The sequence below is a fragment of the Heterocephalus glaber genome, unplaced genomic scaffold, assembly GCF_053883595.1.
Source record: "Heterocephalus glaber isolate CG9 unplaced genomic scaffold, H.glaber_assembly_v1.0 deba00000621, whole genome shotgun sequence".
In the NCBI taxonomy this organism is placed as follows: Eukaryota; Metazoa; Chordata; class Mammalia; order Rodentia; family Bathyergidae; genus Heterocephalus; species Heterocephalus glaber.
The window spans coordinates 23764965-24053322 of NW_028258153.1; the positions used below are offsets into that span (position 1 = coordinate 23764965).

Genomic DNA, 288358 nt, shown 5'->3' on the forward strand with positions numbered 1-288358 from the left:
TTGGAGAGAGCCAACTATGGACTAAAACCTCTACAAACTGTGAGCCAAAATAAACCTTTCCTCCTTTAACTTGTGGGTGTTGGGTGTATTGTCTCAGCAATGAGGAAAGTGACTAAGACAGTGAACAAGTCATTTATTTTTTGTAGTCTTTTCCATTAGTTATTTTCCTTGGTGTTGCTTGCCTCATCAGCCTTGTTTAAGATGGTCTTCCATATCAAAAGTAAGAAAACATTTTCTTGTGTTTCCTCTGATTGTTTTCATAGTTGTATTTTTTTATGCTATGTCCTTAATCTATCTGAAAACTATTGGTGAATGATGTGAGACAAAGATCTAAATATTATTCTTGTTCAATTGTTACCAGAAAATTGTTGAATTGACATTCCTTCTCCTTACCTAAATTATTACCTTTATCATATACTAATTTTTCCTATAGTCATTGGATCACTTTTGGATTCCATATTCTGTCTTAATAAGATACTATTTGGAGAAATTATTTACTTCTTCGTTATACTAGTCAATGGTTATCACTATCAGTAACTGGTTGAGGTTGACATAAAATTATGTACATCAACTGTAACCCCAGTACCAAAAAAAAGAGAAGAAACTTTAATTCATAACATACAGCTTGATGTTAGACTAAACTATGTGTTAAAATGATATGGGGCTCTCACTTCTGAAAGGGGCTCAGACAATCTCAATAATCCTTTGTCATCGTAAAGCCCCCATATTGAAGACTCCTCTCTAGAGACTGGTATAAATACTGATTCTTAAACATGAGATCTTGGTTCCTAGTGAAGCAGCCAACTTACCTTTATTTCTTCCTGAATATTATGCTTGACTTGAATTAACCACTTTCATAGTGAATTAATACAATTAATTAATATAGCAGTTAATTTTAAATGAACTGATCATCTACAGCTAGAATCCAAAGATATTACAAACGTGTGAGTTCTTCCATGGACCTGTGAGAATGCCAATGGATGGCTCAGTCTGACGAATAACAGTGGTGAGTAAGCGTATTCACTGGATAGATGAATGAAGGTAGACCTAGCTTCCACTGCAGAAGTATTATTTTGTTTACTTCTGGACATTTTGTTGATTTTCCTGCTTCACAATGTCTGTTTGGCTCTTATTATTTTAAGACATGAAATTAGAACTTGGCATAAATTTGGTTGTCTTACCCAGAACACTTTGAGTTTATTCTTTTCTTTGGGTTTTATTTAAATCTAAGACTTGGGTTTGGTTTATGATTTATTTATTTATTTATTGCTTAGGTATTGGTTATAAAAACAGAAGCCTCTCATTCTCTAGATTCACTTTCCATATGGACCCAGTGAATGAAAAATCCACTTATTTTACTCTCCCCTCTCTCTAGAGAAGACTGTCTCCACAGGAAGAATGGATTTGTACAGTGCACAGTGCTGTCCTCCTTCACCCCACAGCCCATTTCCATTCTCTGTCCCTGTTTCCCTAATCAGACAGAGCTGCCTGACTCGGACTGCCCCACTCTGCTGTGTGCCAGTTTGTAGATGCCTCAGCGCAGCTCTGTGTTCCTTGATTCCACTAACTGCAAAAGCTACTCCTATAATTAGTCCAGAGTCTTCTAGTAGTTTCCAGGCCTGAGTTCTCATCATCTTGTAAGATTTGTCTTTAAAAAGTTCAAATAGTCTCCTTTGTGCCTGTTTGAAAACTATGCAGTATAGCAGAGCAGTCTTAGAATGCTATATATGGTGTTAGTGTGCTCACGCTATTCTGCAGAAGTGTCTATTTGATGATAAGCAAGGTTTGCATCTTCTGTCAAACTTGGGACACAACGGAGCCCCAAGATGCTGTTCCGCACAACAAACATCGTCTGTATTTACTCCCAGAAACTTTCCACAAGTACATTCCAACATGCTGGCACTATATTTAGGAATGGTGCTGGCTTATTCAGATGGTCATCTGGAACTCTACTTTTTCCCCTAAAGCATTTGTAATACTGAAAAAGTCAAACTCAAAACTCCAAGACTTATAGATCCTTAGAACTGAAAACATTTTAAAAGTCTCCTAGTCAAACTGTCTCATTTTAGAAGTGGGGCAGATGGATGATTGTTTCTATATCTGAGAATATAAATAAGTATATATATATATATATTATGTACTTGTATATAATCATATTCATCATATTGATAGCAAATAAATGGAAATTAGTTCATATTCATTTAAACTTTAAATGAACTGATCATTTGATATAAGCACAGAGACATTTATAAACACAATAAAATGAGGTCTTCTTTTAAATATCCACACCTCCCTTTGTTATGTGTGTGAATGTACACATGTGAGTGCATGGACACGCGTGTGTGTTTACAAGAATGTGGGGCCAGAAAGGTTACTGATTACCACCCATTATACTGATCACTGTGGGTCAAATGTAGAACAGTTTCCAGCTACATGTGGGATTCTGGCTGGCCGCTCTTTTACTCTAAAGTCTGTCTTCTTTTGTGAAACAGTTTCTTATCACAATTATTTATTATTCCTCCAAGGGATACAGGAAGGGGATGGCCTTTACTGCAGTTCTCATGTTAACATGTGAGAAAACTGAGTTTATATAGAGCTTGTCATGCTCTTTCTGGGAACAGACACTTAAAACAACCCAGAAGGCCCACTGGGCTCCCTGTCACTGAGCTCGGCACGCTCATCCAGCCCTTTTCTTCCAGCCCCAGGGCCCTTAATAATGATGAAAATGATGTCACATGGAAATTCCCCAAATCAAGAGTTGTTTTAAAATCCCAGGAGGCACTGATTAGGCATTACCCCTTCATGGATATTTCTGAATGTAAAAATAGCACCTTGGATATTCCGTGTTTTTCTTGCTAGTGCACTATTCATAGAAGCTTCAATCCCAAAGTGCTTTATCATCATTTTTATCAAGAGCCATCCAGCAAATTAAACCTGTCGGTGATCCCTCCAGCAACTTGGAGTTTACAAATATATTAGTGAGAGATCAATCATTTCACAAATACTGATCAAGTTGTACTAGGTGCTACAGAGATCGTGATAAAAAGATCTGCCCCTGTCTTCAAGAAGCTCAAAGTGCAAGGTAGATGGTGATAAATGAAGAAACAATTGCAATCCAGGAGAATAAGCACAATTATTCTAGAAGTTCAGGATGCTAGGGGCTGGGAGGGGTACTTAGCTCAGACCTAGACAATCAGAAAGTCTTCCTAAATGAAGGTATTCATGGAGGAAGAAAGAACAGTATGTGTGAAAACCTGAAGACAAGAGGGAGGAGGATACATTTGAGAAAATGAAAAAAAAATAATCTGGCTGGAGATGGCGTGAAGGGTGAAAGGGAAGGAGAGAGACAGAGAGACAGAGAGAGAGAGAGAGAGTAGATTGGGGTGTGGGGATGACCAAGATACTACTAGCGAGATGACCAGAAGTTAGATCATTAGGGGCTGGCCTTGTGAGTTCTTTTCACAGGACTAAACTTGATCCATGCACTATTAATTAATTAATATACTATGCACCAAGAACTATTGTTGAGGGAAAAAAAAGCAAGTCAAACAAAGAACATGCCTCATGGAGCTTCCATTTTCCTGAACAGTAGGGTGAAGTCAATAAACAAGTAGTCAAATTAAATAGGTAATATGTCAAGCAGAGATAAATGCCAAAAACACCTCAAGGTGTGGGACAAGCAGTGTCATGGAATGGATGATCCAGCGTCAGTGAACCCCCACTGATACAGTGGCATTAAGCAGAGATCTAAAGAGATGCAGGAAGGAGTCAGGCAGCCTGTGACAGGGAGCAGCATACAAAATGCCTATGCAGTGCTGTGTTCTTGTGTTCCAGGAGCCACTGTGGCAACAGCAGAGTAGGAGAGGACAGGAATGGTAGGAGATAGAGTCTGAGAGGTGAAGGGGCCAGGGCAACAGACTTGCCAGACTTCATTCTAAGTGTGCTGAGAACTCACAGGAGAGTCTTCAATAAAGAGGAGGCATGACTTCATTTGTATAGTGGTAGCTGTGGAAGAATGGATTGAGGGTGAAGGTTAAGAATGAAGGAGCAGAACGGGCAGGGAAATCAGCTGATTACAGATGATCAGACCAGCAGTGCTGAGGACGGAAGCAACATCATACTGGTGGGACACGCCACAAGTTAGAGAAGAGTTTGAGGAACTGGAAGGATGAGAAGAGGTTCCTTGGTACCAAAATATATTTTTTGTTTTGTTTTTAAATTTTTGTATTAAAATTAGTAAAAATTAATGAGAATAAAAATTTATTTTAACAGTAAAGTATTAGCAACAACACAAAGGAATAATTGGTTCACTTAGTTTAATAGGGAATGATATTTTTTCTTTTTTGGTTTTTAGTCTAGGCTGGCCTCCAACTCATGGTGATCCTCCTGCCTCAGCCGCCCAAGTGCACCACCACACCCTGTTAGAAATGATAGCTTTTATTAGTTTGGGTACATCTGATTGTAATTAACAGAAATCTTGACTCAGAGTGGTGGCTCACATCTATGTTTCTCAAATGCTGATGTGCTTGAGAAAGTTCTGCAGATCTTATTCAGCTACACAAGTCATAGGTACCAAGTCTAGTTTCTCTTTTTAAAATAAATTTTATTTTATCCCATTCTCCCCCTCAAGCCCCCTCCCCACCCTATATACAGAAAGCTTTCTTTCCATTTTTTCCTTCTATCTTCACTTTTTTCTTGTCTCTTCCTTCCTTTCTCCCTCCATCCTCCCTTGTTCCCCTTCTCATTTGAACACTTTCTTCCCATTTCCCAACATCCACTATAAATTTCAGTCCTTATTTCCACTTTTGGTTTCTCACACCAGAGAAATAATGAGGTATTTAAACATGTGTGTCCTATTTATTTCACTTAAGAGTATGGTCTCAAGATCCATCCATTGAGCTATAAATGTCTGAAGCTCATCCTTCTTTATGGCAGAGTAGTACTCTGTTGTATAAAAAAACACATCTTCTTTATCCACTTGTCAGTTGATGGGCACTTGGGCTGTTTTCAAGATTTATCTATTACAAACTGTGCTACTATAAACATGGGTGTGCATATGTCACTGTGGTATGATGCTTTTAATTCTTTTAGGAAGATATCAAGAAGCAGTATAACTGGGTCCAATGGAAACTCTAGTTTTAGTTTTTTGAGAAACCTCCACACTGATTTCCACAGTAGTTGCACCAGTCTACACTCCCACCAACAGTAGAGAAGGGTTCCTTTTTCCCCACAGCCCCTCACCAAGCCTAGTTTCTGATCTGTAGGTCTGAGTTGTAGCCAGAATGTTCCAAAATATTCTTGGGAAAAATATTTCTATCATAATCTTCATACTGAAGCTTTCCCTGTGTAGAATAATTTTTGAATTTAAAGAATTGAAGATCCCATTAAGCAAATTCTGCTTTTCTTTTTGTAGCTTGAAAACAAAGGATTTAGGGTGGAAAATAAGAAACAGAATGATATATAATGCAATGCTAATAGCAAATTAAGGTGCACACATGCAAAATGATACTTAAAACTTTGGAAGGAAGCATGTAATACAAAAAATGCCCAATAAGCAGAATAGGATGGTTGCCTATCTCGAAGTAAGGTTAAAGTAAGAGGATGTTATAAAGCAAAACAAGAAGTTGCAGAATGCAAAAAAATATTTTTAGATAGAATGAAATATGAAGCATTATTGAGCATTAACAATTCAGTACTGATTACTTAGTCTAGTGTAGAGCCGTCCTCTAAGACAACAGGTCTGGGTAGGTAGGCTTTGCTGGTGAGAGGCAAAAGGGAGGAATTTGGGACAAATTAAGCCAAGAAGGTGGGCATCATAATATTGCAGATAGCTAAATTAGTTAGAAATTATTGTAAGGCAGTTAGAGAAATCTGGGCCCTCAGCATAGAAAAACAATTGAGGTACATTCACTGCTTAGCATTAGAAAAAGAAAAGAGGTAACTACTTCCCCCAGAGATGAAGAGCAGTAATTGATATTCTAAATGGGCATCAATCTCCCCAGCCCATTTCCTTTCCGAAAATTCCTTGTATGTGATTTGTTTTCCCATTTGATCTCTATTTAATCAGTATTACTTGGGTGACTGTACTTGCAATCTTATTGGTTGGTCATGGTTTTGTCCCACCTCATGCCCACCTTGTAACTTTCCATTGGGTCTTATAGTTTTGTCTCACCTTGAACCCGCTTTACCTCATGGCTTTGCTCAATAAAACGTCTTTGAAAAGTGGGATGGGTGGGCAACCCACTTCTGGTCCCCCTTCTGTCTCTCTTAAAAGCTATCTTTCTCTCAATAAATTTTTCCCACTCTTAACCTCCATTGTTCTTAGAATTGATTCTTTGATTTTAGAGAACACAAACTTGCACTTTGCATATTTAGCAGGTTGGGAGTTATAATATTTCCTTTGTTTGGATTAGTTTTGCTTATTTGGATACCATTTTTGGATTACATGGTGCCCTATATCAATGTGACTATTCAGGAAGTAGTCTTTGGAGTATTAGAACCGAAAGAAAGAGAGTCCTGAAAACAAGTTTCACCCCTCTTACATGTCTATTTAAATCTAGCTCTGGGCAGTTTTAGTTTTGCTTCTCTCCCTGCCATATTCCCTGCCCCAGCAGAGTTTTCCAAAACATAGATTATTCTGATATTTAGGAAAAATTTCATGTTTTCCTTTTGGCACTTAGCAGAATTTCACCAATTTCTTTGGAATGACAAGTATCAGAAAAAGTTCTGCAACTGCTGAAACCAGTGTTCTACAGTCTATCACAGTTCAAGGTCTCCTGAAAAGAAAATTTGCAGTTGATTAATTTAGAGTTAAAAAAATAAAACTGGCAGAAAGTGACTTGGATTTTCATCTTCAGTTTTGTACTGAAAATGATAATCACTCCATAGCTAATTACCTCTTAGTTTACCAAGCATGTTCACATATACTAATATACTTGATCTTCATATCAACTTTGTGAGGCAGCTAATTTACAAATGAGGAAACTAAAACTTGAATGACTTGTTGAAGTTGCTTAACTCATAATCTATACTTTTCCTGTGTTCTGGAACTTTCTGTGTGTCTGGGGTCAGTTTCTTAAACCTGCCTCTGCTTCACATTATGACATTTGCCAGTTAACTTTATGAGGACGTTTAAGAGAGCAGTAATGATAATATGGATGGCAAATTGCATTGTTAAAAAAAGGTGCTAAAGAAAAATTAGAAAGATAGATAATAGATAATTTACCATGATTCCCATTTTTATTGCTTTTAAAATATTTGCAACCAGGTCTTTGTGAATTGTAAACTGTCTCAAAGCAATGATATTTAGCATAGATCTGAGAACATCCAAATTGGATCTCCACTATCAGGGACCTTTCCCCAAGGGAAGAAATATGCAGAGAGACCATAATTGGGTGAAGGAGAACTTTATTTATTAAATGCAGCCTTGGTTCCAAATCCATGGGACTTTCCAAGTAAGCTTGGTTAGACTAAAATTGAACCTGCAATTGAATCTTAGATCTTATCACTCCATTGAAGAAGAAAGGCCATCCTAGCAAAGTGAAGAGGAAGTGTATGAAGAAGGGAGTCAAAAATAGAGATGGCCAGGTGTTGTGCTTATTACTCCAAATGTTAAAGGTAGAGCATCTGACCCCACATAGATATACTCTAAGGCTTTAGACCCTGGTGCCCAGAAGATGCAGCCCAGTCTACAGGAACATGACCATCTCTAGCATCCATTTGCTTCCAAGAAGGGAAAGACTATTAGAGTGCTGGATTAGGAAAGTTGCTGAAAGCTCTCCCAGATAACGATGCTTAAAGTAATAAAAAGCCCAAATTTTGAAAACGAGATGAAATCAAATTGCTCTAAGATTTATTCATTCAATAACAATTTTGTGTTGGTCATTTTAGGAGGGGCTAGAATACAGAGAATAATACTTACTAATATATATCTTTACCTGTACATATATTCATAACTATATCTGTATTTATATCTATATCACCTATATATCTATATCATTTTATATCTGTATCTATTTATATCTATATCATCTATATCAAAACTATATTGAGAAGGAGACTCACATGAGTAATCACTTTAAACAAAAATTTCCCAGAAATTTTCTATTCAACAGCTATTTAAAGATAATCTAAGGAGATAGAGTCATTCAATTAAAAATAATACAGAAATACGAGATATATAACTTGAGATAAGGCAATGTGAACGGCAGGCAGAGAAAGTTAATGTTTTAGAGCTTTAGAAAGAAGACTAGACTCACATTTCTTCAATGATCATTTTAAGGAGAATAAGTTCTCCTAGCATTGGGGTCTAGCTCTTCAGACAAAAACATCCTTAAGGAGAGGCAGTTTAACAGCTACCACAGATTGCTGGAATCCTCCTCCCAACTTGACCAGCCTCTTAGGCCCTGGGGCACAGCTTTCTCTACCCTACGCTTCTCTCTGTCCTGACAGAAGCCACCACTGGACGGGGACTTGGGCTCAAATGGCCACCTTAGCGTTCTCTCTCGTGACGTATTTCCCACTTTGTTAATTCTCATTCTAGTTTCTACACCAAACTTTAGCCATGACCATGTGTTTGTTATTATTGTTATGGCTATGACTTCCCTGCCTTCTAGAAGAATCACGTGAACAAAGTGTCGCCAGAAGTCCATACATGGATAGCTCCACTTGAGGTATGCTTGGTATTCCTGGGCATGTGGGAGGATGATGTCCTCGCTTTCCTCCTCCAGCCACCTGCACCTCTTAATTAGGGTAGCAACAATGAGACTCTTGGGCTCCTGGCCTACACTCAAACCCACACTTTCCATTTTCCAAGCACTGACTTGAATTCTGTTTTCTTACTGAGTCTGTGTAAACTTGAGCATAATATAGCTTTTCTCAAGATATATTAATATTTTATTTATTTGCATTCATAAATTCTAGGTCAAAAAAACAACAGAGAAGGAAATATAAATGGGTATGATATATTGCCTATGACTATGATAGGGTCCTTATTTTAAAAGTTTTATGGATGTCTTTTTTACCGCTATATCACTCAACTCTAGTAGACCTGATAACACAAAATAGATACCCAAGAAATATTTGTTCACTCACTCAATTATTGATGAATATCAATTAACTAGCCATTTTTAAATAATCTAGTAGAAGAAATAGGATAAATAAACACCATCAAACCAAATAAGTCAGCAAATGATGAAGAGAAAACTTGGATTACAGGAAGTCCAAGAAGGGTTATGAGCTGAATGCTGGGATTGTAGGGCTTCTAGGTGGGTCTGGAGCTGGTGGTGTCAACTGGGAAAGACTCAAGTCACCAAGTCACTGAGGCACTGGTGCATGCCATGATGGGTTCATGGGAGCTGAGCACACGAGAGTGGAAGGGTTAGAGAGTTTGTGTCAGGAATTGAGAGAGGCAAGCAGAAAAATGATTACCCTAAATTGTGCAGCCAATCCTTACTTCATCTTCATGATAGTAGGAAGATGTTATTGAAGGTTTCTATGCAAAGGCATTAATTCATGATGGAAGCAAAGGGTCCAGGTTAAATTTGCATGTTATCTATAATATCACAAGAAATAACTGGCAATGTGAGAACAAATAAGATATTTGAAAACCCAACCAAGATATGAATGATCTCTTCCTCCTTGATTGCCCAGTGTGATCCTCACTGGACATAATTTTTATTGAGAACACTCGCCCCTCTTTACTGGACTTATGTGATTCCATGTATGTCTGCTAGCAAAAGGCAAACCCCTGTTACAGGGAGGGTGGATGCAATGTCTTAACATATCATTGTGTTTCCAAAGACTGAGAATAGGTTCATCTGGAGAAGGTACTTCATCAACATTTGTTGCACAAATAAACACCTGTAAATTCACAAAGCAACTTCACATTATTTCACCTCATTAAATCCTTACCCTGAGAAGTAGGCATCTATTATTAGTTTTTAATAGAGAGATCAGACTTGAGCACTGGGGTGAAAATGGTACCCACATTTGGGGGAAAGAGAGCATAATTCAAAGAGGCCAGAGAGGTTAGCAGAACAGATTGGACATGAGTGTTAGGAGCCACCAAAGACAAAGAGAGCCAAGAAGCATTAGGGACTTCGGCTTATAGCTGCAAAAAGGTCAGCTATCAAGAATCTCAGAGGTCAGCAATCAGAAGAGGGAGGCAACCTAAATACGAAATGGCCAAGGACAAAGAAATGAGGTCAGGATGAAGGGGAGGAGGGTCTGCATCACAAGCAAATCGTTTTGAGAAATTTGACACTAGTAGAAAAGAGTGAAGCTAAAAGAAACAAGAAACAGCCAAGCTTTGGACATGGTTAAACAGAGGGGAGACGAATGGGATGCAATGATGCTGAACTGCATGGCGAAGGCTCAGACAGAGCAGAGATAGCAAAACTACAGAGCACTTCACTTCTCTCCTGTTCCTCTCTCCATCCCCCTCTCGTGAAATGATCAACTCCCAGCACAGCTTGATTAGTGGTTAGGCAAATCCATTTTACAGTTTCTTTGCTTGGTCTAAACAGCCATCTTTCTCTGGTTATTACCAAACTCAGAAATCTCCTTGAAAATATATTTTCTCTCCTTTTTATTTTTTTTTTCTCAAAAATGGTCTATCTCCTCCAAGAGAAATAACTGCCTTCTTGTATCTCTGATGACAGCATGATAGGCCAAAGCTATAGAACATCACCCAAAATAGATCAAATATTTTAAATGTTTTCTTATTTGCACCCCTCACAAATATGCCTGCAATGCAAAGGCAATTGTGAGATTGTCCTTTTCCCCCAGAAATGAGTAAAGGATGTGTTTGCTGGTTGGGAGGTGAGGCCAGGCTCCACCACAGGGTCTTGGTGAGATTTCAGACAGCCTTTCCTAAGACAGGCAGGAGGATGAAATGTGCACAGCTGGGTAAACAGGTGCACATGGTGCAAGGGGGTCTTTCTTAGTCTCACCATCCTGGTCCCATCTTGTATACATGTCAGAGCTTCTCCATTGGAATGGCAGTTCCTTAAAGGTAGACATGGAGATTTTATGACTGTAAAAGGCACAGAGCTTAACACTAAGTCATGAAGGTACATGCTCAGATGGTAACAAATGAATGAATCAAAGAACGAATGAACTATCTGAGAAAATCTAGTCCTAGGACTCAGATACTAATTGAAGAGCAATTTCTCATTGATGGGACTTTTTTACATGCTCTGAGGGTGGTTTAAAGCCAATCGTGCTGAGTATGCATGGCCTGAGAAGGGTGAAAAGCATAGAAGCATCCAGTTATAGCTCAAAAAATAAGGAGACAGAAGATTCCCCTGGGAAAGCAGAGAGTATTTGCCACTCCTGTTCCACAGAAATGGGAAAAAAATTACTATTTCTCCTTCCAGGTATGCCTTGGTCCACACAGCATCTGCTCTGATTGTAGCCTCTTTCCATTTTTTCATTCCTTTAGCCTTCTCCCAGGTAGCCAGGGCCTTTTGCTTTCCGTCTTTGCCGAGAGACTGGCCCCACCAGAATGGGTCAGTTCACTGTTCCTTACTGAGAAACCACTGGACACCAAGGTGCTAAGCCAGGCCACGGCTCTGAGTGTGAGCCTTGGGGAAATCACATGTGTGACCATGTTGAGGATCACAGCTGGGATAGATCCACTCCTGTTGCTCAGGGGCCAACTGCACTACCAGTCTGCAGACAAAGAAGGGAAATGGCTTTTTCCCACGTAGGTGACGAGACACCCTGGCACCCTGGTGACCTGGAGAGAATGTCTTGCAGGTAAAAAATAAATAAATATAAGAAACCAAAATTTTTAAAATAACACAGCACCTTCATTCATGCTCCCACAGAATTAACAAATGTAATCGCTTTGTCATAAATGCTTTGGGCCTTTTTTTATACGTGGTGGATACATTTTAAAATCCCTTAATTTCATGACCAGTACTATTCTGCTCTTTCTCCTTAGATAGGCAGCCATTATTTTGAATCTGGTGGAGTCCTAGTCCATTCTTGCAGGTATCCAGAAATAATTCCTATGAGCTATTTGCTTTTTTTGTTTACTTTTGCAAGCTGACTTTTTGTTTGTGTTGTGGTTTATGTCTAGATCTTGGCCAAAGCCTCATGCACTCATAGGTGTGGCTTTGGGGAGGTGATTGGATTATGGGCCTCATAGTTGACTTGCTAGTAGGAGGTGGGGTCTGGGTAGCAGAGGTGGTCACTAGAAGCCAGAGGGAGTTCACCTGCATAGACACGTTCTTCACTCCCTGCCTTTGCTCCTTGAGCAGCTCCTCCTTTGCTAAGCCCCTCTGCCTGCCATCCTGCCTGAAACCCCTAGAAACAGTGAGCCAAAATAAATCTTTCCTCCTCAAGGCTGTGGGTGTCTCAGCAACAGTAAAGTAATGAAGTTTGCTTTTGGTTTTATTTGTTTTCTAATATAAGTCGGATTTGGGGGGGGGGTCTGGTTTTGATCTTGCTCTCACTCAATATGCTTTTAAGATCCAGGAACATGAAGTTCACTCAGTTTTGCTGCTATGTATTACTCCTTCTTATACCAGCATTTGTGTAGTCTCTCCCTGATGGCTGCTATTGGCATTTCCTACATTGTGTTCACTATTACAGGCAGTGCCCTAATGAGATCCACATTTCCTTGTTGAAGAGGAAGTTTTGCATGATTGAGCATTTTTTTCTTTACCAATATGGTGAATGTGAAGTAGCATCACTGTTATAACTTGTGTTTTTCTGATTGCTGATGAGGTTGAGCATCATTTCAACATTTTTGTGGCTTATTTTATCCTATGCCTATTTTCATTTCCTTCTCCTCCCTGCCCCTCTGTCTTTCTCTCTCTCTCTGTCTCTCTCTCCTTCTCTGTCTCTCCCTCTCTCTCTGTTAATGTCTCTCTCCTTATAGGAATTCTTTGATATTCTAGATGTTAATCCTTTGTTTCATACAGTAAAATTTTTCTCTTAGCTGGTCTTTTCACTTTATATACAGTGGCTTTTGTTGAGCAGAAAGTTTTTACATCTTGATGCAACCACATTTTTTTCTCACTTAATTCTTACTCAATATTTGTAAATATTAGCTTTTTCTTTGTCAAAACTGTTCCAAAATCTTGGTGGCCTCCATTAGAAATGAGGCTGGGGACACCGTGTCTGTGCTGGTCCTGGGGGTGCCGTCTGGCCCGGCTCAGCTCCATGTGTCTGTTTTGTCTTCTCAATTTGGAAACCAAGCTGAAGAGCAGCCACTATCTGGGGTGTGTTAGTTTCCTGTGCTGCTGTCACAAATTAACACAAATTGGGTGGCTTAAAACAACAGACATTTATTCTCCCACTGTTTGGGAGGCCAAGAGTCCAAAATCTAAGTATTGACATGGATTTTGCCCTTTTTCTGTAGGCCCCGAGAGAGAATCCATTCCCTGTCTCTCTGTTAGCTTCTGGTGGTCACTGGCAGTCGTTAGCTTGTAGATATATTGCTGCATCCTCTGCCTCTGTTTTCCCATCCCCTCCTATTCCGTGTCTTGTCTCAAATCTCTGTCTATGTTTTCTTATGAGGGCCCTTGCTCTTGTATCAAAGCCCACCTCAGTGAGCCAGTAGGATCCTATCCCCAGATGCTTCATTTAGTTACATCTGCAAAGACTATTCATATCCACAGGCTCTGGATGAACATATCTGAGGAGCACCATCAACCCACTACATTGGGCATGCTGTTATCATGCCACCGGGCAGGTACTCAAGCAAAGCCAAAGGCAAAGCAAGTGAAGCTTCCTCAGGCATCCACTTTGAACAGGCATGCCATCACTTCTAGAGGTTCCATCAAAAGACAAGCAGTTGGTCAAATCCAACTACAGAAATCACTGCAGAAACACAAGGCAAAGAATGTGTTTAATCCATAAAAAGAGAAAGTGAATAGTTGATAACAATGATCCAGTCTATCACAAGCTATGTTATTTTTAAACTCAAATGATACCACATGTGGCTTTTTACAAGAGCAAGCATCCTCCACACCACCTGTGCTTATCAGTGACTCTCCTCTCAGGCAGTTGCTCTTGGCTCCTCTATAAAGATGACTCTCAGGCCTCAAGCCTTTTCCTGAACACTAGATTTGTATGTCATCCACTTGGATGTCTCGCATTAGTTGTCTTCCTACAATGCACCTAAAATATGTCCAATATGATTTTCACCCCTCCCTGCAAATCTATACCTTCTCTGCTGTCCCATTTCATTCAATAGCACCACTCATTCACTATCCAGACCATAAAATACACATTCTTATTTCCCTCCTTTTCTTCACATCTCTCATTCAAACCATAGATGACTCTTGACACATCCAAAAATTCAATACTTTGAGTGCCCACTCCCATCCTCTAGTGTCCCAGTCCGAAACAACCTCTTGCTGTGAGAAGACAAGAGCTCCTCCTGCCTCTGCTCTTCGAGCCTTGCCATCTGCTCTATGCAGGGTGTTCAGTGTGATTATTTCCCTCCTGGATCAGAATCTTTCAGTGACTTTTCTTCTGATTTAGAAACATACTGAAAGTCCTGCGTGGTCTGCATGGTCTGATGGGGCTGTTGACTCTCAGTCTTCCCCAGCTTCTCTGGACTCTGCTGTTTCTTAACATGCACTTGCTACACCAGCCTTTGAATCCTTTTTCTTCATAGATTCTTGTTTCTTGTTACTTTTCTTTATTCATACCTCAGAGAAGACTTCTCTGTTTTTCTCTCTATTTCTTTAACCCTTCTTATTTTTTCTTTACCATTGCTCTTACCATTGCTTGACATACATTTACAAATTCATTAATATGTTTATCTGTCTCCCTACAACAGAGAGCATTTAGGTCATAACACCCAGAACAGGCCCTGCCATGTGACAGGAACTCAGTTATCAATGAATGAATTTAAAAATTAAACTATTTTATTATTCTTTCAGGTATTTATTTCTATTTCTAAATAAAATTCTAATTTTGCTATTTATTAAATATTTAATAGCAGACATTATCTATTAATTTCCTACTAAACAAAATGAAGGTTTAGCACTCTTTCCACTGAAATCCTTGGACATGTTCTTGCCTGTTATCTTCTGAATCTAATTACATCATCATTGTTTCAGTGAGATCAATTATTAGGGCTGTGTAAATTTTTCTCACTGTTGAAATACATTGCTCAATGGTTAATTTTTTTTCTGGTATAAACTTTTTACTTTTCTTGAAATCATGATTCCTACTTACTTATTTTTCAATCACAAATGTTTTCCCCTGAGAATCCATCAGCCCATCTAGCTATCTAACTCCTCTTAAAGCACCCTCCTGCAGCCCACAGTTCCAGTGTTTCCTGGTTGCTTTCTAAACCATATACAACTTTTGTCCTGCAAATTTTTCTTCACTGCCATCATGCAACTTACCTTTCACTGTCTTGGGTCTGCATCCAGGTCCTTGGCTTCTGTCTTGCTTTCTAGTTTGCACTTCAACCTTTCCCCTCTTTGTATGGAGCTTATAACCTCAAGAACTTGATAACTTTGGAATGAAGTATGCTTGTCTTAGTATTTTTTCTGTTGCTATAACAGAATGCCCGAGATTGGGTATGTTAAGAATAGAGGTTCGTGTAGCTCATGGTTCTGGAGACTGGGAACGCTAAGAGCACGGTGCGGACATGAGTGAAAGCCTTCTTCCTGCCTCATAATGTGGTGGGGAGTCTCACGTGTCAGAGTGAGGTCCTAGCTCAGGTTCTTCTTCTCTTTTTTGGTACCAGGAATCAAATTTGGCACCTTGCACTTGTGAGGCAGACGGCGCCACCACTGAGCTAAATCCCAGCCTCTTCTTATAAAGCAATGAACACCTCCTTCATTACCTCATCTAATCCCAATTATCTCCCAAAGTCCCCACCTCCAAGTGTCATTAACATTGAATTGGGGGATTAAGTTTCCAACACAGGAACTTGGATGACACATTAAAGACATAGCCCTGTTCAGCCGGGGATTTAGCTCAATGGCACCATGCCTACCTCGAAAGCACACAGTCCTGAGTTCGATCCCCGGTACCAAAGGAAAAAAAAAGACAGCACTGTTTTCATTCTCTGCCTTGACCCGTGGCCTCTTTGAATCTAGAGACTTCTGCCCTTCAGTTTTGAGAAATCTCCTTTAATAATTTTCTTCCCTGTCATTCTTTTGTCTTTCTGTTTTTTTAGAAATACTAAGGTGTTGAATTTTTAAACTCATTTTTTATTATTTTTAACTTTTCCTTCCTTTTTTCCATCTTCTTTTTCTATAAGATTTTTTCTAAATTTTACCTTCCATTTCTTGAACTGAATTTTATAGAATTCTGCCATCATGTTTTTTATTTACAAATGTTCTTTCCTGTTCTCTGAAAGTGACTTCTTGTATTATTTTAAAATATATTTTGATTTTTAACAACACAGTAATTGTACATATTTATAGGATATAACATTTTAATACACGTATACAGTGTGTAATGATAAGATCAGGGTAATTGACATATCTATTACCTCAGATATTTATCATAGCTTTGGGTTGGGAACATTCCAAATTCTCTGTGCTATTTAATTAATTGTTATCAATCATAGTTATCCTACTATACTATAAAGCAACAGAAGTTACCTCCAATCCACTGCACCCCTGTGCCTATCAACCGTCCTCTCTCCACTCTACCATTCCCTGCACTCTTTCCAGATTCTGGTAACCACTATTCTATTCTCTATTTTTACAAAATCAATATTTTGCTTTCACAGATAAGTGAGATCATGCAATACTTGTCTTTCTGTGCCTGGCTTACTTCACTTAAAGTAATGTTCTCCAGTTCCATCCATATCGCTGCAACTCACAGATTTTCATTCTTTTTTGTGGCTAAATTATATTCCATACTGTATATATCACGTTTTCTTTATCCATTCATCAGTTGATGGACATTTAGGTTGATTTGTGAATAGTGCTGCAAAAGTCTCCCGTTTCCAATAAACCAGCACACAATGTGAGAGGCAATTTCCTCAGGTAATAGTGGCTTTAAGAGGTTTATTATTGGTCACAGACCTTAATGACAAAATCAGGATTCACACATCTAACTGACTCATGCTCCATGCCACACTGCCAGTCTGTCTCACCACTGGCCTACTTTGGGCAAATGAAGACCTGGTCTCGTAGCTTCTCAAGGAGACGACAGACCTCCTGATTCACCTGCTTGGTTTCTGGGGGTGCTAGGAAGCTGGGAAAGCTGGAGAGGATCCCAAGATCAGGAAAGTGGTGCAAACAAAAGGACATAGCCTAATGACTCTATCTTAGGGAAGGTGGTAGTGATGTGGTCCCAGCTCATAAGAGGCCCCAAAGGTGTCAGAGATCTCATTGTCCCAGAGTCTCATGGACCCATGAGGGGAAAGAGAATGTTAAATACAATTTATAGGAGGCTACCATTTTGGATTAGCCTCCTGCACTAGGCTCCAACAACCCAGGTCAAACCAGATGAAATCACTCATGCTAGGTGCCACATAATCAAACTGAACTCTGAACAGTTTTTTAAAAAACAAAAACAAGAGGCTCACAGCAATTAATCAAAAGGGACCCAGTTGATAAAGAAGTCCCCTCTGTTTTAACCCTATAAAGTAACTTTGAAATAACCGATCTGGTTTTCATTCTGTTGCTGCTTTCCTTCGTCTTTTTATGTCTCTAAAACCAACCTCTTTGCTCAGCTCATCAGAATATTCATTGTCTCTTACAGAAAAATACGTTGCCTAATTCTAGAACTATAAATAAAGCCAATTAAGATCTTTGAAAAAATGAATTCAACTCCTTTGGATAACCCAATAGTGGGATTGCTGGAACATATAACAGTTCTATTTCTAGTTTTTTGAGGAACTACCATACTGTTCTCCATAATGGCTATACTAATTTGCATTCTTAATGACAGCATTTGAACACCCCCCTAAGAGTGATTTTTAAGCAACTTTTTCTTGTTTTATGGAAGTAAATTCTCTTTCACCTCATTGAGATTCATAATTATGGCTTTTTAAGTTATTTCCCCCAAACTGTTCTTCCATTTCCTATGCTACCTTCTTCTTCTGGGTTCCTTTTCCTACTGCTTGTTCTATTCTCTGAGCTTTCCTTAACTTGATGCTCATATTTAAGAGTGAGGTTCTGAGCAGCTGATTGGAAGTCATGATATGCTAGTCTCTAAAAGGCCTTAGACAGAGAACCAGATAATTCACTGGTCCCTCAACTGTTTGTGCCTTCAGGTCTCTTTTCCACGGGCTCACCAGTTCCCTTGGCATGGAATCTTCCAGTTTTCTATCTGCAGAAAGCAACTCTCAACATTAGTGTCCCGAGAGGCCCAAGGGGTAAGGGATGTGTGGATGTTTTAGTGCTGAGTGAACTGGCTTTCCCTGGAATGCTAGTTTGCAGTGTGTAGCCTCTTCCTTCCTCAAGTCTCTGCCTGGTACCTCTTAGTCCACCACTTCTCTTCAGGGAATAAACAGAATAAAATTCCAGTTTTCTTTCCTGTTCAGAGTGGTATTGAACTGGCACAAGAGGGAGGAGGCTATCTGAATTTCTTACTAGATTTTTAACCAAATCTGTTTTCTGATCCACCCTATACTTTCAGAAATTCCCAAGGTTTCCAAATTCTGAGTTTTTCCTGAGTCTGAGGCATGAATCAGCATCTTTCTTGGTGCCCTCCCAATCCACGGGACCAGAATTCATTTTTTCAGCTCTGCTAAATCAATTACCAGCCATCTGTCCATTTTCCATATTCCAAAATTTGGCTGACATCTGGACTCCTGTTGATTCCTTTCCAGGACTCTTTACCTTGTAGAATTTGTGTATGCTTTTATTCTTTACTATCATTTTGGTAAGCTTTTAGAGATGGAACAGAAATAAATAAGCATTGTTCATTCAATTTGCCATGTTTAACTATTTCTTCAAATTTATCAGTTTATTTGTAAGTTCGGTTTTCAATGTTCCATACCCTGTGATAAAATACACATCTATAATCTTTCCTCATAATTTTTGTTTTTCATGTATTCTAGTTTATTTTAGTGTAGGATAGGAATTTTGAATCCAAGTTTATTGTTTCCACATAATCCATTGTGGAAGACTGTTAATAGGATAGTCTATTTTTTCTTCTGTGGCTTTAATACTTTTACTACTATTTAAAATGTTCCTATATATGTTTGAGTCTGCTTCTAGGTTTTCTGCTTTATTCATTAACTTATCTGTCTATTCTTGTACCAATAACATTTATCTTAATTAGAAATGATTTTTAAAGCTCATTACCTATTTTTATTATTTTTTCAAGTTTTACAAAATAGATCATTTGGAAATTGTAACTAGAAAACTAAATTATGGATTACTTTGAGCAGAATTAACATCTTCATGATTTTGACATTTTTAAGTCATGAAAATGATATATTTCATCATTTATTTGGATCTTTTATATCCTTAAGTCAGGTTTTATAACTTTCTTGAGCATACTTTGATACATTTATTCTCAGGTAATACATACTTTTTGTTATTATGATAGCATAGTTTTCATTATGTTTAAGAATTAGAGATAGTTGGTTAAAGCAATTCTGAACTATTTTATTCTGAACTTGAAACTTCCAACATTCTTGCTAAGCTCTTTTATTAGACACTCTTGAATTTTCTACACAAATAATCATACACAAATAAAGATATTTATTTTTCTTTCTATGCCCAGTGTTTCATTTTTTTCTCCTTTTTTTTTCTTGGTTAGGACCTCCAGCATATTTTTTTAATTGTAGAAGAGATCCTTGTTATCCTTGTCTTTTCATTGATAGGAAAAATGCTTTCAACATTTTATCAGCAAGCATGGTGTTAGGTATAAATTTCCAGTTAAAGTTTCTCATTGTGTTTACAGTCTTTTCCTACTTTTCCAAGACAAATTTTTTCTATAATTGATTATTAATTTTACCACATACATTCTTTATCTATTTAGGTCATCTTTTTCTTTTTTCCACATTTTGAGAAAATCTTAAATTTCCAGCGCTGTATATTAGATGAATAAATGTTCAGATTTTTTAACCATCCCTGCACTGGTCTTTTTTCTTTTTTTATATTTTTGGATTAAATTTCCTAATTTTTCAAAATCTAGGCTCAAAAGTACACTTACTCAAAATTTTCTTTGTGTGCACCTGTATGTGTGTACTTTGTTTCCAATTTTTCTATCAAGAGTCTACCAGTTTGCTTTTGTTTTACAAGCTTGAGTGGCTGGAAAGGTTGCATTTGACTAAAAGGATGGAAGAAAAGGTGTTCTTCTGTCTTTTAAAAGTTTCAATTTTTTTTCCTATTAAAAAAACAGATATAGGGCTGGGAATTTAGCTCAGTGGTACCGACACCTGCCTCACAAGTGCAAGGTCCCAAGTTCAATCCCCAGTACCAAAAAAAAAGTAGATATTTTTAAGCTGGAACAATGTTTATTTTTCATGAGCTAAATGAGGTGATGGTAATTTTGTATGAAAAAATGGCCTGTTTTTACTTTTCCCAAGTCAACACAGAAACAAAATATAATTGCTAGCTACTGATCTACATGATAGAAAACACTTAGAACCAAAAAAATACCATGAATCATCCAGATATTTCCAAATGCCTCTTAAGAATTATTACACCTTGATTATGGTAGGTAGATATATCCTATGACAAACAAGGTCTTCTTTATCTGGGATGATAAAAGTGGAAAATATATTCCATATGAATTTCCTATATAAATCCCATGTATTTTTAGTGCTATTTACAGATGATCTCTGGAAAAAAGTAAGTATTATGAAAGTAAATTTTCCTATGGGAGAGAATGGGATATATATATTTTTTTCATTCCTTTTCTTTTTTATTTCTGCTTGTTTAAAAAAAAAAGTGTAAAAAGACAAAAAAAGCTGGATGTGGTAACACCTGCCTATAATTACAGAATTCTGGGAGACTGAGGCAGAAGAATAGCAAGTTTGAGTCCAGACTGCCCTTAGCAGTTTAGTGAGACCCTGTCTCAAAGTAAATAAAAAATAAGCCAGCAATGCAGCTTAGTGTAAAGTCCCTGAGTTCAATCTCCAGTATATATACATGAAATTTATTAAATTATTCTTCCAATCTAATTCCCCAGTAATAAGTCTATTTTCAAATATATAAAATAGGCTTTATGTATGATCTGCCATCATACCCAGTATATGAGCTATCCAAAATTTATCTAGGGAAACATGCTTTTTTTTCTCCAAAGGCATAACCCAAAAATATTTAGCTCTTTATCTTCTAAAAACCATGCAAAATGCATGTCCCTTCCATGTTTCCTGTTGATAATATTTTCCCTGTTTGTTGCATGAATTTTCTTTCCTCTAGAAAGCTTGTATTTATTTTATTTGTGCATTGCAAAATTGTGCCCGGATGCTGTTCGACTAAAGGCCATTCCTAAGACACTCAGGAGAAAGTTGCTTAGGATGAAGTCAACAGTCGCGGTGGAAAGCAGCACTTTCAAACAGGCTGTCCTGAGTTATGCAATGATACTGCCTGCAGATCGTGTGCTCGGAACATCTCTGAACAGAGGTTTTGTCTTTACATCATGATTGAGTTTTTTGCAGAATTTGTTAATGTCTGCCCTACAAAGTCTTCAGGTTCAGCCATTTACCACTCTAAGAAATATTATTCCATCTTCACAACCTGTCCAGATATGGAATGTCCACTGGCTGTGTTCCAAAAGTTTATTTTAAAATCATTTATTTGGAATCAAAAAACATTTTCCCACAGGGACAATTTTATAAATGGTGTTCCACAAATGCCTGGTGGAGCAACATGAAACTTGAATTGCAACATTGACTATATTATCCCCACCAAGCAATTATTTATTCTATTTCTCTGGAAAAGAGCATTCTCAGTTCTAACTTAAGATGTTAAAGCCTAGTTTCCCTCTGTGGAATAGCCTTCACTGTAGCTTTTTTTTGCACTGGGCAGGAGTGGTAGTTGGGAAGAGGAAAGGGAATACTAGCCTTCCTAAGAAAAAGATGTGTACAGAGTCAGTACAGATACTCCTGGGTAACTTGTTAACACTGAAGGGCTGAAGAACAAAACCATCCCTGTCAATCAGCTGCTTCCCAAGTGTTCTGAATTAGGCACTAAGGGAAAGGAGTTTTTCTCAAAAATAAAGAGCATTTCTAAGTCAGATCTTCATGAAGAAGGAATGGCTTTTTCAATAAAACCTTAAATATTTGGAGACCAAACTTCTAGAATCGTAATTAGCCAAGGAAAATATTTAAAATTTCTTGGCGGGTGGTGAAAGAATATCTGAACACATAGCAATAATGAGACTTAGCCCTGGGCATGACAAACAGTAGGTACTCCAGAGGGGAGGAAATGTTTTATTGAATGAAGTACTAACTGAGTGAATTCTGAAAAGTAGAAGACCACAACTAAATTTATGTGTGGGCCAGTTAATTGCATATTAATTTTTCATCTCCTAATTCAGACCCGCCCTTGGCATAAACGTTCCAGAAGGCACTAGAACCTTGAAATCACCCGGACAGACATGCATCTGTCCATATCAGCTCCAAAGCAGGTGCTGGGTCTTTTCATGCCTCTCTGTTGAGTATCAATTTCTAGCATTATCTCCTCATTGCCAAGATCCAGAACACAAAAGATGGGGGAGGTGGGTTGAGATAGAAAACCAAGGAGCCTACACAAGCCTTAGGACTCTGCCTAGCTGAATTCTGGCCTGAGGTCTATTCTGACCAACACTACCTGGTAAAAAGGCCAATGTGGTCAGTTGTTTTTATAACACACATAGACATATTTTAGGGGGCTGTACCTCTTCCAAGCTAGAATTTAGTCTGTATGGCAGACCTGGGTCTTGTCTGTTTCAAGTTTTCAAATTGCATAACAATTTAAATTCATTCTGTATGTGCAAGTACTTTGAAAAGAAATCCACTTTTAAGGCTCCCTCAACTCGAAGGCCTTCCCCACCCCCACCCCATAAATATACCTAACTGCTAGCTTCGCGTCTCATAGGCTGTGCTTTCTTTTTAAAGCTCCATTTGTGTTCTACAAGACAGCCTCTTTCTCCAAGATTAACATTTCTTATGATTGTTGCTGACAATGGATCCACTTCCAGAGGCCCTGCTAAGGATAACCAAAAAAGGGCATGGAGCAGGCTGGTTTTGGCAGCCTGCTCGAAGTTTCAGAGCTTTTTAGGTCTTGGTTTTTCTGATGAGTGATTTCCTGAGCATGCCTAGGGAATGACAGGCATCTGCTCAGGCAGACTGCATTACCTTGGCCGGGTGTCGTCATTGGCTGCCTATTAGAAAAACTGCAGGACAATGCATACCACTGCCTGTGACTGTAAACATAGGGGCTATGTGTTCGCTTAGCACGGACTTCGGGGAGGGGCCAAGGAAGGGAGGTCTGCAATTTTATTGAGTAAGGCAGTGTGCACTAGGCTGCCTGCCTGCCTACTTCTCTCTTACTGTGCTCTTGCTTAAAGGGATCAGTCCTTCCTCTCCAACGTCGTCCTCGGAAAGAAGTTGCAGCCTCAGGGAGGTAAGATACAGGGGCCTTTCTTTTTTCTCCTCCAAAGAAGCTGGGGACTTTCTCCGGGTTTCAGTCAGCATTCCTAGCCAAGGAAGCTGGAGATGCAAGATTGTTCAAGGCAGTAAACCATGCAAATTCCCAGAGCCTGCCTGGGGTTGTCCTGCAGATGTTCCCGGAAGACAAACAGGATGAGATTTCAAGTTTTGTTTCTAGAGATGGGACAGAGGAGAAATCATAATGACTCGTGTTCAGAGAGCACTGGCAATTTTGATTAGAATGGTCTTTTGTTTGAGAGAGCGAGGTGGGATTGTACCTGCTATTCACAGGCCCAGGTCAGCATTTTATTCATCCAGAGGTTTCTTCTGCATCTATTATTATCAGACATTTTAAAATATTTTACTTTAAAAATGATGGCAACAATTTTTAGATGATGAGGAATCAAGAATGATGGTTTTTTAACCAAAGGCATTTCTATGTTTCTCTGCAATCAATATTCATGAACTGGCCTTTCAGACCTGCAAGAAAATAAGGTCTGAGGGTGCTAGCACCCATGCCAGTTGAGTTAATGGCATTGATTTGATATTTCCTAAGATAGAAGATGCTTACCATGATCTATTTTCTATATAAAACCTCATAACAAAAGAATACATACACTAGTGGGTGTGTTTTTAGAACTCCTACCATGCTATTTCTTAAGAAGTCTTGTTTTCTATTTGAAAGTGTGCCTGAGTGTGCCTAGTGAATTTGAAAAGATTTAGGTTGGAAATGTGTTCCAGAAATGAAGCAGGCAGGCTTTAATTTCAAGATAGACGTATTTGGGCATCTTAAACAGTAGTACAGGCAGCTAGCTGGTAGTAGTCTGCAACTCCTTTTAGAAAGACCTGATTGTAAAGGGCGGGAGAGTTTCAGAGCTGTGGCAATACATGGTCAAAAAAGTGGATGAGAACAAAGTGCTTGGTATTCATGGATCCCTCCTGTTAACAAGGCTATGCAGATGGGCTTGTAAACTGAAACAGTAAAATCCTTCTAGCATGTTTGGAGAAACCAGACATGGTATGGCTAGAACTTAAGTGAAGACTAGATGGCATGTGGAAAGAGGGGTGAATCTGATAATTTTTAATAATGTGAATGTTAAAGACACCAGCTCCCAGAGACTGATTCAACTTGATTTTATTCTATGAAATACCATGATTTGGGGTTGAGAGTCATTTAATAACCTTTTCTTTTTGTATTTAGGAGTTGAGGGATAATTTCTTGAGAATTCCTCTTTCTCCTTCTAGAAGTGATATATGAGAACAGGCTTCTCTGTGAATTTCTTTCCCTGGAACAGTTCTGAGTAAGTGTGAGAGAAAGGCTGCAGGCGAAAGCTATAGCTTGATTATTGTCTTTCCCTCGAAGAGATCAAATTCCAAACTTTTTCACAGTGTTTTTAATGTCAATCAAAATATGAAGAGCAATTTCTTTTTCAACTGCTCTCTAAACCATGTAGGGAATGCAGTTCGGAAGGAAATCTATAATCTTGGGATTTGAAGATAAATTCCATTTTGAAACCAACATCTCAGAATCCCTGAAAGTTTAGAGATTTCTGACACTCCTGTCCTCCCCCTGTGCTCCCCACCCCCAACAAAACACATTTTTTGTAATAACAGCCTTCATGTTCTCCAGTGGATAAAGCAAGGGGATTTGAGTTTAATTGAACCTTAGGCAATTCTCAGTCATATTTTCGTCTTGTTCACTATTAGCTAGAGCACATTTCCCCAAATAGGGAGGTAAACAGAATTCAGTGAAACTATAGAATGAGAACATTCATTCTATTAATATCATTTAGTAAAGAGAAATATAATGGCAAAGTTCTGGAACAAAAAACAATTCCTAGAGATAGTTGATCTTAGGACCTACAAGAATATACAATGGATTGGTCCACAGAGAAGTATAGGGTTGATACCACTGTTTAAAGCTAGTTGAATGTGTGATTTAAAAAATTCAGTGAAGAACTTTGTCTTAAATAAATACATAATTCTTGCATTATGAGAGAGAAGGAGAACCAGGTTCAGAATGTAAAGGATTCAAACAAAAGACGTGAAACTATTCACAGACAGCGCTATTAACAATTCTGATTGGCTCCCGAGAGCACCTGAGCACCTACTGCCCTCTGCGGATGGATTAGGTTGGTCTTGTGACATGCCATGGAAAGTTCCAGAATGTGGGCCAGCTCATCTCTGTTCTGGTGAGCAAAATGCACTCCAGTAGGCTCTCTCTCTCTCTCGCTCTCTGTCTGTCTTTTTCTGTCTTTCTTTCTTTGTACCAGGGATCGAACTCAGGACCTTGTGCTTGGGAAGCACACGGCGGAACCACTGAGCTAAATCCCCAGCCCAAGGCCTTTTCTTAAAAACACACATAATTGTCTCCATTTGTCATTTTCATGGAAGTCTTGTTACTAGTTAGTCATTCTGTAGTAAGACGGAAAAGTGACTTAGAGATGGGCACAAGAAGGCCTTAGCCAGCTCCCATCTGCATATTGTCTGTCACATGGCTCAGAAATGTGAGGCCATGGTGGGGGACAGGGGAAAATGCTGACAAAGTGGAATGCAAATAGCATGGTAGGACTAAAGAGGAGGTTAAAAAGATGCTGCCAAGGAATTTTCAGACTTTAGAAAGGGGTTTTTCTGGGTAGAAATCTCTGAAAGCCTAAAAATAGAACTATTAGCTTCTTAACTGAAAGTCATCTGTCAAGCTAGACCAGATGCCCATAGGTTCTGAGTAGTTGAGTAATTTAAGCAGATATTTTCAGCTCAAGCTTAACTGGTGAGCACCAAGATGTGCCCTCAGTTCTAGTTTTGGCTCCTCTGCTTAAATAACCAGACCTTTGAGAATGTCATCAACTCTTTGGCCTCATCTGTAGAATGGGCATTGGAATGCTTCTCCTAGACCTTGTACTGGTTAAAAGAGATGAGGCCTTTTGCCTCTCTTTCCTCTGTATACCCTAAGCTCTTTTGAATTTGAGCCTTCTGAACATGATGCTCATTGTGGCTAGTATCCTCTACTTTTTACCTAGCATCTCTAGTTATCTTCCTTCTCCCTATTTGAGGACTCTTGAGTGGTACTTTCTGATTCTAAGTTCTTTCTAGAATCTGGAGCCCAGAGTCCAGTGAATATTGATCTAACTCAATGTTGTCTGAAGTTTGGCTTTGAGGATTAGAAACCAGGAGGACCCAAATTCAGGGTGTGTATTAAGATGACCTATCAGTGGCACCAGGCAATACCTAGGAATCAGCAACTCTGAGGATACAGATGAGCAGAAGACCAATGAAAAAGTTCTGACAACAGAAAGGCCTTACTAAATGAGGCAGCTTCTGTGCCTCCAGCCAGAAGCATGGAATTAATCCCAGCATGTCAAGCATGGGCCTTGTGGGCAGGATGAGGTAATCAGGAGCACCTGGCTGTGGTTCCTGTTTGTATTGAGACCAGACCACTCAGGGAGCTCACCTCTCACCTCTGCTGGTCTCAGACTTGAGTACTCCCAACTGTGACTGAGCCCTGGTGGCATCCCTAATTCCTTCCCCACAGTCCCACACCATTAACTCTCCCATCCCTTCCCAAACAAGGAACTTTCCTGATCCAACATCAAAAACTGGCAGAAGCCCAGTTCTCAAATGAGGCCTAGACGATAGTTCAAATATGTTGGAGATAGTGGAAAGCCACTTCTCATTTTTAGTCAGAAGGAGAAAAGTTAAGAAGAAGAAGAATTGATGTAAGAGCATTTTCTGAAGCAAGAAGCTACTCTGATTCTACCCCCAAAACATCTAATTGGCTGGCCGCAGGGAAAGTCTGTGGAGGTCAGAGTGGGAAGGATGCCATGGACTATGGGAAGAGGTGACCAAGACCATCCTCCCTATTGATGGTCTGTTGTTCTTCCCTGTGTTGTTATGGAAAAACAATCAGATTCTGTGAATCTGATAAATCTCCTGCCCTTTGTAACTGGCCAGTGAGAGACACTTGATCTGGGAAGAGGACGAGAGGGAATGAAGCCTGGATTCCCATAGTAGACAAGGTTGGAAGCAATCAGCATGGGCCTGGAGGTGTTCCTATCTCCAGGTGTGCAAGGAAGGAAGGAAGGAGGGGAAAGGAAAGAGGGAGGGAGAGAGGGAGGGAGAGAGGGAGGGAGGAACATACAAATGTGTATGAGGAGATTGCCTCAGAAAGCCTGCATTCCAAAGAAAAGGAGAGCATCTCCAGAGAGGAAGCAGTTTCTACAGAGAGTTTATCAGAGTTAGGGAAATTCAGGAACACCGTGACTAAGTGTATGTCAGGAGAGCACCAAGAGCTTAGTAAAGGGTCATTAAGGAGCAATGAGAAAACAGTTAAGAAAAAATAATTTTTAAAAATATTTTAAGTAGGTTTGTGTTCTTTGTAAACAGTCATTTTGATACATTTTTTTACAAAAGTATATATGTTATATATGTATATATATAGAACAATGATGAACAATTTGAAGATAAATTGCATTTTAATCACTTCCTGAGGGTTCTGGTATTGTTTGGTGAATATGAGGATGAAAGCACTTGACTCCCAGGAAATTATCTTACTTGGGAAGGAACACATTAAGTATGACTATCTAATTAGTTCCTTTATACCCACACGTGACATTCTCTCTTCCTTCTTTCAAGATAATTTCTGGGGAGCTAGGCAAGTCTCACCTGTGTGCTGCAGACTGGTAGGAGTGGGCCAAGTGCCCACAGGGACCAAGGCCAGTGAGTATCAAAGATACTCGTTCTGCTAAGAGGCCACTCTCAGTTGGAATAGACATAAAGTACTGAAATAGGCTATGCCCTTGTCTTAGTTACTTTTCTCATTGCTGACACAAAATACCTGACACCCACAAGTTAAAAGAGGAGAGGTTTATTTCACCTTACAGTTTGTAGACGTTTTAGTCCATAGTCAGCTGGCTCCAAGGTAGGGTGGCATGACAGAGGGGCATCACAGAGGAGAAACAGTCCATGGCAGGATAGGAAGCAGCAAGCAACAACCAGCAGCAGCCTGCCTTCCCTCTCTCCCTTTGTATCTCATCTAGGCCTTAAGTCTATTAATTGGCACCAACCATACCCAGGGTGGGGATTCCATTATCCACACCTAGAAGTATGCTAATTCCATTCAGTAGACTCATTAAGTACTACAGACCCTAATTCCAGTATCATAAACCCTAGATCCAGCCAGCTCTGAAGATCCCCACCTATGAGCACATGAGGCTTTGGGGGGACATCTAGACACAAGCTATAATAGCCATAAATTATAGGTAGGTGAATAAAGGACAAATAGCAAAAGGCAGACGTCAGGCAGAGTTGTTTTAGAAACCAAGATCTTATTTAGTAAGGCAACATCTTACCTTAGTAAGGTAAGGTGAAATATGAGCGAGCACTTGGCAAAGTATTCAGCAAGAATAGGTCCTAATTTTAGTAAACTTCAGTGACTATAAGGTACATGTGAAATAATAAAGGGATGGAATCACAAGGAAATCCAGAAGCCAAAACACCATTAGACTCCAAAGAGAGTGGTAGAAACAAGTGGATCGATGATCTCAGTAGAGAACTGTGAGTCTGTACTGAGTGTGTGTCTCATCATTCCCATAATTACATTGCTCTCAATCAAATTCTGTACGTCCAGGTCTGATTGGCTCAGCTAGTGGCTCTTATCTTCCTTTGGCAAATCCTGGAGTGGGGAGCGTGGGGGGGGGCGTCAAAGGTAGTGGCACACCTCTGGAAGGACTTTACTGGTTGGCCTGGCAGCCACCTTTTTCCAATCAGTGATTGCCCTGAGGAAAGAAAAGTTCAACAGGCAATTTTAGTTAGAAGGCAAAATTGGGCATGGCAGGCAGACTGGTTGAAATGCCCCAAAGCTCTCAAGGGATATCGCTAGAAATTTTATGTGAATGAATTCCTAGAGAGGAAAAGACCCAATGCCAGGGTCTTACTGTTCTTGATGACCACCCAAGCATAGCTCAATGAGCCAGTCTTAAGAGAAATTGACCTTACACCAGTGATGACTACAAAGAGGAGAATTATCCATTCAGAAAAACTATAGTGAAAAGCACTTTGCCCATTTTTGTTGAAAAGAAACTTCAAACAAGCCATAGGTGTGATATGGCTCTCCCTAAAGTAGAGCAAATTTCAAATTCAGTGCATAATGATTGAACAACTATAATAAATAAAAACGAATACATCTCAATGTAAATCACAGTAATGGGCTGAGTGCATAAAAAATAGTGTTCTCTTCACTTTGGAAATGCCAGGGCTAGGCATAATTTGCCCTGCAGTCTTTCATTCACTGAACACCTGTCATGGTGGCCAACAGGATGGTAAAGATTTTTGCATCCACCAGTTCAGGTCACATTTGGAGCATTAGATCCACTCTTTAGAGAGACGCTGATAAATACACATCCACTAGTGCACATAGAAGGCTAGAAAGGGTGAGGAAAGCAAAACAGACTGAAAACAGATAAGGGATCTAGACCTGTTTATCCCAAAAGAAAGGAAATAGGTCATGTGGACACCTGATATTTGGTGTACTTTTATGTGGAGATGGGAAAAGCCATTTGTGGCCCTTGAGGGAGCAGAATTGAATACATATATTGATGGGAATTGTACACTGGGCAGGACTTAGGATATCAGAGCTCAGTGAGGACACGCAATTTTTCATTTGTATGCCAGGTTCAGCTAATTGGTATGTTAAGAAGGCTTCTGAGACTGTGTCCAAGCTTACAGGGCAGAAAAAAGTGCTGTCATTAATAATGATCAGTGATGGGCAGGGGATTTAGCTCAGTGGTTTTGCCACCTGCTGTGCAAGCACAAGGACCCAAATTGGATCCCCGGTTCCAAAAATAATAATAATAATAATAATAATAATAATAATAATAATAATGATCAGTGGTAAGATTGTATAAGGAAAGAGCTGTGATTTTTACTTTATTACTGTAGTCAGTAGGTTCCTTATCTCTGGGACTTGGTTCCTTGGAAGGCCACTGATAATTGCAAGAAGTAAACAAATCCAACAAGTGCTTTTGACAAACTGAGTAAATAATACATCTCACGCAATATGTGCTGCTATTTTTGTAATTTTGAGAAGCATTACAATATTGAGACATGGTATTAGTCAGCTTTTCTTTTGGTGGGAAAATTAGCTGACATCTGCAACTTAAAGGAGAAAAGGTTTATTTTGGCTCACAGTTTTAAAGGTGTCAGTCCATGGTAGACTGACTATGAGGCAGAACATCATGGTGGAAGGGCGTGGTAGAGGAAGGCTGCTCATCTTGCGACATCCAGGAAGCAGAGAGAGAGAGAGACAGAGAGACAGAGAGACAGAGACAGAGAGAGACAGAGACCAAGCGTCAGAGAAAGACAGGAAGGGGCCTAGGAAAAGTATATACTTTTCCAGATCACATTCTCAATGGCTCATCTTTTCTAACCAAGTCTCACCTCCTAAGAGCACATTCAGCTTCAGACTCATCATTGGACTGAACCATTGATGATCCTAGTGCACCCCCTATCCAAGATCCAGTCACCTTCCCACAGCTCCATGTCTGAACTCATGAGCCTTTGGGAGAACATTCTTGATCTAGACCACAAGAGACACTAATATGTTAAAAAGAGTTTTTGAATTCATAGTAGCTTCTGGTTTTATAGTTTCCTAACAAGTAAACTAAGATACATAATTTTATTGTTCATGAGAAGGCTGGGGCAAGAAATATGGGATCTTAAGAAGAAGAATGAAATATGAGGAACGGAGCTGGGAGTATTCTTAGTTGTAAAGCACTTGCTTAGCCTGCAATGGGTCCTGAGTTTTATCTCCAGCACCACAAATAAAAAATATATACGATAAAAAGGAACCAGTGATCTATTTTTCACTTTCTAGATGAGAAAGTAAAGCCTAGCCACACACATCAAGTAAATTTATATATGTATCAATATGTTTCTTTAATTAACATCAGCCTGTTTTATTGGTCAGTAAGATTCATAGAGGCAGGGAGCATCTTTTTTTTTCATTAATATATATCTAGTGCCTAACCCATAGCTGAAGCCCAATAAATATTTGTTAAATGAAAGAATAAGCCAAGTGACTTGACCAAGCTTATCCATTTATCTAGTGACAAAGCTAGTTCTAGAACACACCACTCCTAAGACTCAACCTGATAACATTTTCAGCGTATCTGATTGCTTTTTCCCAATTAAAAAAGAGACTATTCTTTTTCAATAATTCACAAATTTAGATTATACAGTCCAGCCCAATTTTTCTATATACCAGTGGATCTCAATTAGCATTTTACTGAGAATCAACTAGAGAACTTTTTGGAGATACACATCCCCAAGACCTAACCCCTGAACATTCCAGTTCAGTAGGTCTCCCTAGAGTGGGTTCCAGGCATCCGTTCTTTGTAAAAGCTCCCTGGTGATGCTAATTAAACATCCTGGCTCAGAAACAGTTCTGTACACCTTTGGTCATGATAATTTATAATACATGTATAGAGTTACTCCTCAGAAGCCTGTTTAGCTTTAAATGACTTGCTCCTGAAAGTTATATCTGTATACCCCCCAGAAAACCAGTTTTGTCAGAGATGCTTTGGAAGAGCTAGAACCTGAAAATTCCTCCAGCATTCTCTACTTCTTTGGATAAAGCATAAGTCCATCAACCCTATAAGGTCAAACTTGCTGATGAGATTTCCAGTGTTTGCTTTTGTGAAGCTTTGGAAATAAATGTGGCAAGAATAAAATTTCTCATGGTATTTCCACTTCTTGTTCCAGCCACTGTTACTAAGTGAAATTTAGGCTTAGGAGGAGGGGTGAATCTAGGAAAATTTTTCTTTTAAACTATTTTTGTCCTTAGGATGTTTTGAAGAATAGTTACTTTAGTTATTTCTCCTAGCAGGAAAAATTGAAGGTGTTTTTTCTGTTCCCCACTTTGTGAAAAAGATAAACAGATTCTGAATGGGAAGAGGAGAGAAGCATCCTCCATTCTCAGGCTCGCTTAAGCCTGCAGTCATCCCCACTTCTCCCCTAAGACTGGGGTGGTCACAACCTCTGGTGTAGGTACTTCCGCAGGAGGCCCTATCAGAAGTGCATGGGCTCCAAGTGATGAGACTTAGGTAAGTGCCACATGCAGGGAAAGGAGGGATCATTTCCTTTTTCACAAAGACAGAAAATTCATCTCTAGGATCTTCATTTATTCAACAGAAGTTACTTCCTCTGAAATACAGAGAAACATCTATCACATTCAGAGCAATGAAAATGTACATTATGTTCACTAAACACTGTGAAGCTAAAGCAGAGAGAGAGGAGAGGAGAGAGGAGAGGAGAGAGGAGAGGAGAGGAGAGGGGCCTGGCACAATAAGAACATCAGATGTGTCACTGTATCTGTAATGATGCTATTTGGCTTACAACAGCAAGTGCTTCCATTGTGTACATGGAAGCAGAGCTTGATGCAGAAGAAGAGCTAAAAAAGGATTATTCGGTCAGGGCCCACAACTGTACAGTAACACTATCAGTTTCCCTTCTCTCTGACATATTCACCCTAAACTCGTATTATCACCTAAAAGCCAGCAGGTTAAAGTTTCAAGAATTTTAGCCAGAGATTTAGCTCAATGGTTCTTGCCACCTGCCTCGCAAGCGCAAGGTCCCAAGTTCAATCCCCAGTACCAAAAAAAGAGTTTCAAGAATTTTAAGATCCAGTTGTAAAACACAACCATTATAAAAAATTAAATTCTATAAACTTACAATGAAGTACATTATATTAAAAGCCAAGGTAATCCAAGTCATCTCTGGCTAATCTTGAGGTTAGCTGTATCTGTGTATAGCCTATATGGTGGAAATGCTATGTGATGCTATGCAGCCAGACTTCTCCCAGTGCCTCGTTCATCAGTGTCATGTTGGGAGTGTGAAATAGACGATGATAAAAGTATTTATACTAAAGAAATTGGCACATGCTATGACCCGACTCCTCTTCTTTTCCCAAAGGAAAGCACATTAACATTCCCTAGCACATCACTGACCCTAAGGTATGCCGTTGTGAAATTAGCCCATCAGAATACTTCTGCTGTTTAGTTGCACGTGTGCTCATCAAGTATGCATACATTATATATTGTTTATTTGCTGATTTGTTATTTCCTACACTCCTAGAATTATGCATCATGAAAACAGAGACTTTGTCTGGGTTTTTCAGTGCTGTGACTTCAGCCTAAAATAGTATTCAGTCCTATGTGTACTATTAATGAATGAGTTAAATGAACAAATGGAATAATCTATAATTTCTTCTTTATAAGAAAGTCCAAACCAATGTTTATGTTGAAGTTTGTTGATTCCTTACCAATCGTATCATTATCTAGAGCTTAGGTGAGTGTGTGGCATGTGCTTGGGAGTATATAGACATTTACTGAGAAAAAATAAAATAATCTTTATAACAACCAATTTTAGAAATGAAGAAACTGAGTTACAATGCAGTTAAGTAACACATCAAAGGTCATGGTGGTAGTAAGATGCAGAACCAATATTCAAATCTGGATAATTTATCTCCAGAATGCACAGACTTAACTACCATGCCGCACACCAATTGCTCATAACTCCAAGGGACAGACTCTACCTCTGTGTCCAACTCTGGAGGTATGATCTACTTGAGAAAAAGCTTTGGAGCCAAGAAGATGAATTAGAATCTCAAACGTGCTATTTTCTAGCCTGTTTCTTCATTTACAAGTTTGGGATGATTATTCGTTCATTTTGTAGTTATCCTCTTAGAGGCAGTGACTCTAAACTGCTTTTAACATGATGGACGCTAAGTTACAAACCATGATCAGCCATGTCTTTCCCTGGGTGCTCTCAGAAGCCAAGAGACTGACTCCTGTTAGTCCCTGTGCTTACCCATGTGGTCTCTTCCTTGGCCATCATGGAGATGGGTAGAAGGAGCCCATGTCTTTCATGTTTGGGTTCATCAGGAGGTAAGAATGGGATCAACAGATATAAGCAGTAGGAAATGCTATTTTAGGTGAGTGTATTTTTGAAGTACATTTGTCTAGCTCTGAAATGTGGACCTCCTTGCTCTGCAGAAGAAGACAACTCCACTCTCCCCTTTAACCCAGAGCTTTACCCCTTAGCCTTCCCAATGAACCTCAGCTGCCTTTGATGTTCTAAATAATCGTTGTGTGGTATGGCTAAAGCTGAAGGGTTTTGATGTTCCTAAGGCTGTATTGTTTTGTAGGTTTTCAGTGTTTTAGTCCTGGAATGAGGGGGGAGGGGAGAAAGAGAGAGAGAGGAGGGAGGAGGGAAGGGTTGGAGAAGGAAGGAGAAGCAGAGAAGGGCTTGAAGAGAGAGAGGAAGCAGGAAAAGGCAGAGGAGAGGGGAGAGAAGAGAGAGATGAAGCAGGAGAAAGGAGAAGAGGAAGGGGAGGAAAGGGAGGGACAGAGAGAGAGACAGAGGGAGTGGGGAGGGAGAGAATATTGGAGAGAAATAAAACACTGAGCTTAGGAGAAAGAGTGACTAGCAATAGAGTAATAGTTATCCTGAGCCCTTACCAGGTTAAGGATGGTTAAGAAAATAAGCTAGCTCATTCAACTACCTTGCTGGTATACCTGTTAATGTGACAGCTTTTCCAGTTGAGGACTGCTATCTCAGAACAGTAAAGTAAATAACTTTCCCAAAGTCACTCCACTGGCAAATGGCAGAGCTGTGACCCAGTGCCACTCCCTGACTCCAGGCCTTTCCTTTCCTCTACAGCTGTCTGTTCTGTGTCTTCCCCCAGGAAAATGAGGGAAACCAGAGCAGAAGGTTTTCATACCAATCATTATGATTTGTCATCGAGCCACACTGCAGTTTAACTAGACCAGCACATTGTCACACCCTGCCATATAAGGAAACAGAGCTAAACATCATTTCTTATGCTACTGACTCAAGAGATTGTTCAAGTTAGATTCAGGCAGGATGAGAATACTAGCCTACAGCAGCTGGGGGTTGGGCGAAGACAGAAAGAAGGCTGCAGAAATACTTCTGTGTTTTTCTCTCTTGGTAGCTGAGAAATTTGTACAAATGGTTCACACAATTAGGCCTGACTCAAGGGGGATACTGTGGAATTAGATTCTGAAGGATTAAACTACTTGGACAAATACTTCAAGCTGTCTTGGTGTTTGGTGATGTCAAATTTAGACATTCAAAAGGGCCAAGATAGGACTGATTCTGTGAGGAAGGATGGGAATTCCAGGGTTATACCTCTCTGTCCAATTAAAGAAGTGAGGGTCCACTTGTCTTGCCAGCCACTCTCAAATAGTATTTATTAATAAGACTCCACATTTCAGTTTGATTTTTTTCCCAAAGCTTAGAGCATGCGTGTGATCACTCATCGCCTTCAAAATCCATCACAGTGGGCATTTCAGGATGCAGAGATCCAATAACCAATTTCATGGGAGAAACTGAGGCATAAGCAGCTAAAATAATTTATTCAAGATCAGCCAGGCTGATTTTGCTGCGGGGAGTGCCCATTCCTGATAATTCTAAGATGCATTACTTAGTTTCCTCAGGGAAAGGAGAAAGTAAACAGTCTAGTCAACTTCTACTAAGTCCTATCTTGGACCAGTCTGTGTCTAGGGTATTCATTCCCTGGAACTGCCATAGCAGAGTTCCACAAATAGAAATACATTTTCTCACAGTATTGGAGGTTAGACAGCCACAGTCAGGCATCAAGAGGGTTGGTTGTTTCGAGGACAGTGAGGACCCCTCTGTGAGGGCCAGGTCTGTGCCCTTGGCTGGTAGATGGCCGTGTTTCTTATCAAAGTCTCATCCTCTGTACGAATCTGTGCACAAATTTCTCTTCTTATATCGATAGCAGTCACAGTGGATCAGGGCCTGTCTTAATAGCCTCTTTTTAACTTGATTATCTCTGTGGAGACGTGTGAGATCATGAATAAGGTCACATTTTTTTGAGGTGCTGGGTGATTAAGACCACCAAAGAATGAATTTGGGGGAAGACACATTTTAACCAGTAATACAGTCTAGTTCAAAACAGTGGCCAAAACCCATACAGCATATTTTCTGCAGCTCCTTTTTCTCTCTGGATCTAACAATTGCTTTGCTAGAAATCACTCAACCTCCTGAACTTGTCCTTGACATTTATTTCTGCCTTTCGCAATATGAAATTCTGATCCAGTGAAAAGTCCACAGAGGTCTCTGAAATGACGCAGAGAGGCACAGATCTGCATACTGTGGCCTATCTGTGGAAGGCTGGGAAACCACGGCTGCAGACAGTCTGGTATGCGGCCCTCCATGGTGGGGGAGGGCTGGGGGCCGGCTGGGCCCAAGCAGCCTGCAATCCTGAGAGGCAAAGCTCTGAATAGAGGTGGGCTGCTCCCAAGAGCCATAGGTGGACATGTGGGCGCCTCACAGGGCAGAAAGAGAGACGACCTTTCCAGTCATTTTTCTTCAGGCTGATCACAATCACTAATGTCCAAAGATAGGGGAAAATCGTAGAAGCCTGCAAATATTTGTGCTCCTGTCATTTGTCTTTGCTTTCTTCTATCTCTTTATCCATCCTGAAATTTTTATACACTGTGCTCTCAGTGGGCCTCCTAGTTGGTTACAAGAGTGTATGCATCATCGTGTTTTGTCTCCTTTTTCCCTTTTCATTTCCTTATCCATTGTTTCCCTCTCTCTCTCTCTCTCTCCCTTCCCGGAAGCTCTTCTTGGGATCCAGGTCTCAGCCTCAGTCCTGCTCATGGGCTCTCTAAGTCTCAGGCCAGCCACTCTATAGAGAAAGCTATTGAACCATTTATTGTCCAGCGTAGGACACTTTTGGAAGGGCAATGAGGAGTATTAATAACTTGTCTAACATTACAGTCCTAACCCAGGAGAGCTCCAGGCAAACCAGGAGAGATGGTTATCCATAGTGCAGTTTCTGCCCTTCATAAACGTCTCCTGATCTATCCATCTAATTCTGCTTCTGTGTTTTTCTTTTTGAAATGTTTTATGTTCTGATTCTTTGTTTTTGTTTCCACTCTAAGAATCTTTGTGTATTGAATTTCTATCTTCCATGATCTTCTCACTTCTTCACTTTGCTCTATTCTGTTCCTTGTCTCACCTCTTAAATTTCTCTTTCCCTTTACCTCCTTTCAGGGGTGTAGTCTGGATTACAATAGCTTAGGAAGGCCATGTTAGCTTGCAAATCATAGCTGAGGGTACACACACATGCACACACTTCAAAATAAACCACCAAATATTACAAGCTACTGTGGGAATCAGGGGATCCTCAGTTGGGGTGTTCACCACCACAACACTCTGCCGAAGGACTGGAACAATTGCTATGCCATGCAGGTGCCTCTGACTATCACATAGATGCATACTGTATACAGACTTCAGCTCTCTGGACACATGTCCTGCATGTGTACATACATGCGCTAGACTTGAAAATATATGGTCTTAAAAAAGAAAGTAACAGTCAAAGCATAATTAAGTCATAACTTGATTATGACTTCAGTAATCTGGATTGTTTTATTCTCCAAAGCAACATACACTAAGAAGGTTTAACGTGAAGTAGAAATAAACTCTGAGGGCAAAACATGGAATAAACATTCACTAAAGTCTCTTTCAAGTTTAGTTCTTCATATAATTCAGTCCCATTCAACTTACTGTTTGTTCTGGGAAAAAAAAGCACTGTGATTATCAAGATATGTGTGTTAGACTATGTGTTCTTCAGGGAAGCCCCGAAGCCCCTCCTCAGCTCTGAGGGAGAAAGGCAGAGTGTGTCCTTCTCACCAGGTACTGGAAGTCAGTGGGCAGATGTCTGAAAATACTGGACAGTAGAGTGCCAAGCAGATGGAAGAAGCCGCTTGCATGCTCTTTATTTGTTTGGAGATTTTGACCAAAAGTTTTTCTTGACTAAATTAATGAAAATTACTGAATGAAGAAAGAGAACAGTGAAATAAATTAACTATGAAAGAAAATAAGTATCTCATTAGTTTTCTCTTTCCTCTCTCCTCCTTCTCTTTCATCCTCTTTTCTCCTCTTTCTCCTTCTCCTCTTCCTTTTCTCTCCTTCTTTTTGCTCCTCCTCCTCCCCTTTCTTCTCATTATTCTCTTCTTGTTCTTTTCCTTCTGTTTTTTTGCTTCTTCTCCCACCAAGATTTATACAGTTGGAAATACTCTGTTGTCATTGGACTGTTCTTTGCTTAATCCATGGTGGCCTGTGGCTGGTGTGCTCTCTCTCTCTCTCTCTCTCTGATAGGGTTTCATTTTATAGTGTAGGTTGACTTTGAACTCACTATGTAGCCCAGGCTGGCCTCGACCTCATGGTAATCCTTCTGCCTCAGCCTCCCAAGTGCTAGGATTACAGACATGTGCCACCTCACCCAACTCTATGGCTCTCTTTCTTTCACAAAGATTGATAGTAACAAAAAAATATTCAGCGGGGTTGGGCATTTAGCTCAGTGGTGCCACTGCCTGCCTCGCACGCTCAAGGTCCTGAGTTCAATCCCTGGTACAAAAAAAAAAAGAATTCAGCTACATCCAGCAGGCAGGTGTTTAGTTATGGCCATGGTGGAATGGAAATATCTACCTATTGCCCTAAGAGTCAGTGGAGTAGTTAGCATCAGCTGGTCTGGAGCTGCTGACCCATCTGTTTGGGTAAATAGGAAATAAGGACTTTAGGAGGTTGAGAGATTTTGTCTTTTATTTTTCTAAACTTCCATACCTTCCCACACTTCTACTCTTAGATATGGCGTTAAAATACAGTGGCTCTATCCATCTGGAGTTGTTTCTAGCTTACTAATTCTTTTTGGAGAGAGTGTTTTTTGAGAGAGTGGTGAGGTTTCAGTTTTTGATACCTTGGCTCTTATGTTTTATGGAGGTGGCCAAATCCAGGTGGTAGCCTAGTGGGAAAGGAACCCCAGATGCTGCCTCCTGTCCTTAGCTGATCATCTGTGTGACTCTGAATTGCCTTCCTGAGCCTCCTGCTTCATAATTATAAGCTGCCTATGGCCTCGCCCTTCCTTACAACACCCAGACAGTGAGCAACAGCATCTTCTACGTACAGATCTAGGCAATGAAGTATGCAAAGCATGAGCATGGCTTTCTCTTTCCTTTGAAATATGAAGACTTTTTCTGGCTGTTTGGGGGGAAGATATAAGTTATATTCTCATAAAGGAAAGTTTCGACCCAAAGTTCGTATTTGGGATTTCCAAAAATTACCCCATGCGTGACAGCTAACTCCTGCCTCCAGGGCCAACCTAACACAGTGCCAGTTTCTTTCTTTCCATTTTAGTTCAAATTTAATTTTAAAAAGATGCAGAGCATGCTTACTATATAAAATTAGAAATCATATAAAGGTAAATAAACATTACAGATATTTTCATGACTTATACCCTCTTAGATTAGATTCTCCATATACTTTTGAAATATTTTGAAGAACTATTATTTTTATTTTTTATTAGACCATGTTTGCAGAACATAACGTTTGAATTCCGTGTTCAGAGTTGGTACACGTACAAAATACATCTTAATTCCTACCATCCTCTTCCCCTTCCCTCCCTCCCTCTTCCATTCATCTCTTGGTCCTCATCCCATTTGAAAAAAATCAATCTTGCTACTTCTTTTCTGGATCTCCTTTCTGCTCTTTATTTATATTTTGAGTTTCTCATATAAAAGAAACCATGAATTGACATATGATATTTGTATATTTTGAGGTACAGTATGATAATTACATGTGTGTAATACCATGCATAATGTTAGGCTTCTGGGGCAAGCATAATCCTTTCTCATCTTTAAAAGCAATATTGACAATTACCTTGTTTGGAAACACTCTGAAACCCCCAGTGCTGAAAAATGGTGATTGAGACAGATAACTATCAATTTGAAGCTTTTTCTCTAATGTAGTCAGAAAAGTTTTTTCTTTTTAAAGTTTTATGTGAAAACAAAGCACATACGAGTAGTTAACAAATTTTATAATCGTAGAATCTTGTTGCCCCCAGATTCACTAAAATTTCTCCCATCAGTATTTAAATTTCTGACACATGAGATCACAGATGTGAATAGACTTGTGCTTTGTTATCTCTGTGATTTTAATATCTACACCTGGATGTATTAAAGTTTAAAAATGCTCCAAGCATCTAAATTTAAAATAGAATAGAAGAAAAGCATGTTTCAACATAGTAACAATGCTTGAGGTTAAGGGTACACAAGCAATCATATGGGCGTGTACATTTTTTATTATTCTTTAAATAAAATTTTATTTTGGAATACTTTTTAAATTATAGTTGCAAAAATGTTACAGAATTTTCATATACCCTACACCCACTTCCATCTATCCTTAACTTTACTGAGGCACATTTGTCACATAATGAAACAATTTTGTTACATTATTATTAATAAGACTCCATATTTATTTGGGTCTCCTTAGTTTTTACCCAGTGTCCTTTATTTACTTCCCAAGCCCCTTGGAACAATGTCTTATATGGAAAATGCTTAATATGTCCATCATGAAGTATTGATGGAACTCTAATACGTGAATTAAAAATATATAAACCCACTCTTTCTTGAACATACAATTCCTGGACCAGCAATTTCTTGAGGAATTTCCACCTGAAATACCTTAAGCTTCCTGTGGTCTCTGACTTGTTTCCCTTGAGAGCCTTAGGAGGGTCCTAGCCTGTTCCACCCAGATGCCAGATGCTGGAACACCAGTACTGCTGCCAAAGAGGGTGGCCATCACCACCACCATTCTGCAGTTTTAGGCAGGAGCATTAGTGTGAAAGGGTTTACCTGAGTGTTGAGCTTTTGGAACTCTGCTCATAAAGTTACATCCTACCACAGTTACTTGTGAGAGCTTTGACACCAACAGAAGGAATAAAAAAGAAGACCAATAATCCATATTGCTCCAAATCTTGAAATCAAAAGATTGTGAGACCTGTTTTAAAACACCATGGTTCATGAAAACTACCTGCTGGTATCTAACAGATAAGTCATAGAGAAGTATGCTTCCTAGAAATTATCTTAATCATAGTGTTCCATTTGCTTAGCTTCCTTTCTTTGAAATATGAGTTAGCAGTTAGACAATAGCAGAAAGAATCCATTTGATTTCATTTCTGCCTTTGAGCAACTTGATGACATCAAGCAAGCTGCTCAGTCACCGGGAGTGTGAACCTTTATAATGAAGGTATTAGAATAGATGTGATCTCTCCTACCTCTAAAATTGTTTTATTTGTGACCTTATAACTCTCCCTGGTAAGAGTTGTCACCCTTTCTAACAAAATTATTTTTTTTACTGGTGTGCTTTCACTGACAAATCACTTCAAAGGGGAAACAGACAAGTTAAATGTTGTTCAGATACTTGATACAAATGAATTGTTCTCTAGGGAACCAGTTATTCAATATATATTACATTTAGTTTTTAAAGTTGATTTTGTGTGAGGTGCAATCTAAAACATATGAGCAACTGAATCAATGAAGATAAAAATATATAATGACCAGGAAATATGGATATCTTCTTTGGTAACTTCGTATCATAAATTAGTGGGGGAAATCTACTTATCAACACATAAAACTAATATTCTTGACTCAATTTCCTTAAAACCTCCTAATAGTAACAATAGCAGGACATTGAAATGGCTGTTTGAGTATGAACAAAACTCATAAGAGACACCTTTCATAAAAGGAAAGATTGAGTCAGCTTTTAGATAGGGAGCCATCAAAGTCAAGGAAGAAAGTCAGAGCTCAAGGCTTGGGGTGGAAATGGTTACTAAGTGTAGCCATCTGTTTTGGTCTTTCCTGTTCCACATGTAGCTATGTAGTTTACATAAAAGTCTCTCTCCAGAGGATCAGAAAGAACAGATTTATGGAACCAGATGTGAGTTAGCATTTCTACAGGTGTGGCTCTGCAGCTGAAAGAACATGTTGTGCCAGGGATGGAGTTTCTTATTATGTAATCAATATAAATTACCACTAGACTTTTACAGAGGTTGATAAAGCAAACATGTGTCATTTGGATTGGCCTTCTGGTATATAAAGAGACCTTGATTCACTTTGGGCACAACGTGAAAAAATGTACCATTTAATATTTATAAAAGACTTGATAGAAAATACCGTGACAGTAACGGAGGAAGATTGATCCAGTTTTTGGACAGAGAGGATAGCTCGTGATTAAATGGAAATCGTGTTTATGTATTTTTTCTTTAGCAAGAAAGACAGGAACAGTTCGCAAATATTTTAAAAGTCTCTCAGTATCTAATAGGAAAGGATCAAGAGGATAAAAATGATTAGAACAGTGGAAACAATAACAACGACAACCAAACAACAAAAACCAGAGGAAAGACGAGAGAAAGAGTAGAATTAGTTAACCTAAAGAGGAAAGATCTTTACATGATATAGAAATTCAGGGCTATAAAAAAAAGATTAATTTTGTAAATAGCAGAGCATTTTGAAAATGACACACCAAAAAAAGAGAATTCTAAAATCATTTTTAAAGAGAATATTTAAAAAGAATTTTAAGATTCTTGACAATATAAATGTTGCTGGTTAATAAATTTTGTATCAAGGGTTAACAGAAATATTTTTCATTTTTTTGAGCATTGATGTTTTTAGTACTAGATCTTACAATGAAACAAAAATGAATATTTCTACTTAAGACTTGTAATTTACTTTTAAATTTTCAATGTAGTTTAATTGCATTATTCAAATCTCTTTTATTCTTGCTAATTTAAAATTTTTTCTTAACCTATTAATTTATAAGACAGCTGTGTTAATATCTCCAACAATGATTGTGGATTTGTTCATTTCTCCTTGTAAAATTTGTCACTGTTATTGGGTGTGTTTCAAGACTATATTGCTTGATACATAAGTTCATGATTTTTAAATCTTGCTGGTGGACAATTCCTATCATTTTTAAGTAAGTCACCTTAAAGTATATTTTGCCATTTAAAGCATATTTTGTCATTAGTACCACTACATCATCTTTCTCTTAATTGTCCTTTATCTGTTGGAAATTTTACTTGTAAATATTAAATCTTTTATTTTTAATATTTTTCTGTAATTATCTGAAAGTAAATCACTCATAAATAGCATATAGATTTCTAAATCTAGTCAGAAAGATTTCTGTCAGTGTATAAGATAGATCCATCTATTATAATTGATATATGTAAGATGTCTAAAAAGTCTGAAAACATAGGATAAACTTAATTTTAAATACTATTTTACATTTTCAAATATTTGCTCAATATGTTTTACTTTAAGCTTCTGATATTTCAAGTGAAGTATTCCTAAATTTAAAATAATGAGTCTAATATATTTTATCTTTAAAAAGCATAGTAAGTACACTCTTTTCCCTGGCTTCCGAAGCTTTTATACCTTATGTAGTATACTTATATAAAATACATATTGAGCATAATATTTGAAAAATAACTTACAATATAAAATATCAGTATTTTCAGACTTTTTGGACCAAAGGTAATCAGATTTCTTTTAATATTTTGTTTTGTATTATTTCCCATGCCTATCCTTTGCTCTTTTATTTTTTCTTTTCTTTATTTTCATTATGTTTATTCTCCTTTAACCTTTACTGTATAGACATCCTATTCCTATCTTTTTAAACTTTATTGTGCATATATCACAAAATGTAAACTTTGTTTTCACCCTGAGCTATCCCTATTTCTATGAAGGGTATTGTTTAGTAGTGTATTTATGTTTTATTTTTAAATCCTTAAAAATAATTATTTATTTTTTAAAAGCCAATGCTTACAGTAACTTACCAACACATTTTATTGATTTCATTGATTATCTTTGCTTCCAATATCCCACTCCTCTTTTCTACACACAAATCTATTTATTGAACTTATTCTTTAGTAATTCCTTCAAGGAATAACTTTGGGTTATAAATTCTTTTAGACTTTGTAAAAATAGACTTTCTTTTGTACTTACTTGAACATTAGTTTAGCTGCTATAGTAAATTTTTTGCTTGGCATTTAGAGACATTATTCCATTTCCTCCTAACATCTATTATTATTCAGGAGAAGTTGGCTGTCAGTCTACCTGCTCTATTCTCTATATCACTTAACAGTTCTAAGAAATATGTCATAGGATACGTTCTAAGAAATATGTCATTAGACAGTTTTGTCATTGTGAGGACATCATAGATAATACTCACACAAACACAAGGATGGTCATGAGGTTATTAGGTGATATATAATCTTTTGTGTATGTGTGATACTAGAGGATGAACCTGGGGCTTTTGCACTGAGCTACATCCCCAGCCCTTTTTAAAATTTTGAGACAGGGTCTCACTAAATTGCTGTATTTCCCAGGCTGGACTCAAACTTGAGATTCTCCTGCCTCATTCTCCCAGAGTGTTGAGATTACAGTATGCATCAGCATGCCTGACTTATATAATTTTCTAAGATGACCATCCTATGTGCAGTTCATTTTTGTCCAAAATGTAATTATGTGGCACATGACTGTAAAGGTAAAATTTCTCCACAAGAAAAAAAAATCCAAATTTTACGTGTACTGTAGCACTTACATAAAAATCAGTACAGTGACTATCTAAGGTAGTTAATGGAATACACACACACACACACACACACACACACACACACACACACATCTCCAAACAGTGAAAGATAGGCAATGGGGTAGTGGGGAATTCCTTATGCTTATCTTGTAAAAGTTAAAAATAGTATGACCACATTGGAGAACAGTTTGACAATCTCTTACAAAGGCAAACATATACCTAACCTTAGAACTAGAAATTCCACTTCTGGGTTTTTAATCCAAGAGAAATAAAAACTTATCAACATATGCGCACATACATACTCACTAACACAAATAAAGGTACTTGAATGCAAACTTCCTATCACTTCATTGTCTACTGTTTCCTGCTTTAGGCATCCACTTTTCCAATCACCATCAACATAGATTAGATGTCTATTCTTAAAATTCACGTTTATTCATAGAATTAATATACACAATTTGTTTTCCATTGTCCTGTTAATGGCCATCTGAGTTGTTTCCACTTTAGGGTACTGTGCATAAAGGTACTATACCACTCAAATATTTTTATTCATATAAGTACATTTAAGTGTTTTTTTTGTGTGTGTGTGTATAAGTTTTTACTTTTCTTGAGTAAAAATCCAGAAGTAAATTTGCTGGTTCTAAAGTTAGATATATGTTTGCTTTTGCCAGAAATTACTAAACCATTCTTCAATATGATTATGGCATTTTTACCTTTTACAAGCAATAAGTTAGCATTCAAGTGGTTCCCCATTTCGGTAATATTTGGAATATTTAATCTTTTTAATGTAAACTATTTTAATGGTTAAGTGTTACCTCATTGTGGGTTTCTTTTTTTATATGTTTTGGTTTTGGTACCGGGGATTGAATTCAGGATCTTTCACTTGCAAGGCAGGTGGTGGTACCACTGAGCTAAATTCTCGGCACTCATTATAGTTTTATTTTGCATTTATCTAATGGCAAATGATATTGAGGATAATTTTTGTTATTACTGACAAAATATGTAAAATATATATTTGTATCTTATATACTTTCTATTTTTATTGGCCATTTATATATTTTCTATTTATCTATATATCTTCTTATAAATCTAGTTTTTTGCCCAATTTTAAGTTAGACTTTATTATTATTTTGGCGGAGCTAATTATACCTTCTGGATATAAATCATAGGTATGTATTATACATATTTATTCCACTCCACAGTTTATCTTTTCATTTTCTTGATGCTATCTTTCAATAAGCAAATGTTTTATATTTTTAAAAACTTCAGTTCATCAGTCTTTTAAACTTTATGATTAGTGCTCTTTCTTTTCTCTTTAAAAAACACCTGCATACATCCAGGTTGCAAGGATAATCTATTTTTTTTAAGAAGTTTTATAGTTTTAGTTTTTATGTTTAGGTCTATGTTCCATAGAGAATTATAATTTTTGTAGATGACATAAAGTAGCAGTTAAATTCAGTTTTTTCCATTAGTTTATCCATTTGTTTCAGAACAATGTGGGGGGGGGGACTTTTTCTTTCCTCATGAAGTATGTTGACTTCTTTTTTGAAAATCATTTGCTTCCTGTGTAGTTTTCTTTCTGTAGTTTCTCTTCTGTTTCATAAATCTATTTGTCTATTTTTCCACCAATACCAGTCTTGATAAGTGGTTTTACTCATATGAGACATTTCTTGTTACCTTTCCACTATTACTGATACAAATTTAACACTTTTGTACAATACACCACCTTCTCCCATCCTTCCAATATTGTTGTAATTGTGTATTGCTTTTAGCTTACCACAGAGTATACTGTGATTATATTTTATTGCACATATTACTCCCATCTTCCCCATTCTCCTCATGATTTAATAATTACTCCACTTCTCTTACCTGCTTATTTTTCTTTCATTAATGCTTTCTCTAGAGTACCTGACAGAAACATCAAATCCTTTCAATATAGTCAAATATATTAAGTGATTTGTCAAAAATTTTTTCATTAAATCTGTATTTTCTGGAAACTTAGAATTTTCTAGGTTTGTTGCACAGTTATCTGTTCTAAATCTTCACTTCATAGTTATCTTAGGAATTTCCTTCCTAGGATTGAAAGGAATTTCCTTTGTATGTGGGCTAAAATTTGAATCGTCCACTTCCTGGATCCCATTCTTCCTCTCTTTTTTTACCTTGTTTGGATGGAGAAGATCATCTAGGAGTTTCCTGAACAAGATGCAGAGAAGACATTTTTGAGAATTGTCTTCAGTGGGTTTTTTTATTTGTCTCATTCTTGATTGATTATTTGGCTGAGCATTGTATTCTAGGCTGGAAATCATTTTCTCTTAAACCTCTCCTGACATACTTGCATTATTTCATTGTCTTCTAGATTCCATTGTTGATTTTAGTAAGTCTGATACCATTTTGATTACTGAGTATTTGTATGTTGCCTGATTGTTCTCCCTCTCTGGAAGTATTTAGGCTCTTCTTTTTAACTTCATTGTTCCAAAATTTTATGATAATATGCCCTGGTATCATTTGGACTTTTATTCATTCTGCAGAATACTTAGTGAGCTTGTTCAAACTAGGAAAATACAACTTTCAGTTATGAGGCCTTTATCATTATGGTAATATCACTTTTGTGATGGTTTCTTTCTTACCATTTTCCATGTACTGCCTCTCTCTCTCTCTCTCTCTCTCTCTCACTCTCACTCTCTCTCTCCTACACTGATTTTTTTTAATTTTAAAATTTGTATTATTACATGTTTGCAGTACATATTGATTACATTCCTCATGGGGAGCTGGTACATGTACATAACACATCTTAATTCTTTTTACTTCTCTTCCCTTCTTCTCCCTCCCCACTCCGTCTTTTCTCAACTTTTTGCTTTTGTGTATCTACTCTCATATCTGGGAATTTTCTGAACCTTGACTGTATGATAATTCCCCCTTATCCACAGAAGATTCACTCCAAGAACCCCCGTAAATGCCGAAAATCACAAATAGTTCTGAACTCTATAGATATTGCTTTTTCCCATATGTAACTGTGATAAGGTTCAATTTATGAATTAGTCACAGCAAGAGATCAACAACAATAACTAACAATAAAATAGAACAATTATAACAACACAGTGAAATAAAATTGCCAACATCACTGCTCTTGTACTTTGGAGTTGTTAAGTGAAATCAGAGTTACATGGATATAGGCTCTGTGATAACATGAGAGTTGATCTGATAATTGAGGATAGTGCTGCATGCTGTAAGCTTTCTGGGTTTTTCCCCATGGGCAATCTCCAAACACCTATATCCCCAGATCTATTTTTTTAAACAAGTGTACTCAAAGAAGACTTTGCAAATCTTCTCCTGGTGATTGCAAGCCACACCCCTACATTCTGCATTTTAGGATATTATGTGGATTATGGAGGCATCTCCATGGGATAGTTTTCCATTTGCTTACTCTGGTCTCTGTCAATTCCATTGGTTTAGATTATATTTTACAACAGTGTTTTGGCTGGACTTTCTAAGCAAGTAGTTTAAATTTGGATCTCATTCCCTCCAATGAAAAGTTTTTTCTCCCCTCACCCCAGGGTTTGCTTCTTGTTAAGAGTCTACTTTCCCATTAGTAAATTCCTGTAGGTAGAGTATTTCTATTCTGTTCATATATAAAATATCACCTTTCGGTCTCATTTGTATTGTTTCTAAATGTTTTTCTTACTTTTTCCTGCTCCAATTTTGTATTTGAAGTAGAATGCAAATGTTTTTTCTGCTTTAGTTGGTCAGTGTTGCACAGAAGTTTAAAGTAAATCACTCAGAATTCTAGAATCTCAGAGCACTGAGTGAACTATAACGTCTAAGTTTTCTTGTGTATAGTTGATCGGTGTTCAGCCATCAGTTTCATCTATAAAAAAGCAATTCTTTCTTGTTCTTGGTCTCCTTTTCTTGTGCCTGTCAGTTAGTTGAAGTCACTAGACAAATTTGTGAGTGTGGCAAGTGAGTCAAAGGGGAAATATTTTTTCTGGTGGTTTTTCTTATCATAACATGGGTCACAAACAGTAGACCTAGCAGACAAAACCAACACAGCCTTGGAATATCCTAATAGCAGTTGCCATCATTTTTTTAAAATTTCACTTCTTCCTCAATCAGTTTGCATTGTTAATAGAGGAGAATTTAATTCCCTACGGGAGATTTAGCTTTGGATGTATTTTGGAAGGTAATGTGTTGCCTCCCTCTGAGATGATGGCTGTGGTGGAAGGAAGATTCTCTGCATAATAAGTGAAGAAAATCATGATGGTCAAAGAGTTGGCCTTTGGTCCTTGTTTCTGTTTTTCCATATTCAATCTTTTAAATAGAAATGGTTCTCTTAGTGGGAGAAGTGGAGATGTTGCTCCTTGAGGAATTTAAGATTATGAAGTCCAAGGGCCTCTGATTTTTTTTTTTTGGTACCGAGGATCGAACTTGGGACCTTTCGCTTGCGAGGCAGGCAGTGACACCACTGAGCTAAATCCCCGGCCCTTGATTTTACATTTATTAAAGCATTAGCAATCGGACTAAATTATTTTTATGATAGCATGACTTGTTAGTTGAAGAATTCTTTGAAGGCATAAAGACAGAGTGGCTATTTTATATTTTCCATATCAGTGCCCTTAATTATTTTATGTCAAATTTCCTTTCATCACTGATCACAGGGGTCCCTTAATTATATCTCTGCTTAGTTTCTAAATTCAAGAAAGATAAATATTTGTTTTAAAATTTAAATCTCATTTTAAGGCTCTGGCACCACCTCCAGGTGCCCCTAGGCTGGAGTCCAGGGGTTTAGAGTTGCAGGACTCTGCCTCTTGGAAAATTTCCCTCCTTTGTTCCAATGAACAAACCTGGAAGACTCGGGCTAATGAGAAGGATGGGGAAAGACACTGACTTTCCTGGGATTCCTGCAATAATTGGCTGTTATAGGATGACCTAAACTAATCTGCTTCTTCACAGTTGAACTCTTTGTGGTGGATATCAATATTCTTCAAGTTTTAAATACAAGCCCTACTTGTTCCCAGCTAACCTCAATACCAGTTGATCTGTTACACTAGAGATTAAATTCTATCCCATGTGCAAACATCTATTAGCCAGGAGGCACAAAAACAGTGACAAACCCTGCTGCATATACTTGATGAAGGCCTTACTCTATCCTTGTAAGTGCTTTGACAAATACCTCATGCCAAAGGACCACTCCCTGGCAAACATTACCATATTCTTTTTTTTTTTTCGTACCAAGGATCGAACTCGGGTCCTTGCACTTGTGCAGCAGGTGACGAACCCACTGAGCTAAATCCCCGGCCCAAACATTCCCATATTCTATGGCAAAGTCAGCTTACCTTCTAACTAGACCACAGTTTTTCCTGTATACAGTTTAAGATCTATGGCACACCCCTGAATGGTAGATTTGTCGGATTATTCAACCCTGTACACACAAGAATGAAAATGCTTGAGCAAATCTCTTTAGCTAATCCAGTCACATATATTGAACACCATTCATCTGTCCAGTGAAAGTTATTGTTACATCCTTTGCATCCATTTGCAGACCTTCACATATAGATTTCAGGTAGTGCTATTGAAAATATAAGCCTATGATTTCTAGAGTGTACACTCCTAACTAGTTTCCTTCACCTACTCTCAACAGTTCTTAGGGTTTTATTAGAGTTAAATTACATATAGAAATGTAGATTACACTGCCTTACTGAATAAACATCAAATAATATAACTTTGATTTTAACACTGAGCTAAAGCTAACACTTTGAATATAGATGATGAAGGACTCATTGCCAGGGGATTAAAAAGAAAAGTAAAAACTTTAGGATGTAAATAAAACAATGATAAGAAAATAGTTCAACAAGGGGAAAGAATATAACGCATAGAAAACTGATATTTACTAAAGAAAGAATTTGAAGGCTAAAATTCATGAGGATTTTATACTTCTCCAACTCCGACTTACAAGCTAAAAGAGCCTTCAAGGAAGGCATCCTAGTGTAACAGGGAGGGCACAAAGAGCATACCTACAGCAGTCACACTCGTGGGCTCTTGCTAATGAATCACAGCATTTTTTTTCTTATGGCTTAACAATTCCTTTCAGTAAAGTATCCTGGGCAGCTAAAGCTGATAGGAATTGACACACAAGAGAGACTGCCTGTGTAGTATAAAATGTGCCATTTGTGCAGAGCCTGAGAAAGCCCAAGTATATAGTGAATCTTCTTCAGATCCTCTTTCTCATCTATAAGATATAGGTGGGGAAGAGCTTATCAGAACTAAATGAAAAAGGCAAATAACTTGACCCAGGGCCATATAGGCTCAATAATATCAATTTCCTTCTCTAATAGCCACTAGCATTTTTTAAAAACCAAGCTGATGTGTTCTCTTCTGCTTACGTCCTATCTAGGAGAGCTGCATCTAGAACGAAATGTATGTTCAAGAGATATAACTGTCTAGATTTTGACACATCAGTTTTGGCCACGTCTGTCATTTTTTTATTTTCTAACATGAAAAGAGAGGTTTGGGGCAGTCCCATTGGAAAACAAAGAAAATAAGATTAAAATCCCCTCAAATCAACTTTGGAGCCACTAAAATATGAATGCCTTGACAGCTTACTCATAGTCACCAAAGGCTGGGAGCCAACAGAGAGCTTTGTGTTGCAGAGGTGATGAGAACATATTTTCATTGCTAGAAAAAAATTAAGCTATACAGACAGAAATGGGACATGGAAGCCAGATTCCACAAGAACACCCTTGAGTTTAAGAATTTTTCTCCCCATCTTTTAACAATATTTAGAAAACCAAAGACTATAAACTTTTAAAAGGAATCTTGGATGCTTTACAGAAATAGTAAGGTCACAAAAACACAGTACATATTGAATTTTTATAAAAGTGTTTAAATTGATTAATATTATTCTCAGAGGTAGCTTAAACTTAAGGATCATAAATGCTTACTAAAAGTAAACATGGTATGACTATAACCATTTGCTGTCCAATCAACTCAATTGGCCTAATCCTACATTTTCAGAGAATCAACTTACATCCTACCATATGAAATAAATCAAATAGTTGAACATAGCAACTTCTCCAACAGGTTACTCTCAGCTGTCATAACCAAATTTCCTAAATTTACCTAGTTTCTGACCCACCTTTGAACCACCATGTTATACCTGATGAGGGATCTTTTCACCCTTTCCCCCTTTGATTATAATTATACCATGATTTATTTACAAGAGAATGTGCTATGAACTCATTACTAATAGGAATATGCATGTTGTTTTTCCAATATTCTTTATACTCAGCACCCTAGGACAACAGTATGCCCTCTGGGATGGCTCCCTGAAGTAAGTTACTGAGACCTTTGAACTGGTCAATGAAAGGATCAAAAGTGTTGAGTTAAAATGCTATTTTAAATCAACACACACACACACACACACACACACACACACACAGTTAATGGTCTTTCTTTGTCTGCATCCACAAAAGTGTTCCAGGCCTCTAGTTTAGATCTTAAATGTCCTCCAAAGTCCTATATGTTAAACTCTTGCTCCCCAGAGAGGTGCTATTGAGAGGTGGCAGAACATTAAGGAGATGAGGCCCAGAGTGATGTGTTCAGGTCATTAGGGTGTGGCCTTGAAGGAATAGTGAGACCCCAGCCCCTTCCACTTCCCTCATTGGTTCCCTGGCCAGCAAGTGAGTAGTGTTGCTCTTCCTTGTGCTTCCACCATGATGCATCCACTGCCACAGGCCCAAAGAAATGAGACTAACCAATCATGGACTGATATTTCAGAAACTTTAAGCCAAAATGACGCTTTTCTTTCTATAACTTTTTGGACTTGAGTATTTGTTATATGATGGAGATGGAAAACAGGTAAATTTTGAAGTGGCAGAAGTTTCGTGAAAGTCAGTATTTACCTGTGAAGTCTGCTCAGGCCTTCATTCTTTTTCAGCCATTGCAATCTCAGTCTGAGGCAGCCTCTCTACCCCTTCACCTGATAGGGTGGAAGTAGGTACGTACGGGCAAGCCTCTTGGCTACTCCGGGGCCATGGAACAATGGCTAGCCACCCAGGGTGCCCACAGATTTTTCCAGGCACCTATGTACCAACATGTGCTCTCAGCTAAGAACACCATTTCCTTTCCATTCACCCCTACTGACTGAAAGTCAACTCATATCCAACTTGTATATCACCACCTTCTTATTGGGTTTACTATTAATAAAGTCTCCTATTCTCTACTGTTTGCTTCACCAAAAGGTAGAAATTTTTTTTTACTGATCTTTGTATATTCCACACTTGATTCCTGTGTTGAACACAACATCGAAAATAAAGTTGTTGATCAAAAAATGCCAAATTCACTTCAGCTCAATTAACTGAAGACAAGAATGTGTGCTGACATTGTATTAATACTTATAATATTATCCTATCTCCCTTGGGAATCTTAACTCAGGAAGAGGGCAAGGAGGACAACCAGAACCAGGTGGAGTTTTTTTCAAACTACATAGGCAGATAATGTGCATAATTCAAAAAATTATTCAGGAAATTCTGGGAATTTTCCCTGCTGCTTTCTAACCAACCTTCATCCTAGGTGAGAACCTTCAAAGAACTCTCTCTGCCCAAGACATATCATTCAGAATCTTCTATTTAATTCTATTTGTTATGATGAAAACCTCATAAAACTAGTCCTGGAAGTGTTTTCATCACATTTGAAGTTAAAACTGACTTATAGATAGCTTCTGCACAATAGAAATACTTAGATGATCTTAAATTACATTTAAACAAAACTATTTACAAGTAGTCTAGTAAAAAGTCTACTTCTCAGATGAGCTATTTTTAATATTTTCTAAACAAGCTATTGTAGATGGGCCAATTTTCCCTCTGTGCTTGTCACTTGGGAAGTCCATTTGGACATGTTCTATCCCAGAACTGTTTCTCTCACCCCACTGGCTACAGAATGGTGTGTTTTTGTTTGAAAGGGTCAAAATATTCAAAATCTGACATCCAAAATATGTTCTTTTTTTTTTCCCCCTGAAGTCAAAACTCCTGAAGTATAAATCCTTTTTAAATGAAGGAAGCAGTGCCAAAAGGAATGAAACATTTTTGGTCCTTTTCCAAAACAGAGAGATAGCACTGAAACAGGAAGTGGATGATTTAAATATCCACTCGGCATCTTGGCAACATATTTATGTTTTTAAAAGGTTTTAGTCTGGCCTGGGAACACTCTATCTTCCCCTAGGGTTTAGAGCTTTGGGAAAACTTTTAAACACTTATCAAATACTTGCAATTAGCCATTTTTCCGAGACCAAACTGTTACTGGGACTGTCACTGGTCAGTGTGTCTGATATGGACCATGCTATCATTACTCTCCTGATTTTTATGATTATATCTTCAGCAATCTAGTTTGGTATGGTAGAAAGCTGTTGTTTTATTTTCCATAAAGAAAGAAGAATGTAGTCCCAGTTCTTATAACTAATGTTCCCAAAGCTGGAGCAACACAGAATGATAGTATAAGCAGAATGCAAAATTGAGATTCAATGGATTGTTTGATCCTAGGGACCACTGAAGGGCCCAATCTTTACAGCTAGAAGTGGACAGTGGTGGGAGGGAAGTCTAGCGTTCCCCTCCTGCTCACCACTCAGAGCTGAGAACCTGCTTTACACATTTACCAGCACACTCCTGGACGAAGAAGTTGGAAATGAGCTCAAGGTTTTTGGTCTAAGAAACTTGGGGAGAATAAAGTCTCCATTGACCTAATTCAGGAAAACTGTAGAAGTAGGGGTTTGGGAGTAGTTTTATATTGAACAATATTTGATATGACAAGCACTCAATTGCAAATATTAAAGAGATTGTTAAAGGAAGAAGTCTTGATGAAGATGTCTATTTGGGAATTATCAGCATCTGAATGGTATTTAAGGCCAAGAGACAAGATGATGTCAAGGCTATAAAGTAGATAGAGGAGGACAGTCTCAGAATGACTTTTAGGATTCTTCCATATTTAAAGATCAGAGTGAAGACTAGAAGCAAGCAGAGAAAGTCAAGAAGAAAGGCCAATAGTGGTAGGAAAAGAATCAGGAGGGTAGAATATGCCAGAAGCCTGGGAGGGGCTTCCAAAAGGAGGAAATGAGTGTCTGTGTCAAGTGCTAATAGATTAAGAACTGAGAGTTGACAAATGGGCCTGGCAATGCAGAAATACTGATGATCTTCAAGAGTCAAGGGGATGATAAAGAAAAATTCTGATTGACACAGGATCAAAAGAGGACAGGAAGGAAAAAATAGAAATAGAGTGGAGACATTCTTTCAGAAACTTTTGTTAAAAGAGGAGGACTGAAATGAGAGTCATGGAGAGTCATGTTTGTTTAATGAGCATTTCTTTCTCTTTTCCTAATTTAAAATGAGATCTATTTTGGCACACCTATATGAGAATAATTCACTGGAGAGATAATTCATGATGCAGCATGGAGGTGACAACTGCAGGAGAGGGTGAGTTAGGGAGGATGGAACCAAGAGCATTAGAGAAAGGGTTGGCCTTACATAGGTGCAGAGGCAACCCAGGCATCCTCATGGAAGGGCAGACATGCTATCTGCACTCAGTCTCTGTAGACTGGAAAGTATAGTGGTGGGAGCCTGTGAAGCCCTCACTGATGGCCTCATTTTCTCAGTAAAAAGGGAAACAAATTTTTCAGCAGAAAATAAAGATGTAGGAGGTAGGGAGGTTTCTAGGAAACAGAGGGTCATTGGACTTGGATAACAGAGCAAAATTGCAAGGTAGCATTAAGAACTCACTTGACATTAGTGATAGTGACTTGTATGTAGAACCAGTTAGCTCAGCTGTGCACTTCCCTCCAGCTGGTTCAGCTGCCTGCCTGCCTGCTTGCTACATGGAAAGCAGCACTTAGAGGGATGGTGAATCATGGGATGTCAGGGGGATGGGTGGCTGAAGTATGTTGGAGAAGATCATTGGAGGAAAAGAACTCAAAATACTAAGAGGAATATTAGAAAGGTCATGAACAAAAATACTGAAATTACTTGGAATTATGGCAGAAATAATATTAGAAAGGGTCACAACCAGAAGCTAAAATCTAGAAACAAAGAGGAGTAATTCAGAATCAGTAAAAGACTACAACAAGGAGTGATAAAGTGATAAAGGAGTGATAAAGTGAGGGATTAAATAAAGAAGGTCGACAGACCAGTGCATGCCTATAATCCCAGCACTTGGGAGGCTGAGGCAGGAGGATTCCCATGAGTTTGAGGCCAGACTAGACTACGTAGTGAATTCAAGGACAGTCTGAACTACATAGGAAACCCTGTCTAAAAAAAAAAAAAAAAAGAGCAATGGGGACAAGGAGGAAAGGAGGATACCTCCTCTATTTGCGGGCTCTGTGACACATGGGTAGAAATTGTGAGGGCAACTAGAAAGTGTGAAGTTGGAGAGAACATCCAAAGAAGAGTTCGAGATACAGGCTTTCTGCTGATGTCTGATACTCAGTTCTAGAGAAGCCAAGAAGGAAGATAATACAGTACTGGTTCAGAGGAGTATGGGTGAGACCAGATGATCCAGAAGGATGAGAGTCCCGAAGAATGCGGAAGTCTCCTGAAGGATATACTGATTGATGGTCTCCAGTTCTGCCTGTAGTGGTGAGATGGGGCAACTACAGAGGAGAAAGATTTCCTTCTAGGAACACAGAATTTTGGGGCTGCTTTTTACCCCTACTAGGATTGTGAGGGGCTGTTTACTGGGAACACTTTTACTACGGCATAGTAATTGTTCCCTTTTCTCAGTTCTTTCCTCACCATCTTTGAGTTGCCCCTCATTGTCAGTCTTTCACAACTTGACGTCATCTCGCTTAAGTCTGTGTCCCCAGTCTTAGTGTTCTCTTCATCTCTCCAATATGCCAATCTGAGTAAGTGAAGGAATAAACAGAGTTTGAGTGGATGATGCCTCCTTAAGCATTGGAAAAGCCAAGCCAGCAACATAAGATGTATCTTCTGCTCCTACTGAGGTCTCTCCCCAGCCAACTTCCTCCTGCATCTGGAACTCACTTGGCTCCTGACTCCCACCTGCAGCCTCAGCCTGGCATTTTGCCTGTTGTCTTCCTGACTAGACTTCACTCTTGTTCATCATGGGTGCCACTCACCTCTTGGGTGAGACATCCCCAGGCTCAAACCCCCAGAACCTGACCCACCTCACTACTTGCCAAACTCCAAAAGACCTCAATGTAAGCACAAACTGTGGCAATTCACTGGGGTGTTGAGAACCAGCCCTAGTACTTAGTGGTACTCTCTTGTCTTATCAGGGAACAGTCAAATACTTTCAGTGGCAGCATGGAACTTCTTAGTCAGAATAAGATGAGTGGGTTAGAGAATTTCATGGGACTGATTCTAACCTGAGATCACTTAAAAGTTTATATTTTACTTTAGAAATGTCTATATTTCTAGAATGATATTTACTGCCAGTCAACCACATGTTTTGTCACATTTTGGAGAGACCTCAGAGGATGATAGAGAAGGGGAAAGTGAGTGATTTTGAGATTGTTAGAATTTGGGTAAAGCTATATGATACACATAAAACTATAGGGAGCAGGGAGGGTAATTAAATGATATAAGGTAGAGTTCCCCTGGGTGTGGTGGCACACACCTGTAATCCCAGCACTGGTGAGGTTGAGGCAAGAGGATTGCCAGGAGTTCAAGGCCAGCCTAGTCTACATAGTGAGAGTCTGTTTCAGAAAACCAAAAAAAAAAAAAAAAAGGTAAAGTTCATTGCATAGTCAGAAAAGGGAGAGGTGTTCAACAGAAGCCATAGTCCTATAAAACTTCTGGGAGGAGATGGAGTTTAAACTGGACCTTGAGGATGAAGTAAGATCAACCCAAGGAAGAATATAGAAATATTTTGGACAAAGGTATTTATTTTGAAATAAATGTTTGATATACAAAAATTATTGGAAGCCTATATTGTTAGCTTCTCATCACTGTAATGAATGCCTGACACAGGCTACCGATGAAGAAAAAAGGCTTATTTAGCTCACAGTTTTGGAGGTTCAAGGTCACAGCACCTACACTAGCTCAGTTCTTGTGAGGGCCACATGGCAATGGCAGTAATAGTTGTTGGCAGATCTTGAGCCATGTGGCTGCTAGGTTCCTCTTGGCCCTGAATCTGATTCTTTACCTCTCTCTGCCTTGTTTCTGGGTTTGGGCAACATGCTGGTCCCTACTCATCATTCTCCGTTTGGTTTGGCCTTGCTTCTCATCTCTCCTCCCACCAGCGACAATGGTCAAGACAAATGTCAGGAACATGGATTAGTGTTCTGATCAGGCTGCTGTCCCTTAGGTGATCATGTCACCATCCTAACTTAACAAGGCTTGCCATGGATTCCTCAGTATTGGGATGCACCTCTTGCTGGCCTCTGTGGATGAAGTGGGTTAAATCACAACACACACCAATACAGTTGGGATTTAGGCTGTGCCTGTTGTCTGCAAAGCAACTATCAGTTTGTTTCTGTGAATGGGAGAATGAGAGAACAAGAAGGAGTGGGCAGGGGGCAGATAAGGCATATTTCTGAGCTGGTCCTCAAACTGCAGTGTTTCTATCTCTTTTTCCCAGTGCTGATTGGATTTCCACATGCAGTGCCTCCCAGTGAAGTTTCCTGACACCGTTTCTAGATAGGTTCTGCTTGAGATTTTAGTACACACCCTTCTTGCCTTATGAATATTTACTAACACATTTTTGTTTATATAGATATGAGGCACTGTGATGTTCTCCACCTCTCTGAAGTATCACTTTGGACATCTAATATTATCTTAGCAGTTTTTCTAGAAAGAGCTGCTATATAATATCTTTACCAAGTCTTCCTGGGACAACATTATTATACTCTTCCAATTGGAGGGATCACTGTTACTATTTCATAGGTTTTCAGACCTATGAAGTCCTACTCCAGAATTTTATTTAGCTTCTGGAAGCTGGAAAAGTCTTGAGTTTTTACTAAACTGAGAAAATTAGTGAACTAGCTGAGCTCAGAAATCTGATGTCTGAACTAAATGCAAAGGGAAGAAGGAAAATAGAGATAGGGTACTTAACATGATTTATAAATATATAGTATTCTCGGAAGAATCTATTATCAAATAAAACATTTTAGATATATCCTCCAATAAACAGATTCTATTAATTTTTTAAAAGTGGATTCTCTTTTGTATGTATTCTTTTTATAAAGATAGTAAAGCATATATTCCTTTCGTAAGATATTAAATCTTTATGACTCTTTCCTTTAACATGACAATTGCATTACCAGGGTCATTCAGTTGTGAACTCATCTTGTTTCCCTTTGACTGGCTCCAGAACATCAGTTTTATTCATTGCTGTTGTGTTTTCTGGTAGTCTAGTTCAGGGTTTACTAATTTAGTTCAAAACATATATATATATACATATATGTATTATATATACATGTATATATATATATGTGTGTGTATATATATATATATACACACACATATATATATAGTTAGTTAGTTCCTTCCACTGAGAACCATTCTTTAGCCCTAAATTTTATTTTTCTAGAAAAATGCAAGGGCTTGTATGCACAAATATAGACTATAATCTTTTAAAATAAAACCAATTTTTCAAAAATTAAAATTCATCTTAGAGTCTCATTGCATAATGTGGTATTTCACAACAGATGTATTCTCAGCACTGTACTAGGTAAGGAGAAGGATACAGGGACCATTGTTTAGGTTATGACCCCGAAGTCCCCCTCTTTGTCAATTAACAGCCATTTATTAGAAGAAATTACTATACTTCTTGGGTTTTCCATTTATTAATTTTTATACACTGAATAAGGTGAGACCTTGAATAATTATATAGTTAAAACTAATCCCAAAATATTTGAAAGAACTTATGTTGCCATTTTTAGATTATATGTGCACTCTCAGACACAAAACCTATTTCTGAATGACTCTTTTTCTAGTCATCCAATTTATATGCTCAGTTGCCTATTTTTTATATACAATATCAGTTATTTTGGGGATATTTATGTTTATTCTCCTGCTTTAATTGAACCAGCCAAAGGACTTTTGGAGTCTTCAAATAAATGGATAAAATGTAGGAAGGAAGGCTAATTTGAATTGAACTGTGAGGTAGGTTACATGGTCAAAGTCTTTAACCAGACACTGAAGACATTTCCCATAGTCCCAGCGCTGTCAGCACTTCATTGACAGTCCCACAGTTTCAGTATGTGAAACTCTACTATGGCAGAAGACAGAGAAAGGAACTTAAGTCTCCTTGAAATTTTCGGGTGGAATGCATTTTCTCCCTGGCTTTATGGTAGTCATATGTCTTTTGTTTAGGAAGAGTAGTTGTTAAGAGGAGTAGAGACAAAATGTTTTTAATTTTATTATTTGTTGTAAAGTACATTAAAATTGAATCTAGGCCAATGAAGTACTGCTGACATTTGTGGGGAAATTGATATTGCTTCAGTCTTTTATTTAAAGATTTTTTTTGTTTGTTTCGTTGTCTCATGTAGGGTCAAAATTGTCAAGATTGCCTCCATGGAGAGATGCAAGATAGACAAGACAGTGTAATAGGAAATGTTCTATCTAACAAGCACTGTCCTCATTTATACACAAAATTTCTTTTCTTTTTCTTTCTTTTTTTTTTTTTTTTTTTGGTACCGGGGATCGAACTCGGGTCCTTGAGCTTGCACAGCAGGCGGCGAAACCACTGAGCTAAATCCCTGGCCCTACACATACTTTCTTGAGCTAGTTAGAAAGAACTTTGTTCTTTGTTTGTTCTTTTTGTCCACTGACATTTGGTTTTTTTCATTTTTAACTTTTTATTTTGAAATAATTATATATTACAGGAAGTTACAAAAATAGTACCAAAACATCCCAAATACCCTTAACCCAGTTTTCTCCAGTGTTTTCTCCATCTTACATAACTAATATCAAAACCCAAGAAATTGTCATTGGTGAAACCCAGGACCTTATTCAGATAGGAAGAACTCATTAAAACAAGAAATAATTCACAACAGCGATAGCCTTCCTCTAAACCTGTGCCTTTAACAGGAAATTGCCTGAATGCTGTTTATTGAACCCTTCTCCACACTTTTCAGAGGTAAACAAATTTATCTTCATAAATCTGGACCTCTCAAGGACAAAACAAAGACATTGTTCCATTTTACAAAGCATACAAAAGCTAGATGATGACCCATCTGGGAAAGCAGAAATCCATGGGCACAGAGTCTTTAGAAAGCTTAATGAAGCAACAGTTCTTATACTCCCTCCTGTATTGAAGTAGTTGTTTCAAGATAGAAGATATTGTTTTTGTTTTCTCACACAGAGGTTGCCTGAAAAGTCACAGTTATGTGACAAGAAGATTGAAATTTTCAAACAATAGTTTTTGTCACCCTAACCTCCAAACCACTTGGTATAACTTCATCTATAAAGAACTCTCACAAGATTTTTAACCTTTTTCCGTTTCTCTCAATTAACCCTGAGCTGTATACACAAAGATCACATGTCTTGAAAAGATAAACACACACACACAGACCTGGGTTGTTATGGGTTTTTTTCTTACAATGTACTTACAAAGTTTTGAATGTAAAGACAAAAAAAAAAATTCTGAAGAAATGGAATACTTTCCAAGATGATATTTCATTTAGTTCTGAGGGATAAAGTAGAATGCTATAAATGTGGAAGCTCCTCTTTAAGAGCAACATGAAATCTCTAGTACCTACAAAAGACTGATTACTGATTTGAAGTTTCAATTAGATTTTTATCTGGCATAATTTCTGCTTCTTAGGTCTTCATGCTGGTTGACAAAAGGACAAGTAAACTCCTTTCTGTTAATGAATTATCACAGAAGGCTTTCTACTTCAGGCATGTATGTGTTTCATTCACATGCTTCTGTTTTTGAAGAGTTCAGTGTTTATTTGGTGGAGATTCATGTCAACTATCTAATCAGAAGCAGGCCCCAAACTGCCAGTGAAGTTTTGGAATGTATGGTCTACTTCAAAGCAAGGTTCCCTGATTCCTTACCCACACGAAGCCAATTTTTCATAGTAAAGAATAAGGTAATTAGATTTTCTTTTTCAGAGAAAAAAATTATTTTTAGACTGAATGTAATGGTTCGTATTTCTCTGCTCAGTAAGTCTTGCAATTATTGCTGCACTCTGGAAAATGTAACCCAATGACCCAGCATTGTGCCAGAGCTGTGGGTCACCGCAGAAGCAGGTCGGGTGGCAGCTGTGTCCAAGAGGCAGCTGGACACAAGGTGAGGTTGGTCTCTGGGACACACCCAGCATGGAAAGCAAGCAGCCAGCTGGTGGCAAAAGTCCACATGCCAACATTTGTGTTTACCTGTAATGGAAAACTTCAGGAAGAAGTCAGGAAACTGGGGCGCAGTGTGTGTGGTAGAGTTCAGTCACATTCTGTCACTGAGGAAAATCCAAACTGGCAATTGCAAACATGATTTTTCTTTTGGACAGCATAACCAGGTCCAAAATCCCAGGCAAATTTCCTCTTCTCTCTCTGTGAGCTCCTCTGATTTTTTACCAGATGAGAGGCACTGAGGACATGGAGTCCAACAGGGTGTGGTGTGACTCAAAGTGAAACCCAGGAGAAAGAACAAATGTCTTGAAATTGAAGAGCACCCCGTGCACACAGTCACACCCCCTGGGAAATTAGGAAGCATTTCCCACTCCACCCCTCTTCACTCACATAACACCCATTCTTTCAAGCATCCGCTTAAAAACTGCTTTGCCAGGGAACCTTAGTAGACTCAAGTTTGATGTTCTGCCTTTTTCTGTGCTCTGAAAATCTCTGATACTTTCTCTGGAGTATGGTCACCACACTGCATTGGAATACTTAATTTTCATGTACTACCAGACTGCAAGTTTAGGACGAAGATCATGTCTCTCGTGTTTGTAATCAACATCATCTTTGTTTAGCACTGTGTCAAGCACAACGTGCTTTTAAAATCTTGAGACAATGTCATGGTTTGAGCCAATGTGTTGAGTCAATGTCGCAAAGCTGAAATGGTATCTACACCTTTAAAGTCTGAGATACCCCAGATCACTTAAAAGTGCTCAAATACTTTCACGGTCTCAGGCCAGTCCAAGAGTATTGACATCATCTATACCAAGCTTTGGAAAACTCAGACCTAAAAAGCCATAAAAAATATACTCCATGATGACCATATATAAAAACCTTGATTTTAAAGAAAAGATAAAAAGAATCATAAAAATACACCCTAGTCTATAAATTCAAGAAAATAAGAGCTGAAACAATGTATCTAATGAAAATCTGGCATGGTCCTGACATTTTTTTAATGTGCTTCCTCTCCACCCAACCATGTACTCGATTTTCAAGAAAACTCAGTTCCAAGGGGAAGTTTTGAATTCATGTCTATGCAGATGGTAACATAGAAAAAAAACTTTTAAGACATATTTTACATGTAATCTTCAGCCCCTATTGATGAGAGTGGTCTGTCTACACCGTAGTAAGATTTCACTGACTGATCTGATAGTCTTGCCACTGGATACATAATGACCTATATAATTAGAATTGCCCTTGGGCCATTTTACTCCCAAGTCTGTTGGTTTCCATGGGAAAATATTCAGTTCTTTGCTGTCAAAAAGAGAAACAATAAAATCTAAAAGATACCTGTTACAAGTAAAAGGAGGTAGAGCACATTTAATCTACAGATAAAATGCTTCTGGTCTAAAGATTATTGGAAGATATTTGAAAGTCTAGACATTGAATGATCTTACTCAGATATCATTATAGGATAATCAAAATATTTAAAGAAAAGTAATAATACAAGGAGAAATACCATCTTTACTACTACTTTTTTGCCACATTTTACCTATTACAAATGTTTAGATGGTCTGAAAAGGCTACCTTGCACACTTAATAACTGATCATTTAAAAGGTAATACTCCACAAACACTAGATGTCTGTAGTTGCCTGATTTCAAAAAAGAATCCATGTGTTACTGACCAATATGGACAAAATATTTTTGTCTGGGGTAGGGAATGGGCCACGACTGGAAATGGTGACAACTTGTAGGAAATGTTGACTTCAACATATATCTTAGCATTTCATTATTTTAAAAGATGTAAAAAGAAGACTAATTATGTAACATGGGGGCAATGGGATTCATTCCTTAAAAAGAATTTAAGTTTTAATGTGAAGCCACAATAACAATTGTAGAAATGGAGGAGGAGAGAGGAGATAAATACTAATCACTTGCCCTTAGTGGCTAGAATGCAGTTGTTTTCTGTCAAACTGAAATTATTTTATAATTAACTGACTTATATGTAAAGCTAAAGCTGAGCAATTGTTGGAACTATGATTACAAAATGTAAATTTTATATGGCTTAACAGTATAAAATAATTTTTTAAACAGAAAAAGGATGGACTACAAGAAAAACTATGTACAAATTTCCCTATACTTTCTAACAGGAATTTATATAATATCTAAAGACAATATCTGCAGTTAAAACAACAATAATAACTCCAGCCTTTTAATTTTTTCATAATTTTAACTTTTTAGAAATAACATATTCTTACCATAAATAAACATCTCATTTTTTAACTTTTAAGATTTAAGCTATTTCTTTTTGTTAAATAATGATAAGTACTATTTTCAAATATTTTATTATATAAAACTGCTTCTCTTTACCTCTCTATTCTTCTATTTAAAGAAATATTCAGAATTATATTCGCTGAATATTAAGAAAGATTATTTCAGTATGCTGGATATAGGCAAGATTATTTCTGAATACTGGATATAGGTAATTGTTTAAAATGTTATTTACACTTTCTTATGCTTAATTTTTTAAACAAGGCTCTATTATTTTTGTAGAAGAGAAAGTTGCTTATATAGACAAATAGTAGAAGCTCTTTCACTCTCTTACTCTATCATTGCCTTTTTTCTTTTAAAAATGTGCAGTTTATTCTTATAAAAATGGTTAAGTTGCAGCATACTGGACTCTACTGTTGGCCAGACACTTATAGTGTAGCAGAGAGTCTTAAGATATCAGTAAAATTATGGAGACCAAAATCACAAAACAGCTGACAACTGTGTGGCACTTCCCCAAATTCTTGTTGGAAACAGTGCCAATCTTTGGTCAACTCTTTATTATCTTGGACAACAGTATTGCTTGCTAAGTTAAACTTCTATATTAAAAGAAAATCAGAAATGTTTGTCTTTAGAATTTTCTTTTTGATGGGGTACCAATAACTATCTTTTATTATGCCAGTAGCTGGGCCCAAAAGGAGGTTTACCAGAAATATTAGAAAGTGTTAGTACTCTTCACTTTGCCCTGACAACCAGTTTATTTGGTAAATCATAATGAATAAGTGGGATGAAGGGAGACTTTCTAGAATTTTCAGAATCAGGTTTCTGAACAAGGTGTGAATTTGATTAGTTGTTTTGTACAACCTATTGCCCATTGTAACACAAACAAGACATTTAGCAGACTGATCTATTCTTTAGTTGAATGTCATATAGAATGATTTTCAGAAGAAACAAAATAGCATCTTATGGATTTGTCAAAAAAGGTACTAACTTGCTTAGCAAACTTTTGGAATGTTTTATGAATTCAGTAATTGTGTGAGTGAATGGTAATAATTGCTATAAATAATTTAAGACGTTGATATTTCTTCATAAAAAGTATTGTAGATTTCTAAAACATCTCCTTTTACAATTCCTTTTCAAACTACCTTCCAATCCTAAAACAAGTCATTTGGTGATAATTAGTTATTTCTATTGCTTTTTTCACACTCTGCCATCTATTTTATAATACAATTAGTTGTCTCGATCTCCATGACTAGATTGTATGTTCTATTGAAGGCAGAAATCATACCTTAATTTGTCTTTGTTTCCCTGCTTTTCCACTCTGATGAAGATGGTGTTGTACACATGTAAGTTCTAGTCCCAACAATTATGGAATTGCTTTGCGATGAAATTGATGGATGGGTCCATAGAAAAATGACTCTTCCATGAGTTATCCTGGCCACTCCAACTGTCCCTTCACCTACCTTCCTTAAAATGCCAAGAGTTGCTAGAAGTTTGGGGGAAGTTTTATTTTAGACTCCGCCTATAAATACATAGACATCCACCCCAAAGGAAAATTAATGTAATTTGTACTTTAAAGATATCTACATGAGCAAACCCAAGCTATTAGATGACTCCATGAAATGAATGAAATATCTAGATATTTACACGTGTCACCATTTCATCTGGACACTATCCATAGTACCACAGGGCAGCAAACATTTACATGAAAAGTTTAAAAATCCAGCCTGTTAGGTGACTGGTTCCAAGTAGCCAAACAGTGGGTATCGTGTCACCTGCACATCTGGTTGACTGAATATGAATTTCTCCCTTTAATCCAGGTGGCCCCGGCAACAGAGAAAGCCTGGAGAGTTTTCCCTATCTTACATAGTGCTTGGTGTTGTAGAAATCAGCTTTTGTGCTGTACTTTTCCCCACTTCTTGCTATTGCCTGGATCTCATTAGAAACCATTAGTGATGTAACACTAAACCTATGGAATCTTAAACATGCTTTTAAAATCCTGTGGAATAAAGATGTCTCCTACTAAACCAAAAATGCAGTGGGAATAGACAAAGTTACATTTCTTTAAGAAAAAAAAAAATGACTCATTATATGGTTTCCAAACTGTTTTGACTGAAGCTTCTCAAAATAAACTTTCTGCAATGGGCAGCCTTTGATGTCTGACTTTGAAAAAGAAATCCATTTCTTAAAGATACAATTCAGTCCTTTTTGGGTGTTCATGTATTTTTTTGCAGATTAACTTACTTTTATTTCAACCAGTGAATGACACAATATTAAATAGCCATCTGACTAAGAAAGAAAAGTATGTTTGAAGTGGTCTTAACTCCTACATAAACCAAATATAAAGAATATGCCTTATGATTTTTTAAATTACCACAAAAATAGAATTTCCAGAACATTACCCAAAGGAGGATTTAGCCCATTAAGAATAACAAAATAGTTTAGATGTCATAAAAGTAGAAGATTAGGAATGGAGTTAAGCTTAGTAATGATATTTTTGATTCATATGCTATTTCCTAGTCTGGGCAGCATTTTTAATTTTTCACAGTCTTGAACCTTAATCTTCAAAGGGTAATTGAAGTTTCAGAGCAATTTGTTTGGAGCGAGAACTTGCCGTTGACTTGCCTCAGGTTCTTTTGCTCTCTTCCAACCAGGGAACTTAATAGTGTTCATTTATTAAGTTCACTCTACACATGCCCACTGACCACTGAAATAACAAGTTTTCAATCAAATCTTTATAAAAATGCAGACTACCAGCTTTTTTATACTTGATCAGATTTACTTAAATCATTTGCTTTTAATCAAACAAAAATGAATGAAATAACTGCATCACCGAACAACCTTTTCTCTTTCTTTCTTTTAAATAATCATTTCTTCGTGGAGTGGCAGAAAGAGAATATAAATTAGACCTGTATTCCAGTTGCAACTCTTCCATCTCTATCTGATGTCTGACAAGTTTCTTCTCAAGCCCCAATATTCTCATCTACCAATGGATAGAGGAGAAACTCTCACTTCATGGTCTCTTGGGAACATTGAATAAGCAATCCTGTGGCATTTGACAGACATTTGGCACATGGTAAAAGTCTCTAAATTCCTAGAGAATATATAAGCATTAAAGAGAAATGAGAAGAAGTAGTACTTTCCCCTCTGCATGAGGATAAATTCATATTCTAACTTGCAAATTTGTAGATTTATAGTCTTGCAGAAAAAAAGCAAAGATTTTCTTTTCAATAAAGTCATTTAGTGTTGACTATTGGTTTGCATGATTTACAAAATTATATTCACTTATGCAATTAATGTAAAGGCCTCTAATCATATAATAGCCCAAGATCACTTTATAGGCACAATAAAAATTACCTTGGCCTTTCCTTTAGATTAACCTCCAAAATAATCTATAGTCATTAATAGGGGTCAGCATTCAGGGTGCTGCAGTGGAGAGAGGATCCTTCTCCACTCACCTGAGGAAACTGAGGGGAAAAGTAAATTGCACATTTTTAGATTCTACACAGACTATTGTTTCCTGCAAAGTTTCATGTTACAATCTTGATTCAAGTTTCAAGAATTTCTGAGCTTATTCCACACCTCCAGCCTAGTTCCCCATGTTCCATCTCCTTGTGTGTCTTCCCCAACTATCACTTCTGTGAGTCTTCTCAGTCCCTCTTGCCTACACCACAGAATCAAGTACAAACCAGACATCCAAGAACCTAATCAATTCCCTCATTCCCACCCTCCCAGGCAGGCATTTCTGCTCAGTGGACTTGGTTTCTCCATGTCTGAAATAGCCACACTCCTCCCATCTAGTTACCTGGATGTTAACTCTTTAATTATTAATATTTTTGTATGTATGTGCTGCCAAAGCAAGCACGATTATTAATATTTTTGAAGTATAGCAGAGTTTTTCTAGTCCATTATTTATCCTTCAATGGTCAAAGAAACTGAGACACACAGAATCTGTGACTAGAAGTATCACTAGGACTTAAAATGAAATCTTTTAATGCCAGTATTTTTCACACACAGTACTGTTGCCTGAATTACCTAAACTAATCATGATAAGTCTCTTTACTTATCACAGTGTTTTTGCATTGTTTGTTCATGCATGTATAACCTGGATATGCCAAAGTTCTTTCTGGATTACTTTCATTTCAGATCCAAATAAAAATGACTGGGGTCTTCATGTCAGTTTTTCTGAGAGTCCCCAAGAAAGAGACAAGTTGGTGGGATACCTTATGTTTTTCAGTCACCGTACTGCATGTTGCCTCATTTAATTCCCACAGCAACCATGCCAGGTAAATCTTTTTTACTTTTGAAAAGAGAAACAATTTCCCAGGGTCACCCTGCAAGTAAGTAGCAGTCCTGGAATTCAAACCCAGCACTATGACTTTAAAATACTTGCAGTGCTTGGCCAGATAATGAAACCAGTGGTTTAGGCATGAGAAAGGGTGTCCAGGACAGGAACCACTGTGGGGATGGAAGCAAGATTGAAACCGCCAATGTAAAATTCTCCTATATGACAGTGACAGCTTGTTTGTGGCAAAAAGAAGGTGACACTTCAGACAGTACTGACCTTTCAAATCTGTCAGAGTACAGGGAGTAGGAGGAAACAGGAAAGTCAGTCAGAGGCCCCATTTGGGGGAGATGGTGGCAACTCCGTGGTGGGCTGAGGTGTTAGATGGAGGAGGTGACTTCCCTTTCCTTTGTTCTTCTGTTTAAAGCTATTTGATTTTACATAAACATGGGACCTCCTATAAAATCTGAATTGGGTGATTCCCAGTTACTTGGTCTTTATAACCCAAGAAGGACAACATGTTCAATAGATGATCACCAAGAGCCTTTCTGGGCAACTTTTGTTTATTCATCTTGCCCGTGAGGGGGCACAGGGACAGGTGTCTGGTTTTTGTTACAGCCTGGAAGAACAATGACAGTTTCATTAATGCAAACAGTGAAGCACTGCATCTGGACTGAAATCATGACATGTAGAAACAGAAGACTGTGACACTTTTCTTACTAAAAAGTTGTTAAGTTTGGCAACCCTCACTCTGCCCCAGTCAAACATTTTCTTAGCCATATTAGGTTATATGGAAATAAGCCAGTATCGCAGCTGGTGTATGAGTAGTCCTCTGTGCTGAGGCTTTTTTAAAAGGCTTTTCTTACTAGTTTAAAAGGAATGGAGGCAAATGTGGCCCAGGGTATAATTTGAAATATGGTTGGAAAGAAAAATAAAAACTCTTTGATCCGAAAACAATTGGGCACACATAGCTGACACTAAAATCAGATTTTGAAGCTGGGAGACTTGAAAATTTTGGGTATTTGTTCCTTATTGAAAGAGTATATCAGTTTTATTATTAAAAGTTCAGCCGAACTTATCACAGATACAAGGGAGGAGGAAATCAGAATAAGATCACATCAGCTGTGATCATTCTCTGCTCTTAGTCTTACTACTTTGTAGTGTTAGAAAATAAGCATTTGAGTTCTGGATTCATGATAGAGCAGTGCTAAACATTGGACTTAATTTCATTGCTATCTCACAGGGCTCTTATGAAAATCAAATGATATAATGCATGGTCCAACTCTTACAATGAAAAGCATGTTTACCTGCCTTCTATTCTTTGTCTTCCAAGTTGCATCTGTAGAGAAAATAACTTTAAATTACCTCTGGTTGTTTTGCCATACCTCTCTAGCCTTCACTCAGACTTGCCCTATACTGCTTTGACAGCTAATAAATATTCGTCCACATATTCATTCATCTATGATGTGTTACAAGCACTCAGCAAGTTCCAGGCTCTGAATGCCTTCTTTGCAAATGGATGATAAACCCCTAACACTTCCCTCATCATTGTGTCATTAGTCTTTCGAAATATTTTGACTGTTTCTTGGACATGCATTCATTCCACATTTATATTTTTGAATGACTGCTACATGACAGGCAAATACAAAATACTATGGAATCTGTAGTAAAGAAATCAGACACATTCTTGGGGAGGTTTCAGACTAGTAAAAAAGAAAAACATTAAATAAATACGTAACATAAATATCATTGCAACTTGTGATTGTTCGTGAAGATAAATAAATAATCTGTAAAAGATAAAAACATGGAGGTAAAATCTATTTTTAGAACTACATGGCTAATACAATAATATTCAATTTACAGTTCTTTGGAAATAGATGCATAGGATCCTTGAAACCTTTATTTTGTACCTTGTGAATGTGGTGGAACACAAAAATCAGTGTTTTTACAGCATTGAAATTACTATTCCAACCATAACCTTGCAGATTTAAAGGAAGTTAAGAATATCCAAATAAAATACATATGGATGTTACAAGGTAGGCTGGAGAAAGTATTTCAGTCTTAGAAAGCAGCATGCTGCAACCTCTGTAGCATGAAAGAGTTAGATCAGAAATTCAAGAAATTCAAAGAGAGCTAATGGAACTGTATCACAAAACAGAGCAGTACAGGAAGGCAAAGCCAGATCACACACAGCATCATAGGTCATGAAGAATCAGATCTGTTTCTACATGCACTGTGAAGCTACTGAAATATTTTAAGCAGGGCAGTGACATGATCAGATTAATGTTTTCAAAAAAGATAATTATTTACAGATGGTTAGAGGATTAGAACAGAGATCCATTCGGAAGCTTCTAGAATGGTCCAAATGACATGATGGTAACTTGGATTAAAATGGTAGTGATAATGAAGATAAATGGACCATTTAAAGCAAATATCCTGAAGGCAGAAACTGTGGATTTAGTCATTTAGCATTTGAGGAGTGGCAAAGAGCAGATGGTGAGGGAGAAGAGTCTGTAGTAGCTCCTAGGTCCAGAGGGTTAGCAAGCCAGGGACTACTGGTGTCATCTGCTGAGATGGGAAAAACTTGGGGAAGACAAACTGTATTCAGTTACATCTTCCTTGCTGAAAGAAAAAAGGGCAGCAATGGAGTTTTTGTGAGTTGTAGAAAAGACACAGAAGGGTAAAGCATAACTTCCGTCTGCAGGGTTGACATTTCCTTAGCAGACTTTCCAAACTGCCGAGCCTGCACTGGGTGTCAGGGCTACTGAATTCCTAAGACTTCCTTCTCCTCTCTTCTTCTGTGTATATTGCATATGGTTGCTTGATTTTAATAATTTAATTTTCTACACCTTTGAATGATCTCATTTTCAAGACTCAAATTGGTCAGTCTTTTAGTTCTTATTTTCTATAGCACAGTATTATCTACAATAATCTGTGATATACTGCAAACTAACTGGAAGAGCATTAAAGTCCTGAACACATAGAAACAATTAATATTCCAGGGGATGGAAGTGTTTGTTTTTCACCTTGATCTCATCATTTTACATTGTGTGTATGTATCAAATTATTTTACTGTACTCTAAAATATGTACAGTAAAAACCTTGGTTTGGGAAAATAATTTGTTCTGTTCATAATCCAATATTTGTATATCAAAGCAGCAAGAGAGAGAGAGAGAAAACCATTGGCTCAGTTGTGATGGCATGATGTACTACTCATATTGAAAGATATCGCTCAGTTATCAAGTTAAAATTCCTTAGAAACATTTGCTCCCAAACCAAATTACTCAATCCAAGATCTGACTGTATTTTATCACAATGAATGAGTATTTTAAACTAGATTGTGAAAACATGCCAGTGAACAGGAGAATGAATAGGTTCAAGCACTCTCAAGACAGAAAAACAATGCTGAGATAAACTAAATTAGAAAAGTAATTTTTTTTAATGATCAGGCTTTTAAAGGCAACCCCACCACCACCTTCGATGCTTCTATAATCTTGGCAGTGAATACCAGAGATCTTTGCCATTTTGTCTCCTTGTTATTCTGTAAATGAACTACATATACTTTGGTAGCATTGCACCTAATATTTTGACTCCTCCAGTAATTTGTTTGGAAGTAAAAAAAAAAAAAATCATGGGACAAAGACCAATCATTTGAGTCTCTGAAGAATCAATGATAGAACACTATGCCCTCTACAATACATAGCAACTAAAAAAGTGATACAGATTTAGGAATGAACATTTATGTACAAGAATGTCTGTAAGACTAAGCTTAAAACACTCTCACTGGTGAGCAATAGGTGAATGATTATATGTACAGCAAAGGTATTAATCATGCTACAAGAATAACATAAAAAGTATGATTTCAAGTGAAAAAAATTATATGTATATCAAATTTGCTATTAAAATAGAATTGTTTTATACATATATTTATGTATGTTCTAAATTTCTTACATAGAAATGTACATTTGTATATTCTCTATAATAAAATAGCATTCAGAGATAGGTATTACCTTACAGGTTTGATGATTGGTACCTTTTGCAATAGAATGAAATAAAATTGAAAGTAGTCTGAAAACCTCAGCATTTTACTACATTAGTAAATAATTATCAAGCACTGTGTAAGTTATTATGTGGATATAAAATATATGTAATTGTGATAACTCATTCATGGAATTCATAATCAAGTTCACACTCGCCTGGAATCCCTTCCTTTAGGATCAAGAAAGTAAAACCATAATAAGGAAAATTTAGAAATTTTGACTTTCATCTGAGTCTTTTTTTCTTTTGAGTAACATTAGGAAACGAAAGAGCTAACAGAGACAGTAGAAGAAAAAACAGTGGCAAAACAACCTAAGTATCCGTGCAACCTTGGTAACATTTAAATTTCTGCTACATTGAACATTGTTCTTTTTCCCCCATCATAATTCTAGCATATTTCACGTGATGTATTTGTAGCTCTACTTAAAGTTCTGGGATGGCATTTGTATGTAAGGTTATTTGCAAGGTATTCATATGCTTTAAGTTATTCAGAGTCATTTTGTTTTCATTCGTTAGCAGTAATTTATCATAATTACATTATGTTCCATATATATATAAGAATCATCATCTTAAAAAAAAAAAAAAGAAAGAAAAAGAATCATCATCTTGTCCCTGGAAGTATTTCAGAACTTCTCCTTAAGGAGCTGTAAGATATGCTTTATGGAGATAATATATAATATATTAAATATATAATATATATCTAACTAATATTTAGCTCAAAATTGTGCCTGCATACCACCAGAATTGCCATTCCAACAGACAGCAAGCTGTCTAACAGTTAATTGGAGTCAACTGCTAAAAGTTTTTATTGAATTTTTCTGTACTTGGGATTGAACCCAGAACCTTTTCATTGAGCTACATCCCCAGCCCTTTTTGGTTTTTATTTTTTGTTTTGAAACAGGGTCTCGCTAAGTTGCTAAATTGCTCAGGTTGGGCTTGAACTTGCTGTGGTCTTGCCCCTGCCTCCCAGAGTGCTGTGATTACAGGCATGTGCCACCACAATAGGTTCTAATCAATCTTTTCATTGAATTTAGTCAACTCACTTATAAATGTTGATCCTAATGGAGATTTTGTTGATTTTGTATTGGCGTGATTAACAGGGGTAGTGTTAGATTTTTTAAAAAGCTACAATTTGGAGATAAACTTATTGTGAGATGTTCCATTTGAAGTAGTTCATTAATATGGAAATGGATTCATTGACCCATCACATCTGCACATTATCTTTCATTTGATTAAAAACACACATTTTTTTAAAGGATGGCATCTTTGCTTCATGTTTGTGGTTTTAAGAGATTGAAGCTTGGATACTGTCCATATTATCATCAACCAACTAATGTAATTGTAAGTAGGAAGATCAGTACCAGACTTCAGTTAGATTGCAACTGTCTGTTTTGTACCAACTTCAATCTGGGAAGGACACTCAATAATGACGTTTTCATCAAGATTTAGAACTGGAAACAACTGAGCATCTGGAGACATTATTTATTTATGTACCACGTATTTATTGAGAAAATAATATGGTCTCTGAGCTATGCTAGGCCCTGGAGATACAGAAAAGAATATGACATAAACAAGTTAGTATTTATTTTCCCAGTGGAGTGTCAGCTCTGTCAGGACAGAGATCTTGACTTTTTCCATCTCTGCTGTATCTTTAGCCACCTCCATTTAATAACTGGAAATATACAGTGATGCCTCAGTTCCCAAACTCGATTTGTTCCATGATTCTGGGAAGATGGCTGCATTCATGTTCTTTCAGGGAAGATGGCCGCGGTGTTGTTTACGCAAGGAAGATGGCCACAATTGTGTTCGTCACCTGATGAGCAGAAGCAACAGAAGGAAAATTTTGCTGAACACTTCGGTTTGCGAACCAAATTGTTTGCGAACAAAAGTGTGCATGAACCAAGGTATTATTGTATTTTCATGTCAGATCTAACGTTTTGTCTCAGGGGGTAGGAATAGCAGATTTTTTTCTTCTTCATACAAGGAATGATATTCACAGAAAAGACCTACTGAGTGGAACACATGTAGACAGGACTTTTTCTTCCATTTGGGAAAGATCCTTAGAATGTAATCACTTGAGAATCAAGTTTATAGAAATAACTGGATCTTTCCCAATATTTTAACAAGGAAATTACATGAAACTGTGCATTTCTGATGACACATTTCACAAGGGACATTTGAGACTGGGACTGTACATGGGCAGCTGGGGTAACAGGCCACTATGCCTTCCCAGAAGGCCTGTTTTTATATTCAAATTCTTTGAGGTTATTAGCACAGTTGGAGGAAATACTTGTCACTTGTTGCTCTTTCCTGCTACATGATGACTCCAAAAACAGGCAAAACTGAAAGAGCCCCAAATAATCAATTCCTGTGATATTATGTAGAAGTATTTAGCCCATGAGAGCAGTTAGGAATCAAGCAGTGGATTGATCAAATGTTTAAGATCAAATGTTGCGACTGATTTGTTCTAAAATTTAAAAAACCAACTTCTGCTAAAGGAACTTGCTTAATAAATAAGCAAATAGAGCCAGAACAGATTTGAGGCCCAGCTCTTCTCACCACTGAGCCTTGGGTAAACCATTTAGCCTCTCTGTGCCTATCTAGGACCTATTTATAAAATGTTCCCAATAATATGTGTCTTACTGACCTCTGGAGTTGTTATAAAAGAGAAAAGGGATGTGAAAGTTCCGTTTACTGAAAAAGTGTTTTATCTTTGTATTCCTAACCCATTTGTGATGCCACTAGTAACTTGGAAATCAGTCCACAGATAGCTGATCTCACTGATGGTGGGGGCATAATTGCCCAGGGACCAACCCATTTCATCCCTACCAAGCATTCCAAACATTTTACTGCAAGATGAAGTCTATGGGAAAAAGTCAAAAGGAGATTGATTCAAGAATTCCACTGGCCCTTCCCAGGGCACTGTACTCAAAATGGTCCCCTGTGCATTGTCATTTTGCCATTTGCTGGTGTCTATAGCATCTTAGACAATAACAGGTGGACATGTGGGTGATGCTGAGTTGACAGAGTGAATGTAATGTTCTACCACTTTTCTAGTGCAAAGACCATGGAATTGCAGCCTTCACTGGTTACTCTTTCAGTGGCAAGTACAAATACATAAAGCATGGGCTGACTTTTAAAAAACAGAGAAATGATATCTACTACTGGGAACTTTTCCCTGATGGTTTCACCTTTTGTTTCCCTGATGGTTTCACACTGATGGTTTCACCTTTTGTTACATGGGTAGGACAAAGTGACTCTAGCTTCAGACCTGACCTCGGAGTCCTGTGATAGGCCAGACTCCCCTATGTCAGCATTTTGTGCTTGGCACAGCTGAAGCCTAGAGTGCAGTGTAAGTCTTAACTCACAGTTCTTTGGTAGAGGAAAAAAATGGTGTCTTAGTCATTTTTCCATCACTGGACACAATGGGACCTGACATTCACAACTTAAAGGAGGAGAGGTTTATTTTGGCTCATAAGTTTTAGAGGTTTCAGACTATAGTTGAATGACTCTCAAGCAGGAATGGCATGGTGGAAGGGTCTAGTGGAGGAGAGCTGTTCATTCCATGAGGCCAGGAGGCAGTAACAGAAGGAAGGAACTGGAGAGGAGGATCTACCTTCAGGTCACACCCCAGTGACCCTCCTCTTCAAACCAGGCCCCACCTCCCAATAGTACAGCCAGCTCGCAATTTATCAGTAGATTAATCCACTGACGAATATAGTGTCCCCATGATCCAATCCCCTTCCAAAAGCCACACTTCTGAACACGTGAGGCTTTGCGGGGACATTCCAGATCCAAACCACAACAGATGGGAAGTGTTGGCTTATTGGAAGATGGAAAAGAGGAGTAAAATCATTTCACTTTGGGTGCCATTTTGCTTCAGCTTTTGTTTACTTTTAGCAACTGGACATAAAAGAACTATAACATGCGTTCCTGTCCTCAGGTAAATTTCAATCAGTAGTCAAAACTAATACTAGACAAAGATTAAGACTACTTCATACAGGAACACAGTATGCAATAGGAACGTGAAAAATAAATTGCTACATCAATAAAGTGTGCCTAAACTTTTCAGAGCTGACTAAACTGGATGAACTGTCCAATTGCTTTGATGACATGTAACCTCAATAAGCAGTGTTGATTAGGATGCTGCTTCTCTGTGAACATACAAATTTTCTAAGAACCAACTTGATTGTTGAGACTGTAAATAAATTGAGAGTCCAATAGAATTAATGGAGTTCAATTTAGCTACACTGGTAGTTATTCTATTTCTCTTATATGCCTAGGGTGCTAAATTCTACAGATCAAGGGTAAATGATATATATGGTGTTTGTCCTTTCCTAGATATCAATTATATTTTCTTAACTTTGACTTTTCAATCATGAAATTTCTAATCTCTATAGTTCTTCCCATTTTAATAAGTTCTATTAATTTAGGAAGCCATGTACAGGCCCTCACACAGAAGGTATACCTAAAAAGTAAATGCTATTTCTTTTTTTTATATATAGTGGTACTAGAAATCAAACCCAGAGCCTTCACACTTAGCTACATTCCCAGCCTTTTTTAATGTTTTATTTTGAGACAGAGTCTCACTAAGTCACTAAATTGCCAAGGCTAGACTCAAACTTGCAATCCTTCTGATTTAACCTTCCAGACTGCTGGGATTACAGGTGTGTGCCACCACTCCCAGATAATTTCCTGTCACTTATTAGAGCCCAAGCAGTTAACCTCATGCCTTACAAACAACACAAGAAACATTGGTACTTGTTGATAATTATGGTGGTGACAGCGATGATGACGATGACAATGGCAAGAGTAACGGTCCACAGTCTCTGGATTTTTTTTTATTATTATTCATCTGTATCTTTTTTGATGTGTAGTACAAAATTACAAAATTCCATCTGCGGGGCCGGGGATTTAGCTCAGTGGTGCCGCCGCCTGCCTCACAAGTGCAAGATCCTGAGTTCAATCCCCGGTCCCAAAACAATAAAATAAAAAATAAATAAAGTGAATAAAATTCCAACTGCAGGTAAACCATGGCTCTGTAAAAGATTATATTTTCCTCGAGTCAATATCTTGTATGTTTGTAGCCACAGGAAGCTTATCAAACACTGACATCAGCTACTTTCCCATGAGAAATTCAAAATTTCACAGTGCCATAAATGACTTTCTTATTTGGTTCAGACAAGTAGAGAATTTTTTATAAAACTTAAAAATAAACATGTGAACTTTGCCCTGCAGTGGATACATTCTTACTGCTCATCTGTTCAGAAATTATGGTGCCTCCAAAAATCCACACTCATTCTTCTGTTAAAAATTGAAAGATCTTCACTAATACAATTGGATTTGCAGCATGGATTAATCTTAATTAAATAACCATCCAAGAGAAAACTTGGAATGCTGTAGCAAAATAAGCCCTGTTGGAAGACATCAAAGCCCTTTCTTTGTACTGTTAGGAATTTATTCTATTCCAATAAGGAAAATTTTTCTTCTACATTTACCAAATTGGAATCTCTGCCTCCATATACCTAAGCTACATCCTTTACACTCCCTGACACTTTAAGAATTCAGAAAATTTTCCCTGTCTAGCATTGCCAGAACTGACCACCTGATGATACAGAAATAAGCTAATGGCTGAGTCATTTACTTTCCAAATACAGAATAACAAAAGAGGAGGAAGCGAAGGAACTGATATTCATGGATCTTATACCAGTGCTTCATTCAGCACTACATAAGGCACTTTATATGTTACCTTGTTCACTTGTTCACTCATCCACCCAACAAACTTTCATGAAGCATATGTTATACACCAGGGAATATGCTAAGTGCTTGGGATAGAACCATTTAGAAGAACACATCCTCGTCATCAAGAAGACTGTATTTATGCTTACATTTTTTTTTTAATTTAATTTTTTTTTTTTTTTTGGTACCAGGGATCAAACTCGGGGCCTTGAGCTTGCACAGCAGGCAGTGAAACCACTGAGCTAAATCCCCGGCCCAAGAAGACTATACTTATACAATGACATCACTCTGGTAATGCCAGCACCAAGGCATTGGCAAAATGCTATGAGGCCCATAGGAGAAAAATATCCTTCAAGGTAGTTGCTATTGTCTTCATTTTACAACTGAAGTAATGCATACAAAAAAGAATTTCTCTAAGGCCATACCTCTCTTAAGTGTAGAGGTTCACACAACCTCACAGCCTCTCTTCTATAACTCCAAGCTGCTTAAAATGGAAAGATTTCAGCCCAATAGCATTGAGTTGTTTAAAGTTTTGACTACAATCTAGTAAACCTGTTTGTTGAAGAATGCCACAAGAGTTCTCACTTTTATTGAGTAATTGACTTTTCCTTGGATTATAAGAACAACTTCCATAGTTTCTTGTTAGTTACATCCTCATTGCTGAAATAAAATACCTGACACCCACAGGTTAAAGGAGGAAAGATTTATTTTAGCTCACAATTTATTAGGTTTCAGTCCATAGTCAGCTGGCTCCAAGGTAGGGGGCCATGGCAGTGGGGCATGGCAGAGGAAAAACAGTCTACAGCAGGGTAAGCAGAAACCTGGAAGTAGCAACAACAAGCCTCTCTTTCCCTCTTTATTCCATTCGGGCTACAAGCCTATTGGTTGCTTCCATTCATACCCAGGGTGGGTGTTTTGTCCTCAGTAACTATGCTAATCCAATCCATGGATTAATCCACACTCTTAATCCATATTCAAACATCCTAGATCCATCCACCTTGGAAAATCCCTACCTATGAGAACATGAGGCTTTTGGGGGACATCTAGATACAAGCCATAAAGCCACTTTAACTTCTTTGGTGGCTAAATTCCTAGTATATTATCCTAGTAACACACCCTGAACCTCTTTTATACATTTATCCAAATATCTGTAGATATTTCCATGTGTATAGTTCCACAATAATAGCAAAAATGTACCCCATAGAAATCAATGGATTCTCATGCAGGCATAAAAATTTATACCAAAATATAAGCATACTGGAGACAAATTCAAGAGGCACAGGCAGAAACTAAAATGGAAACATATAATGTTAAAAGCAAAGAGAAAATCTTGTTCAAGGTCTTGATACATATCTGCGCCAGTAGAAATAGGTTCAAGAAGGTGGATGTTAGAATGTAAGGAGGAGAAACAGCAGACATTGAGCAAAGGGCTGCACAGACTGAAGTTTCACAGCATCCTAAAATGATAAGTAGTCCCTGTATTTGAATTGTTTTGGTATGGGCTGCTTGCAAAAACATTCAATATTTCCCTTCTATGATATCGTAAGCCAAAATATATATATGGAAAGTTCAGAAAGTCATTGGTAAATAATCCAGTGTTGACTTTTAATTTAGAAATAACTTGCCAAATTGATCCCAGCCTTCCCAACTCTGGTTTTCCTTCTGAATAGTACATTGATTTGTATTACCTGATTGTTTTCTCTCATTGTTTGTCTTTCTTTTTATTATTTTATTTTCCTACTGGTGTAACAGATGACTGGGGATATGGAATCTTCATGATTTTACATATTTTGAGCTCATAAATTCCCTTTAGTTGTCATCTTTCTGGATTAAGACCTCATCTTTTTCTAGGCACATGTTACACAAAGAATGTTTTCAATGATGTATAGATAAAAAAGAATACAAATCATAATTGTACAACCTGATAAATTTTCACAAGATGAGTACAACTGTGTAGTCAGCATCCTGATCAAGAAATAGAAGAATATTACTAGCACCCCAGGGGTCCCCTTCATTCCCCCATAGAGTCACATTCCCCCCCACATCAACATCTTCACTGCCTCAGGATTATCATTACTCTGATTTCTACACCCAATATTAGCTATGCCTGTATTTGAATTTTATATTAGTGGAATTATACAGTAGTACTTTAATGTCTCATCCATTATTATGTTTCTGAGGTTGACCGCGTGACCAATACTTAGATCATTCTAACTGATATATGGTATTTCATTGTTTGCTTAGCACAGTTTATTTTGTGCATATTAGTATGCTAGGGACATAGTAAACTAATAGATGACTAGGACTAAGATTTCTAGGTCATAGGCTATGCAAATATTCAGCTCCAGCACCTACTGCCAAATGTTTTTCCCAAGTTATTTGCCAGTTTACATCCCCACAACAGTGCATGAGAGTTCCAGTTGCTCACTAATGCTTTAAATTACATATTAGTCTTCTAAATTTTAGCTATTCCAGTGTTGTGCAGTTCTAGCTTACTGTAATTTTAATTTGAATTCTTTCCAATGATTAATGATAATGAGTACCTCTTCCTATGCTTGTGGGCCATTTTAATATCCTTTGTGTGAAGCGCCAATTGAAATCTTTATTGATTCGTGGAAATTCTTTTTTGTTTTTGGTACCGAGGATCGAACTCGGGTCCTTGCACTTGTACAGCAGGCGGCAAAACCACTGAGCTAAATCCCTGGCCCAGGAAAATTCTTTATATATTCTTTGTACATGTTCTTTATATATTCTTTATACATGTTCTTTGTCAGATATAGGTATTACTACTATTTTATCACTGTATTTGTATCACTGTATATAGATATTACTACTACTTTATCACTACTATTTTAGCTTTTTATTGTCACTGTGGTTGTTAATTTTAATGCAGTACTATTTCTATTTTTGTTCTTTATGTCCTATTTACAAAATCTCTACCTATCCCAAGATCGTGGAAATAGCTTCCACCTTCTTCCCTGAAAGTTTTAATGTACAAGTTTCACATTCAGTTCTGCAATCAATCTGTAATTACTTCAGGGGTATGGTGTTAAATAGAAGTCATGATTTGGTTTTCCTTTTTTCCATATGGATATACAAGGGAGGTGCTAGATGATATTACTTTCCTCCAAATAGGGGTTATTTTATCTTTTGATAGTTTGATAGAGTTGGAAAAAAAATCCTTATAACTGAATAGAATGAAGTGATCTGCAATTCATCTGACACTCTATATGACTCCATCAACCTCTAATTTGCCCCCTTTCCATGGATGAACATTCCACAGGTCCTAACTGAGATTATATCCCAAGACAATTTCTTCTTTCTCCTCTTCCTCTTCTTTTTTGTTTCCATGTTTTAGCAAGGTATAATTTACACACAGTAAAATTTACTTTTTTTAGTGTGCAGTTCTGCATATGTTGTCAAATTCTTATGCTTGTGTAACAACAATCCACAAATAAGATATAGAATAGCTTTATCAGTCTTAAAATGGTCCTTTCTCCTGGAGCTCTAAGGTTATCCTGCTCAGCTGTATGAGAAATGTTGCTCTGTTTCTCAGAAACATTCTGCTTCACCTTCTGTTGTCCTCTATTGTCTTTTATATCTTATGGACAGCAAATGCAGTGAGGGAAAATTATTGAATGAGAGGTCATTGCTCCAGTGTGTTCCTTCCGTTCAGAATGTTGGATATTGTAGCAGCATTCTGACACTTTCAAATACACTTTAGGGTTTTTTGGAATTTCATTCAGATCTTGTAGATGTTCCAAGCGACAGTATTGGACTGTCACATGCTATTCCATTAAAGGCAGATACCTAAGTCACTCTACCCACCTTCATTAATCTCATTAAAACCTTCCTCCATCATATTTTTGTAATAGATCTCAAAAGAATCTGTGTTGGCAGCTATGATGATTGTCCTGTTACGCTTTGGAGTAAGCCAAAACTGGGTTTTAATTCCGATTCTGTCACTGATCCCCTGTGATACAACAAATCTGAATCTGTTTCCTTCTAAAAGAGGAGAATTTTTTTTAAAAAAACAATAGTATTCTTGGGAAAGGTTAAATGAGATAATACATCAAGTACCTTGCACATAGTAGGCACCCAATAATTACAGAAATTATCATGTTTTATATTATCATCTCTCTCAGAGCTATAAAATACATTCACTTCTTAGAAATGATGGAGAAGGGATAAGACGAGATAGCCCCAAAAAGGAATATTGTTCTTGAACACCTGTTAGATGCTGTAAAGGGGGAATTCAGTTGATGAGTTACCCACAGCCATAGGGTCATTCACAGATACTGAAACACACGGAATACATTTTTTTCTTAAAAGATCACAGAATTATACATAAACCATCTAAGTTAAAGGGCTCTCAAGAAACTATTTCAGGGCCAGGGATTTAGCTCAGTGGTTCCAAAGCCTGCCTCACAAGTGCAAGGTTCTGAGTTCGATCCCTGGTACCAAAAAAGAAAAGAAAGGATCTATTCCAAATGCTTCATATCATAGTTGAAGGAATTGAGAAAACAGAAGTGGTTAAATGACTTGTTCAAGGTCAATTCACTCATTAATAGTTATTTAAGTGACCCAAATTCCCTAAGATCACATATTTTTACTCCTCTAACGTACCCTGAGCTCCCATACTCAACTATAAATGTAAAACAGAGACAGTTATTAATATTTTATTGTCCCTGGATCATTTTGACTAAAACGAGTGGACCTATTTTTAAATATTTCATTGTAATATCCATCATCACAAATTATATGACTCCTTGCCAACTATGACTGAAAGAGCTACTTACCATTCCTTTCCCATTCCAAAGATTATGTTCTGTAGCTTTTCATTCTTCAATTATTAGGAAATATTCTGCCTTATTGTCCAACACAGAAGACTGAAAGAAGCTCATGTAAACCTACATATACCAAGAAAACAAGGGAGTGGGGAACTTCTGCCCTCCTGGGCACTGGGTACAAGGCAGCCATGTGCATCCCTGGAAGTCTCCTCCATGGGCAGGACAGGCCATCAGCCACTACAGTGTCACATTTCAGAACCACTTTTTTGTAGGACCCCTTCGTTCAGCACACATTTTGGCACAGCGTTCCCTATTAATGACATCGGAACCTGAATCCCCTCAGTTCTGAATAACTTGGACAAGCGTCATGGTCACAAAACACATAGCCCTGGCTTTGTTACTTCCAAGATGAAATGCACAGCATATTATGAAACAGGGATTTTCTCATATGGATAGTAATGTTGAAATGAAAAGGTCCTAGTTTAATGACATAGGTAAATTTTTAAATTAATTAAATTCTTCTTTAAGTCATTGTTGCTGTTAGCATACACTTATCCATTTTTATAAAGAATCCCTCATTTAACCTTTCCAATGGCTGCCTGCTACAGTAAGTTATCATTTGGGACCCTTCCATGTCTAATTCCTGGGCATCTGTTTGGAAATGGTGCCTTTCTGAGAACATCTATGTTTTACATCTTTCTTTTTATGAATTTTATTGGTACATTTTAGGTATACAATAAAATGACATTCATCATTGGAAAATTGAACTTTTACACAATCTCTCTTGGTTCTTATTTTTTTCCCCATCCCCCTGCCCTCCCTTCAACCACTCCATCCCTCCCTATGTACAAAGATTTTGTTTCCATTTTTTCATTTTGTCATATTAATTCCACTCCCTTCTTTCCTTTCCTCTACCCCTCCCACTTCCGCTTCCCCTTTGCCCCTTTTCTTTCTATTTCACATTGTCTGTTATACCTTTTATTCCTTATTTAAACTTTCAGTTTCTCACACTACAGAAACTATTTGGTACTTACACATGTATGCCCTATTTATTTCACTTAAGAGTATGGCTTCAATGTGCATCCATTTAGCTATAAATGTCTCTAGTTTCTTGTTTTTTATAGCAGAGTAGTACTCCATCTCGTAAAAAAAAAAAAAAAAAATTTCTTTATCCAGTCTCCAGTTGATGGGCAATTGGACTGCTTCCAAGTTTTAGCTATTACAAATTGTGCTGCTATGAACATGGGTACACATATATCACTGTGGTATGCTTCTTTTAATTCTTTGGGGGAGATACCCAGCAAGAGAATAGTTGGGTCAAATGGAACTTCCACTCCTAGATTTTTGAGGTATCTCCATACTGATTTCCACACTGGTTGTACCAGTCTGCACTCCCACCAACAATGGAGAAGGGTTCCTTTCTCCCCAAAGCCCTGCCAGCATTGGTTATTGGTTGATTTCATGATAGCAGCCATTCTTTCTGGAGTGAGGTGGGATCTCAGTGTTGTTTTCATCTGCATCTCTTGAATGACCAAAGATGCTGAACATTTTTCATATGTTTATTTTGTATTTCTACTTCTTTGTTGGAGTAATATCTGTTAATTTCAGATGCCTATTTTTGGAATGGGTCTTTAAATTTGGGAGGTCTGATTTTTTCAAGTTCTATTTAGATTATAGATAGTAGACCTTTGCCTGAGGAACAGCAGGTGAAATGTTTTTCCCACACTGTAGGTTGTTTCTTCACACTGTTGGTTTCTCTTGCTGTGCAGAAGCTTTTTAATAAGAAGAGATCCCACTTGTTCATTGTTTGGGCTAGTTCATGAACAACTGAGGTTTTCCTCATAAAAATCTTTTCCTACACCAATATCTTCAAGAGTTCTACCTAACCTCTGTTCTAGCCAGATCAGCGTTTCTGTTTTAATATTTAGATCTTTAATCCATTTCGTTTTTAGTTTAGTGCATGGTGACAGATATAGGTCTAGTTTTAATCTTTGGCAAGTTGAAGCCCAATTTTTCCAGCACCATTTATTAAAGAGGCTATCTTTCCTCCAATGAAGGTGTTTGGCTCCTTTGTCAAAGATGAGGTGGCTGAGTGTGTCTGGGGTTGCTTCTGCATCTTCTAATCTGTTCCACTGGTCCTCAGGTCTGTTTCTTTGCCAGTACCATGCTGTTTTGATCACAGTAGCTTTGTAGTATAGTTTCAAGTTGGGGATTGTGATACCCCCTGCCATGTCTCTGTTGCCTAAAATTTCTTTTGCTATTCTAGGTCTCTTCTTCTTCCAAATGAATTTTTGGATTGTTTTCTCAAGGTCCATGAACTATGCTGCTGGGATTTCAATTGAGATTGCATTGAATCTATATAACATTTTTGGAAGTATGGCCATTTTCAGTATGTTGATTCTTCCTACCCAAGAGCAAGGGATGTCTTTCCATTTTCTGATATCATTTTCAATCTCTCTTTTCAGAGTGGTATAGCTTTCAGAGAAGAGGTCTTTGATTTCTTTTGTTAGGTTGAGTCCTAGCTATTTCAGTTTTTTGGATGTTATTGTGAAAGGAATTATTTGCCCTATTTCAGTCTCAGTGAGTCTGTTGTTCCTGTAGAGGAAAGCTGTTGATTGTGTGTTGACCTTGTATCCAGCTACTTTACTGAATTTGGTTATTAAGTCTAGAAGACTTTTGGTGGAGTTCTTGGGGTCTTTTATATGGAGTATCATGTCATCTGCAAATAATGACAATTTGACTTCTTCATTTCCTATCTTTATTCCTTTTATTTCTTTCTCTTGTCTAATTGCTGTGGCTATTACTTCCAAAACTATATTGAACAGGAGTGGTGATAGTGGACATCCTTGTTTTGTTCCTGATTTTAGTGTTAAGGATTTCAGTTTTTGACCATTTAGTGTGACATTGGCTGTTGTTTTTTTATAGGTGGCATTTATCAGATTGAGGTAGAGACCATCTATTCCAATTTTTTGGAAATTTTTTTCATAAATGCATGTTGGATTTTGTCAAATGCTTTTTCTGCATCTATTCAGATGATCATATGGTTTTTGTCCTTGGCTCTATTGATATAGTGTATTACATTGTTTGCTTTGCATATGTTGAACCATCCCTGCATCCCTGAGATGAATCCCACTTGGTCAGGGTGTATGATCTTCTTGATGATCTTCTGCATTCTATTTGCCAGTATCTTATTAAAGATTTTTACATCTATGTTCATTAGTGAGATTGGCCTATAGTTTTCTTTTTCAGTTGGGTCTTTCTCTGCTTTGGGAATCAAGGTGATGCTTCCTTCCAGAAATGAATTTGGGAGTATTGCTTTCCTTTCAATTTCATTGAAGATTTTAAACAGTAGTGGCAGTAGTTCCTCTCTAAATGTCTTGTAGAATTCAGCAGTGAAGCCATCAGGACCTGGGCTTTTCTTAGTTGGTAAGATTTAAATACATTTTCAATTTCATTGATTGATATTGGGTTGTTTAGAATATTTAGGTCTTCTTCATTCAACTTTGGTAATTCATACATATCTCGGAATCAGTTCATTTATTCTATGTTTTCCGTCTTATTGGTATATAGGTTCTCGAAGTGGGTATTTATGATCCTCTGGATTTCTGCTGTGTCCATTGTAATTTCATCCTTAATTTCATGGATTTGGGCCTTTTCTTTCCTTTTTTCTGATAAGATTTGGCTAAGGGTCTGTCAATTTTGTTTATTCTTTCAAAGAACCAACTCTTGGCTTCATTGATTTTTTTGTATTGCTCTCTAAGTCTCCATTGCATTGATTTCTGCCCTGACCTTTATAATTTCCTCCCTTGTATGAGCTTTGGTTTTGTCCTGCTCTTCTTTTTCTAGAAGCTTGAGGTTCAGCATCAGGTTGTTTAATTGGGCTTACTCTGTTTTCCTAATATGAGTACTCACTGCTATGAATTTTCCTCATAAGACTGCTTTCATTGTGTTCCATAGATTCCGATATGTTGTATTGTCATTGTCATTTAATTGTAGGAACTGTCTGATTTCTTCTTTAATTTCCTCTGTGACCCATTAGTTATTCAGAAGTGTGTTGTTCAATTTCCATGTGTTTATGAAATTCTTGTGGTTTCTTTTGCTATTGATCTACAATTTCATCACATTGTGATCTGATAATATACAGGGAATAACTTCAATTCCTTTGCACTTACTTAAACATGTTCTATGAGCGAGTATGTGGTCTATTTTGGAGAACGACCCATGTGCAGCTGAAAAGAATGTATATTCTGATTTTGTGGGGTGGAACACTCTTTAAACATCTGTTAAGTTCATTTGTTCAAGAGTTTGATTGAATTCTACTATTTCATTGCTTACATTTTGTCTAGTTGACCTATCTATTTGTGACAGTGGGGTATTGAGGTCCCCCACTACTATTGTACTTTCCCTGGTTTTGGAATCAAAGTCACACTTGCTTCCAGGAATGAGTTTGGAAGCCTTGCTTCCCTTTCAATTTCCTTGATGAGTTTAAAGATTAATGGTGATAGTTCTTCTTTAAATGCCTTGTAGAATTCAGCAGTGAAGCCATCAGGACCTGAGCTTTGCTTTGTTGGTAAGTTTTTTATTACATTTTCAATTTCACTCATTGTAATTGGGGTGTTTAGGATTTCTATATCTTCTTCATTTAACTTTGGCAATTCATATGTATCTAGGAATCTGTCTATTTCTTCTGTGTTTTCCATTTTATTAGAGTACAGGTTCTCAAAGTAGGTATTGATGATCCTCTGGATTTCTGCTGGTTCTGTTGTGACTTCCCCTTTTTCGTTCTTAATTGCATGGATTTGAGTCTTTTCTTTCCTCTTTTTTTGATAAGGTTGGCTAAAGGTTTATCAATTTTATTTATTCTTTCAAAAAACCAACTCTTTGATTCATTAATTTTTTGTGTCATTCTCTTGGTCTCCATTGCATTGATTTCTGTTCTGATTTTATAATTTCCTCTCTTGTGCAGGCTTTGGATTTGTTATTCGCTTCTTTTTCTAGGAGTTTGAGGTTCTGCATTAGATTATTTATCTGAGTTCTCTCTGTTTTCCTAATATGGGCATTCACTGCTATGAATTTCCTGTGTAGAACTGCTTTCCTTGTGTCCCATAGATTCCTAAATGTTGTACTGGCATCATCATTTACTTGTAGAAACTATCTAATTTCTTCTTTAATTTCCTCTGTGACTCATTGGTTGTTCAGGAGGGTGTTATTCAATTTCCAGGTGTTTGTGGGAGTTTTGCAGTTTCTCGTGTTATTGATCTCCAATTTTATTGCACTGTGGTCTGATAATATACAGGGAGTAATTTCAATTCTTTTACATTGCCTTAGACATGTCCTGTGAGCTAGCATGTGGTCTATTTTGGTGAATGACCCGTGTGCAGCTGAAAAGAATGTGTATTCTGATTTTGTGGGGTGGAACACTCTGTAAATATCCATTAAGTCCATTTGTTCAATAGCTTGGTTCAGTTCTAGAATTTCCTTGTTAATTTTTTGTCTAGATAATCTGTCTATTTGTGATAGTGAGGTATTGAGGTTCCCCACTACAACTGTATTAGTGCTTATTTGGTATTTCATGTCCATTAATATTTGTTTTGTATAGTTGGGGGCATTTGCATTTGGTGCATATATATTTATGATTGTCGTCTCTTCCTCTTGGATTGTTCCCTTCACAAGGATGTAATGACCATCTTTGTCTCTCTTAATTAGTTTTGGTTTGAAATCTACTTTGTCTGCAAATAAGATTACTACCCCTGCTTTTTTCTGGGTTCCTGTCACGTGGAGAGCTGTTTTCCATCCTTTTACTTTCAGTCTATGAATTTCTTGTTGAGTTAGGTGTGTTTCTTGTACACAGCATATTGCTGGATTTTGCTTCTTAATCCATTCTGTCAGTCTACTTCTTTTGATTGGTGAATTGAGGCCATTAACATTGATAGTTATAATTGAGATATATTGATTCATCCTTGTCATTATGTTTTACTGTTGCTGGCTCTTATTTCTTTTTTCCCCTTTCTCTTTAGTTTCTTACCTTGTTTGGTGGCTTCCCTTTGTTGAGCCTCATGAAGTTGTGACCTTCGTTGCCTTTTTCTAGGATATTGCTTAGAATTGTTTGGAGTACTGGTTTGGTGTTCATGAAATTTCTCAGGTGTTCTTTGTCATGGAAATATCTAATTTCCCCATCAATTTTGAAAGATAATTTTGCAGGATACAACAGTCTAGGTTGGAAGTTATTTTCTTTTAGGGCTTGAAATTCTTCACTCCAGGCTCTCCTTGATTTGAGGGTTTGTGTTGAGAAGTCTGCCGTGATTCTGATGGGCTTTCCTTTATAGGTGATTTGTTTCTTTTCTCTAACTGCCTATAGGATTTTGATCTTCTGTTGGGTTTCTGGGATCTTGACTATTATATGTCGAGGTGTAGATTTTTTTTTTATCTTGGCTGGGTGGAGTTCTATATGCCTCACTTATCTGTATCTCAAATTCTCCTCTGTCTGGGAAGTTTTCTACTATTACTTCTGTGAACAGTTTTTTTATGTCAATTGTACTTTCTCCTGTTTTTTCGTGGACTCCTATCAGTCTTATGTTATTCTTCTTTGCATCATCTAGCAGCTGTTGAATTGATTTCTCATGGTCCCTTACTATTTTTAAGAAATCTCTGTTTTCATGGTCCTTCACTGCAATCCTATCTTCTATATCTGATATTCTATCTTCAGATTCTCTTAATCTGCTCTGCATGCTTTCAATGGAGTTTTTAATCTCCTGAATATCTGTTTGAATTTGTTTCATGGATTCCATTTCTTTCTTATGTTGGGGATTCATGGCTTCCAGCACATTTCTGAGCTCATCTATTTTTTTTTTAATCTGTTTTTGTTCTAGAGCCTCTAATCATGTCTTTCACTCTGCTCACCATCTCTGCAGTTGTCTGGGAAATTATTTTTGTTTTGAATTTTTCTAGAGCCTCATTCATCTGTTTTGTTATTTCCTGTGCTATCAGTTCAGGGTGTCCAGGTGGTTGATTATCAGACTTTTCCACCTCATTTCACCCAAAATTTGCCTTTTGTGGGGTGGAAGTCTGGGTCTTTGCCTTACTTAAATGTCTTCTCATTTTTGTTTTTGGTACTGTCCTTGGTTTAGTTCCTGGGTTGATATTTTGAAGTTGTTTATTGTAAGTATCTTTGTTGATGTATTTAGAACACTTATGGAATGGTTGCTTCTCAGAGGTGTCACCAGATATAGCTGGCCTTTAGATTTTGAGTCTCTAATGACTCTGAGACTATCTCATTTTCATTATACCAGGAAGAAAAACTGTTTGGATCAATCACGACACCTTAGCCCAAGTCATACAATCAGCAACACCATAGCATCAAATACCTCTTAAAGAATGACAATTTGTGGTAGTTATTAATCTATCACCTTTAAAAAATAAAGGGCCTCCTTCAAGGTGTGTCTCTGCTATCACAATAGACAACATGGGCAGCAGTGTGCAGTTATAAGTCAATGAGTCTCAGTAAGCTAGTCCCAGACCCCTGAGATTCAGGCAGATTTCTGGTTGCAAGTCCCAAGATGAGCTGCCTGTCCTCCTGCAGGGTTGCACTCTGCAAATTTCTACTGCAGGTTTCAGCTGCTTTTCCCCTAAAGAAAGTCCAGTTTCTGATGGGAGCTGATTATCCCTCCAACTTGCCAATCACAGTGGTCTGGTGGGCCTTTATTGCAGAGATTCCCTTCACTTTTCCAGTGGGCTTGTTTTCATCAGGGAGCCTGAGACAGGCACTCACTCTGTTGTTCACTTCTGGAGCTCAGGACAATGGCTTTTGTACCCCTGTGCCTCTGCAGTGTGTAACCAAGTAGCTGCACAGCCAAAAGGCCAGAGCCTGGGGACGCAGTATTATTGGAGGTGCCCACACGGCCCAGCCGTCAGCCGGTGGCCCTGCCCGGGGTGGGGGTCCTCCTCACCCTGTCCTGGTGGCTGGTGGAAAGCTGGTGGATCAAGCTGGAGCAAGCAGGTTCTGGTCAGCCTGTAACTGATTGGCCCCACTCGGCCCCACCAGCTCCGTTTGGCCCAGCTGTCAGCTGGTGGGCCTGCCCAGGGGGTCCTCCTCACCCTGTCCTGGTGGCTGGTGGAAAGCCTGTCCTGGTGGCAGGTGGAAAGTTCTGTGATTTGTTTCTTTTCTCTAACTGCTTGTAGAATTTTGTTCTTCTGTTGGGTTTCTGGAATCTTAACAATTATATGCCTATGTGTAGATTTTTTTTGATCAAGGTTAGTTTGAGTCCTATGCCTCACTTATCTGTATGTCAAGTTCTTTTCCCCTGCTTGGAAAGTTTTTTGCCATCACTTCTGTGAACAGTTTTTTTATGTCATCTGCACTCTCCTGTTTCTTCATCGACTCTAATCAGCCTTATGTTATTCTTCTTTGCATTGTCTAGCAGCTGCTGGATTGATTTCTCATGGTCCCTTACTATTTTAAAGAAATTATTTTTCCTGGTCACTAATTGCCATCTTATCTTCTGTATCTGAAATTCTGTCCTCACATTGGTTCATTCTGCTCCATAAACTTTCAATGGAGTTTTTAATCTCATGGAAATCTGTTTGCATCTGTTTTATGGATTCCATTTGTTTCCTCTGTTGGGATTCCTTCATGTTCCTCAGCTCCTCTATTTTTTTTTATCTGTGTCCTCTCTAGATTTATTGATCATGTCTTGCACTATGGGCACAATCTCTGCTGTTATCTGTGAAATTATTTCTGATTTCATTTTTTCCAGGTCCTCTTTTGTTGCCAGTTCAGGAAGGCCAGGTGGTTGAGTATCAGATTGTTCCATCTCGTTTTCCTTTGGGGTTGCTTTAGGTGATCTGGAAGTCTGGTTTTGAGATGTGTTTACATGTCTTCTCATTTCTTCATGGGGGAGGTTGTGCTGCTGGCACCCATGTGTCACACATCCTCAGTGTTGGGGGCAGTGGTATGGTGGCCCAGAAGGCTCCTCCACAGCACTGGGGTAAACTCTGCTCCTCAGTGCTGAGGGCGGTGGTACAGTGGCCTGGAAGGCTCCTCCTCAGAGTTCAGGGCAGCTCTGCTCCTCAGCACTAGGGTAGTGGTACCATGCCCCTTTGGAAGGCTCCTCATCGGTGCTGCGGTAGAGTCTGCTGCTCAGCACTGGGGACGTTGGAATGGTGGCCCGGAAGGCTCCAAGACAATTACTATTTGAAAAAGACCTTGAACAAAGATGTGCCAGTTGTCCTGTCTCTTCAGGGTGTGTTTGATGTACAGGGCTGTGCCTGGAGTCCAGAGCTCTCAGATGCCCACCCAGAAATACATACCATTTCCAGTCTCCTTTGAGTTTTTGGAGGCTTCAGTCCACAGTTGGCTGGCTCCCAGGCAAGGTGGCATATGGAAGATGTGCAATAGCTCATGGCAGATTGAAGATACCAAAGTAGCAAGGGCTATGTTTTACATTTTAAAGAATCATTGTAACCAGTTTTTGAAAATCAGTATTGTCAATATTCTTCCACTGTAACCTAGAAAAAAAATGTTACTGTTTCTCTTTTTTTTCTTTTTTCTTTTTTTTTTTTTTGGTACCGGGGCTCGAACTCTGGACCTTGCACTTAGGAGGCAGGCACTGGAACCACTGAGCTAAATCCCTGGCCTAGTTACTGTTTCTCGTGCTACTGAATGGCTTTACCTGGAGATTTCCTGAGGCCTCCACGAAAATCACCACTGTTGGAGAGCTAACAATCTGATCAAAAGGAGAGAATTCTTCCTTTGCTTTTGTTCCACTTTGGTTCTCTCATACTGAATGTTTTCATATAAAACCTACTTCTCCCCATGCCTGAGTAGATGTTTAAATCAAAAGAGCAATAAATAGCACCTGGCTGTTTGCCACTGGCTGGAATGGGACTGGGGAAGGAAGACAGGCTCATGTGCTTAATGTGTCTAGCTCCCTCCCTCCCTCCTCCTTCCTTCAATTTGGGTCTTTTCCTTCCTTACCATGTCTGGTCTAGACTCAGCTTGGCCTGCAGGGAACTTTGGCAACTACTCCTGCACCAGATCAGCCAGAAGCTATGTGTTGGGCAATTTATGAACAGCTATGGCTTGAACAGCTAAAGTGAGGAATGGTTCACTGGCATCTATGTGAAATTGCCAAGTAACTTAAGATCTAAAACAGGGAATAAAACTTTCATCAACTTCCTGGCCCTTAAGCCATAAATCTGAAATTAAAAGAAAAGAGTTATTGGAAGACAAATTCTACTTTTAGTAACTTTGCTATTAAGTTTGTTTTCTCTTTTAAATCCTTTCTTCTCTCTTACTAACAAAATAGTTCACAAACATACACAAATGCCACAGAGCAGAAAGTTTGTTTTCCACCCACTTTCAACATTTTTTTCCTCAATTTTCCCTTTATTAGTTCCTAAATGCTAAAATAAAAACATTAGAGGAACTAGGAGAAGGAAAAGAGAAGCTAGGCAAATAAATATTAACCATATCAAAGAATTTGCATAACTATAAAACTTCCTCTCTGTAATTATTTGAATAGTTTAGGGGTTGACTCTGTAATAACTGTCTTTATTTTCTTTAAAAGATGAATATGCACTACCAATTTCTATCCCATGCCTATTTTCCCCTTAATGTCCTAATTAACTGTGGTACCTTGGAGAGAAATGATATTTTTAAAATATATTGTCCACATTCACCAAAATTCATTCCACTTACTTAAGTTACGATCTTTCCTTTGTCCCAGGTATCAATAAAATATTTCCAGATCATCCAATCTACAGGATTTGGTGGTCACTGGAAGGCTCAGGAGTGAACATCTGACTACTTAACTGTGAGTAGAATTTACCTGTTTTTCTTTGGGCTCTGCTCTGTGCAATTACACAGTTCCTCTGCTTGTTTTTCTGAATGTTTGCACCTAAAGGACCATAGTGAGAAACCAGCTTTTCTGTTATGCCTCTCCTAGTTTATTTACCAGTTAATCAGTTAGAATCTATCAAATTTTGGAGAAATTGTTTTCCTGTTTGATAATTTGACTTTCTGCTTTATTTTTATTGTTTTTCCCCACATATGAAATATCTTAACATAATCCCTCATCAATAATTCTTCTAAATACTGCTAGTAACTTGAGGACTAAAGAGTTGATTACCGTACTCTCCAGGGTAAATAAGCTTATCTTTGTCCAAATGTTAGTGATTTTAGGAGCAATAAGCACCCCTTTCTTTCAACTAATCCTGCTCATCTGGGGGGAGACCATGCACCAGGAGAAAGATCACCTGGAAAACAGAAAGAGGGCTTCTGAAGGTACAGAATGGAGAAACTATAGGAAGCTTCACTTGTTCACAATTTTGCTGAAGTCGGCCTCTGTAGGGAAATAAGTTTTTCAGTTTAGCACCGTTCTCAGGCAGTTATTGTTCCAGGATTGTATCAATTGTTCCCCATACTAGTTTACTTAGGCTGCCACAGAAAAACTCTACAGACTGAGTTTTAAAACAGATTATTTTATCTTAGTTCTACAGGCTCAGATCAAGGTATTGGCAGACTTGGTTTCTTCTGAGGTCTCTCTCAAAATGGCCACCCTCTCCCTGGGTCTCCACAGAGTCATCCTTCTGTGCATCTTTGTCTTCCTGCCTGGTGTCTCCCTCTGTGTCTGAATTTCCTCTTCTTGTAAGGACTCTAGTTATATTGGATTAGACTCACCCTAAAACTTCATTTTAACTTAATCACCTATTTAAAGATCTTCCCTCAAATGTGGTTTTATTCTGAGGAACCAGGGGTTAGGACTTCAGCATGTGAATTTAAGGGGAACACCACAGCCTGTAACACCATCATTGTTTTTAAATACCCTGATTTTTGTTTTATTGCACATTGTCCTCCTTCCAATTCTCCTCTCTCAAACTCCCATTGCATTTGGATTTTCTACAGTGTAGTGCAGTCCTTTATGTAGACCTCACATTTCCCTTTGACATCATATCATTTTTGAAATTGGAGCATGTGCCTTTTACATGTCCCTCAACATTACAGTAGGTTTGTATACAATAGTTATTTAACAAATATTATTAATGACTAAGTAAAAGGATAGGTGATTAGATGCAACTTCTGAACCTACAATTTATTTGCTGGAAGTTGTCACCTAATGATTATTAAAAGTGCTTTTTCCTGATTTGCTGAATCCCACCCCAAACAGAAATAAGTCAAGGCTAGAAAAATAAGTAAAAAGAAAGCTATGATTCACTGATGGCATTAGTGTTCCCTTATTTCTCAAAGGGGTAGGAACATGCTCCAGAGAAGAAGAGTATTTGGGGAGCCAGAGAGAAGGAGGATGAGCTTAGATTATGATTTACTGAGTTTGAGGGGCTGTGGGACATGCAGATTGTGACTTACTAAGTCTGAGGGGCTGTGGGATATGCAAACATATATATCTAGAAAACAAGGGATGTGCATATCCAGTGAGAAATTCACAATCCTGATAGAAGGAAGTGAAAACTGTGTGGTGCGAAAGGAACAGGGGTTTAAAAATGCCTTAACTTTGTTCTTTCTTCTTTTCTTTGCTCTTCTTTTTCTTTCTCATTCCTTTAGTTCTCCTTCTTTAGCGGAAACACATTTTTTTAAGATTGTGCAGTATTAGCAGAAAAAGCTGTCAGAGGTCTGGAAGCCTCTTTCTTCCTTTCTGCACATTCACACTCACTGTTCAGATGAGCTTTGAGAAACCAGCTTTCTTCGAGTACTCACTTCCATACTTTCCTCTTCATGTTTTGGAGGAACCAGGAAAAAAGATGTCCATTATCTTGAAGCTACTCAAAATATCACTGACACCTGAATCAGGGATTTTACATAAGTTGCTATTTATATAAAATGAAAAATTTTGAAGGCGAGAGGAAACAGCTCTGCCAACATGAATGGCCTCACCGGGGTGTCCCAATGAATGATGGCTGGTGGCCAGTGGAGGTGCCTCCTGATGTGTTTCATTAATTTCCGTCAGCTACAAGGCTTGGAGAGAAAGATCATTTTCCTATGAGCATGTAAAAGAAGTGCTTTGAGTTGTAAGCACCTAGCAGGCTTTTCCCTTGTTTTAGAACAGCATTAATGGGAGATTTTATATAATCACTGTGGGCCAGTATTTTTTGGAATTGGCTGAAGCTTCATATGAATGGATCTCCATCTCTCTCTCTCTCTCTCTCTCTCTCTCTCTCTCTCTCTCTCTCTCTCTCTCTCTCTCCATTTTCTTTAAGTTTTATGGAATGAGCCTCCCTGGACACGTTTAACAAAACATTCAGTCTCTTGTTTAGTGCAAGTGTGTCCAGATTTGTTAGAGCAGCAGAGTAGCATCTGATGAGGTCTTGTGTGCGTGTGTGTGTGTGTGTGTGTGTGTGTGTGTGTGTGTGTGTGTGTTACTGAGGATTGAACCCAGGTCTTCTCACTGAGCTGGGGTTTTTTTCTGTGTTTATTTTGTTTTGTTGTATTTTAAATTTTGAGACAAGGTCTTGCTAAGATATTGAGTTGCCTATGCTGGGCTCAAACTTGTGATCCTCCTGCCTCAGCCTCCCAGAGTGCTGGGGTTAGAGGCATGCACCACCATGCCTGCCTTGGACAGGTCTCCTCGCCATTCTTTATTGAAGAGGTCTTTCTTAAATTAAGGTGCTTTCCTATGGATTTCTGCTAGTGGTTATGGGACAAAGGCTCAGATAGGAAAGGCCTGGAAACCATGCTTTGATCCAGGAGTCTCCCCTCAAAGAAGCAGCTCCCAGTTATTGTCATGAGATACGACAGGGAAAGGACATGGCAGCCTGGACGCAGCCCATGTTCGGTTGGAGACTGCAAGAAAAGAGGGAACACAGGTTTACAGGATCTTCTCAGCATTCCAGAAACCTTTATGATAAAGAGGCTCAGAGAACTTCCCAACACTTCACATGCAGACTGGTAAGCTTGGCTCAGTGGTGGCATTTCCCTTACCAGGAAGTTGCAGCTGGCCTTATGAGGAACTCTACGGAAGTTCACTGCCCTGCCCAGCATGGCTACTGACAGAGACTGCACCCAGAGAAGACAAACCAAGATGGGGGCACAGATGACAGGGAGAAAGACAAACTACAGTGTCGGGAGCTCTTTTCTGGAACTCCTTTCCAGCTCTTTGTTTCGATAAGTACAAATGAATATACAGTGAAAAGAAAGAAACAATTTAGCTGTGAACCTGAACTGTCAAAAGTCTTACCTGAATACCTTCCCAAAAGTTACACATCATATTATAGTGATATATGCATACCCATGTTTATAACAGCACAATTCAGAAGAGTGAAATGTTGAAGGCAGTCTATATGTCCATCAACAGATGAATGGATAAAGAAAATGTAGTATTTATACATAGTGGAGTACTACTCTGCCATAAAGAAGAATAAATGAGTCATTTGTAGGAAAATGGATGCACTTTGAGACCATAATGTTAAGTGAAATAAATCAGACACACAAGCTTAAATCTAGCATGGTTTCTTTTCTATGAAAAACCCAAAATATAAATGAAGACCAAAATAAAAGATAGATAATGGGGCCAGGGATTTAGCTCAGTGGTTTTGCTGCCTGCTACATAAGTGCAAGGACCCGAGTTTGAACCCTGGTACCAAAAATAAAAAGATAGATAATAGGGAGATAGATCTTTTGCAAATGTGGAATAGACCAAGAGATGGAGAAAGAAAAAGGAAGGGGGTAAAAAAGGACTGAGATGTGTTATATACATGTATAAACTCCCTGTGAGAAATGTGATCGTTATGTATGGCAAACATGGACTAAGAGAAGGTAAAGTCCTTCAGGTCCTACCTGAAGTTCCAATTATGATACCTTTTGTACAGCTGAAGGACACAGACCCAGCTTCTTCCAAAGTCCACTTTGGGATGTTCACTAAAATTAAGTTGTAAACCTCTTGCGTGACTCGGTGCAACAATACTCCAGTCAGAATCAAGTAGAACAAACACTCAATCTTGGGTGAAAATCTGAGACATTTTCCTTCCTACTATTCTCTCTATCCCAGGTCTGACAATGCCAAATTAATCTCAAATATTTTTAAATCAACTTTTCCTAGAGGAAAAGGCAGAGCTACATTCACTGAAACAGATATTTTAGGCTAAACTTATTACTTGAGTTTTTTCATCCCACCCTTTTGCTAATTCAAAACAAAATGTCCATCATTCACTCTAACACCAGCCTTTAAGAGCTGGAGACAAATGGAGTCTGAATATTCACGCCAATGTGGTACAAATGAGCTGTGATTTCAGGATGCTGGCTGTTTCACTGACAGGGGAAAAGAGTGGTTTAATATCTTTGGCTGAAAACACACTCTTAAAGAGGGATGAAGAAGGCCAACATTAATATTGAGTCCTGTTATTTAATAACTAAGAATGATATATCGTGCAATGGGGCATCCTGCGTTTGGGGAAAGTGTGTTTATCAAACCCAGAAAATGCAGTGTGGAGGTGAATGTAAACACATGTTGGCCTTAAAGAGCTCTTCTAAGAACATTTTCTCCAAGTTTTTTGAAGAATTTCTCCCATTAGTATGTTATGCCCATGCTTTTGGATCTGATTTTAATCCCACATTTACATTTATAAATGAGGATGGTCTCTAAGTTATGATAGTTCCACTTAGGATTTTTAAACTTCACACTGGTACAAAAAGCCATACACACTCAATGTAAGCTATACTTTGAATTTTGCATTGGATCTTTTCCCAGGCTAGCAATATGTATAGTCCAATACTCTCTGGCAACACTGGGTAGTAGAGCTCCTGCTATCCCTACCTTCATGAGAGCAAACAACTGATGCGCTGCAGTATGTGGTGTTGCTAGGCTGTGATGTTCCATAGGTAAAGCATAGTAATGCATTATTGATTTATAATTATCTTATCAGGGTGTAACCCCAGTGTAAGTGAAGAAGCATCGCTATAAAGACATGTGTTACAATGAAAGATTCTGGGGACCTATCTAACTGCATTGACCAAGTTACTGACTAGTGGTTTATAAATTAAAGATGCAGTTGTAGCTGAGGTAGGAGGATCACAAGTCCGAGCCCAGCCTGAGCAACTTAGTGAGATCCTATCTCTAAATTTTTTTTAAAAAATTTTTAAAGAGGAAGGATGGGGATATAGCTCAATGTGAAGACTGTGAGTTCAATTGCAGGACTGGAAAAAAAAGGATACAGTTGTAAGTTGGGGTTGATGAGGGAAGCTATGGCCACCATTAACAGCACCTTCTTCACATAGACATACTCAGTCACTTACTGATTCAGTCATTCAACAGACATAGATTGAATCGGACATTCTCTATCCCAGGTGCTATTTTAGGTCTGGACTATATTAGTCATTCTAGTGCTCTTTCCTATAAAATAAACTTTTTAATTCTATGCAATGGAAAATTGGGTTAATCCAATAATGTGTTCATTGACGTAAATTGGTGTGTCTGATTCTTCTTATTTTTCACCGGCTTCATCTTGCAAAGGGTCATAATATTTTAAATTTCTCTGCCCTCTTATCCACCTATCATACTTAATTATGTGGTTTATAGACACTGCAATGCACTGGCAATATCTGTAATTCTACTTTTCTGAAAATTGCTTTAAGAGTGAAGCCTCATCCCCCGCCCCAACATTATTTGTTCCCTAATTTCTGGTTTTTATGTAGCGTTTTTAAAAAAGAAGAGTGTAACTATAGTTACAAAGAAGTTGAAATGAAAAGCAAAGTAAGGCTGCTGTGACATTTTTATAGAATGCTCATAAGAATAAAAGATGAGAGGCTGGAAGGTGAGCTGCCATGAAGCCAACAGAGCTTCAGCCACGCAGCCTCCCATTGGGACAGGGGCCCCACAGTCCAGGCCTCACTGTTTACTTTTAATATTGTATTCTATTTCCCAAAGAAGGTCTCCCACATGAGCTTAGGCTCCCTCAAAACCTGGATTTTCCCTGAAAAGAACACAGATAAACTTAGATGATTTAACTTTATGCCTTAAGCTAATTCCATGGACAAAGCAAAGCAAAGGTCAAAGTGTGAATTGTGGTACTTTATGTTTTAAGATTTTAGGATGAATTCCATTTATTTTCTAAAGTAAGCCACCACTTAAGTGAAACAATAAATCAGTTTGCCAAAGTACCAATGAACATAAACAGGAGATTCATTTTTACTTCATTACTAAGCTTCAAGTATGAACGTATCCTAACCCTGGGTCAGCCAAACCCACCTGACAGGAAATGGCTCCCGGTAAGACTACAACCATTTCATACAGTCATTTCATCATCAAGGTCCTTGTGGACAGTCTACCTTGTGCCATCCATTTACAGGTCTTGTGAGATATAGCAGAGAGTAGTGATTAAAAGCACAAATTCTGGGACCTTACCTGCCTTTCCTGCCATCACTATTCTCTTGCTCAGTGGCAACTCTGTAAGGCCAGGTAAGGCAAGGATATGGCGATAGGACTGGCATTTTTCATCTCTAGTTGTCAAGGCTGATTATTTTGCAGCTAGGTCTTATTTTCAGAGAAGCATAGGTAACTAGCTATGTAAATATGACCAAACAACTAACCTTCTCCAGGCCTTTATTTTTTTCCTATAAAATGGGAACAATAAGGATTGTCATATGGATTTAAATTGATATTTATGGAGTTCTCAGAATGTGCTCAGTTCATAGTCCTGCATAACTGTTGGCTAAGGAAACTTCTCCATCTAGATTATAAACTATTATGGCAACTCCTCCCAGTGCCCAGGCTGGTATATGATCAGCCACTGATGAAAGACTGTCAGTCAAGAATCACAAGCAGACAGAGCCCACTGCTGCCCTACAATGTGCTTGCCTTGCACAGCATGGACTTTTAAAAATTTAAATTTGAATCACCCTAATCCTGATGGTCTGGATGGGATAAAAGGGGTAGATGGATGCTGTTAAACTCCCTTGCGGCCTTTGCTACTGTGTGGATGCCGTGTTGTTTCTCCTCTGAGAGGCCTGTTTGCCATCCTTGTTTGCCATAGCCGACTATGGTCTGAGCCTTTATGAACTGTAAGCCAAAGAAACCCCTTCCCCTCTGAAAAAAAAATTAAATTTGAATGTTCCTAGGTATGCATGCATGCTCCCTTTCACCAAAGGCTGCCACTACCAAAATATTTACCTGTCTAATCCTCAAAGCATTTGAGTTTGTCCTGCCTGGTCTAAAGAAATGATCACATAGCAAACAAACATACCTATAGTTAGCACCACTCTCCAGGTCCTAGGGGATGGGACCGATGAGGAGGCATTTCAGAACAGCATGTTTGTCACTCTTTGTCTCTCACTGACTCTGGACGGGAGTTCCTGCCTGTGTCACTGTCATCCATCCCAATGACACGCGCTGAAGCTATCATCTGGAAATGTTGCCAAGTGTGGTGGAGAGAAGAGATCTCTGAAGGTCTCCCCAAAGAAATGAGACTCTTTGGTTCTTCACTCACTGACCAGAACCAGTCCCTTGGCCCCAGCTAACCTCAGAGGGCAGTAAGTAGATTTCTGTAAGGAGGCCAGAAGGGAAAATTAGGAACATGGGATGAAGAGAATTCATGATGGTTCATAAGCTTTTCAACAAGTTAAAGTCAGAAAATACTTTCCTGCATTATACATGTGCACCAAAATCCTCAGTAGTGTGAGGTGGTATCAGAGATCTAAGCTCAAACACTGAGAAGCTTCAGACTTGGTCAAGAGAAAGAGGAGTTAGAAAAACATTTGAATAACAAAACATATAGTACTGCTCACCAAGAAGAACATTGCCAACAATGCTGCAGAAGTGGAAAGATAAGATAGTCTGAGATAAAGATAAGATGAGTGAAAGTCAAGAAAACTGTATAGGACTTCTAATGGGAGTCACTTCAGGTTACAGGTGAGATGAAGGAGGTACAAAGCCTCCGAGGCAGAAGTGAGGGCAAAATCATTGCAAGGCTCAGGAGTTTGGCCTGGCTAGGAGTTGTGTTTATACAGTGGGTGAGGTGAGGAATACTGTGATGGAGAGAGGACTCATTTCATGGAAGCTCTAGGGTCTACAGAGAAGAGGGATGGTGACATGTGGAAGGAAGATCATCCTTTCTCAACAACCCTAAGTCCAAGGCACCAAACCTTCCACTCTCCAGCCCTGACTAGTGATGCCTATTCCCCAAACAGGTGTCCTGATTCCTAACAGCTTCCCAGACCTGCAAGACAGTCCCTGAATCGAGACAGAGTAAACCTTGTGTTGCTCCTGATTCCCATTTAAAGCCCATTTGACTGCTCCTCTGCTGACAAAGAATATCCACGTTGAGGTGAAATCACCTCTCATTGCTGGGGTCAGTTCAGTCTTCTCGCTATGTAACATCTGGTTTTGAAGTTCGGCTGGGACCCTGACTTAAATCTGTTTAACTTAAAAAACAGCAAGAGAACATCTTGTTTTCATGAACCTACAAAGGCTGTGTCAACAAATAAGAGCTCTGTTTGTGGTATTCAAAGTGGAAAAGCTGGTTGCGAGATGTTCGGTCACTAGGATATGTGTATTATGAACTGTCCATTTCTTGGACTCATGCTCCAAAGTGAAAACACAGTGCATCAGCTTTGTTTAAATCAGCAGATTTCTCAAGAGTTCTACCTAACCTCTGTTCCAGCCAGTTCAGCTTTTCTGTTTTAATATTTAGATATTTCATCCATTTTGATTTTAGTTTAGTGCATGGTGAGAGATAATACGTCCCTAGTTTTAAGCTTAGGCAAGTTGAAACCTAATTTTTCCAGCACCATTTATAAAAGAGTCTATCTTTCCTCCAATGAGGGTGTTTGGCTCCTTTGTCGAAGATGAGGTGGCTGAGTGTGTTTGGAGTGGTTTCTGCATCTTCTAATCTGTTCCACTGGTCCTCAGGCCCCTTTCTTTGCCAGTACCATGCTGTTTGGATCACAGTAGCTTTGTAGGATAGTTTCAAGTTTGGGGTTGTGATACCCCCTGCCATGTCTCTGTTGCCTAGAATTGTTTTTGCTATTCTGGGTCTCTTCTTGTTCCAAATGAATTTTTGGATTGTTTTCTCAAGGTCCATGAAGTATGCTGGTGGAATTTCAATTGGGATTGCATTGAATCTATTGGTGCAGAAAAAGATTTTATGAACAAAACCTCAGTCATCCATGAACTAACACAAACAATCAACAAGTGGGATCTCTTCTTTTTAAAAAGCTTCTGCACAGCAAGAGAAACCACCAGCAGTGTGAAGAGACAACCCACAATGCGGGAAAAAATTTTCACCTGCTGTTCCTCAGACAAAGGCCTACTATGTAGAATCTATAAAGAACCTTAAAAAATCAGACCTCCCTTGGGCTGGGGATTTAGCTCAGTGGTTCTGACACCTGCCTCACAAGCGCAAGGTCCCGAGTTCAATCCCTGGTACCAAAAAAAAATCAGACCTCCCTAATTTAAAGACCCAATCCGAAAATGGGCATCTGAAATGAACAGACATATCTCAGACAAAGAAGTAGAAATATCAAATAAACATATGAAAAAATGTTCAACATTACTGGTCATTTGAGAGACGCAGATGAAAACAATGCTGAGATTCCACCTCACCCCAGAAAGAATGGCTGCTATCATGAAATCAACCAATAACAAATGTTGGCGGGGCTGTGGGGAAAGAGGAACCCTGCTCCACTACTGGTGGGAGTGTAGACTGGTGCAACCACTGTGGAAATCAGTATGGAGATACCTCAAAGAATTAGGACTGGAAGTGCAATTTGACCCTGCTATTCCTCTGCTGGGTATCTTCCCCAAAGAATTGAAAGAATCATACCACAGTGATATATGTGCATCCCTGTTCATAGCAGCGCAATTTGTAATACCTAAAACTTGGAAGCAGCCCAATTGCCCATCAACTGGAGATTGGATAAAGAAAATGTGGTGCTTTTTTTATAAAATGGAGAACTACTCTGCCATAAAAAATGAGAAATTAGAGACATTCATAGTTAAATGGATGCACATTGAGGCCATACTCTTTTTTTTAAACATTTTTTTCATATATTTATTGGCTGTTTCTACTTCTTCACCTGAGAAGTATCTATTCATTTCAGATGCCCTTTGAGTTCTTTGTGTGTGTGTGTGTGTGTGTGTGTGTGTGTGCATGCGTGTGTTTGGCTTCTTTTATTGGTACATTTTAGGTACACAACACAATTACATTTCTCATTGGGAATTGTACCTTTATATAATGCATCTTGGTTCTTATTTTTTCCCCATTCCTAGCCCTCTCTTCACGCCCTCCACCCTTCCCTATTTACAAAGACTTTATTTCCATTTTTTCCATTTCTCAGCATTTTTCCTTTCCCTTCTTTCCTTTCCCCTGCCCCTCCCACTACCCCTACCCCTTTGGACCTTTTCTTCCTATTTTGCATTATCGATTATTCATTCTAATCATTGGTACGTTGTAGGTATACAATATAATGACATTCATCATTGGAAATTTGCACCTTTACATAGTCTCTCTTGGTTCTTATTTTTCACCCTTGCCCAGCCCTCCCTTCAACCCCTCCAGTCCTCCCTATTTACAAAAATTTTGTTCCTATTTTTCCATTTTCTCATATTAATCCCATTCCCTTCTATCTTTTCCCCAGCCCTCCCACTTCCTTCCCCTTTGCTCCTCTTCTTCCTATTTCACATTACCTATTATACATTTTAGTCTTCATTTACACTTTCAGTTTCTCATACCAGAGAAACTATTCGGTATTTATACATGCATGTCCTATTTATTTCATTTAAGAGTATCACCTCAATGTGCATCCACTTAGCTATAAATGTCTCTAATTTCTCATTTTTTATGGCTGAGTAGTACTCCATTTTATTAAAAAAAAAACACATTTTCTTTATTCAGTCTCTAGTTGATGGGCATTTGGGCTGTTTCCAAGTTTTAGCTATTACAAACTGTGCTGCTATGAACATAGGTGCACATATATCACTGTGGTATGATTCTTTTAATTCTTTGGGGAAGATACCTAGCAGTGGAATAGCGGGGTCAAATGGGACTTTCAGTCCTAATTCTTTGAGGTATCTCCATACTGATTTCCACAGTGGTTGCACCAGTCTACACTCCCACCAGCAGTGGAGCAGGGTTCCTCTTTCCCCACAGCCCCGCCAGCATTTGTTATTGGTTGATTTCATGATAGCAGCCGTTCTTTCTGGAGTGAGGTGGAATCTCAGGGCTGTTTTCATTTGCATCTCTCAAATGACCAGGCCATACTCTTAAGTGAAATAAATAGGACACACATGTGTAAATACGAAATAGTTTCTCTAGTGTGAGAAATTGAAAGTGTAAATAAGGACTAAAAGATATAACAGATAATGTGAAATAGAAAGAAAAGGGGCAAAGGGGAAGGGGGAGTGGGAGGGGTAGGGGAAAGGAAAGAAGGGAATGGAATTAATATGAGAAAATGAAAAAATGGAAACAAAGTCTTTATAAATAGGCAGGGATGGAGGGGTTGAAGGGAGGGCTGGGCAAGGGTGAAAAATAAGAACCAAGAGAGACTATGTAAAGGTGCAAATTTCCAATGATGAATGTCATTATATTGTATACCTACAATGTACCAATAAAATTAACTAATATTAAAAATAAATAAATAAATCAGCAAATTTCTGCCTGATGGTGGGTGAGAAACACACTTTTATTGTCAGAAAGTCACTGCTTGGATCAAGAAAGATGCCCTCTTTCTTGCCTCTTACCTTAGTTAATACAGTGTCTTCACTGGATTCCCCATGTCTGCATAAATTCTGGCAGGCAGCATCTCATGGATCATTATTTTTATATTACTCACATAGGCTTTCAACTGGGAAAGGAGATAACAGTAGTTCCCTATACCTCAACTTTGACCGGTTACTTCCCCCTTCCCACTTCTTTCAAAGGAAGTAGAAAGGAATTTTATTTATCTGTACCCAGAAGAGTATCTGGCACATATTTGATTTCAATTTATACTTGATAAATGAATGCAAACTCTCATCTTACAAATTTGTGTTCCCTTTATGAGTACAGGTTTGTATGTGCATTAATATCATTCCTTATCTACCCAGCACCTATATCTTATTCAAATCCAAAAGAAACCATCTGATCATTCCTATAATTCTCTCTCATTGTGGTAGCTTGTTCTTTCTTTGCTAATCTTTACCCCAGTTTGCATTTTATTTACTTATTGCCTGTCTCCACTGTCAGACTATAATCACTGTGAGAGCAGAGTACCTGAGTTCACAACTTACATGCCACACTGCAAAAGGTGGCTACTTCATAAATACTTTGTAATATGTATTTCATTGAAATTTGCATTTTTTATCTCTCAACTAGTTAACTCATTCCAGTAGTGGATCTATAACTTTAGCCTAACTACAAAGCAATTCTGGCCCATCTATCTACTTGGTAAAAGCTGTTACTAAGATGTTTTGCTGTCTGCTGGGCATATGGCTTGATGTTCACATTCACTTGTCTGGTGGTCACTGCACACCTTTTGATGGCCACACAAAAACTGAACACTTCAACTTGAGTGGTAACAATGAGGATTCATTTGCTCTATTTTGCTTTGGCTGCCTATGTAGACAGGAATGATTTTCAAGTTCCAAAGGATCCCAAGAGAAATGCTTATTGGTTTACAATTCCACGACAGTTTTTTGCTTTGTATATTTGAAAACATTCCCAAAGAAACAAGGTTGGATGCAGAAAAAATACTGGGGGAAAAGGAAAATAATACTCCAAATTCTGAACAATTCTACTTTAATCAGTTGATCTGTCTGCCAGCTGGCCACAGGGTTGACTACTTGTAATATATACTTTGGTAGGCCACATGTAGTTCTTGGAAATGTTTATATTAGGCTACAGAAACTTAATTACTCTAAAAGTGCCAGGACCCTCTTTGATTACTTAATTCAAAATTGCTTAGTCATCTTTATACATAGTGTGGACAGCTTTTGTTTAACTGTGAAAAATTGGGAAATGCAATTGTGCTCCAAAAAAGATTTTAGGTCAGGTATAGAGGACAAAGAGTATCTTTTTTTTTCGAGATCCTTAGCAGGTGGCTGCCACATGTTTTAATTTGACAAACTGTCAGGTCAAAGTCTTTAATTATAAGTATTTTTTCATTTTCTGTGTGGATGTTGTCAGAAGCAAAAAGCTACTGCTGTGGCTTCTTAGATTGTGATCTCTCTTTTTTTTTTGATACCAGGGATCAAACTCGGGACCTTGCACTTGCGAGGCAGGCAGCGGAACCACTGAGCTAAATCTCCGGCCCCTTAGATTGTGTTCTTGTCCTACATTTTTTAAAGAGCAGATTTTCCAGAGAAAGTGTGAAAAGATCTAGATTCAGCTGTTTGAGCAGCTGTCTTGTCAGAAACAACCAGGCTGTTATATCGAGCTGATTGTGACAAAGGCCCTGCTTTTGACTCTTAGTTTGAGTCCAGATCTCACATCCTTGAGCTCCTGCCTTCCAATGCAAGGCAGACCTGTAGAGCTCCAGGGAGGAAACAGGCAGGACAGTGAGTTTCTCCCATGGAGTTTGAAGTGTAAGTGGCACCGGAGGTCTCCATTTCATCCAGGAGTGCCCTGGCAGATACACACTCTTCCTGTGACCCGAGCTGGGGCTCCTAAGAGAGGCGGTGAGAAAAGATAACAGTGCTGTGGCCAGTGGTACCGACACCGGTCCTGGGAAGGGTGGGCTTCCAAACAAACCTTCAGAACTGTGCCTTATGTTTCTAATTACTGAGAATGGTCAAAGAGCAAAATCAGGCAACACTTTTTTTCTGTGGCTGATGGAAGCATTTAAATCAGCTCTGAATGTCGGTTTTTTCAAATTATGATGGAGGAATGGCAGGGAATCTGCAAAGGCCACAGAAATATTTCAGCTCACCCGTGATTCTCATCTTTGCTTATTCACCCTTTCTCCTTTTTTTCAAGCACCCCAGTAAAACCCATCTGCTCCATTATAATACCCTAATACCTAATACCCCTCTTCCTGGAACCAAAATGTCTACAACAAAGTTCTTTTTCTCTGGAGGAAAACAAACACAACACAAATCAAAATAGAAAATAGAGCTCCATTTTATAAACACCATCATGTCCTGGGTTACTAAAGCTCTGTTATCTTTTTAATAATGTTGTAGCCACGCTTGTCTGTTTACCAATTAATTCCAATGCATAAGCAATGCCCTGGAATCCATTCCAACTCAACAAGTGTGGACTTAATGCTGAGTGCAGGAAAAATGGCTGGTTAAGTTTTGAGGGAAAAAAAAAGTGAGTAGTCACCTCAAGGTTACAGTCTTTTAGAGAAGACAAGTATGTACTTAATAATTAAAATACAAGCTATAGACTAAATGCACTGATAGAAATATAACGTGAGCATCAGCACTAACTCAAGTCAGTGATTCAAAGACCCTGGGTCTTCTGCTAGTCTTAAGCAAGCCCCCACTGCAAGCCATTCCTATATGAAGAAAAGTCTAGATCTCTCAGAACTGAGGAAGGGGGAAACTGCCATCTAAAAGACTCAAGAGAAAAGAAGAAAATGGTATAGGAACTTTTCAATTTATTATTTATCTGTAACTTTATGATTAAATCATGTGACTATTATATCCAAAAGACATAATGGATAATGTCCCTTCTTTTGGCTTCTAAGCTTTTCATTTTAGGTTATAATAAACTCCTAGAAGATAGTCTCTAACTTGTTTTATAATTGCAGAACACAATAAAAGTATTTGATAATCATGATGAATAGAAGTTGAATAGTTCAGCAGGAAGTAATTAGTACCTGATTAACAATAGCATGTTCTCCATATACAGAAGCATTGCTATGAACAGAAGGCCTCTAAGACACCCCTTGAGATTGTTTCTAGTAGTATAAAAAAATTGCTTCTTGCAGTCTACATTCTCTCTCCTTAGAGTCTCAAGATAGGTGGTTAGGACTCTGGATCTGATTTTTGGTCATCACATTAGTGATATTGGTGGAAGAAACCAAAGACAAAAAGCAGGCATATGAATCTCTGATATTTTAACAGATGAGCAAGACCAGCAAGGAAATTTATTATTATGAAAAGTATGGTGATTTCAGTACCACGTTTATAATTAATAAAACCTATGATCTCTGATCTTCATATATAAAGAAATTACTCATGGATCTTGTTACTCATGTTTAAGTGTGATCTTTCTTCAGGCATCTTTTGCATTTACTGTGCATCTCACCTTCTCAGAAGCAGGTGCCTGGTCACAATGGTATTGCCTGATGGAGAACAGCAGGGTACTAATGAGGGGGTCAAAACAGCACATCCACACTTGGACATGTGGGCTTGTGCTACACCTCCTCCAGGAGTTCCTACACCTTCTCCAGAATATCGTAGATCTTTAAAGACAGAGACTCAGAGACCACATATTACTCACATGCATGTCCCTGAAGTGCATTGCTTTATTTCACAAAGCACAACCATTTCAGATGAAAAAGCAGAAGACCTCACAGTAGGGCTGTCCTATAGAACTTCCTGAAATGATGAAAAATATTTTCTGTACTTTGATGGCAGCCCCTCAACACACATGGCCCCTGACCCCTTCCGATAAAGTACCAACAAAGCTGAGGTGTGGAATTTTTAATTTTATTGAGTTAGAATGGATTTTTATTTAAATTCCTTCATGTGGCTGGTGGCTACCAAGTCTGATGGCACAACCTCAAAATCTTAAATATATATATATATTTTCGTTATCACTCTAAAAAGATAGCATTTCACCCCTATCTGACTGGTTCAGAGTTTTTCAGCAGTCCTACACATTACTGAACAGTTCTGCTGGAGCTACCCCTTTCTGCACACCTGAATTATGTGTGGTAATTCTATATATATTTCTGTCATTCAGACATACATTTAGAAAGCACATTTCTCACATGCGTACAGGTCATGCAGAATTTTCATTTTTGCCTTAGAGTTCACATCTTTGATTTCATATTAATCTCCTCTAGTTTGTATTAATCAAACTCTCCTTGAGTTTGTTGAGAAAAATTTACTCAGCCCTTGAGCAGAGAACAGAAGGAATTGTACTACCAGTTTTCATTTCTTCTCATTCCTCTAAGCAACTTTCAAGTCCAATATCAGACTTGATAGTTGGGTAGAGATTAGTCCAAATATTAGTCCTGGTTTCCCACTGATTTGCTATGGTTCAGGAGCTAATGCCAAAGTTCTAGATGTCTCAGTATCATTTATTTAAATGGAGATGAATCTCCTTTTTTTCCTTGGGAGAACCAAATGCTAACCACAGAGTTTTGAAAAATCTAAAGTACTCCAAATTCAGGTGATGTTATTTATGATTAACACCTTAAGATGTAACCTACAATCCCTAAACATGTTGTCTTCCCAAGTGTTGAAGTCAGTAGGTATAATACTCATGATCTCACAAGTCTAAATTTCCCAAATTGGCAAGGGGGAGAGGGGAGCATGGAGACATTGGCACCAAAAGAACGTTCATCTGTCAAGTCTCCTGTTTCACAAATGGAGAAAAAGTGATTTTAAAGGACTGAGTAGGGAGGAAGGAGAAAAAACAGATCACATCCAATTAACCTACTCTTAGTAGGGATTTGTGTTTTGGATTCCACTGATTAAAGACAAGGAGCAACTTGAGAAGGCAAAATTTCTCAGGTTGATCTTATTAGTTCTTATTGCTATTGCTGGTCTTGACAAATGTGCCTTGTGATTTCTATTTGTTAAGTAGCACAGATCTTTGGAACAAGATGGTGAAGCTTGAGCTAAAGTCCAAACTGTGTTACAATCCATTGGTTTATTTGGTTTTCAAATCCCAAATGAATCATTCAGTTTAGAAAAGAGCAAAGCTGGTTGATAAATTGATTTTTTTAGGACTAATTTCATTTTCTACAATCAAAAAGAAAACACTGCCGGGTTTACGGTGTTAACTACTGTAAATCTGGGTTTATATAACTTCTGAGATTCATACTTAGCCTAGTCCCAAGGTCTTTGATTCAATTTGTAAACACTGAGCAGTCAATAAAGTACAGAGACACAAATCAGCTTAAGTTACATTTCCCATGTTCAAAAAGGTTTAAAAAAATTCTAGTATAAATATCCAGTGTCTCAAATCAGGTACAGTTCCCAAGTGCTTATTATTTCCCAATCATAAGGGTTTCATTTTAAAAGACTATATCTGTTCATAAGTGGCGTTCAGGACAAAGGCCTATAGAAAGCAAAATACCAATAAAAGTATTTAAGTGCTATTTAAAAAAAATAATTAATGAGCTGTGGCCAGGCAGGGATTATTAATTATAAAAATAAATTATAGATGCTCAAAAAGGAAGATTTCACTTTTAAGTGAGAGTCCTTAAGCAGAGCATCAGGAAGGAGGTGAAATTTGAGCCAGAAATGAATGAATGAATGAAATACAATATGGTAGATGAAGAGGGGAGGGGAACTCATTCCAGATGGATAAAATAGAATAAATAAAAACACAGAGGTAGAAAATTGTATGATGCATTTGAGAGGTTGAAAATACGTTTTGATCTAGGATGCCATGCTATTATAAGTGTGAAAGAAATCTTAATACTTTTTAAATCATACAATTAAAAGAGAACACACTTAGATATTCAAATCACTTATACCTGGAAGAGAAGAAACATTATAGGCCATCATTTTTGTTGGGTAGACCAGGTATAAAACCATACTTAGTATTATATGGACTAGGATGAAACTTTGGACCTCATCTGGTCCACTTGTCTCATTTACAGAGAAGAAAATCTCTGAGAGCTCTGGCCCATTCTCCTAAGTCTGAGTCCAGGTCTATGCTTGCTAAAGGCTTATAGAGGGAGGGGGGCAGTTAAAGGCCTGCAGCAAGTGAAGGCAACTTGAAGATTAAGAATAAGGGGATCTTCTGGGGGGTATATTTCACCCAGAAATTACCCAATACTGACAGGATGAAGAAAAGCACCACCAAGTTGTATTAATGGCTCAGCTGAAATTAGTATAAATCTTTAAAATAGACAAAACATGTTCCTTGACTTTCTCCCTTAAATCTCTGAATAGTAACAACAAAAGCAGAACATACATGACAGGTGTGATTCAAGGTGAAGATGGGTATCACAGGCCTGTGTATGTATTAGTTCATTTTCTTATGCTATAATAAAATACCTGATGCTGGGAGCTTTATAAAGGAGTTTATTTGGCTCACAGTGCTGGAGGTCAAATATCACAGCACTGCCCTCTGCTGGTCACTCTGGTGAAGACTTTCTGGCAGGCAGTGTCACAATGGCAAGAGCATGTGTGGGATGAAGAGATCACATATCAAGACAGGAAACCAGGGAGCTGAAAAGGGTCGGCCTTGCTCTTTTATAACACCCTGACCAGAAAACAAGCCAGGTCCTATGTGAAATATCTTCATCTCTTCTAAGAGCTGGACCCTCAGGGACCTTACCACCTCCTGTTAGCTCCCACCCCTTAGGGCTCCTGCCCCACTCTTAACACCAACACACAGAAGACCAAGCTTCTAACACATGAGCCTGTGGGGAGCAAACCACATCCAAACGACAGCAGCCTGACCAAAGTTTTAAGAAACACAAGTTACAGAAAGGCAAAGACCTTTATTGTCTTGTTCGTTATTATATCTCAATGCCCCAGTACCTGGCATATAGTAAACTCTGTAAATGTTTATTGAATGTATACATTTATACCTTGTATAAATATTTTTGTGAAGCTTCACTGAAATAGTTGAACCATAAAATTTACAGTGGATGCAAAGCAACGACTAGTTAGACAGGGCCTACCTAATAATGGGGATGCTAGTGTTAAAAGACTAGAATCCCTGGCAATAGCCAAGAACAATTATGTTTATTGTTACAGTCAGTTGCAGGAAGAGAGTGTATGATAAGAAACATGCAATACAAGTCAAGCAACTTTTAAGACATTGAAGAAATGTATACCAAGATGCTGTCATATGACCATCCTGTTTTCAGCATCTTACAAAGCACCAAGAGTAAAATAACAGAGGCTCCATAAATATTTGTAAGGCTAGTCTGAGATCTTTTGTGACTTGGTAATTCTGTGATTTATATGGGGTTGACAATGAAGGCAGGGTTAATTTTTTAAGTCATTCTGACCTAAACTCTTATGATCCAAGAACGGAAGTGGAGATCACTGAGAGTATTCCTCCAGGAACTTTTCTGGGGTACTCATAACTGTTCCCTGAAATGCAAAACAATTCCTAAAGGAAACAAATGAACTAGTCCAGGAATATTATAGTGGTTAAGAGCATACACACTTTGGAATTCTGTAGATGGGATTATAATAGCTACTTCATTGGTTTAATATGTGGATAAAACAAAACATATACTACATTGACCCAGCAGAAGTACCCAGCAATAAAAAACACAAGGAGGAAACTTAAATGCTACTGAAAGGGGAAAGAAGTCAATCTGAAGAGACCATTCATGTATTGTATGGTTCCAAGTACACAGCATTCTAGAAAACCCAAAGCCTAGGTTGGGCATGAGGAGGAAGAAAGGATAAGTAGATGGAGCATAGGGAATTTTTAGGACAGTGAAGTTATTCTCTCTGTAATGGTGAATGCAAAACATGAAAACCATAGAAGGCTGCAACACAGAGTGAACGCTAATGAACTTCTGGGCATAATAACATAATTACCCTGAGCTGTCAATTGTAACACATATTCCACATTACTGAGGGGTATTAATAACAGGGCTATTAATTTCTCAGGGGTGCTGTAACAAAGTACCACAAAGGGGGTGGCTTAAAGCTATATTAATGTATTGGGTCACAGTTCTTCAGGTTTCAAGTTGGAAGTCAAGTACTGAGCAAGGCCATGATTTCTATGACACTATTCAGTGTATCTTTTCTTGAAAGGTTACAGTTCAACCCAAATGAAGGAGAAAGTGTGGGTGAGGGTAGGAGAGGGGGAGTGTATAGGAACTCTGTACTTCCTGTACAGTTTTTGCTGCTCTGAGAAATAGCCTATCAATCAAAAATTTCAAGGGATGTAAAATATGACCTACCATGTAGTACACAAGTATTAGTTGCTCTTGGAAGCTTCATTAACTTCTTTGATCATTTATTCTTGAAGCATTCTGAAGCCAACCCTGGCAATGCCCCAAAATCCCAAGGGCCCCTCCTCCTCTCCCACCCACTCATTTACTCTTTGTTTAATGATTAATTTGGAAATACATAGGATTTAACTCTCACCAAAAGGGCTTATCCCCATAATCGAGCGCTAGATTTGAAAGAAACCTGCTCAGAATTTCTCCTGCCTTCACTTCATTTACACATGTGCGTGTATGTGCAAATACACGCACACACACACACACGCAATAGGACCTCCCAGCTCCCACCAGTCCTGACCCAAACAAAAGCAGAAGCAGACTAGTTCTCTTTATTAAGGAGCCACAGGAAATATCTACAGTGAGGGCTTACAGAGGAAAAGGGAAAAAAAACTTTGTAAATATAAAACATAACTATAGATTGATTCCCTGATTGAAAGTCACTCAACAGAAATTAAATCAATTTAAGAGAAAGAAATAAAAATTGGGTTTAATTACTATTAAGATACTTTATTTCCCTATATAGGGAGGGAGGTATAGAAGAAAAAAAGAATCAGAGAAGAAAACTAACAAAAACAAACAGAAAAAACATCAATAAGTATTCCACCCTTGGGAAGAAGTAGAAAGGAAAAACACAGGGAAGGGAAAGGAAGAGATGGCAGTGCGGGCCCTAGGTGCTGCAGCCTGCATGAGGACGCAGCTCCTGCCACATGCTGCCACCCTTCTGGGCCACAAGCTTGGCAACACCTTTACCAAAAGGAAGACCTGTATGTTAAGGGAATGAAATCAGTGACACTAACTTGTCCCTTAATTATGGTGGGACTGTCTTGTTTAAAGACAACCCAATAATGAGAAACCATGTTGAAAAGACAGATATATGAGGTGGTCTGTCCCCTTTACACAAGGAGTCACATCAGAGTTCTTCCAATAGCGTGATCACAATCGTCCCAACACACGCTAATTTAGATGTTCATACCAGTTTTCAAGCACATATGTGTTGAGTACCGCAATACATACCTTCTGTAGCTCATGTTTCTCTTTCATGCCATTCTGCACTGTGACACTCAAGTGCTCCCTCCATTCAATGTTTACAAAATCCCTCTGCCTTGACATCGCATCTTTTCATTGGCTGAGAGTTTATTTCCTAACCAATGTTGCTGGAAAGAATTCAGCACTCACTGGGGGTAGGGGAGGAAATGAGGTTTACTGGCTGGGGACAAGGAAGCCGTTGCTCCCAAAGTGAAGGGAAGTCACTTACAATTCTACATAGACACGGCTCCTCTTACATAAAAACAGTGCCAGAGACGTTCAGAAAGCCTTGTGATGTAAGGGTACAAGGCTGAAGGAAGACTTCCGGCCCCATCCTGCAGGGAGACCCACCAAGGGCTGTTTCACAAACATACACACCTATTCTCCCTTGCACAGTACACACACACACCCAACCAAATCGTACCACCCTGTGCATGGGTGTGTTTTTGCTGTCCCTTCTCTCAGTTACACTCACCCAGAAAAGCCCTGTTCTGTAGAGTTGCATGAAATATCACGTTCTCGCTCGTGCCTTTGCACTGTCCCCGCGGGGCACCTTGTGCACATTCAGCAGAATTCACATAATAGGTAGTTTCTTTGTTGTTCAAAAAGAAAAAAACATGGCCGGGGATTTAGCTCAGTGGTTCCGGCACCTGCCTTGCAAGCGCAAGGTCCTGAGTTCAATCACCGGTACCAAAAACAAAAAAACAAACAAAAACAAAACAAAAAAAAACGTGCCCAAGTAAGTAATAAAAGGTGATGAGTAGGAGAGAATGGGTAGGAGGGAAAAAATTTGTGTGGGGAGAAAGCCAGTGAGGACAGTTGCCAAAGTAACCTCGTGATGCTCATCATGACTCTTCCCTTGAGTGCTCCAGGATGTCACCGCCCCCACAAACCACGTGCATCTTGAGCTATTTCTTTCTCGCTCCTTAGCACCTCCCGCACAGGTGCAGGGTAGCACTGAGGCAGGCTGACAAGCAGCCAGAATTCATTCTCACCTGTGACTAGCCAGGAGTAGCAACCAGAGGCTCCAAGGATACTTTCCAAGCTGCTTCGATAAATCAAGAAAAGTCAAACTGTTTGCTGTCAAACAGACCTCATTCTCAGAGCTCTATGTGCCGTTGCTGTGGGTATTCAAGAGGTGACTTAATGCAACAGAAGACTGCTAAGAGAAGGAAAAAGAGCTCCCTCTTTGTGTACAAAATATATTACCCAAGTTTCTGTACTGCTTCTCACAGGTCTGACTCACACACCTGACCTAAGGTTGTAACAGGACCTCATCCCAGGGAGAAAGACTCTCAGACAGCTTCCTAAGAGCCCCTCAAATCACTTGTTTTCATTCTAATAATTACAGGCAAATCAGACTAAAATTCTTGGAGACATTTCTTTACGGTTGATAAAATTTTTGTTAAATGGTTGTTTTCTTCATCAAGGGCAAACTCCTAGGAAATACTGCTTTTGCTCTAAGTGAGATAGAACAACAGATTAAAGTTTTTCAAGCCCAAACAAATACCAAAATTTGAATTTCTAATGATTATTTTGTAACTTAAATAATATCCTAGAGGATAAGAAAAGGGAAAAAGTGTCAAACATTATATAGCTTTCTTTTTGTTGGCTGAGGTTTTATTTTTGTTTTTGTGAGCTTTCTTAAGAGGATGGGAAAATCCTTAAAAATAAAAGAATTTGTCAGTTTATTTAGGAAGGTTTCTGACCTTGCCTTCAAAATCGAAGTTTTTCTTTCTGTTCCTCCAAAGATGTCCCTGGGTGATTGATGGCTTGAGGGTTTCACAGGGCTGATCTCTCACACAGGACACAGGGCTCATCGAATGTGCACAGAAAGAGCTCGAAAATACTTTTGTGATCTGAGGCCTCAGAGCCGAGGATTCCAGAGGAAGTAGAGGCCTCCTGCTCCACACAGGAAACAATCTTCAAGCAGGCCTTAAATGCCAGATTCCAGGCCGAGTTTAACTAACCACTGACAGCTCTGTAAACAAAAGCAAGGACAAAAAGCGGCCAGCTTCCCCTTTCCTGGTGGTCATTTAGGGTTTGGGGGCTGCAGGGAAATTCTGGAATCCTTGACTCCATGGCACAGAAACACGGGGGAAGCGGGCTCCTTCTCTGAAGAGCTGGAAAGAGAAGATCTTTCCTGAATCAAAACTATCCCAGAGGAGGTAGGAAAGGGTAAAATGGTTGGATTACATCTGTAGAGACAGCTGAGATTTTTGAGCATGATCACTACTTAAATTGCTGTTAAAAATGCTGCTTCATGATGTTTATTCATGAATTATTGCTGCAGGCTTTATTAAAATCCGAATGCTAGTAGTCTTTTAGGGTATACAAATGATACTTAGATGCTGTATTATTTCTCTCTTACTTTTTTTCTCTTCTGCTGTGTTTTCTTTTTCTTTGTACACTTTTTCCTAACTGTTGTCTAAGGGTTCAGCAAGTTACAAAGAGCAAAATTATTCAGTCATTCTACCAATATTTCAAGTCTTTAAAACCTCTGTCTCCTGGGATATTTTATAATTTTTTAAAAAATGTAAACCTGAGATTTTATGTATTTTTCTCTAATAATTTCAGAAATGATGCTGAATTGAACTTAGTCTGGGAGTCAGACATTGATCTCTAGCTACCTTATCATCTTCTAAGGCATTTTTCTTAAGAATAGAGAAAGGAGTGAAAATGAAGGAACAAGTTGATGTCTGAGGGATAATAGTCTGGCTCAAGTATGATATTGACACTATCTCTTCCCACTTCAATCCAGACATCATCTGGTCTCCTTAAACCTTGAAACCTCACCATGGATGATTTTGAACGTCGCAGAGAACTCAGGAGACAAAAGAGGGAGGAAATGCGGCTGGAAGCAGAAAGGTAGGAAATCCAAGTTGCAGATCCTGTGTTTCATTATCAACAATGTTGGTCTTGGGCCTCAGAGACTGTTCCCACTGATGGGCCAATCTGGGCCATGCTGTACATCAAACTGCGTGGAAAAGTAGCGGAAAGTTCCCCTAACACTGAGACTTTAAATTTTGCATTTAAAAACAAAGAAAAACAAACAAGTAGGAAGAAAAAGGAGCTTGGAGAAGAGTCACAGAGTTACATTTAATCAATGCTTTTCATGGTTGAATTGTTAAGGACATAGGCAATGTGGAAATAAAGATTTAAATAGTTAATAATATTCAAATTATGGGAAAATGTCAAACATTGTATATTGTAACCATTTAGGAAATGAGTCTTTAATCTAAAAAAGGAAAGACAAGAAGTCCCAGAGGAGTCTTGTGACAAACATTTATTCTATAGAGAAGCACCCAAGTCCAAGAATCACTGTAGGGAAGGTCAATGGCCAGTGGCTGCATTGCTGAGGAGACTGTGGTATACCTGGAAGCTGTCATGCTGTGGAGAGCCTCTGGAGTGGTGACTTGGAGAGCTGGCTGTGGAAATAAAGTGTCGCCATATAAAGTATAGGACATGAATGTGTATGTTAACATTTTAAGCCCAGAATGAACAACAGTGGCATCTAATGTGGCTTAAATCAGATGTTCTTTGGAGAAAGCGGATCAGACAGTCACAGGAGAAAACTATTTTTAAAATGTTCTTAAAATAAAATCAGTTTATCTCCTAGTAATCCCAATATACAGATGAAAAGATGACAAGAAGATGACCCTTCCATCATTCTACAGTAGTAAACTGAAAACTTGCACCAACAACAAAAGTATTGAGGGCCTCGTGTTCCACTTATTTGTATAAAGAATGTAAAGGAAGAGAACATTCCTTACTTGAATTAGGTTGGCCAGAGTCTATGCATATACACAGAGCACCACGAGCACCATGTGTGCTCTGTAGAATCAAATTCTAGCCATGCCACTTACAAGCTATGTGGTCATGAGCAGGTGACCTCTCTCCAAGCCACAGCTGCCTCATCTGTGTAGCATAAAAGCTACATAGCCTGTGTGCTTGTCATAAAGATTACTGAACTTCCTAAGTGCCCTTGCCCAGTACCCGGTACATTGTATCCATAAATGACAGCTATTATTGTTATTATTATTATTATTATATACCATTATCATTAGCTAAATAGGTTAAAAAGAAAACAGCTAGTAATATAGCAGGAACTAAATATTAACACCAAGAGAAGAAGAGGTAATGATCATCCTTCGATGAAACTAGTCAGAAAAGGATTTTTGGAAAGGTAATCCAGGTGATGATGAAGAGTAAAGGGTAGGCTGCTAAGTTGGGGAATGACGCCAGCAAAAGGTCAGAAGTGGAAATACAAATCCTGTTGCAAGGAATTTGTTTAGTGCTTGAAGGAAAAAGGGGTTGGTCTTGCACATCTTGGGTATTTCTATAATAAGAATAGAAAGAGACTTAAAAAGCAAGTTATATATGATGAAAGTATGTTGGAGAAAGTCATCTGCAGTGGACTGGAACATGGAGATACCAGAACTAGTAGGGTTAGTATTGAACATATAACAGAGAGATCACATGTGCAAGTTATTATACAGGGAGAATTAGCAAGCCTTTTAGGAAAGGGAAAAACTCAAAGAAAATTCCAAAGACAGTAAGTTTGAGGAGCTGGAAAGAAAGTCTCCCCATTATCCCAAAGGGAGAAGATGGGAAGGATTTCTTTCTTGAGCAGTCATGGCAATAGTGTCTCATTTCAGGTAGAAACCAAATCCAAATGAAGATTTCCCCTAAGTAGCGGGAGATAGAAAATTTCAATCTTTGTTCAGAAAAGAGGAGAAATTATTCTTAGAAAACTACATTTGGGCAAACTCATGGTGGTGGTGGCATATAAGCTGAAATAATGATATTCCCAAGAAAGCAAGTATGTAAAGAAAAAGGTCCTAAAGACATAATAGACACTGTCAAAGGAGACAAAAAGTCAGAGATAAGGGAGAAGCAGAGAGAGAAGCGGACATCAAAGGCTCATAGACAGTGTCCAGGCAGGGCCAGTGGAACAGCCTCTTACTCTCTCCGATACCATGTTATTTGGCTTCAGGCTCCCCTGACAATCTGCAAAATATCTTCCCCAAGAAATATTAAGCACAGCCAGGTTCCAGTGTCTATGCCTGGGGTGGGGGAGATAATGCTGATAAATAAATAGACATGGTTTCTGCTTTTATGGGTCTCAGGTCATGCCAGGAAACCAGAGTTGAGTAGGATCGGGAAACCCGAGTGCAGGGGCACACCTACTGAGGTGAGGCTAGGACTGAGAGGAAGGAGGGCCTGGTGTTAGGCGTCGTGTTAGGCCGTATTGTCAGCTTCTTTGCTTTCTACATCAGTGAAAATTAGGAAATCATTGTGAAAGAAATGACAGAATTAACTTTCTGTGGTTAGAGTGACACTGTGATGAAACTAAATAAACCACAGTTTTTCAGATCCAGGGCTTTGCCTAAGCATTAACTACACAGCTACTGTACTTGATTACTTCTTCTATTATTTTTAATTGTGTGTGTGCATGTGGGTGTGTAAGGATTTATTTTCCTTTAATGTCAGTCTTAAAAGGAATTTACACAGTAAAGTTCAGTGAAGTATGCTTTATAACCTAAAAAAACTGCATGAATTTATCCTAACACTGTTTACTTATAGTTCTGCTTTATTACTTCTTTTGGTTGCTCATATTCTACAATATTCTCTCTCTCTCTCTCTCTCTCTCTCTCTCTCTCTCTCTCTCTCTCTCTCTCTCTCTCATCTCTCTGTCTCCCCTAGGATTTGGTAAATCTATATTAATTCTTCAGGACTTTGTAAAATTTGATCATTTATGGGGGTAGTGAAGGTGAGGCTTTAAGGTCCAGCCAACTTTAATAAGTACCAAGTGTGTCCAGGAAACATGCCCAGAACCAGAACTCAAGGACTGTTCTGAAGTCGTGGTTCTGACCTGAAGACAAAACCCATACAAGAACCTGGACAAGTCCTACTTCCTTGTCTCTAAACTTTCTCTTCTATCACAGCTGTTTTCTCAGGAGAATTAATCATTCTTATCTTCCTTGTGGTTTTGATATTGTCTAATTTTTTTTGAATGATCATATATTACTTTATTTTAAATTAAATAAATAATACAACAGTTTTCCATAAAAAAAGAATAATTCTATGACCCTATGCAGTGTATACCTAGGGCCAGACTGCAGAATACCTAAAATAAAAAGAAAAAACTCTTCTCAGACCTGGAATGGCAGTGTAGCAAGTTAGCCAGAATAAGTAGTTCCGGGAGATACAGATCCATCCATCCATTCTCAACATGTTCTTACTGGGCATCTCTAGACTCTGCTAGAGACACTGAGGAGAGAACAGAGGGACAGAATTAGAAGAGTGTGCTCAATGCTTCTCAACCTATACAGAGCCAAGTGGTGATCGAAAAATAATTTTATAACTTCAAACATAATGTGTACCCTCATATTGGTTTACTAATTAAAGATGACTTATCCTTTATGGTATAAAATGACATACTTTTATAGTGTTTTATATCTTGTATTTTTGTATATTGCGTTTCTTTCTTTCTTTCTTTCTTTCTTTCTTTCTTTCTTTCTTTCTTTTTTTTTTTGGTGCAGGGATTGAACTCAGGACCTTGCGCTTGTGAGGCAGGCGCAGCACCACTGAGCTAAATCCCGGCCCTAGATTGCATTTCTGATCCCTGTGGGGAGAGAGGCCCTGCAGAGAGAAAGTCTACTGACTTAGAAATTTTCCAAATAAAAGACCCTGTTGCTTGGATTCATTGTTATTGAATTTGATGAGTAGGTACAATTCCACTTTGCAATGATACATCATTTAAAACTTGTACTCTGTCCAGATGTCATAACCACAAATTAAAATAAGCCACATTCTTAGACATTTCATTCCTTGGAAATAGTTTTTAAAAAATCATTGGAAGGCTGGGGATTTAGCTCAGTGGTTCTGCTGCCTGCTTTGCAAGCCCAAGGACCCAGGTTCAATCCCTGGTACCAAAAAAAAAAAAAATCATTGGAAATGCTAACTGCATGCCCTGTGTTGTGTTGGCTCTCAAGTGCTGGAACTGGCATTTATTCACTTTGGCAGAGCTGCCCTGTCTTTGCTCTACAAAGACCTCAATCTGAGGGCTATACTCTGTCCACTTCAAATTATCCAGTTTTTCAATAACCTAGACTGGAAAGCTGGTTAACCAGAATGTCCTTGCTTTCTTTGACTTCCCTCTGAGCCTGTGTAACTTCATGCAATTTATGTCATCTTTGTCCTACATTTGGCTTTTGCACTCTAAGCTTTTGAGATGAGGTCTTTAGATTTGCATTTATGTCTACAAAGTACAAGATCTTACACTGAAATATGGGATCCATGGTTACGAGTAGGGAGAGTTTGTCAGTAGTCACAAAGCTCATATACTAGGTGGGTTAGCAACTGTAATTAATCTTGACCAAAGAGGAAGAAAAATATTTCCATAGATAAAAAGCAATGTATAGGTAATCAGAAAATCCTTAATGCATGTTTCTAAGCCAAGAATATTATTTGTACACATCTCAAATTAAGCTGCATTTTACCTGTTTGAACAAATAAATAAATAATAATTAACTTTTGCTGCTTGTTATCTCCACCAATCTCATGAGAATAAAAACTTATGTAGATATATTTTTCTGTATTTTATTCCAAGCCCCCTCACTCTGCCTTTGTCTCTGTATTCCACCAGGCACTTTCATGTACTTTTCCCTAATTCTGTGTGCATCTTCCCCACACTTAATTCTTCTCTTTCCATATCTCTTCCTCTCTGGACTTCTGAACCATCTACCCTGGATTTTGTCTGCATGGGTATTCGTGTCCTTGGGGAATACTCACTTCTGGGATGGGAATGAAGATATTTCAAAAGGGACATTAATATCCAGCCCTCTTCCCACTCAACAAGTACAAAAATCAGTGCTAGGTCCTGTGTATGTATCTGTAGGCCCAGCACTAATAATGGCACCAGAAATACGTTTGTCTGAATGGAATACACATCTTTCATATGATGTGTATTCTCGTCCAAGAAGTGGAAGAGTCAGAGACAGTGTCACTTAACAGTTACAGATACAGGCTGTGAGGTCAAATCCCGGATCTACTATTTATTAGCTACCTGATCTTACACAATCTTTCACTTTCCTCTGTTTCCTCTTATGTAAAGTGGGAGAATAAAAGTAACTACCTCATTGGGTTTTCATGGGGATTTAAAAAGTTAATACATGAAAGTATTAACACTGTACTCTATAAAACATTTGGTGAACATTACTATTAACTGTTATTAATTTGATTCTCTGCAACACAAACACAAAATCAAAAATATGAGAAATTTTGTTTGCACATCTCAGAGAATATGAGAACCCTGGGGAAGATGAAAAGCCAGGACTTTCTGCTAAGAGCTCTGAGCAGCTGTGACCAGCTGCAACATCTGAGATAGGACTCTTCAGACTCAGCCAGAAGAGGCAATGCCAATTCAAGCTGGTCTTTTAAATTAGGCCAAAAGGATTTTGATCTTTAGTGTATCTTCAGAGAAACCTGCAGTGATGTTTTTATCTATGAGGAAGTCTTCAGTGATGTACTTCACCCACTGTTGGGCTTGTTTTCAAGGAAGCAACAAGCAGCTCTCTTCCTTTTCAAGCCATAAACTCATTACATTCCCAGCATATGCTTTCCACACCCAAACCCAGCTCCACTTTCTGATCAGAAGAAAGGGCCCTATTGTAGAGTTGTGTTATCAGATAAAGAGTCCCACAGACATAAATAAAGGAATGAAAACATGCTTGCTGTTGCCATCATTCATACATTTTCATGAGCTTCTGAAATATCCTGATGATTAGACATTTGAAAGTAAATATTTTTACTGCACTAGAAAAATAAGCAGTTTTTTAAAATCCATTGAATCCATGAAATCCCCTTCCAAAGCTGCCCTGACACTTTTTTACATGATTTAATAGCATAGCTCATCAGCAATTACACAACACATACACACACAAAAAAATACTTATTCAAAATGCTTAAATCATGCCCTTAAAATTTCCAAATAAAAATCTTTTCAAGTATAATTTTTATTATCTTATGATCAAAATACTATTTTCCATTAGAAAGTGAAATAAAATATCCTCTGAAACTAACTCATGAAAGTAGCTAGATTTGCTCAAAATTTCCCTTAAATTTTCTTAAAAAGTTGATTACTCCAGGGATTAGCATTTGTTATCCAATTTTTTATTTAAAAGAATTTCTCAAGTAATAAGCTTTGAACAAATTTCAGGAGATTTCTATAAGGTTTTTACATCTGTTTGATATTGTTTAGGTTCAGTCCAACTTGAATGTAAGGTTGTGAATAAGAAATATCTTCCCGCTCTCATTCTTTCCCTCTCTCTCTCTCTCTCTCTCTCTCTCTCTCTCTCTCTGACCGTATTTATTGCCCCTATAAATTCATAGGCAAAGACTTACCTGGCCCCCCAGTTTCCACCAACCCAACAACTCCTCTGGTCCTAAAAGTGTCCTACATTGTGGTACTCAGAGGATCTGTCCAAAGTGGCACCTGTTCAATGTCTACATCTAAACTTGCGGTACAAAAAAAAAAATGGAAATCTAGATTCTCAGGAACCTCATATGCCAATTCATAATTTCCTTCTCAGCTGGAAAAAATGTGGCATGTATATATGGGTCACTTTCTTAACAGTCTCCATTTGTGACATTTATAAGTTATGGATCCCTAGCCACCTGGAGAAAGGCAGAATGATATGGCAGTTAGGTGTGTGGTCTGAGAGAGCTGGGTTCAAGTCCTGGCTCTGACAACTACTACTTGAGCTACCTTGACAAATTACTTAAGCCTCTCTTGCTTCTATTTCTTTTTCTATATATAAGAATAATTATATCTGTCTTACAGAGTCATTGCAAAGATGAAGTTAGTTCGATCTGTTCATGTATAGAAACCAGTACAACGACTGGCACATAGTATGTGGTCAGTAAATGTTAGATGTTATTATTAAAAACATCCTAATGTTTTGGTAACCCTTTGGTACAAGATAGTTTTACTGAATTTGAATTTTATGTCTCTGCGAACTCAGTCATTATGATTCGCTGCATCCTGACTACAAAGCTCCTATCCTATAGTGATCTTGACATCTACTAAGATGTTTGTACTGAGATTGGGAAAGAATTCCATCTTTGGGCTAGCCATCATATAAATATAATTGTTTTATAAAGATTTTTAAAATCACATATTGTAGCCATGTGATTAATTTTCAAATTCATTAATGACATATCCTTTATTTAAAGTATAATATCTAAAACATTACTCCAAATTGCACTTTAAAATTTAATTACACAAAAAGTATTCTCAAGTGAGAATAAAAATATCAGCTAAATTTTTTCATCTAATATTTGGAAGAGAAGAAACTCATTTGTTTAACATCAACCACATGCCAGTATCTAGGTGATGTGCTTTAATATCTTGTCTCATTTAATCATCAAAACAAACCCCTAACCCAGATATTATGATCCCCATTTTACAGTTGAGGAATCCATAGGTCTGAAAGTTTAAGTAACATTCCAATTTCATATAGCAGGAGAGAAATCTAGGTCTGCCTGCCTGCTCCAAGTCTCAAAAATCTTTCCACTATAACAAATCAAGCAATGGAATTTTTCATGTCTCAACTGGTTGTCTTGGCTGGAGGTCTGTCATCTCTATAATGGCCAAATAACCTCCCAAAACAGGGAGAAATCATTTAAAGCAGTTGTGCAGCAACAGACTGAATGAAGGATTAGGCCAATTGCACTGTTCTTCATGCTTATTCAGGTAAATTGCTCACACATGTAGACATGGTCATTGTTTTCTTTGCCCTCAAAAAAATCTCCCATGTTATTCCCATTTCACAGAAAAACAGAGACAGAGGAGATCAAGTTTCCCCTGGAGCCAAGGAAAGTTTCAGCGGATTTTTCTCAGTAAGACTGTATTCACCATCAGGACAGGGGCCTGGTCATGTTATCACCTGTAAGGCTGTCACTGACCATTCAGTCTTCTTTGCAGTGGATTGCTACTATTTCGTGTGTGGACTGCACCTTACTTGGAGGCTCTAATACAAGCCATGAGCTCTCCTCCCAAAAAAGATACACATTCACTCACACATTGTGGCACCTTCCTTCAGCTGCAGATCTCCTGGGCCCAAGAATCCCTGATCTAACAAGAAGTAACAGGGACTCAGCACTAATTGTGTTTCAGAAACTGTGTGTAAGTTTTTAAAGCTTCATTTGCATGGAAAGAAACTTAAATCCAGAGAAGGTGGCCCTCCCCAAGATCACCCAGTTTGGCTGATTCCAAGTCTGCTCCATGTGTAGGCCCCTGGGTAAGTCAAGACACCCTGATCTTGCTGTCTGTAGAAAATTCCCAATCTCTATTACTTAAGAAAATGGAGCATACTTTTGGGAAGAGTTTATACTACAATAATTTATTTCACAGAGAACATCTTTTACATTTAAAAATAGCTTACAGATAATATTTCTAATGAGAAGGTTAGATCAGATTATGATGAGTAAAATAAAACAACATAGAAAGATAGGTGGATAGGAAGAATGAGTGCAGTTGTTACAAAATAAAAATCGAATTTTGCCATCTGAGTTGAAGAGAGGGAAAGGACATGGCAATGTGTCTTGTACTGTAATGATCTTTTCAATTTAAATACTTACTGTAGATTTTGATCATACTGTACTAATAATATAAAGAAAGGTATTTAAATTGTTTATTCCACATGACTGACTTTATTCACTTAATTATGAAAAAGTTAATAGAAGTAATATGATGTAATATATGTAGAAATACTAAAATATCATAATGTACTCCTCTTCAACTCACCTCTCTGCTGCAGATCTAGCACATTTCCTAAACCTCTGGAACTCCAGCATGCCACTCTGCAATCCTTTCCCATGACCTCTGCACCCACAGCAATAAGAAGTACCCTGAATAACTCATTTATTTTACAACAAAATTGTGAATGAGGCAATATGAATTTAGGTGATCATTTTTCCAGGGCCCTGTGATCAGTGCATTGTAAAAGTGCTCTTGGTCTCTTGGGTGAAGATGTTCAGAGCCCAGTCCCCTGAGAGGGCAGGAAGGTTTCCTTTGTAAACCCACAGGTCTCATGGAATCCTTATACTGTCTGCAGCTGGGAACCTGAACAAAGTGTACAGTGTTACAAACATAATCCTCACCCAAAGACAGTAAAAATGTAATGAAACTATCAAATATTTACTTTGGATCTCTCTCTTCTGTTCTTTGCTCCTCTCGATGACCACCAGGTATGCCGAGCCTGCATCTGTGACTGTTTGGCCAGGTGGAAATGGCAAGCAGGAATGATTATAGAACATCCAGAACCTTAGTCGGGGAAAATCTATCTCAATTGCTTTGAAATCTTCTAGGGAAGTTCTTGACCTTTGTCATCCAAAAGATCCTTAATGGGCCTACAAGAAAGTACAACACTGGGCATGAAACGTGAGCAGAGGAAATGATGCCATGATTGTATAAGTGGGTTCTCATTCATCTGTGAATAAGGTTAAAGGGAAGTCATGTGCATGCTTTATGAATAAAATCAGTTCTTTTCACTAGTTTGCTATGTAATAAACAATATTCACCAGCAGTTGGAAATCCATTTTTAGTTTATCATAAATCTGCTTTAACTTAGAGTTCTCTATTTTTGAATATTTAATCATTTATTTAGGGACTATAGTAAAGTATAACTTTGAACTATTTATAAATAAAGGATTTGATTAACATGTAAAATATGTAAGATACATTCCATGCCTTCATTTTTAAACACTGGGGAGTACAACATTATAAACAACTTTAGAAACATTCACTTACATTTAACAGCTAATTTCCTAACTATGTCATTTTTATTTGTTCATTTTTTTAAACAAGTGTGTAATGTTTTCTTAGCCTGGTGAAAGTTACCAGGTATGCTTGAACATTTTTCAAAACATAATTGTCTTTTAAAATATTTCATAATTTATACTGGCTTTCCTGCCAGTTAGTCTAGATTAGGGAGAGCTGATGTTACGTTGGAGATTAGTACCAATCTACTAAGTTAAAATGTGATGGTTTATTTTCCATTTTAATAACTCCTTACATGACATACAGTTCCTTCGTTGGAATAAAAATCTTGGTAAAGTACACATCAGCCACTATAAATAGTAGCTATAAGCCTGTGCATTCAGGAGCACCTCCCAAGAGTGTTTTTTAAATCCCGTATTGTTTAGAATAGGAAATTCCTTCAATGTTCATAGTTTCCATTGTGGGTGATACAGACTATCCCATGTCGCATCTTCACTGGCTTCCGTTTTCTTGTGCCATTTAGGACTCCAACTGATAGATTCCAGAAGATTGCTCAATATGTGCTTTTTCTTTTTCTAAGGCTAGCCTGGGTCTTATTGTCCAGTGGGAATTTTGCATAATTCTTGGGGCTCTCCAAATGAAGGCTAGATAACTCCCAGAGCCGGCAACAGCAACTAGGCAATGAAAGAGTCCTTTATTTCTGGAGCTAGTTGCTCCACTGTGCCTGCTTAGAATAACAGCAGTCAACCCATTTTTGATTCCCACGAAAAAAAATGCAACTTGTACTGTTGGCAGGATTTTCTGGGGAACTCAAGAGAATAATATGGAAAATAACTGAGCAGGAAGTGAATGAACAGACAAACAGCATGAGATGATGGGTTATCATGCTGATTCAAAGACAAGAAGCGTCATCAGGTATAATTACCCTCATCATTCCCAAGGCAGTTTGGCAACTCAAGTAGATGTGTACCTCTGCCCACTCCTTCCTTAAACAGTTCTGTTTTTCTAATCAAAATTGTTGTGTAAATCTTTAGTAGGGGCCCATTTTGGGGACTCTGATATTCCCTCATCATTTCTCCTTTCTTGATGAAAAAGAGGAGAAAGAAACTATTATTAAGGGGTCATGGATACAAATTATGTTGTAGGAAGATTTGACATCTGAAGCCTTCTATAATACTACCCCCTTTAATAGGCTTTAACTCTTCCTACCTTGCCATGAAAGCCAGCTGGGTTAGCCAGCTTTTTCAGCTTCTTGTCACTGTAATAAAATACATGATATAAACAACTTCAAGGAGGAAAGGTTTATTTTAACTCATGGTTTGATAGATTTCAGTCCATAGTCATCTGGCTCCAAGGCAGAAACATCATGGCGGAAAGGTGTGACAAAGGAAAGCTGCTTACCTCATGGCCGCTAGGAAGCAAAGAGAAATGGAGTAAGGGTCTAGGCACCGGATATAGTCCCCAGAGTCACACTTCACCCCCATAATCTATGCCTTTCAACAGGAAGTAGGCTCCACTTCCTGTTTCTATAACCTCCCAATAATACCATCAAGTTATAATCTCATCAGTGAATTAATCTACTGATGAAGTTAGAGCTCTCATGATCCAGTTGCTTCCCAAAAGCCCATTGGCAACAAGCCTTCAATATACTGGACCTTTTGGGGGAACATATTGGATCTAACCATTCAATTTACATGGTTTTCTCTGAGCTGTCATCCTCCCAGTACACCCTGGTTACTCAGGGATTATCACACTACAGGTGTTCAGTGGATTTCACATTGAACAAAATGGATTTTTGTAAAACTCAAGGCTGAGGCAGAGTAGAAAATTCCCATCTCTTTTTTTTTTTTTCTTTTGGTATTAGGGATTGAACTCAGGACCTTGCACTTGGGAGGCAGGTGCGATGCCACCGAGCTAAATCCCTGGCCCTCCCTAATCTTTCGGTAGGCACATGAATACACATTTTATCATTGTGGTATTTGTTGACATTATGGTATAGTTGGGCTTATGAGGCCTTCAGAACAGGGTCAGTTATCCAGGAGAACTCTGCCTGATGTACAGAATTACTGCTAGGAGACTGCTTCCGGTGATCCACTGGGTTATATAGTCAGAAAAGAACATTCTTTCTTGAGCCAGATGTGGTGGCACATGCCTGTAATCCCAGCATTCAGAAGAGGATTACCAAGAGTTTGAGGCCAGCCTGGGCTACATAGTGAATTCAAGACTACCCTGAGCTACAAAGCAAGACCCTTTCTCAAAAAAAATTAAAAATCTCTCTTACATTCTCTGATAGGGGATTGAGGGTCCAAATCACTGGACTCAGGCTTACAAAGCAACATACCGCAGAGCACACACAGTCAGTGGCAGGGAGAAACCTAAAAACCTTGTCGTTTGTTCTAATTTTAGTGCATTTCTTTCTCTCCATCATGCCATGCTCAGTTCTCAGTCTATAGGCACAAACCCCATAGATCATCTCTAACCCCTGTAATGAAGGCAACTTTTAGATCAAGGATAAAAGAGACAACAATGGATAGATATTTGGTCACCCTGAACTTCCTGGTCTATAAAACAAAGTTTCTCAGAGTGGCTGAGAAAATGGAGATACAGAAAAATGTCACTAAAAGTATAAAAGGTGATGCACTTAACATCCCTTTACCTTGCTGGGGTGCCCTATAATTTGTTCGAAGCAGATTCTTTTCTACTAAACTATATAAACTGTAGGTTTCGTTCTGGTTTTATACTTTGTCTCAAAAGAATTTTCACCCTTCTCAGCCTGCAGCTACCTCATGCCATCTGACTGGCTCTCCAATATCCCAGGCTTTGAGAACTCAGGTACAAAGAAATGCTATAAAATGTGACCTGCCATACTTCCGAGAGCCTATCACCTCTGGAAAAGGCTTAGGACTTCAGCTGCAGATTAGAAAAAGGAAAACCATTTTTATCTTCCCTTTCTCTGTGGTTGTGAATTGAGGAGAAAAACTTAAAATGATGGCTTTATCCCAATCAGAATGACACTATGCTGTTTACAAAGAGAGCCGTGCTGTTGGTCAGTGACTTGCCCAGTCATTTTCTAGGTTGCCAAAGGTACTCTGGCTCAAGGGCTCTTTCTTACTTCCATGCCACTAACATTTGCCTCCCAAGCCTCTGTGACTGAGAAAGGCTGCCTTCCTTGAAGGTCCAATCACTGGTCATCCTGGGAAACACCTTCTCAGAGTGCCCTTTACAGTGACTGATTTCAAACTGTGGGTCTCACGTAACACTTTTCATGTATGTTCATCATTATCACCCAGTGTATACATGTAATACATGTATTTGTCTACATGTCTGCTTTGCCCATCAAATAGCAACTCTGCATCAGAAGCCACATCTTCCCCGAAGCCCAATACATAATGTTGAATGAGAATAAATACTTCAATTTGTATCTGTGTGTCAAAGCAGAACTGAGCTAAATTTGCTGATCTGTTTAAGGGAGGCAGAAATATTAGTGACTTCAAGATATCCTCTGAGTCCTAACTCCATCAGTGCCTTTCCTGGGTTCCCATCATTGCCCAGCTGAGCCTTCAAGCCATTGGAATTTTGATTCCATATTTTTTTCTCTAGAGATATGAAGAGGTTCATCTCATGTATTTCTCTGATCACTAAGGATCCTTGGACTTTCACATCATGTAAATTTGGTCATTTATACTTCACTAGTTGCCTTATGGAGATAAATGATATTAATAAGGGGAGAGTCAATTTCCTCTTATTGGCCTATTTGGTCTGGTACATAAGCCCTTAGTATTATTTGCAATTAGTGCATTGTAAAATCAGATAATCAAATTACAGGGTTCAAGCCAAATCCTCAAGAGTCCAACAGTGAACAAACTATATACTCAACACTTTCTCTAATGAAAAACCAACTGTGTGGTTAATTAATCTAAGAAGGGCAGAAGTAGATGAGGAGTAGGGCCGACTTCAGGCTTGTATTTTCAAGTCTTTCTGAAGCAGAGAGTGTCTAACATACAAGTTGAGTCTAAAGTTGAGACTCTAAATGGTGGGTTGTTTTCTTGTATTGTGATATAATTGTGGACCAAAGGAAAAAAGAAAAGAAGAAAGAAATACTTTCAAACCAAGACATTTTTATCAAGATATGGGGATTTTTTTTTTCTATTTTGTTTTGTTTTGTTTTGTTTTATGGTACCAGGGATCAAACTCGGGACCTTGTGCTTGTGAAGCAGGCTGCGGAACCACTGAGCTAAATCCCTGGCTGTTTGGTTTGGTTTTTATAAATAGTTCATATACATCCAACAGTACTGTTTGGACTAAGGAGGAAAAATATTTTTAAGTTGAGTTTCTTCATTACAAAAGTATACCCTTTGTTTAATTTGTTAACATAAAATTTGTAATTAAAATAAAGTGGTGAACAGGAACACTTGGAACATGTCGACCTGAAAGCACAGTAGAATAGCCTCAGAATTGCATCTCTTAATTTTTCATTTAATTTTTAATTCTTAGATCCCCTTGGAAAGAGTCAGAAGGAAAGATAATTTGAAGTTATCCTAGAAAGACTCTGAACTGTAAAATACCTAGGGGAATCTCAGATTACTTCAGCACTCTTTACTTTGCAATATTTTTTTTGAAGCTGTATTCATATTTCACATCACTGGCTTTCAAATTCAAAGTGACTGGCTGCTGCTTTTTTAAAAAGATATCATCTATTTATTTTCTTTGTTGTCTACATAAAGTCTTCAAATTAAAAACCTTTCCAGATGACTCCTGGGTTTTGAACAAGAAAAAAAATGATATGATTTTTATTAAATGTTTTCCCTAAATAAGCTGTTTTTTCCTACAAATTAGTGAGAATAAAAAGAAAAGGAGCTCATTTGTTTTCTTAATAATGGCTTGATTTTATTGCTCAATAGCATCAAAATAAAACTAACACTAAAAATCTTTCTTCTCCTAGTCTCTTTCTAATCTCCTGTCTTAGGCTGCCACCATAAAGGCAATGAAAATTCTATAAAAGAACATTTCTGATAGATTTACTACATCAGGATTAAATTGCACTAGTGCCCAGATTTACACAAATGGACTCTAACTTTAGCTCAGAATATTAGGAAATCTAAAGGAAAAATGGGTCAGCAGAAAATGTCTGTATGGATGTCACATCCAAACCAAGGGAGGGTACCGGGCATCTAGGAATAGCCAAATGAGATACACTTCAAGTCTCAGGATTTGCTCTGTGTTGTCCCATTAGAATTCTGCTCTTACTGACTGGGGGAGCTGTTCCTCATGTCTCCCTTTGGCTTGGGTGAAGTATTCCATGGGATGACTTCATCTCCTCACATGAAGGAGTCTTGATGGAGCTTCCTGACATCCTGGCTTGGGGTATGGATGTCCTGCTAGGAAATGAGAACTGTCCAAGCACTGAAGAGGAAGCCATCCAGTCTATCTTAATCAACTGTCGTTATGATGTATGTATGAGTCTCCCAAGCATCTGTGAGTCAGCCAGTGTCCCCGAGTCCTGTCAGTTCTCCAAAGATCCAGTTTCTGCTGCAGGAGAGCTTTTAGATCCTAAATGTTAATGAATTCCCAAAAAAGACCACTCTGTGGAAGCTTTTGGATGACCAGCCAACTGGCCTTGTTGGTGCAGAATCTCCATGCCATTGTTTTCCTCCTTTATTCCAGGGAGCAAATGACAAACAACACTTATTGTCCTTCTGTTATGTGCCTAACACTCATCTAGGATGTATCTGGCGCAAAAGAGACATTAGCACATATCCTTATCAGCAAAAAGATTATTAATTTATTTGGTAAGAAAAAGTATACAAATAAAAATAATAAATAAGACTGTATATATGAATCCATATAGTTATTTGTATTCATATATTCATGTATTGATTCATGTGATACATTGTTATGAAATGGGACAGAACCTAACACCTATAAATAACACATATAAAATAGCTTTTTAAATATAAATAATAAACAAACCCCCCCCAAGTATTCAAAACACATTATAGACCATTTCTCTGACATTAGGTAGGAATAACTACGCTTGAGTCAAGGTCTGACTTCCAAAAAATGAAATTAATATTTTTAAAGCCTTTATATGGTATCATTGGGAATATCCTGGATTTGATTCCAGCTATAAAAGCCATGTGTGAATTTAATATCCAGATGTGTAAAGTAGACACCAGCAGAAACATTTATGGTTGTAGAAATATTTAGATACTTTGAACAAGAGTGATACACACTGAGAATTCTGTGGCTTACAAACTAAGATGCTTTCTTTGAGGTTTCCACCTTTTCTCCTGCACTAGAATATATCCTTAGAGTCCCTGTGATGATTTATTAATTCCCTTCATTGTTTAATTGTGTCTGTATTTTAAAATATGTCACTATGGCCAAGATTCAGATTCTTACACCTAAGAATAGTGATGGGGATTTGTAGGCATGAACTTGTAAGCATTCATTCAAGAAATTGCTGTTAATGCAGTGCCTTATTATTTCCAAGCACTGATTCATTGTTTTAAAGATGTCTTTCAAGGTGGGAGCAGAAAGGAGTTAGAAGCATGATCCTTTTAGTTTTCCCTCCAGAAAAAGAAAATGGTGCAGCTAGTTAAAATCCTGTTTTGAAAAGACCTTAGAGAGTAGACCTAACTAATTGGTACAAAAGAGGGGGTTTTTTGAAGAAAAAAAAAAAAAAGAGGGAATCTCAAAACAAGTTAGTGGAGAGAGTGACTCATGCATTGACATAATTGTTTCGCAAATACATGCAAACAGTCGGGGGTGGGGGGAGTCTCAACCTTCCTGCTCTTTCCCCCTAGGATGATAAATTACAAAGAAACAAAGTCAAAAAGAGGAAGATTTTCATGGAGGTGGGGTAAAACATTGGTTCTTAGAGAGTCACTAGGATGCAACAAATGGGAATACCAGTTACCTTTATGATCAATGGTAGGGTGGACTGCACTGATTGAAGATGTATGTGGACTGCCAGGGAGAGTACAGCAAGAGGTCAGGATATGCTTTGCGGGAAGAATTGACTATATGAGGCTGGGACCCAAGGTTTGATCTTGGCGAGGAAAGAATGCCCTTGTTTTAACTGAATGGTAGTCTCATGATACAGTAACCTGCATTTCGCCATGAAAAGTATGGAAACATCAAGGCAGAGTGTAATAACTATCATGCCACATTCCCATCCTATTCATCCTAGAGGGAAGTACCCTTGAAGGTTACCCCACTGTGGTAGGACCCGAGATGCATATGGAAAAGAGGGAGAGGAAGAGTCCAGAGGATTAGCTCTAAGAAAGCAAGAGTGTACACAAAGTCATTCAGTGAATGGGTGCCTCAAGTGGAAAAGAAGAAGATGCTAGCCTAAAACACACAGGGGCACTACACATTGGTGAGTTTGTACAGGCCCATTATACTATTTGTAATTCAAGTTGGTCAAATTTCAAAGTAAAACATAATGACTTAAAAGCTACAGTCTTTCTAGCTGTTACTTGTGTCTCTTCAATCAGAATTTGCTTTTGGATGTCAACAGAATCACATCAGTAGTCATTTAACTCTTAGTATCGCCTGCTTATGCAAGGCTACCATGCACTTTTCCAATTTAAAAGCCCCTCTCTTTCTGGAAGTCTCCATGGTGATTTCTCACAAGCTCACGCATGATAAGCTCAATTACCATAAGCCGCCCAGATGGTTTCTATCTCTTTGCCACTGCCTTAGTGAGGCTCAAGCCCCTCTCTATCAGGAAGTCACTGGCAGAGAACCTCCCCACTTTCACTGTTCTGGAGCTCATCCTAGCTTTGGGCCTCTGTGCCAAAGACACCATCACATGCCCTGTGATGCAGTCTTTGGAGGTATCCAAGGTGGTCCTGCAGCCCTTCCAGTCCTTTAGAATTCTAAAACCATAGAGGCAAAGGCAGAGCACAGTGGTGACCTTCTCCTCTGCTCTCTTACCTTTGTCATATGGACACCAAAGCTTGGCCTAAATGTAGCACACACCTTGTAGAAACCACTTTGTATCATTTTGCAGCCAACTTTTCTCAGGGCACAGACCTGCAGCATGGGGCTGGGATAAGGGACCGATTCCAAAGTCTGCAAGAGCAAGCAGCCACTGCCGACCCTCACATAATCCTCTGCCTCCCCACTCAGCTGTGCACACCCACATAGATCTCAGCCCCAATGGTGGGTACCGCCAAGCATGAGGCCAGGCCATCACTGACATCCCTTGTGTTCCCATTTTTACTTAATTACAGAAAAAATAAATTAACTCAGTCAAGGTCATTACTTGCTCTTTATAAAGCCACGTGCACTAATTGCATGTGATAGAAAGCCCACTCTATTCAAGGCACAGTACTGACAGGGATAAGAGGGGAGTCACAAAGGCAGGTAAAACAGAGTCCTCCCCCTCCAAAAGCTCACTGTCTCATAAGAGGAGGCAGAGATATATAAACCCACTATTCGTGCCGTCCAGAACTTTTATTATCACAAATAGATCATTAGACTTCCCAAGTGTTGAAATTGAGGCAGACACTCTTAGAAAGGTCTTTTTCTCAGTCCTTGTATCCCTCAGTTTCCTATATAAATTACTAAGACCTTAAATAGGAGAAATATAATACAGGCTATCCTGGAAGAGTTGAAGAATGGGCCCCTAAAAATGGTATGAAGTTTGCAATATTAAGGGCAAAAATAATAATGAAAACAGCTCTACAGATAAATGCTGGAAATAGACTAACAAAGTAACAAATACAGAACAGAAAAGAAAAAATATACCTGGATTTAGCCCAAAAGTGAATGAATAACCTTTGTAAGGGATGCTGTGATCAATGAAAAAAAAATGATGTAAGGATGTGTTTTCAAGAACACGGGAGGCAGAAGTGGGACCTCATCCAGGCACAGCCAGCTTGGGTTCCAGCCTTATTATGTCCAATTTTGGTTTCCTGTTTGAAGAGTTGTTGTATTTCAGGCTGATATTTAGACGATGGAAAATGGGCATTGGCATCTAGCCTAGAAAAGACGAGGCTAGGGGATAACTTAATACCTGCAGCCCTAATAGACATAAATGGGTTTCTATTTCAGCAACAGGAAGTCTAGCATGATAACAGAACAAATTGAGTGTGCAAGTGATTAAACACTGGGCCTTTGATCACAGGAGGTCACTTTTTGACGTACAGTGCTGTCGCTCTATTGCTTTTAGAGAACTGTTCACATCCAGCTTGTACTGAAACATTTGTATGCATATCTTACCTCCCTTTGAGGCTGTCCTTCTTATTTTTGGAACCCCATAGCATTCAGTTGAATGACTTGCCTGTAGTAAAATTCAAATGGTGCTAAGTGGAGAAAAAAAGGAACACGCTGGAATGAAATTATACAGCCACCATTATAAGGGCAATAAAGGAATCTAGCATCCAAGCACAAGTTACAGCCCTCAAGACAGCAGAGGCAGTGAACAGTTCCAAAAATGATGTCAGCACAGGCCACAGGAACGGGGGTGCAAGGCAGGCAGGGAGTCGTGCTGGATGATGAGAGTAGGGCAGTCAAGGCTTTCACAGCAGCGACACGTTCCTCCCATCCCCCCACCCCCGCCCTGCACCACAAACTCCTGGAGGAAGACACAGGCAGAAGTGCAAGGACACAGTGGGGAAGAAGACACATGGAAAGGAGCTACTGGGAGATAGAAAGTGGGGAAATGAGAGATATCTAAGTTCTATGAAGGGAAATGCTGAAAAGGAGAAGTATTTCATGAGATTTCTTAGAAGTGATTAAAAACATCATGGGACAGTGTGAAGCAACATAGTCTAAGTAATCTTAAGTGGCTATGTTCAGTGCCATTGTGACCAGACTATAAGGGGCCCATGGAAAGGAGGAAAGAGTGTCTGCTTGCAGATTTGTAGTTAACCCCTTTAATTTCATTCCTGGCCACCTCTTGGTGGGCAGCTGCCCAGGCAAGATTTTTTCCTGGTTTCAAGAGTGTTGACTCTGAATTTCTTTGTAAGAAAATTTAGCTCCAGAAGCTTTTCCAAATCTTCTCATTTAGCTTCTGTAATTATTGCTTCCCAAGTGTGTAGATTGAAGTAAGTTTCCATAGAAACTGAATAACTCTGTGTTCACACATTTGTGTGCATGTATGCGTACATGTGTGTATATACATATATGTGCATGTGTATGTCTTCGGTGCATTAAGGCAGTGCACATAGCACTTCCCACATACCTCTCTTATCCCTAGGGAAGTGCTCCAAAGTAAAGCTGTTCTTAAACAACTATTGCAGGCTGTAAAGTCTGGAACAGATCATAGGGTCCAGTCTCCTACCTCCATGAAGTACTTGTTTTTAAAATCATATTTTATTAATAAAGGACCACCCTGTGGTGGGAGCTGTTCCTTTCTATCATACTGACCCCTAAAAAACCTTCCCAGCCCAGAGTCTCTTTGAAGAAAAATTAAACAGTGAAGTATCCAGAAACAAAGGGTGCTATAGTAATCCTGAGTGGGCCAGCTTTTCATTTTTCCTAGTCAGAGTCATGAAGCCTCATCCTATGTGTGACTCCTACTGTCTTGCCAAAGGATGACTGGCCCAGTTGTTCATGGTGCCAATGAAGGGTCATTGGTCCCATTCCCAGAGATGCCAGTTCTCCATGCTAGACTCCGAGTACCCCAGTCTGCACCACACCATGAAAATGTCTGCACAGAACACTGTTCACAGAAAATCTTTCAATTGCTCTTCCTTAGTCCTCTGGCTCTTGGAGAACCACACTTGGAAGCTGTTTCCCACTTCAGCTCAGCCCTGAGCTCCTGACTCCTTTATAATCTCCCTGCCTCTCCCTGTCTCACATTACCCTAAGTGTTCTTCCTGCTCCCTGCTGATGTGTGACCCAGGTTCAAGTCTCACCTTGCTCTTCACTAGTCCCATGTGAGGACCTTACTATATGGCACAAGCTATAATTCTCGTGAGTTTCCCTGTCACACACTCAAGGCAGACAGCATGAATAACAAGGGTGTGCATGGATTCCCCTTCTCCCCAGTCTTTACAAATGGGAAGTAGCTTGGTGGATATCTCAGCACAAGAAGAGAAGGTTACTGCATTCCTGCTCTCCTCCACAGAGGGAAAGGTGTGTGTGTAGGGGTGGGAGAGACAGAGACAGAGAGACTGAGACTGACTTGTGGCCTGAAAGAACCAGAGGATTTTTTTTCTGGCTATTCCATTTTATGAATATTCCAAAATTATACTTGCCACCTCAGAATTGGAATGACAGCAGGGATTGGGAAGGAGCAAATCAGGATGTAACATTTATTACCAAGGTCAAAGGAGTACTACAGTTTTCCATCACTGCTGTAACAACCACAGATTGGGTGGCTTAAAACAACACCAACATATTATCTACAGGTCCACAGAAGTCCGGCACAGGTCTCACTGGGCTAGAATGGAGGTGTTGGCAGGACCGCATTCCTTTCTGGAGGCTCCAGGGGAGAATCCATTTCCTGGCCTTTCCCAACAGGATGAGCTGCCACATTCCTGGGCGCTTGGCCCCTCCTCCCTCTCCAGCACCAGCAATGCTGCATTCCTCTGCTGTGTCCTCCATCCCTTTCTGAGTCACAGGCAGAAAGTGTTCTCTGATTTTCAAGACCCATGTGATTAAATGGAGCACACCTTGGTAATCCAGGATAATCCCTCATTTCAATGCCTTCAATTTAATCGCATCTGCAGACTCCTTAGGGCTTAGTCCAGGTAAAGTTACATATTCTCCGGTTCTAGAGATTAGGACCTGGACATATTTGGAGGGAAAATTCTGCCTACATCAGCAAATCACTGAATTTTATCAGCAATTGAAGGGACAAAATGAAGTAAACAAAAATCTGGTAGAAAAGGGAGCAGCAAGATGCCTCAATACATGTTTGTATCCACTTCTGGAACAGAAGACTCATTACAAGTATTTAAGTCCCCTTGGGTGAGAGCAAACACCTCTGTGAGTATCTTATGCACTTCAGTCATATATGTTCAGTGGTAATGTATGTAATAAGAAGGACACTTCAATGTTTAGATACATCATGATACATGGAGATAAATTTGAAGTTCACTGAATTATATTTACAAACTATGACTTTGATAACAGAACAGTATTTAAACAAGAAATGATAAGAGCAGTTAAGCTAGCTGAATTAAACTTCAAATTGAGCGTGACGGGTTGCTGTAGCCCAGCTCTGTGACATCGGACGAGTTGTTTAAATGCTCTGTGCATTCTACCCTTGCCTGTGTGTGACATGAAGCCGTCAAGCTCAAAGATCTCTTTCATTCTGTGTGCAGGGCTCTCCATGTACGCGGTCCATTGCTTCTGCTCTTTACCAAAAGAATAATCCATGCCTCCATTGGGGAGATCTAAACTGTTCTACTCATTTGACAGAATGCCAGTCCTGTACGCAGCTTGGTACCCCAGCATCAACGTTTTCATTGTTGTCAGAGATGAGGAAATGTATTCATAACTGTAGCCAAGCCGGGTGTCATCTGCAGATAGGATCAGCACCACCCCCTCCCGAGGGGCTGGAATCTGGGTGTTCTCCAACCACTGCTGACCAGCCTCTCTTGCCCAACCTGGCTGAGGAGGTCATCATGTGGGTGTTGTGGGTAGAGCTGGGCTGGAGGTTCCAACGTGTTCCCAGGTGGGCAGTCCCCTCATTTCTCAGCAGGGTGCAAGTACCCTACACCCTGCATGGTCCAGCCCATAGCTGAGCAGGGCTCTCTCTATCTTTTGCATTTGGTTTGCATTTTTATGTCTTGCTTCTTTCTCTGGATAAAAGGGATGAGAGGAGTTTCTCAGATTTGATTTCTCAGTAGGAGCTGTTTGTTTTGGAAGCCACCTACCCCAATGCTAATTGAGAACAGAGCTCAGAACAAGGGTCTGAGAACTGCACCCGCGTGAACTTTTCAGGAGGCTGATTTCTGTTGATCTTGTCATAACTGTGTTGTGTATGCATGTCATAATCCCACGATTGACTCTTTGCCAAAAGCCTGAGCGCAGGCATCAGGATCTTTTTCTCCGACTGCTTACCTACCTTGGAATGCTCAGTTATTTCATACTGCTAAGCATATAAAGTTTTCATCAGAAAACCTGCTGGGGATTCTGGCCCCTATAGCCCACCAGTAAGAATCTGTGCCTTTCAAATCCAAATGTGACGAGCTTCTATTAGAGAGATTACAGTACAAAATAACAATCAGCTCTCTGATGATCTTATGTGGAGGGAGAGGGTGGGGAGGAGTAGATTTAGCTGAGGACAAGCCCAGACTTTCGTCACAGGGACAGACCACAGTGTTAACACAAAAGGAGAGCCCGGAGCATCCCGCACAGGCGCTCAGCCGCGCAGCATGGCCTGTGCGCTGGTCGGGCCCACGCCCTGACCCCAGTCTTCCCCCCGCCCCCCTCCGCACCTCATCCAGCCCTGCCCAGCCGCGGACATGCTCGGAACCGGATCCCAAGGAAGACGAAGCCTGGCCGCGCTCTCCCAGTGAGTCTGCACCTCCCTCTTACATTCTTCTTTTCTTTCTTTCTCCTTTTTTTTCTCTCCCAACAAAAGTATTGTCTTAAAGAAATTGTGGGAGTTGGAGGGGAGCAGAAACAGGAGGAAAGGTACGTGAATTCCAGACCCCTGAAACTCATTGGTCTCAACTGCTTGCTGATCCTGAGTCGCTGGTGCTCCTTGTTTCTGTTTTTATGGTGCCTTCTTAGGAGGGATTTCTACCTAGGAGTGAGTTTCTCTCTTCCAAATACTGATCCACAACGCACTTTGTTGCTAAAAATCTGCTGTTAATTTAGACCTGAGCTCTGCCCCCCAGGAATCAGTTTGCAGGACTGAGATTTCAGTGACCCACACGTTGCCCAATCCCGAAAGTAAACAGCCAGAGCCCTCGGTACACTGACCATCTGACCCGGACTGAGCAGGACCCAGGGCATATGCTATTGATCAGAGAATTGTTCAGAGAACAGGCTCCCAGGCTTTAGGGTCCTGAAATCCGGGAATGTGAAGCAAGGGATGCCTCTAGGAGGCTGTGCAGCAACGCTGCGTTCTCCAGACAGGAAAGGGGGGGCAGAATGTGACTCGACTTACCCCAAGCTAGTCAGCCAGTGGTGAGGAAGCCGTGTCTCTGAGATCCTGGGCCAGGGCCGTCTTTACACTGGTGTTTATGAGGTTTGAAAAACATACTGTGTCTTGGGAAAAGGTACCGTGCAAAAAGTAAGAACACCAAATGGCCTTTCAGCAAGTGCTTTCCATTCTTGAGAATTCTGGCCTGGAGTCAGAGTGACAATTGTTGTTCCAGTCGTTCTGGCATTTATGCAACAGTTAATCAAATAAACAGAACAACTCAATGGAGTCCTAAACATGAGATCCATTACATTAGCAGGTTTCTTGGATAACGGTGTCTGTGTGATGGCTCAAGTGAGAGAGCTCGAGGGCACTTGAGAGGCTGTCTATACAGTCCAGTATTTATCAGGCTTTGTAAAAAATCAAATTTAATCTTACAAAGAATCTTATATCTAGATGTTCTGCTTAAATAGGTCTTGGATCCAGAGCACCAGACTCCCAACATCCCGTCCAGCCACAGCCCACTGCATACCTTTATCCCCATACCCCCTCTCCCCAGGCCCTTCCTCCCACCAAAACCTCCTTGGAATCCCAGATCTCCATAGAATGGTTCGGGAGCCATTGATCTTGTTGATTGCCTTCATTTCAGATGAGGGAACTGAGGCACATGGGAAGCAAGGGGCTCACCCAGGCCTTGCAGCTGGTCCGCAGTACAGCTTGCAGTGCTAGGGTGAAGCGTATTTCTCTCTCCATGCTCCCCTTCACCCCCTTCAACACCTGGTCCTGGCCCTTTTTTCCACTCCATCATGCCTGCGGTTCTATCCATTTAGTTTTTCCATGTTTATCTTACTATTCTCCACTCATTCTATCCCTTCCTGAATTTCAGCACTCTCTGCCATCCGCCTGGATGATTGTAATTTCCTCCCATCTGGTCCTGGCCCCAGTCTCTGTCCCCTTTAGGATCCAATTCGCACCACCACCATTGTTACCTCCTTTGAGGATAGAGCTTGCTTTCCTTAAGACGACATGCAAAGTTCGCCAGAGTCTGCCTTCAGTATTTCTTCCAACGCTGACCTTCCCCTGCTCCAGCTAAACCAATCACTCGCTGCTGCTCCTCAAACCCATCCTATGCAAGCCACTCCACCTCTCGGCTCCCTCTGTTCCCTACACAGAGAATATATACCTTTGCTTTTCTTGTCTGCTTCTGACTCCCCAACCAAATACTACCTTCCTCCCTGAATTTTCCTCCATCCATTCCTCTTTTCTCCTTACTCTTACAACCTTTGCTCATCCTTCTACTGTTAGCCTTGTACTAACATCGTGGAGAACATGTCTGTCTCCCCCCCACACCCCCCCGCCAGTAGATGGTAGATGGTAATTCACTTGAGGACAGAGCTATTTTGAATCTTTGAGTCTTCAGCACCCAGAATGGTGCTGATAGTCAAAAAGTAGTCTTTACCTTTCTTATTATTGAAGAAATCAAACTCATTTCATTTCAGTTCACATTTTTATTTCAGTCACTTGAACATGCAAAGCCTCTGCTTTGCACGAAATAGTAAACTAAACTCTAAAGCAGGTGCCCAACCAAATGAACTCTAAATTCCTTTGCATTTCCATCAGATAATTTATCTCGATTTCATCACCTACAGAGCAAGATTGGCAGTAATTTTTTTATGAGGCACATTAAAATTCCTGAATGCCAAGACTTACACAAGGGCCATGTTATTTTCAGGAACAGGTGTGAATGGCTGTCCAGTTCTTTAAATTTCAAGGTGTGTTTAATTTGTTCCTAGTAAGATCACTGAGAGATTCTATCCCTTGCTTATTTTCACTGCTACCTTTATCATTTTATCAAAGCCCTAACGAAATTTACTAGAGTGAAGATTTTGGATTTCCTGTAAATATGTTTTAGTCCACTAAGAGTTACATTTCTTATAAAGAAGAGTGTTTTTATATATCCTTGTGGTGAAAGTTCAAAGTTTTGTTCTTGTGTCACATTTTCTAACAAATGTGGAAAGGCATATAAGTTTTTAAACCACAGAATCAAGGAAATAAGGAAAATTATTTAGTCCACCCCACTGTTTACTGAAGGAACTAAATTGAAAATATTGTAGGCTTAATTTTGTAGGATTCTACAGAAATGAGAGACAAAATACACAGAAAAATTTTTAGATTTGTAAAATATCTGAGAATATCTGGTTTATTCATTGCAATCTGAGAATGTAGAATTCCTCTTTTCCAGCATGCTAAATTTGTAAATAATAATAATGGAAACTATTTCTTCCCATAAATACTTCTCATTGCTGGGAGTTGTCACCATAAACATAATTTTTTTCATTTTTCAGGTGGCTTCCCATTTAAAAAAATTTTTTATTGGTCCATGTTTGTAGTACATTGTGATTACATTCATGGGGAGTTGGTACACATACATGACATTTCTCAATTCTTTTTTTTAATCCTCTCCCTTTCCTCCTTCCCCCTCCCTACATCTCTTAGATCCCTTCATATATATACACATGTATATATTTATATTTATATATATATGTATATAGTGTATGTATATATAGTGATACATGCATACTCATGCTTATAGCAGCACAATTAATAATAGCTAAATCTTGGAAGCAGCCAAAATGTCCATCAACAGATGAATGGATGAAGAAAATATGGTATTTTTACACAATGGAGTACTACTCTGTCATAAAGGATAAACTTGAGTCATTTGTAGGAAAATGGATGCACCTTGAGATCACAACATTAAGTGAAGTGAATATGACACATAAGCTTAAATATCACATAGTTGTTCTTACATGAGAACCCCAATATATAAATAAAGAATAGCAGTAAGAAATAGCAAGATAGATCATTGGCATATGAGAAGGGAACAGAAAGATGGAGGGAGAGAGAGGAAAGTGAGGAAAAGGAGATTCAAGAAGGGCAAAGAGCTTATGAAGTGCTGTGTACATGAGCCAAGTCCCTATAAGGAATGTCATCATCATGTACCACAATCATGTATGAAATGGTGTTTTAATGAAGCTATAAAACAGTGACACCTCAGAGTATTCCCAACTGGGTCCCATTATTATGTGATGTCTTCTGTCTTGTCATTGATGCTTTTTATCTCTTTTTAACCCTTGTTAATGCACCTACCCCTAATGTCCCACTCCATTCTGCTGTAGCCGAGGCTATCAGGAAACCCATCGGTTAGACCTGAGTATAAGTGAAAATCAATAGTCCGCTTAGAGGAGCCCTTTCTTTTTCATAGAGCAGAGGGCATTAAATTATGTGACCACTGGTTTTCATATGATACTGGCCTTTTTGTTCACTTTTGCGTTCCAAGATCGGTTTCAAATGGTTGAATTTTCTAAACTTAAAAGTGGAGGGTAAAAGAGCAAATATGCATGGATGAAAAGTAAGAAGGCAGAGAAATAGTTAATTGTGCTCTGCATGTATTAAGCAATTTTAAAAGGGGTTACTGAATTGGGGTGCTTATGGGGTGGTCATCCAGACCTTTATAGAGTTGCTTTTGACTTTCTGCATATGTCTTCCCTTTGATACAGGTCAGGTGTTTGGTGACCACAGTTAATGCTGTCTGCATGGGCTTCCTTCTTTTCTTCTCCTTACCTTTCCCCTATTGATCTTTGAAATGAGCCTTCCCTTATGCTGCTTCTCATGTCCTTCATAGCCCATCAAAACTGGCTTTACCGAGGGCTGGCAATGAGAAGAGAAACGGGCCTGGGGCGGAGCTCTGCTGTCCTCTAGAAGTTGATTTGCCCTTGGCACTCCTAACTGGACAGTGAGGACAGGTTTTCTCACAGAAATGCAGTTTCAGCTCTCTATGCTAATTTCCAACAGATCTTTGTTTAAAAAGGTGGCTGTGAGGGCCAGGGATTTAGCTCAGTGGTTCTACTGCCTGCCTTGCAAGTGCGAGGACCGGAGTTCAATCCCCGGGACCAAATAAATAAATAAATAAATAGATAAATAGATAGATAAAAAGGTGGCTGTGGACTGCTTAGCCTGAGATCACAACTTCCATGTGTAATGGTGTTTGAAGGTCCCAAACCAAATTTACAAAGCAAAGGAAAGTTTTGGAAAAGGCTCTTCCTAAATGTAGTGTTACCTGGATTCATTTCCAAGCCTAATTTAATTTTTAAAAGGAATCTTTAAAGAAAGTCTGTAAACCTCACTCATTTCCGTCTATTCTTTCAACGTATATTTATTTAGGGTTTCCTGTGCTAGTTAGTCCCAATGGACTGGGCACCTAGAACATTAAAAAAAGACAAAGAACAGATTCAACCTCAGGGTTATCTCATCTTCTAACCTCTCAGCCACTGTATAAGTCTTTTTTCACCTTTGTCCTTCTACCTACCATTGGACATGCACACACAGGCCAGGTCGGTTCAGGTCTGTGACTTAAGCAGCATAGCTCCGTGATTAACATCATCCACATCACTGTTCTCAACTTTCTTTTCAATACATTTTACTTACCTATTATTTATAGACACATATGTAAATATATGATATGTACACATATATATCAATCAACAGAGTTCATCCTTGCTAGATATGCATGATTTCCTCTGATGGCTTTTATACCATTCTATTTCGTTTTTGCATGCTGGTCATGACTCCCTAAATGGATTTCATAAACTGCAAACAAGTCACAAACTGAAGTATGGAAACCACTGAACCTATCACATGACCTTATTCTTCTGGTCTGCATCCTCAGGGCAGCTTAGGAAGCTCTGCTGGCCTATGGCCACCCAGCCTATTGGGTAGAGGGTCAGCCTGGAACTTTAATAAAGGTTTTGTTTTTCATTTTTTTATGGGAGCCAGAGGCTCTAGATTCTGGTCAAGTTCCTTCTGTAATCAGTGCTGTGATCCCCAGAAAGTCACTTCAATTTGCCACAACAGAGCTATAAAGCAGAGATGTGAACTGCCTATTCCACCTGAAGGGTGAACACAGACAGCCAGGATAATGACATATATTAAAGTGTACAGAAAAATATTAAGTATAAAACAAATGCACATTATTGCTAAATAGCCTTCTTTTTCCCAATTAAAATTTAATATCAGAGGAACATCTTGGGGAGACCATATGTTCTTAATAGAGCTGGGCAAGGATCCTTAACCAGACTTCAATATGATGCAACTTCATGAGTGAAAATCTCAGAGTGACATTTGTTTGTGGTGTTGTAACTAGGTTTATATTTAAGAGTCTCAGGCGGTCATCCACACCCCTCTCTCTGCCCTGAAATACATTTTTGGTTTTAAAAACAAAAAAGCAACTAAGTGGTCAATGGGTTTAAGTCTAGAATCAATTTATGAAGAAGCATGCTTTGCCTCATCTTATCTACTAGACCCCACCAGATTTATAAACACTAATTTCCACTTTTTATTAAAAGCAACTGTTAAACAAATCTAACTGGTAAAGGAGATAATTTTATTAAGAAAGGTTTAAAACAATAAATTTCTAGATAAAATGTAGTACTTTCCCCATTGTTTTTTTTTTAGTTTCTCCTCACACAGATATTGATTAGAATCTGTTGATGAAAATGAATTTCTTTCAAGTCCTGCTGATTTCCTATTTATTGCCTAACACACACACACACACACACACACGTGCGCACCTGCGCACGCCAAAACATTTGCCCTACCAGACAGCTCTGTGAGCTGTCTTAGCTTCCTGTGTGTTCTTTCCACCTGTCCATGACTGCTTGCTAGTTATGTTAGTCAGCTTTCTGTTACTGTGACAAAAGGCCTGAGGTAATCAGCTTAAAGGGAGGAAAGGTTTATTTTGGCTCATAGAGTTAGAGTTTTCAGTCTATTGTTGCTTTGGGTACATCATGGTTGGAGGGCTTGGTAAAGGAGCCCAGTTCACCTCTTGGCAGCCAGAAATCAAAGAGGGTGACAGGAAGAGGCCAGAGTCCCTCCCAGTAGCCCCTCGGGGAGCATCTTCTTGATATCTTAGTCACTTTCTTCATCACCAAGACACAATATCTGACACCCACAACTTAAGGAAGGAAAGGTTTGTTTTGGCTCAAGTTGGTAGAGATTTCAGTCCATAATCTGCTGGCTCTAAGGCAGGGCAGCATGGCACAGGGGCTTGGTATGGGAGAAGCAACTCATGGCATGGTGGCATGAAAGCAGAAAAAGTTAAAGGAGGAGCTAGAAGGGTGATAAACCCTTCTGAACCACCCTCATCCAACTACCTCTTCCACCTAGACCCCCTCCACACACACAGCAAGTCATCTGTAAGCCCTGTCATCCAATCACCTCTCAGAAGTCCTGCTCTGGTCACCTGAGGCTTCAGGAGCCATCTGGCTGTAAAGCTTAGCATCTGATGGCATAACTTCCTCCCTGATGATGTAACTTCCTCCCCATAGGCTCTGCCTCCCAGAGCTTCCACCATCTTCCAACAGTGCCACAGGCACTGTGAGTGGATGTTCCAGATCCAGACCGCAGCACAGACCCTTACCAGGAACTTCTCGTACCTTTTCTAGAGCCCAGTCACCAATTCACTCTGCCTTTCACTTGGTATGAAATATAGAGGAAATAAAATAAGGAGTCTACTCACTCCAAAGAAAATAAACTTGGGCCGGGGATTTAGCTCAGTGGTTCCAGCACCTGCCACGCAAGCGCAAGGTCCCAAGTTCGATCCCTGGTACCAAAAAAAAAAAGAAAAGAAACTTGCCAGTTTGTGCTCTTTAAAAAGTGAAACATCGTTTACACAGTTCAGCAGTATCCTACAAAGGCCACAGCTCAAACATATTCCTTATATTTCCAGAGAAAAACACCTAAAAGGCATAAAATTCAAGCAGTTTTTAAACCTAGCTTTTAGCTTATTTCTTGACCTTTGTAGCTTGTGTAGTTTCCATAGCTATTTAATAAATGTGAGCGATATACCTAAAAATTGAATTGAAAAAGAATGTTCACACAGTCTTTTAGTGAGTAAGTTGAGGCAAAGGGGCCTGCAGAGCCTGGGTTGTTAAAGTGGAGGGTGGCCCTCAGGAGAACCCGCTGTGGGCTCTGCTGTGGGTTCTGCTGTGAGGCTGGGTGGAGTCTCAGCACTGCAGTAGCACAGGCCTGGCTACTGCACTACATGCACTACATGGCCATGTTCTTGACAGAAGAGAGACTGACTCACACATCTGTGTTAAGTTACACTCATTACTGAGTGTGTGACCTTAAGCAGGTTGCTTCATTTCACCATGTCTTACTTTCTCCATTGTCAAACACAGATACTGTCTGCCTTGCAGGGTTAGTGAAGGTTAAAAGAACTAGTGTATAACCCACAGTGGCTGCTTAATCAGGGAGGTGTTCCTCCCTCCCACTTTGGCTTTCCTCTTCCCAAAGACCCTAGAAGAGAAATGGCATGGCATCCCACGCCTGTAGAGTGGCTGAAGCTTGGACAAGAGGCAAGAGGATCCAGTTTGTGACTGATGTGCATTCATTGAGACACCCTTCTACTTTTGAGATAAAGAGGGCTTTTCAGCTTGGATTATGGTTTCATTTACTGCTTAAAATGAGAGTCTACGCTGCTATATTTTGGCCAACTCTAATATTAAAGGAAACTTACTAAAAACTGACTTTTGGGGCAAAATATAGAATTACTACTTTTTTGAGGTGACCTAAAACAAGTGTATTGGGAAGGAGATGCAGGAATTTGTTTGCCAGCAAATATCACCAGTCTTTAAGTGTTCTTGACAGGTGAGGAGAGTCTGAACTCAGAATATTGACTTCAAAATCCAGAAAAGCTTGAGTTCACATCCCAGTGCCAACATATTATTAACAGCATGCCCCTGAGCAAGTTCCTTAATCACTCTGAGTTTCTCAGTTTATTCATCTGCAACAAGAGGAAAATATATGTAAAGTGGTTAGCACCATACCTGGTGTTTAGTAACTGCTCCAAAAGGGAGGAGGGAGGTGATTAACAATGATAGTATTATTGGCATGCGCTGGATGCATCCGAGATGAATCTGAGGGAGCTGCTAGATAATCACAAAAGCATGTGTGACCGTGAGCAGTTGAGGGCTCCCCAGAATGGAAGTAACAAAGTACTGTCAACTGATTGACTTGGGACAACAGAAAGTTATTGTCTCACGATTCTGGAGGCTGAAAGTCTGAACTCAAGGTGTCAGCAGGGCATGCTCCCTCAGACCCTTAGAGGAAGAATCTTTCCTTGCCTCTCCCAGCTTCTGGGGGCCTCCTGTGTCTCATGGCTTGTGGCAGTGTGACTTCAGTGCTTCCATAATTTCATATGCTATTGTTCTGTGTCTCTTCCCTCTGTGCACATCTGTGTTTGTATGCAAAAGCCACCAGTCTTACTGGATTGGGTCCCCCCATATTCAGTAACTTTGATTTCATCTTACCTTGATTCTCTGCAGAGATCCTGTTCCTGAATAAGGTCACATGCTGAGGTATTGGGGGTTAGGACTTTAGCATATTTTGTAGGGGATAAAGTTGGGGATCAAAACCCATAAATGTGTATATAGACTTCTTAGAATTAACTTAAGTGCAACAAATATGGCCATTGCTTCCCATATTTTAAAGCGTGCTGAGATCTCCACAAATTGGTTGAACCTCTTTCGTCCTGAAGAGGCCCACTGTGAAAATTTGCATTCTGATTTTGGTTGACTTTCTGAGAAGGGATTACTCCCTGATCACAAAAGGGCACAGACAAACTTTTCTTTTTAACCTCTCCAAGTAAAAGGCACTTGGGAGGTGTGTACCATCTCTTTACCCCAAAGGAAACAGCTTTGTAGCCAGAGATTGAACTATCCTAGGTTTATATGCATTTGTGCCATAAGAAATAATTTTCACTTCTCCTCCCTGTCCTGTTTAAATGCCCAACTTTGCTCAGACATTCAGTTTGGTCCAGGGTCCAGGGAAGTATTATGAATCTGTCTATCATAGCTCTCAAGGTTGATGAGCTGGGAGGGAAATCATGTACATCATTCCCTACCTTCAGGGAATGGAGTAGCTTGGTGACCTAGCTGACCTCGAGGACCTATGCAGGCTCAAGGTTTATGAATCTACCTCAGAGCTGAAGATAAATTAACAAAGATCCTCAGATACCACAGGACAAAAGGAATACAGCAAAAGTAAAACTGAGCATAGGAGAAGATAAATTTACAAGTTACAACAGAAGACATCTTAAGAAATAAGATAGGCTGCTGGTTCAATGTAATGAACCACTCACCTAAACAAACAGCTTCAGAAGGTGCTAGAAATCATTAGGAAATGTTCATTAACAAAGTAGAACTATTCAGTCCTGAAACTGTGTTAAGTTCCTAGGACTACCTTAACAAAGTACCACACATTGCGTGCCTTAAAATAACGGCCGGGTCCTTCAATAGGTTAAGTGGATAAATGTCCTTCAGTGGATGAACAGTAAGTAAACTGTGATAACATCCACACACTGGAATATTTTTCAGCACTGAAAAAAAAGTGTGCTGTCAAGTCATGAAAAGGAGACATTAATACACACTAAGCAAAAGAAGCCAATCTGAAAAGGCTACATGTTGTATGATTCCAACTATGTGATGTTCTGGAAAAGGCAAAACTATGGAGACAGTGAAAAGATCAATGATTGCCAAAGAATTGGGAGTGGGAGAAAGAGAGGGAGAAATGAATAGGCAGAGCACAGAAAGATTTTAGGACAGTAAAAGTACTGTGTGTGGTGCTATAATTATAGATACGCGTTGTTATAGAATTGTGCAAATTCAGAAGATACAACTGCCTAGCATGAACCCCGATGTAAGCTGTGGAGTCCAGGTGATCACAGTGTGTCCAGGAATGTGCATCCACTGCTGTGACAGGGATATCCACACAGAGAGGCATGAGCTTGTAGGGATGGGGGTACATGAGAAATCTCTGGATCTTCTCAGTGTCGCTTGGAACCTACAAATCCTTCACAAAAGTTAAATCTTTAAACAAATAACAGGCTGGGTTGGTTCCCCCTGAGGGCTGTGAGGAAGGTGTCCCATGCTTCTCCTTGGGCACTGGTGATTTACAGGCATTGTCCAGAGTTGTTCCCTGGCTTATAGATGCCTCTCTCCACCAGTGCTGTCCTGTTGGTCCTTCGCAAAGCTTACCTTCTCCACATCTGTCCGCATCTCTGTTCAAATGTCCCCATTTGATGAGGACATCAGTCTTCAGAGATTAGCACCCAGGCTGATGACTTCATTTTAGGGCCCTGTTTCCAAATAAGATCACATTCTGAAGTAGCAGGGTCTGGTCATCAACATGTTGGGTTTTTTTGGAGGACGCAAGGGATGACAAGCACTGAAAGATTTTAAACCTTTAAGTGATATTTTGTTTAATTCATAAGCAATTAGGGGGGTAATGATTGAGTACATTTGAAATGGCAGCTACCTGAAGAGCCAACAGGGACAGCCATGTCCTTTCCTGACAGGCCACTGTGTAAAAACCATTCCAGGGGGAATCACAACCAACTGCCTTGAGCTCTGATCCATCAATGCTGTGTGAGGTCTGGGTGCTAAGCTGGTCCCAAAGAAGAACAGATGAGGGGCTTATCCTCTCCCTTGGAGACACATGCCTTGTCTGGCATGGGAAGATAAGGCTCTCTGACAGTAAATGTCCATCCACATGTTAATGAGAAGTGACATGGATTAAGAACGAGATGACAGAAAACAAGAGAAGAAAGGCATTCCATCTACTGGACATTTTTTAGCCCTCACTCCCTTCATCCACCATCTACCTTCAAAAAAGAAAGAAGGAAATCAACAGAGGGGGAATAAACAGGACATAAGAAATTTCCCCCCTACACTTATTCTGCATTTTGCAGCCTTTTTATGGTTGCAACATAATCAGCGAAAAGGAGTTTGAGATACTTGAATTAGAAAAATCTAAAATAAGGCCGGAGATTTAGCTCAGTGGTCTCTAGCTCAATCCCTGGTACCAAAAAAAAAAAAAAAGAAGAAGAAGAAAAAGAAGAAAAATCTTCCAGGCCAATTCCCCGCTTCTTGTTTGGAAGCAATGGCATACCCTGAAAGATGCAGAAACACAGAACCTATTTCCCAGAAAACACTGATGATAAAGTTGATCATCATAATAATAACATCATAAAAATGGTTAACACTCATATAGGACTTACTGTATGCCAAGCACTATTTTAAGTACTTCACAAATATTAGTTCACTTAATCCTTAACCACACTTTGAAGTGCTATTATCTCATTTTACAGATGAGAAAAATGAGGCCAGAGAGGTAAACTCACTGCCCATCTTCCTGCCTAGCAGTGTGTAATGACCGGCCCCTGGTGGCTCTCCTGCTGAACACGACTGTGTATTTTCCCCTGTGGGTGTTTTCAAAGCTCTCACCTCTGGACTTTGAGTGGGTGAGTCTGGAAGTGATCGTATTATTACATCAGATCCTGTCTGATGAGTAAGCTTTCCAGGAGGAGCAGGGCTCGAGGGGATAGAAAAAAGGGATCCAGAAAGTATTTAGCTTCTATGACCCTTCACCTTTTCTGCCTCCTGGCCCCTAGAAAGAGGTCATGAGTTTACCTCTTTCCCCAACAGCAGACCTGGATTCAAAGACCTGAAACTAGCAACTCCTCCAAGTGCATTGTTATCAATATCATATGACTTTGGTATTCCAATTAAAAGAAAATAAATTCTATCATTTTGAACTTTTCCATAGCTTACTTTCTAAATCATACCCTACCAAAGGCAGAAAACAAATACCTGGAAAGAAATGAATGAGCTGCATTATATATAGCTTTCTTTCTTATAAAGAAAGAAAAATGAATTACACCCCTAGGTTCAAGTGTATGTACTAGATCTTAGAGCCAAGACCACTTCCCAGACTTTGGAACTAGTCAGGTGATAGCTAAAATGCTACATACATAATCTTGGGGAAAATGGACTTTTCTGGGCTTGGTTTATTCATCTAGACTGTAAATAAGGACAATCGTGTCTGTTCAGTGTGATTGTAAGGACAGGGTGAGATGCACCTCCTAGGACCCAATAAGTGCTGCACAGCTGGTGTCACCATTAAATAAGTTTCTCTGTCCTTTAAACCATGTGTTTGATTCACTCATTCAAAGTCAAAGTTGGACAGTCTTGGATATTCTTCTTTGTTAAAAAATCATCAGAGTTACTGTTTATTTTTTCATAGACGACGGCTGTTGTATTTGGCTTTTTAGCCTTAAAAATGGCAAACGTACAACTGCAACAAGAACCAAAATTTAGCAGTTAGGGACCAGGGATTTAGCTCAGTAGTGCCGCCTGCCTCGCAAGCTCAAGGTCCTGAGTTCAATCCCCGATACCAAAAAAAGAAAAAAAAAAAATGGGCAGTCAGTTATTCATCAGTACTCTTCTTTCCCAGAAAAAAAAGTGGCTACTCTATAAGTCAGGTGAGACAGGAATAGGCTGATGGGGGCTGGCATTTTCAATGTCTAGTTTTCAAGGAGGATGGTTTTCCGGGAAATAGGGTAGCAGCAGCCCAAGCTCAGCAGGATGAGGTGATACCTGGAGTCTCCTACAGTCTCCCAAAGGCCTGGGTACCCTTTGTTAGAGGTCTCTAAAGGGGACTTGAGGGGAACTTGAGGATTTGGATGCTTTCTGGTATGCTTCAGGGCTCCTTAGTTGAGCCAAGAACAAACTTTGACATCTTGGAGACAGAAGAAAGCCTGAAATCACAGTGATGTCCTGGCTCTGAGTACAGCTCAACCAGCCTCTCTGAGCCTGTTTCCTCCACTGTGAAACAGAAATGGAAATGGTGCCCTTCTCACCCATAGTGTGAAGACCAAGTTAGATCCCGCACATGATGAAAGTGCTTTTGTTAAAAGGTTGCAATCTGTGCGTCTGAATTCATGAGCTGGCTCCCCAAACAGGTTTAGCCACCAAAAATGTTGGGATTAACAGGACGGCCCAGCTGACAGGGGTTGTAACAGGGAGATGTCTCACTTTGACTTGGAGGCTCTTCCCATTATACCAATAATGTGTAGGAAAAAAGTCTGGCTTGAGTGGGAGTCCATCGTGAGATGAGGAAGAAAGTGTAAGCCAGGACTGGGGTCGGGAGCGTAGAGAAGGTAACCCTGTACACAAGTGGGAAGCAGAAGGCCAGAAGGCCAGACAGGGCTTTCATTTTGCTCCAGGTTAAAAAAAGAAAGAAAATGAATGTACACTCCCAAGTGCAGGTCTATGTCCTAGATCTCAGAACCAAGACCACTGCAGAACACCTAGGCCCAGCCCTTCTTGAAGGTTAAGACTAGATATTCACAGATTATATATTCAACTCCCTGGAAGCATTCAAGTTACTTTTCCTTAACTGCATTTCTAAGTTTCAAAAACACCCTTTCTAAAGATGCACTTTTATAAAAAAAAAAAAAAAATTAGGATTGTGGGGGTTTTTGGGTTTTGCCTTAAACAATTTTTTGTTGTTGTTTTGTTTTCCAAAATCATAGTTGTAGCCTACCTGAAATGGATTCTCCTCCATACAGGGAGGACTTAATTTTTCCAGCCACCACCACCACCACTACCCCCGCCCCCAGCCACATGCCTGTTCCCTTTCTTCCCTTTGATGAACTGCACACATCGTGGAAGCTGCTCCAGGCCCTCAGACAGGAGTAGCCCAGCCGCTGCCAGTGTCCTAATAAGGGAATAACGTGCTCCCTCCCGTGGGTGAGGCAGGGGGAGTCAGGCAGATGACATTTTTGCTGATTGAGGAGGATAAGGCATGGTTTGGCAGGTACTTCGCTGGTTTGGCTAATTTCTGACCTGGCTTTTTCTCTTTTCACAGTTCAAATTCTATAAAACAGATTGTAAAAAAAAAAATTTTTTTTTCACTGCTCTTTAGCTGAGCTTTGGGAATATCATCCTGCCACAGTTTGTTCATGATTGGAAAAGACACGAATTGCGGTTAGATGATGTTTTCAGCACTCAAGGGGTTAAAGCTACAGATTAAATTCTCTCTGTCACTAGGTAATGAAAGTGGCATCAGACTCAGTCAAATTTGGTCATGAAGAGAACAAGGAACAGACTTCTCAGTATATTTAAGCAATGCTTAGTAAGTTTTAGGAATTTATTTGCACAATGACATTAACACCTTTTTTTAAAAGGAAAAGACACCAAATGCCTGGCATTGGGATCATAAGAGCAAATTAGCCATCTGCTCCCCTCCTCTGATCATCAGTGCTTGCCTGTGACTTCTCTCTCAGTTGTTTTCTGAATGACTGCACTTCCTTTTACCACAACTGCATTTGGCCCTGACTGTTCTAAGTCGCTCCTTATGAATCAGCGTTCTCAACCTGGCTGCAGACTGGACATGTGTGGGGAGCAGCCTGGCTCTTATTCCCAGTAGTTCGGATTTAATTGGTCTGGGGCACAGCACGGGCATCGCCGGGATGTTTAAAACCTCCCCAAAGTAATTCTAATGCACAGCCAAGATTAATAACCTTGAGATCCGCAACTCTGAATGCATCCTCTATTGTATCATCTGCCTCCCTAAAACGCCAAGCTCTTTTTCTTTCTGACGTTTTGAAACCTTTAAAGAACATACAATATAAACAAGTTAAACAGGTTTCTTCTCAGGTTGGTAGATTTAGTCCAGTTGTTTAAAACCCCAACAGTAAGAGAATTGTCCTTTCAACCAAAATCAACTTCTAGACACATGGGTATTGTTTAAATGTTATTTCCCATGAATGTAAGGAGTGGAATACTCTGCCAAGCAGTGGAAAATAGCATATCCATTTCAAAGTCATAGGTAATGAAGTTGTATTTTTAATATTTTCTGTGTCTCTGCAAGTTATTCATCACTTCATATTTAATTTAGTTAATAAATGACTCATTTGCTTTTTTTCTTTAATAGTAAGCCAACTAAACATCCTGATATTATGAATTGCTGTATCTAGAATGAGATGATATAACCCAGGAACTGAAAAAACATTTTAAGACTACTCATCTTCAAGAATAATAAGATACTATGAGTACAGTACCAACATAGGGAGGAATTTTGAATTTGAAAGAATTGTGGCTTAGTCAGATATCTAGAAAAGCTCATTACTCTGGATTTTCTTACTAGATATTCCATTATTAAGGAAGAGGGTTGTTTGGAAATTCAGGAGAGCAGACTGCACTAGGAATATAAGCACCAGAGAATTATCACCCAAACATGGACAAACAGGTCACAGGACCAAAGACATTACCCAGGAAAAGAATGTTGAGCAAGAGAAGAAACAAGTGGAGGAAAAAACCCAGTGAAAGTCACAAGAAAATTACAAAACAAATGGTGGTAGAGAATTCCAAAGAGGAAGGTGTGGCCATTGTAAGAGCTCTGTGAGGTCAAACGAGATGGGGTGAACAGTGATCCCCCTTTACTTGTGACTTTACTTCCCTTGATATCAGTTGCCATGATCACTGTTGGTCCAAGAATATCAAATGGAAATTTTGAGACATACAGAAAAGATGAAAAATGTTTTATTGCAACTTGTAAAGAAGTCTAAAGCAAGGAAGAGCATGAACACACAGCTCTTGCTTTTGTGTTGAGGATTTTGCCACTGACCCAGTTGGACTAAAAGAGACACACATTGAAATTTGTGACTGCTAATCTTGAGTAGTCTACAAATTATTATGTGACCCTGAACACATTTAAAATGTTTCTGAACTTTTTTTCTTTATCTGTATACATGGATATTTTAGAGAATTTTCCAAAAGGGTATGAGGAAGAAAAGAGGAATTGAAAACATTTTGCCAACAGGTACAAGGTGTGACCAAAGCATACAGTGACTGTTTAAATTTTTTTTAAATTATAGTAAAAGACACATTGCAATTAATTCCCTAGAAGTACCTACCCCCCTTGCTTTGGGCACACTTAACCCATCATTCTTGTTACTTTCAGAAACAGGTCTAGACGTCTTCTTTCATGAGTGTCTTTAGTTGCAGTGTTGTGGCTGCTTCAATCTCTTAAATTAATTCAGAACATTAACCTTTCATGGTTATCTTGACTTTGAGGAAGAGCCCAAAGTCATACAGTGCCAGATTTGGTCAATAAAGTAGATGAGGACACACAATAATATTTTTACTTGACTGAAATTTCTGTAAATGTTTTAAATTCATTCAAAACATCAAGACAGCCACAAAAATACACTCATAAAAAAGGACTTCCAGAACTGCTTCAGAAAGTGGCAAGAAGGATGAGCTAAGTGTGTTCAAAGCAAAGGGGAATATTTGGAGGGAAGCAATGTGTCTTTTTACTGTAATAAATTTTAAAATTTTATTTAAATATTCACTATATTTTTCTCATACCTCATAAATGGCTCATACATTTTTAGTGATTTTCATGTAGTATATTGTTTTAATTTGTTATTAGTTGTTATTGTTTAAAACTTATTGGGTCCAATTTCTAAATTAAACTCTACCATAGGTAAGAATAGGGAAATAGCATGGCTTGGGGCTCCCTGTAGTTTCGGGTGTCCACAGAATGTCTTAGAACCTGTGTCCTACAAATAGAGGGAACTACTGCACTAAGGACCACTGGACACTTTGCTCCAAAGTATAGTTCCAGAGAGCACACACCCATAATACGATGTCATTTTGGAGTTATAAGTATTCACACCTGGATTCAAACTACCACAGAGTCAGTACTGTATTCTGAGATGTTTAATAACCAAAGTGAACTCTTCTTTTGATAGTTTGATCAAATAAGCAAATGATGAAGATGTCTGGAACTACACAACACCACTTCCCTGGCCCTGAAATCAAATGTAAAAGTGACTGACAGCCCTTCATATAGTAGAATTACTTATTTTGGCCTATTTTAATGACATCTGTTGAATTATAGAACCAGTTTGGGCTGAAGCACATGAAAATATTTCTAAAGGACTGGATGAATTAAGTGCTCAGTTTACTCACTTGTACTGAATTATTTTTGCTTACCACAGACATCTCAAAAAGCCAAAACCAACACTAGTCTTGATAGTGAGAAAAGAGAGAGTATAGAGAAATATAGGAAATTTGCAAGGGAAAATGATGGAGGAGGAGTTACAGAGGGGGAAAGGCGTGTCCCAGAGTGGCAGGAGAATAGAGAGCTGCTCTGTTCGTGAGCTAAGCCAAGGCCAGATAGTAAAAGAGACAGGCCAACTGCACATACACATGCCTATAAGAGCACAGCATGGTGCACACAGACACACATGTGCATTCTCAAAAAAGGTCAGAGTCCACAATCTGATTGGAAAATACTGTACCAACTGATTCACTTTGACCTTAGCCTGTTATTGACTAGATTCAAAAGTCAATGTCTTTTCTGTCCATAACCATTTGGTTCTTCTTAACATGGGTAACAGTAAAATACAATGAATGTTTTAATTTAAAAATATTTATCATAGTAGAAGTCACATTGCCATGAATTCTCCTCAGAATACTCCCCCTCACTTCCAACACACTCAGCCTATAGCTCTTGCCACTTTCTGAAACATTACTGGAAGTCCTCTTTCATGAGTGTCTTTACAAGTTATGATGAAAACTCAGTGAATGGTGATGCCTAGTTCCACCCAACAGAAAGGCAAACTGGGCTCATAAAATTATTAGCGTGTCCTCATTCACTTCATTCATCTGATGTTGTGCTGTGCAACTTCTGTCTCTTCTCCAAAGTTTAAATAACCATGAACAATAAATGTTTTGAACTGATTCAAGACCCAGAAGCAGCCATGACAGCACAACTAAAGACACACAGGAAAGACTTCTAGAACTGCTTCAGAAAGAGGCAAGAATGAGGCTATAAGTATCTTACAGTGAGGAGTATTTCGAGGGGGAATCATGGCAATGTCTTTTACTGTCGTAACTTTTTAACTTGAAAGTTTCACTGTATGTTTCAGTCATATCTTATAACTGCCATATAATGCCATCTACAGAGAAAGTAGTGTACGAAGAAGAAATGTATTTATAAAAATGCATTAAAACTTTTCCATTCTAGACTAATGAGCAAAATGTACCAGATACTTACCTAGGGAAACAATAGTAAGAAAATTTCATGTCCAGGCAGGCATCAGTGGATACTAAAATGAAGCAGGAATTGGCATTCAATCACCTGGCCCAAGCACAGTGTGGAAATGAAAAGATAAAAACCTGAGCTATATACTGGGGGCTGCAGTTTAAAATAAATGGGTTTGGAGGGAAGGAACTGAGAGAAATGTGAAGCACTGAGGTTCTGTCTCCTGTGTTTTTTCGCCACTACCTTTTCTGTCTCCAAACTTCACCTTAAAGTTGCCACTGTCACTCCTAGGTTGGTTAAATGTAGTTCTCTTCCATCTCTTCACAATAAAGAACTTGATCTGAGATTTCATTTCTTGCCCTGATGAAATGGCTCACATTTAGGGTGTGTTAGTTCTCCTTCGCAGGTACTGCTGTTTGATGTTTTCAACCTTTGATGCTACCTACCTTTCTCAAATGCAGTTACTAAAAAAGATTTATTAAACATCTAGTGTATGCAGGGCACCCTGGGGAGAGGGGCTAAAAGTGTATAAAACATGACTCATGGCTTCAAAAAACGTGATAGAAGAGCAGTAAGAAACCAATGTGTGAAAAATACCTGGAACAATCAAAGAGATTTCACAGGAGAAAAAAGCTCCCTGCAGTTAATTTCCAGAATGGAAGAGGATCACATCTGAGCTGGCCTGGAGGGATAATGCGATCTCTGTGAGTGATGGTGGAGAGCAGGCAAAAGCTTCCTAAGTAGAAGCATGATCAAAGAACAGAGGGCAAGAGAAGGAAATGAAATGAAAGACAAGTCAAGCTTTCCTGTTGTTTGCCATGCGTTCTGCCCTGGCACCGGTCCTAGGCCACATGGTCCCCCAGGACTACGTGACTGGTCTTGAGGGACATGCATGCTCTCCACCCCCACAGGGAGGACAGCAGGCACAGTACGTTCAGGACGTGGTGACTCATGGCAGTTTACTTGTAGTGGGGGTCAGTGAATTTACAGATGCGGAGGCTTATCTAATTTAAACCAAACTAACCTTCGTGAAGAGGACTTGCTCTGAGGATTTCCTCAGAAGCTGCAGGAAGACGGTGATCTCCTCCAAATGTGAGCCCAAGGCGAGGAGGATGAGGACGGGGAGGCTGAGCACAGTGGCCTTAGTGCCCAGGTGCACGTCCTCACCCACGCACGTCCTCCCAGCAAAGTGACGCGAGAGTGGGGATGGAACTGCTTTTCTTTTTTTAAAAATCAGCTTTATTGAGATCAATTCACATACCATAGAATTCACTCAATCATAAGGTTCTTAGTGTGTTCAGCCATCGCCACCGTCAATTTTAGAACATTTTCATCTTCACATGAAGCTCATTCAGTAGAGAAATCATTTGGAAAATTGCCCCTTTGTCTTGTGATTTTGTTGTTGAAAGGATGTAAACATGGTACCTATCAAGACTGTCACGTTCTTGACATTTCACGTTGGAAACAACCTTTTAAATCTATTTTTAAAACTCCCAAGTGAAGCATTTCAATAGATTTTGAGGCAGTCATTAACAAAAAATAAAGCACTTTTGTGTACCTCAAAATGAACAGCTGATTGACATAAATTCCCTAGGCAGAACGCAACATGGTTGGTGGGAAAACTTAATGTTGGTGTCATGCTTCAATGTGCCACAGCAGTGAGTCGTTCCTTCCATTTGTACATGCATATCTCTTAGGGTCTTTGTAAAAAATTACTGAATGCCAAATAAACTGAACATAGAGCCAGACTTTCAGATTACTGATCACAAGATGTTAAACCAAGATTTTTCTAAAATAGATTTTATGAACAATGATAAATTCATCATTATTTTAAATATAGGTCTATTTTACTCTAATTTCATCCTTTTAAATTTCTGTTTGCATTTTGTAGTATCTATAAACATTTAAATAGCACCACATGTATATAATTTATAAATAAATATGGATCTATCAGTATATATAGGTATATATGGATGTTAGTAGTAATGCTTCATTTTTTAATTGATAAGAGAACACTATTAAAAACTGTTTCAAGGGCCGGGGATTTAGCTCAGCGGTTCTGCCACCTCCCTTGCAAGCGGAAGGTCCCAAGTTCGATCCCCAGTACGAAAAAAAACTGTTTTAAAACCATTGGCTTAGATCAGAGCACAGCAGAATTTGTCATAAATTTTTCGTATATCTCTTCAAATATTGTGCTGTGCGAGTGCTCTCTTAGTTGCTTAGCTCTGCCATTGGAGTACAAAACAACCACAGATCGTATGAGAATTATTGCATCCCAGGGAAATTGTATTCACACAAACGGGGCAAGCTGGGCCGTCTCTGGCTAAGAAGACCGAGGCTCTTTGTTGGTTTGCTGAACACCCTAAGAAAGCACCTATGTGAAAAAGACAATGGGTCTGGGGTTGACTAAAGACCTGGCCCGTACTCATTGTGTGATTACTCTTATCAGTCACTTCGCCTCTCAGATTTCAGGCTACCATGGATAACATGTGGAGCTTGAATGGAAAATCTCCAAAACTGCTTCTGGTTGTGTTAATCTGTGATCCTAAGGTCATGTCACCTTGTCACAACAAAGGATCTCAGTGAGGGTCACATTTAAAAGCAGAAATTGAAATTGATCTAACCCTATTGTGCAAAATGAGTACAGGAAAGTGGAGGAAGCAGCAAGAATAAAAAGGCCAACGATTCCATCCTGAAAGATGAACATCCCAGACTTGCTGCTGCAGAGGAATCCCCCACAGTGCTACTGTTCTAAGTGATTGCAGGATCTGCCTGACTGAAATCTCTTCTTGCAGCTAGGATTTATGGAACCCTTGATACTGAGGAGCTGGCCCTGATTTCTTTTCTTTCTTGAGAAAAGTTGCCGAATGAGATGAAACACCCGGAGTGGAGATGGAAACTAGAAATACCTCCATTTCTGCTGCCCTTTAGGCCTCCTATCCACAGGGCCACTGTTTTAGGAGGAGTCTCTGACCTTAAGCTCTGCAAATGGTTGGTCTGCTCTTCCTGGTTGTGAGCAGCTATGTTCCTGCTTGCACCGTGCACAATTGGAGCTTCATTAATGCCTCTAAGCCCCAGCCAGGCTGTATGGTGTGCTTTTCCATGTCCATGTTTCCTGACTCTGCAGTCTTGCCATTTGAGCTGTGTATGGAGATTGGGCCTCTTCATCCCTCTAGCCCCAAATCCTACCCATCCTAAAAGAGCAACCTCAAATGCCCCTTTCTACATGTACCCTTCTCTGATCCCTCCACTAGTTTTCTTCTTCCTTTAAACTTTAAATTGCATTATCTATAGGTCTCCTATAATTTTTATCACGTTTAGGCTATCACATCCTTACACAGGGCTTGACTTCCCTGTGAGATTATAAGCGCCTTGCTAGGGATTTATTCATTTTGTCTTCTGCCTCAGTGGCTTGAACAGGGCAAACCATCCATCAGTATCTGTTGAATGGGTGCACTATTTCCAGCTCCTGGGTGTCAGTTGCCTGTTAGAGTACCAAGCCTTACCAGCCAGCATCCCACCACCAAGTCAGGACTCTGCTTTGACCTCTGCCATGTTGTCTCCTCCTCCTCGGTATCTAGGTCTCCATGCGGTCCTCTGTGCCACCCAGGGCTCACCACCGTGAGGTCCCACTGAACTGAATGAATCATCCTTTCTCAAAGACTAGGCTCCACGTGGATCAGCAGCTGGGTCTGAAAGAGAAATGTATACAAGATTAGAAACCCATAAGCTAATGCAGCACTATTACTGTATTTGTAATGAGAAAACACGGCAGGTATAAAGTTAGTCATCTCCACACTGAAGCCATTCCTCTTCTATCAGATAGCAGTTTTAAAGAATTCGTGATTGCTTTAGTTTCCAGTCAGAAGGTAGCAGACGTCTTCTCTGATAATCTATTGTTGGATAGAAACGTGCTAGTCCATCGGGGATAACATCAAGTCCTGTAAGTGCTGTCCAAGAATGTCTCTCTGACACACTTGCTTGCTTCTCAGAGACCTAGTTTTCTGAGTGTAAAGCTTTTGTTGATTTCTGATTCAACTAGCATGCATGTGAGTGATTGGTTATTTAATGCTACTTTATCTGTTAAAACATTCGTATTTGATAGGGGTCCTCTATTTGCTCTATTTATGGCTTTAAACATGGAGGCAGGTTTTATTTGGCTTGCTTTGGCCAGGCTGGCTTTTTACCAAATCATAGTGGGCATCTGCTTTGCTCCCTCCACCGTGGGCAGGCCCAGTCTTAGGTAAGATTTTCCCTGGCAGGACTCGGAGCCCTTAAGAGCAGGGCAGACTCCTTGACTTCCTTTCTCAACAGTCGGGAGGCTGGACTCGGGAGCAGTGGTTGGTTGCCAAGCCCCTGCAAGGATAAGCGTTCTTTCCAAACCCCAAACATGCAGGCTGTGTCCCTTCGTTTTCTATTTCCTGTCTCCACTCACGGTCTGTCCTTCACTTGTGAACAATGCTGTGCGCTTCTAGCACATGGAGGGTAGATGGTGGATGCTAGAGGAGCTTGTGGAATACCTCCAGAGTCAGAGGTAGCAAGCCCCCAAATGTGCTTCTTGTTAAATGACAGTCACTTCCTTCACCAGCAGTGCTGGAAACAAAGCCCCAGTGTTGCATCTGTCAGTCTGTGAGCTTTCTGTCACTGAAGAAGGGATGAAGGACGCAGAGAGAATAAAGACAGGGAGGCTATGCCACCAAATGGAGAACTGGGAAGGAGGAAATGAATAGTAAATCTTTTTCCAATTAAGAAGAATGAGAGTGGAAGCAGAAAAGCTCCAGAGGGCACTTTTCGGGGAGGGAAGGATCATAAAAGGCCTGTTACGAAAATCCATTATCCATAAATTTCCCCACATTTAAGCACTGCCTGTCTGGAGAGGATGCTGAGAATTCACTCAGCTGACACATGCTATGTGACTTGACTTGGCAGTTTCCACCGGCTGTGTGCCGTTTCCGTCAGCACAGCTTTGAGACCACTTTGCCTTATGGGGATTCCCTTTTGTTAGTTGAAGTCTTATAATCTCCACATATGGACATCTTATTTTTGTTTTTCCAGTTACTTTATTTCTTTTGTCAGATGTTTACCAATGTGATAGCGGTACTATAATTTGAAGCTCAACCATGAGATGTTATGGACTTTTATCCTGCATCACACAAATATTTCAAATTTGAGACTAAGACAAGTTTTGTTTTGTTTTGTTTTGTTTTGTTTTGTTGAATCAGGGTCTTGCTAAGTTTCCCAGGGCTTATTTACACTTTCAGTTTCTCACACCAGAGAAACTGTTCGGTATTTACACATGTGTGTCCTATTTATTTCACTTAAGAGTATTGCCTCAATGTGCATCCACTTAGCTATAAATGTCTCTAATTTCTCATTTTTTTTTAATGATTAGAATGAATAATCGATAATATAAAATTGGAAGAAAAGGTCCAAAGGGGTAGGGGTAGTGGGAGGGGCAGGGGAAAGGAAAAAAGGGAAAGGAAAAAAATGATGAGAAATGGAAAAAATGGAAATAAAATCATTGTAAATAGGGAAGGGTGGAGGGCGTGAAGGGAGGGCTAGGAATGGGGAAAAAATAAGAACCAAGATGCATTATATAAAGGTACAATTCCCAATGAGAAATGTAATTGTGTTGTATACCTACAATGTACCAATAAAAGAATTTAATAAAAAATAAAAAGAAAAGTTTCCCAGGGCTCAAACTTGCCATTCTCCTACCTCAGCCTCCCAGAGTGCTGGGATTACAGCGGTGTGCCACCACTCCCACTTTAAGACTGAAGTTTTTAGGCCCAGGGATTTAGCTCAGTGGTGCTGTGCCTGCCTCACAAGCACAAGGTCCTGAGTTCAATTCCCAGTACTGAAAAAAAGAAAAAAAAAGACTGAAGTTTGTAGATCACTCTAAGTGTAAAATATCCATGAGTTTGTAATCTTGACATTTGAGGATGAGAATGGAAGTTTCCGTTTCTAAGAGGTTGTGTTTGCTAGTCAGATGCAGTTGCATCCTAATGGGCTGGTGGAATGTGCACCGCTCCCTACACCCTTCTCTGGCGTAAGTGTTAGCTGAGTGTCGAGGTCTAGACCTTTAGGCGAGAGAAAGAGCTGCTAAAACAGCACTGCTGGCCATTGGCACTTGGATCTAAATTGTTTTCTCATGTTTTACTTTTTAAAAATTGACTGAACCAAATGTTTATTGTCTACACTCTATGTACATTAAAGCAAGACAGTTCTTTAATAGATATGGCAGCCAGAGAACATCCCCAATTAGATTTTATTTTTGGCTGACAACATTTTTTAAAAGCCCAAGATCATTAAAATGCATGTTTTCATGCTTAATGCATTCATATTTATTTGAGATTCTTATTTATTATTTAAGATTCTTATTAGACAATGAATCCTAGGTTGGGAATGTAGAGAAGACAATGTTTATAAGAACAGGCAGGCCGGGGATTTAGCTCAGTGGTTTCGCTGCCTGCTGCACAAGCGTAAGGACCCGAGTTCGATCCCCGGTACCAAAAAAAAAAGAAAACAGAGGTAATAAGTGGGGTTATCTGTATTAGCCACATTTATACCAGCTGAATCTTAACTAAAATAGAAATTGAGAAAGGAGTTTTGGTAATTTTATCTTAATTAGCTTCCTAGCCTCTTTAATATAGCTCGTCTTCTTCTTGTAAATTCATTTCAACCAAAATTTAACTAAAGTAACCAAGTGAACAGCAATATATATCTTCTCCACCATGAGTTCTTTCCATACCTATTCTTTAAAAGCATTTAAAAATTAAAGGCCAGACGTGCTGGTGCATGCTTGTAATCCCAGCACTTGAGAGGCTGAGACAGGAGGATTGCCCCGAGTTCAAGGCCCATCTGAGTTACATGGTGAGTTGAAGGCCAGCCTGAGCTACATAGTAAAACCCTGTCTCGGGGGCAGGGGCGTGCAGACAGACAGATAGATATTAAAAAGTGAATGTTTGTATCTAGCAAGCTTATTGTTTTAATAGGGTGGGATATAAACGATGGTACAAATTCCACCCTGTTTGTGACAAAATGAATAGATTTGAAAAAGAAAAAGAAATATGAGAAGGATGGAGATGTAGCTCAGTGGTTGAGCAGTTGCTTAGAATGTGAAAGACCCTGGGTTTCATTTCCAGCACTACAGACAAAATAAAACAAAAAACCAAAAAGAAATGTGAGAAAATTGACAATAGGGAATTAAATCTAGTTGTATTAATGTTATATCTACTGACTAGCACAGAGCATTTATGGACCTTTTAAAAAATGTTACCAGTTGAAAAAGAAGTTAGACATTTATCCCATCCTAACTATAATTTCCGTAATGTCTGGAAAACCCATACCTCACCTATCCTTGTAAATTACAAGTATTCATATAGCATAGATGAATCTCAAAAACATATTATAGGAAAGATGCTAATCACAGAACTCATGTATGCATTTCGATGATGTACAGTTTTCGAAAGCAAAACCTTAACAAATATGTTATTTGGAGATGCATACCATGGTGTCAAAATACAAAGAAAAGCAAGATAATATTACTGTGTCTCCAAGTTTGGGTTAATAATTATTTGGAGGTGATTGAAAGGGCCACATAAGATCCCTAAAATGCTGGTGCTATTAAAGATTGGTAGTAGGTGTGTGGGTGTTTGTTTTATTATGCTTTAAAGTGGTTATATACTAGGCAATTAATTATATGCAGGTACAATATAATTAATGATTAAAAAGTCTTTTTATTTAAAATAATGAACCCAAACAATTAGAATCTACTGTTCTTTAAATTTCCTGTTGCTAAGTACATCAATCCAGAGACTCTCAGCTTGAGGATCTGCTTGCTCTGGGACAAGACCATTTTAGAACATTCTAGAATCTCCTATAACTCAAGTCAGAATCAAATCTCCTACTCCCCTTCTATTCATGATAAATCAGACCTGATGTGTTTTCTGGACAAGATGTTGTAGTCATAACAATGGTAAGACCCAGCCTGCTACAGAAGATGCAAGAAGATGTTTTTCACTGCCTCATGCTCTGAAGCACATTTCCCCCATTACAGTCTGTAGTTAGAGAAACTTGTGTGATTACGGGATGTCATGATCATGTAAAGGAAATGATGGGCTGGCAGTGATAGCTTATAAGGGCATATACAAGAATGCTAAAATTTGCACGCACACAATGTATTATTATTGAGAAACTAAATACAGGGTCAGTGTACAAACTGTAGTGACTCAAATGTGGTTATGATGAGATGCGGAGGGAAAGGGTGAGTAGATGAAGTGAAAGAAACATACATCTCTTCCTGGGCAATTTTCTTTAAAGCAATGTATCTTTGTGTACCTTCACCCCAGCAAAAGGCACAGCAATGACCCCTATAATGAAATGCTACAGCACATTTTTACCTCCCCCCCCAAAAAAAATCTTCTAAATCAAGAAGGATTTCTTTCACTATTTGCTATTAATGAATTTCTAAACATATTCTGACCAGAAAAATATTTTTTTTCTTAAAATGTTTCCCCATTGTAATTTTTAATTGCCTTTCTTTTAAGGACTCCAAGGAAAAACTTCAGAGTTGGACTTTATGTGCATTGGATGAAATGACAATATTTTGCAGACACCACAAATAAACAAAATTGTATTTAAGAGACTGGAATGTATTTATAAAGTTCTTTTAACTTTCAAACATACTGTAAGTCTGCTGGGCAAATATGACTCGCTTTAGTAGCTCTGCATTTTCCCTCTTGGTCACAGCATGGCCTAAGATTTTGCTAAGAGTGTTCAAGAAGTTTAAGGTTGATTGGTTGTGTTTGAAAAATCTGCTTCCATTTCACATTATGAAAGAAAATCCCTGGGGTTTTTTGGTATATGAAAAAGAACAATGCAAGTATGTGTGAGTCATTTTTGCCTGCACACAGTTGATGAACATATTTTCAACCTACATGAGGTTTAAATCTTTAAATTGGATCCCATATGAAGATACTACCTAAGACAGTGTCATTGATAGAATCAATAATGATGGCAATAAAATAATAATAATAAAATTTTCTTCCTGGATATGGCCTGCATCTGAAGTAGAAGCAGAAGAAATCTCCCTAGGTCCAATGGGACAGTGCTGTGATTGTGTGTCTTGATTACTCGCCAGAAATCTCCTTTAACCAACACCATTTTCTCTCAAATGACTTGCTGAATGAAATTGGAGGTAGAAGGGCACAGAGTTATTCTGATCTTGGGATCCAGCCAACTGTCTACTGGCCTATACGTGGTTATGAATTGTGGAATTGGGTAGGATTCACTGGTGGACTTGGATAGGATTCATTCTTTCAGATAGTGAATTTATTCAGTGTGTTGAAATTTTAGGTGCAGCTTTCTTTTTGAAAGTATAGAAATGTGGCAGAGACAATCAAGGAAAACAGAGAGACTTAGAAACTTTGATCTGAGAAGGATATTTTGTAACTGGGCCTCACTGTAGCTTGAGCCTCTTATTTTCTCTGAGGCTTTTCTCATTGAAACTGTGAGCTTGTTCAAGTGCCCATGTGCTTATATATTTACGTGCACAACATTCCCTTACCAAGCACAGGGAATATTGAGAGCCCAAAAGGGTTTGACAGCACCAATTCAAATTCTGTTCAGTGGCATTCTTATAAGCTCCTTCAGTTGGGCGGTGATTCTCCAGCTGTGAAGTTCTGGACAGAGATTCCTAAATTCTTGTTCATATCAAGTCTTTTCTGTAGTCCAATAAATAACTGTTTTGTATCAGAAGCACTAATTTTTGGATACATATAGATATGATGATTTATAAAATGTAGATTCTTTTTATGGATCATGGAATTTATATTTTGTGAAACAGTTTATTAATAAGTGACAAAAGTACAATTGTCATGATATCTTAATTTATTTTTGGTATTTTAAAAGGATCTTCTTTCTTAAAATGTTAGAAACCATTACCATACAACATATAGAAGATTAAATCTTTTTCCTGAGTCTATAGTTAGTGATAGATTCTCTTAATGTGTGTTGATCTAACTTGGCTATTTGAAATGACAGAACACAGGGATGTAAATTGGAACAACTACAGTACTTGAAGGGAATTTTTACAGAATCTTTTCAATCTAAATGAACACAGCCTATTCCACTTCTCAGTATCCCTACTATGCACATTATTTTAAAAATGATATAAAACCCAAAATGAGGGGCCGGGGATTTAGCTCAGTGGTTCCGCTGCTTGCCTTGCAAGCTCAAGGACCCAAGTTCCATCTCCAGTACCAAAAAAAAAACCCAAAATGCCTATCCATAAGAGAATGATTAATAAACTATGAAATCCTATTCAGTGGATGGTAAAAATAAAGTGACTCAGGAAACTGATTTTTGACAAGTTATCAAACATATTACTACATTTTTTTAAAATTGCAAAGTGATAGTTCTATCATAGATATTGTATATGTAAAAAATATAGAATAACAAGATTGTAAACCCAATCTTAATTTAAATATTTAATTATCAGTTAATTACTCAAAGCAGTACTGTGTTTATTATCATAAAGTAATTAAATGTGTATTTGTTATAGACTATATTGTACTTACTTTTCTCCTTCTCTGGGTCTTTAATGCTCCTAAACATATAAAATCAACCCCTACCCCAATAAAAATAGTTACCCTTTTTGATTCAATTTTTGAACAGTTCCCTGCTAAGAGATCTTGTTCTGTTGATAAAACACTGTTGCCAGTCCTTTACTTGAAAACCTTAAAGAAGATCTCCTGTAGTCTCAAATCAGAAAATTAGCAGAATGGGAGAAAACGGCAAAAATGAAAGGAAATGAGAGCAGCCTTCCTCACACTATGAGAAGCAGGGAGTAAAATTAACGCAAGAATTTTGCCAGTGTGGCGTAGCCATGAGAAGTAGAGTACTTGATGGGGAATCTGGGATGAGGGGAACTCAGGCGAGAAGACAACTAAAGGATGGCTCAAGAAACCCTGCCAGGTCCTTCTCCTCCCACCGGGAATATGTTTAGAGCTCACCCACCCCAGCGTAAACGTGCTGAGTCCTTGTGGATTTCCTTATTTGCCAGATCTACAATACTTATATTTATTTGAATTTTATATCTAAATGGCCCAGAATATAGCATGGTCCTCCTGTTACTGACTCTACTGAGACAGCAGAGCTCTGGTGTTCATAATCTAAGATAGCTTTGCTGCCAAAAACCACAGCAATACCAGAGAGTTTTCCTGTTGCACAGGTCTGTTTTTTCTTACCATGTATCACATAAGCCTTTAATTAAGCAATCGTGCTGGGAATGGAAGAAGTCACTTCTCTCTACTTTATATCACTGATACAAATGAAATAGCATCATTTAATTGTAATGGATTTTGAGTTCGTTTGTGCTTAGTCATAGGTGTGTACATGCATGCTTGAGCACACACACAATAGATTCTCCCAAATATCCAATGAGCCATTTTGCTGTCTGCAACAGACTTCCCTACAGAAAGGTAGCTCATGCCCTTTTCAGTGTGAGCAGCACAAGATGAGCAAAGATGGGTAACAAGAAACAGAGAACTCTCTGTTGTAAATCCTCTTATGACCATCATGGAAAGGAAGCACATGGAATCTGGTCAAACATTTTATTTAGTACAGAGTAGCTTAGTAGATTATTTGTGGATTGCCAGACTTTAAAAAGATCAATGATAAGAAAGTGCATTTGATTGAAACACTATTTAAAACTGTTCAGTTTTCCTAGACAATGCAGAGGAACTTTGAGATCCTACATAGCTCCTGCATCATTTGGAAACATCTGTTGTACTGTAAGATATCTATAAACTAGTTAATACTGGCATCTGCTGAATTTTCATGGAAGGAACAATTGGATTGTTCAGCTTTTCTTGCAATCCAGTGGTTACTTAGGTATGATTTTTACTAGTCAGCAGCACTTCAAATAGTTTTAAATCTGGTGTGTGGAAAATCAGAAATGTTAGCACTTTGTCTTTAACTAGAGCATAATGCAAAGCTTGTGCTATCATTTGGACATATTTAGAACCCTGTCTACTTGTCTGTCTTTTTGGACAAATTATTCTTGTGGTGAAATTAGCACTCCCATACATTGCTGGTGTTAAATACCTTTCTGAAGGGCAGTTTATCAATGCCTATTAAAAGCCTTCAAAATAAGCATAAACTCATGGAGTTCTAACTTCTGAAAAGTTTTCCTAAATAATTACATAAATGGTAAAACAGTACTTATAAGCATATCCTTTGTAACATTGTTCACAAGAACATAAAGTTGTAAAACAATCTTAAATTTCCAACAGTAGAATATTGGTTATAGTGTATCTATATAACCACAGTATATGTGTATATATACATAAAATACTGTTTCTGTTGATGTTATATTTTGTTAACATGTTAAAATAATAAATAAGGTAAATTAAAGAAATTATTTATGAAATGATATATATATGCCATGATCCCACTTTATTAAAATGTAAATATTTATGCACACATAGAGAAAGGTCCCGTAGAATATGTCATATGTTCATCATATTCATATGTGGTTGGCAGGATTCAAAAGAGATGACGTTTTACTTTTTGCCTTTATATGTTTTGTATTGACTGGCTTTTAAAAAATAGTGTGTTACTTTAAAAAAATAAACAAGTGAATTTTTTCAATTTTTAAACAAAAAAATAATAAACTTATGGTGTAAGTATGAATGATTGGTTGCTTTAGGAAATGCCTAAAAGCTCAGGATTTGCTCTACATGCTAAGGGTTAATGTAGAGTCTCCCAGTGGAAGGCTTGCGACACATATCAAGTCATTTGCATGGACACAGTTTCACTTATAAAGTATAAGGTCAACTGATAACACTCTTGAGGCAGCAACTGGGCTTGTTACGATTAAATGTACTATGAAACCAATTTGCTCTTTTTTGTTGTTGTTCTTAATGTTATAGACAATTTTAACATCTTCCTTTCTTAGTATTAATGAAAGAGCTTTACAAATTTGCCTCTGGAACTGTGTATCTCAGGAAAAGTCCTTTCAATGAGAAGGGCCTATCAATACATTTTAAACTACAATAAGTGAGAAGAGACAATGGAGAGGATCCAGTCATTCAGGTCACTCCTCTGATGAGAAATCTAAGAGGAAGAGAGGCTAAGGGTGACCTGGCCAAAAGTCAGAGGCAAAAGCCAGCAACACCCAGCCGCAAGGCTCACTGGGTATGTGGAAGGAGGAAAATGGAAAATCTTATTTTTTCAAATACACTGGGAAATGAGATCTTAAAATTAGATTCCCACAGGAGAGAGAGGAGTGTTGCTCTTGAAATAGGGATGCCCCACATGGAGCTTTTATGTCTGTTGCTTGTCCTGGAAGAGGAAAGCCCCAAGTAATAGCTGTGACCTCAGGGCTAATCCATAGAGATAAAAGAGCAAATTAAGACTTTCTGTTTGATTAGCTTAGGAAGCAGTTATAAGGACTCATTCTCTCTTCCATGGTGAAAGCTGTCTACTGAAAAATAAGCCAAAAGAATATTAGGCCAAGAATCTAAAGGTCGAAGCCAAACCACTGGGAAGAGCTTCTAACTGCAAACTACGATGTGATTGAATTAGAAAAGAACATTCGAATCATGTCATATTGTCACCGCAAACTCAACAAGTCTAAAATTGAACTCATCTTTCCTCACAAAGCAGCTCCTTAACTAAACTTTCCCAGTAACAACAAAATATTGCAGTTTAGAATGCTTTGTAATAACATATCCATTATGTCTTTCCATTGTCAATATCCATTATGTCTTCCCATTGTCAAACACAGACGAGGAAATTTAACTCAGACTAATCAAGGGCTGCATGTTCCTGAGAGATCAGTTCTGGAAACCAAGTTTTCTAAGTCCTAATCTAGTCACCCATTAACACCACCACACTGCCCTTCTCTCCATACTTGTGGAAAATTACCAGTCCATTTTATGGAATTACTGAATGATACTTTATTTATATTGGCATTTGAGTATTGCACACAAATTTTAGTAATATGAAGTCAGATTTTCTCAAGTAGCAAAGAGCAAACTAACCTTCAAATTTTTTAATCTTGTTTTTTATAAGATACGTAGGTAAAAACATTTGTAGCATTATTATTGGAGTCAAAAGATGACACAAATGAAATAAGATCCTAGATCTAAACCTAAGAATCCCCAGTTTGTCAATTTAACATGAGCAAACCATCATCAATCATACATATGCCTGATTGTTAGTATCAGTTGTATGGTTTTGAAGTTTGGTTTTCTTTAATTGTCATGTTATTTTGGCTTTGTAGTTATATAAAAATTGTCCACATATTCTACACACCTGCCATACAACATTGTACCTACTGTTAACAATATGTGTCATACACTTTAGAATTTACTAAGAGAGTAGATCTCATGTTGTGTTCTCTTTTTTTTTTTGGTACGGGGCGGGGCACTGAACTCGGGTCCTTGTGCTTGCAAGGCAGGCAGCGGAACCACTGAGCTAAATCCCCGGCCCTCCTGTTGTGTTCTTACCACAATTTTAAAAAGGATTATTAACATGAAACATTTACATACCTGGATTTCTATTTACAGATTACAGATTTCTCTTTACAGGAAGATTATAATAAAAACACTTTGTCTTTGCAAGGTAAAAAGCAGCTCCCTGCAATTCAGCCTCACCTCCATCCCCTTCCCAGCTGGTGGCCCCTCAAGCCAGCCCACCCTAGGCAAACAGCTCTACCCACACCTTCCGGTCATTCTTTATCTGCACCAGAATTAGTCAAGTTAACCACGCAGGCCATTTCTTTTTGACTTTGGGCACCTGTAGTTCCACAGCCCCAGTTCTTTATTTGGAATAAGTATTAAAAGAAACATTTCTACAATAGTAATACTGATCATATAATTTCCTCAAACAGGCATTTGCCTCAGATGAAACTATAAAAACTAAATAAAAGGTACTCATGTAAGTCCCTCTGTGACTCTTCTGCCTGCCTCTGCCCTTAGGCTTCCAGCCAAATACACCTGTGAGTGACTGCTATGCCCAGTGTACGGGTGACAGGACACCAAAGGATGTTTTAGAGAACTGTCTGAGTTCTTGGGGGGAGCTGCCACCGCTTCACAATGCACTGACTTTGAAGTGCCTACTAATTGTCAGTAACATCTCCTGTCTCCAGTGGGGAAAAAAAATCCAACCAAAGAAGATATCCTGCTCTTGATTTTAATAAGCCATTTGGGTTTATTAACACCCAATTCTTTATTCGGTAGTGTAACTTGATTCTCTTCTGGTGTTTGTGACATCGTCTACACAAATAATTCATATAACCTATTGAATCTTTTTAATAAGTATTTTTTTTTGGTTCAATATTTTGGGTTTCTGCTTCTAAGTCTCACATGTGATTATCAGCTTAGTGAAGAAATCTAAATGTGCTCACCCACAGTCTCCAAACACAGCCTACTTTTACGTACATTTTGTAGCTTCAGTTATTTGATCATTGTAAATTGCCCAGTGCGGTTACTGGATTAATGCTTTTCAAATACTCAAAAATTTGAAAATGGGGCCGGGGATTTAGCTCAGTGGTTTCACCACCTGCTGTGCAAGCCCAAGGACCCGAGTTCGATCCCCGGTACCAAAAAAAAAAAAAAAAAAAAAATTTTGAAAATTGGTCACGTGGACCTCCAAATTCAAGGGATGGGCCATCTTGCTAGAACTCTGTGGTTCATAAATAGCCAAGTTCAGAAAATGGAGCAGGTGTTCCTGCCAAGAAGTTGGTGGAAACAGCTGCCGCTGTCACGCTCAGGAGCTTGTCTTTGTAATGGTGCAGAATCGCCTATCAGAGGAATGACGACGATGAAGAAGAGGCAGCCCGGGAACGGCGCCGCCGAGCCCGACAGGAAAGGTTGCGGCAGAAGCAAGAGGAGGAATCCTTGGGACAGGTGACCGAGCAGGTGGAGGTTCACGCCCAGAACAGGTACTGTGCTCGTCAGACTGGGGAATCTCTGGATTGCGTCTCTTGGATAGAATGTGTCAGTCAGAGCATTCTTTCCTCGGCCAACTCAGCCCTTTTCATTGATCTAACTTGTTGGTTTGTGACCACTTTGAGCAACAAATCAGATTGGACAATCAAGCTGACACAGACGTCAGGATACCACTATTTCCTACATAGAAGCACAAAACTAGAAACCTTGTCCCTTGGGAAGTAGCTTGAAATTGGGGAGCATAGCAAAGGGGACACAGGTATGATCTCTGGGGTTCACCTGGTCCCAACATGGCCTTTCACTAACTGTGTTTACCTAAATAGAAATAAAAATCGTACCTTCCATTGAAGGACACTAAATAGATCTGAAATTATGTGACACCACATATAAAATACACAGGGCCTTGCACATAGTAAGCACTCAATAACTGTTACTGTCATCAGAGTCTTACAGAGGAGAGCAGCATCCAATGCCTTTGTATTTTTTAACTTAAGGATGAGGGACAGAAAAAAATAAGTTTTAAATGGCATTCCAAGGCTTCTCTTGAATCTAGTTATTAGTGAGGAGTCAACAATGGCTTAAAAAGATAAAAACTGGTCTATAATTTTCTTCTGCTAAAGTCTTGCTTCTACTTGTGTTTCTTTTCTGCTTTCACATTTTATAATTTGTTATTTCATGATGTTGATTGAATTCAAAATTCTTTCTTTTTTCAGGAAAGCATATTAAGGTCTGAGGATATGTGGCTTATCTCTGACATATTAAATTGGCTACAAAAAGGCATATTCTCCTTGTGGCTACATAGCTCTAATTAGCACATAACATCTGATGATTGTTGTTATGATTTAGAAAGTCAAAGAAAGATTTAATGGAATCAGCTGGGTTCTGAAGTGTATTTTATTCTGGCTAGCACTCTGGAATTTTGTGGACCTTTCTAAAAATTATTAGAATTCAGTTGATCACAAAGCCTTGTGTGTATACTTTTCCCCTTAAATTCTAAATTCTTTGTCTTTTCATGGATCTTTTATCCTTACTAATTCGTAGAGGTCTAATTCATACAAACAAAGTCCTACAGCCACAGCTAAGGCCAAAAAGGCTTAAAATCTAAGTTTTGCTCTGCTGTATTCTGTTGTTTAATATGAAATGTGTTTTTCCAAAATTAAGTGAACTTGAACATCAGAAGGGCCAAGTTTGGTATGAACCATGCAATTTGATGGCGTTTCTAAACATTGCAAGACACACGCTTCCAACTCTGGTCTCAGTTCTGGTGTTACATGACTAGTTGTTTTCTGCCAAGAGAGACTGACACCCCTGGCCTGGGCAGTGTCCAGCATCCCATAAGAGTGAGAGAAATGATGGACATGGTACAGTTTGGTTTTGTAGAGATTTTATTTTCTTTTTTAAAATCAACGTTAAATTTAACCTTTATCCATGGTAGAAACAAAAGGACAAGAAACATTTTGTTCATGAAAATCTTGTCAAGGAAAGTAAATAGTGTATATATCAGTTAAGACAATGCTGCTGCTATGACAATAAGCCCCTAGAGTTTAGTAATTTGATACAGTAACCCCTCCCAGTCCAGTGTGGTTATTTCTAACTGGTAGGTGGAGCCAGTCTGTCTTCCTTCCTTTTGTGACTCTGGAAACCCTGTGGAAAAACAGAATCTTCTAGTCTAGGTGACAGATAGAGACAGGGAGGACAGAGAAGACTCCTCTGGTTCTTAATTACCTTATTTTTATTAGTACATGTTTGCTGTACAAGTAGTTTATTTGTAAGGTGATTCCAGGAAACACTAGAGGGATGTAGGGAAGTGAGACTGGGAAGGGAAGGCAGCCAAATACAAACTGTATTACCAAGCAAGTTACCACAGTGGGAATCTGGAGCCTAACTCCATTGGGAAGCCTAAGAGCTTATGTGGAACGTGTACCTCCAAGTTCTCCAACTCAGAAGGAAAGGGAACCTAAAATATCGATACACTGATTTTCATTGGTTTTTGTTTGAGAGATGCCCTAGGTGCCATTCATACCCAAAGCACTGCTAGCATGCTGAGAACATGTCAGAAAGACCAAAGGCAAAGACCTGCATGTGGTCCATTGAAATCCAGGCAGCTGTGTACTAAAATGTCCACTCCACACACATGTGGGCATAGACTCCTTTGTTTGTGCACTGGTCTTGGGCGGCACTGGCTGTGAATGTAGCTAACTGATTAATCAGCAAGCTGTCTTTGGTGTTGTTCTTTCTGTTGTGCAGTGTCACCGACGAGGAGGCCAAGCCAACTACCACAAACACTCAAGCAGAAGGTGATGAGGAGGCTGCATTACTAGAGCGTCTGGCTCGGAGAGAAGAGCGACGCCAAAAACGTCTTCAGGAAGCCCTAGAGCGGCAGAAGGAGTTTGACCCAACAATAACAGACTCCAGTCTGTCACCACCAAGCCAAAGAATGCAAAACAATATGGCAGAGAACGAGACTACAGAGAAGGAAGAAAAAAGGGAGAGTCGCCAAGAAAGATATGAGATGGAAGAAACAGAGGTTGTCACCAAGTCCTACCAGAAGAATGACTGGAGGGATGCTGAAGACAAAAAGCAAGAAGAAAAAGAAAAGGAGGAAGAGGAAGAAGAGAAGCCAAAGCAAGAGAGCATTGGAGAAAATCAGGTAGAGGTGATGGTAGAAGAGAAAACAACAGAGACTCAAGAGGAAATGGTGATAATGGAGTTAAAAAATGGGCAGATCAGTGCAGAAGAGTCTAAACTAGAGGAGGAGAGGGACCAAGGCTCAGGGGAGATTTCTCATAATGAAAAGATGGAAGAGGAAGAAAGAGAAAGAGCCAAGGCAGAGAGGCTAAGGTTCGAAGCAGAAGAAAGAGAAAGAATTAAAGCTGAGCAAGAAAAAAAGGTAGCAGAAGAGAGAGCAAGAATCGAAGCAGAAGAAAAAGCAGCTGCACAAGAAAGGGAAAGGAGGGAGGCAGAAGAGAGGGAAAAGATCAAGGAGGAAGAGAAAAGGGCTGCCGAGGAGAGAAGGGCAGCAGAGGAGAGAAGGGCAGCAGAGGAGAGAAGGGCAGCAGAGGAGAGGCAGAAAGCCAAGGCAGAGGCGGAGGAAAAGGCTAGGATAGAAGAGCAGAAACAAAAAAAGCAGCTAGAAGAGACAAAAATGAAAGGGGAGAAGGTACAAGAGAAAAGAGAAGGGAGATGGGTAAATGAAAAGAAAGTGCAAGAAGACAAACCTCAGACAGCTGTCCTAAAGAAACAGGTACAGTAAGCGCCTTGCACCCAGTGTGTGATGCCTGTGACTTATGCGAAATGTAATGCACATCAAATCTGGGACTGAGGCCTCACGCATACAGTTCACATGCTTGATCATTTGGCAAGCTATTCATTTTTTTCAGGTCATAGCAATATGCAAGCATGAAGCAATCAATGGATGGCTAAGTATATAATCAACCCAATTTATTGAGCCAATTAAAGAGATGAATTGCTTTGTGCCTGCTTGTTATGACTACGAAAAAAATGAATTAACGGATCATGATGGATGTGGCAGTGCTGTGTTGACTTAACATTTCTGCATCTGAATGCATTCTTTTTGACATCTTTCCTTTATACGTAGGTCTACATGAGGCAAGAGGCCCTTAACTTCCCACCTTACCTATGTGTTTGATATTAAATTTAAAAATTATAAAAACCAGGGTGGGAAATTGACATAAAACATCATGGTCAGCTGGACATGGTGGCATCTGGTTGTGATCCCAGCACTCTGGGAGGCTGAGCCAAGTTCAAGTCCAGCCCCAGCAACTTAGTGACTTAGCAAGATCCTATCTCAAGATAAAATGTAAACTGAGTCTGGGGATGTAGCCCAGTGTGAAGGCCCTGGGTTCAATCCCTAATATCACAAAAAAAGAAAAATTATGGTCAGACACTTCATTTAAAGAAGGCAGAAATAAACCACCTGTGGTCAGCTGGAAATTAAAGGAAAAAAGGATCCAGTTGGAACTTTTATTTTAAAAATCTCAAAACCCTGTTTTGCTATCATGTAGACCTGAGCTTAATGCAGACTTGCAGAAAGTGACTCATAGGGGATAGACTCAGTAACTGAAAGGTAATTAAGAGCATGCATCTGCTCCTTTTGCTGTCTGGGACACAGATTCCTGTGGTCTGAAGAAGGGTGGGAAAAGTAGAGGCAGGGTACTGGGGAGAGAGGAGTATAAACTACAAAAGTTTTTTTTTTTTTTTCTGTCTGCAAGGCTACATTAAGAGCACTGTACCTAGCACTACCACACCCTCCCAAAAAGAAAACAGACACACTTGCATGCTCACCTTTTCAGAGCAAACTCTGTCACTGAGTTGAAGCTGCCTTTCCCTCTGCTTCTTTCTGTACGAGAAAAGCTCATGCACATGGCTGTCATTGTGAAGATCATAAACAAAGTGCACCAAGCCACACACAAGGTTTGTAAAAACACACAAGGTGCACCATGCCATGCTAGATTTCAGGGAGCACAACGCAAAGCACATAAAAAGATCCTGGGTAGGAAGAAATACCCCACATCACTCTGTAGAACCACTGACACCAAGGCTGTAAGTGTGGCACTAAGACAGCCAAAGCCAAGCCGTCCCACAGCACATGTGCAGTGATCTGAACACCTCTCACTCTTGCAAGCTAGAAAGGGCTGCTTTTACCTGAGTGACCTTAACTACTCTTGAAAATGAAAAGGAAGAAGAAAGGGGAGCTAAAGGGCAAGCTCAAAGACAAAAGTCCCAAGAAGACAAGCCTGCTTTCAAAAAACAAGAGGTAAATGTTATTGAGAAATAATCTGGTAAGAAACAGAGCAGTCAGTGTTCGGACACATCTCAAGTCTGGCGATTCTCAGAATTGTAAGCCGAATCTCAATGGTTTTCAAGCCACAACTCATGACCCATTGAATGGTGAGATCAGAGTGTCTCAAAACTAGTTAATTGCTGGGTGTGGTGGCTCACACCTGTAATCTCAGCACTCAGGAGGCTGAGGCAGGAGAATTGCTGTGAGTTTGAGGTCAGCCTGGGCTACCTAGTGAGTTCAGGCAGGACCAGCCTGATCTACACAGCAAGATGCTGTCTCAAAGAAACAAAAATTAGTTAATCAGCATTTTACAAAATGAAATGGAATAGAAAAATATTAGAGGACACTGTAGGTAGTAAGCATTGCACCGTCATATACTCATATACATATTTCTTTCTTTCTGTGGGTCATACAAAGCTTGAAAACACTGATCCAGTCTTTTCCTGCCTTCTCCTCCTCTAAGTGCTAATTTTTTTTTCTTGAGCCATCTTGCTTGCATTTCAATCATGAAATATTTCCAACTGGCTTTGATTAATGCTTTAACTTTTCAAAGGAAAAATACTCTCCTATCCCTTACATCTCAGTAGAAAATTTAGTGAATTGAAGATATTTTATTTCCAAATGAAAAGTATGGCCAAATGCTCTGCATTGCATTTCTGAGGCACACACAGGAGCAAGTACCAGGGGATTTGGATATAGGTAAGTAAATGGAGCGATTATAGGTAGAATGTCATTGCACTCCACCATAATCACAACCCGCAGCTGAAAGGGTGGCTCCATTTAACCATCATGTTTATTCTAGTCCCAAATAATCCCATAAATTGTACTCCATCTATTAAGTTCAGGGTCCTTGAAAGCAGTGAAACTGAATCATCAGAGGTAGGAACATCTGAACAGCTTCGCCTATGGGATTGAGAAAGTGGCTTGTAGCCATTTAGTGTCAACCCAGATGGCCTCTTGCTACATTTCTCTACCCATTATGGCATCTACTAAGAAAACTAAAAAATGTAAAAGAAAAATGCACATTTAGAAAATAGATGATTGGATTAAATAGGAGATGGGTTATTTTATTTATTGTTTTTATAAGAATCATATACAATAATAGCCTATAGTTCCTATTACTTATTATGTTTTTTAATATTTATATTTCCTCTATTTATGATGGCTTGGGGGTGAAAATTGAATGCTAGCCCTGCCCCTCTAAACAACTGGGAAAGTGAATTTAGCTCTAATGAGTCAGCTAAGAAAATAGTTGAACGTGTTAGGAAACACTTCTAATTTTGTGACAAAGAATAACTACAAATTCATCTGCCAAAAAAGAAGAAAAGAAAGAGATATCTACATAGGACTTAAACCCAAGTGAAAATGGACCACTTGTATTCCTCTACAAAGCTAGAGTATGGTGGTGAATATCTCTACGTATAGAAGGAAGGGGGCATGAAATTGGACCTCTGTGATTAAACATGTGGGGAGAAGAAGCTATAAAGAACACGAACACTGTTTAGATATGCCAAATTTAATTTGCTAACACGTGACTTAACCAGAACATCTTATTCCTGTATGGGGTGTCTGTGAACTAGAAAGGGCTTGTCCCCTCAGCAGTGTGCCCATCTCAGTAGGATACTCATACTTTCAGCCCCGCTTCTTTCCCATTTTGCCCCAAAGCAAATTCCAATGTCTCAAAACTTTTGGCCTCTTTTTTAAACAAGACCAGATAAGCTCTTCAAAACAGGAGTCTGTATTCCTATTTAAACAATGTGTAGATGGTCTGCTGGATGAATGGCTAGGTTTTCTCCACTGTTAGTTGTGCTGTTGCTTTGTGTAGATAGCTTTAAATCATTTTACATCACAATCATTTTACATAACCTCTTATACTATTTTTGTTTTAAAAAGTCACACAAAAACAAACTAAAACCTTCCTTGCAAGGGCCAGTGCAGCATAAGCAGATCAGCCACAAGTAAGCATAAACATCATGTGAGCCTTCTTAGAGAAAATGTCTCCAGAAGGCCCTCCAGTGCTTTAAAAGACAAAGAAAGCCTTTCCCTTCTCCACTGCAGTTTAACTCTGTTTGTGGCAGTGATAGGGCACAGATGATCACCAAGCTTGAGACTTAATTTAGCTTTCTTTCTCACCTCTTCAACTATAAAAACCTCTTTTTAGTTCTTCATCCAAGGAACTTTTTTCCCCAGTCTTGGCCTCTGATAGAAAAATAAAGTTGCCAGCAGAGTTGCACAATATTGGCCCTGATGTTCATGTCATCTGGGCCCATGTTTCCAGTGTGGGAGCAAATCCCCCAAGAATCATGTGAAATGCGGAATTGACTCAGTGGCTCTGGGGTAGAAAATGAGCTCCATTGGAAGGTTTATGTTGTCCCTGGATGAAACTTTCCATAGCAAGGAGACTAGAAGATATCCTTATGATAGGAAAGAGACCCAGCAAAGGACTTGGGACGTCTTTTTGGATGTTTATTTTTTGTTTGGCTTTTTGTTTTTTGAGACAGGATCTGGCTGTGTAGTTCAGGCTAGCCTTCAACTCACTGTGTAGTCCAGGCTGGTCTCGAACTTGCAGTGATCCTCATGCCTCAGCCTCCCAAGTGCAGGGATTAGAGGCATGCACCATCACACCCAGCAGGGCTTGGGACTTCTAAAGCTAAGAAAAGCATGCTAAGCCTGATCTGAGGAGCTATAACTTATGCCTGGCTCTTATCGCTATTCAAAAATCAAATAATGGCAAAGCTTTGCCGCAGAATCCAATCCACAATGCTCCTTAAGATATAAGGAGCTCTGTAGAATTGCTTTATTCATTCATTTGCCAGAAAGACAATAATTTTCAGTCAATTACATTAAGAGTGTTTCTAAGAAAATTTTTCAAAGAGAATAGAAGATACCAGCCACCATAAACTTTGCCAGTAAAGGCAGAGCTTAAAAAAGAAGGGGGAGATTTTTCTTTCTTCTGTTGGACATCTATTGTTTTATAAATCTATTTTAAACAGGTTTTTTTGGTCATTAAATCAGGTAATATATTTTGAAAGAATGGAAATACTTTGACTGCAAAATAGGAGAGATAAGTTCAAAGGAATTTCCCTATGCATAGTTTCCTGGTTCCACAAACCATGAGATTTGACTCAGCATCTGTATCAGTGGAATTCCTGAAATGAACCCTCTCACCTCTAGATTTATAGCTCCAGATACTTCATACCCAGGGTAAAAACTCTAATTCATAGTTTGTGGGACTCCAAAATGAGAATACACTCTCCTCCCCTGCCTGTCCAAGGCATGCTGACTTACTCCTGGACAAAGGAAGCCACCAAGCAGCCATGATCAAGCTCCAGCACAGGGCCTGAGCTTCCTTCCCATTGTGGACTCATCATCAATCAGGAGCCAAGTGGGAAATGACTGGAAGAAAGATTAGGAAAAGGTCATCTTGTCCAACCCTGTCTTTTCACATACATGGCTGGAACCAGCATCTCAGAGAATCCATTGATTTGCTCCAGTAACAGATTGTTGACAGCTGGAACCCAAACCCAGGTGTCCTGACTTACAAATCTCCCGTAGAGAATAACAACACACTAGCTCCCCTCCTCAGTGTTGCCAAGGGCATCCTAGTATTACCCTCTTGGAGAAAGAGAAGTTTTCACCAGTTAGGACAACATCACAGCAAATAATCCATCCATAATGATTTAATAAGTAACACCCCAAAGAGATACTCAGACAAAGGATTGTTCAAGGCTCATCAGTAAAGAAAAAAAACCAAATGTAGCTTGCTTTGCAGAACATGCCCTTTAGGAGTAAATGTTCAGAGAGTGTTGAGGAAAGGCTGTTTGGGATGAGTGGTCAGGTAAGGGGAAAATGTCCTGGGTAGCCCCTAAAGTTTTTACTACCTACCCTCCCTCCCTGGATTTCTTCAGAGCACTAGAGCTTCATAACTGTTTCTTGAAAAGAATAATAATAACCTCACCTGTTCATTTTTTAAAACTGTATGAGAAGATGAAGTTGGAGTCATCTGAACTCCTTTGCCCTGCTCCCACAAGCTATGTAAATTCAGTTTACCTTGAAATAATCTGTCTCATTTACTGTAAGGAATTTGTAACACAAAACCTGAAAAATATCAAAGCTAACTCCTACCCTCCATTGTCATCTTCTTCTGTCCCCCTCCCAATCCCAAAATGACTTCCAGAGGACTAAAGATTTTCCAGCAACAAACCCTGGAGTCGTTCCTATTCCATTCGAACTTTAGTGGTTTAGATGACCACAAACATGGTCCCATGGGACTCTGAGACCTACCCTTCAAGGTCGGTTATTATGTGTTCCATCCTTGGGACCCAGTTACTCATTTGGTTAAAATACAAGGATGATCTTCAGAACTGGCCGACAGATCTGGTAAACCTGGTAGGTTTCCTCCTTCTCTCCTCACTGTGTCTTTCTCAAAGATTCACTTTCCATCCAAGAAGGAACCTGGCCAACCTAGTTGGCCATTCTTCCATCAGAGCCATACAAAGAACAACAAACAGACCTTCCTACATGGAGTTCCCAGAACTTCATCGTTTCCAAACTGTAACACTACCGCTACTCTCCAAAACAAAAACCCCAGTGAGAACAGGGATGATCTTGACTTCCCAAAATTATAGTCAAGGTCTTTGTTCATGAGCCAAAAGACCCTATTTATTCTTTAAGAATTTCCCCTGACCCCACCTCTACCATTCATTCTGTAGGTGGTTCTACTTTTGAGTTTTCTGGCTTCTTAAAAATTTGGGGCCTTATTTGATGATATCAACTGAAATCTAATAATATTTTTATCATTATGCTTCTTCCTGGTGTGAACTGGTGGTTAGATCAAAGATGAGAAGATTAAAAAGGACAAGGAGCCCAAAGAAGAAGTTAAGAGCTTCTTGGATCGAAAGAAGGGATTTACAGAAGTGAAGTCACAGAATGGAGAATTCATGACCCACAAACTTAAACACACGGAGAATGCTTTTAGGTAAGAAGCTGTGACCCCTTGACAGTAACTGTTCCAGTTCAGTGTGGGGAGAAAATCAGCCTCCCAATCCTGTGCCTCCACACAGAAATGTGCTCGACAGGCAACATTCTTTTGTTGGGAGATCACTAGCCATTGTCTTAGAGATACGAAATCAGCAGATTCAGGTCCTCCTCTCACGTAGGAGACCAGCAGTCATTGCTCAACCAGGGATTAATCTGTTTTTCTCATCTTTCTTTTTTTTTTCTTTCAATGCAGATCCTGCTTAATGTCCACCTTCTTATTCACTGACTAATATGTTTAGTTTATTAAATTTTTTTATGACTGGAATTAATATTATTGGTTCATCCTCTGTATGGCCCAGCCAACTTCATAAGAGACCGTTCTCAGTACGATTTTTAAGAATTCATTCAATTTTAATGATTGTAAATAAATGTTGTATAAAGCCCTGATTGTTCATGACTGTATACTTAGGAAACAGTAGATTAAACTAAATATATCTCTTTACCATGGAACTTTGGTAGCCCTTAACATTACTATACTTTGGGAATATCTAAGAAGGAGAAAGAGGATATGGAAATACTATTCCATTTCACACAGTTCAGGGGAGGTACTCTTGAATGGCTCCAGCTTCTCATCCCTCTTCGCTAACATTGAAAATCTGGGCAGTTGCTTGTAAACACACTACAGTATAAGCAGATAGTCACTTTCAGATACAGTTGAACTCGGACCTGGCTATCAGCTTTCTAGACAGATTCAAGGTTCAGAAGTCTGCTGCAGACAGTGGACTATGTGACATTTTCCCTACCCCCCCCCACACACCCTCTCCAACCACTGGTGCCAAATCCCAACCTCTGTTATGTCCAGCTGCTGTACCAGATGTGCTGGAAAAGACTTTTGGGTTCCTGCAGTGTGTATTTCCATGGAGTGGTTCTTTGGCAGCTGCCTCACCTATAGACCTAGTTTTCTGAACCACTTCAAATAAGAAAGTCACCAAGCAGGTATTATGTATAACTTTGACATGCTTCTGACATCAAAGTCCTATAACGGTCAGAAGCAATTAGGTAGACATTTCAGGCCCATCTAAGATGGATAAACAGAGTTCCCCAAAACAATTTTTCTATATAAAAATCTAAGCAGAAACCTAGTCCCATTTATGTACCTAAAGCACACAGAAGAAAAGTATGCATAAGAGGCTTAAATGCAACTGTTTAGGAGTAAGAAAGGTAGAATCCCTAGACATTAGTTGGAACTGGTAAGAAAGTATATGTGAAAATTAAACGTGATTGGAAATTCATAGAAAATCTACAAAGCAAGTTGATTCAGACTGGGAAGCTGAAGCCAAAGCTTTATCATTTTAAAGCCCCACAATGTATCATGAAAAATGCTCAGTGATCATTATCTGATATTATAGTTTTATTGCTTGATGATTTAAGATATGTTTTCGAGATAGAAGGCTTTTTTAAGGAATAAGTTGGTTTTCTTTCTATTATTAAGAGAAAGAATTTAAAACAAAATAAAACCTGCCCCTAGAAAGAAATCTGGTTAACCATTAATAATAACTTTGCCAAGAGCTTCAGTCAAAGCTCTAATTAATAATTAGCATAGCTATTGTGTATAAATGCAGAGAGCTGGATAATTCAAATCGAAGAAAAGTCATAGAGTCTAGGGCCACAGGTTGAGCAATAAGAACCCTTGAATATGACTCACCTTAATTTTGCCATATTGGACCAAAAAAAATACAAATACAGGAACAACCTGCCACCATATTATTTGTTCTTGTTTAACTGCCAACATCTGTCAGTTTTGGTTTCAGTTAGAATGTGATGCTGATAGGAACAGAGAAAACTGAGTTTGCTCCATACATTTACAAAATGAGTCACGAGGGAGAGAAAGCCTCCATTTAGATAAACTTGGTGTACCTACTTGCTTAACTAAAAGCAAGCTGTGTTTTAATGGCCAAAGATGTGATAGTTGCCTTGACTTAAATCCACCAAAGTTTAGACAGGAAGTGGGGAGGACCTCATGGAAGAACTTTCCAGAAAAGTGGCTCCCAAAAGCCAACAGCTACCAGCACATGTAGGCAGAGTCTTGCTTCTCTTTGAGCATAGCTCCTTACATCTGATTTAATTATTGCCTCTTACTGTTTTCTCTAAAACATGACATAAAAATCTCAATTTGATGAGCAAGGTATGGAGATAGCAGGTTATAACAAGGATTTATAGAAATTACAAAACAAAGATTTTTTATTTTCTAAAGTGAGAAAGTTTTTTCTGATTACCAGTAACATTTTCTATGTATATAACATTCAAGATATATATTATATATATGTGAATGTAATTATATATATTTTAATTGATTCTTTCACCATACATAACAATATAAAATAATGAGCCTTTTATACCTAAAGTATAAGCTTATAATTAATGATGTCAGGGTATCCCATTGGCCAGATTTTTTTGTTTGTTTGTGGGGTTTTGGTTTGGTTTGGGTTTTTGGGGGTTTTTTTGAGACAGGGTCTCGCTATATAATTTAGGCTGGCCTTGAACTCACTATGTAGTCCAGGCTGGTCTCAAACGAGGCTTTCCCCCTGCCTCAGCCTCCGAGCATTGGGAAAACAGGAGTATACCACCACACCCAGAAATTCTGATTTAACCAGCTCCCAATGATGAGCAATTTAATTGTCCAAAACAAACATCTAGCGACACCTAGTGGAACCCAGAGAAGTTCCTACAGACATGTCTGCCAGTCCAGTTCCTGTCTAGCAGCATGAACAGAGAGCAAACTCATTTCTGGAGTTGGAAAGACCTTCCAATGACTGAGACAGGAGTCACTGTGAACCTGTATGTCTCTAAAAGAGGAACATACAGTTTTAAGAGATACCCTTACTTTGATGTCAAAATAAGAGCTCATCTTTAACTGTGAAGGACCTAGGATAATATTTTATATTTTAACCTCAAGCCATAGTAAGAAACAAATTTTATATCATGACCTGTATATATTCCACCAAAAAATATATACACATTGCAGGAAAAAGAAAAAATTGTATAACTATTTTAATACTAAATTTATTGAGACATAAGATTAATACAAGTTAACTTTGGCCTCTACAATTATAAGAAGTGCTCAAAGTGGTGGCCATGAGCATCCAGACGCTTATTAGTGTGGCAAACTGCTGCCTGGGTAACCTTGGTCCTTGAGTGTGCTGCTCATGCATTTTCAATTTCTTCTCTAAGGGCCGGCAGTGTAGTAGGTTTTCTGCAATACTCGACATCCTCTAGGGTGCCCCATGGGAGGGTAACACCATCTGTTGAATAAAATGTCATACTATTTTTCTTTTCCTGAATTGTGTGTACATTTTTGGGGCAGACTCTGTATATATATTTTTAACTAAAACCAGTGTGTCAAGAAATAATCCTTCCTTTTTCTTTATGCAATACACTCTGATATTTTGTAGTTCTTTTTTTAAAATGTTGATTACAATCCACTAATGTGAGTTTTGACCGGCAGCTTAAAAAAATTGGCCCAGAGGACATGGTATCTTCAGAACTACCTCAGTGTTTAAGAGCATGAGAAATACAAAATAAGATCAATATTGTGTAATGTAGCTCTTGAATCCTTTTATTGTGTTATTCATTCTCATGTTTCATAGCTACAATACCATGCCATTCTATTCACGGTATAAATGAAATTAGACAGTAGTCATTCATTTGTTCCTTAGACCAGGAATAGTTTTTTTTGTGTTGGAAACTAGTTTTGAAACACTTCATTTCTTGTTAATAAGTATTTAATAGAAGACATGCTATATCCTTGTTTCTCCGTTAAAAACTAACTATAGCAAGGCCCTCCAACACAGTTAATTCCTTCAGTCCCAGAGGACCCAATTTATATGAGTTCTGTCTTAGCGAAAAGTATTCTACACACATTCCAGTTTGAGTATCGACATGTTTCAAAAAGATCAGTATTCTTACTTTTTGATAGCACATTTACTAAAGGAGCTCAGAGTCCAGAGGTGCCAGTGATATCTCTCCATCTTTTGATATGATCCCTGTAAGACATTAAGAATACCAATTTAATAAAATTTAACCCAAGGACTCAGGAGAGCATTTTGTCTTTAGCCTTAACGTGTTTTCAGTTCTGTAGAAGAATCCCTGTGGATCCTCCATAGATGCCAGAGAAACCAACACAGCTTCAGCTTCAGTTCCTGCTTATAAAAAGCCTTGCCCTTTTTCTTCCTGTGTTAGAAGCTATGCTGTCTAAGCATCGCATCCACTCAGGCAAGGAGGGTAGCTAGACCTAGACTGCAGATAATTCGGGAGAGTTAGAGGTAGGAAATGTCCCTCACAAACTGTCCAAGGAATTTGAGTTGAGAGGCCAGGAGGTGAGCTAATATGTTCTATGTCAACTGATTGATCATTTCAAAAATCATATTTAACTTCAGGGCCGGGCCGGGCACTTAGCTCAGTGGTTCTGCTGCTTGCCTCGCAGGCGCAAGGTCCTGAGTTGGATCCCTGGTACCAAACAAAAAAAAGAGTAAAAATCTTGTTTAACTTCAGTTATAATATAGTGAAGAGTGTTATTGATAGAGAAACATTAAAATCCCATCATAGGTCAACCACTTTCTCTCTTCCAAAAGTTTGGAAAAATATTTTCTCTCTTTCACCCATGTTGCCCTAATTTGTAAAATGTGGATAATAGGCATGGACTGCCAACTTTCCAGTTATTGTGACTAGTAAATGATCACAAATATGCAAAGTGTTCATAAGGCATAACAAGTAGCATTTAAGTAGCCACCCTAACGGCACCATCTCTGAACTAATTTAGTAATTTTAATTCCTGATAGAGAATATTCCAGTTGTGTTGGGGTCAAAGAGGGCAGAAAATACACAAATATTATATATATTATATATATACACACAAATTGAAGCCAGCAGTGAACATATAGTCATTAGGAACTTTCTGTGTAAGAATATGACTGTTTTTAGCTCAGTCGAGCAGCAGTGGGTAATTTCATGTGTCAGAGATGAGCTGCTAGAGCCCGGCTCAAGAAGTAGGTAAATGGATTTATTTCAGTGCCTACCCCCTATTCAACCATCCTTTCCTGTTCCGAGTACGTGAACTTTTCTATCTCCTCTCCTGGTCCATGCTTCCAGGTAGAGCTAGGCTAACCAGTAACTTATTTAGGCCACTCCTAAATTTTAGAACTCATTTTCACAGTAATGTGCACACCTTCATTTCTGACATTTATAGTTTTTATAAATGATGTATAAATTAATGTTTATATAATCCCATGAGCCCGAAGAATAGCCCACTGGAGTAAATAGAATAGTGTTTGCCCCATTTTTCCCTGTTGTTGTATGTGTTATGTAATACTTGTGGCAAAAAAATAAAGACAGCATTTACTACCTTAACCATTTTCAGGTATGCAGGATGGTACCGTTAAGTTTATTGGCCCTTTTTTGTCTATGGTTGAGAGTATCCCAAACCATTCCTTTTTTAAAATTTTATTTATCTATTTGAGGGGGTTTACCGGGGATCAAACTCGACCTTGCACTTGCGAAGCAGGCGGCACCATTGAGCTAAATCCCCCGCCCACTTTTAGTTTTTTTGTTTTTGGTACCGGGGATTGAACTCGGGAACTTTCGCCTCCAAGGCAGGTGGCAGAACCACTGAGCTAAATCCCCGGCCCTCGGGCCCACTTTTTAATTTATTTTTATTAGTATATATTTGCCGTACGTAATGATCACATTCATCGTAGGGAGTTTGTACCTCTACTTACTATGTCTTAATTCTTTTTTTCTCATTTTCCTCCCTTCAACCCTTCTTCCTCTCCCCATTTACAAAAGCTGTGTTTCCATTTTCGCCTTCTGTTTTTATTTTTAATCCCTTGCCCCTTCCTTGTGCCCTCTCCCCTCCCTTGTTCCCCTTCCCAGTTGAACACGCTCCTCCCAGTGTTAAGAGTCTATCCGCACTGTTGTGCAAGAGACCTCCAAGATCTTTTCAGCTTCCAGAACTGAAACTACTCTCATTAACCAACCGCTCTACCTTTCCTCCTCCATGGCCCCAGCCCGAGGGAGCCACATTCTGTTTCTATGAATTTGATTACTTTGGATTCTCATACAAGTGGAACCATACAGGGTCTGTCTTTTTCTAACTGGCTAATTTCACTTAGGTAATTCACCCAGGCTGTGGCGTGTGTCCGAATCTCCCTCCTTTGGGAGGCTGGATCCACCCTACTTCCTTATCCCTGTGTCCCACTTTGGACTCTTGGGAGGCTGTGTGAATAACGCCGCTACGAGCACGTGGGCGCAGCCGTCTGAAGACCCTGCTTCCGGCACTTTGGAATATACCAGATGGGCTTGCTGGATCATAGATATTATAAATTAAAACGTTTAATGGTTTACTCTTCTCCAGGCCAGCTGCACCCGTTCGCCCCACCCCCACCCCCACCCCCGGGGCCCACTTGCCCCGTCTAACGAAGAGGGGACCTGGGCTAAGTGACCTTTGGCGACCCCTGCCTGTCCTCCGGCTGCTGGGCGGAGCCAGGACCTAAGGGTGGGCACCGGAGGTGGGGCTGGGCTGCAGATTGCAGACCGACGGACAGAGGCACACGGACAGCACTCCCCTTCCTCCCGGGAGGGGACCCGAGGCAATCAAGCTCTTTCCTTCTCCTGCCCGCAGCCCCAGCCGCCCGGGAGGCAGCAAGGAGGCCGAGGGCGCCCCGCAGGTGGAGGCCGGCAGGCGACTGGAGGAGCTGCGGCGCCGGCGCGGGGAGACCGAGAGTGAGGAGTTCGAGAAGCTCAAGCAGAAGCAGCAGGAGGCGGCCCTGGAGCTAGAGGAGCTCAAAAGAAAAAGGGAGGAGCGCAGAAAGGTCCTGGAGGAGGAGGAGCAGAAGAGGAAGCAGGAGGAGGCAGACCGCAAAGCCAGGGAGGAGGTAGGAGGGCCAGGACGCCCTGTATTTGCTCCGTCCTGAAAACAGGACTAGAAACAGATAAAATTACGAGGGAAAGTTTGGCTCAGCACATGCAAGAGATGTTTAACCAGCTACAGCTCGTTGCTGCAGTTTACAAAGTACATTCTTTCCTTTCATCCTGGTATACATTCTCATTTTGTGAGTAAAGAACCAGGAAACAACTAGTGGATTGTTTCACTATTCTTTGATTAATACAGTGGTAGAATCAGTATTGGGGCCAGACATGGAGGTGCTCGCCTGTAATCCCAGCACTAGGAGATGCTGAAGCAGGAGGATCGCTGTGATTTATAGGCCCACCAAGGCTACATAATGAGTTCAAGGCCAGCCTGAACTACAGTGAGACCCTGTCCCAATACTATGAAGTACTGGGACCCTACTTTTCCAACTTTCTAAAACTTTTGATAGTGATATCCCATCCTTCAGAATATCCAGATTTTCAGCAACTTTCTGATATGGCTCCTAGACACAATTTCCCTGAACTGTGTGGAAACCTTAGATAAATTATTCCAATGTCTCTTCCAACTCTAGGGAACAGAGGAATTAGTAAGATAGATTGTAAGTGTAAGCATCTGCGATTTCACCACTGTGGTACAAACTGCCGTCATTTCAGGTTTGTCAAACCGTCTAAAATAGTGTATTCAGTAGAGGTAGGAGGCAACCATGAAATAATCTTGTGTAATTTGGCAACCACAGTACCATAGATTTGTGTAATGTTTTGCATAGCGATCTCATTTATCTTCGCAACTCTTCTGAGAAGTAGGGAGAAGGAATATTTTTGTTCATTGTTCATGTAGAGAAGTGGAAGTTCATTGCTGAAGGATTTAGAGGATGAAAATGATAATATATCACCATGAAAGGCATCATCATACTGATGTAAGTTTATGTATTTTACATGTGCTTTCCAATCTGGTCGTCAGGAAAGCCCTAGGAAGCCGGTGCTGGGATCATCCTGTTTTATGATGACAATAGTGTTAGTTACATGGCCATGCCGGGGTGCAGACCCAGGCAGCTGGACCTGTCCTGGCCACCACTGTGGGTGGTAGCACCCAGTCTATTGTGCGAGTCTGTTGCCCTCTGTCTCTTCCCCCTCAGCTCTCTTCCCTTCTCCTGGAAGCCAGTTTTGATGTCCTTGTTACTTTTGCTTTCACTCTTAGGAAGAGAAGAGGAGGCTAAAGGAAGAGATTGAGAGGCGAAGGGCAGAAGCTGCTGAGAAACGCCAGAAGATACCGGAAGATGGTTTGTCAGATGATAAGAAGCCATTCAAGTGTTTCACCCCCAAAGGCTCATCTCTCAAGGTATTTTCCCCAGGAAACTCTTATAACCCATCTCTTATAGTAGAAACTTGATTTTAGTGCCTTATTTAGTTACTGATTATTCAAAGCCTTCCTTTACCTCATTTATCCTTTAGTTATCTTTTCCTGTGAGTCTGTTCAAGCGGCTATAACAAAATATCTTAGGCTGGGTAATTTATAAACAATAAAAATTGGTTGTTCACAATCTGGAGATTGGGAAGTTGGAGATCAAGGCACCAGCAGATTCAGTATCTGTTCCTTTTAGACAGTACCTTCTCACTGTGTGTCACATGGTGGATGGGAAAAGAGAGGGGCAGACAAGCTCCCTGGAGCCGCTTTTATAAGGGCACTAATCTCACTCCTGGGGGCTCCATCCTCATGACCTAGTAGTCTCCCCAAGGTCCCACCTCTCAATACCAGCACCCTGGGGATTAGATTTCAACATAGGAAGTTTGGAGTCTAGACAGCTTCTCTTGTTTACTACTACTGAAATAAAATGGTGAGATTTGCATCTGTTGTTTATTAGATACTTTGGTATACATTAAAATGACATTTGATGATTATCTCTAAATTTCACTGTTTCATACTCAATCATGCACTTCATTTCTTTGAGAACTGAAAATGGAAACATTTAAATGAAATGGCAAATGTATTATGATGGTTTAAGGTGCTTGTTATGCTAGCTTTGTCATCATTAAAAGCAGAACAGCTGGAAGTGATACAGGTTCAAATTTTAAAGCAGCTTTCATAGGAACCTAAGGCTGCTGTTCTCAGAGCTCCTAATTCACGTGAGATGGGACTGTTGCCCAGAACAGGAGCAGGAAGGAGCTGAGTGAGGGAGATGGTGGAATGGTTGAGGTAAAATGGAAAAAACAGCAGATTCTAGGAAATACTTCCCATTATTGATAACCAACCTGTCATTATTTCTGAATGTACCTTTTGCTTTGAGGGTTAACATTTAACTGCTCTCCCAGCTCAGTGCCTCACATATTAAAGATACTCAGTAAATATTTCTCAAATGAAGTGATGAAAGAGTGACTAGATCTTCAGAGAAATTTTAGCATTTTTATTCTATCCTCATTTGCTATCACCCTAGCTAGGTTACCAAGCATCAGTAACAGGCAAAGCCAGTGTAGAATCACAGCCAGGCTCTGATGGTGAAGTGTGATTGTGCACGTTGTGAATTGGATCACGTAGCACATGAAAATGACCAAAAGCCAATCACTTGCATTTTACAGCTATTATCTACTTCACACAAAAACCAGAATGTTTTAGCACCAAATAGCAACACTCAGTCTTTACTACCATGGTCTTGGTCTCAGTCATATTTCTGACTCCTCCAAAATAAACTACAGTTGTGCCCCCCATGATGACATTTTGGTCAGTGACAGACCACATATGCCAAGGTGTTCTATAAGATACATTGCCCACTGACATCATGACCCTCTTGTTTTTTGAAAGTATACTCCATTGGAGACACCTTACTGGAACACCGTTCCCAGAATGTGTCTGTGTCATTTTGAAGCTCAGGACTGTATGTTTTTGGTTTCTTGTTTATTTTCATTACTCAGTGTTTGTAGTACATAATGATGACAGTGGTAACTCTGTTAATGAACTTAATTCTTTCCACAATTCTAGTTGCAAACCAAATTGGACAAGAACCAAATCAAATTTATCCATAAGGTCAACATGGAACCTAACCCTTGAATTTGATTCGGTTCTCATCCAATTCAATTTGTGACCAGAATCATGAGAAGAATTAAGTTTGTGAACTGAAATACCATTGTACATTCACTGTAGCTGTTCACTGGGGTCGTAAACTCCATTCCAATAAAGAATTAAAGGGTCAAAGTTTAAGGAAAGGAAGACACTTCATTGGACACTTTATTGGGAAAGGGGGAAAAGGAGAGGATAAATAGCTACCCTAATAAATCAGGGTAAGGGGCTCCAGAAAGATGAAGGACCTGAGAACTCTTTGTTCTCTGCTGCTTTTATTGGGTGGCAGGAAGACCCTTCCCCTTGGAGCTTGTCACGACCTGATTGACCTTAAGACCCTCAACTCTAGTACCATCGCCTACATGCAGATTCCTGAGTAGGCATTATTTGATTTTCTTTTGTCCTCTTAGGCCCTGTCTCTGAAACTTACAGGCTGGTTAGGAGAGACTGTATATTCAAGGTCAAATTAGCAATTCAGTAAAGGGAAACATAGTGAGAGAAGATGTATGTGTGTGTGTCTGTGTGTGCGTGTATGTGGCGGGGAGGGGGCGGGTCCTGATGTAAGTATATATTTTATGTACTAAATAAGAGCTCTCTTTTAAGTGACCACCCCTTGTCTCTTTTACATTGTCTCTTTTACATTTTATTGAAGGTAGGAAGTAGCTAGACTCACTTGGTTAAGGTACTGCCCTGGCTTATCAGATTTCTCTGGTTTTGTTAATTGCTCTCTCTGTAAGTTTTAACTCTTTCCAGTTAGGATTAGCCAGAAAGCCCAATGCACCCCTTATTTTACATGCTTTTCCTGTTTTCAGGTCCCTTTCCCCTACAAAAGTACATTCTGTTAGTGTCATCTAACCACAACATCTTTCTCAGAATGTGTCCCTGTCATTTAGAGACTCAGGTCTGTATTTGTTTTTTACTTTTATTAGCCCATGTTTGCAGTACATGATTATATTCATTGTAAGGAATTTGTACATGTACATAACGCATTTCAATTCTTTTTTTTCCTCCTTCCCTCCACTTCCCCTTTCATTTTCCCAGCATCAGACTAATTTATTTATAAGACCTTATAAAGTTAATTATCATATATAGAGATTTAAACCTGACTAATAAATAGGCCAAAGAACATATAAAATATGTAAGACAATTTTACTAAATCAAGATATGCTTTTAGGTACATTGTCTCCACTGGATTATAATACTTTTTTCTCTCTCTTATTATTATGTCTTTTATTTCATAATATGTATATATGCATATATATACATATACAGTTTTTCATATAAAAGGAACCATATGCTATTTAAGTTTGTATGTCTGAGTTACTTCATTTAACATTATGATCTTCTCATGGTGCATCCATTTTCCTATAAAGTATTCAAGCTTATCTTTCTTTATGGTAGAGTAGTACTCCATTGTGCGTAAATGCTTCATTTTCTTTATTCATTCATCTACTGTTGAACATATAGGCTGTTTCCAAGATTCAGCTATTATGAATTGCACTGCTATAACCATTGGTATGTCTACGTCACTGTGGTGTAATATCTGTAACTTTTTTGTACTCAGACCCTCCTTTCAAGATCTGGTTGAATTTATTATTTAATATTTGATACATATGAGCTACCTAGTATATGCTGTACACAGCATATTATAAAGAAGTACAAAGCAGGATTACTGCCCCAGTGTTAGTAATATTGTCAACTACCTCACAGGAAACAATTCAGCAGTTTCATAGGTAACCAAATCCAGAGCTCTGAGACCTTGGAGCAAAGCAAATGAGTAGAAAGAGTTTATGAAACGGGCAAGATTTATGTATGAATGCAACATTTTTTAATTTCAGATAGTTTTCTTATGTCATAAAGTATCATTCTTCTTTTGATTTTTTTTTTTCTGCAAACATTTAACATATAAAAAAATATTCTTAGTTTAGGGACTGTGTGAAGAACACAGGCTGCATTTGGCCCATTTGTCCAATAATTAGGACCCCTGCTCTAGAAAAAGAGCAGAAAGGCAAAAAATTCCCTCAGTTCAGGTTCACTCTGTGCAGCCCCCAAAGTCCAGCCTGTTTCCAATCCAGAGCTTTTGTTCCTGCCTCACCAATAGCCAAAGATAACCATGTTCCTTCTCCTACCTCCCCTAAAATCCCAGGGAAGCTAAGCCTTCCTTGAAACAGTCTTGATAATATGAAGAAAGCACTAGACGTCTGGACTTCCAGATTCTACTCTGTTTACAAGAGAAACTGGGGCCCATCTTCCCCTCCTCTTAAATCATCCCCTCTCCCAAATCTCAAAAGCTCCTCCTTTCTCTGGTCTTTCCCTCTGCCACGCTCCTGGCTTCCCTATTCATCTACCCCTCCTGCGAAGCCCTTTCATCTGCGCACACTGGTGGAAAAGCATGTGCGGCAATCAGGTCAATATCTAGAAAGGACCGAGACATTTTACATGTCTGCATAACAGAGACACGCATTCAAAGGCTGGCTGGCTGTTGCTTGTCTCCATGGTTCGTGCCTAGGAGAGATGGCTTAGGCTACTTTTCCAACTCAACTCATTCTGATTGAATTCCAGTAGCTAGGGACACTCTTGGCCCTGCAATGTTTATTATGATCACTATAATATGTAATGAATATTATATAATGCCAATGGGAGGGAAGTATTTGATTTTTGACCTCAAAATACTATCAGAGTGTATTTTGTCAATTTTTTATAACTTCGATTGTTTGGAAAACTCTAAAGCTAGTTTCTCATTGTTAAATTATGTCAAGGGTGAATACTGTTTCTTACATAATACGTGCAAAGAATAAATGTTAAGCAAATTAAATGTAACGAGTTTTTGTTGTTTTCATACACATATTAGTAGGGAAGCAGAATATAAAGAAAGTTTATTAAAACTAATACTATGCATTTATTCCCAGTTTTATCAAGACAACACTGCGCCCTCTTGGACTTTGGAGAAAACAATTTCCCTCTAACTCAAACATCAGTTAGCAATTCAGAACAGATAGTTTCATTTCTCACAGCTGCTTAGTTGAGGCATTTTCCAACAAGAGAGAGGCAGTAAATGCTTAGTGAGTACTGACAAAATGTAATAATGAACTCAAGCTGGACTAGGTCAAAGACATATAAGGAAGCCTCTGGGATTTGGATAAATTTGATGGTGAAGGTGGGAAATGTGACCCCTGAGTCAGAACAGTGCTGGATTGGCTACAGAGGGCAAGTCTCTGCTCTACTGCCATGCTGGATTTTTCTTCTTCAGTTTCCCTACTCTGTGTGCCCCAAATCTTTGTTCCTGTGTTTGCTCTCCCAAAGATATCCCCTCCCCTCTAACCTGTGCATGCACACTCTCTTTCATAAACTCATTTATGAAACTATAGATTATAAATCTCTGTTCAAATATAAAAACTATTAAAAATCCTTCTCCAACTCCCTCAGATAGTTGCTTGTCTTACAGAAATTTTGTTTTATCTTTACTATGGTACCTACCATTATTTTAAAATATTTTACTTATGTGCTTTACTAATCTTTCCTACTAAATGTGTATGCTCCTTAAAGAATGGAACCTTATCTCTCTTAGTCTTCTTAGGACACTATACCATCAACTGACTTATATATGCCAAATGGGCAGCTCGATAGTCTTCAAAGAATTACTCTTTTAAATTACGAACTTATTTTTGCTACAACTAAAGCCACTAAATCAAACATTGTATTTTACTGAAACGATATCACTTACTTTCAGATGTTTTCTATCAACAAATTCCTCTGCAGCCCATCACCTATCAACACCTGCTTTGTGTATGACTGCTGGTGCCAAAGTACACACCTCCAGAAGGTTCCTTACTCCACCCTGTCCAGGACAGCCTCAGCATCTGCTGTGACCATATGGCAGTTACCATAGACTGATGTGCTTGAATGACTCCTTGTCCAAATTGGACAAATGTAGCAAATTAGTATGGACTGAGAGGCTTAAACAACAAACCCTTATTTCTCACAGTTTTGGAGACTGGAAGTCTGAGGTCAGCAGGCCAGCATAGTTGGATTCTGACAAGGGCCCTTCTTCCTCTGCAAATGTCCATCGTCTTGCTGAGGCCTTGGATAGGAGAAAATAAATAGAGAGCAAGCAAGTTCTTGGGCCACCAAACCCACTCATGGGGGCTCCACCTTCAAGACCTAATCACCCACAAAAGCCCCACCTCCAAATGCCATCACATGGAAGTTTAGATTTTAACATATAAATAATTAATTTGCCACTGACTTATGTTATTTCAGGGACATTTTTATAATCTGGTTTTTAGTTTGCTTCCAAAACTTTATATTTCTCTACATACTTTGTTCTCTGCTGGTCTTATCTTCATCTCTCAAATCTTTCTGTCGAATCATAGTTTTCCTCTCTAGCTGTGCACAGTCTCCTGATGCCCTTGTACATTTTTGGTATTTTTATTCACTAGGTACAGAACAGTCTTGGCATGAGATGAGAAATATTATAAGCTGAAAATATTAACTGGATTTATTTTCTTTTTCAATTCCTAGATAGAAGAGCGAGCAGAATTTTTGAATAAGTCTGTGCAGAAAAGGTAAATATGTTGATTGTTCAGTTGACAATGACCAGCTGTAGGTGGAAAGATTCCTCTCTCATATTTTTATATATGTGTTTATTTATTTAGCAGTGGTGTCAAATCAGCTCATCAAGCAGCAGTAGTCTCCAAGATTGACAGCCGCCTGGAGCAATACACCAGTGCAATTGAGGTAGGGTTGCCTTCCAAACCGCAGTCCATTGAACAGACACAGGTTCTGACTACATGAAAGATCACAGAGACATTGAGTCCAGTGGCCACGGTCATGTTAGAATATTAATGGTGCTTTCCTTACAATCTTGCTTAATCCTCTTGTATGTAAATACTCATTATCAAATTAAAGTAGTAGCATAAAGCAATATAAAGATGATTATAAAATGTAAGTTTCATTATTATTAATTTCCAATTGATTGTTTTATATTAGGAGGAGGGAATAAGAGAGGGGGATCCGCTAATTCCTCAAATGAATATCTAAGAAGATAGGTGTCCATAAACTATAAGATGAATTTCAGATAGCTGTTTTCTGTGGTGGATTGGTCATGGCACTGATAGGTTTAGCAAATCCAAGACTATGCCCTCGGACTTTGCAGATTGGCGGGCTCATTTTCAGGCCATGACCACTTTGGGTGCCACTTGTGTTGGCTGACCATCTCAACCATAGGCACAGGCCAAAAAGCAGGACCAGAGAGACACTTGTATCATTCTAGGTGTGCCTTCCTTACTGCTGGGAAAGTGTCTCAAATGCATGCCTTCCTTATTTATATTCACTCTCTCCTCCTCCCAGTATAATACTCTCCATGCAGTGGTACCTCCATCTTTCACTCAGGACCTTTCCACATACTGTTGCTTCTGCAGAGAAAGCAGTGAGTTCCTCCTGTCCCCTTTACCACATCACAGTCTTCTGTCAGATCTGGGTTTGAATGTCACTTCAGAGTAGCCTTTTTTAGCCCCCAGACTAAGTATTATTCATGTAATATGTATTCTCTTGCCAGGTTTTGTAGCATTCCATTGTTTTTCATAGCACTTACCACAATGTGTATCTAGTCACAGTTTTTCCCTCCTATTAGAATGGAAGCCCACTGCAACTTCAGACCACATCATCTTATTTTGCTCACCACCACACCCAGAGCCTAGCAAAGCACCCTACACACAGTGGGCACTTAAAAGTTATCTTTGAAGAAATGAAGTCAGCCATCACCCTAACAATAAATATTGTCCAATAAAAGGCATGTTTCGTTTCCAAAAGATCCTCAGATCTTGCTCTTGGTGCTTTATTTTGAGGGTTGTAGATCATCAGAGTACAGTTTTACAACAGAAATTATGACTCTTGGTGATGATGTTTACACAATGAAATTTTTAAAGGATCATGTTGAGGAGTACCAGCTCACTATAATTTTATGAGGACAAACTTCTCAGCACTAATCCTAAAGATAATTCATACATTTCAGGGAACAAAAACTGCAAAGCCTACCAAACCAGCAGCCTCGGATCTCCCTGTTCCTGCTGAAGGCGTGCGCAATATCAAGAGCATGTGGGAGAAGGGGAATGTGTTTTCATCCCCCACTGCCTCGGGCACACCAAATAAGGTGAGTATACGACCTTTTTGTCCTTTTAGTTAGAGGAGTGGATTTTTTCCCATTTTATTTTTTCAGAATCATCCTAGTTCATAATAAAAACAATAAAGTAGGTGCAATTTGTACTTTGCTTTGCAGTGACTGTAAAAGCAAGCTCAGAGAGAATGTGTTCGTGAGGCTGCCCTGTGTACTCAGCCCTGGCCATGGAGTTCTAAATACAGTGCCTGGAATTATTGTCAACACTTGGGGGGAGTGGGGGGGTTTTCATGGGGAATAGAACAAGCTATTCTTTTAATATCAAGTTTAACTTTTGTGATTATGTGAAATAATAATTAATGTTATTTTGAAGTTGCTTTGTTTTGCTTTTTAAAGACAAATATTTTTATTAGTATATTTGCTACATAATAAATATATAAATATATTCATTCTGGGGTGTGGTACAATTCCTACTGCATCTTGATCCTTGAGGTTGCTATATAGATCCCTTCCCCAGGTAAAGTTTACTGCTCTCTTTAATACCTCAGATGATTGGCTCTTTTAGGAAACTGCTGGCCTGAAGGTGGGAGTTTCCAGCCGGATCAGTGAGTGGCTAACTAAAACCCCAGATGGGAACAAATTACCTGCTCCCAAACCTTCTGTAAGTAGCTTTGGGTTTTTCTCATCTCTCAGCTTCCAGCAGCCAAAGAATACAAGCAGTTGGCCTGTTTACCTACGAAAAATGGGGCTTTCACTGCCCACCATCACCACCAAATGCAAAGGAGTGTGCAAATTTAGCATGGTCCTGACCGAGCAGCTGCACCAGTTACCCAGAGAGTAAATGGAACCAGATCATTGCCTCTGTGTCCTGACTGAAGGGAGGACTTAGCTGAGTTAAGGTGGATCAAATTCAGACCTTTTACTGGTCTAGCTTCTATTTTGTAAATTACAGATAGGAATTTGAAAATGAAATGTCAGTTACTTTGGCTACTTCTCTATTACAAGCACCCTTAAACTTATGCCCCCAAGAATGTGTATGTTAACTATTTTGAACAATATTTTCTAATTTACTTAATTTCTGTAAGTTGGCACAAAAATGCAATTTGGGGGTATTTGTTGAAATAATTGCTGTAATTTTGTTATCAACATTTGCAAAGGAAAGCCATAAAAAATTTGGAAACTAGAAAAATTGAAACCAATTTTTCTAATAACCAGTCAAACTGGAAACTAGAAAAACTGGTTATAGATGTTGATTTTCAAAATCTAAAATTTTCTTATTTATTAGGTATAACTATCTTACTTCAAAAATATTCTAATATTTTCACTGAATATATATATAACTGCCTTGCATTTATCAATATTTTTTAAACTCATTAAGTTTCTCACTGTATAATGCTGAGCTCTCTCTGTTAAGTTGGCTTTATAGCTTTGTTGAGGCCCAATGGAGCTGTAAGTCAACTTGCTACGTCCTACCTCCTACAAGAAAAGATTTTCCAAATGCTGGGCCTCTGAGCCACAAGAGCATCTGCTGGTTCCAAAGTTACCAAATTCTATTACTCTCCAACCTAAACAGAAAAAAGAAAAAATGTAAATGTTTGTATGACCTCAGATGCTACCCTTCGAGCTGTTTAATTTACCCTGAGATTCAATTTTTTTTCTGTCTCCCAGTAGATACAGGAAAAAGGGTCCTATACAAAGAGACAATCAAGGGTAGAGATCATTTCCACATGGTGCCTTTTAGTACCTCAGGGTTCCCAGCACCCACGTTACTTAAAGAGTAGAAATTATTTTTTTTAAATAAACTATGGTAGTTTATAAAATCATGCCTCCAGACCAGTGATCACTAAACTTTTTGAAAAATGAACCCCTTTGAAAACCTAATGAAATACAAGGTCTCTCTCCCTGACAAAATACATATAATACAAGTTCAAGAAATCATAGAACCAGCATGTTAGCACGTGTCTATAATCCTGATTATTAGGGCTGGGGATTTAGCTCAGTGGTTCTGGCACCTGCCTCATAAGCATAAGGTCCCAAATTTGATCCCCAGTAAAAAAAAAAAAATGTTGCAGTTTATAATCCTGATTATTCAGGAGGCCCAGGCAGGAGTAAGTTTGAGGCCAGCAAGGGCAAATTAGTAAGACTGTCTCAAAGACAAAAAAGTTCATGGACCCCCTGAGGAGCTCACAAGACAGAAAGGATAAGGAATGAATGACAAGTATTTTCTGTCTTGAATATAGAATATTGCTAGAAGAGATGATAATTTTTGTGTTTTGTTTCATTTCCGTACAGACTGTACTCATAAATTTGGTCCAGGGCTTACTCCTTATTCTTTTATTAGCACATGAACTGATAAGCTTACCACCATTCTAATGGAAATGTTTAAAAGATTAAATTCAGTTATTACTACAGTAAGTATAATGTGTCAAGTTTCCCACAGAAAAAATAATAATATTTTCTAGAGTTGTTAATGGCTTCCCAAAAATTGGTAAGACAAAAGGTACTACAGGTAATTTATAAAATGATGACCTGGTTTACCTTCTATTTAGCACATGACTTGGGAGAGACCACTTCCTAGAGGGAGAAGGAAAGAATATAGCAATTAATACATATTTTAGAGATCTCTTCTTTCCCATCAGATTTTGTGGACTAGTGTGGCTTCCTGAGTATGGACCAGATCAGGAGAAAGCAGTATGTCATTGATGCCATAGATAAAAATGAGTAAGCCACTTTGAAGTTCTGTGCATATTCCAGTGGCAGTAGTGGTCCCCTGTATTTTAGACCTAGCAACATGGAAGTCTGTGTGGGAAACAGTGTGACTTGGAGCCCAGCAAGGCAGGCATGTGATTATTAAGGGTCTAGCAAAAAAGAGATGAATTTTCATCAGTGTGGAAGTGGCTGAGAGGCTCCTGCAGAAGCATAAAGGTTGGCAAAGAGTCTAAGCAAAGGAGGTTAGAAAGACAGGCAAATAAGGGTTTTAGCTCTCACCCACAGGATCTCACACTGGTGGCCTGCAGCTAAGATCTGTGTAGCTTGACCCATAATATTGTGCTTTATTTTCCTTTTCAAAAATTTGAAACCTTTTTTGAGTATGGAGGGATGCACTCTGGGATTCCTTGATTCCCTTTTTCTGGTTTTCTCACCCCAAGCCTCTTCAGGCATGGTGTCTCCAACATGGTCCTTCATGGCAGGCATCCAAGTTTCACACCCTGGCCATAGTGAGAGCCAGGAATGTCAGAGATTTACATAAAACAGCAGCAATTGGGTGGGCCCCCAAGGTGCCTTCTGATTTGGGATCAGAGACAATGTGTCCTTCAACATGCTGCATGTGTTCCTGACATTAGGTTTGCTTTTGCAGAGGTGTTGCATATGGCCATTTGAACAAAATCAGAGAGAAATTTATTCAACAATCACTCCTCACCCATTAGAATCCTAAGAAAGGGGAAAAGACTAATTCATGGGATTTAAAGGGTTGGGTTCTAAAACTCAATGAAGAGAAAAACCATCCTCTGCTAGTAGTTAAGTAATCATTTTCACAGATGCTAAGAATTCAAGTGCTCAAAGTAGTTTGTAAAACCAATATTATATGAGTTATTTAAAAGTTAATATTGCTCTACACTGGATTTCTTACTGGGGCATTTAAGCTATTTGTGGGGAGAATTTATAAGCTTTCAATACAACTTTGTAATGAACTCAATTCTGAGTCTCTGTTTTAGTTGGTTTATCTATTATTTGTGTCTAAACTACACGTTGTACAGCAGTTAAAAGCTAATTTGTCTTTCTTTTTGTTTAAAAAAAAAACAATATCTTTCTCAGCTGGCTTCTCTTCTTCACTCTTTGGTCTCTGGTTGATTGGAAACCTGCTTCTCCTGCCTTCATTTCTCCCTCTTCTTCCGGAGTGGGTCTTTCTCTAAAATGTAGTCTAGTCAGGTAATTCTGTTTATATTTCCCTTTTGATTTAAAGATGTTACTATATTCTTAAAGCTGACTCTTTAAACTCTTTAAGTAATCTCGAAAGATTCATCAGCAGAGTTTAAAAGATATGCAATCCGTTTTCTTAAGTAGAAGAACATTCATATAAAAGAAAAATATCAGTCTCATACAAGTCAAATAAATAAAGTGATTATATCCACTTTCCAGAGCTTCCATCAGCATGTTCCTAATTATAGTTTCCATAATTATAAAACAGTCTTCTAGACAATTTGGCAAGTTTCACCTACATTGGCAAATGTAGTGGAATTCTTTTTTTAAAAAAAAGTCTGATTTGTTGCCTAATGTTTCCAAGCTAAATAAGTATAACTCTTTAATAGAATATCAGGAATTCATGCCACAGAGGAAATCCAAAATCTCAATAAGATTATGAAAATCTGAAATGCTTCAACATTCAGCACTGAAAATGCTTAGCAGTGCATTTTCAGTGTAGAAGTCTCAATGCTGTGTATTAGAAATATGTCCTCTTAGACTGTGTCTATGGATAAATGCTAGTAGCTTTACTTTTCTAAAGGGGAAAAAAAAATGTTTGCCAAAACACACAGTACTATTTCAGTAAAACACATTTATTTTCTACACACCACCTTTTGCCAAGTACTAATATAAGCAAATGCTGGAAGAAAAGTAAATGGAAACATAAATTTGGATCCTCCCCCAAACAAAATTAGTTATGAGCTAGTAAATATAGACTCAAAGCTATGGGCTGTATTTTAGCATTTCCTTCCCAAGATTCTCACATATTCCTACATATGTCATCAACCCTCAACCCTCGGCTGGTCTTAGGAGTACAATATGTGATAAATGTTTATTTGTGTGGAGTAGTTTCTGCTGATCCACTGCTGAATTACCCACATCCCCTCAGGATACACAAAATGATTTTAGCGTGAGGCAAGTACAGTTAGAGAAACCTCTTTGTTTGGGCTGCCTAGACCAAGCCAGTGATCACAGGGCCAATGGATTTATTTGGCAGGCTAAGAAAACATGACAGGGAGAAGGGGAGACAAAGGCAACCAATAAAGAAAGTGTTATTTAGCAGGTCACCACATGGCTCTTAAAACAGAATCCCACTGTGGAAGTCATAGGAGAGCACATGCTCCAGGGCAGCCCTCCCTGAGGCCCAAATTAGCCACTGGGAAGCAGTCTGCACGAGTGCTCACTAGTCAGTGCTGCTGGGATGTGATCTCTGCACTTCCAGACCTCCTCCCAGCCAGGCAACATGGACATCCATAGCCAGAAAAAGGTCTCAGACAAGAAATGCAAAGTGGGCCCTTGGCAAGGAGAGACTGAAAGGAAGCTGATCTGTAAGAGGTGAAATGTTTTTTAAACCTCAAGTGAATCATTTACCTTCAAGAATGTAGAAAGTAGCTGAGTGTGGTGGCCCACCTGTAATTACAGCACTCTAGGAGGCTGAGGCAGAAGGATCCCAAGTTTTAGCCCATCCTAGGCAATTTAGCAAGACCCTGTCTCAAAATTTAAAAAATAAGAAAAGTGCTACAGATATCCCCAGTACCACCAAAAATATGCAAAAAGTTAAAAAATAGGCTACTTTAAATAGTCATACTTCAATTTCACTATTCAATAAACAGCATTTCCTTGGTGAAGGACAAAGATCCAAATGCTGTATCAGCCCATTCTCATATCCCAAGACAGGTGAAGTTCTGTAAAGTCAAATAACAGCCAATGGTCCTTTCAGTTCCACCCACTCAGATCACTGGGATAAAATGTATTAAACAACAAATTTATCCAAACAGATGAAGTCAATGTGTTCATTCATTTAAATCTTAAAAATGGCCACCTATTCATTCTTTCTACCTTCTCTTCATTAGGACTTGAGGCCGGGAGACGTATCTGGCAAGCGGAACCTCTGGGAAAAGCAGTCTGTGGATAAGGTTACTTCCCCTACTAAGGTAATCTACTGGGAGAACTAGCATTTCAGAGATCTATTTCCTAATGAATCTCCCAGTGTAATGTCCTGGGGTCAAATGAGAAATCTGTACTCATGACCACCCATTTCTAAAAGACCCATGCACAGTACAGCACAGGAAAGAGCCTTTGGCACTATAGGATTGTCAGTCACATAGCATCAACGGCCTGAGCTCATGGAATGGTTCCCAGGAAAACATTCTAGATACACCATAGTGGTCGGAGGGTTGGCAGAGCTACATGGGATAACCACAGTATCCATTTCTTTGCAAGGTCCTGGCTTAGCACCACGGTCATCCGGAGAAAGCAGATCACTCAGAGGAAAATGCCTATCTCCCTGAGTGATTCCCAAGCTGCTTTCTGGAACCATTCTAGGAGACTTTGCCAGCAGCCTCAGAATCAAAGTTTCTATGACAAAAAACTAATATTCATAAGTAAGGCAGAATTTACTTCTTATGAGAGCTAATGGCTAAGAATGCTCTGATCTCTCTTACCCTTTGTCTTCTGGGCAAAAGATGTACTCATTCTTCAGAAAAAGGGCTTTGGACAATATCTGAAGCCTGCTCAGGCTACAAGTGGGTCTTCTTGTTGTACAAGTAGGACCTCTTATTGTACAAGGAGCTAAGTCAATTCCTAATTGTAGCCCTTCCCTATTTCAAGAAAGAGACCCAGTCTTCTTTAATAAAGAAAATATTTTAAAGGGAAATCAGAGGGAAACAATAGGTAAGATTAGAACAATTTATCTGCTTAGTGGTTTGTGCAGAACTCCAGCAACAGAACCCTTCTCTTAAGCAAACTTAGGACTAAAAATCACATCAAAGACAACTGAAGAATCACTGGTGCTTGCTGAAATGAGAGAAATACTTCTTTTTTCCTACTTCCACATCCTCTTAAAGCTGGTGCCTATGTATATTACTTCACCTTCTTATTAGTTATATATGGCCCTTTCATTCCAGTAAAATCCACTGCCCCAGCCTATTTAAAGTGACCTCTAAGTAAGTCCAGTTTTCAAAATTATCTTTAAATATCCTAAAAATGCCTGGTAATCATAATGACCAATACAAACTACTAACACTAAAGGAGTATCCACTGGTCTGGGCACTGTTAATATCTCATTCAGTCCTCCAGCCAGCACATGAGGTAAATAGTAGTGTTATTCCCATTTTATAGCTGAGGAAAATGAGGCACTGAGGGATTATAACTTTCCTAAAGGTGCACAGCAAATAAGTAGCAAACCTGGATTGATACTCAAACAGTATGATCTGAGCCTGCGTTCTGAACCATTACACATAACACTTTCTTTTGAGGATGCGTATTTAACAAAAAAAATGTAAATTTTTAAAATTTTTTTTAAATTCCTTGCACAGTTTTCTACTGGTGGCAGGAGACAAGATAAATTTTTGTTTTTTATACAAAGAATGAGTTTATTGGCCCAAACCTTGATGATTCCTGACAGAAGTGGCAATCCAAGGGAGTGTACAACCTCCCTTCTGAGTCAGGGTTGCCAGCTGTCCACAGAGTCCATCCTCATAGGTGTAATGGAGTTCCTCAGGATGTGTTCCTTGTAGCCAGACGTCTGGAAAGTGGAGCAAGATGGTCTGGAATGACAGGACTCTAAGAATACCACTCACTCACACCCAATTCAGCACGAATGCTCCTCCCTGGAATTGTGCAACATGGTGGCACAAAGCAGGAGGGTACACAATTTTCACACACACCAACCCCTTCTGCACCAATAATAATAACAAACCCACCAGACCCAGAGCAGACTTCACAATGCAGTGGATTAGGTAGCTCTGCTCCAAAATCCCAAACTCAGTATTTGTCATGCAGTTGTTCCTTTGAAATTAAAATGCACAACACATTGCAGACATGAATTCACAATGCTTTCCTATCTGTTCATATAGCACAGCAAGGATCTTTAGCAGCTAAGTGAGAGGGAAGGAAGATGGAATAACAGGACCATGGGTCAGGGAAGTCTCAGAGCCAGGGATGTAACAACAAGAGTGAGAAAGTACATATTTCTAAGAGGGAAAAATGGGGGAAATCCAACAATAACTCCACCATGACTGAGATAGTCAGTCATGTATGCCTATTCTATAATGTGCTAGAAACTCCTGGCCCTTACAGTGCAGCTTTAAAAAAAAAAAGTGTCCTTGACTCTGAGTGCTTAAAATCAAAGCCTAAGAACCAAGCCCAAGATCAAGATAAGAAAAGGGAACATAAAGGACAAAGAAAGGAAGGGGGCTGGTCCACAAAAGAAAGGATAGAATGAAAGATCAAACAAATAAAATGCCAATCGCAACCCCCCTTCTTTCATAAATATTAATTCCCTCCATGCTATAATTCTTTTTTTCCTGACAAAAACCATCTGGCTGGAACACTACAGGCTGCCAATTTAAAGTTCTCTTCTCTTAGCAGGTTTGAAACAGTTCAAGAAAAACCCACGCTCAAGACGCTGGACCAGCTCAGTTGTAGAGGGCTAATTGCTCTGTTTTATATTTATGTTGATTTACTAAATTGGATTCATCTTCTTTTGTTTTGTTCTTCAATATCCCAGTAAACCCATGTATATGATCACTGTATTTAATAGTCACATCTAGAGATGCTCATGGCCAACTTTGCACAGGAGCCTGTTTCGAAAGAGACCCGTGCTGTGAAATAGAGACTTTTCTACTGCTCATTAGAACCCCTTGTCTGAACGGTGATACCAACCACAGCAGAAGTCAACAAAGGGAAATTCAAGAGTAAGATTGCGTGAGGAATGTGTGCAGTGTCTATAAAAATGAACCATAGATTTCTAGAAAAATGAACCATAGTTTTTTATTCATACGGAAGTGACATTGTTTCTGCACTTTAGAATAAAGCATGGAAGAAATTATCTAAAGTAGGCAATTGTAACTGTTTCTGAAATAACCCATATCAGATTTGATATACGGCAATAATGATTGTCTTTTTTAAAAAAGAAGATGTACGAAGGTATTACTTTTTTTCATGCTGATTCATATCTAAATTGGATTATTATTTTAGCTGACAGTGGTACTGATTTTTTTAGGTTGGTTGCTTTGTGGATTTCTTTGGTAGTGATAGTAGCCTGAACCACATTTTAGATTACTTAATTATGTATGTATGTGCATACACATATACACAGTAATGGTAGAATGCTTTTTCATGTGCTACACTATTATATTTAGTAGTATGTCCTTGTAACTAGCCAATATCACAGCTTTTTAAAAATTAAAAATCACAATATTATATTAATATTTCATATTTGCCAATAGAAACATGGCAGATAGGTATTGATACGTTTTCAATGTTCAGTCACCTGTAATAAAAAGTATTGCAACAAAGAGATTAGAAATATCAAAAATGAGTTGAAATTTTCTATAACATAATATTTAGTTTATAACTAAAGGCAATCTTGAAGTCCAGTGTGAATTGTCTTAAATCTACCATCTGAATCAAGCTCAAAGCCTGCTTATTTGCAACAATACAGTTCACAGTAAGTTGGCCTACATGATAACTAAGGTCTTTTCCTTCACTAAAATGTAAAGACAAGAATTTTAGTGATGATATTACACAGACTGGAATTCCACGTAGAGGTCTAAGCAAAGGCTGACTCTGGTTCATGTTTAGAAGCAAACAAGTGAATAAAATCCAGTGTTGAGGAGGCATGACAGTATTTCCATCTTTATATACTCTGAAACATTTTTTTAAATTATACTTTTTTACCTTTCTTAATCATTGGTACTTGTTGTAAGTTGATAATGTGTTGAAATTTCAAAAAATATGTGTTAATTTTATGAGTTTTGCTTTTCCCCAACAGTCATTGTTCCCTCACCATTTTTGAACACACATAATCCAGATGTCAGATCTTATTTTAACCTGAAAGTCTTTATTATTCACAATAGCTGATGGAAGAGGACTCCAGTGTCTTGGCAAAATGTCCTAGGGTAGAAAACACATACAGTGTCATTATATAAACTCATATCTAATTTGTCAAAAACTGCCTTTGTCTCAATTCCTACCACACTGACAGAGCTAGCCAGGGCAGAGCTGACCTGAGGAGTAACCACTCCCTTCTAAAATCTGTTTCCTCTTGATCAGAAAGGCTGGTGGAATCCCCTGTCTTTTAGCAAACCTGGGCCAAAGGAAGATAATCCACCAAGATTGCACACAAATTCCCAGCCACCCATGACAGAGTAGACTCAAGTCTATGATAAGATAAACTAGGATTTACATGAAGCACCTGTGTAAATGACTCCCATCACTGAAGTGAGATGGATCAATTGCATTGTCAATAATGAGAAAACATTGCTTTGTTGAGCTTTTGAATAAGAGTGTCTCCTGGTCACTATCACAAATTACTCTAGAAAGTCTGAAGTTAAGAAGAGAATGTATTGATCCTGACTTTTATTCCAATATTTGGATGGAATAAGTTTTAAGGTAGAATTCTGTTCAGTTTAGATTTAATCTTTTGAAAAGCAAATTCCTTGTTACCTGTTCAATTACAATTCTCTGTTATCGTTAAGAGATCAAACTGCAAGTTGACTAGCATGTTCTGTGAATCTGCCATTCTTAAAAATGTTATAAACACTTGATAATTTCACTGATAATTGATCGCTGCAATGAAGTATATTGTGAAATGCATCCACAATAAATGGAATTCCTCCAAATGTTGTTGCCTCCTGTATTTCTATGTACTATACTGGTTGCAAGAGGTGTGTCTGACGAAATAAAGATAATGGTATAGCAAAACCTATGGTTCACACTGAGTGTTGGTTTCACGCTTTAAAGAAGACAAGCATTTTCATATGTTTAAATGCTTCTTATTACAGGTAAACTTTTTTATTAAGTTTATTGTTACAATTAAGATATACATAATGATCACATACATCATAGGGAATTTGTACTTGAACATAATTTATCTTGAGTCCTCTTGTTTTCCCATTCCTCTCCCCTCCCTTCAACCCTTCTTCCCTTCTTATTTACAAAGCTTTATTTCCATTTTATCCTTCTTTTCTCATTTTTTCTTTTCCCTTCCTTCCTTTCCCCCTCCCCGCTGCCCAGTTCCCCTTTCCTTTTGAACAGGTTTCTATTCACAGTATCTATTATACATTTTAGACCTTATTTACACTTTCAGTTTCTCACACCAGAGAAACAATACAATATTTACATATATGTGTCCGATTTATTTCGTTTAAGAATATGGTCTCAAGGTACATCCATTTACCTAGAAATGTCTCAAGTATATCCTTCTTTATGGCAGAGTAGTACTGCATTGTATAAAATAAAAAAAAATTGTCCATTCATTGATTGATGGGCATTTGGGTTGTTTCCAAGATTTAGCTATTACAAACTGTGCTGCTATAAACATGAGTGCTATAAACAAGGGAGGAATCTCCACACTGATTTCCACAGTGGTTGCACCAGTCTAAGCTCCCACCAATAGTGGAGAAAGGCTCCTTTTTCCCCATAGCACCTCCAGCATTTATTGTTGGTTGATTTCTTGATAATAGCCATTCTTTCTGGAATGAGATGGAATCTCAGCATTTTTTTTAATTTGCATCTCTCAAATGACCAGTGATGTTGAACATTTTTTCATATATTTATTTGCCATTTCTACTTCATCTGAGAAGTGTGTATTCACCTCAGATGGCTATTTTTGAATTGGGTCTTTAAATTTGGGGGGTCTGATTTTTTTTTTTGAGTTCTTTTTTTTTTGTTTTTTGGGGTTTTTTTGTACCGGGGATCAAACTCGGGTCCTTGAGCTTGCGTAGCAGGCATCGAAACCACTGAGCTAAATCCCCGGCCCTTGAGTTCTTTATATGTTCTAGATATTAGTCCTTTGTCTGAAGAACAACTGGCTAAATTTTTTTTTCCACTCTGGATTGTCTTTTCACTCTGTTGGTGATTTCTTTTGTTATGTAAAGGTTTTCAATAAGATGAGATCCCAGTTGTTGATTCTTCGTGATATTTCCTGTGCAATCAGGGTTTGGTTCATGAAGTCTTCAAGAGTTTTACCTATTATATCTTCCAGCAGATTAAGTGTTTCCAGCAGATTAAGTGTTTATAGTTAGATCTTCCATCCATTTTGGTTTTAGTTTAGTGCATGGTGAAAGACATGGGTCTAGTTTTAGTCTTCAGCATAGGAAAGCCAGTTTTTATTAAACCGTTTATTAAAGAGGCTATCTTCCAGTGAAGGTGTTTGGCTCCTTTGTCAAAGATAAGGTGGCTGAGAGTGTTTGAGGTTGTTTCTGCATCTTCTAATCTGTTCCATTGATCATCAGCTCTGTTTTTTGTTTTTTTGTTTTTGCCATTACCATGCTGTTTTTAATCACAGTAACTCTGTAGTATAATTTCAAATCAGGGATTGTGATGCTCCCTGCGTTGTCTTTGTTGCCAAGAGTTGCTTTTGCTATTCTAGGTCTCTTCTGGCTCCAAATGAATTTTAGGAATGTTTTCTCTAGTCTGTGAGGTATGGTATTTTGCTTGGGATTTCATTAAAGCTGTACAACAATTTTGGAAGTATGGCCATTTTCACTATGTTGGTTCTTCCTACCCAAGAACAAGGAATATCATTCCATTTTCTGATATCCTCTTTGATCTCCTTTTTCAGAGTACTATAATTTTCAATGTAAAGGTCTTTTACTTCCTTTGTTAGATTAATTCCTAGGTATTTCATTTTTTTTCAATGCTGTTGTAAAAGATGTTGTTTGCCTAATTTCTCTCTCAGTGAGTTTGTTATTTGTGTACAGGGATGCTATTGATTTTTGAGTGTTGACTTGTATCCATCTATGCTACTGAATTTGGTTATTAAATCTACAAGTCTTTTGGTGGAGTTTTTGGAGTCTTCTATGTCGTCTGCAAATAACACTAATTTAACTTCTTCCTTTCCTTTTATTTCTTCCTTATTCCTTTTATTTCTTTCTCTTGTCTAATTGCTCTGGCTAATGTTTCCAGAATTATACTGAATAAGAGTAGTGATAGTGAATTGAGATAAAGACCATCTATTCCAATTTTGTATAGGGTTTTTATCATGAATGGGTGTTGGGCTTTTTCAAATGCTCTTTTTACATCTATACGGATGATCATTTCTTTTCCTTTGGCTCTGTTGATATAGTGTATTACATTTATTAATTTACAAGTGTTGAACCATCCCTTCATCCCTGGGGTGAATCCTACTTGGTCATGGTGTATAATCTTCTTGATGATTTGCTGCATTCTGTTTGCCAGTATCTTGATATTCTGCATCTATGTTCATTAGTGAGATTGGCCTATAGTTCTCATACTTGCTTTCAGGAATGATTTTGGGAGTATTGCTTCTCTTTCAATTTCATTGAAAAGAGTTTGAAGAGTAGTGGCATTTGATCTTCTGTAAACTTCTTGTAGAATTCAGCAGTGAAACCATCAGGGTGTGAGCTTTTCTTTATTGGTAAGTTTTTAATTATATTTTCAATTTCATTGACATGTTATTTAGAATTTTTTACATCTTCTTGATTCAGCTTTGGTAATTCATATGTATCTAGGAATATGTCCATTTCCATCTTATTAGAGTACAGGTTCTCAAAGCAGGTATTGATGCTCTTCTGGATTTCCACAAGATCCATTGTGATGTCACCCTTTTCATTCCTAACTGCATGAATGTGAATCTTTTCTTTTTTTTTTTTTTGTAAAGTTGGTCAAGAGTTTATCAATTTTATTTAATCTTTCAAAGTACCAACTCTTCAATTCATTCATTCTTTCTATTGTTTTCTTAGTCTCAATTGCATTAATTTTTCCTCTGATCTTTATAATTTTATCCTTTGTACATGCTTTGGGCTTGATTTGTTCTTCTTTTTCTAGACATTTGAGGTTCAACATTAGGTTATCTGAACTCATTTTGTTTTCATGATGTTAGAATTAACCACTATAAATTTCCCTTTTAGGACTGCTTTCATTGTGTGTCATAAGTTCCAGTAGGTTGTATCAGCATTATTATTTAATTGTAGATACTGTTTAATTTTTTCTTTAATTTCATCTGTGACCCATTAGTTATTACAGGTAAACTTGTAACAAAATATTCAGAATTTCTGTGATGTGAACAACAGGCCAGATGTGTATGGAAAAGATAGAAAAGGAATTTTTAAAATTCTTAAACCAGGCATGGTGGTGCATGACTGTAATCCCAGCCCTCTAGTTGGCTGAGGCAGGAGGATTTAGAGTTCAAGCCCAACTGGGCAATTGAGTGATTTAGTGAGACCCTGTTTCAAAGTTAAAAAAAAAAAAAATTAAGGACCAGGGATTTAGCTCAGTGGTTCCGCCATCTGCCTCACAAGCACAAGGTCCAGAGTTCGATCCCCAGCACCAAAGGAAAAAAAAAAAAATTAAAAGGGCTTGGGCTGTAGCTCAGTGCAAAGGCCCTGAGTTCAATCCTCAGTACTAAAAAATAAATTTTTTTTCTTAAAAGTAAAACTATCAAATGTTCCTTTATCCCTCTTCTCATTCCTGGTATAGTCACATCACCCCTCTCATTCCTAAGATGGACAGTACTAGTTTCTCAGAACTAATTTTTTTTATAGTAGAAACAGCCAGTAATTATATGCCATTCATGTATGCAATACTTATTACTTGCAAGTATCTGATGATTATATTTGTATACAAACATACATTTTCATAGTAATATTGCATATTTATGTAGCACTGAGTTCTCATAAAAGCTTTAAATGTTGTCCAGAGCTCCTGAAAAATTCCCCAAATCCTGCCCATGAAATTGGTAGAATTAACTAAGTTACTGTAAGAACACTATTTTTACTGCTATGTCCTAAAAGAAGGGTGATAAGCCTAGACAATAAGTTGTCGTCACAATTAATTTAGTTAAGTAATGAAAAGAATGCAATCTGTATTACTAGTACCAAACAGATAATATAGAATAAATGAAAATCAATTTTATGATATACATCGTCAGTATATGAGCCTGAGAACATAACACTATAGTCGCTTGTGTGATGTGCGAATAGGTTTCTTCCTACCCATGCTTGCATGTGTGCTGCAAGTGGAAGAACAGGTAAGAAAAAAGATCCCATTATTCTAAATGCCTATTTTTCCATAGGAATGAATATGATCTAACAAGGTCTGGATCTGAGTTCAGTCTCTATTTGGGTCAAGTTTTTTCATCATGTCCAAACCTTCTATATCCTTACTGACATTTTTCTTTGTTCTATTTCTGAAACAGAAATGTGAAAAAAAATTCCCACTATGATTATAGGTTTTTGTTACTCCTTGTAATTCCGTTAGTTTTGTTTTCTATATTTTAAGAGGATGTTTTAAGACCATAAAAACCTAGAGTAACTACATTTTCCTAATGAATTGAATATTGTCATTGTGAAGTGACTCTATTTGTAGCAAAAATTTTCACCTTAAAGGTTATTTTTTGTTCTTGATAATGCTACAGTAGCTCTCTTTCCATTAGTACTTGCATTATATAAATTTATCCCTTTACTTTTCAATTTTACATATCCTTTAGTTTTAGATATATATCTTTAAAAATTCTGTTTTAAAGCCACACATGGTGGTGCATGCCCATAGTACCAGCACTCTGGAAGGCTAAGGCAAAAAGATTGCAAGTTTTAGCACAGCCTAGGCAACTTGGCAATTTATCATGATCCTGCCTCAAAATAAAAAAATTTTTAAAGAACTGGGGATGTAACTTAATGCAAAAGCCCTGAGTTCAATCCCCAGTACTGCCAAATATAAATACATACATGCATACTATAGTTTGAGTTTGGGTTTTAACCCACTCTGATCATCTTTGTGCTTTAACTGGAGTATTTAGTCCATTCACATTTAATGAAATTACTGATCCTTTTGCATTAAATAGCATCCTAGCCATGTACCACCTGCACTATGTTACTTTTGTTCTCTTGTTTATACTACAGATGCCTCTGCCTCAAAACCTATCTTAACCTGTAAGAGTTAATTGAGAGGCTGAGATATGCTTCTGCAATGCAATGAGACTAGAAGGGAAAAAAATGTCATAATCTTCTAACTGCCAAGGATGAGGACTTGGTAAACACTTTCAACTTATGGCTGGGTCTCCGAAGAGCTGCCTCCTAAAAGTAAGGGTGAGTTTGAAGGATGAGCTCTCTCTCACCTGGTCTTCACAGATTATTACCTGGCTTCATTCCAAGGAACAATTATATTATTCTAGGAAGATGATGAATGATAAAGATAAGAAAAAGTATAAAATATTGAGTAACAATTCAAGAATTTAAGGGATAAAATATCACAAGGCTCCAGCACATATTGTCAAAGAACTATGTAGTAAATAATTGTCAGTAGTTAGAAGGGAGAGACAATCCCTCTTCCTGGAGTCATCAAGTTAACATTGCTTTATTACTTTCTGCACCCCAAAAAGTATACCCAATTCCAGGTCACAAAAATGGTGCTTGATAAGTGATAAGATGATGACTTTTCATAAGCATTTCAATTTATAAACTTTTTTAAATGTACTGCTGATAAATTCTGTAGTAAAGTTTCTAAAGTTTTGAGTTGATATGTTTTATGGCAGTTTGTGTTTCCAAGGTTTTAGTGCATGTATCAATTCATCCCTAAGAATCTCACCTTCTTGCTTCACTCTAACTCGGATTCAGTAACAGAATTTTGCCATGGTCTGTCTTTTAGTAATGATGGCTATCTTAAAATATGATTTCAAAAACATGTTCCATTAAAGTAGTTTTAGAAGGCTCAGTTCATCATTTCTACCTAGATAAGGGGGCTTTATTTAATAATGCCTTATTAAATATGCTAAAATTATGCAAAAAGACTAATCATACAGAAGGTAGGATCAAATTCTTAACTAGTTTTCAACCTTATCCAGCAGTGTTCTATTCAAATCTGCTTTTCTTAGAATAAATGCCATCTTTTTCATGTCTAGCATCTGCCCACATTAATAACACAGGTGCTTGGAGACTTTTTCCATGTGATAGATAATGGTTGTCCTGAGTTCACTAGGGCGTCTCAATCCTTGCTCAACAACAGAATCAACACTGAGCCTCAAATATGCAGGTTCCACTCCCAAGAGAATTGGACTCAGTAGGTGTGGGATTGAGTCTATAAAACTGCTTTGCTCCCCAAAGGGAAAATGCAGATACTCCTGCCTAGGTGTGGGATTGAGTTTATAAAGCTGCTTTGCTCCTCAAAGGGAAAATGCTCCTGCCTAGGCCTGGAAAAGGCCTGAAAGTTTGTCTTTCCAGCAGGCTCCTGAGTGGTGCAGTTGTGGCAGCTACTCTGGAGACACTTTGAGAAGCAACGTCTCTCTCTCAGCTCCCTCTGGAGAATATGTGCTTCAAAAGTTCTCACTGGAAACAACAGAATGAGAACATTTACTGTGACCTTACACTTTATGTATATCAACTGTCTTCAATCTCACAACAGCCATAGGGTGTTATAACTTACTCAAGGTCATACTGATTTCAAAGCTCACTCTTAATTTTCTGTACCAGTGGGGGCTCTGGATACCCTGGGGGGCTCATCTCACCCGAGTTTCTGATTCTATAGGTCTGGGTGGGGCCTGAGATTCGTCTTCTAACAAAGTCTCAATGATGCTAGTGTGAAAATGGAAGTGGTCAGACATGGGGAGGGACAGTTCTGACCTGTCCCTCACATCATGTGAATGAATAGTGTGCAAGTGCTTAGAACTCTGCATATTGCTCACTCATTTAATCCTCAGAATAACCCTACTAGGTAGGTACTATTAGGTAAAAAAGAGGAAAAGAAACAGAGGTATGAGCTCAATAGGCAGGTTTATTTCAGAACAAACCAGAGGGACCACTGTGGCACTGAGACCAGACTGGATCCCCTCCTACAGGTTGATGGGGTGTATTATGGGGTCATGTCGAGGAGTTGAGTGAAAAGGGGTTGTGGCTACCTGCAAGGATCTTGCTCAAGGATGAGGCTTGGGGATATGCATGGAGCAGTGGTTGCTATCAGTAGCAGGGCTAAGAGTAGTTATCAGCAGAGGGCTGGATAAGGATATGAGCACATCTGTGCTTGGGGTGGTTAGGATGGACTCAGATTGATGCGGTCAGCCTAAAATCGCAGCAGTTGGATTTCTTCAGGTACTACATTATTATCCCTGATTTCCTTATAAATTAACTGAGGCACATAAAAACTTGCCACCGTCACACAGCTGTTAAGTGGCAGAGTATCTGATGCCCAGCAGTCAGCTCCTGAATCCCCACTTAACCACTACGTACCCTATTCTGTCACAGGGGTCTTTGTCTGGGAGAGTGACTTGAAGAGGGTCCTTTTTACAGGGCAGGTTGGAGCCACTGTTCTCTTGTGAAGTCCACAGACACAGCAAGAATACCGTGTGGCTGGTGACTTGGCCACTTAGGGAGACTTCTGCCCTCTTGACGTCCCGGCCCATCTCTATCCTAACACAGCAAGGAGCCAGGATCTACAAAGGAAAAGGAATAGATGTGTGTACACAGAAAACTCCAAACTGCCTCTCATCCCCAAGTCACCAGAACTTGGAACAGATCTAGGCTCCTCTAAGAGGCAGGGAGGAGAGCTTTGAATCAAGTTTGAAAATGAAATTAAAATGAATTTCTTAGGCTTTTTTTTTTTTTTGGTACAGGGGATCAAACTCGGGACCTTGAGCTTGCGAGGCAGGCGCCAGAACCACTGAGCTAAATCCCAGGCCCTAAAATGAATTTCTAATAGCAAATCTAAATATCAAATACTGGAATGAAATTTTAAATATCAAAATGAAACTGTTGTAGTCAGCTAAATTAGCTGAAATGTTATAGAACATGGCTAAGCACCTTCTGTAGGGGGGAAAAAACGCTTTCACCATTGACTGTTGCGATGGGAGATCATGTTCACACTAAGCCTGGGAAGCATGTATTCTCTTTGGGGTGATTTATACTGTCATTTGTTGAGCAGGCAGGGAACATTCTTACTACAATACTTCACTGTCAAGTACGAAGGGGACTCATTGCTTCCCGTAGTCTCCAAATACAAGCAATACTGGTGATATAGAATTAGGAATGGCATCTCAATGGGAATGACCCTTGAGCTAACTTTTGCTTAGCTACTGGCTCAAAAAGAGCTCAAGATTTGAATTTGGAGGCAGTTTGAGAGGTTTGGCCTTATACTGTTCATCCTAAACCCAGATGATCTGAGGAAGGGTGAGACAGGTACACTACTAGACTACCTAACGTTCCCAAGCTCTGAACTGCCTTCACGGCCCCATGGTGACCAGACCTTGAAAGCCCTGCAGTCACTAACTTCCCTGATGTCATGAAGAACTGATTGCCCTCATGAATTCATGTTCTCATTTAAGCCTCTGCTCAGTAAATTAGAAATGATAAAACTACACAAAATAAATTATACACCCAATGCAACTTTCATTTGGTCTTATTACTTACGCAAACTTTCCTCTGGTAGGATTACCATACCAGTAATTGCACCTTTGTGGGTGTAATTTTGGTTGTCTTTTTTCTTTTTTTTTACTCCATTTTTACATTGCCTTTTATACTACAGTCTTGGAGTAAAATCACCAAAAAGTGGAAGAGAGAAAGTTGCTACCAGGATCAATCTGTCTTCCTAAATGGCAGGAGACAGCTACAAAAGGAGTCTGTCCAGTAACCTTGTCTGGTGAGATCCTAGGGAAGGGGAACAAAAATGCAGGCTGATAGAAAATTCTTGGCAGCAGTTCACTCCAGCTGTCACTTATACTTTGACTTAGAGACAAAGAATTTCATTTCCAGTACATACTACTGTTTGGAAATACTCTCAATTTTTTTCCTTAATTTTTAAAAGTTAAAAAGAACTAGGTGCTTAAGAAAATCATCTTAAATTTACCTGGAGAAGAGAGAAGTCCTTAGGAAATCTTTCTTTAAAATGATACTGACTCCAGCTAAGGTTTGGCTACACAGTACTGCCTGGTCTAATTCATGATACTTCTTAGCACTCCATCTTCAAGAGCTACCCTACCAAGATCCACCCACCAGCACTCCCTGTGCTCTTTATTTTTCCCAGCTTTATTTTCTTCCATGATAATTATCATCACCTCACCCTAATTCTAACCCTAACCCTGGTTTTGATTATTGTTATTATTGGTTTGTGTTTTCTTCCATTAGAACATAAGCTCCATAAAGAATGTTTTGCTCCCTGTAAAACAGCCTTACATTAGGAACAGTTCCTGACATGTAATAAGCATTCAATAAGATTAACTGAAGTAATGAAATAATGAATGCATGTGATTTCCAAAGTTGTAAATACCAAAGTAGTTTTATTATACAGTAAGACAATTTTTCTCTAAAAAGATTTTTGACATATGATAATGTAAGTATTTGGACTAAAAGTGAGACTAAGTCCTAGCTTTGCCATTTACTTCTTGTATAACCAGTTAGATTATTTCTAGGAGCTTCACTTGTGCATCTGACCTCCTATCAGGTCAGACTAAAGTCCAACAGAAAAATAGATTCCATATAAAAATATTGTCTTAGTCTATTTTCTGTTGGCAAGTGCATAATACCATAGTGTGCTTAAGAGAAGTGGCTTAGTTTGGTTCATGTTTCTGCAGGTACAAGGTCAAGGGACATCTTCTGGTGATGGTCTTCTTCTGGTAGAGTTCCAAGAGGGTGCAAAGCATCCTGTGACAGAGACAAAATGTGTGTGTGAGTGTGTGTGTGTGTGTCCTCTGGTCTCCCTCTTCCTGTACAGCCACTGGTATTCAATCATGTGAGTTAAACCTGGATGGTCTTATCCAACCTTAATCACTTCCCAAAATAACATTCTCTAAATACCACAGGAGGATTAAGCATCTACCCTCTTAAAATCTTTATGGATATTAAATTTCAACAGAGGAACCCTGAGGAGAGGGAGACACATTCAAATTACATCCAAACCCTAGGAAAAACTCTGTGCATGTCACTTTCAGAGATGTTTATATGGCATGATATAATGATGAAGACTAATTTCCAGAAGGGCTTGATCTAAAATATGTTTTATTTTCTCAGGCTAAGGTCTGATCTGGAAATTCCAAACTTCCAAATTTTTGCTGGCAGAAAAACCAAAACACCTAGGGCCGGGGATTTAGCTCAGTGGTGCCGCCTGCTTCCCAAGCGCAAGGTCCTGAGTTTGATCCCCGGTACCAAAAAAAAAAAAACCAACTTGCTAATTTCAAAAACTTACAAAATCTGAAAACGTTAACCCATTTCCGTGCTTATACCATAATGCTTTGCCTTCTCTTTTACTATCAAACTTGCTATAGACTATTACTTTCATTTCTATAATATCACAAATCTCATGGCATATGACTTGTAAGTGCTCCAAACATCTGTGCATTCTTTTTTTCAACTCTACTTGGAAAACTGTTCCAAATGTATGTTAAATTATCCACCAACCCGTGGATAGTGGTGCAGGCCTGTAATCCTAGCACTGAGGAGGCTGAGGCAGGAGGAGCACCACAAGTTCAAGCCCCACCTGCACCACATAAGTGAGTTCAAAGCCAGCCTGAACTACATAGCTAGACCCTGTTTCAAAATACCAATTAAATTGCCCAAAGAGCTAAATGTAAGAGAAAAATCAAAGCAGAATGTACACAAATAATATCATTACAGCAAGATCATATTTAGATGACACACTACATACAATGGGATCTATCGTGCCACAGAAGGCAAGTCAAAGGTTCAATGTTAAACGATTATAGTTAAAGAATCTTGGAGCTGATAAGAATTTTTAAGAGTGCACACTAGTATGTTCATGATTCCTGCAAATCAAATATTTAAGGAGAAAAGTCTCATTTTCCAGAATAAAGAGCATTAGTCACAATTGTGCAAAACGGAATTCACTGTGTGCAATACGAAGACTACTGTATTTTCAATTTAATCTTCTAACAAAATGGTGCGATTATATCTATTTCACGGGTGAAGAAATTTTAGTCTACAAAATGAACTTGTCTGTGGTCAGGCTCCGGGATTCTCTCTGCCAAAGTGCCAGCTGTACCTCGAGTTTTGTCCACCTCAGGGATCCCCCGTTCTACGTCTACAACCTTACGGTAGTCATTGGATTAGTCTGCTGGGCTGCCCGAAGTCTCGCGAAGGCTGCCCGAAGTCTCGCGGGATCTCTTCGAGGTCTCGCGAGGCTGGGGCCATTGCCCAGGTAACCAGTGATCTGGCCCTTGTAGGGGTTGTGACCGGGACTTTTAATTTCTTCCGGTCTCTGGACCCCGGGGATCTCGGTGAGAACCTGAAATCTCCCAACGCGGGTGGGACGACTGGCCTGGCCAGCGGCTGCTGTGGGAGTGAGGGGACCGCCCGGGCAGGACGGTGCAGGGCAAAGTAGGGGTGCGTGGAGGCGAAGCGAGCGGACCCTGAGCTCCTCGCGGCCTGCAGCGCCGCGGAAGTGAGTGCGCGGAGAGCGCCACCCCAACGGGGCTCCACGGTGCTTCCCACCCGCGACATGGGCCCTCGGGCTGGCGCGGCCTGTGTCTCCGCTTCCGGCATGGGGACCCCACGGCCGGGCGGCGCGTTTGAGACTACGGGACTCGGGATTTGTGGTCCCGGAGGAGCTGCCTGTAGACGGCGTGCTGGTGCAGTCCACGCTGCGCTTGAACCAGTAATGTGAAGTTGGGGAAGTCCTGTAGTCTCCCCAGGCTGTAGAATCTTGACAAGGAATTTCGATTATTCCATTGTCTCAATAGTATCCGTGCGGGAGGATCATTACACAGTAGCATTTATGGTGGTCGCCAATACAACCTTCCTGAAGCTGTGGAGTTTTCAGTAAGATCGCGTAAAAAACCTACATGTCATATAAAGCTAAAGAAAAACAATAACCAGGTATGGTAGTGCACACCTGTAATCTCAGCACTCAGGACACTGGGGCAGGAGGATTGCTATGAGTTTGATCTTCATAATGAGGTCAAGGCCAACCTGAAATACATAGACCTTGTCTCAAAAAAAAAAAAAAACTTTAAAGACATGGGGGGACACTTTACATATAGCTGAGCAAGGTAACAATTACATCTGACTTTTCAGAAACCATATAACCAAGAAAACAGTGGGAAAAAATATGTAAAGCATTAAAGAAGCACTTACTTCAGGCTTCTGTAACAAAATTCCATAGAGTGGGCTTCTTAACAAAAACTCTGAATGCTGAGAAATCCAAGATCAAGACACCAACACAGTACCTAGCAAGGAGATTCATTTTGTTTGCAGCTAGCTGTCTTCTTATATTCTCATGTGGCAAGGACAGCAAGTATTTCCCTTCTTACAATGGCACTAACCTCATTCATGAGAACTCTATCCTCCTGAATTAATTATATTCCAAAGACTTCACCTCCTACCACTACCACATTGTGGGTCAGGATTTCACTATGGGAATTTTGTGAGACACATCAGTTCATCACAACCACCAACCTAAAATTCTGTATCCAGTGAAATTGTACTTTAAAAGTACAGAGACATTTTCTTAGACAAACATTAAGGAAAGTTTTTCTACCAGTAGAGTTTCCTTAGAAAAAAAATGTTAAAAGTTCTCCTGAAAGAAGGTCAGAAACTGGTGTACATAAAGGAAAAGCAACAGAGAAGGAATAGTTTGGTTTGATTTGCTTTGGTTTGGCTTGGTTGCCTTTTGGAACAGAATCTCATTATATATCAGGCTAGCTTCAAACTCTCAGTCCTCCTGCCTCTGTCTTCAGAATGCTGGGATTACAGGCATGTGCCACCTTTGCCAGTTAAAAATCTTTTATTTTTCTTAGATGGTCAAATAGATAATAGTTTGTTCAAGATGCTAATAGTAATAAAATATTCAGATAATATAGCTTATAGATAAATGAAATGAATAGCAATGTTATAAAGGATAAGAGGGAGGAACTGCAAATACTCTATTATAAAACACTTGCATTATCCAGGAAGTGAGTGGTGTAGTATTTGAAAGAAATCTTGGATTTGTTGTAAGTTATACTATAAATGATGAAAAAGTATTATTGATAAGCTAAAAGACAAAAGGCATACAAAAAGTCAAAACGAGAGAAAGTACAAAAGGAGGAGAAGACAAGATGAGAAATAACCAAGAGACAGTGGAAAGAAAAGAATAACAAATACAGGGCTAGGGCTTTAGCTCAGGGGCACCACACCTGCCTTGCAAGTGCAAGGTCCTGAGTTCAATCTCCAGCACAAAAAAAAAAGTACGGTAGATATTAATATCAACTATATTAATAATCACTTTTTAAAATTAATAGTCTAAATACAACAAGTATAAAACAGGAGATTGTCAGGATAAAAATATAAGCTGTTGCTTGACAAGATATGGTTTAAATGGAAGAAAAGGGGCAAAGGGGAAGTGGGAGGGGTAGCCAAAAGGAAAGAAGGAAATGGAATTAATATGAGAAAATGAAAAAATGGAAACAAAGTCTTTGTAAATAGGAGTGGAGGGGTTGAAGGGAGGCCAGGGGAATGGGGAAAAAAATAAGAACCAGGAGAGATTATGTAAAGATGCAAATTTCCAATGATGAATGTCATCATATTGTATACCTAAAATGTTCCAATAAAATTAAATTTAAAAAGAAAGAAAAAAAGATATAGTTTAAATATAAAGACAGATTTAAAGGGATGAAGAAAGATATACCATGCCTAACTTCTCTAACTAAAAGAAAGCTGGAGTAGCTATATTTCAGGCAAAGCAGACTTCAGAGAAAGAAAAATTATCTAAGATAAAGAGAAATCAATTCTCAAAGACTATGTAACAATCCTTAATGTATATGCACCTAACAAAATAGCATCAAAATATGTGAGGCAAACACTGAAAGATACATGAATTGACTGTTGAGTTGGAGATGTTATCTCCTTTCTATAAGCAATGCCAGATCCAGTCAAGAGAAAAATCAGCAACTATCCATCAACTAATCTAGTTGATTTCTGTGGAATACTTCACCAAACAACAAGAGAACACACTTCTTCTCAAACTCGTGGAGTATTTACGAAGACAGATCACACTGTGGACAATAAAACGCAGCTTAACAAATTTAAAATAATACAAATCATACAAAGTATGCTTTCAGGCAACAACAGAATTAAACTGAAAATCAGTAACAAAAAGATAACAGGAAAATACCTCAAACACTTGGAGATTAAGTAATATACTTTTAAATAACACATGGGACAAATAAGTCTCAAAAAATTTAAAAAATATTTCAAACCAGCTGAAAATGGGAGTACAACTTATCAAAATTTAAAGGATGCAGTGCTTACTGGGTAACTTATAGCATAGAATGCATTTATTTCAAAGAGATTCTCCAAATTCAATCAAAGTTTATACATTGGAAAATTAGAAAAGAAAAACAAGCCTAAAATATCCAGAAAAAAGTAAAATTAGAACAGAAATCAAAGTGAAAGCAGGGAATCAATGAAATAGAAAGCTTTTCTTTGAAAAGATCAATGAACTATATAAACCTCCAGCAATATTAACTAAGGAAACAGAAAAAAAAATTATTAAAGTCTGAAATGAGAGACTACTGAGCCCCTAGACATTAAATAGATAATAAAAGATTATGAACAATTCCCTTCCCACAGATTTGATAATATAAATGAAGTAGATCAATTCACTGAAGTACATAATTTTCCAAACTCAGGGAGAAATAGGCAATTTGAATTTGTTTACTTTAAACATTGAAACAATAAACTAAAACCTGCCAATGAGAAATTACCAGGCCTGAATGAACTCACTGAGGAATTCTACAAAGCAATAAGAAATTATACCATAAATATGGTCTGTTTAAGGACTACTTTTCATTTTAATGATGTCATTTAAAGTTCTAAATTTTGATGGAATCTCATTTATCAATTTTTTTCTTTTATATCATGTTTTCTGTATCCTAGGTAGTTCTTGCCTACTCTAAATTCATAAACATTTTCCCTTATAATTTCTTCTTAAAGTTTTTTTTGGGGGGCGGGGTACCAGGGATCGAACTCGGGTCCTTGTTCATATTTAGGTTCATAGATCCCTTCAAGTTATTTTTATGTACGGAAATAAAGGGTGGAGGGTAATTTTTTATATACAGATACCAGGTGTTCTAGTGCTGTTTGCTGAAAACACTATCTTTTCTTTGGCTCTTGAATTGAGTTTATATTCTATAAAATGTTAGTATTGAGTAATCTTCCAAAACTCAGTGACCATATATGTGTGGTTCTATTTCTAGATTCTCTGTTTTATTCCAGTGATCTATATGTCTTTCCTTACACCAACACTGCCTTGATTACTGTAGCTTTAGAAGAAGTCTTAAAATTAGGTACTAAACATCTTCCAACACTGTTTTGTTGTTTGTTTGTTTTTTGTTTTTCTTTTTACTTTTCTAGGTCCTTTGTACTCCTACATAATTTTTAAATTTCAATATCCAATTCTTCATTTATAGCAAGTATACACAGACCTGAATTTTTATATATACCTTGTGTTTTCTAATCCTGCTAAATTCAAATACAAGTTCTAGGGGCTCCTAGAGATTTCTTAGTATTTTCTCTGTAGATGATCATCTCATCTACATATAAAGATTTTGCTTCTACCTTGCCAATCCTATCCTAATTGTGTCATTTTATTGCCAGACTATTTTGGTTTGGGCCTAGGTTTCAAAGTTTAACGGACAGATGAAGAGTAAGCATATCTGCTCTTGTTCCCCACCTTAAGGAGAAAGCATTGTATCTTCTCCATTCATATAAGGCATTCTCGCTGGAAGTATGGAGTACATGTCTTTAATCTGTTGAGAAGGTTCTCTTCTACTTCTAGTCTCCTGACAGTTTTTACTATGAACAGCTGTGGAATTTAGTCCAATACTTTTTCTCCAACTAGTGACAGGATCATGTGGCTTTCTCCTTTCCTCTGTTAAAATGATGACTTTTGGGGGTGGATCTTCCAATGCTGAACCAACACTGCCATCCCTATAATGAAACCACTTTCTACATACTGCCAGATCTTACTTCTAATAGTTTGTTTTGTTAAACAAATTTCTGTCTGTGTTCATACTTTTTTCTTCTATTATCTTTATCCAGTTTTAGGATTAGCACAATGTTGATTTCCTAAAATGAGCGGAGAAGTGTTCCTTTTTTTTTTCTGCTTTAAATGTTTGATATAATGTATCAGTTAAAATGTATATGAGTCTGTTGTTGTCATATAGGTAGGTTTTCAAGCTAGGAATATACTTTCTTTAATAGGTGCTATTCAAATTTTATATTTCCTCCAGAGTTAGTTTCATTAATTTGTCTTCCAGGGTACTTCTTAGAAGTTGTCAAATTTATTTCAAAAAAGATTTTTGTAATATGCTTTCTATATCCTTTTAAATTCTGTAAAATCTGTGGTAATGTCTCCTAGGTCTTGATATTTTAATTTTAAAAATGTATAATTGATATTGTGTAATAGGAAGTAAAAGTCTAAAAGAGCAGGGGAAGTGGGAGTGGTAGGGGAAAGGAAAGAAGGGAAAAGAAAAAATATGAGAAAAGGAAAAAAATGGAAACCAAGTCTTTGCAAATAGGGAAGGGTGGAGGAGGTGAAGAGAGGGCAGGGGAAGGGGAAGAAAATAAGAACCAAGATACTCATGTAATGGTACAAGATCCCAATGATGTATGTAAATGTATTTTATACCTAAAATGTACCAATAAACTTAATAGGGGGAAAAAAAAGAAATTATACCATTTCCCTCAGTCTCTTCTATGAGGCTAAAATATTATCCCAATACCAAAACTAAAGATATTGCAAGAAAGGAACAGTATAAACCAATATCTTTCATGAACATAGATGCAAAAATCCTCAAAAACTATTTGAAAATTGCATTCAATAATATATAAAAAAGAATACACCATAACCAAGTAAGATTTATTCCACTTATGCAAAGTTAGTTCAAAATTCATACATCAAGCCAAGCATGGTGGAGCACATCTGTAATTCCAGCACTAGGAAGGTTGAGGCAGGAGGATGGTTATGAGTTCCAGCCCAGCCTGGGATATATAGTAAGTTCAAGGCAAGCCTGAACTACATAGCAAAACTCATTCTCAAAAAACAATTTCATATATCAATGTAATGTATTACTTCAACAGAATAAAGATCTGCATCAGTAGTGCAGAAATTGTATTTGGTAAAATCCTGTCGCATTCATAGTAAGACAAAGTCACATTAAACTAGAAATGGAGAGAAATTTCCTCAAGTTGATTTTAAAAATCTAAAAAAAGATAAACTATAGATGCTGTCCCGCTAAGATAAAAAACAAGGAGACCAGGATGTCCACTTTCACATCTCCTGTTCAACATCAGACTGGAAGTCTTAACTAATTCAGTCAGACAAGGAAATAAAAGATATACAGTTTGTGAAGGAAAAAATGTAGCTGTGTTTGTTCACAGATAACATACTTGTCTATGTGGAAAATCCCAAAGAGCAACAAAACTTTCTAGAAGAGGTGATGATACAAGATTGTAAGGCACAAAGTTCAGGTTATGGTTTGGGTCTTAAATCTGCCCCAAGGGCCATTGTTGTTAAAGGCTTGGTCTTCAGGAAGGCACTATTGGGAAAGATGGTGGAAACTCCAGGAGTAGAGTCCTGAGGGCAGAAAGTTGGGTCATTGGGGTGTGCCCTTGGGGATACTAGGACCTGATCCCCTTTACCTCTCTTCCCTCCTGGCTGCTATAAGTGAGCACTCCCTGCTGTGATGTTCTGCATCACCACAAGCCCAAAGGCAACAGGGATAAATGACCATGGACCAAAGCCTCCAAAACCATAAGCCAAAATAAATCTTTTCTCTTCCTAAGTTGATTTTTCTTAGGCACTTGCCACAGCAATGGAAAACTGACTAACAGTTAACATATCAAAGTAAATTGTTATCTCATATACAGTACCACCAGTGAACAACTGGAGTTTGAAATTAGACTATCACTGACACTAGCACCAAACAAATAAAATACTTAGTATAAATCTAATGAAATATGTCAAGAGCTGTATGTGGAAAACTATAAACCTCTATCAAAAGAAGAAGTAAATAAACTGAGAGATGGTACATGTTTATGAATAGAAAGGCTCAATATTGTCAAGGTATCAGCTCTTCCCAACTTGAATTATAAATTCCACTCAAAATCCAAGCAAATCACCCCGGGCGTGCCCACCAGCTTCCAGCTTGGCTATGCTTGCAGGCAGAGCAGGCGCGGGCTGAGTGCGCCCTGCTCAGTTTGGCTCACTCTGCCCACTTTTGACCAGGAGACCTAGCTGGTGAGGACCCCCCGGGGTTGCCCACCAGTCTCCAGCTTGAGTGAGTGGGTGCCTGCAACAACAGCCCCCCTGCGCTGCCCCCCCCCACCTCTTGGCTGTACAGCTACTTGGATCCACACTACAGAGGCACAGGGGACCATAAAGGCCATTGTCCTGAGCTGCAGAAGTGAACAACAGAGAGAGGGCCTCTCTCAGGCTCCCTGATGAAAACTGAAGCCCACTGGAAAAGTGAAGAGAATCTCTGCAATAAAGGCACACCAGACCACCGTGCTTGGCAAGTTGGAGGGATCATCACCTCCCATCGGAACCTGGACTATCTTCAGGGGAAAGGCAGCTGGAACCTGCAGTAGAACCTTGCAGAGTTCAAATCTGCAGGAGGACAGGGAGCTCAACTTGGGACTTGCAGCCAGAAACCTGCCTGAATCACACAGGTCTGTGACTGGCTTACTGAGACTTATAGACTTATAACTGCACACTGCCGCCCACATTGTCTATTGTGACAGCAGAGACATACCCTGAAGGAGGCCCTTCATTTTTATTTTTTATTTGTTATGACAGCAGAGACATACCCTGAAGGAGGCCCTTCATTTTTATTTTTTATTTGTTATTTTCAAAATTACTATTTTTTCCCTTATTTTTAATTTCTTTCTTCTTTGCTACTCATTTAAAATTTTTACTTTTCTCTTTTTTCTTTTTCTCTTTTCTTTCTCTCTCACTCTGTGCCTCACTCCCTTGCTGTCCCACATTGTTCTTCAACTCCCTTTGTGTTCCTGTTCTGCCCCTAATTCATATTTCTTCTTTATCTTTCTTTTCTTCTCTTTCCTTCTCTTGTCTGTGCCCTCTGGCCTTACTGCTAACATTCCCCTATCCTTCTACTTACCTATTCCTCCCTCCCCAACTCCTTTTAACTTCCCATCCCTAAGGGTAAACTTGCTATATTGAAGAGTTTATTCACTATAAACGTATGTTGGGTTGGTCCTTGATTTTGATTTAATTCACACAGTTAAAAGTGATAGATTAATAACTACCATAAATTGTCATTTTCTAAGAGATACTTGATGCTGTTGTGTTGCTGATTGTATCACTTGGGCTAAGGTGTTGTGATTGATCTAATCAGTTGTCCTTCCTGGTATAATAAAAATGAGATAGCCTCAGAATCATTAGAGACTCAAAACTTAAAGACCAGCTATATCTGGAAGACACCTCTGAGAAGCAACCATTCCATAAGTGTTCTAAATACATCAGCAAAGATACTTACAATAAACAACTTCAAAGTATCAACCCAGAAACTAAACCAAGGACAGTACCAAAAACAAAAATGAGAAGACATTTAAGTAAGGCACAGACCCAGACTTCCACCCCACAAAAGGCAAATTTTGGGTGAAATGAGGTGGAAAAGTCTGATAATCAACCACCTGGACACCCTGAACTGATAGCACAGGAAGTAACAAAACAGATGAATGAGGCTCTAGAAAAATTCAAAACAGAAATAATTTCCCAGACAACTGCAGAGATGGTGAGCAGAGTGAAAGACATGATTAGAGGCTCTAGAACAAAAACAGATTAAAAAAAAAATAGATGAGCTCAGAAATGTGCTGGAAGCCATGAATCCCCAACATAAGAAAGAAATGGAATCCATGAAACAAATTCAAACAGATATTCAGGAGATTAAAAACTCCATTGAAAGCATGCAGAGCAGATTAAGAGAATCTGAAGATAGAATATCAGATATAGAAGGATTGTAGTTAAGGACCATGAAGACAGAGATCTCTTCAAAATAGTAAGGGACCATGAGAAATCAATCCAGCAGCTGCTAGATGATACAAAGAAGAATAACATAAGACTGATAGGAGTCCACAGAAAAAACAGGAGAAAGTACAATTGACATAAAAAAAAACTGTTCACAGAAGTAATAGTAGAAAACTTCCCAGACAGAGGTAGAGAATTGGACATACAGATAAGAACTCCAACTAGCCATGATAAAAAAAATCTACACAGAGACATATAATAGTCAAGATCCCAGAAACCCAACAGAAGAACAAAATCCTATAGGCAGTTAGAGAAAAGAAACAACTCACCTACAAAGGTAAGCCCATCAGAATCATGGCAGACTTCTCAACACAAACCCTCAAATCAAGGAGAGCCTGGAGTGAAGTATTTCAAGCCCTAAAAAAATACAACTTCCAACCTAGACTGTTGTATCCTGCAAAATTATCTTTCAAAATTGATGGGGAAATTAGATACTGCCATGACAAAGAACACCTGAGAAATTTCATGAACACCAAACCAGCACTCCAAACAATTCTAAGCAATATCCTAGAAAGACAATGAAGGTCACAACTCCATGAGGCCCAACAGAGGGAAGCCACCAGGCAAGGTAAGAAACTAAAGGAAAAGGAGGGGGGAAAAAAGAAAAGAACCAACAACAGCAAAACATCATGACAAGGATGAGTCAATATCTATCTATTATAACTCTCAATGTTAATGGCCTCAATTCACCAATCAAAAGAAATAGACTGACAGAATGGATTAAGAAGCAAAATCCAGCAATATGCTGTGTACAAGAAACACACCTAACTCAACAAGAAATTCATAGACTGAAAGTAAAAGGACAGAAAATGGCTCTCCATGCGACAGGAACCCAGAAAAAGGCAGGGGTAGCAATCTTATTTGCAGACAAAGTAGATTTCAAACCAAAACTAATTAAGAGAGACAAAGATGGTCACTACATCCTTGTGAAGGGAATAATCCAAGAGGAAGAGATGACAATCCTAAATATATATGCACCAAATACAAATGCCCCCAACTATACAAAACAAATATTAATGGACATGAAAAATCAAATAAGCACTAATACAATTGTAGTGGGGGACTTCAATATCCCACTATCACAAATAGACAGATCATCTACACAAAAAATTAACAATGAAATTTTAGAACTGAACCAAACTATTAAACAAATGGACTTAATAGATGTTTACAGAGTGTTCCACCACACAAAATCAGAATATACATTCTTTTTGGCTGCACATGGGTCATTCTCCAAAATAGACCACATGCTAGCTCATAGGACATGTCTAAGTAAATGTAAAAGAATTGAAGCTGTCCCCCATATATTATCAGACCATAGTGCAATAAAATTGGAGGTCAATAACATGAGAAACTGCAAAACTCCCACAAACACATGGAAATTGAATAACACCCTCCTGAACAACCAATGGGTCACAGAGGAAATTAAAGAAGAAATTAGACAGTTTCTACAAGTAAATGATCATGCCAGTACAACATACAGGAATCTATGGGACACAAAGCAGTTCTACACAGGAAATTCATAGCAGTGAATGCCCATATTAGAAAAATAGAACTCAGACAAATAACCTAATGCAGAACCTCAAGCTCCTAGAAAAAGAAGAGTATAACAAACCCAAAACTCATACAAGAAAAGAAATTATTAAGATCAAAGCAGAAATCAATGCAATGGAGACTAGGAGAACAATACAAAAAATGAATTAAAGAGTTGGTTTTTCAAAAGAATAAAATCGATAAACCTTTAGCCAACCTTATCAAAAAAAGGAAAGAAAAGGCTCAAATCCATGCAATTAAGAATGAAAAAGGTGAAGTCACAACAGACCCAGCAGAAATCCAGAGGATCATCAATACCTACTTTGAGAACCTGTACTCTAATAAAATGGAAAACACAGAAGAAATGGACACATTCCTAAGTACATATGAATTGCCAAAGTTAGATGAAGAAGATATAGAAATTCTAAACACCCCAATTACAATGAGTGAAATTGAAAATGTAATAAAATATTTACCAACAAAGAAAAGCCCAGGTCCTGATGGCTTCACTGCTGAATTCTACAAGACATTTAAAGAAGAACTATCACCATTACTCTTTAAACTCATCAAAGAAATTGAAAAGGAAACAAGACTTCCAAATTCATTCCTGGAACCAAGTGTTACTTTGATTCCAAAACCAGGGAAAGACCCAACCCAAAAAGACCAATCTCCCTAATTAACATAGATGCAAAAATCCTCAACAAGACAGTGGCAAACAGAATACAGAGGGTCATAAAGAAAATCATACACCCTGACCAAGTCAGATTTATCCCAGGGATGCAAGGATGGTTCAACATTCATAAATCAATAAAAGTAATACACTGTATTAACAGAGTCAAGGACAAAAGCCATATGATCATGTCAATAGATGCAGAAAAGGCATTTGATAAAATCCAACACCCATTCATGAAAATTGGAACAGAAGGTCTTTATCTCAACCTGATTAAGGCTATCTATGAAAAACCAACAGCCACCATCATACTAAATGGTCAAAAACTGAAAACTTTCATGCTAAAATCAGGAACAAGACAAGGATGTCCACTATCACCACTCCTGTTCAATATAGTTCTGGAAACATTAGCCACAGCAATTAGAAAAGAGAAAGAAATAAAAGGAATAAAGATAGGAAAGGAAGAAGTTAAACTGTCATTATTTGCTGATAATATGATACTTTACATAGTAGACCATAAAAACTTGGCCAAAAGACTTCTAGACCTAATTGACAGATTCAGTAGAGTAGCTGGATATAAGGTCAACACTCAAAAAACAATAGCCTTCTTATACGCAAATAGCAGACCCATTGAGAGAGAAATTCGGGAAATAATTCCTTTTGCAATAGGATCCAAAATAAATGAAATAACTAGGAATCAAGCTAATAAAGGAAGCAAAAGACCTCTACACTGAAAACTACAGCATTCAAAAAGGAGATTGAGGAGGATATAAGAAAATGGAAAGACATCCCTTGTTCCTGGGTAGGAAGAACCAACATAGTGAAAACGGCCATACTTTCAAAACTACTATATAGATTTAATGCAATGCTGATGAAAATTCCAACAATATACTTCACAGAACTAGAGAAAACAATCCAAAAATTCATTTGGAACCAGAAGAGACCCACAATAGCAAAAGCAATTCTAGGCAACAGAGATATGGCAGGGGGTATCACAATCCCCAACTTGAAACTATACTACAAAGCTACTGTGATAAAAACAGCATGGTACTGGCAAAGAAACAGACCTGAGGATCAATGGAACAGATTAAAAGATGCAGAAAGAACTTCAGACATACTCAGCCACCTCATCTTTGACAAAGGAGCCAGTTGCCCTCATTGGAGGAAAGATAGCCTATTTAATAAATGGTGTTGGAAAAACTGGATTTTAACCTGCCAAAGATGAAAACTAGACCCATACCTATCACCATGTACAAAACTAAGATCAAAGTGGATTAAAGATCTAAATATTAAGACAGAAACACTAACTTTCTGGAAGATAAGTTAGGTAGAACTCTTGAAGACATTGGCATAGGAAAAGTCTTTATGAACAAAACCTCAGTGGCATGGAAACTAGCACAAAGAATCAACAACTGGGATCTCATCTTATTAAAAAGCTTCTGCACTGCAAGAGAAACCACCAACAGAGCTAAGAGACAACCTACAATGTGGAAAAAAATTTTTAGCAGCTGTACGTCAGACAAAGGTCTACTATCTAGAATATATACAGAATTGAAAAAAATAAGACCCCCCCAAATTCAAAGACCCAGTTTAAAAATGGGCACCTGAAATGAACAGACATTTCTCAGACAAAGAAGTAAAAGCAGCAAATAAATACATGAAAAAATGTTCAACATCACTGGTCATTTGAGAGATGCAGATGATAACAACACTGAGATTCCACCTCACCCCACAAAGAATTGCTGCTATCAAGAAATCAACCAATAACAAATGCTGGCAGTGGTGTGGGGAGAAAGGAACCCTTCTCCATTGTTGGTGGGAGTGCAGACTGGTGAAACCACTGTGGAAATTAGTATGGAGATACCTCAGAGACCTAGGGCTAGAGGTCCCATTTGACCCAGCTGTTCCCCTGCTGGCTATCTTCACCATAGAATTAAAAGAATCATACCACAGGGATATATGTTTATAGTGGCACAGTTTGTAATAGCTAAAGCTTGGAAACAGCCCAAATGCCCATCAACTGGAAACTGGATAAAGAAGAAGTGGTTTTTTTATAAAATGGAGTGCTACTCAGCAGTAAAAAACAAGAAACTAGAGACATTTATAGCTAAATGGATGCATATTGAGGCCATACTCTTCGGTGAAATAAATAGGACACACGTGTAAATACTGAATAGTTTCTCTAGCATGAGAAACTGAAAGTGTAAATAAAGATTAAAATGGTTAAAACAAATAATTGATAATTTGAAATATTAAAAGGTCCAAAAGGGTAGGGTTGATGGGAGGGGAAGGGGAAAGGAAAGAAGAGAAAGGAACAATTATGAGAAAAGAAAAAAATGGAAACGAAATCAATGTAAATAGGGAAGGGTGGAGGGGGTGACGGGTGCACAGGTAATGGGGAAGAAAATAGAACCAAGGTACATCATGCACCCAATGATAAATGTAAATGTATTGTATACCTAAAATGTACCAGAACAGAATTTTTTTTAAAACTCCAAGCAAATCATTTTGTGGGTATTAACGAGCTGATTTAAAATTTTGTATTTCACCCAAAATACCCAACACAATATTGAAAGAAAAGAAAAAAGAGGATTGACATTACCCCACTTCAAGACTTACTATAAAGCTACAGTAATCAATAGAGTATGGTATTAGCAGAGAATAGAAAAATGGACCCATGGAACAGAATAGCCAGAAAAAGACCCACACAAATATAATCAACTGATCCTTGATAAAAGAGCAACATCAATACAGTGGAATTTATCAGCAGTCCTTTTGACAAATGGTAATGGAACAAATGAATATCCATATGCAAAAAGGCAAATTTACACAGAACTTACACCCTTCACCAATAAGTAAATACAGTAATAATTCACCCACTCAAGCAAGACCATAGACTTAAACTTAAAATGCAAAACTATAAAACTCCTAGAAGATAACATAAAAGAAAACCTGGATGACCCTGAGTATAGGTAGTGGTTAGATAGGAAATGCTTTCCTTTCAATTTTGCTGTAAACCTAAAACTGCTCTAAAAAAATAAAGTCTTTAATTTTAAGAAATATATAAATTAATAAAGGGACAGAGATCCAGTTCTAGAACAGCAGGTTCCTCACCCACTCTTCAGTGAAAAAAAACAAAACTAATAAAATTATACCTTTTAAAAACACCAATTCAGAGTCTCTAGAAACTATTCTAAACTCCTACATCAAATGAAGAGCCATTCATTCAAAAACACAAAGAAAAGGGAGGGGTTTGAGGCACTGAAGCTGTGAGTTACTCCCTCCCTTCACCCCAGTTCAACAGGAGGACACTCGGGGAGGGAGCAGCCAGACACCAGGACAGTCCTCTCAGCTCCCACTCAAGGGTAATGGCATCACCCAGATGAGGAGAAGCCACCAACAGACCTATCCACCTTTTTGGAGTTGCAGAGGCTAAATTCCAAGCAAGTGCAGCCATGAGGCCCAGGAACTCAGCTTCCTCCCCCTAACCATAAGGCAAAGGCTCCTCCTCAGGTTTAGCAGAATAAAGGAGCCCTGTTACCCCTGCCCCACTTCTTCACAGGGCCAGGTTCCCCTTGAGAACTCACCTAAGGCCACTGCCTCACCCAGCACCTGACACAGATAGTAGCTGTCTCACTGTAAGAGCAAAGTTGCTATTGCCAACCAGTGCTTCAGGCCAGGGACTCAGAATGCTTTCCCTGCAGAGAAGGTGGCCACAAAACAGGGAGCTCTGAAACCTCCCACGTAAATGGTCTTGTTCAGAATAAAATGTGGGCAAGTTCAAGGCTAAATGGAGATCTGGATGGTGAGCGGTTCAAAGGAAGTTAATAGCTTGACAAAAACAAGCCCAACCACAGGTCAGCTGGATTACCTGAGAGAGCTAATGAACAAGAGGGCAAGAAGGAACCTCCTGAGGTGAAAACGAAAGAGAAAGAAAGGGAAAGATAAAGAGTAAGAGAAATGTTTCAGAGTTACAGTTAAAAGTGGCAGATGGGACACACATTTACTTTCTCTCTCAAACCCTCACTCAAATAACTCTTTTAAGGCAAAAAGCTGACAGGGATGACAATAGAAGAGGAGGTCACTGTGGAAGCCAGTCAGCAGAATGACTTTAAACTTTTCAACAGTAACAGGAAAGTTAGATGGAACAGAACGAGGTCTTCATGATTATAAAGGAAAATTATATTCATCCTAAAATGCTACATTGTGTCCAACTTTGATCAAGTTTAAGAGTAGAATAAAGGTATTTTTAGTTTTGCAAGTTTCAAAAAACTCCTGTTGATATGCCCATTTCTTAGGAACCTACTGGAGACTTTACTCCACCAAAGTCGAATATATCAAGAAAGAAAAAAAGCCTGTGATAAAATAAACAGGAGCTCTAACCTAGCACAGGAAGCAAAGGGAATCTCCAGAATGGTGGTGGTGAGATTCTTGTTTTTGGTACCAGGGATCGAACTTGGGATATTGCACTTACTAGGCAGGAAGCAGAACCACTGAGCTAAGTCTCCAGCCCCAGAGCCTTTTGCCAAGGGCAAAAGAAGAGAAACCCTGAAGGATTCAGCCAAGGAAGCTATTTTTAAACTCTGGCTAAGAGTCTGTCAACATAAAATAATGATTCTGCTTTACAGGAAATAAGAAAATAGTTCATTCTGAGTTAAGCATGAGTGACCATGGCCAGAGAACACAGATTCAAATTACCCTGAATTACCTGCTGCACCATGGAAGAGGCTACATGAGCTTTACAGTCACAGAACCAAAAAGCAGGAATCAATACATTTACAGATTACACTGGTGGAGGCACTCAGAGGCTGGGCAGGGAAATCTTTTCTGTAATTTTCAGCTGTGGTTGCATTCTTAGCTTTAGGGTGGTAGAGGCTGGAGGTCCAGTAAGCCTGGAGACAGGTTGCAAGAGGTTTCCCTGACAAGCTCAAAATGTTAGGTCGGTTACAAAAGTTAAGGTAAATGGTCATTAAAGCACCTAAGATAAAGCAAGGTAATTTTGGCTCTCGACCTAATATTTCATCTCTCCAAAATTGTAATTTTTTATAGCCAGCCAAGGTCAAATGATCTACAGGACCTTTATTACAGACCTTTAATACTGAACTTTTTTCAGTTCACAAGTCCCCCTGATCTCAAAATAAAAGCTTTGCTCCACTCTTATTCTGAAGTGAAATCAGTGTTCCAGCTGCTGCCACACGTTGGGCCTCAGCACCCTGGTGAGAATGCCAAGAAGACAGTTTTGTGTCCAGTGAAGCCAGTCATCACTACAAAGCTGATTTTTGTTTCTGGTTCCATTTTTGTTTTGTTGGCAGCACTGGAGATTCAATCCAGGGCCTTTGTACTAATCTACATGCCTGACCTTTTATTTTTATTGTAAGACAGGATCTCACTAAGTCTTCCAATTGCCCAGGCTAGGCTAAGACTTTGAATCCTCCTGCCTCAGCCTCTCAGGCTGAGATCATTACAGGTGTGAACCACCACATCTGCTTACAAAGCTCATTTCTGAAAAGGGGAACAAATGGGCTGGCTGCTTCCCAAAGGAAGGAGTAGGAAATGACCTGGGTCGTCCTGCTGCTCTGCTGAGCCTGCAGGTCAGGTCTGGAAGGTCCCTCCTGCTGGAGAGTTAAGGCTGCGTTTATCTGCGAGTTTAAATCCCTGGAAGCTCTGCGAGTTGTGCCTCTACTCTCCTCTCTGGAGCCACTGTGTAACCTAATCAAGACCCTCATCTGGTTCTTGAGCTCAGCTGACCCGTGTGGGTAGGCTATTCTGGGGAGCAAGAAGTTGTTTACGTTCTTCATTTCTGAAAAGTCACGGGCCACCAGCAACTTAAGAAACGAAAGTAAAATCAGCTGATAGTGACATCAGCACAAATATACCAAAGTTCAGAGCTGTTTACTCAGACACAACTGTGAATGCAAGCAGGACATCAGGAGTGTGTCTGCCGAGATTCCTCGCCACTGCCCTCATTCCTGGAACCTAACTTTAGAAAGCCAGCAAGAAGCACGACTCACCGCCCAGACCTGACTGCCTGCTCCACCGTTTCATGAGTGTTCCTGTGGGCTCTGCACCTTCTTTTTGTAAGTACCTCTCCCCCAGGTGCCTCAGTTGGCCCAGATGCCCACCACCTCCTAAGACAATGCTGTTCCCCTAGAGAGTTCTCAATCTAGCATTAGGCACAGGGGAGAAAATCAGTGCTGGGGTGTGTGACCTTCCTCCCGGTCTCTTCTCCGTGTGATCAACCCACTGTCTTCTGCTCGCCTTTCCTCCACTCTTCAGCATTTCATGTGGCTCTCTGCCTCCAAAATGAGAAAGGTAATACTAGTAGAATCGACTAGAATCACACACACTAACTGCATGGGGCAAAGTCTTGCACGTCTGTACAAATAAATGTTTGTGCCTTTGGGAACACAATGTCCATCAGAAATATGCAGCCAGACGAAAGCAGGTCACCGATCAGCTGCGGTGAGACTGTTACTCGAAGGTAGTTACAAAAACACCATGGGGCCTTCAGGTGCACACTGAAGACCAGGAGGATCTGCGGTTTTGACTCAAGCAATACAACAGGATCTAAGAGATTCTTAGGGCAGCCTGCTTTAGGTGATACTGTTTCTCATGCCCTGATGGAAATCCATGATGGGATTTTAGTTCTCTTGGTGCAGATCTTAAGACTTGTATAAATGTGGGCTGTTTTACTAATAATTTAATAACTTCCATTCTGCTTTTTAACCTGTAAAAATCAGAAAGTTCATTAAGAGGGAAATGTATATTTCTTTCCTTCTTCCTTCATGACAAATGAAGTACATTTTAGTATCATCTTTTTACACCTCTGTCCTCCAAAATCTCATTTCTGAGATTTAGTTGGTGTGACATTCTTTTTTTCAATTTGAGACATTTTCCCTTCTCTCAACTTTCTCTCCATCTTGGTCCCTGCTTTATCTAATTACAAAGATTGTGATTGTCTGTTTTATAAATTTCACTTTTTCATAGCAATAGCATGTAATTCTGGGAATATTTTAGTGGAAAAAGAGAAGAAACAAACAATTGCTTATAATGCCACCGCCCAGAAATGCCACAGCTAGCATCAAATTTCAAAATAATTCTTTAGTCTCTTTTTTCTGTGAATTTTCATATTACAGTGTAGTTTTATACCTGCTTTTCCTAAAAGCTGCAGTGTTTTGTTATCTTGATGTGTCATCATTTACTTCTTAAATGGGAAATTCAAGTTGTTTCCCACTTTATACCAAAATAATACTGTGATGAACATTTCTATATATAAATTGTTGGTTTCATTTCTAATTTTGCCTAAGGATAAATTCATAAAAGTGAGATTACTAAGCCAAAAAGATATGACTGTTGAGGCAGGTATTTAATGCATATTGCCAAAGTACCACCCAGAAAATTTGCAAAAATTTCAATCACTGTGAGAAATCCAGTTTTGCCACTCTTGGTATCATCAAGTATTTTTTATCTACAGATTTGATAGGAAATGCGTAGGTTTTATTCTTGAGACGTCTTTGAATGCATTAGGAAAAGTATGGATTGTTTTTCATGACTAACCACTTTTCATTCTTTCTTTTGTTAATTTTTAGGCCTATTTTTAATGGAGTTTAATGTTTTAACTGTTTGCATGAATATTTTACACATCAGGTGTATTAGTCATTTCATATTTATTAGACATATTTTTCCATGCTCACTGACTTCATTTGTGTTTTGTATGAGTATAGAAATCTACATTTTTTGTTTTGGTACCAGAGATCAAACTTGGGCCCTTGTGCTTTTGAGGTAGGCAGCAGAACCACTGAGCTAAATCTTCGGCCCGTAGAAGTCTACATTTTATTAAACAGTGAAATCTGTATAATTTTTATTTGCCTTTAAGTTCAAAATATTCTTTCTCATTCTTCAACCAGATAGTTATTTTTTCTAGATTTTTTATGTTTGTTTTTCAGCCATTGTGAAATTATTTCAGTATGTGGAATAAGGTGAGGACCTAAAATGGTTTTTATTTTGTTTTTCTCCTTTTTCAATTAAACTCATCAATTTCTGGGGCATTAGCTAATGAGAAACTCTTACAGGTCTCAAACCAAATGTCTTTCTGCAAAGAGATCTTCCCTGACCCTTTAATCTGGAATCATTGCATTTTTTTGCCAGTTTCGCTTCCGTGCTTCACTGTTTATTTCCTTTCCAAAGCTTTTCAAAATTCATAATTACCTTTTTTCAGTGAGTTTAGCGTCTGGCTCCTAAGAAGCTTGCGAGCTCAGTCAAGGTGACATCTGTTTGCCCAGGGTGTCTCCACCTAATGCAGGGCCCCTGGTTCAAGGGGTTTCCCCCAAATGGGCCTTGGTGGGGTGACAGGTGAGACTCTGGCCTGCACAGTAGGAGAAGGTGATGAGTCAGCAGAACTGCTGGAGAGGTCTGATGTAGAAGCAGCCCTGGCTTCTGGCACCATTGATTCTCCAACTGCTTTGGGCATGGTGAATCTTAGCCTCCCATGATCGGGCTGGTGGAGGTAGCCAATACAACCCTAAACAGGCAGCAGCCCCCAGGTGACAGTCATTGTCCCATTTCTAGAGAATATTTTTTATCCTTTGCAATTTATTTCTTCTTCTTTTTTTTTTTTTTCCTGTACTGGGAATCAAACTCAGGACCTTGTGCTTGCCAGGCAGGTGAGGCACCGCTGAGCTAAATCCCTGGCCCCCTTGCAATTTCTTATAACTTTTTTTCTCAGCTTGAGTGATCTGCTAGAGAAATAAACACTAATAACAAAACAACTGAACAGGTGGCGTGCCAATATTAACAGACCAGCTAAGCAGCTATTTCAATGGCCAGTCACCCACGTAGGGTCCTAAACCCACACTTCTGACTTTATATCCCAATCTGGTGGTGTCATTCTGTTTCTGCTGCTAAGCAGTTTTTATTTGCCTGGGAGAATTAAGTGTATCTAAACACTGCAATGTCCATAACACGCTTAGCGATAGGCAGGGGCACTACTGAGCACATTGGGCAGTCCAGGGAGCCCCTGCCAACTCACACACCCAAGAAACACTGTTGAAGACTTAGAACCTGGATTCCTTATTTCTGCTAAAGGAAATATGACACATTTCCCTTTCTTCTTCCTTTTTTATTTTTGTGAGAGCCACACCCAGACCATGAATACACTTAATCTTAAATGTGTTCAGCCAGACTGAAGCCAGGGCTGGTGGCCTCTGGGGACAAGTAAACGTCTCTCCTGGCTCCCGTCAGAGCCTATTGTTCTGACTTCTGCTAACATTTTCTTCCCTGAGCGTCTCCCTCCACTTGTGCTACACACCCACCCCTCTGTCTCTATGCCACTTTCACCTCGGTTCCCTTTTTATCCCCTGAATCACTGCTTCCTCATCATGACCAGGGCAGATATGTGCTACTCAGCATGACCCAGTTTTTGCAGGTATTAACTTGTGTCCATCTCACAACAGAACATGACAGGTGGCACACTAGAGGCAATGTGGGGCACAGGGTGTGACATAACATGCCCAAGGCCACAAGACCCAGAGTGACAGGACAGACTGAAAGAGGTGAGGGAAGGAGACATGTGACTAATTGAAAAGTCTTCCAGATAAAGGGATGGCGAGTACCAAGGTCCTGAGCTTACCTATGGTTTGGGGAAAATACAAGAAGCCATTGCGGTATCAGCTGAGTATTCCTAAAGAAGCAGGGAGGACTGTCAGTGTTGCCCAAGAATAGAGGCTGGGTAGCAGCAACCCTTCCTGGTACCTGGCTCTAGACCTAAGGGAATACCTGCTTGGCTGAAAACAGATATCACTCACTGGGGGAGGAATCCACATGTTCCCAAATAGTCCCCGGAACTGCAGGGGACATTTTCTGCTGACACCCCATTCCTCTCTGCTGGGACATTAAGGATTTATGGAGCACTTAGCAGAGGGCATGGAATTTCCACTTCAGGGTGCTCTGCAGGGTCCTTGAAATATAAGTGCAGAGGCATAGAGGTGGTGAGCTCAGGTAAATTTGGGGAAACTAAGCAAGCCCAGCTTGATAAAGTCTGCTTCCTGAATACCATTAGAAATTCAGGTAAGAAGAGAGAATCAGAAGACAACACGGAATGAGGGGGATTTGGTTTGTTTTTATGTAAGATGAAGTAGAGGAATGTTGTTGGGATGCTAAACATTGGAGTAAGAATATACTAACTAAAGCCATGATTAGGAGAGTGACAATTAGAAGTTAGAGCTAGGCTTGGTGACAGATGCCTATAATCCTAGTACTCCAGGAGGCTGAGGCAGGAGGATCATAAATTCAAGCCTAGCCTGCACAATTTAGCAACTTAGCAAGATCCTATTTCAAAATAAAACATGTTTTTAATAAAAGGAGCCTGAGCATGTAGCTTAGTGCGATGGTCTGAGTTCAATCCCCAGTATCACAAAAGAAATTAGAATTTTTAAATAAGCATATGATCAACAGAGTTATAGAATGTTTAGCTAATCAGTGTTTTAGAATGAAGTGAAAAAGACCCAGTTGTGCCTGAGGATGGAGGTCGGAACGTTGAACCTCCCTCTATGGACGAGAGCACCGTGTACTGAGGGTGGCTGGTGAATTTCATCTTGATTCTTCAACTCAAGCAAGGGAGGGGTGCTTTGGCATCTTAAGCCGGCAAGCAGCCCTTCCCAGTGCCCCTCACAGGCAGGCGTGGTCACAGTCAGTGCCAGGACGGCACCAGGCCTGTGATTTGCTTACCGCATCTCCACATCTCCGTCTGGTGTCCAGGTGCACAGGCTGGAGACACCCTGTCAGCCTGCAGCCCGCCAGGGGGGTATTTAATGCAACCGGCTGTGGGACCCTAACTGCCCCTCAGCCACACTCTCAGGAAAGGTTCCCTCTGAACGTGAGCCTGACAAGAACGTAATTTAGAATTAAGTGATACAGTGTTCCTCATTCAGCCACTCCCAGAGTCTTTTATTAGGCTCATCACCAAAGGAAGAGGCTTGAGCAATCAAATAAATAAAAGGCTGCCTCCAACTAATCTTCTGACGATTACCTGCCTTCCATTCCCTCACTGGGCACTTGCTCCCCTTGGAGCAGAATCTTCTCTCTCTTCAGGCCATGTCACCCCATACCTGGCAGTGACCATGGCCAAATGTACACACGGACCTGGAGTCTCAACTTGTGTCTCGGTCCAGGGGCCTCCTGTGCAGAAAAAGAATTCTGCTTTACTCTGACAATTATACAGCCTTTATTACAAAGGACTCACACAGACTGATGAAAACTAAAACTCAAAATGGGTTGTTTTTTTTTAAAGAAAAAAAGACCTATAGCATTTCACAAGGTAAGAAGTATAGATGGTTGTCAAACACATGAAACTGTTAAACTACTATACTAACTCTGAAAGGAAATAGTAACAATGACTCATCGGCTGTCACCAAAAGACTTAGGAATATGCAGTGTTACAGAGGACACGTTATCTCATCCTTTACACATTCTCAAGTAAAATGTCTCAGGCCTAAAGTCCTAGCTACTCTGGACACTGAGGCAGGAGGATGGCTTGAGGCCAGGAGTTTAAGACCAGCTTGGGCAACATAGTGAGAGCCAGTCTCTAAAAGAAAAGCTGGAGGTAAAAAGAGAGACATTCTCTTCAACTGCTATGGAAGGATAAACTGATTCACAGACATATTCACTGTAGCATTATTTATAATATTATTAAATAATGTTATAAAACATAATCTATAAAAACTATAAACTATGATGTGGCTATATGAAGCCCTTAGTGAGACTCTTTTTTTTTTTTTTTTGGTACCAGGGATCGAACTCAGGTCCTTGTGCTTGCGAGGCAGGCAGCGAAACCACTGAGCTAAATCCCCGGCCCATGAAGCCCTTAAATACATCATTTAGGAAACATTTCTAATGACATACAGAAATGTTTATGCTACAATGATGTTCACAAAGTGAAACGCAAACATATTTATATGATCCCAGCTACCCTCTTTACCTGAAAATAAGACCTGTCTAGAAAACAGTCAGTCTTGAAAACTAGAGTTGAGGAACACCAGCCTCATCAGCCTATCCCTGCCTTTCCTGCCATTGCTATTCGTTTGCAGGGTGGCTACTCTGTGAGGCAGGCAAGGCAGGCGAGGGGTTGGCATTTTTCATCTCTAGTTTTCAAGGTTGATTATTTTCCGGCTAGGTCTTATTTTAGGGGAAACACTAGGTATGCAAAACAACATTATAGAAGGAAATCTGCTAAAAGAATGGTTATTTCTATGATCAAAAGTTGTAGATGATTTTTGGTCTTTTCTGTAAAAGTCTTTTATTCACATATTTTTCTAGTTTTCTGTAATCGCCATGTATTACTTTATTATAAACAGGAAAATGTTCATCTAAAAATGGCCACAGTGACTCAGAGGGCTCCCCTTTTGCCCTCTGCAGGAAGCCAGGATTATCATTAAAGGGAATGTAAAAGCTCATTGTGGTGAGAACATGATTGCCAGGACTGTTAAAAACCAAAACTACAGGGCAGGTTCTTGGGGCAGTGAGTTGCGAGGTTTCCAACCAAGTATCAGATACTGTCCCTGCAAAATGCCCAGGGAAGAAGGGAGGACTGGTCCCCAACTCTCCCACCCAAGGTGGTGGAGTCTGTCCACGTCACCCGCAGGAGGCAGCCAAGCAGAGCAGCGTGGAGGGCAAAGGAGCTGGGCCTCCGCAGAGGGCTACGAGTCCAGGTCTCAGCTGCACCGACGGTGGAGAAGATCAAGCACCAGTCACAGGAGCTGGGACTCAGTTCTGTGTGCAGATGAAGAGAAAAGGGGAAGCAGAGACTCTCCTTTCTCCACAAACCTTGTCTTCCACTTCTTGGCTCCAGTTTTATTTTGCTTCAGTCCATTCAAAACCTCCAAAATATCAGTTGAGAGAAAATGAGGAAATCAAAAACAAAGGCTCCCAGCACCCGGCTAGGAGCTGCAGCAGGACATGGTGGATGAAATCTCACCTCCCGGGAGCCCGTGTTCACTTTTTTACAGTCGAGCTCTGTCTTGAAGCCAAAAAATATTTGATCACAATGATTTTGTGAACCACGGGATAAACAAGAGGGATCATTTAAACAAGCACCCAACGCCCACCCTGGGTGGTTCCCGGTCACTGTGAGCAAGACAGGCCCCATTTCCTACAGCACAGTGTGAAATGGGATGTCCACCTTAGCGATCTATGCCACATCCTAAAATGCCCAAACCTTTAAAAATGCAAGCATAGGTTTTTACAAAACTTGTTTAAATTGTAAAATCATACAAAATATATTGGGGATTCTTCCATACCATACCATCTAATAACCAGTAACTAAAGCCACTTTTTAGTCTTGATAGACCCTTTTGTCACAAGAGTCATTGCTTCAAGGGTTTCCAACTCCATTCAAACAAGGGTCTTCTTCCTCTTGGGCCTCAAAGCCTTTACCCAGTAAACGCCCCCGAGGGCCAGCTGCCAAGGCTTGCCCTGAGACAGCCTCTGCTGCGCTTCTCAGGGTGGGGGAAGCCACTGCAGGGGCCAGGTCTAGGCCGCACATTTCAGGACCTCGTTGTCTGAACAGGCACCTGCTCACTGCCAGCCGTCACACCCAAGCCTCTGCCAAGACTGCTGAGAAGTCTCAGTTCTTGTGCCTGGCACAGATTTGGGCCCGTGAATGGAGCCTCTCTCTCCTCTTTTCTCTCCCTCCCTCCCTCTCTCATCCTGACCCCTTTCTTTCCACTTGGTCCCTTTCTTTTCTGGTACCGGGGATCGAACTTGGGACCTTGCTCGAGGCAGGCATCGAAACCACTGAGTTAAATCCCCGGCCCTCCACTTGGCCCCTTTCTCTTCTGCAACTTGAATGGACTGTCTGGAGTCTGGCAGACCCTCCAGCCAGCTGGGGGAAAGCAGGCTGTTCATGGAGGTCCCCTGAGAAGCTGGTCCACAGCATCCCCACCAGGGCCACCACTTCACTGTTGAGACCCACCTGATGTCCCAGGCCGAGGCTCACAGGATACTGCTCGGAGTCTGCAGCCCAGGGCCTGTGCCTCATAAGGTTTGAGTTCTGGGTTCTTTGCCATCATCTGTGTGAATGGCTCTTTTATTCCTACTGGAAAACATACACAGATAAAGGTACAGTGTGCACACTACTGTTTTAGAGGCCAATTTGAGAAAAATCCTTCTGAATAAAAAAGTAAAAAATTTTTAAAAATAAGAATGTAATAAACCAGGCACTTTCCTATATACCCAGAAGATCTTCAATTAGCAAGTTTTCTGTAGGTCAGTTTGGCAATGTGCAATGCGAAGCACACTACCCTTGACCCAGAGACTGATTTTAGATTTCTAACCTCTGGAAAAATCACATTCCAGACAGGCAGGCAACTTCACTATGGCAAGAGTGGAAAATGGAAACAATCTGTCAGCTAATAGTGCAATGGCTACAACAGGAAATATTATGCAAGTGCTAAGCAAGCTTTTGAAGAATATTTAACAGCTTTGAAAAATGCTTACAATATTCAGTGAAAACAGCATTATGTTCAATACTATGATTATCTGAAAATATATCAGCACATAAGAAAAATATTGGTGGAATACTCACAGTGGTTCCATGTGCAGGGTGAGAGAAAAGGTGATTTTTATTTTGCGGCTCTGTGGATGGAACCCAGGGCCTCACACACGTAGGCAAGGCCTGTACCACTGAGCCACCCTGCTAGCCCTTTTAGTTTGAAACGGGGTCTCACTAAATTGCCCAGCTGGCCTTGAACCTATGATCCTCCTGCCTCAGCATCCTGAGCAGCTGGAGTTGCAGGCATTCACCACCACACTGAGCTTAAAAATAGCTCCTATATTACATATTAAGCAGAATTATTATTAGAAAAAATTAGAGACATTTTAAAAGCAGTGAGTGCTATTGTGTGATTTCATCCCAGGTGACAACCTGTTTGCCCTGTAAGGAGCCCCAGAGAGCCGGGTGACAATCCGGCAGTGGTCCCAGCCCAGGCTGATTCCAGTGAGCTGCAGACCAAACACAGTCAGGACTTGACTGATGTGTCGCCCGCCCAGGAGACCCTCTCACAGCTCTCCAGGTGGTCGTGGCAGCCATGGTGAAAGCCGTACTCTGCCAGGTCTGCAGCACCTTCCCCCACCTTCCAGTCCCCACCAACAGGGAGTCTTGTCCTTCACCCCCAGCAGTGGGGATCTGAGAAACTCCCTCACAGAGCTGTGAATGCCTGCTGTGTTTAGGCTGCAGCAGGGTCTTTGGCCCAGGGCCCTTTCCTCGGGGCGGGGGGGGGGTAGATTAGGGGGAGTTTTCCTCCAGTTTTTAATGCAGCACCTGGAGGGGGATGAAAGAGAAGCAACTGGGGAAGAGGGAAAGCTGGAAACTCACTGGTGTGACCTTCCCACAGGTTCCCTGCAAAGGCCAGGAGAGATGGCCGCCTCCAGGGCATGGCGAGGTGAGCAGCTGCCCTTCGTGGGCATAATGACCCTCGTGGTTGTGGTCATCACCCTACTGTTCCACACGCTCCTCTGGAAGGCCGGCAACCTCACAGAGCTGCCCAACCTCAGAATCGGCTTCTACAATTTCTGCCTTTGGGATGAGGACATCGGCTCCCTTCAGTGTCACCAGTTTCCAGAGCTGGAGGCCCTGGGGGTGCCTCGGGTCGGCCTGGCCCTGGCCAGGCTTGGTGTGTATGGAGCCCTGGTGCTCACACTCTTTGTTCCGCTGCCTCTCCTCCTCGCCCAGTGCAATGGCTCTGAGGGGGAGTGGCAGCTGGCGATGGGCTTCCTGGCCATGTCCTCCATGATGCTGGCCAGCGGCCTGGGTCTCTTCCTCTCCTTTGTGTGGAAGTGGGCCGGGCTCTCCCTGCTGGGGCCTGGCTTTCTGAATCTGATCCTGGCCCAGGCCTTGCTCATCCTGCTGTTCAGGGCAACAATTGTGTACCGTCCGGGGACCAAGGTAGACAAGAGCAAGCTTGAGGCCTGCTAGTCCTATCTAAAGGCAGAGGTGATTACAAGTGTTCATCCCAGCGGTGCTCCGAGCAGGTGCCAGAGAAGCATGGGCTGGCCCTTCCTCCCAGACATCTTGTTGCATAGCTATCGCTGATCTCAAGCTCCGGCAGATGGACCTTTGTGGAGCACGTGGGGCCCAGGGTCCAGGAGACCAGAACAGTTGGGGTGATAGGGTGCCTGAAGCTTCTTAGTGTAGGACTGTGTCCTTCCGAGGACACCCTAGAAACACGCAGCTCATGGCCACATGGATTCTCACTTTCATTAACCCACCTGGGTGATTCTTGCTTTAAACTCAGGACGAGGGAGAAGGAAGGAGTCCTGTCAGGGAGATTTCCGGACTGATCTGCCAAATCAGCAAACTGCAGCCCAGTGAAGGCTGATGGGACCATGCTGAGAGCACCTAGGGTCTCCAGGCCCTGGCTAGCAAGTGCCCGCTCCTGTTCTGTGCAAGTGGCCGTGTGGGCCGCTCCCAGGACTCCACTCCCAAAGGCCTAAGAGTGACCTTGGTGGGATCCAACAGAGAAACACGCAGGGCATGAAGGGACACCTCTGTGACTTTGAAGGGTCCCCTGAAAAGGTCCTCTGGGCCTGAAGCAGATACTGTGGGGGGTCAGCTGGCCAACCACTACCACTGTGTAACTCATGAGTTCAGGAGAGAATGTCCCAGTCCTTGGGCAGGAGAAGGGAACTGGACTGAGTGGTTCCCCTCACTTCTCTAGCCGGAACTGTAAAGGACAGACGCATAATTCATGTGATGGGGGATTTTGTATATTTTTCAGCATCTACATATTAGAATGATTTCCTCATTCCATACCTGTCAAAAGCCGCACTGAATACAGAGATAGAAACACGGGCTCTGGCCTGGTCCTCTGTCTGTAGTCTGTCCTCTGTGCTCCTGACCCACTCTCACTTCCCAGGAAGAAGGGGAGGAGGGCTGTCTAGCTTGCTCACCTGCAGGGAGAGCCTGGTGCTCGGAGTCCCCGACACACAGCCGGGGGACAGAGGCTGTTTTTAACACAAGCCTCCCCTGAGATGGTGCTGACTAAACTCGAGGAATTCCAGTGTACTTCGTGGCCACTCTTCCTTGAAAAGTATTAAGTTCCGGTAAGCTGAACCCCATGGCCTCATTTCCCCTGGAACCTGGTAACTGCCACAACAGATGGCTGGGATTCCAGACTCGCTGAGCCAGGAGCGGGCACAGTGCAAGAGGAACTCAAGTCCCCAGGGTCCAGAGCGTCCAGGCTTCTGAGCTATGATGACTCAGCCAGGTCTGGGGAGGCAGCCCCAGCTGTGCCCAGCTCCGCTCAGCAGAAAGCCCAGCAGGCAGTTCACCCCTTAGCTGAAAAAAATCTCCCTGACGTATTTGAACACATCCTCCTCCTGCTGCTCAGGGCTCCTGCTGCAGGCAGAGGTGAATGTCTCTGGCCTCTGGGAAGGGCTGGGGCCGGCCTCGGGCCTCAGCCCATGGTTCCCACTGTCCTCTTCGTCGCTGTTGCCACCAGAACTTGTGTGAGGAGACCTGGAGCCTGTGGGGCAGAGCTCAGTCTTCTCAGCACCTGCTACAGCCAGCTCTTCCCAAGGCTTCTCCTGGGTGCGGCCCTGTGGAGCAGCAGAAAAGGCAGGCTCAAGCCTGCAGCTCATTTCCCAAAGTCCTGGTTTGTCTGTCAATGACACAGGACAAACCCAAAGTAACTGCAAAGCCAGCGGTTGACCGGGACAGGGACTGCTCCCACCTCACAGTTACCCACCCTCTCTTCACCCCACACCAGCTCCTCAGGCTCTTGAAGAAATCAAGACCTAGTGGGGGGAGAAGCAGACAAGGGTGGGAAGAACAGCTGCATACAAAGAAAAAGAAACCAATAGAAAAATGTGGCTGGAAAGGCAGAGTGAGAGAATGGAAGGGGCCCAGGGTACAAAACCTGCTATGGGCCCTCGTTCCCTCACAGAACAAAGACAAGTCCCAGTGTCAGTTTCTTGGGAATAATAGTTGTATATTACTATACCGCAGGGCTATTGTGAGGGTTCGTGAGATAATACACTGTGTAAAAGCATCTGGCAAACTATAAAGTTCTATACAACCCTAAGGTAGTGCTATTATTAGTACCTCAGGAAGTAGGAAATGCACAGCATTCTGCTAAGGAGATGGCATTTCCCCAGCCAGGACCCATTCTGAGAACGTGACAGGGAACACTTTATGTGCCCTCCAAACACACACCGGGATACACAGTCACCCCAAACACAGAGCACACTGTCCCTCAAACCCACACCTCACAGGGCACACACCCCATGTGGGGAGACAGTGAGGGCAGGGGAGCTGAGAAAGGAGCAAGCAGGGACTGCTGAAGGCACGGGCTGACCTGGAGCAAGGCCCTGTGACAGTGACCAGGGGCCTCGGCTGGTTCTGCCTGTGAAGCTTCAATCAGTCTACGAAGAAAGGACACAGTGACTCTACCTCAATCAGGATCCCCAGGGCCACATCCACCAACTCAGCCTCATTCATGCAGTACACAGTCTTCACTGCAAGGCGTCTGAAAGACACAAGCCGCAGATGGACACAGACGGTCTCAGGTCTCAGAGGAGAAAGGAAATGAGAACAAGGGGCTTGCATTCCCCAGCTCCCCCACCAAAGTCAAGTACAGCCACACCTCTGAGCTGAGGGGCTTCCACAAAGCTTTCACAAGCGTGACTCATCCTTGAGGCCTAGTGACAGGCACGGGATTCCCCACACTCCACCAACTCCATTCCCCTGCAGGGACCTGGGTCTAGGGGATGACAGCTGGCTCCCGAGAGTCACCGTGAAACACACACAAAGCACACAAAGAACGAGAGCAGATACCGGTGCCCATCCACTGCTCTCGCCCACTTGATGTCAGTTTTTATTGCAAGTGAGGAGTGGCATTTTGGACAACTGGCACCTGAGCTCCTGAACCGACTTTCTGTGCCGGCCAACTGTGCAGGGCCAGGCAGGAGAGGCACAGCTGGGCGCTGGTCTACAGGGGACAACGCCCCTCACCTCCCAAGAGCTCAATGGCACACCGCCCCCCTCGGTGGGCCCCAGCCACTGGGAGCCCCCCCCAGTCCTCCCCCAGTGCCCTGGCCACAGCTTCTCCCACCTTGCTGCCTTCGCTGGCTCTGCCATCCTCCTCTTCTTGGGGGTCTTCAGCAGCACCACCCTCTTCTTGGCCACCTGGGCTGTCATCCATGAGGGAAGGACTCTCTTTTTGGTCTCAGATTTTAATGTTTCCATCCCTGTAGTTTCCCACAAAGGGGAGTCAGACCCCTGGCTTACTGAGCTGCTTCTCTGCTTAAAAACAGTGAATCCCACTCTTTCATCATACCAGGAGTTGGAGGCCTAGGTGTCCCAAGTGGGAGCCGACCATTAACTCTACAAAGAGGAAAGTCTGGTGAGTCCATAGCGGGCACCCTCTCATCAGCCGCGAGTCATGGTCGGTGTCGGGCAGGCCAGAGGGAGCCAGGGGAGCAGGGCCCAGGAGACTCAGGTGGGAAGATGGGTGTCAGGAGGATGGGTCAGGGAGGCAAAGCTCACTACTCGGTGCTCCACAGGCAGCAGATCCAGCCGGAAATGCCTCCCAGAAGCCACTGTCCCTGGGGGTAGCATTCGCAGGAAGCACGACTTGCTGGTGTCCCCTCTCCTCCGCATACCCAGCCGATCCCACTCCCAAATCACAGCCCAGGATGCCTGCCTCATCTGCCCATCCAGACTTCTCACTTCCTGCACAGTAACTGCAGCCAGGAATCCGAGGCCACCCATCCAGTAGTTTCATTGGCCACTACCCTCCCCCCTTGACCTGAAGACGTTCTGACTGGTCACTTTTCACCTGCCAGAGGGCTGAGGACGCGTAACTGTGCCTGGCTGCCCAGATGTGCAGAATCCAGAACCCTTCCCCTCCCCAAGACGTGGAACTTGGCCTCCCTTTCCCTCCCCGTAGCCTTCAGTCCCTACCCAGAGATGGGGCTAAGACTCAAGACTCAAGGGCTGAGTCTCTGCCCTTCGCTTAGGAACAGGGTGCTTCTGCCTGAGAACACTGTCCCCAGGAAAGAGTAAGAAATCCTCCTCTTAATTTGGTGACCGTTTATGGCTCGTCCATAATGGCTGCTCAGAATTTAGGAAAAAATTAGACCATCGTCCTAATGTCTAGCCAGAGAACAGACCTGTGCTGCTGTCTCTGGTTCCGGGGAATTCGGACGCTGGTGAGTCACTCCTACCATCTAGTAAGCACACAGCGCTGCACACTGGTACAGAAACGTATTAGAGCCAGAGGTGCACAGCTTAAGTCCGTTGCACAAAGGAGGTGCTGAGAGTTAAGCTTGCACAAGGTCACTAACATTTGGAAATCAAGCTGGTTTGGTGTGATCTCAGCAAACTAGGCGGCTGAGGCAGGAGGGCAGCAAGTTCAAGGCCAGCTAGGCAACTAAGTACCGCAGTTCCAGTCTCAAAATACAAAGTTGAAAGGGCGATGTACGCCACTCAGTACAAAGGCCCTGGGTTCAGTCCCCAGGAATCTCCTCCCCCAAGCTGGAACTCGGGCACACAGCACCGCGCGCGGCCCTGCAGACCGCAAGCCCCGAGCCCCCCACCCCCACCCCGCGCGTTCCTGGGCATCCTGCGCCCGCGCGTACCCGCCGCTCGCGTGGGGTCCGCCTTGCGCCCGACTAGGCCCAGCTGTCCACGCTGCCGACGCTGCCGCCGGACCTGGAGCTACAGAGCGCGCCGCGCCCAGCCAAGAGCTTCCTCCGCCCTTCCGCCTGGGCTCTCGCGCCCCCTGCAGGCCGCACTGTGTCTACGTCCCTCTCTGAGCTCCATCCTCAGCCCTTTTTTTTTTTTTTTTTTTTGAGACAGGGTCTCGCTAAATCATTAAAGTTGCCCAAGCGGAGCTCGAACTTGCCATCCTCCTGCCTCCGCCTCCTAGAGTGCTGGAATTACAAGGTGGCTGGCACCTGGTTCTTAACTAGAGCGGCAGACGAGGGGGAGAAGGAGCCCGGTGTTGGAGAGTGAACGTGACCATTCCCGAGCCCCTGGTCAATAATTAGGCGAAGGGATGGGGTGGTTGACGCCCCGTCGAGGAGTCCCCCAGGAGAGGACTAGATACCTGAAGCTCGGTTGCTGTCCTCACCAACGGGGGCGTCGCGAGCGCCCCACTCCCCGGGCAGTGCTTAGAGCCGCGCTGGGCACGTGGCGTTGGGGCCAAGGAAAATCGCACTTGGGGCTCAGAGAAATCCAACAGGAACCAGGAGAGAAGCCCCTACCGGAAACGCCATGTCCTCAAACCAAGGGGAGCCCTTTCCTGCACTTCCAAGGCTAGGGGTGACCAGATCTGGTGGACAGGGTCGGACCCCAGTGAGGAGTCACGGTACTGAGATTTGCAGCGGATCAGCAGCTGTCGGAGGTGCCCGAGGCTGGCACCCCTTTCCCCTGAGCCAGCGGAGCCAAGCCGCCCTTGCCCTGGGGAAGCGCCTTCCCGGCTCTTCTGTACGCTGATGCTCAACCCCAGGCAAAGTTTAGTCAGGGATCGGTCCGCTGCCAAGTCAGTGGTCTGGGGTGGAAGCAGGCTGACCGGCCACTCTGCAGCACCCCACTGTCCAGGGCCACCATGAAGGTGTCTCTAAGTGATCAAGCGTCCTCTCACCATAAGCAGGGAGGAGTCTAAGGGGGGGGGGAGTAACACGGAATCCTCCCGTGAATAAAGGACAAGGCAGCCTAGGGCAGTGCTGGGGTCCAAAGCCAGGCCTTGTACACGCCAGGGAGGGCTCTGCCACTAAGCCACATCCTACCGACAGTGCACCTCACCCAGGGTTTCCATAGCACTCGGGCTTCTCTGAGGTTAAAGAGAAGAGACAGGACTCCGTGGTCATGTCTCAACCCCAAGAAAAGAAATTCAAAGAGAGAAAAAACAAACACTAAGATGGCTACAATGGAAATGGATTGAGGACAAACAGGTTTCACACTGACAATTGGACTTTTTAAAAAATTGAGGTGAACTTAACCACAGCCTAGAGTCAACCCTTTAAAATGAATGTTTTGGTCTGGGATTGTAGCTCAGTGCAAAAGCAGTTGCCTAACATGCATGGGTCCTAGGTTCAATCCCCAGCACTGCAAAAACTAATTCTTTTAGAAAGGAAAGAAAATGAGCCCCAAGAGCAGGAAGCTCGTGTCTGCATAAAATGCTTTGCTACAAACCAGGTGTGGTGGAGCACACCTGTAATCCCAGCACTCTGGGAAGATGAGGCAGGAGGAAGCTTGGCAAGTTTGAGCCCAGCCATAGCAAGATCCTGTCTCAAAAACAAAAAAGGAAAAAAGGACTGGGGATATAGCCCTGTGTGAAGGCAGCTGGATCTTCAGTACAAAAAAAATCCTTGTTTCGGGACAGGTCCCAGGCAGGGGGTAAGAGACCAAGCTATGACATTTACATACACCTGTAGCATTGGGATTTTAACATTTTTTTATTTTTTAAATTAATAGATAAAATGTTGTATGTTTATTGCGAGGCAACAATTCACCAGGCTGAGTTGGTCCATAATATGTATGTTGTGTGCATCATGTGCACCATGTTGAGCCCTGGGCATCTGAATGCCACACCAAGGGGCTGGATTTGGGTCTGAGCCTGCAAGCAGAAGTGCAGGCAGGTGTCTGAAGAAGAGAGAAAACCAGAAATGCATCTGCAAAGCTGCAGGCACAGGCCAGGCCAGGCTAGGTGGTCAGCACCAGGCAGGTGCAGAGGGGAAACCAAGGCCTTGCCCACCTCTCAGTCCTATCCCTCCAGATAAGGGGGAGCGTGCTCGGGCTCTTGGGTAGATGCCGACCAAGTGCTCTGAGGGAGAGGTACAATTCCACACGCTGTATCTGAAGATGAGCACTTCTCGGAGGGCTGGGGACAGGGAAGATGACCAGGGTTCCAAGGGTTCCTGTGGAGCTCTGACCAGTAATGACAGTCAGCCAGCTGTGGGCATGAGACAGAGAAACTGTGAGGAGGCGAGGAGCCTTTCATTCAGCCCAGATGAAAGCCAGGATCACTCACTGGGCGGGACAGATGAGGCTGCTGTTTCAGTGCTGAAGATGGGAGAGTGTAAGTGGGGAAGCCTGGGTTTTCTTCATCTGAGGGGCTGAAATGGCTGAAAATGGCTACTTACTGCTCAGACCCTGATGTTTTCTCCCATCATCCACACACACAGTCCTTCTTACCTCTCCTCAGTCCCAGCGGAAGGGAGCCACAGCCTTAGAGCCTTGGTGCTTTTCCCAGAGTAGGTACCCAGGAGCATGCCCCGCCAGCCCTATGCTCTAAACGACTGTTCTGGGTAGCTTGAGCAGTGGCCCTCTCTGGGTAAGCGACAAGATCACCCTGCCAGTGTGGAAATCCCAGGCCCAGACCCTCCAATCCCAGGATGCCTGCTACAGGAGCCCAGCATCAGCCGTGTTACACAGGAGGGACAGGATGTTGGCTCCCCACCTGTGGAGAATCTGCCTCTTCAGGGTGTCAGGCCAGAGAGATGGGTGCAGGCCTCGGGCAGGAGCATGGACAAAGCTGGCCCAGGCTCAGCTCAGACCCAAGGGCGGGCCGGAAATCCTTGTACCCTCTGGGAAACTTGGCCATTGCTCACTGTCTCACCATTCACCAGCAGAGGGTGCAGGCAGCAGGCACTAGTCAGTCCCAAGGATGCCAAACTGAAGAATGAGAGGAGCCACCCAGAGAGAGACGCTCATAATAGCAGGCATCAGAAGGCAAGGGCAGCCAGCGGCAGAGCCCCTGCCCCGTCTTGAGAGGCTTCTGTCACAAATGTCACCAACTCTCAGGTAGTCAGAGGACACTCCAAACTTGCCTGGAGCCCGACCAAAACAAAGCACGGTGGGCCCATGTCCTTCTCCTGGCAAAGCCCCTGGGACCTGCCGAGCACAGGGCAGGGAGAGCTGGTGAGGAAGGCCCGCCGAGGTCCCGGATCACAGGGCAAAGGGACACACACATCCTCGAAAGGTATACCGGCTCATGGCAAGAGCATTCTTTTTTAAAAAAGAAGACAAATAAGCAAATAAACACAGAACACTGCTACTCTCCTGGGCCCACACAGTGCCCTGACTCTCCTCATCCCTGAGCTTTCCTTCTGGTCTCCAGGAAGCGCGTCACCCGCCCCATGAGGCTCCTGTCCCAGTCACTGTGGTGGACAATCTTTCACTGGACACTTGCTGGCAGGAGCTAGCAGTGGGCGTCCTGTCCCCTCCTGTGGCCTGGGATGATGCCAGTTCCATGGTCCCTCGGCTGCCTGTCAGACCTTGTGGGCCAGCAGGGTGGTCAGCTTGACTTTGCCATCCATGGAGGCAGTGAGGCAAGTCCCACAGTCCATGGCGGTGCTCCAGTCCACAGTGACCACAGGCGCCCGGTGGCCACCCAGGCTCAAGCAGCTCTCCAGGACCTTCTCATCACCGCCCAGCTGCAAGAGGCCCGGAGAGAGGGTGCAGTGTTAGCAGGCAGCGCGCAAATCCATCCACAGTACCTACCATGGTGGCTCAATGCCTTGAGCCTGGGCTACCACCCTAACCGGGCAGATAGCCAGAGCCAGCAAACCTGTGCAGTCTGCCTGACTTCCTGGATCAGAAGTGTACCTGCCTCCCTGACTACAGCCGCACATGGAGACAGCCCTGAGACGCTGTACAGGAGCGGCCACTGGTGCAGGAGGTCCTGGCTCACGGCGAATTCTGGGCAGCAGAGAAAGGAACTCCTACACCAGTGGCTGCTCCCAGCCCAACCATTCCCAACTCTTCCTCGGTCCTCCATGGCTTCTAGAACAGGAAGTGTTCCCAAGGAACGGGGGTAGGACAGAGCTTTGGCAAGGACAGCTAATGGACAAGCGGAAGAGAGTACCTGGGTCCCTGCCCTCCCCGCACCTTCCTGACGGGAAGTGAGGCAACCTTTCAGAGGAGGTCCAGCCACTATCTGTCCCGTGTCAAAGACTTCTCAGGGCTCTTCTGGGTGGCACAGGCCCAGGTCCCCACACAGGACCCCCGCCCCGACTCCACACACAGTTACCTTGTAGATGACGCCCCCCGTGGCAGAGCATGTCAGCATGTAGTTGCCCTCTGAGTCGAAAGCAAAGAGCCGGCCCCTGGGGACTTGAACCTGCTTGTAACCACTGTAACCAGACAGCACAAAGGGACCTGTGGCATCCGAGGGGAGGCTGTGCTCAGACACCTTCAGGCCACTCTTGTGGATGTTCCACTGAATGAACTGCAAATAGGAGGCACACAAGGGTGTGGCTCAGCAGGGGCCAGCTCAGGCCAGCGGGGAGGATGCCGGGCCCACCCAGAGCAGGGCTAGGCACAAACGCCTCCCTCTGCATGGCCCTGGCAGCCCAGAACGGGCCTTGCAAGTTCCAGAGGCAGAATGGGGGCTGTGGCTGAAGGTCCACAAGCCACCCCAAGTTCCATCTCTTGCCAACACAATGTTTTTTGGGAAGAAAACCTAGAAAAAGTTAGCAACCTCATTTCAAAGTCCAACTCTTCCCTTCCCCTCTGGCCTGACCCCAGAGGGAAAATGGACAGCAGCCAACTTTGCCTGGCTCCCAGGCTCCCAAGCTGGGGAGGCTCCAAGTGCATATTATTAATTATTATCAGAGATCACACTGGGGACAAATTCCACAGCCGCTTCCATTTCCTCAGGAATGCAACCTATCACACACTTCATTGACTGTCCTGGGGATAACTCCTCAGTTTACCCTATGGACAAACTACTTGTTTATGACTACCTCTTGGCCGGGAATCCTACCCACATTAACAGGAAGCTAAGCTTTAACTTAAAAATTCCTTCCTATAGTTTTCAAATGAGGAATTGAGGCCAAGCACAATGGTGCACACCTATCATTCCGTCTACTCAGGAAGATGAAGCAGGAAGATCATTTGAGCTCAGGAGTTTGAGGCCAGCCTGAACAACAAATATAAGACTCGGAAAAAAAAAGCCTGATCTTGAAATTACTGTTTTCAATAGAGAATACAGATAGTTACCACATTTCCCCGAAAATAAGACCTAATGAAAATAAGCCCCAGCATGATTTTTCTGGATGCTCATAATATAAGCCCTACTCCAAAACTAAGCCCCAGTTAAGATTCTTGGCGAGATAAATGCATTTAGTACATATGTCTGTTGCAACACATGACGGACATATTGAATTATAAAATAATATGTAATTAATATAAGTAATATTACTGACATTAATACTTAATATAAATTATAATTAAGTATTTGTCAATACCTAACTGGGCAACTTTGGATGAGAGGTAAATGCCTATGTAAACAGATGAACTCGAGACTTACTGCCAAATGACCAACTGGAATACAGACACAAGGCACAAATTCTGTGCACACTTGATAACAAACCAATGTGTTTGGGTCTATACAAATCTTCATAATTCAGTACGTGGTGTGTTGTACCAATGCACTGAGAGTAGACTACACAGATGCAAAGCACACATTTAAGGAAAGCCCTGTTGCTGGACAGGAGACATTGGGACCAATAGTTCTATGGGAAATGGAGTCGCAAGACATTTAGGCCAGAATTCAGGTTGGGAGGGTTATGACGATGTTCCAGAAGATGACATGACTGTGTTCAAACAGAGGCAGACTGCTGAACATGAATAAATGTACACTGTTGTACATAAATGACATAAGACAGCCCCTGAAAAATAACCCCCATTGCACCTTTTGGAGCAAAACTCAACATAAGACCCTGGCCTTATTTTCAGGGAAATACAGCAGTATGAAATCCTACAAGTACAGGAAGACACAAGTGACAGGCAAGTGACCCCCCATGCCTACCCTGAGCTCCCTTTCAAGGTAGCTGTGATTCCTTCCCTAACTTGACCTTCTAGAGAGGGATTCCATGGGGTCATTTCCTTCTCCTTGGCAAGGGGGGGGATCCTTTTTACTTCTCTGGACTCGGCTCAGGCCTGTGCCTCTGGGAGGCCACCCCCAGCCTCTTGGCACACTACTCATGCATGGTGGTCACAAGGCCGCACAATTACCATGCTCACCAAGGTATATCGTTTTTTTTTGGTTTTGGTACTGGGGATCGAACTTGGGACCTTGCGCTTGCGAGGCAGGTGCCAGAACCACTGAGCTAAATCCCTGGTCCACCAAGGTGTATCTTGACCGTAAACATGCCTCTACAGGGCTGGCATTTTTATCTCTAGTCTTCAAGGCTGATTTTCTCCGGTTCACTCTTATTTTGGGGGAAAGAGGGGAGTAGGCCACATGGACAGGTCTAGCCCCAGCCCACTGGTGTCCCACCAAGCTCACTCACAGATCCAGCAGCACCTACCTTGCCATCCTCGCCAATGCTGTACACGGCATTCTCGTCGCAGCTGAATTCCACAGAATACACCTCCCCATGGTGGGCCTGCCAGCTCATGGCGCACTCGTGCTGCTGCATGTCTGAGGCGGGAGATGCAGCGAAAATAGTGTCCTGGCACCTCAGGGGGCACCGCCCACTGCTCAGGCCTCCCCAACTCAACAGTGCCCACCAGGGCAGGCTATCCTGGAGGTGCAGAAGCAGCTTCTTTCACTGGGTCACAGTGAGGCTCAGAATCCCTGCTGGAGCAGGAGCTCACCTGAGGAGCCCATAAGAGCCAGAGGACACAGGAAGGAGTCCTTCCTACAAGGCCTCCGTGACTCCCCCAAGCCCCTGGGGAGCCACCAAAGATACCTCATCCCATCTTAGACCCTGGAGATATCTCCCTGGTGACAGAGAACAAGCCACCCACAGGCAGTGGGCAAAGGGCCTTGCTCTCATGTGTCCTCCTGCCTACCAGATGGCGACAAGGACTCAGATGAACAGTCCAAGACCAAGGACTGCTGAGCTCACCCCACTCCCATGTCTACTCACGCTGACAATGCACAAGTCAATTGTGCTGGGTGTTTCAAAAACTCTACAGAGTGACGCTCAGCACTTGCATGTGATACTGGGGTTTCACAATAGCTTCGACTCCAGCGGGGCAGCCAGGATTGCCACGCGCAACATTTCGTACCGAACAGCCGGATGACGCCATCAGCTGCCCCTGTGACCAGCAGGTTCCCGTTGTGATTGAAAGCCGTGCAGTTGATAGCAATGGGCTCTGGGTCCACAGAGAACTGGAGCTATTAAAGCCGAACATAGGCAAAGTAAGCACACCCAGCACACGATGGGTCCTCTGCCACTCCCTCCTTCTGGAAAAACAGACCTGCGCCTTTGCCAAAGTACTGCACTTGTGAGCCACTGCACTTTTCTGAGAGGCAAGGTCACTGTGCCTACAGATATTCGAGTTTCCACGCTGCCTTAGATACCAATGAAGTAACCCATATCTCAGCAACCACAACTTTTCCCAGTGCATTCCAAGACGAGTCATTCCACTTCCTGGACTGGCTTTCCTGACAGGCAGTCCAGGCACAGAGGACCAGCCAAGTAAAGGTCCTCAGCTTGAGGTGTGGATCCCCTTCCGTCAAGGCCAAGCATCTCCCCACAGAAACGGACCAGAGTTAATAAAACCACCTCATGGAACTTACGGTCTATTAACTAATCTAATGATGAATAAAGAACATCATTTCAAGCAATATAGAACCCTAGGAGCCCTGTTATTCCCCAGAGACTAAAAGTGAAGATGAATGTTATGCAATGTTATTGAAACACACATAGCCAATACTGAGTTATCAAATCCAAGAATCCTCTAAGGCCAAAACAAAGGAGAAAGCAAGACTTCTGAGGACTACAGACCCCTGAAGGTGGCTTTCACTATGAGGCATTCATCAAATATAGATGATTCTATCCTCATTCCGACAGCTGCTATGGCTTGTATCTAGATGTCCCCACAAAGCCTCATATGCTCAAAGGTGGGAATTTTCAGAGGTGGCTGGATCTAGGATGCGTGAATGTGGATTGAGGGTGTGATACTGGGATCAAGGATGTGTGGTACTGGATTAGTCTGGGTATGGGTAATGGGAAGCCCCACCCTGGGTGCGGGTGGCACCACCCAAAATGCTGGTAGCCTGTATGGGATAGACGAGAAAAGGAGGCTTGCTGCTTCCTGTCTTCCAGGCCACCCTGCCTTGGAGCCAGCCAACTATGGACTGACACCTCTACAAATTGTGAGCTACATAAGCCTTTCCTCCTTTAATGTGTGGATGTCAGGTACTGTGTCTCAGTGAAGCAAAAGTAACTAAGACACAGCCATGCAGCTCAGAAGCCCACAGCCCCAAGTGTAAGGCTTGTTCGAGGTCAAATGATAAATCTTCACACATGGCTAGGACTCCAAAGAGCTACATCCTCAGTGCAAGAGTGAACTAGAAACAAACCTACTCCACCTCTCTCCAAATCCATAACCACAAACTGCCTGTGACATGGGTTTAGAATTCCAATTCCCAATCCCTCTGTAGCCTGAGAAGCCTCAAACAGTATTTTAAAGTTCTCAGGTGCCTGGCAAAAGTGAATGCAGATCTCCTCCAGAGAAATGCGCCCCCACCCCAACCTCAAAATGTTCTCAAGCATAAAGCTCCCAGAAACACGAGCCCACATTCAAAATTCACAGGACACAGGAGAACAAGACAGGAGTGAGCACCCATGAAACAGCAGCGAGCAAAACCAAACTCAGAGACTTCAGACATGAATTACCAGACAGAACAGAAAATCAGTGAGTTGGACATGTTCCACAAAATAAAAGGAGGAACTACAAATATGCGTAAAAATGGAAGTGTATAAGCATGACAGAACAGGTTTGTAAAAATGAGAAATACAGTAACTGAAATTAATATCTTCACCAGTCAAATAGAGGAGTACATACAATGGAGAAGAGAATTAGAAACTCATTAGAGCAGAGGAAGCGATCTTCATGAATACAGCAAAGTGAAACAAAAAAGAGGAAGAAGACATTCCTAAACATTACCTAACTGGAGTTCCAGAAGGTAAGAGATAACCACGGAGCTGTAGTACTAGAAAAAAGGTGACTGACTGAACAAACACAAACCCTCGCTTTAGAAAATGCAACAATCCTGAGCAGGAGTTGAAAAGTTGAAAATTAAACAGCCAAAAACTCTGCACCCATATACACAGATACTAAGATCTTAAAAGCAGCCAGACAGAGAAGATAACCAAGGCCATTCCACTTGGCGCGAACTTCTCAGCAAAGCCAATTGAAAATGAGACTGACCCAGCTAAGAGCCTAGAAAAATACACATACCATGATTCCACTCATATAAATTGAGAAAAAAACACAAGACAAAAGCTATGCTGTTCAGGAACATATATTTATGTGACAAACTAATTTCTAAAATGTAAGGCCACAGCAAACCAAGCTCTCTCTGGAAGGGAGAAGGAGCCAGAGATTGGGAAGGGCACACAAGAACACGAAAAGGATTGGTAAAATGTTCTACATTTAAACCAGGCACTCAAAGCCAGGCACAGTGGCACATGCCTATAATCCCAGATACTCTGGTAGCTGAGGCAGGAGGATCCAAGTTTGAGGGCAACCTGGGCAACTTAGCAAGAACCCATCTCGAAAGAAAAAATAAATGAAAATAAACAGGTAGTATGTAGCCCAGTAGTAGAGCACCCAAGGCTGAACCCCCAGTTCTGCAAAAATAAACCAGGCATTCATTTTACTGCTTTTCTACTCATTATACCATATACCTATGATTTTAATATTTTCATGTATTCAAATTAAAATTTTGAAAATAACAAGTAAACTTAAGGTTACAAATTGTGCTAAGAGATGTGGCAGAAAATAGCAAAACATCAATAATGAAGAGAGACCAAATTAAGAGTGCTGGGGAGGCAGTGGGCAGAGGCCTTTGGGGTCCTGCAGATGCCCTGCCAGGGTAACTAGGCCATGTCCTACCAATGATGAGCAGCAGTCAGACTAGAAGCCCAGTTCAGACGTGGCAGGACCAGCATCTGTTCACAGAAGATACCCAGGGTCTGAGTGGCTGCATGTGTCAAATGAAGAAAGCCAAGACAGGACAAATGTGCAAGGAGCAAAGGTGACGATGCCCTGACTGGCTTCGGAGACCATAAGACTTCCCGGGGGCACACAGACGGTGAGCCTGATCCCAGGCAGGCGCAGAAAGATGCAGACTGCACATCTGGAACATAGCCCGCCTGTGAAGCAGAACCCCGAGTGCCAGGCAGCACCAGAGATCAGTGCCTTCACATAAAGGACACACCACTTCTGAAGAGTTGTAACAAGAAACACCACTACCTTCTCAACAGGTGCGTTTAAGGGCATTTCTCACTCTAGAAATATAATGACAGCTGCCAGCACCTGCTACTGTTTGGGGCAAGCCAAACGGTAGCTGTCACTGTGTGTAAATAAGCACCTGTCCTCATTATGGCTGGCTACCGCTGGAATGCACACAATTCTAAAGTACTGGAGTCAGAAGGGGTCCACTCCTAAGAAATAAGATGAATAGTACTCTAGGAGGTGCTGGGTGACTTCTGAGACCGTGGCTACCTTCAGCTGCTCATAATTTTACCAACGGGGGTGCATTACTTTTCAACCCTTGAAGCTTGGACATTTTCTCACAAATCAAAAACCAGAGGAGACCTGGCAGAACACTGGAGTACAAAGGCAACACGCCCTCCAGACAGAGCACCCAGCCACAGGAGCCCCAGGCAGGGCCTGTACCTGCTGCTTCATGGTTTTCGTGTCCCACAGCAGCAACTTGCCAGGAACCTGGTTCATGCCCTTGCTGCCAATGTCTGGTACTGAGGAGTCCACCTGCGAGGTGAGGCTTGGAGCTGCGGCCGAGCAGACAAAAGAGGCCCCATTGGGGCTGCACGCAAGAGACAGGATTCTGCAACACACGTGGGCTACAGTCAGACAGTCACCCGCCCACAGCGGGAGGGCAGGCCTGGCTCCACAGAGCACTTTCAGTAGAGCAGCTTTGACCCTGACAGGCAGGGCCTCAGCTCACCTGGGCATATCATCGTGGATGTTGATCTCGCAGAGATTCTTCTTGGCTTCCGTGTCATAGAGACGCACTGTGCCCACACCACTGCCGAGTAACAGCTGGAACAAGAAGCCACAGGCCACAGTCAGGGAGGACTTCTGGAGCGGGCCAGGCCTGTCCATGTGAGGTGTCAGGCTGGGCGGGCTGCAGGGCCAGCCCCTCCTGCACCAAACGAGGCAGACAGGGATAATCTGCACACAACAGACCACACTTAGAAATTAAGAGAAAAGCCAGGCCTGGTGGCACACCCCTGTAATCCTAGCACTCAGGAAGCTGAAGCAGGAGGATTACTGTGAGTTCAAGGCCAGCCTGGGTCACACAGTAAGTTCAAGGCCATCCTGAAATACATAGCAAGACCCTGTCTCAAAACAACAATGACAAAATTACAGAAAGACATGAAGACAACCTGGGCCAGAATCTGTGCTTGGGCGAGGCTGAGTGGTACTCCAGAGCTCACACACTGGAGACTTACTCTGCAGTGTAGCTACATGAGGCTGGGTGGGACATAAGAGATGGCAGGTGACTGGATCACTGGGCTCTACCTTCAGAGGGGATTAATGCAGGTCTCAGAGCCAGTACCGCTCTCTTGCTTGCTCTCAAGCCTGGTGCCTAAATCTGTCTCTGGCTTCCTGTCTTGACCCATGATCTCTCCTTCCGGTACACACTCCTGTGATGCCATCACCATGGTGTAATGCTGCCAAGGGGGCCCTCACCAGAGCCAGATGGATGCTGCCACTATACTCTTCTAGAACTATGGGCTAAATAAACCTCTTTTCTTTATAAAGTTCCCAGCCAGGCATTTCATTACAGTAACAGAAAACAGACTGATATAGCACCTGAGGAATGAGAGCAATGTGCTACCTCAGAAACACTCGGAAATACGCTGGCTGCTTACATGAGACCCTTCACTCTTCCCTCTTCTCTTCTGGCTGTAAATCCCAGCTTTTCTAATCTGGATTCCTGCTCACTCCTGGTACTGGCCCTGGCTAATCATGGGGCCTGGGTCACTGCCCACTCTCCTTTTCAGGGAACAGATCTGGCTCTGGCTATGTAAAGACCTCCAGAAAAACATAAAAGAGGTTGTCCTTGCCTGCAGGACAACTTGTGATTTATATCGTAAAAAGTTTCAAAAATGATAATATCACCAGAAGCAGCCCAGGTCTATGGTTATCTTTTCCTCAGAAATATTAGCTAAATGTTGACCTCAGCATCAGCTTGGCAAATGGACCCTGGTCCAGGGAAGGCCCTGAGATGCTAGTCTCATACAGATAAATCCTGCAGCTGTCAAAAATTACAGTAAGCCAGTGTTTGCCTCTTGGGCTACAGGGTAGTATCTCTGAAAAACAGAAGAAAAGTAAGAAATCAATTTTACCTCCTTAACTACACAAATCCTATTCAAATATTAAACTCCAGAGAAAACACTGCTATTCCTGGGAGCCATGAGACCCATCAAGATCACAAATTGAAATTTCACCTCTCACCAACATAAGCTGCTACTACTGCTGGGGCAAAGACAGGAGGAGTCTCGGTGGCAGGAGGGAACACACTGAAAAAGTGGTTAGCAACAGGGACACACAGGAGAGGACAAGAAGCCAGGCACACGGTCCCCTTATTTCAATTCTTATTAATCACCACCACTGCAAACAGGAGCCTGCTAGGCCAGTAAACAAGGGTCCCAAATCCCAGTGATGGAGAAGAGGGCTGGGATTTGACCTTAGGTCAGCCTGTGAAGAGTCCTGAAAACCCCAGAGCAAGCACGTACGTAGGCAAAACATCACTCACCAGCCTGTCCCGCTTGGTGGCCCATTCCAGGGAGAGCAGCGGTGACTTGGAAATGGAGGATGCTTTGGTCTGCATGATGGGGTTGAAGGACCACACTTTGATGACCCCATCTACGTCTAGGCTGGCGACTCTCCTCCCTGAGCAATCCACTCTGCACAAGAGAGAAACGGAGGTATGGATACCCTAGCCTCACTCTCTCCAGCTAATGCCAAGATGATCACTTGTCCAATTCTCCAACTATACTCAGCAATAATCCCAAAGGATTATTGCTCAAATGGGATTATTGTTCAAAGGATGAGTGCAGACTATTGCTAGAAGTTTTCATTCACTTAAGAAAAACGCATTAAGCACCATGCCTTTGCCCATAAAGCAATTTAAAACTGCAGAGTTTTGGAGTTTAAAACAAAAGGCAGCTTGTTTCTAAAACTCAGAGAAACACTGAAAGAGCAGGGGCTGACCACTGCACAGCAGCCCCCACCGGACACCCAGATAGCAGCTGTCCAGCCCTCCTCTGACCCTGGGGGGACCACTGTCTTTCAGGGACCACTCAACTCCCTATCCCCATCTTCCTGCCCACACCTTCACATGCATGTTTCCCTGGCTGCCCATCCTGGCCCACCTGCAGTGCATGATGGACGAGTGGTGCTCCCCATACTCCTCCTGACCCAGCACGATGAAGGGCTGCTCCGTGCGGCCTCCTGCTCCCTCAGGCCCGGCTGTGGACACCCGTGTCAGTGGTTCCACCAGCTCCGTGTGAAGATCCAGGGAGGGCTCAGCTTCTGGGCCACCAGCTTCAGGCTTCTTCTCTGCACACTGTGGCCAGAAAAGCAGGGACACATCAGCTGAAAGGAGGTCCCCACACACGGGAGGACAGCGGGAGTGGTTGGTGGTCAGAGTCCAGAGCACAGCTTGGGCTGTGAGGCCCACACTCAGCTCATCCTGGCAGGGGCGGCACCAACTCCCAGGACAACTGCTTCCTGCAGATTCTGCTCCCCACCTCCCTGTCTGGATACACTCCTGTTGTGACATAAAGTAGTGTGACAAAGGTAATGGACACGTTTAGTGAGAGCCTCCCATGCACCAGTGCTAGGCTGAGAGATGCTATTATTTGCCCCATTTACAGTTATGGAAACTCGGGAAAGCAGAAGCTGCCACAGGCTGGCAGAGGGCAGAGTTGGAGATGAAGCCAGGTTTGCAGTGTTCCCATGGCTCTCACAGTGTACCCCACACTGACCAGGACCTCTTCCGGGGAAGTGGGTACTGTGCCTGAGAAACTGAGGCAAATGACCAAGTAAGGACGAGAGACCTGAGATGCCAACTCCATGGCTACCCTGTGTTCACAGACAAACCCCAGGCTCAGGGGAACTGGTCATCTTGTCCTGGTGTTCCTCAAGTGGCCCTCAGGGTGGCAGGTGGATTAGTTCAAGAAGAGAATGAGTTGAGATCTGAGCTTTTAGAATCTACTACTACCAAACTAGAACTGTTCATTATCAAAAATGCCATTAAAATAGGCAAGAAGGCCACAAAGGAGATAATGGTCAAGAAGGTGAACCAGTACACCTGCTGTCTACCATCTGGGTATACGTGGAACCGGAAGCAGCTTATCCTGTCAGGAGGTGCAGACCTGACCTACTTTCCCAGGAGGAGAACCCCAGCCCAGGTAGGTCTGGGGTCTGGGAGCAACTCTCAGCACAGCCACCCTCAAAACAGGGAAAAGGGTCCTGCAGGCAAGGACCAAGTCACACGGAGGGGACCCAGTCTCAAGCCTTGTGGTGTGCAGCATGCACGGCTAAGCCAGGGAGGGACCAGCAGGCCAGGGCTCAGCCAGCCCAGACCCCCTCACAGCCTTTCTGCAGCCTGGCATTCCCAGACCCTGTCTAGGAAAATGCCGCCAGGGAAAAACCAGGCAAAATACCACCCCAAACCACCAAAGTACAAGAGCAAAGAGCAATCAAGCAAGACCAGGCCTGCACAGCAGCAGAACTCAGGGGAGCTAAGGGATGCCTCATACCTGGGAAGAGGTGGTAGAGAAGAGCTCCTTCCGCTCCTTGCCATGGTCCTGCAGGCGCCGCTGCCGCTGCTGAGCCCAGCTCGACTCTCCAGGGACCGGCCCGCATAGGAGGCTCTTCCCATCCTTGGCCCCAGCTGTCAGGTCCTTTCCCTTGGTGGCCTAGGGACAAGAAGCAGACTGTGAAAAGTCTGCTCCTGCCTGCCCAGGCAGGGACAAGAGCCAGGAGGGAAGCAAGTGCAGGAAGTAGCTTCTCCCCAGCAGCTTCTGGCTGGCATGGGCAGGGAGCTCAAGTGCAGACAGAACTGCAGTCAGTCTGGGCTCCCTTCTGTCCATCCTTACCTGTAGCCTACTCTCTGTCTTACCTGGACATAGGCAGATAGCCTCCTTCATCTAATAGGAGCAATCCATAAGGGTAAGGGGCCCAGCACTTACTAGGCAATAACCAAGGCAGGCCAGGTCCCTGCTCTGTGTTATAAACGTTTACACACAACTGTATGTGTCCACAATATAAAAGAACACACATGCAACAAGAATCCCTGTGTGACAGGAAAGGGAACACAATGCAGTCTCTCATTCTGGGCCAACTACAGGACTACGGCTAATGTTAACAAATACTGAAGTATTTGAAAATGACTACTAGACAGCCAGAAATTTTTAACGGCCATTGTTGGAAACCTAAGAATCTTTAAGCAAGACAAATGGGACAGGAAAGAAACTGACATTTTCTAGCTCGCTTTCATACCAAGAGTAATAAGGTCCACCAAACCCACAGCAACAGAGAATGAACCCAATAATGTCCACCCCACCCCAAGACTCCCCTTTGCTTCCCAGGAGCAGAAAGCAATCAAGACAACTGAAGACTGAGCTGCATGGGGCAACCAGGGCACCCCTCACATGGTCCTGGGATGGGATCCATAGTGCCAACCCCATACACAAACCCACTGATTCCTCCCCACATTCACCGATCCAGGGGACAATGAGCAGAGCCTGAAGAGTTCTAAAATGTGTCTCCAGAAACTGTGACATGTTGACAGAATCTAAAAGGTGGTATGGGAACTCCACACCTAGTAATACACAGAGTGCTAAAAAGGAAGACTGGTTTCCTGCGTTAGTGGCAGTTGTTAAAGTGAGTGAGACTGTCACAAAATCCTGGAACAACTATTATACACGTTTGACAGACTTATCAACCTGCCCAAGTGATCTGTAAGATGGATTTTTTTAGAAAAAAGAAAACAATCCAGATAACAGTACAAGTAGATTCTGTGAAGGGTATGTAAGAGAGCAAAAGGAATGGCAGAGGAGATTCAGGAACTAAGTAATCCTAAGGGTACAAAACAGGATAACTTGCTAAAACTTAGTCTCAGAAGCCCATATGTTCAGTGTACTGAGAACAGGCAGAGGTCCTCAAACTTTAATGTGTCTCAGAATCACTGTAAGTATGGTAACTTCTTTGCAGTCCCAGATGGAAATCTAGCTGAAAGGAACCATTTCTAAAGAAAATACGGTCTACCAGTAACGACAGAAAACTTAAATAGACCACTTTCTAGACAGAAAAAACAATGAGATAAGGTTATATATGTATCCAAAAACTATCCCACCGTAAAACATCAGGCCCAAATGGTTTTGCAGATGAATTCTATCAAACCCACAGGAACTACTTGGTCCCAATGCTATAAAAATCATTTCAAAGTATAACAATGAAGGAAAGCGCCCACATTATTTTTTATGAGGCATTTATCTAAATTTTATAAAGATAGTACACAAGAAAGGAAATTACAGATCAGTATCAATATTAATATCAATGCAAATTTCTTAAACAAAATACTATTAAACAGTCTCCTATGTGTGTGGATGTGTATGTTACCCTTCACCTTCCTTCGTAAAACTAGTTGGAAACATGTGAGGGAGTCCTGTTAAGGAACAAGGCAAGATACACATTGTCTCCACTTCTATTAAACACTGTACTGGTGATATGAATACAGTTATATAAAAGGACCAATTAAGCGACTGAAGAATTGGAAAAGAAGTGAAACTATCATTTTTTTGAAGATGATATGACAGTATATCTGAAAACTCTTTGAAAATACATGCTAAAACTAACCCAAAAGAACATGGTAGTAGAATGTAAAAACAAAATGCAAAATCAGTAGCTTTCATAAACACAAATAATGACCAGGTAGAGAATATACTGGTAGTATGAGAGTCCCAGTTACTATGGCAATAATAAATATAAAGTATCTAGAAATAAACTTGACTAAAGTGTGTGAAATCTACATAAAGAAAATTATAAAGACATGAAAGTAGTTCCAATCTTTTTTTAAAATTCCTTATTTTGAGCCAGGGTCTCACTAAATTGTCCAGCCAGACCTCAAACTCTCAATCTCTTTCAGTCTCCTGAGTGGCTGGGATTGGAGACATGCATCACTATGCCTGTTGCCTAATATCTTTGACACATGATAAACATAAACTGCAGGGGAAAACAACAACATTTATATAGAGAAATAGGAGAAGATAAAAACAGAATTTATAAGAAATACTCAAGAATACTCTAAACAAGTGAAAAGATCTGCTTCACTCATAGTAGGAGAAAAATATACTAAAACTGCACTCAGATACCATTTTTTACACGTCTTATTGGTAAAAGTTCTAGAACTGGATAGATTCTGCTGCTGAGGCTGTGGGGAACAAGGAATTCTCATAAATTCCTGATGGGAAGGCAAAATGGTAAAACTCAAATGGATAGAGGAGGCAGGGGGGTTTCTATATTATTCTTGCAACTGTTCTATAAGGTTGAAAGTGTAAAACAAAAAAATGTAAAAACAAAAAAAAGAGGGTAAGTCACAACACAATGTTGAGTACTTATAGTGACCTTTCAACAAATCCATAAAAACTCTGGCTGAGAACTTCCAAGTGGATAAAGAGCTGGAGAGAGTGTGGATGTTGCTTGAGCTGTGTATTCACTACACAACGATATTTGAACACTTGAGAAGCTCACCTCCTACTCCCAAACAGTGACCCTGCCTCACACATCTTTGGATCCCTAACACCCAGCACCTGCCTGGCACAGATGGGACCCTCGTTAATGACTGACTAAATACATAAGTGGATGGACTGACAGATGAAGAAACTACGGGAGCAATGAATGGCTGGAAGGAAGATCCCAACATCTACCACTTTTTCTAATACAAGTTGAGCTGAGCGCACACACACCTATAATCCTAGCAGAGGATCACAAGTTTGAGTCCAGCCTGAGTAACTTAATGAGTCTCTCTCAAAACAAAAAAAAATTTTTTTAAAGGGCTGGGATGTAGCCCAGTTCAAAGGCTCTAGAATCAGCCCCCAATACCAAAAAAAAGGAGAAAGGAGAAAGAAGGAGAAAGGAGAAGGGAAGGGGAGGGAAGAGAAGAGGGGTATTCTTTATCCCTTATTCAAGATGCTTGAGACCAGAAGTGTTTCGGATTTCAGATTTTTTGGATTTTGGGATTTTTGTGCTATCTTGGGGGTCTCTGAGATATCTTTGGGATTAAGACTCAAATCTAAATTTAAAAATTCATTTAGATTTAATATACTCTTTATATACACAGGCTGAAGGTAGGTAATTTTATACAATACTTTTAATAATTTTGTTTCATAGTATGGAATTTTCCCTTGCGATATCTTGTTGGTGCTCAAAAAGTTTCAGTTTTCAGCACATTGGATTTCAGATGTTTGGATTAGATACGCTCAATCTGTATAAGCACAACATCTGATGAGTGTTTTGTTGACAATTTCATTTAGTAGAAAATAAAGGAAGTAATAGGAAATCTACCACACTGGGCTTTTTGTGGATTTATAAAAAAGCTGGTTGGCTATACTCATGTGACTGAAAATCTTGGGGGAATAGTGATCCCTTTAGGATGTACAAAGCAAAGGGAACCTGGCACAATCAGACCCAAAACTTTTTGGAACAGGTCTTGGAATACCCAGAGAAAAGAAAAGGGTTGTGGGTTTGTTGTTTTGTTTTGTTTTGGTTTTTAAACCCAGAGCCTTCACACTCACCTGCATTCCGAGCCCTCCCCCACTTTTTTATTTTGAGACAGGGTCTCCCTTAGTTGCTAAACTGCAAAGCCTGGACTCAAACTTGTGATCATCCTGTCTCAGCCTCCTACAGTATCGGGATTATAGGTATGGACACCCAGTGAAAAAAAGAGATTTTAAAGGGAATTAGTGCATGCGTGAGGGATGACAGATTCTGAAGCATGAAATACTGGCCATTTTCTGCCACCAAAAGAAAAAGGAAAACACTTAAAGGAGTGAGTGGTAAGTTTAACACATAAGGAGTAATGCAAACCTATCAGAAAGTGCCAGAAAAGCTAAAGCACAGGTTGAGCAGGAGCCCTGATGACAATAGTCTAGAGACAATGATAAGGACTCTTGTGTGGAGCCAGAAGAGGAAGGAAAGGAAGGGCCCCTTATCTGGTAAGACTGCACAGTGCTGACTGAGTATTTTACTTCTGTGGCTTCTTCTACTCCCTTGGAGACAGAAAAGAAAAACATCTGTTGGCCTATTCATAAGGAAAGCAAGAATAGCAAGCCTGTGTTGATGACCTACAGCACGTTTTAATACCAACTATTAGAAACACGTCAGTAACAACTGTGTTCTGGGAAAACAAGAGCCACTGAGAGCTAAGTGTCCACCCCAAAGAGGAACTTTCAGGAGACGGAGGCCTGTTCGTTGGGAGTGCTGTCAAGACCATGGCTGGGGAGGTGGGCTCCTGCCAATGTGCACCACCCCTCCAGGTGATGCTCTGGAGCTCCCTTGAGAACAGACACATCCCAGTCCAGGAGCTGCCATGTCCACCACATTTTTCTGCCTGCTACATGAATGTCCTCTGTGCACAGCATGGTTATCCTGCCTCAGAGACCAAAAGTAGGAAATGTGACAAGCATTTTGAGGCCCTCTTCTTTCCTCACATACTCCCTACATCTGATAAATGATGTCCTTTCCTTTCCAATGCTTGGTGTTAAGAGTGCTCACTTCAAGTGGCCCAATTGGTAGGCAGAGGCTTCTAATTCTCTAGCTAGATCAAAAGCCACTTGGAATACTTCCCTAGCTACAGCAGAAAACTCAACACAAAGTAGTATGGAAGAAGTATGAAGGCAATGCTTCCCTTATAAATCAGGATGGTAAGGAAGTTGTCCAGTACACCATCAGGCTGGGATGGACGGCTCATATTTTTCAAAATGAAAATACAAATGGGTTTTGTTACAGGGAAAGGAGGGTGTGAAACAGCATATCACTTACGTAGTTCAGGTTGGCCTAGAATTCATGGTGATCCTCCTGCCTCAGCCTGCCAAGAGGTAGGATTGCAGGCATGTGCCACCATGCCTGGCTACAAATAGGCATAAACACAAAGCAAGACAATAAATTAAGAATTGCTTGTACAACAGAATAGTTTATACCTAGTGAGCCACAAAGCCAAATATGACCTCTTACATCCTGCTTAAAGAGAAGAGAGCTTCTTCCACTGTAACTGAGGTAGTCATTGCAGAAGGGTACACAACAATGAAGGGTAACCATGCATTAAAAGCTGACGAACACAGCTGTCCATAATCACTTTAGGAGGTTAAGGTAAATTTGTGTCTAGCTACAAAAGTGCACCACTTAAATAAATGTTTATTGTGACATAACCAGTAGTTGATGTTTTATGGGCAAACTTCACAAAAATCTTACCCACTGGCATCATATAACTTAATTCCCCAGTGGCTTAAGTTATATTCATCACAATCTTCCTGACTCCTACCATTCAGGAGAGAGGCTGGAACCTGGTTTTGGGAGGAGTGTTTTGGGGGGTACCGGGGATTGAACTCAGGACCTTGTGCTTGCAAGGCAGGTGGCAGAACCACTGAGCTAAATCCCCAGCCCTATTGTAACCTGTTTTATCATGTGACCTTCTCCCTCTGGGGACAGATATAAGTTGACACTCATTCATTTTGGGGCTTGAGTAGATCAGGAGCAATTTCAGAGCCTTACCAAGCTTGCCAGGCAATATTCCAACTGGGACAGGAAATAAGTTCCAGAAATTCGGTCTCACAAGAACCAAAACAAAGCTACCCAGACGGCAGGCCTCAGAATAAAGAAACTGCAGACAGAAAGACAGGGCAGGGGGGTGCCCTTTTCTCCATGCTTCCCAGCTCCGTGGGAACAGCCCCACGGTGGCTCTTGTTCCCACTGATGTCTCAATAGCTAGGAAGTAATTTGCTAGTAATAAGAGTTAGAAGTGCAGAAGTTTGTGAATGTTTTGCTTTCTTTACATTACAGCCAATTAAAGGTTATCTGTGTAATAAGATAATTCCCAGCAGCTGTCCCATAGCTCACTAAGTGGGTGTGAGAGGTGGCAGAAATATAGCTGGGGGCAAGACAGGAGTGGAGTGCAGCCTGCTACCAGGCTCTCCCTGCCAACTACAGTTGGAGATCCCAGGAGAGCTTGGGAACTAGGGTTTTGCAGCTACTTCCTTTTTTATTTACCTCTAGATTCACACTGAAAGTATGGAGAGTATATGTTGCCATCTATTTTGTAAGAATAATGCTATGAACACTTAAGTAACAGTGATAACAGTTTCCATGAACCATCACAAGCAGGCAAAATGCTGATGTGAGTGAAATTTACAATGCTCTATATAAATAATATTTAAGATAGGAAGGTCCAATCTTTTCTGTATTGCTAATCTAACAGTAAAATACAGTTTATTTTTTGTGTGTTTATTATTCTTTTAACAGCAAAAAAGAAAGAGGGACTCTAGCAGTGGAGAGAAAAAAAGGACTGAGTGCTTAATATGCACTGACAAAGCAATATAGTTTATTTAAAAACCAGTCTCCTGTCATGCTGAGTTCACAGGAATATAATGTCAAAATCCCAAGAAGTGATCCCATCATATACTGCATTTGGCACTGTTGAGAAAGAATCCACAATTGTACACGCAAAGAGGCATCAGTTATGGGAGAGGGACTGAAACATTAGAATGTTTCCCCAGAGAAGAGGGCCCAGGATGGTGAAAGATCTAGAAATTATGCCATAGGAGTTAACAGCTGGGGAGAGGGATGAGCAGAGGGCTTAGGGTGGAGAAAGATGGAAAGGGTTATTTCATGCAAGAGGGCTTACTGCATGTACCTCCAGAGGGAAAAGCTAAGATTGGTGAGTAAAAGTTACAAAGAGGTTTCTGCCCATGGCTTTCTAACAAGCATATCTTCCACTGTAACAAGCAGCTTGTTCTACATCACAGGAGGCAATCAACCTAGAGAAGGAAGGTAAGCTAGACGAACTTGAAGCCTACCTCCAACTCCAAAATTCTGCCATTTTCTTGAATCTCAAATCTGTTGGCTATTTTTAGAGCTTAAATACCAATGTTTAGTTTAAATAATCCACCATCAATAAAAAAACAAGTGACTTTTTTTGCAGTTTTTCAATCTGCAAACATCTGCGGTCTCCATTCAGAAATTCAAACCTGTGTTCTGTTAATACATCACACAGTGACTCAACCTTTGTTTGATTATATTTTAGAGGCAAAGTAAGAAATGCTTTGCTTCAAATTACACACTTTTACCCTCATTTCTTGGCTGTAAACTGCATAAAAATTTCCCATGCTATTTCAATTTCACCATGCATTTTTATAAAAGAGAAATAGTATCATGTGACATATTATCATATGCAGTTCCCGATACAGAAAGAGGGTGACCACAGGCTTAACCTTAGAGAAGCTGTGTCTGTGTCTGTCTCCATTTTCATTAGTGAAATTGGATTCTACAGAGTTAAGCTCATTTCAAAGGACCCAACACTCTTAGATGCACCTTCCAAAATAAAATGCTGCTCGTGAGAAAGATCTGGAAAGCAAACAGTAAAACTTACTTAGCAACATTCCAAAGAGCTGAAATTCAAAGATTTTCAGAAAAACACTTGTGGAAATAAATGCAATTGATTTTTAGCTACTTGTTCCCTCAGGGAAGCTGAGATGATTGTCAACTTGCATAGATGGTGCTTGAAGTCTAAGAAATCTCTCAGGAATCCAAATCAGCCAGGCCCTTCCGGAATATAATGCCTACTGAATTTACTGAGTGCTTACCGTCTGCCAAGCACTGCAGATACTGAAGGCTCTTGTTCCAATTGGCACAACTCCTGCCCTCCTAAGGAATCAATACTATTGTTATCCTAGGCAAACTAAAGTGAGTTTAAGCAATCTGAGCATTGATGATAAACAAGGAGCCAGAGCTGAAACACTTCATGTTGCCTGTCTCCAGTGCCCATTCTCTGCCATATCCAGTGTCCTGCCCAGCACCTCCAATCCAACCATTCTAAATCAGGAGCTGCCCCAACCCACTACACCACTTGCAGCGAAGCCAAGGGTGGTAGAAAAGGAAGGTAGGAGCTAAAACAACTTACTTTATCAGTGCTTAGCAAAACTACGATAAAAGAGCAGTGTCTATACCCACACAACAAAGTCTAACTCTGACTCTGTTACATTTTCACTCTGGCAGGCAGACATTTCTGAAAGCAATGAGTTCTGACAAGCTCTGCTAGAAAAACTACTTGGTGGAATGTTGGCTGTTTGCATACAAACTAGCATCAAAGAAATTCTTTTGAAATATGCTAGGACAGTGAAAAATAGGGAAGATACTTTGCAGAATCAGCAAATATCAACCTGTGGGTAAAATACAGGCATGCAGAGGTAACTCTTAATTTACTCTTTAGCCAGACACTAGTTTAGCAAAAAATAAAATCAAAATTCCAGCACTGCCTCAACTCATATTTGAGCCACCTAGATAGTCACAAATCCTCAAGAGTTCAGAGTTGATTATGAGAAAAAAGCCTTCAAAGCCTATTTCCGGTCACCAACTATCCACCACTTTACCCATGGGGTATGCCAGACATTGGTGCACTGGTACAGGGATGATCAGACAACAGCAGCCACAGGGGTTAGGAGACTGGGCTGAGGTCCAGCACAGCCCTTCATTTGCCCACTGTCACAACACAACGCCTGGCAGTGCTGGCCAGAGGTGAGGATGGTGGTGAGCATACCAGGTGGATTTTTCTCCTTGTTCTCCCACTTCCTCCAATCCTAGTCTTATCTCTATTCTCATCCTACAGAGCTACCACTGGTCTATGAGAAGAAAGGCAGGGAAGGAGAAAGAAAGAAAATGAGGAGTGAATTTAGTACTTCACAGCACATCCAACAACTTGGTCCCAAAGGGAAGGTACGGGAACCTACACTCAATAAGGAAGCCCAGAGGCAGAGCTGGCAGTCTGAAGTCACAGGCTTCTTGGCAACACTTAAGAGACATGACCAGCACTTACCTGACTGCTGAAGGACTCTTTCTTGGATGAGCTCTGAGCTGGAGGGGGTCCTTGGGCAGGCGACAACCTGGAGGGGCTCTTCTTACTCTGAGGCAGCAGTGAGGACAAGAAGCCTACTCGAGGCGACTGGGAGAGGTAGGCAGTCCTCTGGCTGCACACCATGGCCCTGGTCAGGGGACACAGCACAGGATCACAGCACTGGAGGGGATGAGGAGGAGATGAGAACACAGAGCTCCTGAGCTAAGGAGAGGCTTTGGAGGGGGACCTTAGCCAGGTTCTGCAGCCTGGGTTGGAAGGACATTGTGCTTTGCACCACTTCCTGTACAAAGGGGACCAGCGGCTTATCTGGTCCAACAGTAAAGTCTGTGGCTCTTTGAGGGCCCCAAGAGAGCTCAGAACCACATTATATAAGAGCCACTGACCACATGGGCCACTGAGGACCTGAACTATAGTTAATCCAAACTGAGAGGTGCTGGAAGTACAAGACACACTGGCTTGTCATTAAAAAGGTATAAAACATGTGGAAATAGTTTGGACATACTGAACTAAGTAAATATGATTAAAACTTATTTTGTTTTACTGTTTTTTAACAAACCTATTAAAAACTTTAAATAACCATCTTTGCCCGGTACTATATTTTATTTTCACTGGGTGGCACTGGCTGAGAAACTAGAGCCACTTCATATGGTGCAATACTTGGCTATCCCTGGGTTTATACCCTGCCTCACCATTCACAAACTGTGTCACCTGACTGTGCTGCTGGTTCTTCAATTGCTGCTATTAGGACTGTTATCCCTTGGGCTTCTGTGTTAACAACGTTTTGTTTGATTGTTTCTGCTGTCTGTTGTTTCTACAGTTTGTCTGTCTGTTTGTTTGTTTCTTTTTTAAAGTGCTGGGGATCTGACCCAGGGCCTCTCACATGCTAGGCAAGCACTGCAGCACTGAGCTACAACCCAGCCTTACCTGTCTGCTTCTTAAGGTCACTCAAATACCTCTCTCTAAATTCTGCCTTCCTCTTTAAACACTCAGTAGCCAATCCTTCCACATTGAAATGCTCCTTCCAATACATGAAACCTTACCATCACGGCTGGGTTGTACTGATTCAATTTAAGCACATCTGGATATGCAAGGTCCTGGCAGAACAGGTTAAAAACAAAAAAGCATGACCTTGGTGGCCACAGGGACCTCATTCACAAAATTGTGAAGCAAGAGCAGGTGTGCCAGGGGCTCTTTGGCAATTCTACCCAAAAGGCACAAAGGCCACAAGCAAGGCAGGGTCAGAGGGATGCTCAGGGCACAAAGGACAGAGGAGAGGAAGAAGCAGCCACCTTCCCAGAGCCCAGCCTTCACACACACTCACAGCTCAGAGTCCCCCAGGCGGTCCATACTGGAGACGTAAGGAGGCAATTTGTGTTGGACCAAGGCCTCTTCCTCTTCAGGCTGTTGCTCTTCCTTCTTCAGCTGGTGGATTTCAGCTTGCAAGGCAAAAAGCTGCGAAGGGCAGAGCTGAGTCAGCCAATGATCCCACCCCACCATCCCTCTGCTGAGCAAGATTTCTAGACACTCCACATCTAAACCCAACCTCACTGGCTCCAGGTGCCACTCCCCCTCAACATCAAGGTGTCCTTTGCATTTCTGCTCATTGTACCTCAGAGAAAAACTGAAGAGCAACTGCTGGTCCTGGATTGCAGTGAGGTATGAAAGCCAAAAACCGTTGAGACACCTAAAGCCCACTTTCTCTTTTTATCATTTGACATGCTTCCTTTTCACCATTTGACTTGCTTCTTCCTGAATTCACTGAGCAAAAGAGCTCCACCCAATCCTATTTTGCTCTTTGGAATCTACAAAATCAGGATTTGGAACTCACACAGGCAAAAAAATTAAATGAATTATGGCACCTTTACCTTTTGCCTCAAGAAAACTAAGCATACACACATCACCCAAAATCCAGGAATTTTAAACCTCAAAGCCTAAACAGCTTCTAAGGTTCCTTAACAATATATTAGTTCCTTAACTAATACAGATCTTCATTTCAGGACAGGGAAATAAATGCTCCTCAGGCTAAATGTAAAGGCAAACATGGGTCCCCTGGCTCTACTGTTTTATTGAAGAAGAGAAATATGTAGCTGAGTAGGAACAACTAAATTATACCTGGGTAGTAAACATTATGTATGGGTTATATATGGAAAAAGCCCAGGATGACAAAATGACATATGAAAACAGAAGAATTGCAAGCTGGTGTGAATACATACAGTCATCTTCTTAACAAGTTCATTCCCATTATTATACTGCTTAGGTTGCATACATGATTTAAAATATGAATCTCACCTCTGGTTACCATAGGCTGATACAGCCCTAAACCCTCAATGCTGACTGATGACTCGCTCTCATCTAAAAACAGTTCAGCTCTTTATGCAATCAGCCCTTGAGTGTCAAGACCTAATTTCACACCCACAAAGCAAAGTCCTCCCAAGGAGCGAGCTTGTGCAGCACAAACCTTCTGACGAAGAATTTCATTTTCTTCTTGAATCTGGTTGGTCCTCTGGCACTCTGCATCAAAGTTCAAGATCACAGGAACTGGTACACAAAGTTAAAGAATAAGCCTGCTTGGGAACATCTGAACGCTCTTGATATAGTAGCCAAACACTTGAATACAAGAAACAGGAAAGAGAGTACACAGTGTTGTGGGCTTGTTCCAGCTCTATAAACTGGTCTCAGGGCCCTATTTTGTTTGGACACAGAGACACATAAAAATCTGTTTAGAGAGGACATAAATCCAATCCTGGCATTTCCCCCCAAACCCCAGCAGTAAGAGCTAGTATTCAGTGGGCTTCCTAGCCAGTCCAAGCTTTAGCAAGATCAAGGCCTACACTCAGCAGAAAGCAACCCTGGAAGCAGGATCGGTACTAGGCTTTCCCCTCAACACTGAACCTCTCCACAGCCAAGGTTTAGATTGAGAAGAGAGAGCACTATTAAGACTGCGTGGTCACATGCCACCTCAAAAACACCTACATTCTAGCTGAGGGTGCTGGCCTTTTGTCTTTCCCAATCACTCACACAGCTTCAGTCAGGAGGAGGGCAGAGTAGATGGCCCCAGACTCCAAATGTGCATATGTTAGTTTGGTTTTTGGTTTTTGTTTTGTTTTGTTTTTTGGTACCAAGGATCAAACTTGGGTCCTTGTGCTTGCGAGGCAGGCAGCAGAACCACTGAGCTAAATCCCCAGCCCTGCATACATTAGTTTGATTGGCAATATCTTGGCCGCAAAAATCTTGAGTGACCATTTCTATTGCCTTGGAGGGTCCATATGGCCATGTGTAGTCACCCTACTAATTTCTTTGACAGTCTACAGGAAGAAGAGGCAGCTGGCAAGAAGAGAGAAAGAAGAGAAAGACCTGGCAAGACACATAAGGAAAGACCAAAGTGAGGAACCTCCCAGAAAATGGTTCTTTCAGAGGTCAAAACGGCAGCCATTGGGTGGGGATCTCAACACCCAAATTTATCAGTGCCGCAACAGGCAGCCCCATTCAAAACAGACTGCCTTCTCCTCCCCTAGCTTTCCAGCCTTGAGAGCATGAGAAATGAAGCATTCAAGGGCCTCAGGGTCTCAGGCCTTCCATGACAAAATGGTACACCTGCTAGGATGTGAGTCATTTATTTCTCATTCATTCTCATACCCCACCATGAGCACATGCACACATGTGCAGGCACGCATGCACACACACACACACACACACGCACACAAAACCACTGTTTTCTGGCAAACTGAGGAACAATGAAGTCACTGTCAGAGGGAATAATCCAAACACTAACTCAGGCAGAAAGCCCCAATCCAAGAAGTGTTCTCATCTGCTAAAGAATCCCAACAAAAGCAAGTAATATCCCCAGGGACTCGTGACATGTACAGAAAGAGTGCTTTCAAGTCTGGCTGGTTTCACCAAGAAGTAGCTGCCTTCCAACCCTACTGCTGCTGTTGTCCTCTCCATGTGTGCAAGCTATTTCTTGAAGCAACACAGCACCAGAATTAAGATTTATGACTTCTTGGCCTCCTAACAAAACAATTTGTCCAGCCCCCTCACATGTTACAAGTCAAGGATCCTTTGGCACTTTGTGGAAGAAATGGCTGCACTGAAATCTGTAACTTTTAGCAGCTACTGATCATGTTGTCTAAAGGCCTCAGACAGGGCCCAGACAATATGCCTGGAAAGGATATGCATGCATTGAAACAGGACACTCAGGAAGTTGTGCAGGGACACAATGAAGGTGTCAGCCCACTGTCGAGAAAAGTAGGTAGCGAAGGTGGGGTTGGTATCTGGGGATGGCAAGAAGGGCAGGACAAACCAATCCTTCCACTCTGCCTGGTTCTGGAGCTCTGTGGCCTGCTTTGCAAAGAACTCCTGAGCTTTGTCATTTCTGTTTGTCTGCCAAGACACAAAGGAGGCAGCAAGGAGGAAGAAGAAACAGAAGTTCAGAGGTGAGATTCTCCATCATGGCCCAGCAGAGAGCCTCTGATATCACCTGCCAGGTAACTGACAAAGTGGGTTCTATAAATACCATGATATGAAGGGAATCATCATCAACTTTTCCAAAGACCTTGTGATTTCAAGCTTCAGTGGTTTAAATTTAAGTGGTTTAAGATTTAAAGATAAATACCAGGGCCCGGGATTTAGCTCAGTGGCACCACCACCTGCCTTGCAAGCAGGAGGTCCCGAGTTTGATCCCCGGTGCCAAAAAAAAAAAAAAAAAAGATAAATACCATCCTGAAAACTGATCCCTAGTTGATGTTCAAATAACCTTAACCTAAGTGACTTATTCACCAAGTCACCTAATCTTTATTACTCAATCTTTATATTCCTTAGAACACCACCTAGGCTTATGGCTTAAAACAAAAGGGGAAGCCAGGGATTTAGCTCAGCGGTGTCACACCTGCCTGGAAAGCACAAGGTCCTGAGTTCAATCCCTGCTACTGCAAAAAATAACAAACAAGAGGGGAAATGGGAATGGGAAAAATAAGTCAGATGATCTGCAAATGATGAAAAGGAAACAAAATGTTTGAAAACAGTTAAAAATAATTTCCACTGTGGCTGTTGCACTCATTCCCATAGTAAGATATAGAATCAACCTGAGGGACTGGAAGAAACATCTATTCCTGGATCAAAAAGCTCTTCCCACCAGGGAAACAAAACCCCTGCATCAACAAACACCTGGATTGTGTAGACAAGATAAAAGCGGAACAGGCTGGTTTTCAACTTATTGATGGTGGGTCTATATATATCCTCCAAGCGGCTGAAGAGTCTACGCTCCAGGTAGCTCCAATAATCCCGAAGGGCAGCCAAGTCATACACTTGCATTAACTGCTGTAGCTGGTCCACAATTTTGTCCACCTGGTGAGAGAAAGCATCGCTGGAGAAGGTGGTGAAGGACAGAAGGGCATTCTGCCCTCACTCTTCAGAATACAGATTTGTCCTCTTACTATGGCATCTGGATGCTAAAAAATTGTAAGCTCATAATCTACAAATTTTTCAAACTTATTAATGTAACAACTTTTAAATTATTTTCAGATGTTAAATATATGTCTTAACCCCCTGGCAAGTATTGAATTTCAGGTGTACAAAAGACTCAGGCCCAGGAAACAAGAAATCTGGATCCACATCTTGAGCCAAATTGAACAACTTAGCAAAATCACTTCAACTGTGGTCACAGTGGCCTTTCAATTTAAAAAGGGGAAGCAGAAAGAGAGCCTGATACAATCTTCTCAGTCACTCCTCCCAGCTCCACAATTCTAGGATTCCAAGGGTCACCAGGAGGTACACCAAAGTCTCACCTTTGACTACAGTCAGCCAAAGTAGTCACCTCCTTGTGACGAGCAATTTCACCACAATCTAGAAAAAGTCCTGGATATCAACGTCAATTCAACCCCATTTTAAAAGTAGATTAGCAGGCACGGAGCCTGGAGAGGTGAAATGATTTGCTTTTGCCATTAGGTAACCACTAACTACGGCAAGGCAAAAGCCCAGGCTCCTACCTCCCCTCCAGTTCTCTTGCAGCTAAGTGGTCACTGTCTCTCTCGATTCATCTGCCACCACCAATTTAACTCAGCACAGAGAAACGTACAAATGACACACTCAAAAGTTCCAAGAACCTCGAAATGGAAAATGGTATCTGAGCAGAGAAAGATTGTGTTTTTAAATGTGCAATGAAGTCTCCCTTAACTGCAGAAGCAAAAGTATCTGCGAGTCCCTGACAAAAGACCATTTTAACAAAACACCACAGACATTTGAATCTGGCCAGCGTTTGAGGCTGCAGACCTCTTTGCTACCACTGCCGTCAGAAGCCAATCCTTGACATCTCGCTTGCAAGAACTTAACCATCTACCCATCCCTGGCTCCTAAACCTGCTCGCCCCGTGGCCAACTAAGCCCAGCGCCTGCGGGAGTGGGATGGAGAAAGAAGCCTGGACCAGGTCAGGGCGAAGGGCCCCGGAGCTCATGTCTCTCTGGGTAACTCCAGGCAGTCACATCAGTGTCGCGCTTCTGTTCCTCTCAGTCAAGCGCAGGCCAAACGCGCGACGTTACGACCCCTACTGCACGGTGACGGCGCCGCTGTCGCCCCCGAGGCGGCGCTGCGAGGTGCAGGGGGAGAGGCCCGCCCCCGGCCGCCTCAGCCCGCCGCCCGCCCTGCGCCTCACCCGGAAGCCCTTTTCCCTGTCCGCCTTGATCTCGGCGTCGAGCTGCCGCAGAGTGTGCGTGAAGCCGCGGAAGAGCAGGTACTCGCGGACCAGCTCGTCGGTGCGCTCCACACCCTCCGCCATCGCTGCGCCTGCGACTTGATGGCAACACCGAGGACGGAGGGGCGGGGCCTGGGCAGGCAGGGGCGGAGCCGGACGGAGGCGCTGGGGGGGACGTCACGCCCACGACCAGCCTGCGGGTCAGCACGCCTCGGGGGCCGCTCGCCTGTGGCTCCGCCCCTCACCTCGCCTCCAGAGCCGCCCAGCGCCCTGACGTCATCTCCCTCCTGTAGCTGCTCCTACAAGCGGCTACGCGCTTCTCGCGGGCTGCGGCTTAGTCATCTGAGTTGCAGAGTCACGAGGTGGATGGGGGATGAGGTCCCCTGCTTACTGACATTAATTCATCAGGAGACGCTTTAACCGCTGTCCTTTTTTTTACAAAAGGGGGAAGCTGGAATCCGGGTGACAAAGAGAAGTCACCCGGCCAACTGTGTCATCTGAAAGCGGTAACTGCTCGAAAGCCCCGCTTTCATCTGTAAAACTGGTTAACTGCACGGCCGGCCGGGTGCTTCTAGGGGAAAAGGCAAGTTACAGAACAGTATGTACAGTGTGGTCCCGGTTTCTCAAAAAGACTGTGTTTATGTTTACATTTTTCAAATTCAAGGAGACTATACATCAGATTCTTACAGTTGTTTGAGGTGAAACAAAGAGTTTCAGTTCTTTTTCGTACATTTTTTAATCATTTGAAGTTTTTACAAAGTAGATAATATCTTTGAGCCTTTATCTGTGAAATGATAATAACACCTACCTTGCAGGTTTATAATGAAAACTGGATAAGATAATGCATGGAAACAGCCCCATGAATCATCCATTGATATGATAAATGTTTTGCCTTTTTCTTCTCTTTAATGGTGTGGCATTTTGTATTTGTCAAAAATGCACCTCAAACATTAACTACCCTTAGGCTTAGACCCTCCAATCCTCCTATACAGAAATTCAGCTCCAAAGGGTTCTGGTCTGTGTTAGGGAAACCCAAAGAGATAACAAAGAGCAAGCCACCACAAGACAAGGGAGATGCTGGTTTTGCCTCTGTCCGGTTTTCACAGTGTATCTCCCACGCAGCCTGGCTCCTAAGGGACGGGAAAGGAGGGTCTCAGCTGTACTATTGGGAGAGCCAGACCACATCCTGCCTTGGGATCTCAGAAGTGAACTCAGGAAATTTGTACAAACAGCAATCTACAGAAAGGTAGGGAATTAGATCTCCTTAGGGCACTTGAAGTCTGCAACCACAGTTCTCCC

General features: G+C 40.2%; 4 protein-coding genes across 25 annotated transcripts; 2 read left to right on the top strand and 2 right to left on the bottom strand.

Moving 5' to 3' along the window:
* The first annotated feature begins 23162 nt into the window (after positions 1 to 23162).
* On the top strand, positions 23163 to 212678 carry Cald1 (caldesmon 1). 15 transcript variants are annotated; one of them, XM_021263630.2, is made up of 16 exons: positions 23173 to 23504; positions 78806 to 78970; positions 94129 to 94215; positions 118216 to 118322; positions 176061 to 176207; positions 178462 to 179458; positions 180914 to 180991; positions 185851 to 185996; positions 192675 to 192927; positions 194121 to 194261; positions 200496 to 200539; positions 200630 to 200711; positions 201988 to 202125; positions 202655 to 202750; positions 207906 to 207986; positions 210421 to 212678. In XM_021263630.2, the coding sequence occupies exons 4-16, from the start codon at positions 118252 to 118254 to the stop codon at positions 210427 to 210429; spliced, it is 2283 nt and encodes a 760-aa protein (XP_021119289.2). In that variant the 5' UTR covers positions 23173 to 23504; positions 78806 to 78970; positions 94129 to 94215; positions 118216 to 118251; the 3' UTR covers positions 210430 to 212678. The 15 variants fall into 15 exon arrangements, with proteins under 15 accessions (XP_021119290.2, XP_012929960.2, XP_021119289.2 ...); XM_013074506.3 differs by lacking the exon at positions 78806 to 78970 and having other exon boundaries at positions 23169 to 23504; positions 200633 to 200711; XM_013074504.3 differs by lacking the exon at positions 78806 to 78970.
* A 28148-nt stretch (positions 212679 to 240826) lies between these two features.
* On the top strand, positions 240827 to 252089 carry Tmem140 (transmembrane protein 140). Of its 2 annotated transcripts, XM_004851224.3 has the most exons (3): positions 240827 to 241323; positions 250156 to 250350; positions 250633 to 252089. In XM_004851224.3, exons 2-3 carry the CDS (start codon positions 250272 to 250274, stop codon positions 251211 to 251213), a joined length of 660 nt encoding a protein of 219 aa, XP_004851281.1. In that variant the 5' UTR covers positions 240827 to 241323; positions 250156 to 250271; the 3' UTR covers positions 251214 to 252089. The 2 variants fall into 2 exon arrangements, with proteins under 2 accessions (XP_004851281.1, XP_004851282.1); XM_004851225.3 differs by lacking the exon at positions 250156 to 250350 and having other exon boundaries at positions 240830 to 241323.
* Positions 250633 to 256032, bottom strand: Cyren (cell cycle regulator of NHEJ). Of its 5 annotated transcripts, none has more exons than XM_013074524.3 (5): positions 255878 to 256007; positions 254575 to 254621; positions 254350 to 254485; positions 253689 to 253764; positions 250633 to 252835 (listed from the first exon to the last, which is right to left on the bottom strand). In XM_013074524.3, the coding sequence occupies exons 3-5, from the start codon at positions 254481 to 254483 to the stop codon at positions 252572 to 252574; spliced, it is 474 nt and encodes a 157-aa protein (XP_012929978.1). In that variant the 5' UTR covers positions 254484 to 254485; positions 254575 to 254621; positions 255878 to 256007; the 3' UTR covers positions 250633 to 252571. The 5 variants fall into 5 exon arrangements, with proteins under 5 accessions (XP_012929978.1, XP_087062412.1, XP_021119294.1 ...); XM_087206286.1 differs by having other exon boundaries at positions 254575 to 254842; positions 255878 to 256006; XM_021263635.2 differs by lacking the exon at positions 255878 to 256007 and adding an exon at positions 254784 to 255388.
* A 3188-nt stretch (positions 256033 to 259220) lies between these two features.
* Wdr91 (WD repeat domain 91) lies at positions 259221 to 287253 on the bottom strand. Of its 3 annotated transcripts, none has more exons than XM_021263637.2 (15): positions 287021 to 287250; positions 285538 to 285717; positions 284547 to 284754; positions 282833 to 282915; positions 281696 to 281826; positions 280336 to 280501; positions 271007 to 271165; positions 269615 to 269808; positions 268996 to 269146; positions 267178 to 267272; positions 266889 to 267057; positions 263265 to 263373; positions 262559 to 262671; positions 260275 to 260377; positions 259221 to 259678 (listed from the first exon to the last, which is right to left on the bottom strand). In XM_021263637.2, the coding sequence occupies exons 1-15, from the start codon at positions 287141 to 287143 to the stop codon at positions 259668 to 259670; spliced, it is 1995 nt and encodes a 664-aa protein (XP_021119296.1). In that variant the 5' UTR covers positions 287144 to 287250; the 3' UTR covers positions 259221 to 259667. The 3 variants fall into 3 exon arrangements, with proteins under 3 accessions (XP_021119296.1, XP_004851283.1, XP_087062411.1); XM_004851226.3 differs by having other exon boundaries at positions 260275 to 260472; positions 287021 to 287247; XM_087206285.1 differs by having other exon boundaries at positions 259221 to 260377; positions 287021 to 287253.
* Between the last annotated feature and the right edge of the window lie 1105 nt (positions 287254 to 288358).

What these genes read in the sequence shown, in the direction of transcription:
- Cald1 (XM_021263630.2), top strand. Translation starts at nt 118,252, where the DNA reads ATGGATGATTTTGAACGTCGCAGAGAACTCAGGAGACAAAAGAGGGAG. An exon ending in AATACACCAGTGCAATTGAG is followed by an intron (nt 200,712 to 201,987) that starts GTAGGGTTGCCT and finishes CATACATTTCAG; the next exon opens with GGAACAAAAACTGCAAAGCC. An exon ending in TACCTGCTCCCAAACCTTCT is followed by an intron (nt 202,751 to 207,905) that starts GTAAGTAGCTTT and finishes TCTCTTCATTAG; the next exon opens with GACTTGAGGCCGGGAGACGT.
- Tmem140 (XM_004851224.3), top strand. Translation starts at nt 250,272, where the DNA reads ATGTGTCGCCCGCCCAGGAGACCCTCTCACAGCTCTCCAGGTGGTCGT. An exon ending in TGAAAGCCGTACTCTGCCAG is followed by an intron (nt 250,351 to 250,632) that starts GTCTGCAGCACC and finishes ACCTTCCCACAG; the next exon opens with GTTCCCTGCAAAGGCCAGGA.
- Cyren (XM_087206286.1), bottom strand. Translation starts at nt 254,650, where the DNA reads ATGGACTCACCAGACTTTCCTCTTTGTAGAGTTAATGGTCGGCTCCCA. An exon ending in ACCTAGGCCTCCAACTCCTG is followed by an intron (nt 254,486 to 254,574) that starts GTATGATGAAAG and finishes GGGAAACTACAG; the next exon opens with GGATGGAAACATTAAAATCT. An exon ending in CCCTGGGGATCCTGATTGAG is followed by an intron (nt 252,836 to 253,688) that starts GTAGAGTCACTG and finishes GCTGCTCCACAG; the next exon opens with GGCCGCACCCAGGAGAAGCC.
- Wdr91 (XM_004851226.3), bottom strand. Translation starts at nt 287,143, where the DNA reads ATGGCGGAGGGTGTGGAGCGCACCGACGAGCTGGTCCGCGAGTACCTG. An exon ending in TCGTCCATCATGCACTGCAG is followed by an intron (nt 269,147 to 269,614) that starts GTGGGCCAGGAT and finishes TCTCTTGTGCAG; the next exon opens with AGTGGATTGCTCAGGGAGGA. An exon ending in TGGCGTCATCCGGCTGTTCG is followed by an intron (nt 262,672 to 263,264) that starts GTACGAAATGTT and finishes CTCCCGCCTCAG; the next exon opens with ACATGCAGCAGCACGAGTGC.